Source organism: Diceros bicornis, chromosome 12, assembly GCF_020826845.1.
Source record: "Diceros bicornis minor isolate mBicDic1 chromosome 12, mDicBic1.mat.cur, whole genome shotgun sequence".
Lineage (NCBI taxonomy): Eukaryota > Metazoa > Chordata > Mammalia > Perissodactyla > Rhinocerotidae > Diceros > Diceros bicornis.
This window is the reverse complement of record NC_080751.1, coordinates 19,123,545-19,377,917: the sequence shown is the minus strand read 5'-3', so window position 1 is coordinate 19,377,917 and position 254,373 is coordinate 19,123,545. Positions and strand designations below refer to the sequence as shown.

At 41.6% G+C, this 254,373-nt stretch overlaps 1 protein-coding gene across 1 annotated transcript; it reads left to right on the top strand.

Annotated features, from left to right (window-relative positions):
- Nucleotides 1-19,142: 19,142 nt before the first annotated feature.
- Nucleotides 19,143-241,271, top strand: ANTXR1 (ANTXR cell adhesion molecule 1). Its single transcript, XM_058551049.1, has 18 exons — nt 19,143-19,635; nt 44,134-44,205; nt 49,129-49,200; nt 72,484-72,565; nt 73,158-73,191; nt 74,389-74,468; nt 77,061-77,129; nt 78,672-78,752; nt 92,385-92,445; nt 103,958-104,056; nt 122,504-122,573; nt 124,049-124,127; nt 150,773-150,868; nt 169,607-169,648; nt 178,384-178,479; nt 178,978-179,145; nt 189,272-189,352; nt 237,207-241,271. Exons 1-18 carry the CDS (start codon nt 19,484-19,486, stop codon nt 237,465-237,467), a joined length of 1,695 nt encoding a protein of 564 aa, XP_058407032.1. The 5' UTR covers nt 19,143-19,483; the 3' UTR covers nt 237,468-241,271.
- The last annotated feature ends 13,102 nt before the right edge of the window (nt 241,272-254,373 follow it).

Sequence of the window (254,373 nt, the reverse complement as noted above, 5' to 3'; positions counted from 1 at the left end):
ATGGCTCGCTTTAGTGCCTCAGCCCATCAGGTCAAGAGGAGATGCAGGGAGCACACAGAGCTGGCTTGTGGGATCATCAGAAGTTTTAGTGACTTCATAACCCCAAGAGGCACCAGAGAGGAGCAGATAGTATAAGCCCTTGCCCATTATTAGAATATCTTTCTGGTCTCCTCCCAATTGCACTTCTGACATAACTAAATAGTTTAAACCAAACTTCTAGTAATTGGATCCTTCCAGAACATTCACTAATAAATTTTAAGCTAAAGTCAATTTTTCCAAGGTACTTTCATATTGATAGATACATATATCTATTAACTAAGTTTTGTACTTCTCAAAATACTCAAAACTTTGAAATAACCAATTAAGAATATCAAGAAGTACAACCAAATTCAAGCATTAGAGAAAGTATGCCAAACCTTACATTTAAATCACTCCTACCTAGATATTCAAATTAGGTTGGATCTGTTATAACCATCCTCTTTCCCAGTATTATCTTTTTGTGTGTGTGTGTGAGGAAGATCAGCCCTGAGCTAACATCCATGCTAATCCTTCTCTTTTTGCTGAGGAAGACCGGCTCTGAGCTAAGATCTATTGCCAATCCTCCTCCTTTTTTTTTCCCCCAAGCCCCAGTAGATAGTTGTATGTCATAGTTGCACATCCTTCTAGTTGCTGTATGTGGGACACGGTGTCAGCATGGCCGGAGAAGCAGTGCATCGGTGCACGCCCGGGATCCGAACCCGGGCCACCAGTATTGGTGCGTGCACTTAACCGCTAAGCGACGGAGCCGGCCCATCCCAGTATTATCTTGATCTACAAGATTCAAATTACACAACAGAAGTCACAGCTCTGTTCTCTCAACTAAGAGGAACATCAATAGCACATCCCACTTGCAACTCTGTATTTATGCTATTCATTCATTTAACGTGTATTATTGAGCTCTCCTATGTGACAGATTTTTCTAGGCACTGGAGATAAAGTAGGGAAAAAAAGCAATTAAAGTGACTGTCTTCATGAAGTTTACATTCCAGTGGTGGAGTAAAACAATAAATAAATAAATACACAATATGAATATTGATGATAACTCTTAAGGCGAGAACAGAATAACATGAGGGAAGAAGGAGGGCCATCAACGGAAGGTTGAGGAGGTGGAGGGGTTGCTATTTTATTAGACAAGCTGGTGTGTAATAAAGAACATGGCTGGCCTCTGTCCTGGGTTCCTGGGAGGTAGTTTCTAAACGTTTGTCATTTCCCAAGTGATAGGAATGTCTTTGTCATTCATAGTGGTCCCCTCAGACCACACAAAATAGTTTATGCTAATGAGATGACTCATGGTGGGCCCCTTGATAGTTTATGCAAAAGAGATGACTCAGGATACGGGCTGGTCATGCCAGAAAGACCAACCATATGATTAAAGGGCTGAGGCTTTGAGCCACATGGTATCAGCCTGATCTCAGGGGAGGGGAGAAGACTGGAGATTGAGTCACATGACCAATGATTCAATCAATCATGCCTACATAATGAAGCCCCAATAAAAACTAAGAACAGCAAAGCTCAGATAAGCTTCCCTGGTTGGCAACATTCCACATCTAGGTGTCAGAAGGGTGATGATGTTGACTCTATGGAGAGAGAACAAAGGAAGCTCCATGATTGGGACCCTCCCAGACCTCGCCTGATGCATCTCTCTTTGGCTGGTTCTGATTTGTATCCCATTGTTACAATAAAACTGTAATCAGGGGCTGGCCCGGTGGCGCAAGCGGTTAAGTGCGCGCGCTCCGCTGTGGCGGCCCGAGGTTCGCTGGTTCGGATCCCGGGCGCGCACTGACGCACTGCTTGGCAGGCCATGCTGTGGTGGCGTCCCATATAAAGTGGAGGAAGATGGGCACAGATGTTAGCCCAGGGCCGTCTTCCTCAGCAAAAAAAAGAGGAGGATTGGCGGATGTTAGCACAGGGCTGATCTCCTCACAAAAAAAAAAAAAAAAAAAAAAAAAAAAACTGTAATCATAAATATACTCATTTCCTGAGTTATGAGTCATTTTAGCAAATTATCAAACCTGAGGGGGGCGGCCCCGTGGCTTAGCGGTTAAGTGCACGAGCTCTGCTGCTGGTGGCCCAGGTTCGGATCCAACGCACCGCTTGTCCAACAGTGCTGAGGTGGCGCCCCACATAGAGCAACTAGAAGGATGTGCAACTATGAAATACAACTATCTACTGGGTCTTTGGGGAGAAAAGGGGACAAAAAGGAGGAGGATTGGCAATAGATGTTAGCTCAGGGCCAGTCTTCCTCAGCAAAAAGAGGAGGATTGGCATGGGTGTTAGCTCAGGGCTGATCTTCATCACAAAGAACAACAAAAAAGAACCTGAGGGTGTAGTGAGAATCCCTGAATTTGTAGCCAGCTGGTCAGAAGTGAGGGTGGCCTGGAGACTCCCAAATTTGCAGTGAGTATCTTAAGTGAAGGCAGTCTTGTGGAGATAATAATATACATAAATTTGATCACATTGCTTCCTTTACTACAATAGCTGTACACTTTCTTTCTTTTTTTGCCTAATTGCATTGGCTAGAACATTTAGAGCAATGTAAAATATGAAGGTAATAGCAGATATACTCAACTTATACTTCCACATTTTTCACCATTAAACAGCATGCCAACGTTCAGTTTGTCAAAGACACATTGGAAAATTTATTTTGTCTAATCTATCTAATATTTATTAGATCACCTTAACTTAAAAAAGAAAGAAATTAGTAAGATAATCTTTTGAGTATTTATATTTGAAATGAACTATTTTAAACGAAGTAGGAGGATAAAACCTTGGTCAGATAAGAAAATGCTTCTATGATTTTAGCATTATTAAAAAGTCTGTTTCACAATGCAGGATAAAACATTTAACTTAATCAGAAATGGGCTACAGCTTCTAATGAATTGTTCTTACACAAATGAGTGCCCTGCTTTATAGTTAAGACGAAAATAATGGCTCCCTGGTCATATCTCCAAGTACCACCCTCAAAACCTGTCTGCCAAGATTAGCAAAATTCTAATCTTTCTATCTCCGTATGGCTTTTGCTCTCTCACCTCTCAACCATCCTGGGAGTGTACTCATGTCTAAAGAAGCTTCCTGGTTACTCTTGCTTCTGTGTGGAACCAGAGCCCAGACATGTCTCACTGAACCTGGAAGACTCCTCGGTGGCTACCAGAACTTTCTGAGTTACAGCTATCACTGTGCCTCAAACAAGAGGTCTGGTTCTAATGCTAAAACCTGGATATTTGAAAGACATGCCTCTCCTATAACTTGTCAAGCATGAGGCTAAAGGTGAACTTCTTGTTTTGCCAAGGTTTGGCTCCTGGTGCAGATTCCTGCCCAAGTTGCAAAAGTTCATCCACGTGACTTTTGCAACCAAGTTTGTGTCATCTTAACGTTGATCTCTGCTCCAAACCCAAGAAATAGCTCTAGAGTTTGCTTATCAATTCTCCTGTTTTTCTGTTTTATAATTTATCAGTTTATGCTTTCTTTAATATTGTTTGTTCATTCTTACTCTCCTTAAGCTTATTTTGTTATTCTTTTCTAATTTATTGAGTTGATTACTTAATTTATTTTTATCATTCTTTTCTTTGTTACATAATACAAACGTTTACCATCAATAATTCCTTCCTGTGTATAATTTGATTTCATTCCTTAGTTTTTGACATATATTCTCGACATTATCATTATTTATTTAAATAGGCAATAATTACATATTTTATATCCTCATTGACAAAAAATATTGTAGGACAGCATTTTTAATTTATCAATTTTTTGATATGTTATTTGTTCTTTTACTATTAACTTATAATTTTATTTCATTATGGCTAATAAACGTGGCCTGTGAAATTTTTACTAACTGGAATTTATAGAGATTTTTTTAAGTCTAGGCTATGATCACTTTTTGAAAACATTCCAGGGATATTTGAAAAGAATGTGAGTCAGCTCAAAGCTTCAAAGTAAAATGTAAAGTTACAGAAGGTGGAGCTCAATTCCTTTCCCTTGAGTGTGGGTTGACTCAGTGACTTGCTTCTAATAAACAGAGTGTGGAAAGGGAAAAATAGTAAATTTACAGTGGAGAAAACTGACAGATACTTTACCTTCACTAAGTCATCAAGGTGAACACCGCCATTATTAAGTCATGTTGACATTGTGTACCCTCTGATACGATGTGCCTTTCATCTCTCTGGTATTCTTCCCCCAATTCTATGACCCCAGTATAATCATGAGAATACATCAGATAAACCCAAACTAATGGGCATTTTACAAAATGTCTAATAGCACTCTTCAAAAGTATCAAAGTCCTTGTACTAGTTTGTCAGGACCGCCACAAACCCAGTGGCTTAAAATAGCAGATATTTATTCTCTCATAATTCTGGAGGTCAGAAGTTCAAAATTAAAGTGTCAGTAGGGTTGCACTCCTTCCAAAGGCTGTGGGAAGAACCTTTCCTTACTTCTTCCAGCTTCTGGTGGCTCCTAGCTCCAATCTCTGCCTCTGTCTTCATATGGCTTTTTTTCTTATATGTCTCTCTTTCTCAAACCTCCCTGTCCCTTCTCTTATCAGGACACCAGTCACTGGATATAGGGCCCACCCTAAATCCAGGATGATCTTATCCCAAAATCCTTAACTTAATTACATCTGCAAAGACCCTCTTTCCAAATAAAGTCACATTCACAGGTACCTGGGATTAGGGCTTAGACATATCTTTTTGGAAGACCCAGTTCAACCTGCTCCAAGGAGACTAAGAAACTGTCACAGATTGGAGGAGACTAAGGAGACATGATGACTAGATGCAGTGTGGTATCCTGGATTGGATCCTGGAGCAGAAATGTGGACATTAATGACAAAACTGGTAAAATCCAAATAAAGTTTGTAGGTTAATAATATTGTGACAATGCTAGTTTCTTAACATTATTTAACATTGTCTTCTTACAGTGTCTTAACATTAATTTCACAGTTTTGATCATTGTGTCATGGTTATATAAGATTGATTCTGAACCTCTTAATCTGAAGTTTGTGTGCTCAATGTGCAATAAGCCAATCACTGAGACACCAGGTGCTTGGAGATGGAGAAAGCTTTATTCTAAGTGGCCGAAATGAGACAGCTGGAGGATAGGTTCTGTCAAATCTGCCTTTACAAAAGAAGAAAGCAGTGGGTTTTATAGAGTATAGGAGCTTGGGAAGAGGAGTTTCAGAGAAACAAAAGGAAATCCATCTTTCTTTCACTCTGGGTGAGCCCTTGGGCAATCAGACTTCTGGGCGTCAACTGCAGCTGGGGGCTGGTTGTCTGTGATCATAACTTCCTTGAAGGCATTCTTTTTCTTCTGCAAAACAAGCTCATAATTCCTTGTCACCCTTGAGTCACCCCTCAGGTTAAACAAGAAAACAGCAAATTAACAAAATTAACTTCTTTTTATCTGTGTCTGTGTTGGGAACAAGGTCAAAGGGCAATCATGTTCTTATTGAATATTTACAGTAACCCTCAGGTACCCAGCTTCAAGATGTTCATTCATATTAGAAGAAGCTGGGTGAAGGGCATATAAGGAACTCTGTACTATCTTCACAACTCCTCTATAAATCTAAAATTATTTCAAAATGAAAAGTTTTTTAAGTGACCAGATCACATTATTTTATTAAAAGATAAAGATTTAGAGTTTGTTTAAAAATCCAGATATTAGACAAGATAAAACTAAAATGAATAAATACTGATATGTGAAAAATAAAGGAATTAGCAAGGATGTACAGATACATTTTAAATAAATAATAAAATTAGGGGTAGTAATATTATTATCCAAAAAGTACAATTTATGGCAAAATCAGTAAATAAAATAAGAGGAAGTCATTTGTGATGATAAAACATGGAATCCACATTGAAGACCTAATAGTCATGAACTTTTATATACCAAATTACATGGATTCAAAGTATATAAAACCCAAAAAAGCTGTTGGAAATGTCCCTTAGTCTGGCCTTTTATCACAGTATGGGCAACAAAAACTTCTGTTTCTGGCTTTTCAATGGCATCCTTCCATCTTTTCTCCCGCTAAAACACGTTTACTCTATTTTTGTATTATTTATTGAGTTCAAAGGGAATATGGAGGAGAGGGGAGTTAATATATAGGCTTTAAATGTCACCCTGGACCAGGGTCTGGAGAGGAAGCTGAGCCAATGTCAGACCCCACCAGGGCCTTGTCAAGGGGCTTTGAGGATCTAGTAAGAGTCCAATGGGACCAGCACCTATGACAGTCTGCAGTGACTCTGGAGCTGAGGGATGGGAGGGACAATTCCTGAGCTGCTGATGTTTACAGGTCTTATTGGGCTTCAAAGGATAGTGGCCAATATTAGCCTTGAGCTGAGCAGACTGCAGCCAGATAATGACAGAGGCAGACCTCACATGCATCTTTTTTTATTATTAATGCAAAAATAGGAAGAGTAAAAATAATATTTCTAGGTTCTTGATGTGCATTAACAATTTTTATTCCAGGAATATGCAGATTTGCTCATGCACCACCTATCTGATGAAGGTGTGTGTTTCTCCATCCAGGCTCTCGCTTGGCCCTTATGGTGTGAGGTAGTTAGGGCAGGCATCAAGATGCCCATGTGGAAACTGAGCCTTAGCGAGGTGAAGGGATTCACTCAGAACCATGGAGCTAGTAAATGCTGGCAGACCAGGACTGGGCCTCAGGCTTGGCTCTGCGTCTGGTGCTTTTTCTCTCACCCATTTATTCACATAGTATCATTCACTGAGAGAGCAAGCATGGGATATGGAAGAGAGAGCTTTAATTCTCATAAATATCAAAAGCTAGTCTTAGATGAATGCCAAGTCCTCTGTTTATTCTTATTGTGAAGAGTATCAAATGTCAGAGCTCTAGGGTACAGAGTCTCAGTCCCCCTCACACACACACACACACACACACACACACACACACACACACACACGAGTTGTTCTCTGTAAAACCAACGCCCTCCCAGGGCCTTTTGAGCCCTTTAGCTAACCACACAAGGCAGTCAAATCAACAGTGCTGTCTTTAATGCTTGAGCTCTGTGGATGGGCCCTCCTTTCTCAGTTGTTCATCTCTTCAGTGGAAATTGCTCAGGAAATAGTGAAACTCAGCACAACAACCCTCTTCCCAACCCCCACATACCGCAAGACCAAAATTCTCAGCAATCTCTAAGAACTTCCTAAGGAAGTAATACAGGGAGAAGCTTTCTCACTTAGATCTCTAGAAACTGATCTCCTCCAACTCCCCACCCCATGCCCATCAGAGTAGTGTAGAAGCTTGGTCACACCTGCCTTAACCCATCTCCTATGGTACCAATGTAGCAGACAGTGTAGGGTGCTGGATTAAGCAGAGCTGGATTCAGAAACTGGTCCTTAAGTAAGCTAATTAACTGCTCAGGGTCTCAGAAAAAAAAAAAACAAAAAACTGGGACTAATAATGCCTACTTTATGGGGCAACTATTACAAACAACCACAGAATCTCAGTAGCATTCAATAATAAGCATTTATTTTTCACCTATCTGTGGTGAGCTAGCTGGGAATTGGCTGCCCTAGGCCGGGCTCAGCTGAATATCTCTGCTTCAAGTTATGAATCTACCTGGCTCCATTCTGTTCCGTGTGTCCTATTCTGGGCTCCAGGTGGAAGAGGCAGCACCTCCCTGGAGAAACTCGTCTCATGACAAGGGCAAAAGTGCCGGAGAGCATGGCCAACCATATGAGCACATGGCAGGCCCCTGTTTGCACCACATCTATTATCATGGACCAAAGTAAGTCATATGGCCAAGCCCAAAGTCAAGGTACAGGGAAGTAATCCCCTCGTATACTTCTTATGGGAGAGGCACTGAAAATTTACATGGCAAAGAGCATGGACCCAGAGAACAGTGAAGAATTGGAGCTGAAAGCTCAATCTGTCATACTGCTCCATAAGGTTGTTGAAAAGGTTAAATGTAATAATGTATGCAAAGGTGTTGATGCATAATAAGCATTTAATAACCACTTGTTTCATTCCATTCCATACATTCCAGGCCCACCACTGTCACGCTCTGGCTGAGGTCTATTCAGGCTGTGGTAGACTCCTGAAATATGGCCTCCATCAATTCCTTACCTCCCTATATGGGCATGCTTTTCCTGGCATCAAAAAGTAGTCTAATTCTCTCCCTTCAGACCTAAGCTGGCCTTAGTGATTTCCCGACCAATAGAGAGAGGCAAAAGTGATGTTCTGAGACTTTCAAGGGTCAGACATAAGAAGACTTGCCACCGCTGCCTGGGTGCCTTGGAATGCTCGCTCTTGGACCACTTCTTTTGGGAACTGAGTCACCAAGCTGTAAGAAGCCTAAGCCACATTGAGAGGCCACACATACATGTTATGATTAAAAACTCCACCTGAGTTCCCAGCCAACAGCCAGTATTAACTGCTAGCCAAATGAGTGGGTCATCTTGGACATCCAGATCAATTGATCATTTAAACGACTGCAGCCCAGCTGATAACTTGCTGCACCCCATGGGAGACCCCAAATGAGAGGTGCCCAACCGAGTCCCAGTCAACCCACAGAACCATGAGTGATAATAATAAATTATTGTTTTAATCATTACATTTCGGGGTGGTTTGTTTTGTAGCAGTAGATGACTAGAATGCTAACCAATGCTAATATCTCCACTGGCCACTGAAGCCACACAAGACCCTGGTGGACAGAGAATCTGCCACTCTGCAATCTTCCCTTTCACCCCTAAACTCAACACCACTCGCTCTTGGTGCTAGTCCTGCCTCCCCTTTCCAGCACGTGTCCTTCATCCTAGGAACTTTTCTTCGCGATGCTTTCTTCCCTTTATCTTCTCTGCTCTCACATTCTGTAATTCTGTCATTCAGATGTCAGAGCTCTTGCACTTGTCCACTATTTAGTGTATGTTTTCAACTTATCATTTTCATCTCCTTGTCTTTTTTACTCCACTTCCTGAAAAAATGTCTTCAAGCTTACTTTCCATTTATTCTGTTGAGTTTTTACAATTTTACCATTGTGCTTCAATTTCTAAGAGTTCTTTTTTTCCTCTGAACGTTCCTTTTTTTCTAGCATCATTTCCATTAAGCTCTTTTCAGGAAGGTCACCAAAGGCCTAGTTCCTGAATCCAATGAAGAGTTTTCAGTGCTTTTTTTCTCACCCTCTACACTCCAATTGATGCTCATGACTATTCCCTCCTAGAAATGTCTTATTTCTCTTCTTGTCTCTTCTTGTCTTCTCTTGCTGATGTTCCCCTGGGCTCCATCCCTCACCCTCATTTCTTATCACTGTCTTCATTTAGCCCAGGATGATACGTAAGCACACTCATAGCTTCAACTTATGTGCTCGTGATTTCTAAAGCTCTTCATTCCAGTCATCTTTCCTGAGTGTAAGAGTCACATAGATAAATAGCCTCTGGATTCTAATTTTCCAATTAAATACGATGCAGCGGTATCAATTAAGAGTGAGGAGGGTATATTGGAAATTTTGAAGAAAAGATATAAAGAGACATCTCAGAGAGGGAGAAAGTAATCCAACCAAAAATACATAGGACCACCAGCATATATCTGAACTCTAGCAGCAATGAAGATTAGAAAATGTACTTCTTGTTGTTTTAATTTTATGTTGTTTTAGGAGAACATGATTAATAGGGGACTATCCACATATGGAAAAAGTATTCCAAAAATGCTATTATATGTGCATAGAGTTTGCTGGATTTGGATATTTTTCTTCCCTTTTCTTTTTTTTCCCCCACAGTCCCTGAGCTGACTGCATGAGTAAGAACTATATTTTAAGCTGATTCCATTACTTACTAAGTTTGTGATGAACTCTCTCCATAGTTCAGTTTTATAGTTTCTGTTTTCAGACACCAAATTCTAAAGCCTTTTTATCTATCACCTGCGGTTTTCCCTCTGCCTCCAAGCAAATCTGATTTCTAGAGGACAGTATTCTAGGCATGGGTCTTTACTTCTTTCTTGTTGGCTCTTAGATTTGTAACAATTCCATTGGGTTTTTCCATTTCAACCCAAGATGAAAATTTCCCTATACTGTAGGAGACCTTAGTCTTCTACTATTTTCTTTGGATTAAACTCACACTTTAAGTGTCTAAATTTATGACTATGATTAAGATTTCATAGCACATTAGTCTTCAACCCTTGATAAGAAACATGATGGAGAGGAAAACAAAACTTGGGTACTAGTAGCCATCCATGCCTTGAGCTCCACCTATTTTTTTTTTTTTAATTGATGTTTTAATGGTTTCTAACATTGTGAAATTTTGGGTTGTACATTTTTGTTTGTCCATCACCCCATATATGACTCCCTTCACCCCTTGTGCCCACCCCCCACCCCCACTTCCCGGGTAACCACAGTCCAGTTTTCTCTGTCCATATGTTGGTTTATATTCCACATATGAGTGAGATCATACAGTGTTTGTCTTTCTCTTTCTGGCTTATTTCACTTAACATAATACGCTCCAGGCCCATCCATGTTGTTGCAAATGGGACGATTTTGTCTTTTTTTATGGCTGAGTAGTATTCCATTGTATATATATACCACATTTTCTTAATCCAATCGTCAGTCGAGGGACACTTAGGTTGCTTCCACTTCTTGGCTATGGTGAATAATGCTGCAATGAACATAGGGGTGCATAAGCCTCTTTGGATTGTTGATTTCAGGTGCGTTGGATAGATTCCCAGTAGTGGGATGGCTGGATCATAGGGCATCTCTATTTTTAATTCTTTGAGGAATCTCCATACCGTTTTCCATAGAGGCTGCACCAATTTGCATTCCCACCAGCTGTGTATGAGGGTTCCTGTTTCTCCACATCCTCTCCAACATTTGTTGTTTTTTGTCTTGGTGATTATAGCCATTCTAACGGGCGTGAGGTGGTATCTTAGTGTTGTTTTGATTTGCATTTCCCTGATGATTAGTGATGTTGAGCATCTTTTCATGTGCCTATTGGCCATCTGTATATCTTCCTTGGAGAAGTGTCTGTTCATTTCCTCTGCCCATTTTTTGATCGGGTTGTTTGTTTTTTTGTTGTTCAATTGTGTGAGTTCTTTATATATTATGGAGATCAACCCCTTGTCAGATGTATGTTTTGCAAATATTCTCTCCCAGCTGGTTGTTTGTTTGTTCATCTTGATTCTGGTTTCATTTGTCTTATAAAAGCTCTTTAGTCTGATAAAGTCCCACTTGTTTATTTTTTCTTTAGTTTCCCTAGTCTGGGTAGGCATGTCATCCGATAAGATTCCTTTAAACCCAATGTCAAATAGTGTGTTGCCTATATTTTCTTCTATGAGTTTTATAGTTTCAGGTCTCATCTTCAGGTCTTTGATCCATTTTGAGTTAATTTTTGTGAATGGCGATAGCACATGGTCCACTTTCATTCTTTTGCATGTGGCTGTCCAGTTTTCCCAACACCATTTATTGAAGAGACTTTCCTTTCTCCATTGCATGTTCTTAGCACCTTTGTCGAAAATTAGCTGTCCGTATATGTGTGGTTTTATTTCTGGGCTTTCAATTCTGTTCCATTGATCTGTGTGTCTGTTTTTGTACCAGTACCATGCTGTTTTGATTACTATTGCTTTGTAGTATGTTTTGAAGTCAGGAATTGTGATGCCTCCTGCTTTGTTCTTTTTCTTTAGGATTTCTTTAGCTATTCGGGGTCTTTTGTTGCCCCATATAAATTTTAGTATTCTTTTTTCTATTTCTGTGAAGAATGTCATTGGGATTCTGATTGGGATTGCATTGAATCTGTAGATTGCTTTAGGTAATATAGACATTTTAACTATGTTTATTCTTCCAATCCACGTGCATGGGATATCTTTCCATTTCTTTATGTCCTCGTGGATTTCCCTCAATAATGTCTTGTAGTTCTCATTGTATAGGTCCTTCACCTCCTTGGTAAGATTTATTCCTAGGTATTTTATTCTTTTTGATGCAATTGTAAATGGTATTATCTTTTTGGAGCTCCACCTATTTTTGAAAGGAGTCTGCTCTAGCTTCAGAAATCAATCCCCATCCCAGGGGACATAGAGATTCTCTCACAACGAATAACATATGACTTCCCCACGGTTAATTTGGCCACAGTAAGGGCAAATGCTTTCATATTTGATGTTCAGGATGAGCCTCCTTCTTAGACATCCACTTTAGACACACGCTCATTTAATCCTGAAAGTCTATACCAAAAAGCTAACCCAGCTCTGACTGCTGCCTAAGCAGCTCCCTAAGGAGTCAATGCTCAGAGACAAACTCATCAGGTAATGCATACTTTGCTACTAGCTACAGCTCTCCCTCCAAGCCCGTCTGTGTTTGGTGATCCATGAGAAGGATCCTGGGGGTTCCTTTCACCCAGCCTGGAGGCAGCTTAAATAGCCCAGCTCTTGGTCTCTTTGCCTTGGGCTCCTTCCTGATCACTTTTGGGTCTTCTTAGGGAAGGGGATTCTCATTACTGGTAGGAAGAGACATTTGTCACGTCTTAACTCATTCACATCCTGGGTCAAGTCATCCCAAAGAGTTGTGGTCCAACAGTGTATCACTGAGGATTCCATTATGTCAGACCTGCTTCTCCTCGGATTTGGCATGGTGGGATGCAGGAGACATGTTGAGTTTCCTCTAGAAGATAGGTTAACCACACTGTTGTACCAACACCTGTTTATGCATTTGTGTCCCCCAACTAAACTCTGCAAGGTCTATGTTGTATTCATCCTTGTATCTTCATTGTAAGCACAGGGTCTGCCTTATAGTAGACATCCAAAAACTATTTTTTAATTAATAAATGAGTTAATAAGGATAATTAATAGTTTCTTTTCTATGGATCATTAGATCTCAAATAAAAAAAACAGTATCAAAAAGAAGCATCACTGTTTATAACCATTTACTCAGACATTTCTTTATAGAGTTCAGCTAACTAGCATTCTTGGCTAGCAGAAACAGCACTGCTGCCAATGGATTATTGATAGCCCCAAAGCATTTTTTCTATCTGTTTTCTGCATGCATCCTAGGAAACCATCTCAATTCCCAGTAGATCCTGGATGAGCTAGGACCTTCAGCTTTGCATTTTTCAAAGTTGAAAATGTAAATGCCCGTGGTACAGAAACAGCTTTGCTTCACTGGTGGTAGAACCACTCTGAAAGTGGTTCTTCTAAATGTACTCTTCTCATCTCTAGAAGAAATTCACATGCAATTTCCCAGAATCCCCAATAACAATAAAAGCCGACATCTATTGTATGCTTCCTGAGGGCAGCAAGGCATACATTATCTCATTGAAACCACAGAACAACCCAATGAGGTAGGTAATATTATTATCTCCATTTTGCAGATGAGAAGCTGTGTTATGGATAGGTCATGGATATGTAATTTACAGGAATATGTAAATTTTCCAGTCATCCAGTTAGTAACTACAGAGCTGTGCTTTGACTGAAATAGACTGATTATACTATTAGTGTGTTGTCCTGTCTAGTGCTCAAATAGTTTATGGGAATTACTATTAATTATATTTCAATAGATCTCATCAGAAAAGAAAAGGGTACGAGGCATGGAGGGAAAAGAAATTAGCCACTGTAAGGCTGTACTAAACTATATGTGTCCCTGAAACACCCACATACATTTCTGATATTCTGCAGATATATGTACCTTCAAAAAGCCCCATTGGTTATTTCAGAGTGAGTAAACATCTTTGCCCCTACCTTCACAGTACCCCTGCCACATATCCCCATCCACACGTGTTCACACACTTTGAGAACCGCTGGTCTTTCTGGCTTAGGACTTGGATAATGCCCATTAGCAAAAGTGTTGAAGAAGTTATGGACTTGGCAGGTCTAGGTAGATTTCTTCTGGTATCTCCAGTTGTAAACTGGTCTGGGGTCTCTGAGTAAGACCCTGGTTTGAATATGCTTAAATATACCAGAGTTGAGCAGAACTGGGCAGAAAGGGGCTGAATCGATATTTAGCTTTGTGCTAGCCTTGAGTTGTCTGATATAGTTTTCCATTGGGAATTTGTAAACTGTAAGCTTGTCAGTGTCCTGTACTGTACTGGTCCATTTAATCCTTCTTTTGTGTTCTAGGTTGGATTGGCCTGGTCTCTGCTCTAGATAAAATGAATGTGTTGTTCGTGAGGCTTTGAGTCTTGTGAGGATCTAGGATGGATTTTTTAGGATATGCTGGTATGAATTACGGATTATTCTCTTGGCTGAGTCCTTGTAGGAATCTGCCTTCATAAGGCTTAATGTGCTAGGCTTTGAGCCTTGGCTAGACTCTAGCTGGATTGGGCTAAGGGAGACTGGTGATTGAACTTCACGCTGGGCTTGGGTTTGGCTTGGGATGGACTGCGATGGTCTGTGGATTTAGCTGAGCTGGGTTGCGAAACAGATTAAACAGAATCTGTCTCTGGGAGGATATTGACTAATATATGAAATTAGCTAATTTTTTTCGGGCTCTGGATTGATCAGAGTTGGGTTGGGGCTGTGTTGAATGAGTTCTTATTTTTGAGGAAGATCAGCCCTGAGCTAACATCCATGCTAATCCTCCTCTTTTTGCTGAGGAAGACTGGCTCTGAGCTAACATCTATTGCTAATCCTCCTCCTTTTTTTCCCCCAAAGCCCCAGTAGATAGTTGTATGTCATAGCTGCACATCCTTCTAGTTGCTGTATGTGGGACGCGGCCTCAGCATGGCCGGAGAAGTGGTGCGTCAGTGCGCGCCCGGGATCCAAACCCGGGCCGCCAGTAGCGGAGCACGCACACTTAACCGCTAAGCCACAGGGCCAGCCCTGAATGAGTTCTATCTCTGCATTTGGGCAGCTGTAAACAGGGCTTTGGGATGGGTTTTGGATTGTCCTAAAATGAATCAATGGATGTATTGAATTGAATTGATTTTCCAGCTAGACAGGGATGGGCTTTAGTTGGGGTTATTAATAGGATGCTGGGCTCAACAAGGTTTTGACTGTTTCTGAGCTGAGGTTGTGAATGGCCTGTCCTATAGAATGCCATCAAGGGTATCTCGCTCTAGACTACAGTTCTGCCTCTGGGCTTAAAGTTATTATTGGTACCTTTGCTTTTCCTATGACCAAAAGCTATCATTCAGCTGATTCAGATTCCTTAGAAACTTTGTTGTTCTGAGTGATAAACTGCTTCTGGGAATGCGTTCTTGGCTTTTTACAAACGGTAGTCCTATGGAGGACAAGCATGAAGGAAATATCATAACAATGAAAAGAGACTATTTTTACTAAATGATGTTTTGCCTTAGGAGGCTATGGGATGCCACCAAAGCCCAAGGGCCAGTGGGACCTCCAAAAACTTGGCAAACATTGGACCTATTTGATTAACACAGAATTTGGTGGAGAGTGTCGGATCTGTCCACATTGCAGACAAATATTTTTAAGGAAAGAAATTCCCAAGTTTTCTTGGGTAGTCTCTGTTATCTAGAGCATATTCCAAAACCTTTGCCAAAAACCCAGACAAAAGATACTTTAGTGCCCAATGAAATTCTTGGAAGATTAGATGGCAATGGTATCAGGACAGCAAACTTTGTTTTTGACAGCTTGACAAAAGGGGTTCAGTCACATGTATTGGAGAGTGGGGGACAAGTAAGGGGGAGTGATTCACTGGAGGCTGGTAGACAGGAGATCGTATTTAACAATTTCTATCTCAAAGAAGGAAGCCTGGCAAATTGAGGTAGAACAGTAACTGCGGTGCAGGACTAAAGCCTTAAGATGATCAGACTAGTAAGACAAACTCTCCAATCCTTTGGAAGGCAGGAAACTTAAAATTCCTGGTATCCTAAAATATCATAGGGTCCTTCCTTGTGGCATATAAAACATTCAAACATTTGCAAGTTACCCCTTTATTCCTCTCTCTTCTTGAAAGAGAAGTTTCCTCTTCCTAGAAACCCAGTACAGTCTAACATTCCCCTGCACTACTCCACTGAAATGCTCCTTGGTGACACAATGACACTTGTGTCAAATCAATGGGGTTTTCTCAGGGCTTATCCTCCTGACTTCCACAGTATCTGGCATTGCTGACTGCTTCTTCCTCCAAGAAACTCTTCTCTGCCTGGACCCCCAGGTTTCCACTCAAACACTTCCACATGCTGGTTAATATGCCCTTGTGTTTCTCCAACCCCAGAAATATCTATCCATAGCCCCAACATCACCATTTATATTGTTCTTCCATTGACTTGACTTTGAGAGGCAGAGGAGTTCCTTGCAAACCTCACATTTCTATCTCTATGGACCTTGAGAAGCCAATTGATCTCCTCCAGAACATTGGGTTCCTTGGAAGGGATTAGGAGCTCGGACACCCTTAGTCCAATCAGAGCATTGAGAGTTCCCTCAAGAAGTTGGTAACATTTGTGTAAGGGGATCTTGTTATTTAGATATCTCTGAAGTGTGAAGTTAATCTGGGACATGCTAGCAGGAGCCCATCAGAGACTCTTTGCAAGTTCTCCTCCAACCTCAAGTGACTGATCCACCTCTCCCGTTTCTCTACATGCACTAATTATAAGGCGGCTGCATCCTAACAACCAAAGGAAAATGTTGCCAATTTGAAGAACCTGAAAATGTCTCCTCTTGCAGACCTGCCAAGTCACCAAGTTGTGATCATGCCAGGGGCTTCATTTACCCCTGTAAACGTAGACTGTATATCTTTGTTCTACTTCAACATTCCCTGAGAATAACTATATCTCCACAGCTCAATGTCAAGTTGGCTTCATGGGCATATTTGGAGGACACCTCTGCATAGTGAATGAGGCTAGCCCCAAACTCTCTAATTGGAAGAGGCACCTGGAATGGATTTCTCTGGGCTGAAGGGAGAGCAGGGTAGAGCCACTTTAAGACCTAGAGATGGCCAACATGTATTAATAGACGTCTTCCTAGAATATTGGAAGAAAGGCAGAGGCAGCTAAGACATTCAAGTGTCTGAATCCCTCTAACCACCTCTCTGTCCTCTAAAGCGTCATCTTTGTCCCAAAGGAGCCTCTTCCACTTTCTCCCCTTCCCCATAACTTTGTTTCATACTGAATTTCCTTTCCCCTCTGGGAGCTGTGCCCTCACCTATCTTTAATAACGGTGTCTCTAACTCTGAAGAGCTCTATCAGGACACTTCTGATTCCCTTCCAGATTAACTTTCTAAACTGTAAAGCTCTCAAGATAGTCCTCTGTCACTCAAACTCTAAAGGACCTAAGAGGTCCCTAGGGCATGAGGATGGGAGAAGACATTCTTGATGCCTCCCTGACTTCTCTTGTCCTCCAAATCCATTTCCACATTCATGCTCTTTCTTATTCTTTGCCAATCTTGCCACCCACAAATGTTCTCTTCACTATGTTTTCTTATCTCATATTCCTTTCCTAGTCAATTTCCCCTGGTTTCTTGCTTTCATTTACCCACTTAATTTCTGTACATTTTCCCACCTTCTTTCTCAACATAGAGCTGCAATGGGACCTTCAATCCTTTGGGGAAGGAGAAAGTATGGGAAAGGAAGACTTGGACAAGCTAGAGTATTTTAATCTCCCCCCAATTATTTTTTCCTGAGAGCAGTAATTCCCAAAGTATGGGTGTCAATAGGTGTTATTTGAAAAGAACAGTTTCATAGTCAAGTATATCTGAAAAATACTATTAGACAATTTTTTCCTTAAAGAAATTCTCAAAGCTTTAACATGATATGAGACACTTCCTAGTTGTCTATTATTGCATAACAAATTGCCCTCAAAATTAGAGGCTTAAAACATGAATACGAATTCATTATCTCATAATTTCTGCAAGTTAGGAATCTGAGTTTGGCTTAGCTGAGTGGTCTGGCTTGGGGGTCTCTCATGAGGGTGCAGTCAAGATGCTAGCAAGGGCTGCAGTCATCTGAAGGCTTGACTGGGGCTAGAGGATCCACTTCCAAGACGGATCACTTACATCGCTGGCAAATTGATGCTGGCTGTCAACAGATTTCAGTTTCTTACCACATGAATTCCTCCATAGGACTGCTGGAGTGACCTCACAACGTGGCATTGGGCTCCCCAGAGCAAGTGATCCAAGAAGGCAAGGAGGAAACCATGATATCTTTGATAACCTAGCCTCAGAAGTCACACACCATCATTTCCACAATATCATATTAACTCCACACACATTTTATTCAGTGTGGGAGAGGGAGTATATACCAGGAGGTGAGGAACGCTGGGGATCATTTTGGAGGCAGGCTAGCACAATGCAGTATGAATTTCTAAAACTTAGAGGCTCACAAGTGGAGGGGAAGATGTGTGTCTGGAGAAATAATCCTGGAAAATGGAGCATGAGCATGTATTAAGGACTCCCAAAGTGGAAGACATATAAAACTAAAACTTGATTCCTGTCTGGAACCAGGCGTCCCTCACTTTAGAGGATCCCTCACCTTAGAAAGGCTAACACAGGACTTCCTTGTCAGTCCCAAACTGTTTGGAAGGTCAATACTCTTGTAAGCCATTTACTTCCTCTGCCCTAAATCAAAGATAGGGTGAAAAAAGTCAAAGTTCACAGGCTGAAAAGAACTTATCACAGAATCTCTGAAATCTGGAGATGGAGACAATCTAGAATACTCAGCTGTTCCATGCCAGGAGCAGCCTTCTCTGTGGGACTGTTTATGCTGTTTTCAGCCACATTACTGGACCCCAACAGTCTCTTCTATGATCTGCACTAAAAGTACAGTAAGGTCATTTGGATGATTCAGATCACAAAGGCGCCGTTCTTCTCTACTTCATCGCACAATGGCTTGTCTGCAAAAGTCCCAGCCTGGGGTCCGAGCCACGGTGCTTGGAAATGTCAGTTCTCATCAAATGTTTACAGTGACCTTATCAGCAGACGTAGGATAGGAAAGGAAAGGACAGGGATAAAAAGGCTAGAGAGTGAGAGAGAACTAGGAATGTGAATGTGAGGTAGTGGTGAAAGGGAGAAAGGGAAGATGCCTGAGAAAAAGGAAGGAATGAGAAAAAGGCCCAGCCACACTCCCACGAACGCCGAAAAGTGCTTTCGCCGTCTTCGGCCACAAGGTGGCACCCTTTGAACTTTCTTGCCCCATCAAAATGGGAAAGGGGGGTAGAGAGGAGGGAGAAAAGGCAAAGCACTCCCCCAACCAAGAACAATTTGAAAACCCACCCCATAATATTTAAAATCTGGGACAAAGAACCGACAGGACGGAACTGCTTCAATTGCAAAACCTCAGCGCAGCCTCCGAAGCGGCCAGCCGGCCCGAGTCAGGAGCAGCCCCTTTAAAAAAACGGAGTACAGTATTGGGATTCTTGAAACTCGAAACCTAGAAACAGAATCGAAGCGGAAACCAGAAGGAAAACCTTGAACTCCTCCAGACAATTGCTTCCGGGGAGTTTCAGGAGAGCGAGGGGGAATAAAGGGCCCGAGAGGAGGGCCCCTCGGATGGCGCGCCCCTGAGGGTCCTGGCGAGTTCGAGAAGCGTGGGAAGGAGAGGACCCTACCCTCTCCCTGGGCTGCAGGTCATGGCCACCGTGGAGCAGAAAGCCCTTGGCATTGGCTTCAAGTGTCTCTCTTTGGCCACTTTTGTGCTCATCTGCGCCGGGCAAGGGGGACGCAGGGAGGAAGGGGGTCCAGCCTGCTACGGGGGATTTGACCTGTACTTCATTTTGGACAAGTAAGTGCCGTGAGTTGTTCCACCCTGGGCTAAGCTGATGATGCTTTCTCCCCGGCTGGGCTTGTTGGCAGGGTCGCTTTGGGACAGGCACGCATCTCCAGTGACCGAGAGCGCTGCGCCTTTGTCGAGGGCGCGCGCCTCCCCATCCTTCTCCTCCGCTGCCCGAGCCCCCGCAGGGGAGGCGTCGCTGTTTGTTTGGGGACAAACTTCTTCTCTGCCTTGCTTTCTGTGACCGAGGAGCGTGAGTTTGAGGAGAGGAGTGTGAGGATGCTGTTGACCTACTACGCTTCTGTGAATCCTTCCCATTTGCTTTAGAAACCTTGGTGGGAAAAGCTTGCTTAGGAGAGGCAGAACTTTAGGGCACGTCTAAAGTAAGAGGTGCGGGCTTTTAAAAGCCTATCATCTCTTTTTTAAAAAACCCTGTTTTACATAATTCATTACCTTTGTTCCTAATAATGTAATGCACACTGACTGGACAGTTAGTAAAAATAGGCGAATTTCTAAACCTCGTCATCATTGAGTTTTAGGCTGGGAAATTCTTTGTTGTGAGGCTGTCCTGTGCGTTGTAGGGCGTTTAGCAGCATCCCTGGCCTTACCCACTAGATGCCAGTACCACCTCCCTCCATTCTCTGCGTGCCCCCCCGACCCCTAGTCCACAGTGGTGACAACCAAAAATGTCTCTAGACATTGCCAAAAGTCCCCTACGAGTAAATTCCCCCTCCCGCTCTGCTTGATGTAGGCGAATTCAAGTTCTTGACTGGTGGGCTACCAGGGAGGTGCAGGAGCCCTGGTTTCCTTCTGAAAACGGATAGTGGTTAGGCTTTAGGACTGTGCTAAAGGGAGAGCTGAACTCTGACCAGTAAAACACTTCCCAAATCCCCCTTAGATTTGCCAAGCCGCCGTCATTCAAGGAAGCTTCATGCTATCTGCTAAAAACCAACTTCAACAATAAAAAGCCCCTCAGAGAAGATCCATGCTCCTTAAAACTATGTGAGTTCCCCGGTGCCAGGGGAGGAGCTTGCTGTTACAGTGGTGGGGAGATGAATTTCACAGACTGGAAAGTATTTGGGAGTTGGAAAAAGAGTCCTGCAAAATAAGCTAGCCAGCTAGACACCAAATGTGCTTTGCAGTTGCCCCTGGAGTTTGGTTTTTCCGTAAAGGCTGTTTTGAACTCCAGATTCTTTGGATGAAAAGTGAGATCTCTTTCTTGCAGATTTATGAGAAGGTGGATACTGAAAATATACTCCAGTGCTAAGAAATGGAATTTCTTTTGTCACTTCTAATGGCTGGGAGCAACAGCTCACAGATTCGGAGACTGTATGAAAACAGTCAGAGATGCCCTTCATTGTGCTTTTTTTTTTTTTTTTAAAAAAAAAAAAAAACTCAGAAGGACATAAAAGGGAAACTTGAAAAAATGGACAGAATCACCATGTCCCTAAATGGAAGGACTCCATACTGTAGAGATAATCAACTCTCCTCAAATTGATTTATAAATTGAATTAAACTTTTCAATCGAAGTTCTGAAAGAAATTATTTTGGTGATGAGAGAAATTTAACAAAATGATTTTAGGTTTATCTTAGAGGAAAAAAACAGGTAAAAAGAGCTAAAACATCTTTGGAAAAGAATAATGAAGAAATACATATACTTCCAAATATTAATAAGTATTATAAGGCAAATTAATAAAAACAGGATGGTAAAGGCAAAGGATTGGTGGACAGAATAGAAAATCTAGAAATAGATCCAAGGACATGTAAGCATTTAATGGAAGTTCAGATCAGTGGGGAATGAATTCATTATTTTAAAAAATGATTCTTGGACAAATGGTTGGTAACAGTGAAAAAGATTAGATTTATACTTTACACCACACACCAAAATAAATTCCAGAAGGACTGAAAATTTAAATGTTTAAAATGAAATGACAAAAGAACTAGAAGAAAATTTGGATGAATACTACTGTAATCTTAGATTTAGAGCTTTTAAAACAAGGCAGAAACAATAAAGAAAACCATAAAAAGATTTAAATATATTAAAATTTTACAGTTCTATAAGTGAAAAAAATGCCATAAATAAAAGATAATAACAAGTTATAAAAACTTTTGCAACATAAATTACTCTTTATAGAGTGACCTTAATGTATAAAAAGCAGTTGAAAAAAGATGATCCCAATAGAAAATAGGCTTACTATATAAATAATTCACAAAAAACATATATGAAAGTCAATAAACAAAGAAAAAAATTCAACTTCACTAGTAAAGAAATGAAAATATCAAACTATGTAATTTTTATTAAGTTGGCAAAGATTTTTAAAGAATTGCAATATTCAGTATTGGCAAACTTGCGGGAGGTAGGCACCATCATATCTTACTAAGGAAAACGTAAATTGGTACGGTCTTTCTAGACGTGCACTGTCCAACAGACCTCTCTATGATAATGGAAACGTTCTACATCTATCTGCGCTGTCCAGTATGGTAGCTACCAGCCACATGTAGCTATTGAGCACTTGAAATGTGGCTAGTGCAACTGAGAAAATGAACTTTCTGTTCTATTTAAAAGTTTAATTCATATAAATTTAAATAGCCACATCTGGCTACCATGTTGGATAGCACAGACAAGAAGATAATTTGTCAACATGTATCAAAGTAAAAATCCAAGATAGTCAGGAGGAAGTATCTATATGTATATTTATGGCAGTGCTGTTTAAATAATAAAGCTAAAAATTACCTAAATGTTCAATAATGCGGGATTTATTGTTATGCATGATCTGTGCAGAATATTGAATATGCATAGTATGCATGCTTGTAAGATATTTTAGGAGAAATATTTAATGCTTATAGTATACTCTTAGGTGAAAATACAATTACCAAACATTATGTGCATTACAATTCTATCTTTTTAAAAAAGCTAAACATGCACATGTATATATCTCTATTTACCCAATAGGTAACAGTATTTCTCTCTAGAAGATAGGACTTTTAACTTCTGTTTTTATGCTTTTCTGAATTTTCAAAATTTTCTACAATGAACATATGTTACTTTTATATTCAACAAAAATAAGTGACTTTGAGTTTTTAAAAACTCCTTTCAAGTGTGAGGAGGGTCTCTAACCAGCGTGCTGAGCTCCAAGCCCCTCGCAATTATAGAGGATGCTGCTTCTTTGATATTTAATCCTGGAGTAAATTTCTAAATGCACCATAGGATCCTTTGCAGTAAAATGGGGACACAAAAATGGTCCGGAGAAAAAAATGGTGAGGAGACCTTTAAAGGTACCTACCTTTACGTTTAGGTGGACTCCTCTGACTTCCTTCCGTTGTCCTATTGCTTGAAGAGAGGGGTATTTTTGTGCTGAATGAAAAACTTGCTAGAATTTGGTGTGATTGCATGCACACCTCCAGCTTGCCATCTCAATCCAGGCTAATTTATGTGATTGTTGAGCCCAGAGCTTGGGGGATGGGCCAAAAGGCAGTGATGGCAAACAGGCCCCTGGGTGGTCCCTAAAGACTTGGTCTTCTGTCCTAGAAAGAACCTCCTCAAACAGTGCTGTCCAGCACCCAACCACAGCAGAGTGGAAAGGGAAAGAATGCTGATGCATTTTTTTCCTTGGGCTTCTAAGATCCTTTGGCTGGCAAGGCGCTGTCTACAGGCTGAAACCAGTGGATCACAGGACACTGAATTCACCATTCTTCTCCTCACGCCTCAATTCCCTTCTTCCCAGTAAATGGTTCTCTTCTTTTCCATGGCATTAAGTCTCAGCTCATTTCAGCTTTAAGCAGGATGCATCTCTGGCCTGGAGGGAACCCAGATTACACATTTAATGGAATGTCATGTTTTCTCAACCAGGAGCAAAGACTTCATAATGATAACCTAGACCACCACAGTAACACAATAGGGCATTATTAGTGGCTTTGGCGACTGGGCTGGTGGACTGGGCTTCTCAAGGCTTTACACTGATGGAATTTCATGTTCATTTAAACATGCTTTTCTGGTTACAGTCAGGAAAAATAGATTGCTGAGAATTCAATCAGGGATTTGAAAAGTCAGATTTGGAAGTCCTCTGTCCAGAGAAAAACAGTCAGGAGCAGCTAGCCTCCCTTAAGTCTTCCAGGGGATCCTCTAAGATGAATACACTCAGTTGACCAACCCACAGACATAAATGTACATTTCCTCTCTCACAGGGCTCTTCCGCCATTACACTATATATTTATGTATCACATATTGACCTATTTTATAGAGAGCTATTATTAGTCACTTAAATGGTAAAAGTAGATTCTCCATCATCAGTCTTGGGGAAGTGCTGTTATATTCATGTGTGCCCTAAAGACTTCAAAAGGAGTGGAGGAGATTATGGGCTGGAGGGTGACAGCAAGCACTGAATAGCTTTATTTATAGGACTTCCCAAAGCCACAGCCTGTCACTCAATCAATCCTTCCATTTGTAAAGGCCCTCCACAGGCTCACATGTGCTCCTTCCCCATCAGAGCCCCAGAACTCCTCCCTCTGCCTTCTTTTTGTTCAGTACCAATTTTCTCTTTTTCTTTTCCCACATACAAGGGGACCCCATCTTGCCACTCACCCAGACCTCCAACTGCAACACTCATAATTAGATGCTCTCGTGGTGGTGATGATCTGTAGGACCGTTACTATGTGTTATACCTCAGGGATATGGTCATAAAATAGGTTTTTATAGCATTAGACTGGGACCCTCACCACCAGGTATAGTATTGTTTTTCTGGGAAAATACCTTCTGGGTTTCCAGCTGCTAACTTACAAAAGAAATCTTTAGAGTCAGAACTAAAGTTTCCCAATACTTATGGCATCTCACAAGTGACCCAAAGACATGCTTGCTCGGTACTAGGGCAAGCACTGCTGTCTCTAATTTACAGATGAGAAAACTGTTCAACCTTTGTCAACCCACTGGATTAAGTGACCTGCCCAAGGACCTAGGATTAGATCATGACAGAGCTGGGATGATGTCTGCTTCTGAATCCCAGCCCAGCTCTTTCCACTCATCACTGCCCTGTTCCATTGGGTCATAATGAAAAGCATACGGCAATACAACTAGAGGAACTGGGTAGATTCCAGGAGTTAAAAGTCCCTGCATCAGAGTTTCAGTAAATGATGGCACATGAGGCAATTAGGATTACTTAATTGAGGAGCTACTGTTCTGCTGTTAAATCAGCGATCGTTGATTCCAAGTTTCAGGGACTCCAATCCCCTGCAGCCTGCAGAGATGCTTCAGAGATCTGAGGGTTAACTGATGGACAGGACTCTAAGGACATTTGATTATGATGCACTTGAAGGTCCAATAAATTAGTAATTTGTTCAGATTGAATCTCATGGAAAAGGGAAATTCAACTCTGTAGATGTGTTAAAACACACAGATGCGGCGTGTTTTAAGAAATGCTTTGGAGGAAGGCTTCAAGTAATGAAAGTGCAAAAATGGTTCTGAATAAGGAAAACAGTCCATTAGAAGGTACCTTGAAAATGCTACAATAATACTTCAAAGAGGCATCAGGAAAAAAGCTTTTCAGGGGCCAGGAATGTCTCTTTGGTTTTTTTTTTTTTGGTATTGAGACGGATTCTATGGTTGGTTTTAAATATTCCTCCAATTAGGTTCCAGGTTTGGAGAGGATTTATCAGGCCCGGTGTTAGTTGGCAAAGCTAGCTACAAATTGGAAGATTTGGCATATGGGTCAAAAATAAAAATAAATAAGGCAAAAGTGTTTTGTTTTGTTTTGTGTTTCTGTCTGGGTCAGCCAAGTAATTACATCTCATTTCCTTAGCTGTGGGACCTGGTAAAACTCAGTGTCAAGCTGAGAATAGAATCCAGGAGTGCTGGAGGAAGGCACCCGTCCTAAGATAACCTGTAATTATCTCCAAGTGCTAAAGGACTCCCAGTGGTCCAGGAACAAACTCTGGCATCCCTTAGCGAGACTTGGCTGTCACATAAATGCAAATGCAATTTGCTTTATGCTAATTTAGAACGTGTGTCTATTTTTGATATGTGGCCAAGAGACTGGGTTTCACCTCTCCCAGCCATTACTTGGCAACAAAAGACAAAGTGGGTATGTGGACATTTCCTGATATATTTCCCAGACATGCCAGGGTCGTACTGAGAAAAGTAATGAAATTTTTTCAATTTGGCTGAGCTGATTCTTTCATTCATTTGGCATAAATATGTTCTCAATTCCAATCACAAGCATGCACTCCATTAAAGGCATGGATAAGACAATGCCTATTGCAGGCAATGTCCTGTTCTGGGAGCTGCAAGGAATGTAAAAGAAGCAGGAAGCAGTCCCAGACTATCTGCTTTTTAGGCAGAAGGACATTAAAAGGACTCCAGGCAGCCAAAGCTACAGGCTCCAATGAGGATTTGGGGCAGGGGGCTGATGAAGTCAATTTTAGATCAATAAGGAGAAGAAATAAGTAACGTTTACTGAGCCCTTGGTCCCTGCCAGACACTGTGGCAAGCGCTTTGCCTCTGTGATCCCGTTTAGTCTTTACAACCACCTAAGGTCAGCACAGTCATGATCACCATTTGACATGTGAGGAAACTGAGGTTTAGAAAGGCTAGCCAAGGTTACTCTAAGTGGTGAAACTCAGCCTCAAACCCCAGCCTCTCTGACTCATGATCTACGCACAAAGATGAAAAGAATCTAAACATGCAAAAGAACATCAGATCAGTCAGGGTAGGTCAGGTTATGGCTGTGGTAACAAACAATCCCCCAAATCTCAGTCACACAAAAGAACAAAGGTATAAAACCTTGTTTGTAATCTCTGCCTGTGCCGCATGTCTGATGAGGGCCAGCAGGAGCTCTGCTCACGGTAGTTGTTCTGGAAGCCAGACTGCTGGAGACTCCTTCTTAACACCAGCTTCCACCATCACGGCTACAAGGGAAGAAAATGGTGGAGGGTCTCTGACTGGCAATGCAATTCTGCTGCTAGAAATGGCATGCCTCCTTCCACCCACTCACAACCCATTGGTCAGAACTAGTCACGTGGCTTCACCCTATGGAAAGTGGGTGAAAAAATGTCATCCTCTTCTGTATCTAAAAGGAAAAGAGAGCCACGTATGTTGGATAGTAACTTTTAGTAAAGCCTCTGCTACAAACCTGTAATTATCCACTGCTTTGGCCTGAGTAAGCAAGAAAGGGGTACTCGCTGAGGGAGGGTAAAGAGATGAGACTTCTGGAAAAGGGTCAGATTTGAGCTAGGTCTTAGATGTATTCATCAACCTGGAAGAACTATCAGACATGACAGTTGAAATCTGCCCATGAGGCAGTGGTGGCTCCTGCTCTTTTCCTCCCTTCCTCGTCCCTCTCATACTTTAGATGAAACGTTCAGTGCAGCGGGCAGATGATTAAATTATATTAAATGGCGGGTAGAAATGGAGATTAGATGCTTCCCTGCTTTTTAAGTATGACAGGAATATATTGGAAAGCTAAGAATCTCTTTTTCCACAGTTTGTGGAATATGAGGGAATATGAAAGGCTGGGAAGGGAGAACAGCTCCTGGAACACTGCAGTGGCTCAGCCGAGAGGATGCCCATATATTGCAGAGGCTGATTCAGAGTTTGAATCAAGAGCATCTGGGCTCCAATCAACGTGTTTCTCAATGGGGGTGCTTTGGCATTTTCAGTGGGACAATTTTTCACTGTGAGGGACTGTAGGATGCTTAACATTTCTGATCCTTACTTTGTAAATATCATTAGCCTTCCTGGCTACTGTGACAACCAATAAATAAATGCCTCTACATTTATATCTAAATGCCTTCCTGTGAGATGGTGCCACCCTGATTGAGAACTCCTGACTGAAAGATTGCAGGGTAGAGCAAGGCATGCCAGTGATGCTGATTTTTAACACCCTAGGACTATATCTGAGCAGGAGGAGCATTTGTCTAGAGAAACAAGGAGGAAGGCTTTAGTGATAAGAGGGCCAGTGGAAATTGTAGACCTTGGAAATGAATATGGTAAACCAGTGGTTATCAACCAGGGGCCAGATCAGAACCTCAGGGGGCTAGGGCAGGCATATATATTTTGGAAAAGCTTCCCAGGTGCTCCTGATGTGGTTCTCTCCCTCCCATAGTAAATCGTAAGACTGAACAGGAAGACAAGAAAAGCTGCCCCATAATGATGGCCTTTCTCCTTATAGTGAGGGTGTAGCTGAGGCAGCAGACACCTCAGAGCCAGACACCAAGCAGAGTTCTTAATTTTAGACGATGGTAGGAGAAGCCCAATATGATATGGAAGAGGAAGAGTGAAGGTCACAGATAGGCGATGCTTTGCCCTTCAGTGTTGCTAGGTCCTGCCATGTGTGCATACACATATAAGCCATGGTGTTTGCTAGGACAGTCCTTTGTTCCCTTTCTCTCAAGACTCCATGCGTGAAATGTGCCCCAGTGCCTCACGGGAACGAACTGAGGCTCAAGCACAGGGGTTAAGAGAGCCAACTTCAGAATCAGGCGTCTCCAGCTTCAAATACCAGATCAGCCTTTCACCAAGCTTTGTGAGCTTGGGCAAATTATTTAGCCTCTCTGTACCTCAGTCTTCTTATCAATAAAATAGGTGTTAAAATTTCTGCCTCGCAAAAGTGTGGTAAAGATTAAATAATATTAAATTAAAACCTTTAACGAAGCATTTGGTGTATGTGAGTGCCCAGATGATAGGTGGTAATGGTGATGATGGTGGTAGTGGTAGTGGTAATGATGGTGGTATGGTGATGGTGATGAGGAGGGTGGTGGTGGTGGTGATGGTGATGATGGTGGTGGTGGTGGTGGTAATGATGGTGGTGTGGTGATGGTAGTGGTGATGGTGGTGGTGGTGGTGGTGATGGTGATGATGGTGGTGGTGGTGGTGGTGGCGGCGGCAATGATGGTGGTGGTGGTGATGGTGGTCATTACCCCTAGAGAAAGAAGATGTGGTCCTCTAACAAAAGACACGTCCCTAGATTCCAAGCAGGATTGCCTGGCTACAGTAAGGAATACATCAAGTCAATTAAGTACTTATCAAACTATGCTAAATTTGTGGAATTACAAAATGCCTAAGACATGTCCCTGGCTCTCAGTGATTTCACAGTTTAGTAGACGAGACAAAGGGCTAGGGAAACAGAATTGGTGAAATAATTAATTTTGGTTGAGATGAGAGAGGCTTAGGAGACTTCATAGAGGGGATAACTTTGGATCTGGAACTTGAACACTGAGCAGGATTTTGTTAGGTGACAATGTAAAGAAAAAAATTGCTGGCAAAGGCACAACATCTAGGAAAGCAAAGTGATACTTTCTCTTTGTGATGTAAGCATGACAGGGAGAGTGACAGGAAAAGGATCTTGAAAGAGTGGATTTTTTCATATCATCAGTAGGTTATGAGAATAAAGGTTTTCAAGGACAAAAGTGGCAAACTCATGTATGTGTTTTCTATATATACATATATGTCACTTATTCTTGTAGTAGGAATGAGGGAGAAAAAATAAATGAAGTTGAGAGGAGCAGCAGGACTTGAACAATTGGATGTGAGTGAACAGGAGAGGAAAGAGTTGCGAGGAGTAGGTTTCAGAAGGAAAGAGGAGTTTAGTGTCGATGAGTTGAGTCTGAATATGTGGGACATTTGGGTGGAGTCGTTGAGTAGGCAGTTGGATTTATTCTCTGGAACTGAAAAATAAAGACTTGAGAATTTTTAGCCCAAGGGTAGCAGTTGGAAATGTGGATATGGATAATAAATAATATCGAGATAATATCAAGATAATATCAGGATGAAAAAATGTCAGGAGGTGGAGTTTAAAGAGGAAGGTGGCCAGAGTCCAACCTAGAGGAATTGCGGACAGGAACATATGGGCCAAAGAAGAAACTCTACTAAACAGAGCTGAGAAGAAGTTGCCAGAACAGTCGGAAGAGAGCCAGCAAAGAATTGTACCACTGAGGCAAGGAGAGAGAGAATTGCAATGGAGGGATGGTCAGTTAGATGTTTTCCCCCTGAAATCATCTCCTCTATTTCTAGTCTTGGTGAACAATGTCACCATAAACCCAGCCACTGAAGCCAAAGATCCAGGAGTAATCCTCTTTCTTGTACTGCAAGGCCTGACAGTATCCACTCCCACGTCTCTCCTGTGTCTACCCCATTCTCTGCCTTGTCATTGCCTTAGTTCAGGCCGTTTCTCGTCCAGTTCCCTCAAGTATTCTCTAAATTGGTCTCCTTACCTCCTTTCTTTTCTCTTCCTCCTACCCTTTATCTCAACACTGATACCAAATTGATCTTTTTAGAACACAAATCTAATCGTGACATCATCTTCCCCAACCCTCTAACCTTTAAACACTTCCAAAGCTCTTTTAGGCTAAAATTTAAACTCCTTAGCAAGGTATTCAAGAGCCTTATTGCTCAAGCCACTAGGTATTTCCCTAGCTTGTTCTCTTACCTCATCCCACACCCTCGTCATTTCCAACAAAACTGTACTCTGCAGTTCCCTGAACTAACCCACACCCTCTCGTCTTTAACTGTAATACCCTTCATCACCACTCCCATCTTTACATAAATGATGCCCTCTTAGCCTTTGAGACAATTACCAGTGCTTGTTCCCCTCTCATCACTAGTTGTGGCCTCCCTGTGGTACAAAAAAATTAAGAACAATCATCTCTCTGCATTATATCCTCATTCAAAATCCCTTCCTTGTTCAGAATCCCTCAACCCCATTACAACTCATATCCCATGATAAGCAGTGGAGTGATCCATTATCAAGAGATGGAGAGGAATAACCCTTGGTGTTTGTCCCCTGGGGTCTCATTCAGTGGCCTTGTCTTCTTTTTCTCAATCTCTGATGATCAACCATATAGAGCTTCAGTTAATAAGTACCCGTAGGAACCACCTGGAACAGGGCTTTCCCTGTTGGGAAAGGATTATGATCAGAATCTTAGTCATCTTGCCATCATTCCTTACATAAAAGGTAATGCAAATACCAAGTTTATGGAAATTATGTAGAAAATCAAAGGGAAGTATCCTGACTATAACAATACACCGGCCACAATAATAAACAATATAAGGTAAAAGGAAATACAAGATGCCATTAGACATCATAATCTAATCATAAATAAATAAATGTATGGCCCAGGATATTCCTGGCCTATACTTGTTGTCCCAGTATAATTATTAATAACTTTCTACTTTACTCTTGAAAGTATCTCAGTTTGGATTTTAAATTACATGGTCATCATTAACTGTCATAAAAGACAATATCAAAGCAATAAAAGGAGAGAGAATCGAAGGTCAAACAGGTAAAGCACCCGTACACTTTATTCCATAAAAATGGGCAACTAGTTCAGCACTCCTGATTCCATTTAAGTGCCCCAGTTTTAAGCTTTTCCTAGTATCCCCACACCCAAGTTCCCATAACAATTGTGGAAATTCTGTAGTGCTTCTCACTATCTTAGCACCTAATACGATGAATTGTGATTGTACATTTCCTGACCCCTCCATGGGGAGGCAGTGTTGCATAGGTGTTAAGAGCACGGGTTTAAACTCCAAAAAGGAGACTCTATGAGCATAGTGTTTGGACTAAGAGCATGGTCTCTAGAGCCAGACCACCAAGTTCAAATCCCAATCCTACCGCTTACTAGCTATGTGACATTAAGCAAGTTACTTAACCTTTTTGCGAACTCAATTTCCTCATCTGTAACAAAGGAGATGATGGTATTACCACATAGGGTTGTTGTGCCCAGAACAGAGTCCTATGAGCATATAGGAAGTGCTCATTAGGTGCTAGCTATTATTATTACATGGCAATAAGTGTAAAGTGCTCAGCACAATGCCTGTTGCTTGGTAAGTACTCAGTAAATGTCATGTTGTAATTATTAATCTTTATAGATTCTAAACGACCTACCAGGCATTCAAAAATCTGTTTGCTGAATCAATAAATATTGTCTGTTGTATCTATACATACTACAAATACCTCCAGCAAGATGAGAACTGAGAAAGGCTATATGCTTTAGCAGAAATAAAGGCACTGGTGACTTTTGGAAGTGCTGTTTCAGGGCATTGTAAATGTAGAAACTAAAATTTAATGAGCCGAGGGGCTTAGTGGGAGATGAGAAAGGAAAGAAAGTTTGTTTATGACTTCTGTAAAAGAAGCTGAACACAGACAGTTAGCTTCTCTCTCACTGCCTCTCTCACTCTCATCTATAATTGCCCCACCCACCACCCAAAAGAAAGGCTTAAGGAGGCATCTGGGGGAAGCCTGCATCAGGTCCAAAGACTAAGTACAGTAACACTAACATGCAACACACTGGTAAGTAATTTCACTAGAAACAAAGCAGATGGGCTGAGTTTCAAGGTCAACCAGGGTCTACTTTCAACTCTGCTGCCAAGTTGTAAAAAAACATGTAGAGGAAGAATCTGAGGAGCCCCAAGGACAAGCCCAAATCTGGAAGTGAGTTTGAAGTAAAGGGTGGGACATAAGAGAGATGAGAATCATCTCCTTGGAGCCCAGCTGCCATTGTGCATCAGCATCATGCACAAACGGCTGCACTGGATAGTCAGAGGGGAAATTTTACCACAAAAGAGAGAGCCCATGGACACCAGGCAACTTCATGACAGTGATTCTGTCCAGCATTCCTGAGTCCTCCCCATAGATCCTGGGCCTCCAGGAAAATGGCAGAGTTCTGTCTTTGATTATGTGGATGCAGTAGGGATCAGGAATGAGGTCAGGTACAGCACAATGTGAACCTGGAGTAGAGATGAGGCCAAAAAACCCTATGTATGGCAAGCTGGAATTGGTATAACCACGTCCAAAACAAACACACAAACCTTGCAAGGATGAAGTTCCTCTGTGGGAAAGGATGAGGGTCTATTGCAGTCTCCACTCTCCCCTAATTTATGGAACAATAACATGAGCTTACTTTAGCTTTCAAGACCACCCTCTTCCCCCAGATTAAGTTCTTAGAGAAGTTTATAAGTGTGAGATGATGCAAAAAAAATACTATTTGGGAAGCAAATACCAGACCTAGTTACACTTTCCCATATTCAAGGATGAAAATAGGGCCTACAAAATTTTAGCAACTTAAAATAAGTGATTAAACAAAATTCCTGAGGTGAAAGAGGAACATATTTATGGAAAGAATTTTCAACAGCAAAAGTCTATTTTAGCACCATATGTTTTATGATTTCAATGAAGTTAAATAAATTAAGAAATTTGTGAAACTGGAGATAAAATATGAAATGAAAAGTAAAGAGACCTAGAACAATTAAGGAGACATAAAATAATATGGAAAAATGTAAAGTCACCTGAGAAACAGTAAAGAGCAGAACTGACAATGCAGAAAGTGAAATAAATGATGAAGGCATGTCTGAGAAATTCTCATAATTCTAATTGGAAAATTAGTTAGATGAAAGTGATGAGAGAGAAGAGGATAAATCATGAATGGCAAAAATAGATATCCAATATACCAGATAATTTGGGTTGCTAACGAATAGTCTAGAAGAAACATTCAAAGATATAATACAAGAGAACTTTTCTGATTTAAGAGAAACCTGAAAATGCAGATTGAATAGGCTCATCAAGTAACAACCAAAATTAATTAATTAATTAATTAAAAGAGGCTAATACTTAGATATATCCTGGTGAAAATTTTTAATTTCAAAGACAAAAGAAGAATTTTATGAGTGGGAAAAAAAAAACAGGTTACCTACAAAGGTTCTGCAACATTAAATGGTGGAAAATTTTGATGGATAAAATTTATGACCTAAAATATTATACCTAGCCAAGATGTCATTTACATGTGAAGAAAATAGAGACATTTTCAAATAGATATGAATTCTTCTAAAAAGGGATGTAGGGACAATTTTCTTCAAGAAATTACCTAAAAAATAAATCAAGGTTTTAAAAAAAAAAACCTCTGAAATTTAATGGTTATTATATAAAAGAAGTGGCAATGACCATTGAAGCCATTTAAGCAAATATATTTCTAATTAGTGTTTTCAGTAAATTCTGACACTGTGTTGCATCAACAAACAAGAACAGTCTGCCATAAGCAAGCAACAAGCTGAAAATAGGCTTTTGGGGAGAAAATATGCTATTTCTGAATATTCAGATCCATTGGAAGCAATGACCACCACACTGAATATTGCATAAAGTAAATTCAGTTCATCAGAAGACAGTCTGAGAAACTTTTCCCAGAGCTCAAGCAGAAAGAATATAGAGATTAAAATTATGAGATAAGAGATAAGGTAATACAATGACTAGGAACAGGATATCCAATATATAAATACAATAAAAATCCTAGGAAGAGAGAACAGAACATTTACAAAAGATACAATAATAAAATATTATTTTTCTTAGCTGCAGAAAGATTAGGGTCTTCAGATCTAGAGGACTTACCAAATACTTAGGCTAATTAATTTTTTAAAGGATCCACTACTTACACAATCTTGGATATATTCTTAAAAATATAAGATTAAACAGACATGTCTACATTCTTCCAAAAAGGAGGAAAAAAAGGCTTCCCCCCCCCAAAAAAAAGAGAAACTCAGATCGGCTTTAGATTTTTTTTTTTTTTGGTCTACAACATTATATGCTCAAAAAACTCACAATAATTATAGAGTCAAGTGAAATGTGATATTTAAATTCCTTAACCAGGCTTCCTCAGACATAACAAAAATTAAAAATGTATACTATCCACATACTCATTGAAAAAAATCACTTGAAAATATTGACATCAAAATGGAAAATGTATTGGAAATAAAATATAAGAAAAAGACATGGTATAAAAGGAACTGATGTAATGGCCTCAGACAAGTTAAGTCATAATAATGTTATCAATGAGGTTATACAGCAAAATACAAAACTTAAAGAATGGATTCTCAAAAGAGAAAATGAAAAATGTAAAATTTTTATACAAGATAGAAAAAATTACTCATACTACATTTACATAAGCAAAAAAAAAAAAAGTAGTGTATTTCTAGTACCAGACTCCTCTTTTCTTCCTCCCAAGTCCACTGGGTAGTTAGAAGGGATGGAAATCCCTACATTTTGAACCAAAGTGATAATAACAGTCCAATGTGGTGATTTTTAAAAATCTCTTCAGGTGAAATGCTCAATCTTTCAGATTTTGCCCTCCCCCAATAGGATCTGGACATTTGAGGGGGACTAATTCACCCTTATCAGGGTGTCCTTTGGTTTTGGACCAGTTGGTTCATAGAAAGTTCTATCACATCTTCAAGGAACAGAACATTTCAATATTAGTTACTTCTTACAGAAAATAGAAAAAGATGGAGAGTTTCTCAATTTATTTTAGGATGCTAGCATGTATCTGATATCAATATCTACCAAAGATAGCATATTCATATGCAAAAGTTCCAACCAAATTTGAATAAAAACTTTAAATCCAAAATCAAATATTATTAAAACAAAACTAACAGTATAGTAAAAGAATAATATACCAAGAGTAAGTAAAATTTTTGCTAGGAATGCAAGGGTGCTTTAATATTTAGGAAATGTATTAAGGTAGCTCATATTTATTTTGACCACTAAAGATGAAAAATCAAATTATTTTCTCAGCAGAATCTGAAAAGACATCTCTCTGAATACTTAAGCATTCGGAGGATATAGAGCATATGAATAATAATGAGGTTGATTTAATAAATATATTTTAAACCCTATACCCCACAGAGAATAAACTTTCCTTTCAAATGTCCATGAAATATTTATTAAGTCACAAAGAATGCCTCCATATGTATCCCAAGGCACAATTTTTCCAGTCTACATTCTCAGTGATAAACAGGAAATGAATAGTGAAAGTACACTAAAACCTTAACTACCAGGAAAAAATATATATAGATTTTTAAATTATCTTGTCATGAGGAAGACGGAAAGAAAGTCACTGGCTAGGACACAGCTTGGCAAACTATGTCCTGCAGCCTGTTTTTGTAAATAAAATGGTGTTGCAGCACCACCTCACTCATTTTGTTCATGTTCTCTCAATGGCTGCTTTTGTGCTGCAGCAGCAGAGTTGAGTGCCTAGTTGCCGCGGAGACCATACAGCCTTCAGAGCCTAAAATATTTACTGTCTGGCCCTCTACAAAAAGATTGCTGCTCCCTTGACTAAGAAAACATTTGCACTCCAATAGAAAATGGGCAAAGAGGATACCAGGGTCAGCTTCGTGGGCGTGGGACCCGTGCAGTCGCCCAGGGACCCCCACGTAGTTTAATTCTCTGCTGTCGCCATCTTGAAGTTCCTAATGATTTTTGAACAAGAGGCCCTGTGTTTTCATTTTGCACTGGGTTCTACAAATTATGTGGCTGAACCTAATTGATACTCAATGTTTTTAAAACAAAATCACATGGACGATAAATATGAAAAAAAATCTATGGCTTATAATTAAATATATCCAAATAAAAACAATAATGAAAATCCATTTTCATCTATAAAACTTACCGATATTTTAGAAAGGGCTAATCCCAAGTGTGGGTGAAGGGCAAGAAAAGGAACACTTCCCACCTTGCTCCTGGGAGTTGAACAATCATGACAGTGGGAAGTGAGTACAGTGGCCACCATGTCCTGCATGGTCTCTACGTTCCAAGCAGGACCCTTCACATCTTACAAATGTTGGGTTTAATCCTCAAAACAATCCTTAGGAGATAAATACTATTATCCCCATTGCATAAAGGAGGAAGCTGAAGTGTAAGAAAGTGAAACATCTTATTCACATGTCACCCTAGTAAGTAGAATAGGAGTTTAAACTCCCATAAGCCACCACGTCGGTACTCATAATAGCTGGTCTGAACGACCTCAAGAGTCAATTGTCCCACATTTCCGGGGAGGGGAGGCAATTTGGTCATAGGTATCAAAAGTCTTAAAATTTTGTATAAACCCAGAGAGTCTACTCTTAGGAATTCTTTTAAAGCCAGTATACAGAAATGACAGTAATCACAAACATATGTGTCCCAGAGTAGGAAAAAAAAATATTCTCACTATACTCAGATATGTAGAAGATAATTTAAAGCTGCTTTGCTTCTCCTCAAAAGACACTCCTGCTGGTGCAGGTGTGTTGAGAGTGTAAGGAGGCAACTTTCTTCCAAACTGGAAATCAGCCTAGTGCAAGAATTTAAACACTCAGTAAATTGAAGTCTTTTAAGTTTGCCCCCCCCCCCCCCCCCCCCCCCCCGCACACAGTTCTCGCTCATATGTCTGTGTGTTTGAGGGGGGTTTATTGTCTCCTTGAGGCATGCACATGAAGGAGTCCTCTGACTTCCATGGCAGCCACAGTACCATCCCTGTCTGATCACGGTCACCTGGCAAGCATCCACAGATCACATTAGTGGCTTTGGCTGGTGACCCACGGATCTCACTTATCACGTCTTGGTGTGCATTTCAATTATGGGAAATACCTCCCGGGCAGCTAAATGATTGTTTTCTTAACAACAATTTTGTTTTGAATTTGCACCAAAAGTACCAAGAGTTGGTATCAGAAAATGTTTTTAGGTTTTCCTTGGTATGTGTGTGCATGTGTGTGCATGTGCATGCACACGTGTGTGTATGTGTTGGAAAAGGTGAATTAGTGGAGATATTTTGCTGTAATATTTTGCTATAATATCTTTTTGATCATGATCCACAAGAAAAAATACAATTTACATCTTGACACAGTATATATATATAACACTTACATGTAATTGACCAAAAGTTTCACATAGCATTTCTGTTACAGTATGCAATACATCTTGATATTTCTATTCTATTTCATTTTTTTAAAATGTTGGCAACATCCCACCAAACTGATTTCCCAAAGCGCTAATAAGTTGCATTCTACAGCTTAAAAGTCATTGTTTTCATAGCCATCAGTTAGATTGACTAAAGGAGAAATTCCTCACAAGTCAGTAGGGTGGGGCTGGGCATCCTGGACTGGGGCCTTCATAACACAGACAGGAGGGGGGTGGATAGCCCCATACTCAAAGTACAGTGCTCAGTGACTTGGTTTCGGTCTACACTGGTGTCTGAAGAAGTTGGAGTGGAGGCAAGGGTTGAGGTCAAGCTTTTTGTGCAGGAGGGAGGCTTGGCCATGACCCAAGTCAGTCATAGGAGGACCAGGGCTGAAGGCCTGGGCTGGGTTAGGGTTCCAGCCAGCTAGGGTGCAGTGTGGAAGGCTAGGAAGAAGGAGAGGAAGGCCAAGGAAGAAGTTGGGGGGCAGGGAAAGGGGGCCAATGAACACGGGGCCTTTTACTAATTGCTAATCTCACTTGGTGGCGCCTGAGGCTGTACCCTTCCAGGATTAGCTGGGGACCTGGGTGGGTCACTGAGGACATCAGTGACTTCAGCTGGGTGGGGCTAAAGAAAAGCAAGGAGTGACAGTTTTATAATTTCCAGCCTTAGAGCGACTCTGCTCTTCTAGGATTAAGACTCTTGGCTGATGGTTCCAACTGCGAGCTCTCTTTTTTCCCTTTCATTTTATTCTAATCCATGTGCAAAAGAAGGGGGGACAATTTAAACTCAATTTGGCCCACTTGATTCTTTCTGACTCTGATTGTATGTGTGGCTAATGGAAAGAGCCTGTGTTTTCTAAGGAGCTTAACCACAGGGAGATTTGGAAACTCACATAAACACAAAAGAATGTAGTTCAGAAAACAAATCAGAATGAGACTCACAGTTCTTATTTTGCTCCTACTCTTTGTATATTAGACCCTTGGAAGTAATGGAACAGTATTCTGAGGGCAATGCCAGATTCCGTGCAAAATCCCTCACTGGGAACACACAGTGAATGCAATGTCACAAAAATTTCTTGACCTTACCATGTTCCAAACACTGGAGAGGCCATAGAATAACAAAAATAAGTAAGAAACTCTGGAGCTGCCCCCAGCAGTTACCTTCTTGGGGACTAGTAGTGAGGACTGTTGGCTTTGCCCCGCTGTGGTCTGAGGAGCCATTCTCAAGGCCAACTCAGAAGGTGGTGTGAGGAAGCATTGACTCTGATTTTGAGTGGACCCAGGTATTTTGAATGAATCTTCAAGCACAGAACTCTGTAGGACTGTGTTCAAGCAGAATTCCTGGGAGGCTACTTGAATTCGAAATTTTACTGAGATTTATACTTGCGGGAACTAAGGCATAAAATCCCAAGGAGGGCCTGAATCTTCCACGCTGTCCTGATACCCAGCTGGCCCATGGAAATTTTCAGCGGCTAGAATTGTATTTGAGTAGGGATTTAATTGAGTCAACTATCAAGTACCTTTCACATGCACTGATTTTTAGAACATGAGCATTTCAACTCTCTATGATTATAGTTTGCCCAGCAATTGTGTATTAAAAGCAACTCCAAAAATACAATCCACAACAGAGTCCAATGGAACATTTCCCAATACTACTCATATTGGGGCTAAGAGGGAGTTTTTATTTCTGCCTTAGAGCTTTGGTAACAATGGCTGGGTAAACTATTACTGCCTGAAGAGAACATCAGGACTCCATCGTTAAGTCTTAAACAGGTTGGCATGATAAATGAGATATTTCATGTATTGTAGGATGGAGAGAAACTGGAATTGGATCCACCATCTGCCTCTTCCCTAATCGACACCCTATTTCTCTTGCTTGTGACCAGGAGTCCACTTAGGTCCTCCAGGTTGAGAGAAAGCCAAGGATCTGAACATGGACACACCATCCTAGGTCGATTATTCTGAGTGTAGCTACTAGGGCAGATTCACAACCAGAAAATCAGTTTACAAGGCAAAGTGCAGGTGAGACATGCATGTTTTGACAGAAAGTCCAAACTGAGTCAAAGACCCAGCATAGCTATCCCTACAAGAGAAGGGTAGGAGTCTGGTTGAGGTCCCAGGGGCTGGTTTCCAGAGGCCCGATGGATGAGGTATTTAGAGTTCAGGGTTAGGACATCCAGCTGTGGCCAATGGGTGGTAGTGAGGCAGGGGAAAGGACTAGCACCAGGCAGGCAAGCCTGTTGCTCCTGAGAATTTGGGTTAAAGAGATATGAATAGCACCCCCAAGAAACTTACCTCCATGCTAAAACCGTAAGTAGCTGACATGGGGTTCTCTCCTTTTCCAAGGGGTGATTTGATGTTGGGGTAGGACAGAGCATGCATGTGTGTGTTAAGAAGTCTCAGTAATAAGAACTGGAAGGATTCCAAGGTGCAGATCTAGATAACCCTACATTCCTCTGCCCCTTTGGTAGCTGAGGCCCTTTGGGATCCCATGGTAACAACCCAGAGAAGACAAAGCCAGTTTGGCTCTTAGAATCCCAGAAGGTTGTGTTCACCCGGATGCTTGAGGGAACAGGCTATGTACATCTCAAGTGTGTCCCAAAAAGGATATATTTTGGTCAAGGCTTATATAATTGTATAAAGAATCATTGTGTGAGGGGCCGGCCCGGTGGCTTAGCGGTTAAGTGCACGCTCCGCTACTGGCGGCCCGGATTCGGATCCCGGGCGCGCACCGACGCACCGCTTCTCCGGCCATGCTGAGGCCATGTCCCACATACAGCAACTAGAAGGATGTACAACTGTGACATACAACTATCTGCTGGGGCTTTAGGGGAAAAAAGGAGGAGGATTGGCAATAGATGTTAGCTCAGAGCTGGTCTTCCTCAGCAAAAAGAGGAGGATTAGCATGGATGTTAGCTCAGGGCTGATCTTCCTCACACACACAAAAAAAGAATCATCGTGTGATATATGAAACAACAAACCTCAAAAATGACAGGGCAATTATTAGCAGAGATGAGACGGGAGAAGCAAGCCTATCAATACCTCCTCCACTTTTATCTTAGGGATCTCATTTTATTTTCTTCTTGAGAAAATACAGTGCTTACCCATCAGCAAGAAAGTTTTCCAGCTAGATCTAGACTCTTCTCAACACCCAAGGATATTCCTTGGATCATTCCTTATTTCTAGCATCAACAAATCAGATGAATACCAAAATCGTATAAATTTTACATGTCGGTCAGATAGAAGAATAGTGAAAATGAAATGTTTTAAGACAAAAAAAAGCGTGAATTATCATTGGGTGACCCTGTTTAATAAGTAAAGGAATGCAAATTGATATGTGGCTGTAAAGTAGGGCCAATCCTTGATAACAAAGAAATAGTAACCCAAAAAGGATTTACTCCAAGCTACTGCTCCTTAAGCAGAGAGCCAAGAATAGTCTCCCAATTCTAGTTCAAGTCCCTCTTTCACCAACACTTGGCCTCCCTCCCCAGTTTAATTCTCTCACTGCAGGACTTGTTTACTGCTGGACTTGTTACTGAGGGGATAGGAGAGGTGTGGGGATTCCTCTCTAATCATTAGGCATCTTACACTACCCCTCAGTGACCAAAATTTCAGGTAGTATTTGTTGTGGTCATATGGACCAAAACACAGCATTGCATTTCAGAAGTGGGCACAGATGACCAGTGTTCAAGGAGACCTCGTGATTCCAGTGGAAAGGAGTTGTAGGATTCTGGATTGGACTATGGCTTATGTCATGTCTTCTGAGGCACCTATGCAGCATTGGACCATATCTGCTAGACCCTCACCAGGACCCCCAGGACCAGAGCATCTACCCCCTGGCTGAAGGAGAGCAGCCAGGACCAGTCTTTGAGATTTGAAGTATACAACCGAATCCTGTCCAGGAGGATGGCTGGGATTCTAGTAAAAGGGGATTTCCGAAGCTTTAAAAGCCCAGAGCTAGGATATGCAGTTCTGGTGAGCTCTTGGGAGACTCCCAGCTACCACTGAGCTCAGAGATCTATTGTTGATGATTAGGTAGGCCCAATCCCAAGGAGCTGTGCTCTAGAATCATTGACCCATCCGGGAAGGCTCCTTAGGTTCACATAGGGTCACAAGAATTGGCTGGAGCCATCTGCGTTCCAAACCCAGGGTGTTTATCCAAATGAGGGCGAAAGAAGTGATGTCCAACTGGCAAAAGATCAGGAGGCTTCCTTGAGCAATAGAGCCTTCTCATTTCCATGCTCTTCTTCCATTCAGCAAACAGGTAGGTGCTGGAGGGGCAAATATCGTTAAGACTCTCACAAGGAGAGCTTGAAAAAAAAATGATTGCAATCCAATATCAGAGATGACTGAGAGATATACACAGTGCCCTGAGAGCGTGAGGCAGGGACAATGAGCCCCATCTGTGTTGATCAAAGGCAACAGGCAGGGACTGAGTTGAGTCTTGAAGAACGAGTAGGAGTTTGTCAGTGTAGACATTGAGTGTCCCAAGCAGATGGAATGCGTAGAAAGGCTGAGAGACTGGAACAGAAAAAGTTTATTGGAAAAGGTTTATTTTTGACATGAGGGGCTCCCACCCCCTCCTCATCCTGATCCCTTTCTCCAGCTCTCCGGGTCCTCACCGTCTGCCCGGGGCTCCATGCTGCTGCCACATGAAACTGCTCCCTGCTCCCCACACAATTGTTAAATAGGCACTTCTGTATTCACTGGAAGAGTTGAATGTTTTTTCAAATGCTAATTTATCATCCTTCAGGGAATTGCCTGTTCTAATCTTTTGTCTATTTTTCAACTTTTTGACTTTTTGATATTTACTTGTACCAGTTATTTACATATCCTAGACACTAATCTTTTTGCCTTTTATATTTGTTGCAGACATCTTTTCTCACTCTTTTCTTGTCTTTAAACTTGTTTATGGTATATTTTTGTCATTCAGAATTTTAGGCACTTCAGGCAGTGTGTCTTAAAAAGCAATTCCTACTTTCTGTATCTGGTTGAAGAAACACTTCACTAACCTGACAACATAAAAATCTCCTTCTATAATTTGCCCAATGAATTTCAAGTTTTGTTTTTCCCACTAGGGAAAACATACATCTAGGGAAAAATACTTCTAGGGTTACGTTTGGTATGAGATAGTCATGTAATTGGTTTTTTCCAATTAGGAATCCATTGTCACAGCATCATTTATTGAAGAGTTTATTCCCTCTCCCCAATTTGAATCACCTCTTTCACTACAGAGCAAGACCTCACATAGGCTGAGGTTTGGGTTCTCTATTCTATTCCATTGACTCTTCTGTTTTATCGTGTATTATGCATATGGAGTCATTATATCTGATAGAGCAAGCTTTCCAAATTTACTCGTCTATTTCATAATTGCCTTGATTACTTTTACATCTTTAATCTTCATTTCATTTTTAAAGTCAGTTTTTGAGTCTCACAAAATGTCCTTTCAGAATTTTTCCTAGAATTGAAGGTATAGATTAACTTGGGGAAGTGAGATAGCCTTATGACATGGAGTCTTTCACTGTATAACCATAATATATTGTATCACTTTTGTTCAGGTCAGACAGACATATCATTTGTGGATATGTGGCAGAGAAAAATAAATACTCCTCATAGAGAAGGAATACGCTCAACCAGAATGAGAATTCTTAGGAATATTACACTGTGAAAAAGAAGGCATAAAATCTACTTTGCACAGATTCATCTTAAATATCTATAGAACAGTCTGAAACAAAGAAAAATTAGAGAAATAAATAACTCTCTAGAAGTTAAAATTAAGGTAGATGAGTGCATAAAAAATAAAAATCATCTGAAACCAGTGGAAAATGTTTGCAGTACAAAATGTCAGAGCAGAAGGAGCAAACTCTAACCTCAACGGTTATTAGAATGACAGGCAGAAATGCAGAGCTGAAACAGGTCCTTAAGTGAAAGGAAAGAGGCATCAGAGCTACGGAAAAGAGGGAGTTAGAATAGAAAAACCTAATAGGCAGTCACTGCAACAGATTGAGCACTAGCACTATGGGAAACACTTATCAGGTGAATTGAAGTGTTCATAAGCGGTATCAGTGAAAAAGAAGTCAACCTTGGGAAATCAAGACGCCCCTTCCAACTCTAAAATGCTAGGATTCCATATGTCCTAGAGAAACAGTCTCCTTCTTTTTTCAGTAAGAGGATTCCTTTTCAATATAGTTGAAAGGCTGTATAGTTTTTCTTCTTTTATGTATTAGTATGACCAGTTACATTAGATTTCTTAGAATGTTAACTATCAGTACACTCTGAAATAGACTTCACCAATTAATTAATTACTATTTTGGATTCCTGCTGGATTAGTTTTGATGATATTTTAGAGATTTTGCATCTATATTTATGAATGAAATTGGACTCCTTTTTGAGGAGGGAGATTTGTTTATCTTTGTTTGGGCATCTAGTTTGTGCTAATTTCATTTAAATGAATTGGAATAATTTTTCTTCCCTAATCAGAGGAATAATTTAAATAGCACAAAAATAACTATTTCTTAAATATTTGAAACTAACTTGTGAATCTATTTGGGCCGAGGATTTTTTTTTTTTTTTAGTGTCTAAGTGTGTGGAGTGGGCATGGGAAGGAGTGGGAGGTGGAGTGGAGGAAGTTCTTTAACAAAATTTTTAACAGCTCTAACATTAAGTCTAAAGGCCCTGTCAAATAATTTCCAAGGTTATAAAAGTTTCAGATAATGAGCCCAGTTAACAGATAGGTCAAATGTAAAGCAATAGAATATGAACAGAGATAATATAAGGTAAAGACAAATGAACACCTGCTAAATCAACATCTGCTTTTGTTTCCTAGATCAGGAAGTGTGCTGCACCACTGGAATGAAATCTATTACTTTGTGGAACAGCTGGCTCACAAATTCATCAGGTGAGAGACACAATATGTATTTCTCTGCTATGAGTAAAACCAGCTTATGTTTGCTATTCTACTAATTACTGACTACTTTAGGGATGCTTTTGGACAAAGGTAGACTCTCAGACCTTGGAGTCTTTACTTTGACTTTACTTTGTTTTAATCTTCACCATATATTAGAGTAACTTTTGGCTTCATGTTTTCAGAAGGAACCCAATTTGGTTATAAGAGCAAAATTTTAACTTTCTCCCTCTCTTGTTGAATAATATATTCTTGTAGAAGGATCATTAACATTTTCTTTCACAGTGCATCACACTGGGGCAATTGACTCATTCTAGCTGGACTCGTGTGTGATATGTTGGATCAACTCATCCTCGTTTGCCCAGAACCTGGGCAGTTTTAGCACTAAAAGTCTCACATCCTGGGAGCTCCCCTCAGTTCTGGGCAAACCGTGACAGTTGTTCAGCCTAGCTATGTGCCCTATCAGGTAGAATCCTCTGAGCACTCTCAACACCACTTTCTAAGGGAGGACAATGCAGTTTTGAACATCATCACTATAAACATTGCAGGGGCCTTGGAGGTCTTACTTTCTACTAAGTGTAGACACCCATTAGTAAAGGAAAGGAGGTCATTTTACCCTCCCTGGGTACAGCCTTTAAGGGATAATACAATTGTGATAGCTTTCATGGGTGTGTTTGAAGCCAGTTGTCAAGATCTTTGGTACAATTGATCTGATGACTGTAAATTTTGTCATAGCTCCACTCCTGCTGGATCGCCTCGTAGAGTCTTCCAGCCAATATGAGTAACCATAAACTTCTTCTTTGAATAAGGTTCTTCATCTCAGGCTACAGATTGTCCTGCAAGACCAGGGTTTTGACAAATGTATTCCCTCCAAATTCAGTTACTGGTCTCAACATGTTACCTGCCTGCCTGATTGGAGGGAAAGGGTTAGCAGATGTCCTGTTTGCCACGCCAAAAATTGGAAGCAGCAGCAGCAAGCATCTAAACCCAGAAGAACGGGAAAAACAGATGCTGAGAGGAGGGAGGGGAGAAAAAAGTAGAGGGAAAAGAAAAAAACAAATACATGAGTGGTATTAAAAACAAAATATTTAAGAGAATCATAGAAACATAGAATTGAAAGGCACAACTTCCTAACATATCCTAAGAGGCATTCACTAACCCTCAACTTGAATAGCTCTGGTGAGAAATTGCTGCCTTTCAAAGCAAACAGTCCAATAGTTGGACAATTCCAGTTTCCAGAAAAGTCTTTTTTTCATTGAGCCAAAATGTCCTTTCCTGCACTCTTATCCATTGGTCCTTTGGAGATATAAAACAAATCTGCCTCTAGACACTTGACAGTATCTGCTATGTCTCTGCTGCTCTTCTCATCTTCTGTTCCCTCTGAAGCAGAGGAGTCTGGTGGAAAAGGCTTTAGAGTTAGGCAGATGTGGATTTGAATCCAAGCTCCATTGTGCAACAATAGCAGTTTACTCACCTTGGCTGAACGCTAGTTTGCGCATGAGGATTGTAAGAGAAAACATGTGCCAACCAACTAGCCCAAACCTGGCTTAGAGTGGGCATTCAGCACTTCTCTTTCCCAGTTCCTTCAGGAACTGCAGACTCTTCACCATCTTGAAATCAAAGAAAGTTAGAGGTAGGGCTGGGGCTACCTAAGAGACCACTTAATCTACTCCTCACATTTTATAGATGAAGAAACTGAAGACCAGAGAAGTTGACATGTCTTAATCCAGACCATGAGGCACTTTCCTCTGGTCCTCCTTGGCTACAAACCCCCTCATAGTGGGGCACCAAGAGGTTACTGTCATGCAAACTCCAAGAGGCAGGGACTGTATTTTATACCTGCAGCCCCAGTGCCTGTAACAGTGCCTGACACATAGCACATGCTCAATCAGTATTTGAATCAGTGAATGATTTTTGTTTACTCACTTTAATAAATAGTCTAGGCAGCTGTTACTTCAGGGGGGAAACTCATTTGATAACAGTGGCTGATGCCAGTACCAATATATCATTTATAATTTCAGTGGGATCCTTGAAATTTCAAGTCCATGTATTTTTCTTTGTTCTGACTCCTTCCCATTTTCCTAATAATGATTCTAACTTTTCACCATTTTCTTTGAGCCCCCAACCTGCGCCTCATTTACTACACCCGTTTACTCTCAGCAATGAACGTCACCTTCTACTTCCCCAAGAACGCGGAGAATAGCAGACAAGTGATTACCTCAAGTTCCAATCCTACTCCTAAAAGATGCATGCACGTTCTTCCCATCCACCTCTGAGATTCAAATATCCCCCGTGTTTAAGAACAACCCCTCCATTTCAGTCCATTTCATCCTGTTGTCTCCAATCTCCTCTGGGTCTTTGTCTCTCTCTTGTATTTTTCTCTACCTTTCCCCTGGCTCCATTTCTACTGACAATAGACGTAAACTAATCTCTCCTGCCCCTCATCTGAAAAACACAAGCAAACAATGAATCTCCTGACCATGTCTTCCTATAGATACTAACCTATTTCTTGACTGGTTTCTCACTCAAATATCTTTAAAGACTTGCTGTCTCCATATCCTTACATCTCATCCATTCCTTAACCCACTGCCATCTGGCCTTTGTCCTCACTCTCCACCTGTTTGCTCTCACCAAAGTCGCTAAGTGGTACCCTAAAGGAAAGATCCAGTGAGCTCCTTGCAGTGCTTATTCTGATAGATAAAGGGGCTTAGTTTAATTCAGACTTATCTCTTCTTGAAATTCTCTTCTCCACAGGCTTCCGGTTCTCCTCTCATCTCATGACCTGAGCCAGGCTTTTAAATGTCAGTGTTGGTTCTAGATTTGGCTCACTTCACTTCTCACTGCTAACTCTTTCTGTGAACAACTTTACCCAAATCCGTATGCTGAGAACTCCCAAATTATGTCTCTAGCCCAGACTCATATACCAATTGCCTCTTGGAGACCTACATTTCCCACATTTCAAGTTCATCCTTCCCAGAGCTAAACCCTATATAAAGGAGGCAGTATGATACAGTAGTTAAGAACCCAAGGTCTAGAATCAGAACGCTTTTTTTTTTTTTCGTGAGGAAGATCAGCCCTGAGCTAACATCCATGCTAATCCTCCTCTTTTTGCTGAAGAAGACCGGCTCTGAGCTAACATCTATTGCCAATCCTCCTCCTTTTTTTCCCCCAAAGCCCCAGTAGATAGTTGTATGTCATAGCTGCACATCCTTCTAGTTGCTGTATGTGGGACGCGGTCTCAGCATGGCCAGAGAAGCGGTGCGTCGGTGCGCGCCCGGGATCCGAACCCCGGGACGCCAGTAGCGGAGCACACGCACTTAACCACTAAGCCATGGGGCTGGCCCCAGAATGCTTTGTTTTAAGCCCCAGATCCACCTCTCTCTCATTGCATGAACTTGGGAAAAATTACTTTATCTTTCAGAGTCTCAATTTCCTTTTGTGGAAAATAGGAATAATAACAGTACTGATCTTATAAAGTTGTTCCAAGTTTAATGAGATAATACATGCAAATCACTTACAGTAGTGCCTGGTGCATAGTAAGCACTTGATAAGCTTGGGCATTATTATATTAGTATGATCATTATGATTGTTATTATTATCATTTAGGACATAATGTCCTGCTGGCCCAGCACTGGTGAGGTAGTAGCAGGCAGCGTGGGGTCATGGACAGGGAACCCAGGTCTGTTTCAAGGGACCAATATTCAATTCATCAGGTATTGCCTGGGCTCCTACCAAGTATTAAACACCATGCTAAGGGTTTCCAAAGATGTGTTAGATGTTTCGTCATGAAAGTTGACTTTATCCTGGAGGCAGTAGGAGCCACTGGAGGTTTTATAGCAGATAAGTGAAAATATTTGAAGTATATTTTAGGAAAATAATTCTAGAAGCAATGTGAAGAATGAATTGGAGCAAAGAATGATGATAGGCAAGGTCACCAGCAGGAAACAATTGCAACAGTCAGACGAAGGAGGGCAAGGTCTTAAACTAAGAGATGGAAAAGGGGGGCAGGTTTGAGAAATGTTCTGGGAAGTGGGAACTATAAGATTCAGAATCAGATCAGGTGTAGGATTTGATTGCATTGTGAAGAAAGAGGCTGATGCTATGATGGATGAACCAGTTGGCCACCCAAACAGAGCCTCCCAGGATGGCATTTCATTGGTGAATCCACTAAGTCTGACAGTCCATCTTGCAGACAGAGAAACATGTTTGGTCCTCAGCTGAGAGTCGTTCTGTTTCCCAGGGTGTGGATTGTACATTGACAAAGCTCCTAAGCGTTGCCGTATAAAAACCATGTCAATGTCTTCATTAATAATGAGAAGCATAACTACCAAGTGGAATAGATATTCTTGTGGCTCATCAGCACATTCTCTCCTTATAGGATAACCTCCTTGGGAAGCCAAGCAGAAATTAAAAGTTGATGGTGATACTATTTTCAGAACAAAAGGAGTTTGTTGTATGATCTTAATGGCTGATGGCATCAAGCTGCAACAGCCTGAGATACTCTCTTCATTGTAGAATACACCCAACTACTGTGGAGTCACTATCAAATTTTGTCTATCGGGATCCCCCTTTTTATAGACACCTTGCAGACTAGTCCTCTTCTAGGGACACACTTGTTCAGACTAAGCACAAGGCGGTGATGAATTTTAGCTTTCTTACTTGTGATCCACACACACTGTGCGATGGTGTCAAGTCAGAAGCAGCCTGCAGAAAGACAAAGAGAGTCATTTCTTTGGTCCATGGCTTGGAGGTTGCTGCTGGCTAAGTACTTGCAACACCGGCTGTGGGGGCTCCCTTGGGTTGTAGGATCAGCTCTGGCAGCTGTGATATAAAGGGAAGAACAGGGAGGAAGCCTGGAAGGGAATGGCATTTCACAGTCTTTCTATCTGCCCTGATAGAATTTCTTTTCCTTTCCAGCCCACAGCTACGAATGTCCTTTATTGTCTTCTCTACTCGAGGAACCACCCTAATGAAGCTAACAGAAGACAGGTAAGGATGCTCCTCATCCCTGTCATTTAAAGCACATCTTTTCCTGAGTAGTTCTGATATTTCTGCCCTAGGGTCAACCTTGACCTGTCGATCGTTTTAATCTAATATTTGTCTCTTTTCTCTTAAGCCTTGATCTTTAGACATTGACCCATCTGCTAGTTTGCTCTGACTTTGATAGAATTTCTTGATATTGGTGAAATTTTGTAAATGACTGAATCATGTTAAGGCAAATCTTACATTTGATTGGTGACTTGGTCTGCTAATTTGGAGCAAAACGTTAGCAAACCAAATTCTTAGGGGACTATATTTTCCTTTATTTAATATTTAAATAGGTAATATTTAAATTAAATTTCCTTCATTTAAATTTCCTTTATTTAAGTAAAATTTAAATTATTATTTTGTAGATTAAAGTTTCAAAGATATAACAAGTGCACTGTGAGAGAAGTAAGAATTTGAAATAGTATCATCCGTAATTACCAAGGCAGAGAATAGAAAGAGAGGGTTTATGGTAGCACAAAATAAAAAGAAGTTTGAATCAAGTGTGGAAAAATGTTATTGACATAAAGGATTAGTTAGACTTAGCTTAACAAAAATATTATTTTGGGTTTTACCACTTGCAGATGAAAACTAACAATAACAGAGACATGTCCTTTGCTCGTCGTTAGGATGGTATATACTGGGAGTAGAGATGACAGTTCGTTCCTAAATTAATGATGCTTTGTCCACTTTTTATAAAGTGACGTGGTCCACCTGAGAGAAGCACCATGTGGGACCATTGGCAGATTTATGTATGGACATGTTGGGAAAAGAGAAGGAGAAATGGCACATACAGGAAGGGTGTGAAGACTTTATTCTATAATAACATTCTTCTTCTAGAAATTAAAATGGGGCTAACAGCATAGAGTAAGGTTTTCTGGATTTTGCACTGACACAGCAAATCTGAACTAGTCTCCATTTTTCTCCATGTCTTTGTTTCCCATCTACAAGAGTACTTTGTACCATATAGAGTTTTACAGTGCTGTTACTCCTTTAGCAATACTTATTATATGCATGCATGCCATTTGAGAGTCACAGAAACCCCCTTTTAAAAACAGGGGTTTCTTATTCTTTATTAACAAAAGGAGAAATTGAGGCCATATGATCTTCCTAAGGATACCGAGCAGAACCCACACCGGAGGCAGGTTCCACATTCTTTCCACTCTACCTTGCTGCCTTCTGTTAAACAGAGAATCATAAAGCCCAAGAAGCCTGTGTGACTTTCCTTCAATATTGGCCAAGGATTTTAAGAAGCTCTGAGAAAGTGTCTCTAGCCTATGGCCTATATGCAAGACTCCCAATCCTGCTCAGTCTTTATATGATGACATCCTTTATGCAGAGATGTCTTTTTCACTCAGAGAAAACACCTCTCTCACCCATTCTTCACATCCTCCTACAACCCGAGGCTGCCTAGAGCTGCTTCATGCTGACTCCACTCACTCCATGCCTAAGAGTTTGGCCAGGAGACCAAGTTCACATATCCCTTGTAGATATTTTGTGTGCTACTGCTCACAGCCTGTGGGAAGTTGGGGAGGGCAGAGAGGGGTCACGGATTTATAAACACTATTAGAACGCCTAGGGCTGTCAGACTCATTTTGGTTATGCTAGTTCAAAATAGTCATTTGAATCCTACTTTGAATCTAACTTTTTGTACCTTAACTTCACTACTCCTAGTTTCCCGTGCCAAGGAGAAGATAGAGGTTAGAATCTCCACTTTGCTGGAAGCAGCATTTAATATTTAAGGGCTGAGTATGCATCAAACCACAGCCAGAAATGTCTTGCTAAAGGTTATGTGGGTTTCATGTGGTGACTGCTTGGCCTAACCTATGGGTCAGCTGGCAAAGCATGACATGGTTCACTGACACATCCCCAGCCTTATCAGCCTATGGAAAAATGTGGGCAAGCCGTCTCCCTAAAATACTTTCTCGTGAGATTGGCTACAAGAAATAGGCTTTCAGAACTTTCAAGTTGATACTATTTCTGAAATATATGACTTTCAGTGTTTTAGTTGGGTACAGGAATTTTTATATTTTTCTCTATATCTCCCTTGATCTTCACAACATCCCTATAAGAGAGTAAAAGATGAATTATTATACCTATGTAATAATTGAGAAAACTTACAGAGTTAAAAAAACTTGTTCAAAAAGAAGACATTAATTAGCAGAGACTCTCATGTTAACAAGAGCAAAAGATTTTGGGTAAATCAAAAGAAATAATATCAAAGGTATATTTGCATCCAGTTCTTGAGATCAAATCCACATAGGGGAAACCATGGAAAGTTCGAGGAAATAGAATGGAAAATAGATATGACATGCTGAGATGTAGTAAAGGAATTATAATTAGAATAATAATACCTACCATGTGTGTCTTTTATCTTCTAAGCACTTAACATATTATTTCTTATTTATCCGCATATAACCATTACTACTTTAATTTCTAATGGGGTCTCTGTGGTTCTTTGATTCATTGCTTTACATGTAATATGCCATTTTCCACTAACTGCTTTCAAGACTTTTTCTTCAGTTCTCAGCCATTTGATTATGATGTGTCTGGTTTTCTTTGAGTTTATCATATTTTGGCTTTTCTGAGCTTCTTGAATCTATAAATTTATGTCTTTCCCCAAATTCGGGGAATTTGCAGCCATTATTTTTCAAATATTTTTTCGCACCAGCTATTTTCTCCTCTCCTTCTGGGACTCCAATGACACAAAGGTTAGACCTTTTTATATTATTCCACATGTCCCTGAAGTTCTGTTCTTTTTCAATCTTTCTTTCTGTTCTTCAGATTAGATCATTTCTATTGATCTATGTTCGTGTTCACTGATTCTTTCCTGTTATCTCCATTCTGGTGTTGAGTTCATCCTTTGAATTTTTTATTGCAGAATACAGTGTTTTTCATTCCTAAAATATGTATTTAGTTCTCTTTAAAATTTTTATTTCTCTCCTGAGGACTTCTATCTTTCCATTTATTTCAAGTGTTTGCCTTTACCTCATGAAGCATAGTTATTATAACTGCTTTAAATTTTTTGTCTGATAATTCTAACAGCTCAGGATTGGCATCTTAATTGTCTTCTCCCTTGATAATTGGTCACATTTTCTAGGTGCTTTGTATGTCAACTAATTCTAGATTATACCCTACAAATTCTTAATATTAATTTTTTAGACTCTGAATCATATTCAAATATTCTGGAGACTGTTGATTTTTTTTCTTTGTTTGCTTCAGTAGGCAATCACCCTGGCTAGCTTCAGACCACAAGTTCTATCTCTTCTTCTGTGGGTGGTGGTTTTTATGTCAGTTCAGTTTTCAAAGCCTTGGTTAAGCTGCATTGGGTCTGTCCTGCTCACGTGCAGCTCAGAGAGGAGCCTGGGGCTTCCACAACTTCATATACAGAATTAGAGGGACCCCCTTCTCCAGCTCTCTCCTCTCCAGGATTTCCCCCACACTTCCTTTCTCATTGAGGACCCCCTTTCTAAGTCCTCTAGCAAGAAAAAAGGGATTTCTCTTGGAGTTTTGGCCACCACATTGCTGCCATGCTGCTCTGTACTAAGACTGCTCATGGGGCAAAGCCAAGAGTAAAAAAAAAAAAGAGAAATAAAAATGGGGATTCCTTCCACATTCTTTGAACTACAGGGACCCCTTTTGCCAGAGGCTAGAATTATAGGGGCTTTCTTGGCTTTTTAGGTGACATTCCAGACCACTGCCATGTGACTGAGAACTACCCTCAGGTTAAAGCCACAAAAAAAAGGAGGGGGAAGAAATTGGAATTCAGCCTTGCATGGGTTATTTCTCCAGGTTTTAACTACCTTCTCCAAACCACCTGCTTTGTTTACTTTTCAGAGTACTCATGTGTTTGTTTTTTTATCTTGTCCAGAGTTTTTTGTTATAATCAGCAGGAGAGATAACCAGTAGCAAGTTTACTCTTATCTTGCCTGCTGTTACTTTAATTTTACAGATAAGGACACTGAGATTCACTTAGATAACTTGCTAAGGTCAAATAATAAAAATGGCAGAGCTAGTATTCTGATTCCGGATTCGGTCTGACTCATGTGCTTTGCATTGTCTCCTATTACTCTTCCAAGATTTCTTAGCTTCATCAGTTTGCAAAACAATTGGCAAATTGTAACAAATTCTGTAGATTTCTTCATTAGTATAATAAAGAATCTAATGTTAAAGTGCTATTAGTATAAATTATTTTAGTGTTAACTACTGCATATGATTCCTTAAAAACTCTCTGGATATTCTTTTTCCTGATCTTATTTGAAATACTTCAAATGTTTCATTATTTGGGAATGAGCTCATGTCAAGGAAGCCCAACTCTTCCCTTAAAAGAAATGAGGAATAGATATTCAATTTAATCAAATGCATTTTTGGCATCTATTGAGATGATCATATTTTTTCTTTGACCTACTAATACAGTGAAATGCATTAAAATATTTTTTAATATTGGATCATGCTTGCATTTCTGGTTATACTTAGTTGTGATATATTATTATTTCAATGTAGAGCTGAATTCTATTTTCTGTATTTTACTCAGAAATTTAGCATCAGTAATCATAATTGTGATTGGGCTGCTATTGCCCTTCTTACGACTATGTTTACGTATAGTATTTTTTATATATATATTTTTTTACATCTAGATCATTACTTCTTCTAGAATTTATTCTGATGTAAGGTATAAGGCCAAGTTTCATCTTTTTTCTCCAAATGTTTAGCCAGTTTTTCCAACACCATTTGCTGAATAATCTTTTACTACCAATTTGAAAAATTAAACTCTTTCATAGACTTGAGTCCATTGCTGGGTTTTCTGTGCTGAAACACTGCAGTTTTATCTGTTCCTATGCTAAGATCACATTATTTTAATTAGTTTTAACATCTAGAGGATCAGTCTTTCCTCATTTCCAATTTTGGGTGAAAATCTCCCCGATCTTTAACGTTTTCTTTCCCTACCATATGCATTTTAAATAATTTTTTTATGTTCCAAAATATTCTTGGGATTTTCACTTATATTGTATGAAAAGTACAGAATAACCTTAGGAAAATGGCATTGCATTTTTACTATATCTATTTTCCTATTTAAGGATATATCACTTCTCTTTTATGTCCCTCAGTAAGGTTTTGTTATTTTCTTCAGTTCAGTCTCATATAGCATTTAAGTTTATTTCTAGGCATTTTAAAGTTTTGCTTCAATTGTGAATGAATTTTTTTCTGTTGTATTTCTAAATTATTGTTCACTAGAGAACAGTTAACCTATATTTGGGCTTTTATTAAATTCCGTAAAATGATTTTTAAAAATTTGCAAGTCGGGGAGATTGTAGTTTGCATCAGAAGAGGCCTAAGCCACCAAAATAGTTAAGAAATATTGGTTTGAGGGAAAACTATTGGTTTTATTGATTTATTTCTTATCCCATCATCTTAATGAAACATTTTATTAGTTCTAATGCTTTTCCAGTTAATTTTGGAGGGGTTTTCTAGTAAGATGATTGTATTATTTGTAATTAATGATAGCTTCTGTCTTCTTTTCTAATATTTACAGCTATTATGTCTTCTTATGTGTCTTACTACATTGGCTAAAGTTTTCAGACTTTAATGAGAGTGACTTGTGTTTCACAATTATGTACTTTATTGCATATTGGCTTCATGGAGATAGTTTATCTACTGTATTAAGGAATGATTCTTCAATTACAAGTTTATTAAAATTTTTTATCCAAAATAAATATTGTTTTATTAAATACTTTTTTGCCATATCAAGATAATTATATCTTTCTTCTTTTACTTCCTTTGTCCTATCCACATGAAAATTTTAAATCAAAAGATTTCCTGATGAAAAAGTAACCTTACATTCCTGGAATAAATCTTATTTATCATGGTTTCTTCTTTTATTATATTTCTGGATTTGATTTAATATAAGCTGGAGGATATTGCTTATCAGTATTTAATATTAAGAGTATTCAGGAGTTTTATTTTATAGTATCTTTGTCAGGCTTGGGGTAAAAGGATTATGTGAGTTTAGAAAAATGTATTGGCACTTTTTTCCTATACTATGGAATATCTTTAATATAGAAAGTATATGTTCGTTCAAGGTTTGATAGAACTCAGAGGAAAACCGTGTAAGCCTAAATCATTATTAAAGAAGTTCTTTGACAATTATCTCAAGTTTTTATATGACTATTGTTATAATCATGTTTTCTACCTTGAGAAGTGGTAGAAATTACTGATGTACTGATATTTTAATTTTATAAAATACCTTTTTTTAGTTTTCAAAATCTCTTCTGTACCTATGGTTATACCCTTTTTCCCGCATTTAAGCAAAAGTATTATTTTTCTCTTATTTCCTCATTCAAACTACCCAACGGTTTGTCTCTTAAATTGATTCATCCATTCTCTTTTGTGTGTTTTTTTTGTTTTATGATTCATTATTTTATTCTTTTACTATTATTAATTCCTTCTTTTGCTTCTTCTACTTTATTTCCTCTCTTTTTCTGGCTTCTTGAATTTAAAGTTTATTCATTATATTTTACTATTTCTCCTTCAATAATAAAAGCTGTTACGAATATAAACTGTATTCTAAATCTCATCCTTGTTGAATCTCATATATTCTGACATGTACTGTTCTCATTATTGTTAATTTCTAAATAGTTTATATTTATAATTTGACTTTTGATTTAAAATAGTTTGTGAAGTGTTTCACAATTTCCACAAGCTTTTTGGTTTTTTACGTTTTTCTCAATTTCTAGAGTCATTTATAGTTTCAGAAAATGTGGTTTATATAATTTCTACTTTTTAAATTTATTAATTTTTCTTGGTAGACTAGTATATGATTTATGTTGATATAAGAAATATATTGATTCAATTTATCAAATATTTTATATTTTTGTTTACTTGACCTGTGAAGACAGAGATATTTAAAAACTTTCTACCATGACTGTTTTATTTGAATTTTCAACACCTTATTCTCTAATTTACATCATATTTTGTAGCTCACATGTGTCTTCATTATGGAATATATTTTTAATCAATGTAAAATAACCTTTTTGTCACCTTTAATGTTTTTTAAGACTTTTGTCCAAAAATAATATTATTAAACTTAAATTTTGTTTGTATATTCCTGCTACATCTTTGTTCATCCATTTATCTTTTACTCATCTTTGATATTTTGTTTAATTTTCCACCAGTGATTTGAAAACCATAATTTCATTTTTATTCTAATAACAGTTCCTAATGAATTTTGCTTGTCTTTGTAATGGCAATAATTCAGTAATATCTATTTATTTTCCTGGCTGAATTTCTTTTTAAGAAATGTTTGCATTATGTTTCATAAATCCACAGACACACACACATACATATTTCCTTTCCAGTGCTTCGAGTTTTTATTTAATTTTATTTTTTTTATTTCTCAATTGGCTGAGCCCTTTTTCAGGTAAAATTTTCCTGAAGGTATGCGAATATTAAGCTTTCTAAGCCTCTTAGTGAATTCCCCTTGAGAGTTGTTGTTATTCACCTCCAGGTAAATATTTATTTGAATATAAATTTCTTAGATCCTGACTATCTTTCCCCCTAAGTTCACTAGAGACAGTGACACAATGCCAATTTGCGTATATTAGAAAAAGGAGGAATGCCAACTTAGTATGTTTCTTCTTTGTGGGTAGCTTGTTTTCTCCTCCTGCATGCTTGTAAAAAAAGTTTTTCTTTATCTTTGGAATTTAAAAGTGTCAAGAGAATATATCTAGGCATGGGTCCTCTCGTTAATTTTGTACAGTACTTTGTATAGGACTTGAGCCATTCTGTCTGACAACTTAATAATTTCTTCAGTTTAAGAAATGTTTTTCTGTTCTTTTATTATTACTTTCGTTCTGTCCATCGGATTCTCAAATCTATCCAACATCACCTTCATAGTCTATTATAAGTATAATTGTTTAATCTCTATTATTTTTCTTTGAGTTCTTGGACAATGTTTCACTCTGGTCCTGTAACTCACCAATTCAGGTTGTTTCAGTTTTTGTTTTTGGAGTATCCAACCTACTATTCACTGCTTTCATTCCATTTTCTTTTTTTATTGTGGTAAAATATACATACCATAAAACTTATCCTTTTAAGCATACAATTCAGTGGCATTAAGTTGTGCAACCATCACCACTATCCACCTCCAGAACTTTTTATCATCCCAAACTGAAACTCGCCCCAGCCCCTGGTAACCTCTGTTCTACTTTCTGTATAGATTTGCCTATTCTAGATGCCTCATATAAGTAGAATCATATTATATTTGTCCTTGTGTGTCTGGCCTATTTCACTTGGCATAAAGTTTTCAAGGTCCATCCATGTCGTAGCATGTATCAGAATTTCATTCTTTTTTAAGGCAGAATGGTATTCCATTGTATGAATATACCATATTTTGTTTATTCAGTCATCTGTCAATGGGCATTTGGGTTGTTTCCATCTTTTGGCTATTGTGAATAATGCTGCTGTGAACATTGGCATGTAAATATCTGTTCGAGTCCCTGCTTTCAGTCCTTTTGGGCATATAACTAGAAGTGGAATTCCTATATCATATGGTAATTCTACGTTTAAATTTTTTTTTTGAGAAACCACCATACTGTACTGTTTTCCACAGTGGCTGCACCTTTTTACGTTCCTACCAACAATGCACAAAGATTCTAATTTCTCCACATGCTTACTGACAACTGTTTTTTCTGGGTTTTTTTTTTATAACAGCCACCCTAATGGGTATCAAATGGTATCTCATTTGTGGTTTTGATTTGCATTTCCCTAATGATTAGTGATGTTGAGCATCTTTTCATGGGCTTATTGGCCATTCATATATCTCCTTTGGAGAAATGTTTATTCAAGCCCTTTGCCCATTTTTTAATTACACTGTTTTTTAATCATGTTGTTGAGTTCTAAGAGTTTTTTATGTATTAAGTATATTAATCCCTTATCAGTTATATGATTTGCAAATATTCTCTCCCATTCTGCAGGGTACTTTTTCACTCTGTTGGTAGTGTCCTTTGATGCACAAAGTTTTTAATTTTGATGAAGTCCAATGTATCTATTTTTTCTTTTGTTTCCTGTGCTTTTGGTGTCATATCCCAAGAAATCATAACCAAATCCAATGTCATGAAGCTTTTCCTCTATGTTTTTTCCAAAAGTTTTATAGTTTTAACATTCACTTTTAGGTCTTTGATCCATATTGAGTTAATTTTTGTATATGGTTTAAAATAAGGGTCCAATTTCATTCTATTGCAAGTGGATATCCAGTTTCCCAGCACCGTTTGTTGAAAAGACTGCCTTTTCCCCCATCAAGTGATTGGCACCTGTGTTGAAAATCACTTGACCACATATGCAAAGTTTTGTTTCTGGGCCCTTTTTTCGATTGCATTGATCTGCATGTCCGTCCTTATGCTAGTACCATGTTGTTTTTATTACTGTGGCTTTGTAGTAAGTTTTGAAATCAGAAAGTGTAAGTCTTCTAACTTTTGTTCTTTTTCAAGGTTGTTTTGGCTCTTTGAGGTCCCTTGAGATTCCATATGACTTTTAGGATGGATTTTTCTATTTCTGCAAAAAATGTCATTGGAATCTTGATAGAGATTGCATTGAATCTATAGATCACTTTGGGTAATATTGTCATCTTAACAATATTAAGTCTTCCAATCTGTGAATACAGGATATCTTTCCACTTATTCATGCCTTCTTTAATTTTTTTCATCAGTGTTTTATAGTTTTCAGTGCCATTGTATTTTTTAACTGATAATATCTTTCACCCCTATGAATACTTTCCTGTTCTTGAATTTTTCCTCTCTTTGTGGGTGGTACCTTGCTATTGTGTTAGAGATGGAATGTCTTTATTACGAATATGAATTAGAACTGTTCTATGTGTCCCCCTCTTTTTTATATGAGTTTGCTTCAAAGGGGAAATTTTCTAAAATTGGTCCTCTTCTTCCCAACATCTGAGACTTTTCCTAAGTATAGTGACTTTAAAAAGGAACAACTAGGCCTTTCTGCATTGGAAATTGAGGTGAGTTCTGTCAGAGATCTTATAAATCTATGTTGAAAATGTGAAGATCCCAGGCTAAAAATGGGAAAATTTAGATGTAATGTAATTTTTTTCTTGGAGGAGTAGAAACCCAGCAGTGTTTCCAAGGTAAGGAAGAAGCTGAAGTCAAAGGAAGATAGTCAGGTGTAGATGTTGGATCACTGTGTTAAGAACCTCTCCCACCACCTGCCACAGTCTGTTCTTTTCATGTCCCGGAATTCCAGACTGGTAGGTCCTTCCCTTACCCTGGTCTCAGCAGCTCTGCTTCTCGCAGGAATTCTTCCAAGTGTCTGGCATGTGTATGGCGCCCTTGTCTATTTTCCAGCAGTGAAAAACATTTTCCCATATTATACTAGTTTTGTTGTTTCTACAGCATTTTGGGAAAAAAAGGGGAATTAAAATATGTAGACCCAGATTACTAACTTTGACTGGAAATTTCACCTTTCCTCTAAACTTTGCAAGATTAAAAAAGCATAACGAAACAACTATGGGTCAAATTATGTCTTACTGTGGGACACTATTATGTCTTATCCAACCCACCAGCCTCATTTTACTGCTAAGGAAAATAATTCTCAGAGAGATTGAATTATTTGCCCAAATTCACACAAGTAATCAGTGGCAGTAGAATTTTTTTAAAAAACTCACAAAATTGAAAATTTTAAATCCAGTGATTTTTATTCTACATTACACAGCCTATCTAATTCACTGCATCTGTATGCATGCTGCTGTCTTTTTTTTTCTTATCTGTGGAATACATGAATGGAAGAAACCACTACATATATGTGCAAATGCATAAGTACATATGCATTTATACATATCTATATATAATTTTTTATTAATGGCTTATTATGTACCAATAACCTAGAATACTTTCTCGGCTATAGTAAGAGAAAATGGTAATACCTACCTTGTAAGGTTGTTATGGAAATTATATTATTTATTACATGTATAACATAGATGGGGGGCCAGCCCAGTGGTGTAAGGGGTTAAGTGCACGCGCTCTGCTGCGGCGGCCCGGGGTTCGCTGGTTCAGATCCCGGGCGCTCATCGACGCACCACTTGTCAAGCCATACTGTGGCGGCGTCCCATATAAAGTGGAGGAAGATGGGCATGGATGTTAGCCCAGGGCCAGTCTTCCTCAGCAAAAAATAAAAGAGAAGGATTGGCAGATGTTAGCTCAGGGCTGATCTTCCTCACACACACACAAAAATATATATATGTATATATATATAGATGGGGATGCTAAGGTAGAGAAGGCTCCAGGCCACTCTGCTGTAAAAGTGTAGGAACCTGGATTTGAATCCAGGCATCATGGCCCTAGGTCCACACTCTTAACCACTATATTATAGGTTTTCCCACAATTTTACTGTTATGTACAGTTTTAAATTAAAAACAAATCCGAGCATACACAATTCACCACCCAAAAACCCTCTGACTTCTTCAAGAAAACAATTTCCTGAAAGCATATGCCCTCTACACATTTCATCCTCACGGCCTTTTGACAACCTCAGCTTGGAAATACCCCTCACAAAGAGGTAAAGAGGTAGCATCAGCAATTCACAGATGGGGTTAAGAGGTTAAGTATCTTGCTTATTGCTTAAGGAGTTGGGGTGAAAGCCAAGAACGCTTGGCTCAAACTGCTGAGTGGAAACCAAGAGACCACACTTCTCCGTCCCTCTCAGTCATCCTTTGGTTTGGTTGAGAGTGTGGTTTCGCCATTAGTGTCACAGGGGAAAATGACATATTCTGGACACATCGCTTGATTCCTGGAGCAGAGTGATTACAGGCTGTCATTACCAAGAGACATAGTTCTAAAAGCTTTTTCTAAATTTAAAAATAACAAGAGAGAAAAAGAGTCTTCAGATATTTAGTGCTTGAAAGAACCTGGATTTCTTCCATTTTGAGATACTATTCATTTAGATATGAGAAGATTTGATGGCAAAATTAAGAGAAATAAAGGGGAACGTTTATTTATTCTCTTGTCTTGCTGACTGAAAGATAATATCATGGGGTCTGAGTTAATGGGAAAGTTCCTTATCTCTCTGTGCCTCTGTTTCTTCAACTGTAAAATGAGTATAATGATAATCCCTACCTCACAGAACTGTTGGAAGGATTAACAAAGCCAGGCACATAGTAAGTGTTATTGTTACTATTGTGGTTGTTGTTGGGATTTTTGACAAACAGCTAAGCGATCACCCCAAATCCTCCTGGACAAATCCCGTAAATCATCACAGCATATCCAGCAGTAATTCAAAGAATGAGTCCCCAGTTCAGCCTGGCTCACATCCTTCTCTGAAGTTTTTAACATTTGGCCAGTCTATCCCTCTATCGAGGGATATAGGCAGAAAATACTGCTTCAGCACAAAGCCAAATAAAAGCTATTGTTTTGCTTGTCTAATGATTCTAGCAAGACTTTTTCCAGACAAGAGTGCATGAGCAGTGTCTCTAGAGGAAGTCTGTCTAAGGGCTACTCTTTTTGAGTCACAATGATGGTAAAAAGAACCCACCTTGGAGCAATTCAGCGGGTCTGGGAACAGACTGATTTGAGAGAGGAGTGTGGTCCAGCGCTTCTCACCAATCTTCTTCTGGGGTACCCCTGTTAGTAGAAGAAAGTAAAAATGTACCCCTTGGGTCCTAGGGTATAACTTGACGTGACTCATTGAAAGCAAGAAATTTCTTCAGCATCCTTTTATCTTAAAAATGCATGTGCATTTGTATTCCATTCCACAATATACCAATGTTTGATTTTATATAAAAATCATGTTGAGTTCTTTCTCAAATTTTGGAGTACAATTTATGTTCTGGAAAAAACGTGTGTGTGTGTGTATGTGTGTGTCCTTTGCCTTTGTGTACAGTACACTGTCTTGTACCAAGTTTGGACACCGTAGATGTAGTAGAAACAATACAGACTTTGGACTAGAGCCCTGTCTTGGTTCCAATCTGGACTCTACCAGCATATGCCTGTTACGGTATTTCCCTGAATCTGTTTTCTCAAAAATACGGTGAGGACAATAATGCCCACCATATGGTGGTGTTGTGAAGCTTTTGTGAATTAACTCATGGAAAGTGCCCAGCAGAGACCCTGGCACAGCATAGATACTCAGGAAGTGTTACTTCCCTTCCACACCTACTATCCCTCACGTGGCAAATACATGTAAAGGATAAAAACTGACAAAGCAGTCTCCAGAAATGTTCTTGTCTGGAGGAAGCCAGCAAGGCAAACTTTAGAAGTAGTCAACAGAACCCAAGAATGGTAGAGTTCTCATATTCAAAGCTAGCCAGCAAAACTAACAAATTTTCTGTGGCACAAAAACAAAACCAAACCAAAAAACCCACCGCTGCTAGTCAACATCAGGCATCTCCAAACTGAAGTGCCTCACCTGTCCATCACCTAACTCTTAGCCCCTTGGCCTCCAGGATGGGGACCTGAGACTTAGACTGAGCACTGCCTTTGATAGGCTCTGAATGCCTCCTCCTGAACTACACATTCAGCCTTTGCTATTCACTCTCAACAATTTTTTAAAAATTATTAAATATTTTGAGTATAATAAAAGTATACAAAAAAAAGGATAATGAATACTCATTATCCACCTCCAAGCTTATGAAATGAAATATTACAAATATTGATACCCCCTATGTACACTCTCTTTTCTATTTCCTCACCAGAGATGATCACTATCCTGAATTTGGGCTTTATCCATTTTAATGGATATTATATATTTCTATATACCCATGAGCAATATATTATAGTGTTTCATATTAAGCTTTATAATAAGTGGTCATATTGTATGTATTTTTCTTGAACTTGCTTTTATACTTAACATCATGTTTTTTGAGACTTTTTCTACGTAGATACACGTAGCTGTGCTTGGTTCATTTTAACTAATGTGTACTTTTCTCTTGCATCTTATTGTATTGTAATAATGTACCGTCATGTACTTATTTATTCTCTTATTTATGGACAATTAGTTTGTTTCTAGTTTTTTTGCTGTGATAAACAAAGTTGCAATGAATATTCTCGTACCTGTCTTCTGGGGGATCAGAAGCAAGAATTTCTCTATGATATGTAACTAGGGATTGAATTACTGGGTCTTGTGGTATATGAATATGTAATTTCACTAGGCATGATTTAATTGTTCTCCAAAGGGGCTGCACCAATTTACATTCCCAGTAGTGATTTGTAAGTGTTCTCATTGCTCCACATCCTCCCAACATCTTGTATGATCCCCCAACTCTTCTTCTCAAGCAGACTCTGCCCTCATATGACTTGTGGGTTGGATTATCTGGTATGAAGCTAGTATACTCTCACCTACTCCCACCTCCAGCCCAATTGCTCCAAAGTGTGACAGGGAAGTCATGTCTTTGGAGAGAACTGTAGCCTACACTAGCCTATACTAAAGTATATGGTCTGACCAAAACAGAAGATGCTTGCCTGTCGTCTACCCTAGGACTGTCCACTTTCAGCTTCCACCTGAGAAGGTGACATTGAGCTCCACAGTCTCTTACACAAGACTTGGCAGAGTGCCACTCTAGCCTACGCCCTTCCAAACACTCATTGTGGTCAGTAGTACTAACCTCAAGTACATCAACTTGACAATTTTAGATGCCGTCAGCACCAGGAGAGACTCAATCCCTATTGAACTAAGAGGAGTATAGAACTGAAGGTTCTTATAGGAGAAAGCCATATATTTGGGCAACCATGAATATAGAGCCCACTTTCCACCACTCCCGTCTCCTGCAAAATATGGCTAAACTGGGCAAAAGAGTTAGTGACGGGGAAAGTCTTACAGGGATTTTTTCCAAAAGCCAAGCAATGCCATAGGAAACTACATGGTGAAAACCATTGCACAAATGAGTAACCAACCAAAATAGAGCTGCATAGAGAGGAGTTTGTTTGAACAAATTCATCACATTGCCCTGTGATTAAACCATCACTCTTGTCCTTTATGCCAATTTAGGCTGCAACCTTTGGAAATTCCTTGATGAGCCCCGCTTAGTGAGCTTCAGCTACTGGTCTGCACTTGACCTTGTGTCACACGATGGACTACTCTTATCTGCCAGGTGTGGCCTCTCCAGTTCCCAGCAGATGCCCAGGTTCTGTTTCTGCTCACACTTCAGCTCTCACATGAAATCAGATGCAGACTCTGAGCTGGAAGGGAGTAGATCTTATAGTTCCAGACCTTCATTTTATATTCAAGAAATTTAAAATGCACGGAAGTTAGCTGACATGCCTAGGAGGTGAGAGAACTAGGATTCAATTCCATCTTCCTCCAAAGCACATGCTCCTTTGAATGGCACTAAAGTCACGGGAAGAATGAGATTACCTTGCAGAACAGTGTAAGTGTAAGAATGGGGGCATCTGAGTTCTGAGGCACTCCAATCTTTAGAGTTCTAGAAGAGAAGGAAAAGCCTACATAGAAATATGAGAAAGAACAACTGATGAGGGAGATGAAGAGAGTATGCTATAATGGAAGTCAAGAGAAGAAAGCAATTTAAAGTTGGGGGAGGTCAACTGTGTCTGACACTGTCAGAGGCCGAGTCAGATGAAGCCTGAGAGGCGGCCATTGGATTGGCAATGTGGAGATCATTGGAGACCTTGACAAAAGTAGTCTCAGCAGAGTCGTGGAGACAAAAGTCAGAGAAGAATGGGATAAGGTGAGGGCTTCCAATTTTTAAATGAGGGGTAAAGACATTTTTGGGCCCTTTCCCTCACAAAAAAGCACCCCAAAACCAGGGGAATGTGAAACAAAACCAGAAAGCCCATCTTTGAGGAAACGAAGAAAGATTTAAACCATAAGAACACTATAGGGGCCTGTCCAGTGGCATAGCGTTTAAGCTTGCGCCCTCCGCTTCGCGGCCCGCAGCATCCCACATAGAGCAACTAGAAGGATGTACAACTATGACATACAACTATCTACTGGGGCTTTGAGGAGGAAAAAAAAAAAAGGAGAAAAGGAGGAAGATTGGCAACAGATGGTAGCTCAAGGCCAGTCTTCCTCACAAAAAAGAACACTATATACGAGGACAGAAAGGACAGAGGAGTGGCAAAAGATGTAAACAGTATGGAAAAAAGTCAAATACAATCCTGCAGAAGGAGATGCTGAAGAGGAACAAGGCTTGTAGCCTTGCAAAATCCTGGAAAGCTGAAAACTTGGAACTGTCAGATACTTCAAAAGGCAAGGAAGGGCTACAGAGTAAAAACTGGAATATTTTTTCAAAGGTCATCTAAGGAGCTGTTCAACCTTCACAACTACCTACCTCCACTACATTCTGAAAATCATCCCTTCTCCATCTCCACCAAAGAAGAGAAGTATATTCTCTGACCAAATTAAACAAGAATGATTTCACAGTCAGACACCAGGCATGGGAGATTATGGAGACATCTGCATAACAAATGTTGCTACTTCCAATCCTCCCCCTTGTCAATTCCAGACCTAACATCTAAAGAAAGAGTTTGAAAACTACTTATCTGTAGAAATAAATACCTCAGAGGAGGAAAAATGTAAATACACTGATATTTGAAGTTCTTCAACAAAAAAGCCTGTTGACAAAAGCCGGTCATTCAGCAACTAGCAAGCCCCATCATGCACACAGAGCTTCCAACATGTCTTCTAGTCTCGCTCATTCACTGTGAGCAGACAACCAAAGATCCCTCCACATTTGAAGAAAGTCTCCACCAGGAAAGACAGGGAAGTGAGGAAGCCAGTATTCTTTCAAGAAGTTGTGTTGTGGAGAGAAATGCAAATCAATTGGTCAATAACTAGAGGGAGATGTGAAGTCACAGAGGATTTATTTTTTTAAGATGAGAGATACTAGAGTATATTTATATGCTGGTAATCAGCCTTTGGTGTTTTTCTTCCCGACCTGAAACAAATGTGTAGTCACAAATATTTAGAAAAAGCCTTTACAGTATGTCTGCTTCTGGTTAGGATATAGAGGGATATGAAAAACCTTCATTTCCATAGTCAACCTGAAAAGTCCAGACAAAATAAAATTCATACATTTCTATGGGCCTAGCAGACATGGGAAGCACTGACAAACTGAATTAGAGAGAAGCAAGCCCTTTATAGCTGAGCAGAGATCTGCAGACGCTTCCATACTTGGAAGTGGATGTCTGGTCTGGGTATGGACAATTGGAAAAGTAGGTCAGCCACGGACAAAGGCTTTTCAGGGATGAAGAAAAGTCAGCTGAACCTTAGACAACGATATGTGCCAGGGGGATGGATTATCCAAAAGAGCCCCTGGATGAAAAAGAAATCTCTCAGCTGACCATTCTCCCCCTTCACCCACACCTCTGCATTTTTCCAAGAAAGTGGCAGTGGAACAGTTGCTGAAAAGTAGAGAAAAATTGCATTAATCCCATGTATTCTTGTGGTGTTTGGATTCTGGAGTCCTACCAAGATTGAATCCAAAGTTCAAACAAAAATATCTGAAGCTACACCTAATTCCCTCCCAACTCAAATACTGAAAAGGCTGCAAAGGCAGGGCAAGGCAGAAGGCTGGGAGTTGGGCTAATAACAGGGAATATAGACTCTAATTAAAGCTGTGGCCCAGCCCAGACTCAACCTAACTGAAGGAGGAATCTAAATAATCAGCCCCTGCCCTAACTCACAAAGATAAAAAACTTACACTCTGCAGTGAGTAAACAAACAAATCAACATTATACCTTTCTCCACTGCTTTTTTTATACACAGTGTTTGAAATACAAATTAAAAGATTATGAGACATGGGAAGAAGCAGGAAAATGTGACCCATAATCAGGAAAAAACACAATAATGGAAGCAAACCACAGTTGTTTCAATTATTGGAGTTAGCACACAGGGACTTTAAAACAACTATTATAAACATGTGAAGAATTTACAGGAAAAGGTTAATATAATGGAGGAAGATATGGGTATCAGGGAAAAAAAACTCAAAGAAAGAACAGCCAAGAGAAAACTGTGGAACTGAAAAATACAATATCTGCAGAAAAGGGATTAATGAACTTAAAATCAAGTTAATAGAAATTATCTAAACTGAAAGAGAGAAAGAGAAAAGATTGTAGGGGCATGAGTCAGGTCCTATGATTTGTGGGATGATATTGAGAGGTCTAATATATGTGTAATTGGAATACCAAACATGGTATTCCACACACAGATCCAAGAAGCTAAAAGAATCCCAAGAAGCTCAATGAATCCCAAGCAGGACGAATACAAACAATACATCGCCTAAGTACATCATAGTCGAATCTCTGAAAACCAGAATAAAGAGATAATCTTTGTGTGTGTGTGTGTGTGTGTGTGTGTGTGTGTGTGTGAGGAAGACCAGCTCTGAGCTAACATCTATTGCCAATCCTCCTCCTTTTTCTTTTTCCCCCTTTTTCTCCCAAAGCCCCAGTAGATAGTTGTATGTCATAGTTGCACATCCCTCTAGTTGCTGTATGTGGGACACCGCCTCAGCATGGCCCGACAAGCACTGCGTTGGTGAGCGCCCAGGATCTGAACCCGGGCCACCAGTAGCGGAGCGTGCGCGCTTAACTGCTAAGCCACGGGGCAGGCCCCAAGAGATAATCTTAAAAGCAGTCAGAGGGGAGGGGAAAAGACATATTATGAACAGAGGAACAGCAATGAAAATCACTTACTTTACATCAGAAAAAAACCCCATGCAATTTAGAAGACAAAAGATCAACATCTTTAAAGAGACAAAAGAAAATAAGTCAACTTAGAATTCTATATCCAGTGAAAATATCCTTAAAATTGAAGGCAAAATTAGGATATTTTTAGGAAAAAAAGCTAAAAGAATCATCACCAGCAAATATGCACTACGAAAAATAAATGCTAAAGGAATTCTTCAGGCTGAAGGTAAATGATACCAAGTATGAACTAGATCTACAAAAACAAGGAAGGAAAAGTACCATAAATAATAAAGATTTTCTTAATTTTATAAAAAGACAATTGACTATTTAAGGCAGAAATAATAACACTCTATTTTGGAGTTTACTACATATGTAAAAGTAAAATATATGACAGTAATACCACAAAGGATGAGAGGGGATTATATGGAAGTATAATATTAAAGGGTTCTTCCATCATATGAGAAGTGGCATAATATTAACTTATGGTAGCGTGTTATAAAATAAGGATGAATTTCGTAATCCATAGAGCAACTGCTAAAACGAAATGAAAGAGAGGATGTTACTATAGATCCTACAGATGTTAAAAGATAATAAAGGAATATTGTGAAAAACTTTATAGAAATAAATTCAACTATTATAAAGGAAATGAATAAATATCTGTACCTGTTGCTGTATATAAATTATACCTCACTAAAAAAATATAGGAAAGGATCTTTGATTCAACATGCATCTTGATGTCATTAATCATGTTGGCCTATCCTTAGATAAAAGTCCCAAACAGGCTATGATTTGTATACATTATAAACAAATGATTAGAGTTGGTTGGGGAATTTCATGACTCCAAAAGTAGTAGCAAAATGTCTTTGATTAATCTATGTCCTTCTGTTCTGTTCACTCCGTGTTTTCTGTAGTTAACACAGGAGCCATAAGGCCATCTGGAAATGTTGTGAGTGCAGCATTAGTGGTGATGGTGATGTGTGTTTACTATATAAATTGAGACTCTGAAGCCAACAACTGCAGGACATTTGAGAAAAGTCCAATTCCACAGACGTTCTTTTATAGGAGGCAAGAAGTTGACAATGCAGAGCTGATGTTGGGTTATTTTGGGGTTAGTTGTTTTTATAGACTGGAAATGTGGTAGACATTGCATAACCTAAGAAGGATTTTGCAGTAGGAGCTTCACTGGAATACTTGGGATAAAAGCTTTTTGAAGTGCTTCTTGATGTGCTTTAATGTTTTCATCAGTAAATATTATCAAAATGTCACAACACAACTGGAATCCCAGAAAGTAATCTTCATGAAGTGTAGAAAAATTCCCGGGGCAACAGAAAGTCCAGCAGACATTGTGACTGAGTCTCCCCATCCCCCACCCCTACAAACCAGCGGAGTGCTGGGTGGATGGTGCACGCTCAGTAAATAGTTGTGGAAATGAATGGATGGATAGATGCTTGCATACAAACTGGAATCATGCATTCAACAACACATCACCTACTCTAGGCCCATCATTAAGTGTTGTGGGAGTTGCAAAAGGAACACAAGACATGTGACCTGAGAACCCTTAACTTCTAAGTAGGAACACTGGCAGACATGTGAAACCACTAAGGAAAACAGGAGTCTCTCTAATAGCAGCCTCTCTTTGTAGGATTCCCGGCCTCTCTCATTTCCCAGGAAGATAACATTTCATTTGGTAATAACCAAGCCCTCAGAGCAGTTCTTATCACCCCTTTTAAAAGATCTTTCTCCCAATTTTCTTCTGTTTCTAAGAGAGCATTAAAAAAATAGGCCCTTATTAATAGTTCTATCGTCCCAGAATTAAAACAGACCCACAATTTCCATGAAACCATCTGTTTTGTTTGCTTAGATGTTGTGGGTGCTTAGAGAAGCGGCAGCGAGTGGGGAGGTGGGGCCAGAAGTCATTTGATCTTTTGAGAAGTAAGGGTGGTATACGGGGAGGTTGTGATCACTGCTTGCATGAGTGAGTTCATATCTTGCCAGACACAAAGCATCAAGGATAAGGACAGTCTCCAAAACAGCCTTTGCTTGTTCTGGTACCAAAAAAATAGAAAGCTCAAGAAAACACTTGTAAAGAAAAGGAAATAAGCTTAGAGAAATCACCCCCGTTCCCAGACTTTATCTGGCAGGGAAAAAATACAGCGAAGCCAAGGAACCTTTTCCACACCCCCAATATGCCTTTTATAAACCCTCTTTTTTAAGCTTCAGTCTTAACACAATATTCTAGTTTTAGTGTTACCACCATGTACCAAACTTCACTAGTCCATGACCAAAGATAAGACCACATTTACTTTTTTTTTTGCATTTACTTTAATGTCCAATCTCCTCCCACCTAACTCACAAAGTAGCCCCCTCCTCTATAGCACCCCCCAGCTACTCTGAAGGGTTTCACCTCTGTGTGCTCAAGACAAACCCCAATTTTCCTATCCCAGCCTCACCCTCACGCCACCTTGCCACCACCGTTACCCTTGTGAAACTGCCGACCTGCAGGGCAAAACTGCCCTCTGCCAGGTGACTGCTAATGTCATCTGCTCTCCTCCCGATGGTTGCCTCGGTGGGTGGCACTGCTGTCATCTTTATCACTCCTTCTAATGCACAACAATGAAATCTGAAAGGACAGATAGATGTGCTTTCTCATTATCAAACAATAGAGTTGAAATTAAACTATGCCTTCTGATGGGATTTATTGAAATACTGGGGATAATGTAAAGAAGTACAACACAGAGAATGGTTTATAAGCACCACATGGGGACAGACTTAGGGTCAGTCACCAGGTCAGCTCCTACCTGGCCTCCCTCCACGTGGCCAGGCCAAGTGAAGCTCATCCCCGCCCCCAACATTGACCTCCTCCCAGGGTGATTAACGGCGGAGACCTCTGATCCCTCCTCTCCCCTCTTCAGTAAATATTTGTTGAATGACTATAATGTTCCAGGTATTGTAGTAGACACAGAAAGATCCTTTCCTATATGTTTTTTAGTGAGGTATAATTTATATACAGTAGCATGCACAGATATTTATTCATTTCCTTTATAATCGTTGAATTTATTTCTATAAAGTTTTTCACAATATTCCTTTATTATCTTTTGACCTCTGTAGGATCTATAGTAACATCTTCTGTTTCATTTTGTTTTAGCAGTTGCTCTATGAATTACAATATTCATCCTTATTTTATAACAGGCTACCATAAGTTAATGTTATGCCACTTCTCATATGATGGAAGAACCCTTTAATATTATACTTCCGTATAATCCCCACTCATCCTTTGTGATATTATTGTCATATAGTCTACTCTAACATACGTAACAATCTCCAAAATCACACGAGTGTTAGTGTTTCTGTCTTCAGGAATCAGTGGTCTGGCACATGGTAAGTAGTCAGACAGTGTTAGAAATGGTCATTGCTCTGCGCTAGTTCGTGTGTTATGGAGAACTTCCCACTTCTTCAGCACTGTTCTATGCTAGGAGGCTGCTTGGCAGAGTAGAAAGCCATTTTGAGTCAGACAGATTTGCCCTCAAGCCTCTGCTCTCCTACTTAGCCTCTCTGAACCCAAGTTGTCTCGTCTGTAACGTGAGGGTGATACTACCCACCTTGAGCAGTTAGTGTGAGGATGAAATCAGACATCTTTGAGCAGGGCCACACTCAGTAACCGTCCCCTTCCTTCCCTGCTCAAAAGGAGCTAACTTTCATAATTTAAATAGTGCCCCTCCACCCTCTGCCACTGAAGACACCCCAGTGGGAGGAAGGTAATTTCAAACCCTTTCGTAGGCTTACAGTTTATAAAGAAGGTTAATGTTTTTTTCAGAAATTACACTTTCTTGCCCTTTTCGGCACAATATGGAGCTATTTAAAAGACAGAAACATGGATGTAGACATCTTACATCCCAGAGAGAATGAGCCACAAAGGTTCTATTTAGTCCCCAAACCATTCTCGTTTCCTACTGCTGTTTGACCCTTTCCCAATGCCGTAACCCACTTCCTCTTCCTGCCTCACCGTGCCTTGAGCAATCAGAGAAAGAAAACACAGGCGCCAGCCCGCAGAAAGCACTCTTGGTTGTCCTGGGAAGTGTAGATTGCCTGGGCTTTTATTTTCAAAGCTGACTACACGGTTTCCTGTGGCACAGCCACGCGGGCGGCAGAGTTTGCTCTGATGCCTGCCCCTCCCACTTGTGTTCCTTGTGGTGGCCTTGCCCTGGGTTCTGGGTACTCGCCTCTTTCTGGATCACCTGAGCCATTTGCTTCTTGATGTAGAAGTGCCCAAGTTGCTGTGTCCCCTCAGGAGCAGTTGCATTTTAAGACTCATTTCCAGTGTAGAATGAAAACTTTGTCCTGTTAAGGGAATGGAAAACTTTCACGAGCAGATGGAGATTCCTGAGGAAGGGTCCTTTCCCTCAGTCCTTAAATCTCACCCATCCTATGCTATGGCTGATCTGAATGGATAATGTACTACAAAGACTTTCCCACTGATAGGCTTTGGCGAACTGTTGGGACAATAAAGCAGTATCCATGGAGATAAGAAAAAGACTAATGTATATGACTATCAACAGCAAAGTAAAAAATGTTCTAATAAGACTAATAGCCTGTCTTTGGATTTCAGGGAACAGATCCGTCAAGGCCTAGAAGAACTCCAGAAGGTTCTGCCAGGAGGAGACACTTACATGCATGAAGGATTTCAAAGGGTAATTATAAAATAGTTTTAAATTCCAAATGTAAAGTGTGATACGGAAACATCAGCACAGAGATGGCTGATGAGATAAAGCACATATGTTAAGGGAACTGAATAACACCCAATGGCAAGAGAGTAAAAAAAATTTTCCCATAAGCTTGTACGCTGATAATTCTATCCAAAAGAACTGAAGGAATGAATTTCCTGGCTCCTTCCCTGACACTGATGTAGGATTTATTAGCTAATGCTTGGCTGGCACTCTTGAATCATGCTGTATGCAAGTCCCATCCTTCCCAAGGTAAACTTTTCTGTATGGTGCTTCAGTGGTTGAGACAGAATTTCAATGACCTCAACCTTAAGGAAAACAACTCCTAGTCTATGAGAAGAAAGACATTGATCCATGTTCACGAGTATATTAGTTCAATGTCAGGGCAAGTTTAGATGAATGTCATCCATTGATATCTGAGGGAAGCTTGAGTGAATTACATAAAGAATCAAGACTGAGCCACAGCTGCATCTCCAACACCAGAGCCCACTGCCCAATATGGCATTTGGAAGGGCAAACAGTGGCTATATGTCTAATGACTCTTTCATCTTTTTTTCAGGCCAGTGAGCAGATTTACTATGAAAACAGTCAAGGTAAGACTATATTATAAATTACCATTATAAACTATTTAACTTTTTTTCTGTGTTTGCTTCTGAAAAAATGCCTCAGTAATTTCATGCTTCAAAAGACATATATGATATTGTCTATAATCCTTGGTCACACACTTCATCACAAAGAAGGAATGCATAGAAAGATGACACGCACCAGATCAAATCCTACTGCCCTGTTGATGCCAAGAAAAGTTACATAAAAGTAATTAAGATCCCATTATGGGCCACAGTCTGTAATGCCCGTGAAGGGTTCTGCATGTTGAATTCATTAAATTAGTAAATACTTGGATGGGTTAGTAAAGTCTTGGATTTTTACGTCGAATTTAATTTTCCTGTCCTCTGAGCTCCAAGTCTCTTCATTACTGTAATTGGATATGATACTAAGATTAAGGTACCAGTTTGGTTTAAACTTTCCTTCATTCAAATGAAAAAAAAATGCCTAAAATGTACTTAATAGAATAACTAGCACATAGAAATAATATTGATTATTATTATAATTTTAGCTAATATTATTGTTACTACAGTGTCTTTCTTGGATAGCATTTCTTTATTTGGGACAAATCTCTTAAAATAGATCTAATATTACAGTGGGGATTTTTCTCCCAGGCCTATAGAGGTGCCCACTTCCTATTTCATTCTAAATGCAACAAGCAGAACACACCCAGTATCAACACCAACACTTGTTAATGTAACTCAACCTTCAGCAGTGTTACTAGGAGTCTAAAAATCACTGAAAGAATCCTAGTAGGTTTTGCCAACTGCTATAAGAACTTCCAGTCAGCTTGTAAATCATGATGACCATTACTCTTTGCCAGACTTTTCAAGGGGTGGTGCATGTGGTCAACTACAGCATGTGAGAAGGACCCCTGAACTGCCCAGGTGGTAGAGTTTGCTGTCAGACCTTGGTGACAATCACATGGACTGTTATTAGAAAATAATCACATTTGATTCACTGGAGCTACTCCCAGCTCTCAGTCTAGTGACGATTGCACCAGATTTGGCCATTTTTTTTCTGTCCCCACATTCTTCTTCATGCTGGAGTTGCTTCCAGTCATGAAAGAAAAGTTGCTGATTCTCACGATATTGACCTCGGGTGGTTGAGCTCGACTCACAGGGCTGAGAAGGGGTTTCCCTTGGTGCAGCAGGATGGACTGAGTGGGTTTATATTGTGTTGAGCAGGATACAGGACAGCCAGTGTCATCATTGCTCTGACTGATGGAGAACTCCATGAAGATCTCTTTTTCTATTCAGAGAGAGAGGTAAGTGATGGCCTGGCCTGTGTCTGTCTAAACACAGACGTGGAAACAGAGCTTCTTCCTTCTGAAATGAGCTACAGTCTTCCTACTCACACAAAATGATAAGTGTTCTTTGTAAAACCTCTGGATGAAATAGTGTTTCATATGTAAAAAAATAATAATAATAATTAATTTTTTAAGTGAATTTTCAAGTCTCAGACATGGTAGACATTTTTCCCTTTTAAAAATATTTGCATATTACTCTATGTTTTGAGGAATAAAAAAATCTATCATGCCTTTATTGAAAGCACTATATTGATCCAGCAGTTTTAAAATACTATAAATCACTTTTAAACAAAAACATTGGTAGCATTTTTCCTCCATTTTCCTTCATATTTTCTACTAAAAACAGGAGGAAGGGAAAGAATTACTTGAAATATGTAAGAGCCAATCTTGTCAGAATATATTAATCCTTGAGATTCTCACTCTAAGAACCAAAGTTGAACATAAATTGGTGGCAAAGTCAGTTGTCATCTCTCCTTCAATATTTGTGTTTTCCTTTTCTTCGTGTTCTCAAAAAGTACTCCTCAAAGCAAGTGAAAGAATTCTCTCTAAGTGAAGCTTTCAATTTGTATAAAGAGATTCAGAAAAAGAGGTTTATTCAAGAATTGAAAAGTAATGTTTGTATTTAGGGAATCCTTTCCTTTCAAGTTTTGGATTTGAGCTATATGTGTAATTGGCCCGAGAAACCAGGTCACCTTGGGAATGTATGGAAGCCTCATGAGTGACAAAGGCTCGTTCAGGCCAAGTTAGAAAGAACTATAAGAGGGAAGAAGACGAGCAGTGAGGGAGGGAGAGGCTGGCCTCTAGGGGAGGAGTCAGTCAGAGCATTACACTTACCTCAAGCTCTTGACTTCTGTTGGGTTTAAACTCAGCTCCCTTAGCAAGCAAGAAGCTTATATTCAGTTAGTCATTCGTTCAGTGTTAACTGAGAGCCAGGCATGTGCTGGGCACTTTGCTGGACTCTAGGGACACAGAGGTGAGTAGGGCACAGTTGCTGCCCTCCTGGGTCTTACCGTGTATAATGTTCAGCTTTTCCAAACCTCTGCTGGTAAAGAGCATGAGGAAATTACGTGAGTAAACACATTACTTCTCCCCTACCCCTAACTAGTATAAAGAATAATTCACAATGGGGAAACACACAAATAAATCTGACAGACACTCCCTGAGCATTTGGAAAATCACATATTTCTGTATTCTAAAGTTGAAACTCACTGTATAAAGGGAATGCAAAATGGTTTATTTGGGCACTAAACCGTCAAATAAAGTAAAAACCCTAATAAGGAAATAACTGAATATAAAATAAATGATGGGTGACAGAGGCTTAAAATAGGGGCTAGTAGAAAAGAATTTTAGGTATGGCACATACAAACTTGGGAAAATATTTGGCGTGCCAATGCCAATAGAAAGAGACTTTCTGAAAAAAAAAAAGATAAAGCTCAAGATATAAAGAAAATGAACATTTCTATTTTCAATAATTCTATATAAAGCCCAGCTGGAGAAGAAGAATAACAGAAGTTGTTGCAGATAAGGCTGGGGCCAGACTGTGTCTAAAAGTTTGTTTTATCCTGAAAGCAACAAGGAATATTTTTCACAGGCAGGGAAAAAGATAGATACTTCTGTCCCTTCTAAAATTTAACGTTAGACACAAATGGGTTTGAGTATTAAAAGAGGAAAACAAAACCACAATTCAAATCAATATGCATACATTGAGCACCTGCTATATATTTACTATCAATTATTTATTAAGCACCTACTGTATATGCCAAGAATTTCCAATTTTTGTTTTCTATTCTGAAACACAGAAGAACCTGGAAATCAGACATCACAGCCTTTAATAAATCAAATATTCAAATCAAACCAAAACCTGGATGTTATTCATTGTGTTCCCCTCTCAATATTTAATTGTAGAAAAGGTGATGGGTTCACCTATTCAAATATGGATCATAATTCCCATACTGTTAAACCAATGTATTCTATGGGAATGAAAAAGACCTTATTCACAAAGAGTCCTGACATGTATGAGCATCTGTGTTATTCTAGGCCTTGTGTGAGGAGCTCTGCATATATTATCTCATTTAATCCCAAAACGCTTTACAGAGCAAAGCCAGGGGTCAAACCCAGGTATATCAGGTTCCAAAGGTTCCTTCCTTTCTCTTATACCATGCTGAAAACTATGCCAATAAAAATCCATCAGAGGAATAGAAAAGAAAATCATTTCTCCAGAATATTTAATCTGACTTATTTTAGCCTACAGCTTCCTCCCCTCATCTTTCAAAGCCTGTCATCAAGACTCTACCTCTGTGGATCTTTCTCAACACTTCCCATTAGAGTAATCACTCCCCTCATGTCCACCATGAATTATGTTAGAGTGTGACGTTCACTGGAGTAGGAGCTCCTTGGAGACAGGGATTATCCTCTCCATTGTGGTTCTCGGTTCCTGGCACACAGTAGGTGCTCAATAAATACCTGGTCATTGAGGTTAGTCTGGCTAATCCAAAAGGAGTATGTTTGCCACTGCTTCTCTCTCTAATGTCTTTTCTTTCATTGACCCAGGCTAACAGATCCCGAGATCTTGGTGCAATTGTTTACTGTGTTGGCGTGAAGGATTTCAATGAAACACAGGTATGATCATGGGTTCCTCAGGTTTGGGAGCATACCAAGCTGGTGAATGATAGAACACATGTGCATTCTGTGCAGAGAATCCATCAGCAGCATAAATACCCCTTAGATAGATCATTTTTCCAGAAATGCTAAGCAGGAAGGGAATTATTGGATGTATAAGGGATGTGAAGTCATTTGCTGATGCACTTCAGGGTCTTTAACACAGATCATCCAGGTAGCATCTTTTTTGGTTGACTTTCTTGGTAGATGTTAAAGTGCTAATTAACAAACAATTGTTAAATTGTTAAGGTGTCAAAACAGATCTGAATTAAGTTGGAAAACTTATTGGTTGTTTTTTTGTTTTTAGATTAATTTAAGGAATCTGATTTTCTTATTTAAATGGCAAACATCCCTTTTCTCCCATTAAAAATGCAATGCATTTTCAATACAAAAAAAATGGAAATAATTGGCAATTGGGCAAAAACCATGTACAAGTATATATAAGTAAATTGTGAAAATTTGCTAACAACCTAAATTAATGTACCTTGATGTAGTTCATAATTTCTTTTTGTTTTAATGACATAGGACAATGCTCATGACATGTTGTTAAATGAATAAAATAGGGTTACAACACAGTGTGAATAGTATGAGTCCGCTTTTAAAATAAACGTGTATATTTGCATAGGAAAAGTAAGACTACATATATCAGATTAACAATAATAGAAAGATGATAGATGGTTGGATAGATGGATGGATGGACGGATGGACGGACAGACGGTTGATGATAGATAGATAGATAGATAAATGATAGATAGAGAGATAGAGAGGTAGACAGATAGATAGATAGATGGATTGTGAATAGCTTTTCTTCTTTTTCTTTTAACACTGCTGGGTTTTCTGAAATTTCCCAATGATTATGTGTTACTTTTGCAATCAGTAAAAATCCTGACACCAACTCTGACTGTAGCAATCATAGAACATAGAGGTTTGGAGCAGAAAAGCTCGCAGATCAGCTTCTCCTTCCTCTAGTCTTCTGTTCCACAAAGCACTAGCAGCCCAACCAATTGCAAGGGTCCTTTCCTCAATGAGCAGTTTGGGTGAAAGGTAAGAGTCCCCATTCATTGGTTTCGCCCAACACCAAAGCCTGAATTTGTTTTTGAAGTTACTCTGAAAGAAACTTGAGTCAGTTTGATTCGAATATAGTTGCCAACAGAAATTTGGGTGAATGGGAGAAAAACAAGCCAATGGCCTGCCCCCAAATCCATAAATACATCAACCCAGGCCAAATGTTCATCTGGCTGGGCAATCTTACCTCTGATCCCAAGAAGAAAAATATTAAAACAAATGTGAAAGCTGGAGCCAACCCTCTGGGCCTGCTCCAGAGAGGCCGCTGGTAAGCTCATTATTACTGAGGGCTTTTCAGTGAGGCCCTCTGTCCAGTGATGGCCTCAAGTTCCTCTGGGTTCTAAAAGTAGATGGAGTCCTCTGGACCCGGTGGCTTTCCTAGTTCTCCACGTCCAAGCCTGACACGTCTCCATGTATGTGTGTTTGCTGTGTTCTCAGCTGGCCCGGATCGCAGACAGTAAGGATCATGTGTTTCCTGTAAATGACGGCTTTCAGGCTTTGCAAGGCATCATCCACTCAGTGAGTAGAGCACTTCCTCTGAGACTGGACACTCGGGCATCTTCTGCCCCTTGATCTGCTATGAATACCCCAATTCCAGCTCTCTAAGGCTGGTGTTCTTCTGCTTGAGACAACATTCCTTTATATATCTTTGTGTCTGTCATGTCCCACTTCTCCCTCCTGCCTTTGACACGTGTTTCTTTTTGTCATTCTCCTGAGCCAATTCTACCCTACAATGGAAAATTAAAAATTGAAGGGAAGCCTGCTCTGGCAGCAAGCCAAACTTCAGGTGGCCCCCAGTTCTGATACTGGAAAAGACTGTGGTCAATGGTGTGCACTTGACAGACCTCACCTTTCCCAGTCATGACTGAGTGCAAGCTGCCTTCAGAGCATTTGCAGGCTCAACCTGTATCACTTGGCCATTGGAGGCACTTTCGACCAGTGGTTCTCTACTTTGGCTGCCCAATGAAATCATCTGGCCAGGTGATTTTAATGGAACCACTGCTTTAGACCTATAATCCCCAAATATGAGGGCTTCAGTGTTCTCCAGGGTTTGCACAGTCTTACCAGCCCTCCCTTCCATCCCAACTACTGTTGAATGGAAGAATTTCTCACACACAAATGGTCTTTTATCACCCTGTTACAATTAGCATTGTAAACAAGATTCCCAGGTGATTTTTATGCATATTCAAGAAAATTTAGAAGATCAGGGGGAAACTAAAATTAACATCCCTCGGATGATGGGGAAGGGAAGTAGAAGACGAAATAATTCATATGCCTTGAGTACCTATTCTGTGCCTGGAAAAGCCAGGACACTGGCTTCCGGGGTCTCTCTTTTCCACCATCCATTCACAGGCCAGGCCTTTGGTCCAGCTGGACTACTGGATGCCGCTGGTCTTTAAAGCCTCAGCCAGAAGGCCAGTGTGTGTGCTGCACCTATAACAAAGTCCAGAGGCGCTGTGACCTCCACCTGTAGGTTTGGTGACGAGGCAGACAGCCAGTGGTTTCTCCAGTTGGAGCTCACCAGGCTCCAGACTCGGAGTCCAGGATGAAATTCAGAGCTCAGAGGATCACTGTCCTCTTAAGATGTCAAGGGGGTCTTGGTCCAGTGGTTACCAGCCATGGGCTCAGGATCTGCCCATCTCCCCCAGACTGACCTAGGAAACCTCCAACGTGGCTGTGCCTTCACGTTCCCTCTCCCTCCAAGGTTTGCTAAGAAGTCCAGCAGAGTGGGAAGCAGAGTGAGAAGTAAGAATTCTGGAGCTGGTCATCCCAGAGTTTAAATGCTGGCCCAATGACTTATCATTTTAGATCCATGGATGAGTTATTTCACTTATTTCTTTATCTGTAAAAAGGAATTGATGATAAGACTTACATCATAGTCTTGTTTGAGGATTACAAAAAATAACACTGGTGAAGATACCTAATATTTTTCCAGGCACAGAATAGGTACTCAAGGCATATGAATTATTTTGTCTTCTACTTCCCTTCCCCATCATCCGAGGGATGTTAATTTTAGTTTCCCCCTGATCTTCTAAATTTTCTTGAATATGCATAAAAATCACCTGGGAATCTTGTTTACAATGCTAATTCCCAGGCCCTATCCCCAAGAGATTCTATTATAGTCAGTATGGGATGTAGCCAAGGAATCTGCATCTTTTAAATCTGCCTTTTTAAATAAGTGCCACAGGTGTACTTTCAGAACATTACAATACATAACCTTCAGTTTTCAGAATTGTGAAGAGTAATCCCACCTCAGGTTGGGAATACCTATCTTAAATATCTACAGATGACAGTCATTTATTCAGGACATGTTTGTTTGCAAGGAGCAGAAACATGCTCAAACTACCTTAACCAGAAAGTGGAAATTATTGAAAAGATAGAGAAGTATCAGTCTCAATTATGGATCCCCAGATGAGGGACCCCTGCTCTAAATAATTTCTGGGCTCAGATAGCCTACTTGACAATATAAGCAACAAGAACTGCAATAACCATATGAAACAACACCCAAAGGGTGCAAAACGTGATTAACAGCAGGATTGGGGGCTGATCATGAATCGTTTGGAAGTTCAGAGGTGGATTATTCTGGGCTGGAGCCTTCATGAGAAGGTGGGGCAGAACTGAATCCCTGAAAACCAAGGAAGGTGATGGGTCGCACCAGAGAAGAGATCACATGATGTTAACCTGAGGGATGGAAAAGAGCAAAGCATATTCCGAGGACAATAGTAATAATAATATACTTATCTATCTGCCTGGTTGGAGGTTTGGGGATGGATTCAGGAGTAAGGGGAAAGAAGCCTAGACATTGGGTTGGAAACAGATTGACAAGAGCCTCGAATGGGTTTTGACTCCAACTTAGTGGGTGTAATCACTGAAACATTTTGAACACCTAAAAAGTGATATTTAAGAAGAGAATCTAATGGCAGTGTCCATGTATGTAGGAGGAGGCTGGAGAGACCCAGAGGTTGGAGCCCAATCATGAGGCTGCCACAGAAGTTCTGCTTTCAGATGGCTGGATTCTGAACTGGGACAACTCATATCTGTTCAGCGGTTCTTATGAGCCATGTGCCTACATCATTCAAGAGTTGATCCCTACCCAAATAATTAGAATATTTTTATCTGCATAAATCAGTGTTACCCTTGAATATTTCAACCTTAGCAACTCACCCAAGCTCAACATGATCCCAGATGTTTGTATAGCTCTCCCACCCCAGGATGGAAATAACTCCAAAAATGTTTTAAAAATTTTAGGGAAACAGTCTCCCAAAGAAGGAAAAAAAATATTTGAGAATTCAGTTTCCAAACTTTTAGCTGAATGATAACATTCTTGTGAGCTTTTATCTTGGAGTTATGCTAGTGGTTTTGATCCTTCCAATACTTGAAACCCATGTTTATGGCAGTTGTTAATTCGTTTGCTTGGACAGAGAAACAGGGACAAGCGTAGCAGGGCTCATCTTTCTCAAGTCAGACAGAAATAATTATGGCCTAAAAGTTGGCAAACTATTTTTAAGAAGTAGGTTCATTTCTCCTTCTGGATACTGAAAAGAAAGCTCTGGTAATTTTCCCCCCATCTGAAGCATCCTTTCCAGCTTGTTCCCATGGCTGTTGTGTGGGGGCTGGTTATTTTCTCATAATAAAATAGGACTCGGCTTAATTATCCAAAATAGGAGTGCAGAGCAGCTTTCAATAAGCTCAAACAGTTCATAAAGTTTTCAGCCCATGGTGACCTTATCTTTAAATCCCAAATCAAGATGCAGGAGCTAATATTTATTCACTCATCAAGTACTCATTGAAAACCTTTTATGATAGACTCTGGCCATTCAGTTACAAGAAAAGCAGATGGAGACCCTGCCCTGGTGGAACTTACAGTCTAGTGGGAGAGACACATAAAAACAAGTAAATAAATAAATATGTACAATTAAAATTGTGATAAATGGTATAGAAGAAATAACGTACTACTGAGATGAAGGGTAAAGGGGTTGACAAAGAAGCAGGATCCTCTGAATAGATGACCTGCAGGATGAAATGAAGCTATTCATCGGAAGAACATGGATAGAAAATTCCTGGCAAAGCACAGCCCTAAGATGGTGCATAGCAGGATGAACGAAGAGCAGTGCTTAAGGTGGAGAATGGCAGAAGATGAAGTGAAGAAGCCAACAGAGGCTAACTCACGGGAGCCTTGAAGACCATGGTATTTTACTCCAAGATAGTGAGAAACTATAGCCAGATACAAAGTCTGACAATAGAACAATCATGCGTGAAATTGAGACTCTCAGGAAATCTGTGATGGTGGTGCTTTATCCATATCCCCTTAGATGACGAATAAATAAACCCTCAGGATCAATGGTAATGAGGCCTGTGAAGAAGAAAAATCCCTGTGATTCACTGAGCATCTTCTCTCCACCAACTCCTCTGCTAGGCACTTCCACAACCACTCTCTGAAGAAGGACTTATTATCCCCGTTTTACAGGTGAGGAAACTGAGGTGCAAGAAGGTTGGATAAACTGCCGCAAGTCTTCCCACTCATAATGATGGAGTAGGGAATTTGAACCCAGGTCTGGCTCCAGAGATCTTGCTCTTTCCGCAATATGCAGCCATGAATGTCTGAGGAAATGGAAAATCACCACTGGGTTACCAGCTGACTACCCACGGCATGGATTCAAGTCCTGGGATTCGCTGCTTCCTCAATCTGATTCCTGTGTTTTGGTCCTCTCACTGTTCCTCAATCTTCTCTACTTTAAGGAAGAAGTACTTATGCATCAGATTTGTACAATGTGTTATTTTTCCAAGTGCTCTCACTTGTTTTCCATTTTAGTATCTCATCGGTGGGACATAGGGAAAAGGCAAAAGAAATCAACAGCTATGAATAACTTATTTTGGGGCCAAACATTATTCCTTCTTTCCCCTTTGAAAATAACAACAAACCCATGACGAAAATATTCTTATTCTCATTTTACAGCTGAAGAAACTGAAGCTCAGATAACCTGCCCAAGAGCAAACAGCTCTAAGGGGGAGAACAGGTTGGAATCAAGTTCCATGACCCCAGAGCCCATGCTTTCTCCTACCTGTAATTCCTCAGGAAGATAAAAATAAGAAAAGCCATCATCTAGTGAGTTCCTAGGTGCTAGATTTTGTGCAAATCATTTTCCATAGTCATCTCATCAAATTCTCATGACCACCATTTAATGTAGATATTGTTACCCCTTCTATAGAAGTAGATACTATAAAAACAGAGAGTTTAGCTAACTTGTTGAAGCCCACACAGCAGTGGGCAGTGATCCAGAATACACCCAGGTCTCTCTCTAATGCCCATGATGTGAGTGACCACAGTGCTCTACTGAATAATGTGGGTAGGCCAGGAAGTAGCTCCATTTCAGAGAAGATACTGAGGACCAAAAATGTGAAATGGCTTGCTGCAGTTCACATAGTTAGAGCAGAGGCAAGACCAGAACCCATGTGGTCTGACCTGAGTGCACCGTGGGCGGGCCAGAGAGCTCTTCGCCTTTTACTATGGGGTGGAGAGCACCTCTGAGAATCTCAACTTCTGCTCGATGGGTGAAATTCCATCATCATGAGAAGCTGGCAGCTTGACACAGGCTGAAAGGAAGTCTTCCCTTCTACACATGCTCAGGCCTCTACCTCTGAGCACAGAATTCCTACTTGCTTTTGCAGAATACGGTTGATAAAATTATAAGGCAAAATTTGGATGGTTGGAAGATTGTAGCCCTTTAAGCCAGTAAAACTGTAAAGGAAGAAACTATTCCTTTGCCTTCTCTTATTGTGGCTTCTTCAGGGAATTTCCACTGACCACAACTGGTGAATGTAGCGCCAGCCCTCAAGTGAAAATATGAAGCAAAGGTCCAGCAGGCCTTCTGGGTCTTTGTTTGCCTTTTCAAAAGTGCTTCAGGCAGTGAAACGGAAACCTGCATGAAAGCTGGGTTCAGATAGCACTGAAATGGGTCTGTAGCTTTGAATCCCAACACCGGTTACCATGATGCCAACTCCTCCCAGGTGTCCCCGCTTCGTATACAATTGAGGGCGGTGCCTGGAACCAGGCACACCGTCTATGAGAACGAGAACCCAGTTACTGGCACCAAGCCGTCTCCGTCTAGGAGCATTTCCTAGAATAAATATTTAAGCCTGCATTGGGCTTCCTATTAGTGCCAGAGTGAGTCAGCGCATAGAGTTTTCTGCGTGTTTGATCAACAAAACAAGTATTGAGCAAACACAACTATATTTGCAAGGATTTCTTGTAAGTTTTGGCATGAACATCCTTGTTATCAAGAAAGCTGTAAGATCAGCGAAACTGAGGAATAAATCTATTCCATGGTGTATATATATTTATTTTATTTATGAAAACCATATCCTGTGCTGATTTCTCCCTTCAACTCATGGGAAAGTGAAAGAAATGTAGCTCCTAATCTGGCCCAGGCCCTAGCAAAGCTATGACAAAAGGCAAAGCCTGTCTCCCAGGCCTTCCATCCCTACTCTTCCAAGACTCCGCTAGGAACTGCTAAGGGTTTCCCTCCAATCAAAACCTATATCAGGGGCTGGTCCAGTGGCGTAGCAGTTAAGTTCACGTGCTCCGCTTCGGCGGCCCAGGGTTCACAGGTTCGGATCCTGGGCACAGACCAACACACCGCTTATCAAGCTGTGCTGTGGTGGTGTCCCATATAAACTACAGGAAGATGGGCACGGATCTTAGCCCAGGGCCAATCTTCCTCAGCAAAAAGAGGAGGATTGGCAACAGATGTTATCTCAGGGCTAATCTTCCTCACAAAAAAAAAATCCTATGTCAGATTCCCACAGTCCTGGAAAGTACCAGTCTTTACTAAACTAATCCTCTTTCCAGAGCTAGCAGAGGAGGAGGCCCATTTCAACAGGCCCATCTCTCAAGTCAGGCTTATTTGTGATTGGAGGAAACACCTCCTCCTCCTTTGCTCCGTCTGAATCCTGCTTCAGTCTTCTCCATGGAGCCTGCCCTGGTCTCTCCTCCACGATAAACTCTCCCTGCCTTGACCTCCAGCAGCACCAATTGTTGGAACCACCGCTCGGCACTTGGATCTTTCTCATGCCATACGCCATTCCTCTGGGTCAGATGCTAAATTGTGTAATCACAGAGAGTGCCCCCTTTGTCGTATTTCCCATGGGCCCAATGCTGTGCTGTGCATATTTATTTATTATAAAGCAGCCCAGAGGACTGCGTGGTCTACATGACAAGTGGGCAGTTTTGTGGCTCTGTTTCTTATAAAATCCCCTCAGCCCTTTCCCCACTCTCTCTTCCAAGATTGTATCTATGAAAGATGGCATTTGGGGCTCCATTCACATTAGCAGGCCTGGAAACATAAATAGAATCAGTTGTACTTTCTGTAGTGAGCACAAAATCTTTTTAAAAAACTATTTGCCTCAGCAGTCATTAATTAGACTCAGACTTTGCAGACGTTCAGGCCAGGCATTTTAACTAAGCTATTATTTCTATTCAGCTTATTAAAAAGTCCAAATGTAATAAAAATCCCCATACCTTGAGGAGGTTACAAAGATTGCAGAGGGGCATGTTCGTTAATCCTCAGGTCACCCACTCCCCCTCCAGATCCTCCTCTGATATCTAGGAATCTGTTAAGACCCATGTAAAAGCAACAGCAGAATTTAGAACAAAATCCAATGAAACACTGCAGGGTTCAGCTCCCAAGAAGGGCCACTGACTTCGCCAATATTCAGGAGGTGAACAAGCTCATCTTACTAAATAAACCACGTTTTGGAGTTCATAGCCATCTGGGCTTTCCTTCTGAAAACAGGAGAGGAGAGTGTTTCATGGAAAAAAGATGAGTTTCCTCAGTTTCAGAACCTTGTTTGTTCTACGCTTCTTCACACCAGACTCTCCTGGAGTGTGAACCTGATCGAGAGAAGACTAGCATTTATTTAGGGAACTGGGTACCCCCCAGACAAAAAACTTTTGCATGTTTTTTGAGGATGAGCTTTAATGTCTAGAATTCAGTAACTCCTTAAAAATGGTTTTCTTTCATGTTGGAATATTTATTTGGTATAATGTATGAGTATACATAAAATCATATATGAATCCCAGAAAGATGTGTATGTAATAGTAAATTTTTATTTTAAGTTCAGATTCTGTAGAACTGACATGGATCTAAAATCATATGGGTAGTTAACAATAGGGGTGCCTATTGGTTTTAAATGTGGAATTTAGTTAGGAAAGGAGACTTTTTTTTTAACATTTATTAGAGATCAAATAGTTTCAGAATTCATGGGGGCAACATTTTCAACGGTCCTGAAGGCATGGTTGAGCCAGATGTGTGCCCCAAGCTGCCTGGCCTTTTCTAAAAGCAATGGTCCCCAGGCTTATCCAATGTGCATTCTGCCATCAGCTGTAATAGTGTATGTAGCCCTTCTGTGGAAGCCTGAGCCCCAACCCCCAAACACACACCTTTACATTTTTCCCAAGTAAAGGGATCAAGGCCTTTTACAAAGCAGCCTAGTCTAGATCTTAGATGTGGGGACACGATACACCTACAACATTACTGTTTAAAAAGATAAGCCATTAAAAAAATGGAGGTGTTGAAATAGGCCTCCTGGGAAGGCAGTCCCCAAAGATGGTGGTGCTTAATAAGAAGAGGGAGGTATTATAAGATGCCGAATATGGCCTTGTATTCAAAAGACCCCAAGATTATATTTACAGGGAAAAAGGAAAACCAGTACATAATATGCTATAATGTAAGTTTATAAAGCCATGCAGAAACTGTGCCAATTATTCATTTGTTTATTCAATAAATATTTATTTATTGCCCGCTGTGTGCCAGGTTAGGCATTGTGGATATAGAGGTGGGTAAAAACAAATCCAGTCCTTGCCCTTGTGGAGTTTATCATCTAAGGAGGAATATAGATAGTGACCAAACAATCAAAAAAATAAATATATAATTATAAACCATGATAAGTCCTCTGAAGGTTGGTAATTTATACTAAAATGTGAATGAATACAGAACTATTTCACTGGTAAAATCATCAGGACTTGGGTGGCAAGATCTATATTGGATTTGGAGGGTGACAGAATGAGGTCAAGAAAACTGCTGGGTTTTTGTCTTAGAGAACTAGACAGAAGTAATTGGTCAATAGATAGTTAACCACCCATGGGCCAGCCTACTTCGAGCTCCAGACATCTTAACAGCAGAATGTGCCCTTCATGACAAATAAAACACACAAGGAACATGTTCTGAAAGACTTTCTGAAAGATGCGTGGAAGCAAAACGCCCTTATACCAGGAATGAATAAAAGAAGCTGGTCTTTTATTAACACCCACAAAAATCCTCCAACAGGAAATGGCCAAGTAAATAAAGATTGGTTGTTTATTGGAGAAGAAGGCAGAGCAACTAGGAAAAAACAAATTACGTATGCCTATGGTAAGGGAAGAGCTCCTGATAACTCTGTGCAAATATTCACAGTTCTTTAAGGATTCTTGAGAAATTTCTGCATAAACTGAGAACTCTATGAAAAAGGACCTTAGACTTTTAGAATCCAAAAAATAAACTCTTGTATGCAACCTGGACTGGTCCACAATGGATTTCACTTTAAATATATTAAATTGCTCTTATTACTTGGCAAAGTTCTTTTACATCTGCTGCCTCTCTGACTCCCTGAACAACCTAATGAGATGTGCAAAAGTAACCAGTAGCAACACATTACGTTTATAGTTCTTTGTGGATTTCAAACATGCTTTCCCATATATCTCCTTTTTGAAATCTGTCCAAAAGGTGGCAGGAAAATATTATTAGCCATCTTCCAGGTTTTTTTCAGCAAATATGACGAAGCACAAGGCCCGTAGTGGGTGATGGAATAGAAGCACATATGAGCTACCGTCTTTGCCCAAGAGTAGTAATAATAGCTGTAGTAATAACAAAAATAATAGTAACAGCTACCGTTGTTTGAGAACCAAACATATGCCAGAAGTTCTCCTAAGTGCTTTACTAAGGTTGTTCTGAGCACATTTCTTGGTGTCTTATTCTCATGAAGGGCACTTGTTGGCTGGTGGCCCAAGGATTGTCAAATAACTATCTATTAACCAATCACATCTGTCTAGTTCTGTCTATAACACAAAAACCTTGTCAGTGTTCTTTGATCTCATTCTCTTCCTCACTCTCCAATCCAACATGAATTTTGCCACCTAAGTCCAATTGATTTTACAAACTAAATATCTCTGCATTCATGCCTATTATTCATTTTATCATCATACAGCCCTTTGAGGTCAGTATTTTTCTTATTCCCATTTGACAGAAAAAGAAACTGAGATTCAGAAATTTAATAAGTTGTCTAAGTCCACATGGCCAGTAAGTGGTGGGGTTTGGATTTGAACATAAATCTATTCACAGCCCAAATCTATCTCATCTGTCTCCAGAGCCCAAGTTCTTAAGAATAATGGCTACCATTAGTTGAGGACTTCCAGGCACTGTGCTATGGGCTCTGCCTGTATTATCTCATTTAATCTTCCCAGCTCAGCAATCTTATGCAGTGGGGACTGTTCTGATCCCACTTTTACAGATGAGGCAACAGAGACCCTGAAAGGTTATGGAACTTGCCCAAGGTCACACTGCTCATGAGTGAGTTGACCCAAACAATTTGATTCCAGATTCCAAGCTATTACTCAGTATGTTAACTTGTTCTCCAGAATTGGGGTTCAGAAAAGTTAAAGAATTTGTCAAGGACCATAGGTCAGTTAGGTACAGGACCAGGGCCAGGACCCAACTCCTCATATTGGATTATACTTGAGGCGTTTGTTAGTCTCAGCCCAGTCTCCATTAGAGGTCAAGTATACTCTCGCCTTGGACGTCACCCTGACCCTTGTGAGTCCCTTCCACTCCATCTAGCGATTTCCCTTCAGCATTTCCCAGTGCTGTGTCCACACCTCCTATGTGGCTACCACTGTCGGGGGTGGGGGGAGGGATCCTCCGCCTCTCATCCCCCATCCAGTCTCCAGTCCCTAATCTGATCTACTGTCTGCTGCAGTCCAGACAGACTGATTACCACACAGTCTGGGCTACTAATAACCAAGGGAACCCCCCAAATTCACCCAATGCCATTGTGACTTTCTACCTTTTGAAACCAGACATTTCAAACTAATAGAAGCCACAGTCCCAGACAAATCCTGCCCATCCCCCTCACTGATAAAATTTACTCTATTGGCTGCAATGCATCCCTTCCAGATGTTTTAACTTAAGACTGGGAAAGCTGTGTTTTTACTGGATTGAATCACAGCGCTTAGCTGACGTTTTTTGGCTCATCATACACTCCTTAGATTTATCAGCTAATTGCAGACACTTTGAGAGAATAATACAGCATGTGTTTATCATGACAAAACCTGGTAGTGTGTCTTCGTGGTCAAAGATTCTTGGGTGTTTCCTTTACCAACCCCTGATTAAGTATTAGAGTTGGTTCAAAAACGTTGGTTCAAAAGTCAGGAACTTACATTGGTGAAAATTTCATTTATGTGTCTTGGTGGAGTTTGGGGAGTGGGGACAGGATAGATCCAATAGCTCAATTTTTATTCTTGGACTGTTTTGAAGTCTTTAGCCGTGGATGATAAAATGATTTATTAAGAGATGTCAAATGCCTGAGGAATTTTATTTAAAACATTAAAAAATAGCTTTGTCTTTTTCAATTGCCACTAATTAATAAGTTTCTCCATGTGGGTTAATTCTGTTTCTTCCAGTGTGGCCTGTTTGGGGACTTGTGCCTGAGGACGTGTTGAAGGGAGTGGCTGCCTCCCTCAGTCATGGCAACCACTGGCTGAGATGGCCCTTCAGTCAGAAAGAGCCCAATGGCAGCAAATTGGGGGGGGAGGGGGTAGACAGTCATCACAATTCAGGTAGGGCAGTTGTCATCTGGGATATGAGTCACCACACACCAAGATCCTAGCAAGCCCCTGTCCTAGGATGTTGCTGTATACGTAAGAGACCTAAAGACCTGGATCGACCATTGGAAAGGGGGGGATGGAGAAGCCAGCAGGGAAACACGGATGCCCAGGATGTATCCTTGGGGTCCCTGATCCCAAGACAGAATGACAGTGAAGGGAACTCTGGAGCTCAGTGGTGATACCAGGTCCCCAGAGCCAGGTGTGTGAGGACCACTGACTCTAACTGAGATGGGTACAGAACATGGGGAGTTTGGTACCTGTGCTTTGTGCTACAGTCAGAACAGGCTCAGGGACAAGAGGGAAACTGAGGCTGCTCTGTGTTTAAGGTGGGCAGAGGTGGCTGGGTGAGCCAGAGGCAGAAGAAATAAGGCAAACGCAGACAAAAAGGAACAAATGGAATCAGGCGGAACCTGAAAACAAATAAAGGAATCAAAGTATGAAAATGCCTTTAAATTGTACAAAAATGAGAAGGAATGTCGGGATAAGTAGCTGGAAATCTAAATTTTAGAATTGTCAAAAAAAGAAATACTGCTTCTTATGACTTTCAGGTATATAGAGGTATCTAAAATATGTGGTTGTGAGGAAACCAGTTTCAATGAATACATTTGAATGTTTTGTCATCTACATCAGATAAAGATTTTCTGAAGCAAGTTGTTCATTTCCTTTCACAATGCTTCTCTATGAGGACGCCCAGATTTCTCTCTGGAATGGGTAAATATTATATCTCCTGAGAAACTGGTTTGTTTTTATTCTGAGACAAATTGAGAGTCTCATAAATATTGTCTGTCCTCATCTGCTACTAGAAAGCTTAGAACTAAATCCATGAGCCACTCCTAGCAAGAAAATGAGCTCCTCAGAGTATATTTTTTCTATGCTATTCTCACTCTTTACTTCATCTTCCCCTTATTTTCCCTTTAATCCATTTCCTCCTCTTCTGTGATGTATCGTATCTTCTATTTGAATGTATCTTGTAGTGTATGTATCACTTAAGCTGGAACAAAAAAGCATATATAAACAAATATGTCAATACAAATAAATCGGTGTTTCCCAATGCCAAAAGATGCTTTTTTCTTTTACGGACTTTAAATTTTATAGTGTCGCTATTAATTCCTTTAACAAATGCCTCTTTCATAAATAGAGAAGTGGTTTCCTTCAGCCCTCTGAACCATCTCAATTTCCAAATTAAGTAAGGCCCAAATAAAGATACTGCATATGCTTGGTAAATTAACTCAGTGTCCTATACTTGTTAAAAATGCTTGGTTGAAATTTTAGAACCAATATTCAACAAGAGGTGGGATTCATAAATGGTAGAGAGAAGCTAAAGTCCTACCAGCCAGATACTCTGATTTGGCCAGAAGAAGCCTTCATTATTAACTCCCTGTGCAGTCATGGGGTTCCCCCAGACTCTCAACTCAACCCTACAAGATTCTCATTTGGGGAGAAGAGTACATTTCCACTGAAGTAAGGCTTAGGGGGTCCTCATGAAGAGTGGGGCACAAGAAACCTTCAAAGCCCTCTCCCACAACATTCTTCCAGACTTTTTGAACAAAAAGGAAACTCTGAGTAATCTGAAAATGCATCTCCTCTAGAGGGTTGGCCATCTCCATCCTACCTCTCCAGCTTTATCTATTATTCCTCTTTTTTTTTCTATTTTTCAAGCTCTTTTTGCTCCAGCTAAAGAGGTCTGTGTATTTCTATTTTCTCACCTTTGTTCATGCTATTCCCTGCCTGGACCCTAACCTTCCCCTAACTTTCCTCTCCACTCCTACCCTCAGTGCCCACCTCTTCCAGGAAGTCCTTCCCAATGTACCAGCCCCAAGGATCTCCCCCATGAACTCCATAGATCCTACTCTCTGCCCCTTCACCCTGGCACCTACCACATAGGACCAGCATTGTTGTTTACCTTTTCAAGTATAAGTCCCATTTCTCTGACTAGATGTTAAACCTCTCCGTAACTAGTATTGGCATACCATAGACTCCATAAATATCTGCTGAAAGAACAAATGAATGAATAATTCTTATGGCTTTTGGGACACCCAGAAGCATCTAGCACAATGCTGGCTCATTAAATGTTTGACATTAACAATACTGATAACAATGTTACCCCCACCCGCCCACTCATTACCACATAACGTCCTTGAACCTTCCTATCTTGGCAGCTAAAATCAAAACGCTACTTCTCTGTTTTAACAAAATAAGCTATGTTTTGACTTTTTGATTTCCTCCCCTCCTAGATTTTGAAGAAGTCCTGCATCGAAATTCTAGCAGCTGAACCATCCACCATATGTGCAGGAGGTAAATTAAAATTAAGTGCTAATTGCTCTCATACAAATGATGATATTTTGAGTTCAAATCACATGTTTACTTCATTGGTGGGGAGGAGAGGAGGCAGGGCAAGAAGGGGAGAGGTGGGAAGAGGAAAAGAAATTGCTAAATAAATTTGCTTCTGGGGAAAAACAAAAAGAAAGAAGCAAAATGTCAGTTGTTTGAAAGTTTGAAAAAGTCTGTCCAAATTCTCTCCTTTCATGGGAACTAATTACCAGAGTATTGCAGAAATACTGGACTTCAACACGTCACCAGCAGCACTCCGCTCCGGTTAGAAGTGGAGTCCAACCCTTCATCCTCATGGCAGTCCTGCAGATACCAGATGGTCACAGCAATCATAGGCTACCCCTGAAATGTTGTTATATGTAGCTATTTAATTGGTGCTGGCCTCTCTCCATAATTAATATACTGATTTTAATCAATTGGTCAGTCTACCAGTCTTCACAAAATGGTGATAGTCAAGTCCAGTTGTCCCAGTAAAGGGCCATTATAATTTTGTCATTAATACAGGAAGTCTCTACTTGTATAAAGAATCAGCCTTCTCTGAGTCCCAATATTTTCTAACTGTTCAAAATTGAGGTCTTGCTATTGTTTTTTGTATTGTAACAGATTGCCTAAAACTTCAGCCATGCTGGCTCTTTTTGTATAGTTCCTGATGGGTTTCCCATCACTCTTCTTTCATTCATTTAAAAAGTATTATTAAGCACCTGCTGAATGCCAGGCACTGTGCCAGGAGCGGGAGATACAAGAAGGATAAATTCTCTCCAAGAGTCCCTGTCCTCCAGGAGCTCGCATCTTTCACTGTTGAGCGTTCACTGTTAATATCACCTTTCTAGTCTTCCAAAATACCAAGTGTCAGTTTTTAATTTATCATGCAATCTTGACAAGGCAGTAAGCATTGAGGAAGAACTTTCAGGCTCTTCAGACATTGTACATTTCAATTCTTTATGGCATATTTTATTGGTGTTGATGAGGTAATTTCTTGAGAATTTTATTTGTTTCTTGGCTATATTTTAGAACAACTGAAAGACTTTCAAGGAGTTAGACGCTCTAATAATATGTGGCAACAACAAAACATTAAGTATATATGTAAACCTATAAAGTTGTTAACAATACTAGTTGACTAACTATTCAGAGATAAGTGTAAACTTCCCAAAGAAAAACAATCAACAGAGGTTATCCACTGACCTTTAAATAAATTGCTACCTGGTAACACAGATGGCAGGGACGAATGTGGTTGTCACAGGGATAGATCCAGGAGAACCTCATTAAGAAAAGGAATTGAAAAATCTTACCTTTGTAAATTTGACAAAAGCATATGACACATGAACCCAGTGCCAGGGCCTTATAAGGGGTCTGTGCAGTGAGGAGCCTCAGCTGGAGTTCATTAGCTTCAATGAAAATCCTCCTCCACAATTTTTATAGTTCCTTTAGAAAACAATTAGAAAACAAAGGAGTTCCTTAATTGTGCAATTATTTCATTCTGAAGAAAACCCAGACTTGCAGTTTAGCAATCTTACTGGATGTGTTGTAGTGAATCAGAAAGTCTAAAGACAATGAATATAACTTCTGTTAATTCACTAGTAAATTAATTTCCCTCCTGTAGGGTTCTTGAGGACTGAGAAGGAATCTTATTTCTCTCCACTTCCCACTCCCTAGCAGAGTACTTGGCACTTAATAGGTGGTCAATGAATGTTGAATGAATGTCTTGATTCACATATTCCTTCAAAAAACAATGCACTGATTTCTGCCTATTTGACCCTTATTAAGTCCTTTCACTCAAGCTTAAGAAGCCATTGTACCTTTGAAATGTCTAATTAAAGTGAAGCAAAATTAGAAATTAATAGGCAAAGGTAGAACAAGGCCAAAATAAAAACAAAATCTCAACCACTTGAATCATAGAAAAATATCTTCCTAAATAATTCTTGAATCAAAGATTAGTAAACCAGAATCTCCTTTACGTACCATTGAGGTGTTTAAGACAATAAAAAGACCACATATATAAATTTAATGAATATGGTACAGAAAATCAGGGTCCACAAGATCTTATCCTAGCAAATTCATAGATTTTAATACATCTTTTATTAAATGGAAAAGCAAAATGAATAATTAAGCAAAGGATATTTTTTAAAAAGCTAAGAAAAATGCCAGAGGGGCCGTCCCGGTGGCGTAAGCGGTTAAGTGCGCGCGCTCCACCGCAGCGGCCCAGGGTTCACAGGTTCGGATCCCGGGTGTGCACTGCTTGTCAAGCCATGCTGTAGCAGCGTCCCATGTAAAGTGGAGGAAGATGGGCATGGATGTTAGCCCAGGGCCAGTCTTCCTCAGCAAAAAGAGGAGGATTGGCAGATGTTAGCTCAAGGCCAATCTTCCTCACAAAAAAAAAAAAAAAAGAGAGAGAGAGAGAAATGCAAGAAAAAAGATTAAAATGCATTAATAAATTTAAATAAATTAAAGCAATTCAACTGATAAGTTATTCCAAAAGCTGATTCTTTGGTAGAACCAAAAAAATAGACAAATCTCTGACACATCCAATCCAAGGAATCTTTCTTTAGATATTTTTTAAATCTCTGCCTTGTGTGCAATATTGCATATTTTATAGACAAATAGTAGTTTCCTGCATCAGCATAAACTATCCAATTCTATTTTCTTTGTTTCTTATAGAGAAAAAATTAATACAAAACACGATGGAAGCTAGCCCTAAGTTTTGAAAAGCCAAGCTCCCACCTCTCTTGAATTAGAATCATAAGAGTTAAAACATGTTGATTAGAGAATAACTTTACTAAGAAGAAAATGAAACTTCCAAAAGATATCCTTACACCAAAAGTTGTTTCTTGGATTTCCTTGGCGGCCTATTACTGGTCGTTCTCTGGAGTGAGCATGGCTTTCACGAAGCACTGGAACCCATTTCATTGTCCCTGGCTATGAACTCCTGTCAAGTAGACCCGGCATACCCGCTCTGTGATTTTCGTTAGGCTCAGCGAGGACCCAGGGATTTACGGGAAAGGGCTTTGAAAAGCGTAAACTGTTATACAAAACAAGGTGACATTATTTCTTCATCAATGTCATTTTAATGAGGATTGAAGGTCAATGTGAGAATCATGATGTTGGTGACATCATACCTACATGAGAAAAACATGCCTGTGTGTTTCTCTTCTGAAAGAAAACTGGGGAGAACATTGATAGAGTTCAGAGTAACTACAAATTGATTGATGGACTCAATATACGCTGGAGGAGAAAATAAACCCGGAAATAACTGATTGTTCATATTTCTAAAGTATAATGGTGGCACTGAGCCCTAGACAGATCTGTAAAGAAGGCAGAATTTGCTTTCTTTCCTCTCAGCCCCCTCCCATCACTCTCTGTGAATTACTTGCCTTCCTTGCCCCCCAGAGCCGCCCCTGCTGTGGAGCCCCACCCAGGCCTGTCTGCTCAAGACACTCTACGCTGACAGTTGCATTCCCCCAAGACAGTAATCTCAGCTGGCAATCACCAACAACTCAACAACAGCCATGGTTCTGTCAGCAAACTGAGCTCTGAGAGGTAGCGAGATAATGCACTGGGTGGACAACAAAACTGAGATCCAACGCAGATCTTTATATGTTGGGCTGCAAATAACAGGCTGAAATGTAGTGGGACAAATATAAAATGTTGAGCTTGGCTTCAAATAGCCAGTTTCACATACAAGCAGGTTAAGGGAAACCTGACTTAGTAACAGTTCATGCGGTAAAAAAGAAAAAACATAGTTGTAGCTATCTTGATGGCAAACAGGAATGCCTCTGACAAAAAAAAGCGGACACAATCTTAGGTTGCATTAATAGCCATCCAGTGTCCAGGTCAAGAGAGTTAATTCCATGTCTTACTATTCCAGGTTCAGACCATGGTTCCAAGTCCCATATTTTAAGAATGGCACTGACAAGGCATATCCATAGGAGAAGAGGTGATGGATCTGGAAACCATATTAATAATTCATTCAGGATGTGAGGGCGATCTGGCTGCAACATCTGCTACCCTGTTGATTGCTAGGGTTGATTTGGCTGATTTGGCTGGCTAGGCAGGTGTCCCCTTCCTCCCTCACCACCCTGTGTGTGTCCCTCCCAAAGCTGCACACTCAGTGGAAGAGGATGACCTTCCCCAGAAGAAGACCATTCTTTGGTCGAGGGTATACGAGTAGCTGTGCTCCCCTGCTAGAACCTCCATACAAGCTCTGAAGGTCCATTTATAAGAGAACATAGGATAATCAAACTTCCCAGACTCCACACGCATCCAAAGGAAGCACTGCATACGGCAGTCTGCCTTTCTGTAAAAGAAAAAAAGAAAAAAAAAATCATTTACTGACTGTTTCTTTCATTTCCTTCCTTCCTTGCTTTCTTTCCTTTTTTTCCTTCCTTCCCTTTTTCTTTTCTCCCTCCCTTCCTCCCTTCCTCCCTCCCTTCCTTCCTTCCTTCCTTCTATCCGTCAATTCTTAATGTCTACTATATGCCAAGCAATGTGAAAAGATATGATACAAAAATGCATAGGGCTTGCTCCCAACCCCCCATGAAACTCACAGTCTGCTGTGGGAGATCGTCACATGTTCAGATAAATTACAAAACCATGCATGAAGCATTATAGCAGAGAGCTCATAGAGCAGTGGGAGCACTAATGAGATGCTTTTGGAATGAAGAAGGACTGAAGTAACCACAGAGATTTAGACAAAGAATTGAGACACGCACAGAGCATCTTCAGATATTTGGAGAATTCCCATGCAAGAAGGAATTATTAGGCTTATTATGTATAGCTTTAGGAGACCACCATGAAGATGGGGAGGAATTCAGGGAGGCAGATTTTGGCTTAATACATGCAGCTTTTACAACTAAAGCTTTCCAACAATAGAGAGGATGTTCTGAGCTCTCCACCCTGAGAATCATGTGAGCAACAGCAGCTTGGCCATCTGTAACCATATGCTATCCAGAGAAATACTCCTTGGGGTCTCCTTTACAACTTTAAGTTTCTAAAGACTTAATTCTATTTCAGCTAAGGTACTAATGGCTGATTATTTTTTAATAGCTGAAGAAACAAGTAAACCTGGAACTATTTTACATTTTAACAGGAAGTCTTAATGGAGAGAGGGGGTAGGGAGACTATCTAATCTGCTCTGGTCAAAAAGAATTTCATTCACTGTCATGGGTGAAATTATTTAGGGAGAGAGCCTTCCCAGCACTCTCCCGCCTCCAGAGGTTATACACTGGCAGCCTACAAGCCCTATCTGGTCTGTACATATGTTCTTTTTGATCCACACTGCTTTTTAAAAAAAAAGAAAACTTAAATTTATTGCTAATATTTAAAAATCTGATTTCACCTAAAAAATTCAGTTTCATCTAGTCTTGAAAAATCAGATCCAGCACCTCTGGGCCTGTATTTATTGCAAGATAATGCTTATTGGAGACTGAATAACTTCCGTTTAAAAGAAGCATGTACTCTTTCCAGTTCACCATACTCCTCACCACTCCCTATAGTCACTCCAATACTCAGGCCAAGCATGGTTAATGTTTAGCATGGTGCTTATGTCACTGTATTTACAGTCCCTGTTCGGAAACACATAGGAAGTCACCTGCTGTGTGGAGAGCCTTTATAGCACCTTTGACATTACCTGCATTTAAATAATTCTGCTTCCCTTCCAATATAGACTCTTTTAAAAAGTTCCTAATTAAGTATTTTTGCAGGTTAGCCTCTGTGTAATTAGGAGAATTGACCCATGGTTAGATTGGCCCTGCCTAGTTTGGCTCCTCTGTGGGAAATGCACCCTTTTCCCTAAGCACAATTTTCCTCTGGTCCCACTCCATTGGCCTCAAACTTGAACAGTTCGCAGTGTACTATGTAATCAAGTACTTCAGGAAGGAACTAATTGGAATCAAGTGTGCAACCTGCCAACTGCTCCCATTTGAAGTTTCTGTACTCCAGAAACAGAAGGAAGTTGTAATTAGCGCCACACATTGTCATTTCAGAAGCAGTTGTATTATTCCTGCTGTGTTGTCTCCCACTGTTTATAATACAACTGGGTGAGTTAGTTAGCACAAAAGGAAGGTAGTTTTAAGCTTCATGCTTACCGTTTGGAAATTAGATGCTTAAAACAGACACATTTAAGCAACATCAAATAGTGGTTTCGTTTCTTTCACTTTTCATTACTTTTCAAAGTGTTCATGCCTGGCCATTAGGCACCTTTTCTGAATGGATTGTTTAATTCTATGCTCGGTCTTCCTTTTCATTTAAAGATATTTTTTTTTGGAGGAGGGACTCTCATACACTGTCAGTGGGAATGTAAAATGGCAGAATCATTTTGGAAAACAGCTTTGACGGTTTCCTAAAAAATTAAAGAAACACCTACCATATGACCTGGCCATTCTACTCCTAGGTATTTACCACAGAGGAAAGGAAATCTATGTCCAAAGACTTGCCCACAAATGTCTGTAACAGCTGTTTTTAATAGCCAAAAACTGTGACCAACTCAAAGGTTTATTAACAAGTAAATGGACAAATTGTGGTTTATCCATACAATGTATAATATTCAGCAATAAAAAGGAATAGATTGTGCATAAATCTCAAAATAAGTATGGATAAGTCTTAAAATAATTATGCTGAGTAAGAGAAACCAGACAAAAAAATTACTGTATGATTCTATTTACATAAAATTCTAGAAAATGCAGACTACTCTACAACAACAGAAAGCAGATCAGTGGTTGCGTGGGAGGGGAGGTGGGGAGGGGCAGGAGGGAGAGATTACAAAAGCGCATATGGAGGGGCCCGCCCGGTGGTGCAAGCAGTTAAGTGCGCGCGTTTCTCTGTGTTGGCCCGGGGTTCGCCGGTTCGGATCCCGGACACGCACCGACGCACTGCTTGGCAAGCCATGCTGTGGTGGCGCCCCATATAAAGTGGAGGAAGATGGGCACAGATGTTAGCCCAGGGCCAGTCTTCCTCAGCAAAAAAAGAGGAGGATTGGCAGATGTTAGCACAGGGCTGATCTTCCTCACAAAAAAAAAAAAAAGTGCATATGGAAACTTTTGAGGATGGTGGAAGTGTTCACTAACTTGATTGTGGTATTGCCCCATCATAGAATACATATGTCAAAACTTAATCAAGTTATACGCTTTATATGCAAGTTATCGTATGTCAATTATACCTCACTAAAGCTGTTATAAATAAATAAATAGCTATAAAATTTTAAAAGTTTTAGAATAATTTAGGCATCAGAAAGCACTTAACATACATCAGTCTCTATATTCTATTTTAGATGTTACACGTCACATTAAGTATCTAATAGGAGAGCAAATTCAAACTCACAAAATGAAATATCACTAACAATAATTTTGTACACGAGTCTTGGGTGACCAGAGCAAATGGAGAATATACGGATGTCTCATTTTCAGATACAGTGAATGATAGGCAATCTTTATTGAGATAAGCTCAAAATTATGTCTCCCAAATTTCCAAAAAACAAAAAAGAGTAAAGAAAAAAGAAAGAAAAGGAGGAAATAGAATGAAATAAGTTTATCAAACTAGTCACTCATCTTAATTTTTTTTCTTTTTTTTAATTGAACTATAATTTACATACCATAAAATTCATCCTTTTAAAGAGTACAATTCATTGGTTTTTAATACATTCACAGGGTTATGCAATCATAACCACTATCTAATTCCAGAATATTTTCATCACCCCAAAAAGAAACCCTATACCTGTTAAGCAGTCACTCTCCATTTCCCCCTGCCTCCAGCCCTGTCAACTGCCAGTCTATTTTCTGTCTCTATGGATTTGCTAATCTGGACTTTTCATTATAAATGGAATCATGCAACCTGTAGCCTTTCCTGTCTGGCTGCTTTCATTTAGCATAATGTTTTCAAGATTCATCCATGTCACAGCATGTGCCAAAACTTGATTACTTTTTATGGGTGAGTAATATTCCATTGTATGAATACCATAGTCATCAGTTGACAGACATTGGGTTGTTTCCACTTTTTGGCAACTATGAATAATGCTACTGTGAACATACATGTACAGATTTTTTGTATACATACATTTTCAGTTCTCTTGGATATATACCTAGGGGTGGAATTTCTTGGGCATAAGGTAACTCCACGTTTAACTTTTTGAGGAAGTACTAAACTATTCTACAAAGCAGCTGCACCATTTTACATTCCCACCAGCAATGGATGAGGGTTCTAATTTCTTCACCCACACTTGTTACCATCCATCTCTTTTATTATAACCATTCTAGTGAATATGGAGTGATATCTCATTGTGGTTTTGATTTGCATCTCCCTGATGACTGATGATGAGCATCTTTCCATTCATTGACCTTATCTAGCCTCAGAAAATAGACAGGATTAGACCTGAGTGGTACCTGAGTAAATGACCACCTTGTTTTTCCCCTTTATTCCCTTTCTATATCAAGATACGTCATTTATTTATTCATTCAATGAACTTATAGTGAGACTGACTCAGCCCTGTGTTAGGTACAGTCAGAAATTCTGAAGAAATAGAAATGATGGCCTCTACTATCAGGAAGCTTAAATTATAATTGAGAATAAGAGTAACAAAAGAATCATAATGAACATATGTCTTAAAGATACCTTAAAAAATATGTATCTTAAAAGATTACATCAAAGATCATTTTCAAGTAGAAATTCCTCCTTAAATCCCTACAATCCCTAGGCACTTCTTGTAAGAGCTGTAACCCAACATGCAAATTGCCTAAAAACACTTAGCTTTACATATTGTGAAAGGTAGGTTCAGGGCTTTGTGGATAAATGGAGTTAAATCGATATGTCCTGGTTCTAGTGTGTCCCAATTCTCACTCACTGGCGAGTTCATTTGAGAGGGTTTTGTTACATAACTTCTATGTTTAAAGATTTGACACTCCAGTTGGGCTGCTGGGTCAGATGTTCGGGCTCTTCTGGAAACCAAATGTGTGCACTAACAAAGAAACTGCACCAGGCAGGGTGGGAGTTCGCCTCTGCTCTAGTGTGCTTCCCATAGCGTCATTTCGTCCATCTTCTCCCCAGGCCTAGGGGGTTAAATTGTTTGGTTTCCACCACGGCCACATCATGGATTCCTGCTGTCTTTCTTCCTAAACACCCTGAGGCTAGGCCAAGCAGACAGGCCGGCAGCCTCTTTTATAGAGGACTCAGCATCTAAAATAGTAATGCTAGAACATGGTGTTAGAGAAGAGACCTTGGCGCATGGCCTGCATTTCCAGAGTCTTCTCTCCTTCCGCTGATCTTCAAAGAAACAAGAGAAGTAGAAACAGCAATGAGGCAGAAAACATTTTGAATCAGCAAAAGCATCCAACAGCAGATTTCTGGATGTCTAACATTCAAACTAAAAATAGAGCAGGTTTCTATAGGCTTAATTGAGTAAATAAGATATAATAAGATTCTTCCACAATGCCCGACACTTAATAAAATGCTTGTTGAACCAACTGCCTCATCAGTCACATGCCAGGCATGTGACTAAAGAGAACTAAGAACATCCTTCTAAACTTAGCAATCGTGCATGTGCATCAATATGCATATATAAATCCTTAACATTCATAGGACTTAAGGGTCCTGAAAAGCCATTTGCCCATGACCTTCATTAACATAGTTCAAAACTAAGACAGCAAACACTTGGATACAAGTCCCAGTTTTGCTGTTTACTAATTTCATGACCTTGAACAAGTCATTTAAAATGTCAGAATCTTAATTCCCTTATTGTTAAGGTCCTTTATACTTCTGAAAAGCATTCTATTTGAACTTGTACTCTTCATGGCACATGCAGTGCCTCTGGGTTCTTTTACTTTGGTTTCCGTTTCTTGCTTCCCATCCAGGCCAGCTCCGCTTTCCTGAAAGATGGGCTAAGCTGCCTAAAATAAAAATAAAATAAGCTTTGAAAAAAATCACAACGTCCATCTCTACGCTAGTCATAGGTCACAAGGCAGTGAGGATCCATTTTAGCGTAATGCTCAGGAGCGTGGTGGCTGAGTTCTAAGCACATGGTGGTGATGCCTGACAGACCTGGATTCCAGCTCTGATTCTGACAGCTACTAGCCATGTGATCTTGGACAAATTGCTTAACCTCACCAAGCTCAGTTTTCTCATTGGTGCTTCCCTGGGCTGTGGTGGCTTTAAGTGACATCAGACACATACAATGCTTAGCATGGGGCCTGGCACACAATGAGGGAGCACTTAACATCAGTTACTCTTCTCTTGACAAACATGATCTCTAAATTAGTTTCCTGGCAATTAAGGTAACATACACTCATGACATTTATTAGAGTTTGCAAGGGTCCCATATGCTAGTGCTCTAATTCTGTTCTTTCTCCAACAAAAATCTCCATTTGGATGGCAATTTGCAGTTTAAGATCCACTTTCACAAATATTGCATTTTTCCCTCTAACTTTTAGTCTATTACCTTTTTTAATGCCACACAGCATTATCCCAAGCTCCAATTTTTATACACAAAAGGATGATAAAAATAAAAGAAAGTGGAACATTGACTATTAGCTGCCATCAAACTTATGCAAATATTCCTAAACATTTAAATAATTAATTAGCTGGTTTTTTTCTTTGGTAATACTATTGTAAAAGATCATTATTTTTACTTTATAAGGATTTTATCAACATGTATGAATTCAACATGCACTATGCCAATGTGAATTAATACGCAGGGCTAGAGAACTGCGAGATATATTGTCTCTTCTATTCAGAGAGAAGTAACTACCAACGACAATAAGGGGCCAATGTCAGGTCAAACAGGTAATGCTTGACAACTGGCCACAGATAAGCAAGACTTTGACTCATTGCTAAGTGCAGGTATTCCCACAGAACACCATGTATGACTACTGTGTGCACAGCAGAGACAGCAGGGCCGAAGCAGTATCAACGTTGCCCGACCTAAAGTTGTGGAAGTTGAAGTCAAAAGAACAACACTGGATGGTGCACAATCACAGGCTACATTGTCAGGACAGACTGTGAATGCCATAAGGCAGTGGTTTTCAAAAAATGTGAGGCACCTTGAGCTCTAAAGAATTCCTTTTGGGGGCATCCAAATGTAAAAGAGACACCAGAGGAGTTGAGTTGATTGGAGAAGTGGAGAGCCCTCCCCTGTGGTCCTCTGGCTGCAAAGATCACTGTTTTAAAAACTGCCAGGACTTGAGAGATGGGTAAGATTTGAATGACAGAGAGAGGGGACGAAGGCATTCCAGGTAGTGGGGGACGAGCAAGAGCAGAGGCAAGAAGGGGGGAATTCAAAGTAAGATGTTGTGCGCCTTCCTCATGGACACCTAGTGAGAAGGAGGTGGTAAGTCATAAAAGGCACTCACGTGGTAGCTTTTGGTTTCCAACCTGAGCTAATTTTTGAATATTTTAAGCCTAGTGAAATAGTTAACAAATGCCCTAAGTCAGGGCACATGGGAAACTTAAGGTTAATGGTCTGCAGTCAAATAACGTGTCTTGTTATTCTTCATTTCAGAATCGTTTCAAGTAGTCGTGAGAGGAAACGGCTTCCGACATGCCCGCAACGTGGACAGGGTCCTCTGCAGCTTCAAGATCAACGAGTCAGTCACGCTCAGTAAGTGCTTGCAGAGTTTGTGGGTTTCTTCAGCCTGCTTCAGGGAAGGGCGTTCCCAGCCCCATCTTCCAGCAAGACCACACAGGGGACCGTACAGAGAAGGGTCTTTCCTGCTGGAAAGGCCTCCAGCAAGGGCATAACTAGCCCCTACAGCACCCTTGTTCCCATCAGGAAAGGCTCAGTGTACTTATTTCCCAGTCCACCAACATGTGTGCTAAGTTACTCACAGGTGGCAGTGCTGGCGCTGGTAGGTGAGGGCTTATGAAGCTTGAGGTTCCTTACCAAAGTATTAGGGACTCTCAAGCACCAGAGTGAAAAATAGGTGATCTAAATTTATTAATTCTGAATAAAGCAAAAGCCACACTGTTAGGCTTACATGCGTAGATTCTGGAATTTTTCTCAATCTGGATGATTCTTGCTTGGAGTAGCCAAGAAACTCTCATCATGGTGAAAACCTAACATGAAATACAGGAATATGGAAGTAAAACTAAGTGCATTTCATGCAAAAAATGAATTATCATAACATTGGCACTTTCACAAGACATTTGTAGCAGGCAAGTTCTTCATTTAAAGACATATGTGACTCATGTAGCTGTCCGGGGGAGATGAGGAAGACTGATTATGGCAGGCAGATGGCCAGGAGCCCCGGTTTTCATTTACATCTGGCAACCATCACACAGATAATTATTGATTCAGTTTCTGCAGTGACAAACAGTAATAATATACTGCATTTTCTATAGTGCTACGTCCTTTTAAATGCTTCACATCTTTTTACCACAGCAGCCCTGGGAGTTAGAAAGAGCAAAGAGGACAGGGAGGATACTCATGTCTATTGACTAACCGCTCATACTAGTCTTGTCGTCCTGACGGAATATACCCTTTTTTCCTCCTTAACATCGTAAAACCCATTTGCATATTTAAACAGAGATATGCAATGGCTTCCTTACAAACATCTGGAATTCCTGGCCTTGGAATAATTCCAAACATTTGAAACATTCAGTTAGTTTTCTTAATACTTGGAAATGCTCTCATGTATCCAAAAAGTACATGCTATTTGAAAACATTTTGAAATATCCCCGAGTAGTCACAGTGTAGAAGCTGGATGGGTATCCTCTTCAGAGTTCTTCCTGTTTCTCGCCTTTCAATTGTGATGTCACTCAAGTCTGCCTTCCCTCTCTCCTTAAGTAAAATCTCAAATCTAAGATAAGAAACTCCTGAGGGTTAAACTCAAAGACATCAACTCCTTCCAAAGAAGGTTCCCAGGCAAGCAAGCCTTCTGACACAACCCCTCTCTGAGGATGAATGGAAATGGGGTGTAGTGTTACCATTGCTTGAAAACTTGCACAGAGATGCTGTATTAGGATATCAGGAAATGCAAGTTTACTTTGGATTTGTGGAGTGACATTTTGAAGGCCTATTTTCCAACTTCTCCATGAAATGTTATTTCTTGGGAAACCAGCTCGTCTTCTTTCTCCCTCTTCCCTTCCTTTCCTAATATATACCTGCACAGGCTCTCCACCTCATTCATATTCAAAAAGAAATAAAGGACTGTTGGGGTAGGAATTTGGCTTAAACCACAAACCTAACTGTGCTGGAAGCATTTGAAGAAGAAGAAGGCAGTGACTCAACCATATTATATGCTGTAAGCAATACTCCTAAACTCAAACATATAGTTATTAAAAATATTCTAACTAAGGGGGAAATTTTGGAATTTGAAAAAACACTTGTCCTTCATTTATTAATTCACCTGTTCATTTCCATTTAGTGAATAATATGAACAGGAAACTATGGAAGACAGAAAAGATAAATAAATTTTAAAATGCAACATATTCAAATCTACATTTTTCTATCAACCTTATGAATGTAATAGTCTCTACTGAGTTGTTTCTGTAAAATAAAATAAATTTAAATTCCTTTACTTTTCCCACTGTCCTTCCTTACCTCCACATCCCAAGTTTTAAAATGTTATCTACTTTCATTTTTGTAGTATATATTTCCTCTTTCAAGATTTTCTCCTAAATGCCGCCTTACATTTTGTAATAAAAAAGAATGTAAGTGCCATTATTAATCAGAAAAAGACTAATTGAAGGCCCAATAATGAAGCTAAGGCTATTTTGGCTCCAGCCGGTTCAAACATAATACGGGCCTCGGAGTCTTCGACAAATACTACAGTAGAGGATTATATGAAGCAGAACTGTTAAACATAAAAGAACAAATTGAAAACTTATGTTTATAGTGGAAGATATTAACATGACTTTCCGAGTCTTTAAATGAATAATAAAAAAATTAAAGTATAGAGCAGATATTTACTATATACCTTTTTAAATGGCTATGAACATCCTTAAACATTTATTATACTGAGAGACAAATAAAATGCCAACATATTAATGCCCAAAAGTAGAAATTATTTCAATATATTCTTAGATGGTAAATATAACCAGAAAATAAAAAGCATAGGTTAATACCTACTTCTCTCCCATTTTCCTTGCCTTTGCTTAAAAATCAAATCAACAAATCAACCACTTAGAAATCTAAAACAATTTCTGGACTTGTGGTCAATATAATAGACTCAGAAATTCTGGATAAAATATGATTTTAAAAATTGTAACATGTGGCCTTGCTCAAAGAATTGAAGAGGAAACCCTCAGCTACAGGAGACAAAAAGGGAATGTAACATCTAAGCAGGAAGCGAAGCTGTGAGGGCTCCAGCCCTGGGGGTCTGCAGGCTGTGATCCCGATGCTGATGCAGATACAGGACACCAGCCTGCGCAAGGCAGCGGGCAGGAGCAGAGCCCCCTGCAAAAACCAGGGTTTATAATGCTGCACCACACGTTAAACGGGGACTGGAAAAGCTGCTCAGTGACTGAAGGAAGCAGGCAGGGGAATAAAGGTAAGATGTTATACCAACCACGTGATACGGAAGCACCAAGTCAGGAAACTAACGCCAAAATGTGTCCATGGCCATCCTTATCCCTGTGGTCCTGGCAGAGGCAATGTATGTCCAGCCCAACCTACAGCACTCCTGCAGCCAACAACACCCTCTGAAGATGGGCTCAGAGCACCAAATAACAAACCATAAGGAGATGGATGAAAGAAACAGGAGAACAAGCAAGAAGAGAGGACTAGAGAACAATTTGAAAGAGAATGTAAAATAAAATGTGTAAAGAGATCGAACAGACCAAAGGGGAAGAACATTCAACAAAGGCAGATTTGCAGAAGAATCTGGTGTAAATTCTAGAAGTAGAAATGTTTATTCACTAAAATACACTTAACCAAAGGGGAAGAACATTCAACAAAGACAGATTTGCAGAAGAATCTAGTGTAAATTCTAGAAGTGGAAATGTTTATTCACTGAAATACACTTAATGGATGGATTAAGCAGTGTGATTAAACACAGATGAAGATGAAATGCATGAACTGGAAGAGAGATACAAGGAAATCCCACCACCCAACCAACCAAAGAACCAGACCCAGATTTTTTCACCCAAGTTTTACCAGACTTTAAGAGACAAATGACCTGTATCTGATACATATTGTTCCAGAGACAATAAATAGAGAAAAAGCATTTTAATTCATTTTATAATAATTATATAATCTTGATCTTTTTTAAAAAAACTGGACAAGGATATTAGAAGTACAGATTATTTGAGATCAAGCTCATTGATGACAAACATCTAAATAAAATATTGGCAAAGAAGATCCAGCAATGTATTTAAAAAGGACCAGGACCAATTTTGAAGAATGAGGGAGAATTTGCCTCTTGCATAGCAAAACTTTTTGATGCCAAGAAGGTATTAAAATTCATTATCCATTCCAAATTTTAAAAATATATACTTTTAGAAAACTAAGAATAGGGTAAGACTTCTTTAACACAATAAAAAATATATCTAGATATTTGAATTCAAAACTCGACATCATTTAATGGTAACATCACTATGTAGAGGTATTCACTTTACAGTTAGGAAGAAAAAAAACAGAGCAGCCCATTTCACCATTATTACTTAACATTGTTCTGAAAGCTCTAGCAGTACTGTGCAATAGAACTTTCTGTGACGACAGAAATGTAAGATGGTAGCCAATATGGTAGCCACAAGCCACATGTAGCTATTGCGGACTTGAAATGTGGCTGGTGCAATTGAAGGACTGAATTTTTAATTTCATTTGATTTTAATTAACTTAGCCACTTGTGGCTAGTGACTAGTGTATTGGATAATGCCATAGGTATCACAATAATGCAAGAAAAGTGATGAGAGAGATAAATACAGGAAAGGGGGCCAAACATCATTACTTTAAAATGATGGTTGTGTCTTCCTGTAAAACTAAAAGAGAATCAACAAAATGCTAGACTAATACAAAGGTTATTTAAACCGGATGATTTCAAAATAAACACACCCTTGTAACAATTGGTAGCTTTGCCAGAGTTCAGCAATGACCAATTAGAAAACATCACAGGAAAAATAGAGCAACAACATATAAAATCTAGTAAGAGCTAATTTAACCAAACTTGTAAACATATGAGAAGGAAGTTAGAAAACTTTGTGAAGGATGTGAAGAAAGTGTAAATAAATGGAGAGGCAGTACTGACTCGTAGCCTGGCATAGGCACCAGAACCAAACCACCCAGGAAAAGAATCCTGGCTCTGTCTTACAGCTGTGTGACCGTGGCAAGTTATTTAACATCTCCATGCCTCAATTTCTCTACCTGTAAAATGAGTATGGCAATAATAGCACCTCTGTCATGGTTTGTTCTGAGGTTTAAATGTGGAAGATGGGGCTTAGAATGGGGCCTGGCACACAGTAAGTAGCCGATCAGTGTTGGCTGCTGATATTAATTTATTATTATTATTATCACTATTATTAAATGGAGCAGCAACTGAATATTGTAAAAACATCAGTTGTCTTCAAATTAATATTTGCTTTTAATATAATCCCAATGAAAATTCCAGTGGGACTTTTTAAGTTAACAAAATAATTCTAAAGTTTATATAGAAGAATAAACATTTAAGAACAGCCAAGAAAAATGTGGAAACTTGCCCTAGTTGCTTTTAAAATGTATAAAAAAGCTGCAGTAATTGAAACAGTGTATGGTTGGTGCCACAAAAGGCAAACCGAGCATTAGAACAGGAAAAACAAAATCCATCAACAGAGCCAAACACGATGTGAATTTAGTATAAAATAAAGTTACCCTTCTAATCAGCGGGGACAGAGTGGATAATTCAAAAAATGGTGGTGAAACAACTGGCTAACTACTTGGAAAAACAATTAAGTTTGATTTTTATCTCACACCTTACAGCTAAACAAATTCCAGATGAGATGTTTAAATGTGAACATGAAACTATAGAACTTCTAGGAGGAAACAAAAATAAGTATTTACATAGTTCTCCCGTGGGGAAAGACTTCTTAAGCCTAACACTGAAGGGAGATACCATAAAGGAGAAGGTCAGTAGTTTGAGTACGTATTTTTTAATTATTCTGTTACCCCTCCCAAAAATCTAAAGGGAAACAGAAAACTGGGAAAATTATTTATAAAACATATAACAAAGGGTCCATAACCTTAATATATAGACAGTTCTTAAATTCATATAAAAGGTGAGCATGTCAGGGGCCAGCCAGGTGGCGCAGCCGTTAAGTGCGCACGCTCCACTTTGGCAGCCCGGGGTTCGCAGGTTCAGACCTCGAGTGAGGAGCTACGCACTGCTTGTCAAGCCATGCTATGGCGGCGTCCCATTTATAAAATAGAGGAAGATGGGCACAGGTGTTAGCCCAGGGCCGATCTTCCCCAGCAAAAAGAGGAGGATTGGTGGTAGATGTTAGCTCAGGGCTAGTCTTCTCGCACACACACACAAAAACAGCGAGTATGTCAATGGGTAAAAACGTGAAAAGGAAATTTACTAGAAAAATAATGGTCAAGAAGTGTATGGAAAATGCTCACTGTAACCAAGGAAATGCAAATTGAAATACTCTATCAAACTGGCAAAGATTAACAAAAATACAATGCCCAGTATTGGCAAAGAGATAGGGGAACAAGTGTTTTCGTTTATCATTGGTAAGACCATTAAATCTTTTGGAAGGCAATTCTTAAAATGAATCAACTGATTTTATACATTTTTGACCCAGAATTTCAATTTCAACTTCATCAAAGGAAATAATTGGAAATGTTTACAAAGACTTGGCTACACAATGTTCATCATAATATTGGTTATGATGGCAAAAGGAAAAAGAGAAAGAAAGGAAACAAATCATAACATCTAAATGGTAGCAACATAAATGTTTAACAATAGACAATTTGTTGTATAAATTATTCTTCACCCCTAAATAATTAAATAATTTTGTGGGAAAGAAGAATAATTACTGTTATGGGAAAATCTTAATGATATAGCCTCATGTGTTAAAAATTTAAGTTACGAAACAGGACCTCAATGCTATTTCTGCTTTATACGCATACATTTATATGCAGAAAGAGAAACAGAGACTTGAAAGACACACATCGAAATGTTAACAATAGTTTCCTCTGAATGAGACCACTATTAATTTTTACTTTCTTCTGTCTAGCTGTGTTTTCTAAGTTTTCTACTATCGTATGTCCCTTACGTAATAAGAAAAAAAAAAACCATAACAGTTATTTAAAATTTAATTTTAAAATTCTTGTTAATTACTTAGGCCTTGCACACATCTTCAGTTTGGCATTTGGTCGGTTCTCCAATCACCGGGCTGAACTCACTCCCGGCCAAGAAAATATCTTGGATACCTTCACACAAATTTTATTTATTCTGGCTGCACTTTTTCCTACTCCAGTATTCAGTGTATTGTGCCAAGAAAAGATCGACTTTCAATTGGAAATCCATTTGCGGAGAGATTAGAATGCTAAAAAGGAGACACTGGGGTATGAGCTGAGAAATGATCCATTTTAATGAACAGTAAATTAAAAATGGACATTTTTACTAATGCACTAATGGGAAACATGCTAGACTATCCTGGTGTTGCGTGGAGACGTATGAGTTATGATTATAAACAAAAGAAACTGATTTTTAACAAACACACTAAAATTCAATTTATAGGCTATGTGAGAAATCAGTTTCTTGGTTTTAGAGGCAGACTTCTTTTCTGATGCAAAATTTTATTTCCCAGTTTGATTTCCAATCTTATTTGCTAGGCATGGCCCTGGTTTGCTTTTTGTTCACTCTCAAAGGATAGAACTTCGCCCCCTTTGAAGATATTTTTTCAAATTGAACATTAGTCATGAAAGCAGTTCTAAGAGTTCCAAAGACGGGTTCAGCTTCCCAAGGGGACGAGTGACAACAGTCAATCAAAGGTAGAAGTTCCAGTGTGTTTGTTTTTAAAAATCTGTCCAATTATCCAGAAACTATCCTTCATCTTAGAAAACATCTGGGACCCAGGGCTGCTGTGGGCACCCTAAGGAGATCATTGAAATGCACCTATGGTGGCAGATGGGGAGGGAGGGCAGAGGGCAGGAGAACATAAACTTCCAAACAAAAGCCTCTTGTTCCCTTTCTCACTGGCTAGTGTTGCATCTATTGGTCAAAGATACTTAATGCAATTTAGATGCATCCCTGGGGGTTCGATGTCATATGAAGATGATGAAATGTTACTTTGTGCAACTCAGAAAGAAGAGACATAAAGGACCATCTTGTCTCGTAGTTCTTAATCGGGCTGCACATCAGCATCACCCAAGTGATAGCAGCTCCTGATTGCTGAGCACCTACCCTGTGCCCTCCCTGACCCATCTCATTCCATCCTCGCAGCAGCCCAGTGAGGGAGGAGTTATTTGCTTCTCTGTTTTGCTGACAAGGGAACTGAAACTCAGAGACGAAGTGCCCAAGGTTTCCCAGATGACCAGAGGTGGAAGCGATTGGGACCCCGGCCGGAGTACTCCGGAAGCTTTTGACCACTTCTATACGTTGCTCCAAAACATGGATCCTCCCAGATCCCTGGGTCCTCTGACCGTGGATGCCCACACCACTCTGATGTGTGCCTGATTCGGAGGTGCTGGTTCCCACTGCTCCCCCTCATTTTGCAGACAGGAAACCTCAACTCAGAGAGATTTAGCTAGCTGCTTGCCCAAGGGTGCAGAGTACGTTAGAGAGTTGAAACTTGAACTCAGATTCAAGAAAAAGGCCTTGGACCGGGGAAGGAAGAGCCCCAGGTTTAGAATGTCAGTGTATGCAGCTGACTTCGTGATCACAAGTAAGGCTCCTCTTCTGGTTCTCCGAATGTCCCCTCTTTCTTAAACTTCTGGAGCTTTCATGTATCTGCTGGCGTCTGCCTTTTGCCCCTGTTCTCAGAGAGAGCTCAGGTTTTGCCCAGTCGTTTCTGAAGAGGCTCCTGCCGAGATTGTGTCCGTGCACGTTGCCATCTTTCAGGCCCAGAGAAAAATATACCGATAGGTGGAAATTTACGGCAGTTTTGCTTGGTCAGACAAAAGCAATCTGGGATGGGGTGGGGAGAAAACGGAAGTTGCCACCAGAGGTAACTAGCTGGTGAAGATTTTCATTTTGGGGCAAAAGAGCTTCTTCTGGGGGCAAATTTTCACGGTCCAAAGTTAGCTGCAGCAGTGCCTGCCAAATGGTCACCCTTGAGGTTGCCCCTGCTGTACCAAGCGTGCAGTTGCCTCCAAGTGAAAATTGTAAGCTGCATGTGGACTCCAGCATGCAATGTGCTTCTTTGAGGTGTGGTGGGGGGAGAGATTTGCTGGTGAACTTCTCTGAAATTGCCATTACCCCAGCCCTGCTGTCCTGAGAGGGGAAGTTGGACCCCCTCTACTTCTGCACCAGATGGCTAGACTTTCATGGACAATCACCTTCCTCATGTAATACTGCTCCTTTGTCACTTCAGGAGGGTGATGGGAGAGAAAGCGATTACACAGAGAGGGGCCAGACTCGTGGGAAGGCCAGACCCAGGCAGGCTAATAGTCTGTGCCCCCTTCACACTGACATTGTTTAAATATTTGCTCAACATTCATTTAGAGGAGAAGTTGGGTGCTGCTGAGGAAAAGGAAGAAAAAGAGTGTGACCTGTGGACCTCTCCTCCTTCCAGTTCAGCTCTGGCCCCCAACGTGCATACTACAGCAGCTTAGTGGCATCCACTGGTACTCAAGCGTGTGCCAGGAGTCTCCTTCCCACCTCTTCTTGAGTTTCTGTGTAGGTTCATGCTCTTTAAGAGCGGCAGTATTGTTCTACATCCTATGGATTTGGACAAATATATTATGACATGTATCCATCAGTACAGTACTTTATAGAGTATTTTACTGCACTAAAAATCCTCTGTACTCTACCTAATCACCCCTTCTACTCCTCACCAACCCTAACACCCACTGATTTTTTTGCTGTCCCCTTAGTTTTTCCTTTTCCAGAACATCAAATAGTTGGAATCATACCATATGTAGCCATTTCAGATTGGCTTCTTTCACTTAGTAATATGCATGCAAGTTTCCTCCATGTCTTTTCACGGCTTGATAGCTCATATATTTTTAGTGCTGCATAAGATTCCATTTTCTCATTGTACCACAGTTTGTTTAGCCATTCACCTGCTAAAGGGCATCTTTGATTGCTTCCAAGTTTTGGCAGTTATAAAAAAAGTTTTTATAAACAACAACAACAAAAAAAAAAGAGCAGCAGTATTTGCCATAATTCATGGCCATGATTGTGGAAAGGCTTTGGCCATTTTGGTAGACTTGCCCCTCAATCCCAATTCCAAAGGTAAAATCCTTCCAAACCTAATTGTGCACAGCTGCAAGAGTTTATGTGTAAGGAGACACATACCTTGTGCATGAATCCTGAATTGTCTTCAACCAAGTAAAAACAAAGCTTTAAAAAATATATTTATTCTTAGCAAATTACAGCTGTCTTCAGTGTGCCACTCATTCTGACCTCAGGCTTACAAAATTTTTAAAGATTGCTTTGCTTAGAAGATAATTTGTAAATTGTAGAAATGTTGACAGTCAAGAATTTTTTGGTGTAGATTTATTGAGAGGAGAAAATATTTTGCAAGATCCCTGAGCCCCATTACCTTCATTTAGTTTTCTTGCAATGCCTAAAACTGCCCCTATTAACTTCAGATAGAGACGGATGCCAAATACCACAACATTATGTGTAGTATGATTCCAGTCATGTAAAAAATAGTGTGCATAGAAAAAAAATTCTGAAATAGTGTAGGCCCAAAGCATTAACAACATTTATCACTGGATGTCAGTATTACCAAGGATTTTCATTTCTTCTTTACATACTTCTCTGTAGTTCTCAGACGTCTCACACTAAACATCAATTACTTTTATAATTAATAAAAATAACAGTAAATACGAGCAGAAGGTAATTTACATCTTGAGAAGTCAGACTAGCTGTGCTGAAGACCAGTTCTAAAAAGCTGGTATGCCCAGAACCACAGGGATCACAACCTCGTGTGGGACTGGGGTATGTGTAAGCCCCAAAAAGACAATTCGGAGACCAGCAGGACTGCTGGATCCCATCCCTGCACTCCTCTGGGAATGGGTTCATGGTCCCTCACCTCTTTCTTCCTCTCCTTCTGGGGCCATGATGTAATTTTGATCCTCATGTACACAGTGACCAAGATTTTCTTCCAAGACTACGCTCAGCTCTGAGTCCTATATTGCTGTTTATAGGTAAGGTGTTCTGACTCTACAGCCTTCCCACCCACATCAGCTCAGAACCTCGGGCAGCCATCTAAGTCCCACTTCTGGAGTGCCCCGTTTTAGTTATAAAGCTCCACGAAGCCGAGGGGCTCAGGTGCTATGCCACCTACCACTAGGAAAACCTGGACCCATTGAAGCCTGCATGGAGGAATTGACCAAGAAACACTCTCTTCCATACTCCAACCAGGTGTCTTCCAATGATCCTCGAGCTGCTACTCCATCTCCCTCCTTCACCCATCATCTTATAACACCTCTGATCTTTTCTGGACATTCTACCAGTACCTTGGGGGCTGTGAACAACACAGTAATATCTATAGGACCCTCTACAATGAGCCAAAGAAAGATATAAAGCCATGGTAGACATTATACTGGATTTCTAATCTCAGTACTATCGACATTTTGGGCCAGATAATTCTTTGTTGAAGGGGAGAGGGATGCCCTGTACATTGTGGGATATTTAGCACCATCCCTGGTCTCTACTCACTAGATGCCAATAGCTCTCCTCCCCCAGTTTGACAAGCAAAACTGTCTCAGACATTGCCAGTTGTCCCTTGAGGGACAAAATCAGCCCCATTTGAGAACCACTGCACTATATACATGTCCACAGATCCTATTTGGATAGATGACTTTCTTCTTGTCACACCTATGCCATATAGCCCTGTCACAGCCCCATAGATAAGTTGCAAGACCTACTCGGTTTGCACACACATTCACATCTTGTGTTTTACAGATGCCTCAGATTATGAGCCCAGCAGTGCCCCACTTTAGTAATAAAACTGACATATGTAGACTGCTTATTAAGTGTTGAGCACTTAATCATATCATCTCATTAAAATTTACAGCAACCTATGAAATAAATAATATTCTCATCTTATAGGTGAGAACTCTGGGTTATGGATAGGCTTACATAGCCAGCGGGTGGCAGAGCTATGATGGGACTCCAGAGCCCAGGCTCTTAATGTGCCCATTGTTCTCCATCCTCCTCCAACCTGCCCCAGAGAACAGGGAGGGAAACCGATAGACATATCCTGGATACCTATAATATACAGGAACTGGTGAAATTGTTATGTATAGGCCCAGGGAACTTACCTGGAACCTGTTGGCCAAGCTCATCACCTAATCTCATAGTAACTAGCCAGCGAGGGCTTCCAAGGAAACCTTGCAACAACTCCAGGCCAGAGAAGGGGTAGGGAGGTATGGGTCATGTCTGAGGAAAAGGATGGCAGCCAGCTTGGTTCTGCCATGCTAAAAGCATCCTTTTGGCTTAAGCTGGGCGTGAGAGGACATTACAGTGGACGTGCTGTGTTCTGAGGATTATTCCCAGCTTGGCCCCACTCACCTGCGCTTCCCTACCATCTGTTCTCATTCTGTTTTGACTTTTGTTTCTCATTGCTCTGACCTCAGAACCACTGTTCAGCCTTTCCAAGTAGAAAACACTCTCTCCACTTTCAAAATCTCCACTTTGTGTCTTGATGTAGAGTTTAATGTCTTCTATCAAAGGAATCCATAGGCTTGTTATCTCACCCATCTCTGAAAACCTTCCAGCCCAGGGCCTGACTACATAGTACATGCCCAAAAATGTTAATTTCCTTCTACTCTTAGCGATGGATCCCGTTTAGCTCTGCTAAGTAAGCTAGTAAGACCCCCACGGTTGTGAATTATCATTGCAGAAGCCCCAGTAGGGAAATCAACTACCTCCTTTCTGGCTGGTGTTCCAGAAAGCTCAACTCAGATGCTTTGAATTTCACCAACTTGGAGTCCTGCTAAATATCATTTTATTTCAGGTTTTTGCACAATATTTTAAAACTCTAGCTTTTTAAAAAGCTTGTTACTTTTGAAGTCAGTGAGAAGATAGAAACATCCAGCCTAACTCTAATGTCTGTTCTCCCTTCATTCAGAGACACATTCCCAAACCAGCTGATAATTTGGTGCTGAACAGTTATACTTGGCTCAGGGATGCCATGAAAATGCTCCCTAGACCCCGGGGGAGATTGGGAGAAAGAGCAGGATGAGCTCATTTAGTCCCTAACCTCCACTATTTTGTCACAGTAGGAATGTAAACTCTACTTTGGAGCTTACATCAGCTTTTGGAGGGTTTCGACAAGCTCCCCCCAGATAAAATGAAGGGTTATTTTTCTTCTCCTTTTGGCCAGAAATAAATATTTATATCAAGAGAAGATTGCCAAGACTTGGAAAGTATTTGAATTATTTAATCAGCCCTGTAAAAGGATTCACTGTGATTGGTGTTTGAATTGGCTAATGAATTTTAATCCTAGTTTTGTCCCAAATCCAGTAGACAGTCATCAACTGCAGGGAAGAATTCTGGGACGTTCTTCACCAGTCTGAAAAGAATTACATTGATCTAAGGTCAAAACCTGGGCATGTACGCATTTGAGTGTATGGTTCTGGAATGTGGGTTCATTACAGTAGGTTAGAGTGTCTCAGAAGGCACTTGAACCTTATCACAGAGCTTTTCTACCCTGGTCTCCTCCCCTGGAAGATATGCCTCCTACTGTTATCCAACCTCACCCGTGAGAGTCTTGTCTGTTTGCCTCCAGAGTGGTCAGGGGTAAAGAGATTTAGCTCCTGGTATACTTCAGGCTACATCACAAAACTAGCTGTGAGATTATGACAATACAAGATGGCTAACTAGTTCAAATTACATCTGTAAAAAATCTAGCTGGGCAAGTCATTTCAACAAAACCTGAGTTTGATTTCCAGCTCTGACATTTACTGGCGGTACAACACTAACTCAATTAACTAACCTTTCTGAGCCTCAGTTTCCCAAACTGTAAACAATAAATAGTAATAATAATGTCAAATCAGACTATGGTTATATAGTGTTAGACAAAATCAGTATAGATATAGATATGATGTGTGCAGATATAGATGTATGTGTGACTGTCTGTATGTGTATATGTACACACACACACATTCACTAAAGCTTTTCATTTTTCTAGGAATTCCGAATGCCTAAAAAGATGTTAGTTTGTTAGATCAATGTAATTAAGCAATCCTTTTGAAAATTTTAATCTTCAATTTCTCTAATTTTAAACCACACATTCACATAGTCTATTTTAAAATCATGAACACCCATGTAATATGTGGAATAACGTTTACTGAATGTTTATTAAGTGCCAAGTGACGTGGTTTTTTACTTTCGTGCACTCTTATTTACTCCCCATGCAACCCGTGCAACGATGTCATTATCACCATTTACAGATGAAGACCTTGTCCCCCTCACACACTAGGAAGAAGACCTGGGATTTGAACCTGGATCCGTTTGACTCTGAAGTCTACCCTGCCCCCCTCTGCACCCTCTGTACTCATCTTCAGGGATGCCCAGCTCTCAAGCCTGGGGTGTTGGGCAGTTTGGCATAATGACACTCATTGATCCCCAAATCCTGATTTAAATCAAGCTTCTGTTTGATTATCAGACTCTTGTAGACAAATGCTTTAGATTAACCCATGTCATGGGCTTGCACTGAATTCTGAAATATCTTTGGTAAAAGGCAAGGAAATGTATATTTACAAATCGTCTAAAAATTCCCTTAACTTCTGGTTTCAAACTTCGCCCCTCCCTAATTTTATCCCCAGTTGCAAACACGCCAAGCGGCTGGTCCTAGCTCCTGAACTCCATTTCCCCTGCCCACTCAGTGCTAAGGAGCCGTGAAATGGCCGCCTGGTGGACAGAGGAGCAGGGGCCTCAGTCATCCTCAGAGTGGATTATGGCTCGATAAACATCACACCACCACTAGCTTTGGCAGAGGTTGGCATGGCTCCTGAGCCAAACGTGGCCCAGCCGAGGAAGAAGGCTTTGCTTCCCAAGTGGACATTCCAGGAAGGAGTCAGATGATCTGAGTTATGGAAACCAAATGGCCCTCCTTTGTTTAGAGAGAGAGAGAGAGAAAAAAAAAAAGTCACTCGTTTTTGTGGTAAAGTGAAAACAGGCTCCAAACCAAACAATCCCTCTCAGAGCAGAAAATGCCAGCTCCCCAGAGTAGGCCCACAGCCTCTGAGGCTGATAAACTGATGGAAGGCCATGTCAAGCCTCTCCTACAGCCTCGGCAAAATCTCCCCAGTCCTCCCAGCAAGGTTTTCCTCCACTTTGCTCCAGAAATATTTGGTCTCCGAGGCAGGAAAGGAAAATGAAAGAGGGGAGAAAGTGAGAAACGTCTACTTGACCTTGGCCAGTCTCGTCCTCTCACTCCTTTCCAGGTGGGCTGGAGGGAAGGAAGAGGAGCTGCTCAGAGAAAGCCCCAGAAGTGAGGGTTGGCAGTGACACAGGCACGTGGTCATGCCAGCCCAGAGAGGCCCCACTGGTGTGTCGCCACAGTGCGCTGACGGTACGTCCTCCTCAGCGTGACCCAACTCTTCCCACAGAATGTAGCCAGGAGTCACGAGGCCTCCTGTGGCCGCTCTGTGGCTGCCCTGTGGCTCTGTGGGCTGTCTCTGTGGGCAAGAATCTGCACTCCCAGGTATTACTGGTGCATGTGCAGCAGGATAAGCCATGGCCAAGAGAAAATTATACGTAGGTTCTAGTCAGCCATGCCTGTCCCAAGTTTGGTTTATTCTCTAATACAAGCCTTTCCTGGAATGGAGAGGCTCTTGATGAGGAAAGAATCATGGAGAATTCAGTTCTAGTCCTGGCTTTGGCTTGCTGACTTGCTGTGCAATCACGAGTCACCATTGCCTCTCTGAGCCTCCATTTTGCATCTAGAAAATGAGCCTAATGGTCCCTGCCTTGCCTTAGTTCACAAGATTGTCTGAGAAGGAAATAAAGCACGGCTTTTATCAAGAGGTGGCAGCCAGACTGTCTGGGCGTGGATCCAAGCTCCCCTGTGTAACGCTGGGCAAGTTTCTTCTTTCTCTCTGTCTGTTCCTCACCTTTAAAATGAAGGGAATAATACGCTTCCCTGATAACACTGCTAGAAGGTTACATTTGATTGTGTGACGTATGCAAAGCACTTAGAGAACACCTATGCGCACCATGCCCCAGGTGAGTCTCGCTGTCACGATTGTCATCATAGACGGGAAAACATCTTGCAAGTAATAATGCTCAGTTCAGGCACTGTGTGATCTGCCACTGTCATCATAAGCTTCATAGTTTTACTCCACACATTCTCATTGTTCCAGCAACATTCCATAATCTGCCAGTGCTTTTTCTAAGTATGAGGGGAACCTCCAATAGCTTCCTGTTGCTTTTAGGAAAAATCCCAAAAGCCTCACCATGGCCTACAAGTCCTTGGTCATCTGGTCCTGCTGCCTTTTCTAGCTTCATTTTGAGCCATTGTCTCTCTCAAATTCAACGGCCTTCTTGGCCTTTTTTGAGCTCTCAAAAGATCTGGGCTCCTTCCTGCCCCAGGATCGTTGCACTGCTGCTTCTCTGCCACTCCATCTCCTCTTCATCTGACCTTCAGGGTTCAGCTTACATAGCCTTTCCTCAGGGAAGCATTTCCTGATCTTCCAGATGAGAGTCGGCCCCCTCCTTCTCCTTCTTTGTGGTTGCCACAAGTATAGTTAAATAGTAATTTGTGTAATTACTGGCATGTCAGCTCCTTGAGCGAGGTCCTTCATCTGTTTTGTTCGTTCCAAGGCCTAGCACAATTCCTGACACATGGTAGACATTCAAAAGATATATTTTTTAATAAAAATTAACTTATTTAATACCTATCTCCCCTGCATCTCCTATAAATTCATGAAAGCAGAGATCGTGTTTCTCTTCTCAAACCAGTCTCTAGCTCATAGTAGGCCTTCAGTAAATACTTGTTGAATGAATGAATGACTTGGAATAACCTCCCTAATTTTCACCATTGAAGATTTCCCTAGACATCAGGGGAGACTGTAATTGACCACCCTCTTCCTCCTCCTTCCATCGAGACACAGTGCTTAGTGCTCAGATGTGTCCTCTAACCCCATCCCAGGTGGCTCTGCTCCTTAAATCCAGGCATGGAAGGTACGAGGCTTCCTAATCTCCACTTAGGCAAGTGTTTAGTGTCAGCCACGTTCAAATGTCATTGGAGACATCAGTTTCATAACAAATGCCAATAGCAGAATATCATCCTTCAATTATATATGTATTCCTTTCTATCTTCTAGTATAGGTATTTATATTCACAACTTGATTAAAGGGACACATATTATTCATCTTCGTATCACCTACAGGTCCTACCACTTTTTGTACAGAGCATGTACCCATTAAATGCTGAGTCATAAAGGAATGACTACTATATACTGAGCATAGTAACTTCTCAGCCCTGCTCTTGGCCCCAGAATCTGGAACAGAGGGACGTTCTTAAGGAGTGCAAGATTAAAGCTACTTACGCTTTTCCCGGTCATCCAGTAGGATAAGAGCAAGAACTTCCCCACTTCCAGAGACCTCCCCCCCACTCCAATTCGTCTTTCACAGCTACATCTGCTACAACTTCCAAAATCATCACTTCAAATTTTTCTCCAAATATCTCCAAAGTTCTTATCATAGCCAATAGACCTATGTCCAAATCCCTTAGTCTGACTCAAAGAACTTGGACCAGACTTCTTCCTATACTGAGCTTTCCAAATCCTACTGACATCCTACCCTGGAACACACCTTTTGTTTGCTCTGTCTTTGCTCCTGCCGCTCCTCCCACCGGGAATACCTCTTCCCCATGTCTTCACCAAAGCACAGCTCGAGTTTCTCAAGTTTTGTGTCCCCTGTAATCTCACCATGTCACCCACCTACGAAGAGCTCTCTGTCTTCTAAAGCCAAACGATATTTTGGCTTAGCCACGTCTCATATTTGTCAGTGAACTTTTTCTTTCTTTTTTTTTTCATTGAAATATCATTGACATATAACATTCTATTAGTTTCAGGAGTACAACATAATGATTCGGTATTTACGTATATGGCAAAATGATCACCACAATAAGTCTCATTAACTTCCATCACAGTTACAAATTTTTTTCTTGTGATGAGAACTTTTACGATCTACTTTTTTAGCAAACTCCAAATATATAATATAGCATTATTGACTATAGTCACCATGCTGTACATTACATTCCCATGATGTCTGTATTTCATATCTGGAAGTCTGTACCCTTTGACCACCTTCATCTATTTCCCCCACCCCCACCCCCTGCCTCTGGCAACCACCAGTCTGTTCTCTGTATCTATGAGTTTGGTTTTGTTATTTTTGTTTGTTTTTTTTTTTTTTTTTGGATTCCTCATATAAGTGAGATCATATGGTATTTGTCTTTCTCTGTCTGACATTTTATTTCACTTAGCTTAATGCCCTCAAGTTCCATCCATGTTGTCACAAATGGCAAGATTTCCTTCTTTTTATGGCTGAATAATATTCCATTATATGTATATATCACATTTTCTCTATCTGTTCATCCATCAATGAACACTTAGGTTGCTTCCATGTCTTGGTTGTTGTAAATAATGCCACATCAATGAACTTTCTCCATCAATATGGCATCTCTCTCAACCTAGACTTAGCTCCCTGAGGGCAAGTCTAATATTTTCTTGTTTCCCCTCAGTTATTCCTAGTCTATGGTAAGAGCTTGGTCTCTACTTGTTCATGGATTAACTCAATTGGACATATGGGGTCAGGGACTAGTATTAAGGCAGGAGACCTTGAGTTCACTCTAGTGGATTTTACAGCTCAAGACAACTTTCTATTTCAAAGAGTTAGTGCTTTTCTAATGTCTCCCTGGACTTGGCTGATGGTCTCTAGTAGTCACTGAATTTGAAATTATAAACTTGCCTTACTCCTCTTAATCCAGTGACTTCCTTTTTACAGATGAGAAGCCCTTTGCTGTGGAAGATACTTATTTGCTGTGTCCAGCGCCTATCTTAAAAGAAGTTGGCATGTAAGTTTTCACCAGCAACTGAACCTCATAGCCAGTGAGGAGCAGAAGGGGGGGGGGCACAAAGGGGAAAGAAAAGGTGTCTCTTCGATGTCATACCAGAGCCTTTCTGTAGACTCCTCCAGTGACGGTGCTGATGCTTATAGTGAGCCAAACACCAGGTCAAATGTTTTACAAAGGATATCTCACTTCATCCTCCCAAGTTCCTGATGAACCACATATTCACATCCTCCCAATTTTACAGATGCAGGATCTGTGGCTGAGATTAAGATTAAGCAGCTTGCCCAAGGTCCCACAGCAGTAAGTGGAAGAAACTGGGCTCAAACCAAGGTCTTTCCGGCTTCATCACGACTACATTTCTAGAAAGCTCTCACACTTCCAAAAGCACTCTCACACACATTACCTATCATCATAATTGCCCTGCTGGACGATTATTATCTACTCCTTTGAGATAAGGAAACTCAGAAAGGCTAAGTGAGTCCACAGCCGGTTCAAGGCAAACCAAGACCCCAGATTCAGACCGTCTGAGGCCAAGCTCGGTGCTTCTTCCTCTACACCTCTGCAGAGCGTCAGGTATTCACCCAGACTGCATGAGGTTCCCTGAACTAATTTATGGGGAGAATCTCATGGTGGTGCAATTACAATAAATGCTAGTGATGTGTGATCAAAATATTCAACAGAAGCAAGAGAACAAGAAAAGAAATATGTGGGGAAACAGAGAAGCAATGTTTGTGAGAGAACACAAACTAGCGTCTCCAAAACGTGTCTGTAACAGGCTGAAGATAGAATGCTGGCTTTAAGGAAAAGATGCTCAACTTGTTCATCTGAATTCTGCTTTCAATCATTTCTTCAAATTGTCTCCAACTCGTGTTGCCTAACATCAGCCTGCAATACCACTGATTCCACAAACTAGACCTGCATCCATGCTGCAAAATGCAAGCAAAATGCAGGCTCATGTTTCAGTGAGTCTCTTGTAGATGGGAGGAGGTAGGAGGCAAATTAGTTCGTCTACTGCTGTACCTCTGTGGGTTGGCTGGGTGGTAACAAAGCCACTCCATCAGGATCAGATTGCTGAGAATCCAGATAACAACAGAACGTTAAGTTTACCTTGACCAGTTTATCCTCACTGACTTGAACCATTTTTTGAGAATACTTCATGCTACTATAATGTGACAAGTAAATTAAATGGAAGCAGCCTTTGCCCATTCAAAACAATTCACTATAATGAAGAAGGGCTGAATGCACTGTCTTGATGTGCAACCGAGCATATCCTGACATCCTTCTAGAAGTTAGAGTTGGAGGGGCCCTGGAGACCATCCTCTGCGTTTTACAAAGGAGACAGCTTAGGCCCCCAGGGAAAGAGATTACAGCCCCAAGTGTAGTTAAGAGCGGAGTCCACAGGGACCTATGTGTCCAGCTCTCTGCCTCTTGCTCCTTGCACACCAAGCTAAGTATCTCTGGTTCCGTTGTCATTTCAGGAAAGCCGCACTCCAGGTCAGCATGAACGATGGCCTGTCTTTCATCTCCAGTTCTGTCATCATCACCACCACACACTGTGTAAGTCATCAGCTTTCCCTTTACTGAAGGCTTCATTGTCATTATCATCACCCTGGAAAGTTTTCTGGTTCTGCATTCTGTTTACTGAGCTTTGATCCTGGCACTGCTCGGCCAACCTTGGGCTAGATCGGGGGTGCTGACCCCGGAGCATCTCAGGAATGCCTGGGTCGGGCTTCTCCAGGTTCCCCATTTCTGTCCCCAAGGGTGAGACCTGAATTCACTGGCGTAACCAGTGGTAAGATGGGGCCAGTGTCTGTGCAGTAGTGAAAGGGGACGCCTGGATGGAGCAGGTTTAGGAGAAAATGCACAGGAAGAGATTGGACAGCATGTACAGAAAGCACCTGTTAGGCAGGTTTTCTCTAAAGGGAAGTAACTGAAAGAAGATTTGGAGTATAAGGAGAGTCTTTATTTAAAATGGGAGAAATTACTGCTCGTTTATGTGATTGTGGAGATAATCCAGGAGAAAATGGAAAATTGATGAAGCAGGAGGCGGGCGGGAGTGGCCCTGGGCCATAGGGATTGTGAAGGCGGAGGGGAAGCTGCATGCTCTCTACCAGCTCCACAGATGCCCCGTCTCTGGCTCCTTCACGTTGGGTAGTTTTCATTTCTGGCTACACATAAAATCACCTGGAGAGCTTTTAAAAAATGTTAAAGCCCTTGACCTCGTGCCAGACCAATTGAAACAAAGTCTCTGGAGTGGGCCCTGGCCTTGGTGGTTCCAAGGCCACCTTGGGAAGTTCTTGTGTGCAGCCATGGCTGGGAACCCTTCAGCCTGTGCAGTTGCTCCCAACCTCTGTCAGGGTCTCAGAGCTCACAGTCAGAGCTTAGCTCATATGAGACCTGAGCCCCTAATATGAGCAGTTCCAAAATAACCTTTGTCTGAATATTGTTTCTGCAACCAAATGCACTTTTTCCATTAGATCATTCTAGAGACTAATGTGCTTGGCCTAATGGTCAGCTTGGTGATTATTACAGTCACTTCCTGGCTGACCTTTTGAGGACATGTTGTTAGAACCCCTCAGTAATTGGCGTTTTTGTCATTAACACCCTCCTAGATGGACAAGAGTTAGCAGGCATGCACTGAAACCAGTTAAGATAAAAATGAGTTATCTCATAAATGAGCAGGAGGCTGGGCCTCATAATGGACAACACTCCCTCCCAGCTCCCCACTCCTCCCCTCACACACACTTTTCATCCTGTATTAGGAGCAAACCAGTTTTCTGGAAAGCAAGATAAGCCAGTGCAATGGGTGCAGGCAATGGAAAAGTTTTACTTGACCAAAGTATGCGACTAGGGTTATCGCAGAGAAGTGTCACCAATGAGAAATATCTGTGTCTCAGGCATCCTTCAGTTGAATGTCAAATCTAGAGACCAAATATGAAAACTGTGTGGAGAAGCAGTGAAATTTCTTCAAGTGTACCCTGCCTGATTCTTTTAGAAATTGACCCTTTTGGAATCTGCCAACCTGCAGGAAATGATTAAAATACCCCAAATCTAACAACTCCATTCCAGATTCCTCCTCGCTTTGGAGTGATCCAACAGTTTTGGCCTGTGTTTCTCATTATGTCTGACCATACCACAGAGAAACAGCTATGCTCTTGAGGTCACAAGGGCAGGGAAGTGGGAAGGGGAAACATCTCGGGACCACACCTGTGGAATGGCAGATCCAGGACTACAAATTTAAGTCCTAAGCCTGTAAGCCAAGAAGAAAGGGTGTCTTACTAATGTACTGCAAAATGGAAAGCACTCCCAGTAAAGGCCCTCTAGTGCTTCCTGACTCCCCCCGGCCTACACGTGCATCTTCCATCTCCTTCATCTGAGTGCATGTCACTAACTTTTCTGTTCTACTCACCCTTGATAAACACCACCTCCCAACATTTTCTGCATTATCCCCCTTTCGCCTGAGAATGCCGTGTGTCTACAACAAAATTAGCACCACCCTAAGATTTGAGATCCAACTCCGTTCCTTCATTTTATTTGACAAATCTGCATTGATCACGCACAGTGTGCTACGACTGTCCTGGGTGCTTAGGATACATTCGAGAACACAACAGACAAAAATCTCTGTCTAGTGGGGAGAGGGAGGGGAGGAGAAGGCAGACAATGAACAATAAACATAATAAATGAATTACATACTATGTTAAAAAGTTATATATGCTATAGAAAAAATAGAGCCGAGTAAGAGGATTTGGTACTACTTGAGTGAGTTTTTAAGTAGAGATACATTGACAAGGTGGCATTTGAGTAGAGACTCTGAAGTTAACTGTGAGGCTACAGGGAGAAGAACACGCCAAACAGACAGCCCCAGTGCTTAGACCCCAAGACCAGTGACACCTGGTGTGTTCGCTGGAAGAGAGTGAGTGAGGAGAGGAGTAGGCAGTGAGGTACTGGGGGTGGAGAGTGGAGGGTCTCGTGAGAACTTTGGCTTTTGCACAGATGAGCGATGTGATCTTGCGTTTGAAAGACTGCTCTGGCTGCTGAAATAGCCTTGGGAAGACAGGGATGGAAGGGCTGTGACTAGTTAGAAGTGTTATGGTAATATTTCAGGCAAAAGATGATGGTGGCTTGACTCAGGAGGGAGCAATGGAGACGAGAGAAGAAATCAGAGTCAGATATATTTTGAAGGCAAAGCTAATGGATTTCCTGAAGCATTGGATGTAGAGCTTGAGAGGGATCAAGAATGGCCCCAAAGGCTTTGGCCTAAGTAACTGAAAAGATGGAGTTGCCCTCAGCTGATAGGAAGAAGACCAAGGATGAGATTTGGGACGGAGGGGGACAATCAGGAAATCAGTCCTGCTGTCGACTGGTTGTATGGCCTTGACCAAGTTATTTAGCTCCTTTGTGCCTCAATTTCCTAATCTGTAAAATTAGAATAATAATAATTTACATCTTTTAGCAATATTGTGACTATTAAATGAAATGATATATGTAAAGTGCTTGGCAGAAGGCCTGGCAGGTAGTAAGCACTCGATAAATGTTAGCTGTCATTATAGTGGAAGTTTAGTCAAAATTATTGAACTAATTGGAGATTCCTCCCAGAGAGTTGGCTCCTCACTTCAGAGTCCCATTAGAATAAAAGAACTCTTCTGAGACAAGATGTATCCCTAGGAATACATGTTTGTCACTTGACCAAGTCCAGGTGGTTGAAAGGGGGCAGACACGATGGCCAAAATCATCCAGAGAAAGGAACTTATATTCAAATATAAAACTCCAATCTCCAACAAGGCCCTACACAGAAGCTCAAAATAAAAAAACTGAAGCCATCGCTGGGCAAAAGAGAGATGCAGGTGGAATGTGTGGTCATCCAGAATATGAAGTAAGGTCTTGGACGTGCATTTGTTTCTTGGGCAGCTGGTCTGGAGGACACGGTTTTTAGATCAAAAATGATCCCTTGGGTCTGAGTAAAGGGTTAGTCTTGTCAGTGCCAGTCACAGCCTGCCCAGTCCATCATCTGGAACCAAAAATAATTTTAAAATATGTAGTTGAGATTGTTCTTTTCTCGCTTTATTTGGTGCCCGTTTGGACAACTGTGTCACAAATTTTCAAGATCCACAATGAATAACTGTTGCCCCTGCCAGGAGCAGAAATTCCATGAAATTTTACAGGAAAGAGATTTTTCCATCCAAGAGCTAAAAGATTCCTATACAAATGGTAAACTTTGTTGAGCTCCATGACTATAGAAAATGGTCAGACATCCAAAGTCCTCTTTTACCAGCATATTTAAATACATCCCATCTCTATAGTCTTAACTGGCCTCCCTTTTCTTCCCCAACCTGTAGAAATGGGTTGAGAAAATCACTAATATGGTGCTTCTTTAAGGAAAATATCAAAAAGAAGTTTTTCCTTTTGAGAACAAAGCAAGCAAATTTTAGCACCTTAAAGAACTTTTCATGAAAGATTGTCTTCTTTTAGATAAACACCTTCAAATTCCATAATTTCCCAACCAAAGTGTACAAAAATCAGGGAATCATTCAACAAATACTTCTTGAATTCCTACTGTATCTCCAGTGCTCAATTTACATTTTACAAAGTTGCTATCCTTAGGAGCTTAAAATCCAGTTGGAGAAATGAGTCCAACGAGCTTAAAAAGCGTATGTAAGAAAGAACAAGATTGTGTGAGCCAGGTCTAAAAGCTATAGGATTTCAGAGAGGGGAAGGAGGAGCGAATCGAGGAAGAGTCATGAGGGCTTCATGAGGAGAAAACTGAAGTGGTGATTTGAAAAATGATAATTACAAGTGAAGAAGTTGTAAGAGGTGCTCCCCTAAAGAGAAACCAATCTGATCAAGAACTAGATATGTCCATGTGCATAGTTGTTCACAGTCCCTCCCAGGGACCATGACTCTTTTTTTCTTTTCCTTTCATTTTGTATCGATTTCTGGTGCCTTCTAATTTGGGGCCATTTCTCAGGTTGGCAACTACTCTCCTAGGATGTCCACTCCATACCCTTGATCACCCAGTCTGTAACAATGAGTCCCAGCTGATACTCTTCCCTATTAACCATGGTCAGGATTTGATTTGTATTGGTCTCCAGGTTGGAGAATCACCATCTTTGAAGAAAGGAAAGAGACCTAAAGCTAGACATAAGGTTCTAAAATCAACACTAAATCAATAGAGAACCCTCTCTTTCCTCCCTAATTTATATGAAAAACAGCCTGGCTACAAACAGCAACAAGGTCGAGTAAATTTGAGAGGACCCATGTCAAGTCACTGTTGAGAGAAATTCTTTTCGAATGAAAATAAAAATGCAACAAACAACCCTGAGGCATCAAAACAAGAACAACTCTCTATAGTTGGACTAGAATGGAAGAATTAAGAATACAAGATATTGAGTCGAAAATCCTAATTTCAAATGCCAGCCCTTCCACTTTCTAGGGTGATCTTGGGCAAGTTAGCCTGAGCCCATCTCAGAGCCTGTCTTGCCTGGTTGTTGTAGAGATTAAAGGTAAAGTATGTAAGGGGCTTGAGGTACATGGTAGTCTGTCAAAGAATGACAGCTGTTTATTAGTTTATTGACATTCTCTGTCCTTGCCAAGTAAAACTCTTATGGCCTGTCTCATTAAAAGATTTGCTGCTCGTGCCCTGTAGATTAGAAACAGGCGATGTTTCCCTGATTAAAAGTTATGCTTCCTTTCTAGTCCATGATAAGCCTGTATTCTAGGAATAGGCTGAGGGAAACTTTGAAAATGTTGCCTGCAGGATAACTAGAGGAAAAAAACAGTAAATTAGGTCCAGTGATAAGTTAAATGGGGTTAGGCTTCAGTTTCTTCACTATTTTTGAAAAAAGATTTTCTTAGTAAATGAATCAAGTAAAGAGTAACATAAAGAGAATATTTAGACTCTTTAGAAAAATGAATTAAAACAAATATTTACAAAAGTCGATGCATTATTACCACATAGAAAATTCCTATTATTGTTTAAAATATTCTATCGTGCCCAGCATATTTAAAGGCACTTTATCAGAGGAGGAACCATTTCATGCAGATGAGATCTGCAGCCTCAGAGAGAATTTCAGTGCAGACTGGATCCTCCAGTGTCTGCTGATAGCCACAACTCATTCTGGTTTTGGAGTATGATTTGATTTCTATGAGGATGAACATGGTGCCAACTTGTTTCCCAAGAATTTTGAAACCATTTTATCCTTCGGATTTTCATGAATTCAGACTGTTCTTTTCCAAAACTAGTGGTATTTTTCAACAGATATTTGTTTGAGAGAGACAGAAACACCAACAATGCACGGGAGACCCTCACCCACTACAAAGAATTATCCAGTCCAAAACGTCAGTCATACTGAGGTTGAGAAACATTAGAGTCAGAATTTCTTGAGTAGAGCTCAGGATTCTGCATTTTAATAAGCTTGCCAGGTGAATCTTAAACACACAAGACTCTTATCATTATACTTACCTGACAGTAATTGTCCTCCGAAGTTTGAAAAAAAATCATTAAAATCTATTTAAGCAAAATGATTTACTCTCTTGGTTCACTCCCAATCTGCTTCATTTAAGAATCCCAAGATTTTAAAATCAGAACCCTCTCTTTTATGTTCCTTCTTTTTGACAGTATTTTCTGGTATAAAAATAGAAATTTGCCAAATAGAATCATTTTAGCCCAGTATGACCAGTCTAGGGGCCTTCTCCCTTTTGTGTTATCAGACACAGACTGCAAAATTTTCTCTCCAAATGCTCCTTTTCCACATTCCAAGTCGTCCCTTCCTTCCCTCCTCTCACGCTAAGGCCTGGTGAGCCACAGACTTGCTGCTCATTGTTTCAGGAAGAGAGAGCCCAGTTAGCATCAGTATTGTTTTTAGCACTTCATGGCTCCAGATGTCTCAGAAAAGAGTGGGCCTCCAGCTCCCATCAGAGGTAGGTTGTAAGTTTGGAAACAACTGGCGATTTGGAGTAAAGAAAGCACAGACATTGGAGAGAATAATTGTCTCTCGTGCATAGTGTAGCCCATGTGCTTCTTGAGGAAAAACAAAGATTGTGTCTTGTTCACCATTGCAACCCAGCATCTGACACAATACCTGCCCATAATAATTACACAGTAAATAGTTGGTGATTGAGCGAGTGAATGAATAGACTCAATCAAAGGTCGTACTAAGATTGTGATGGCACCTGCTGGTAGGTGAGAAAGGGAGCAAGAATGAGGTAGGATTAGGAGAGGGGGATCTGATCTGGTGGGAGGATAGTCTTCAAACGCAGATGGCCAACAATCCAATATGCGCATCCAAGGAGCATGAGGAGCTTAAGCATGATTTAGGAGGGACAAATCTGCCAGCTGAGAAACTACAACCAGTGATCCCAGGCAGGGCACTAGTCAAAGACCTCTTCAGAACAGCACCAGCTCCACTAGGAGCAGACTTTTGTCGGGGGTGCAGACCTGGAGAAGAGGCCTAGAAATAGCTCATTCAACTGGATCAAATTCAGGGTGGGCCCCTAGTTCACGAGGGTCTACAGCACAAGGCTGGAAGCCAGGCAGAACCATAGAGACTGACAGAGAATCTAGGTAACTGCGTTTGCTAAGTCCAAGGAACACAAAGATATAATACATGGGAAACAACAAGTACTCCAAGGATTTGCAATTTAATGTGATAAATGCTTTAATAGAGAAATGAACAATGCCCAGCGATACCATGAAGTGGAGTGTCTGGGGAATCAAAGAAGCATTCACAGAAGAGATGATAAGTGAACTGGGTCACAAAGAAAGAGTAGGGATTTGCTAAGGGTATGGCCTGGGTAAAGGCATGTTTGGGCCAGTCTGGCTGTAATTCGTTGGGGTGAGGTATTAGGCGATAAGGTCAGAGACAAAACAGTTGTCTTGGGATCAGTTGGAAAAGCCTTCCTTATATGCCATATTTTGGAGTTTTTTGATATTTAATTAAAACATAATACATGATGCAGTTTTGATGTTAAATTTCAATCCTTGCTCATTCAGGAAATAAGCATCTTTCATCTTCAAAAAAAAAAGAATCTAGGTAATTACAGAAGAGCCGTGACTTGGGGAACATTGACATCGCCTAAGCTCACCGTGGAATATCAGAAACTTAAGCTATGGTAGCTCAGCTAATCCGGATGCTGCCAGGCAAGGCTGAGGGTGCACCAACTGCCTTGGGCAGGGCAGGCTCAGAAGGGAGTGTGCTGGAGCCCACAGATGAAGGCTACACTGGCTGCAGCTAAGAGAGGCTGCAGAGGGAGGGCAGGGACCACCTCCCAGCACTGTCTGCACAGTTCTGTCCTAGGCAACTTCCCGGGTCCATTTTGTAAGTCAGGTCAATTCTGTTACTATTGCTTTGAAGTAACTTGAGAAACTACAAATGCAGCCAGTTTTGTAGTCAGATGGCTATCTAGGTAAACAGACAGTTGGCATGGCTGCCCTTGCCAAAATTTCTTAAATTTCACCAGCCTGGTAGGGAATGAATCCAGTGGCCTGTGCTGAGTGGCAATCACGCCTTCCAACATAACAAAAAATTACTGCACTCTCTTCAGGAAAAGTAGAAATCAGAGAAGAATTTTTTCTTCTATTTCTTTTCCAAGGTAAGCAAAATAGTCCATCAATCAAAATAGGTAGCTATCTTTGGGATAGATAATTCATATCAGCAGCTATAAGCATGTGGGTCTCTTCATTAAGGAAAGAAAGGTAGAGAGGAGGTTGCTGGTGGTGAATGGGGCCTAAGATGAGGGCCAACATGTATTAAAATAGTACTGTGGGCAAATTGTTAGGGACTCAAAGAAGAATAGTCCGTCCTTGCCCTCCAGAAGCCTACAACAAGTTGCCAAGGCAGGATATTTACTCCAAGAGATAAATATTATACTTTGGGGCACAACCGGCAACTATCACACAGGTACCCAGAAATTCTCCCTCTGTTCCAAAGACTCATGTGCCTCCACTCAGGCCTTTGGATAAGTAAATTGCACACTTTAAGGCATGTCCACTTAATAGGCCTAGTGGATTACTTCCCAGTTACCCAAGAAGGTGTTCACCCCTTCCTGCAAAAGGGAGCTGGACAAATCATTCTAGAAATTCAGGGATAACATATAGTCAGCTCATGATTTACTCAGCCCAAAAACTCTATCCCATAAATATCCTTTTCCCAACAAGACTTTCCCCAAACTGTTTCTCATTTGTAGGAAAGACCACATGGAGAAGACAAGTCCCTTCCAAACATCCAATCGAGGAGGGCAGGACCAGGGCCCACAGCCTGACTTTCCCCTGTAGATTTCTTCACCCTAACATCAGTCCATTTCCGGTTCAGCTCACTCCCACACCTGCCTCTCTCCTTACTCATTTAGCCACTGTTGCTTCACAGAGCCTGGAAGAATAAGGGGAGACTGGATTGCAGGGGAAATAGGAGACTGGCCTTGAGGAGGGTTTAAATGACAGAAGATGGAGGCTGGGCAATGGGAAGCCATTCAAAGGAAGCACAAAGCAATATTTTTGGACAATTAATGTAGCATTTGTATGTTCCAGGTATATTAACAAAGTAGCATTAATTTGGATACCGCTGATCTATAAATTTGGTCATGCGGAAGGGGAATAGGTTCCAGTTTACTTTTCCATTATTTGTGCAGAAGGGAACTTTGTTTCAAGAGTCACCGATCCACAGCCTTGGGGCTACAAGTGATTCATTAGTGTTTCATACTCAACCCTTGAAAAAAGATGGCCTGTATGTTATTATTGCTGTAATTGTAGGTGATATGTCTTTTGAAAGATGTGGCTTAGCAAAACACAGGGGAAAGACTTAGCTGGAGAGAAAAGTGGGAACAAACATGGGCTTGGGGATCAGATTAATGTGCCTAAAATCCTGGTCCTTAAATAGCTGGCACAGGGCCTGGTACACAGTAGATACCCAATGTTAGTTTCCTTACACTGAAGTGTAGGCACTATAAGACTCAGCGCAGTGCTATGGTTTCCAAAGAGACTCTGACTTCTGGTTGAATTAACAGAAGTATTGTATCTAAGACTAAGGAAATGATGGAACCTCTCAACTTGGTGAAGGTAAAAATCTTCATTCGAGTCTTGTATTAAATGCCACAGACACTTCAAAGGAGAGCCTAGAGAAACTGAATATGTGAAAAATATTACCAAATATGCTAGATTATATAGAATAATCTATAGAATTGGGACTCTTTAGCCTGGAGACAGGAAGAAAGACTTGATGGCCATTTTCACTATTTGAAGACCTGTCCTGAGACAGGTGCGTCTGCTTTTATTGTATAGATTTAAGGAGTAGAATAGGCTGATAGACACAGTTTGTGGCTCAGTTTTTACAGACGTCTTTCTAATTGGCTGCTCCAGGTGGGAGTGAGTTCTCTGTTGTGGTTGTATGGAAGCACAGGCAATGTGACAACTTGGCAGAATTACGTAAATGCCGTTCATGCATCAGATAGGCAGTTGGACTAGAAAAGCTTTTCAGACTCCTTCCAACACTGAGAGTCTGTAATTCTAGAACTAAAAGTATGCTAGTGAAGAAGCAAGGTAAACATGATCAGTCCTATACAGTATAACAGATGAGTTTGGCTTTTATATTTTGAAAATAAATATGAGAGCCTTTTGCTGGTGACACTGGAGACAGCTTCTCTTCGTGTGATTCAGATTGGCCAACCTCCACCTAATACAAATGAGATTATTTTTCAGGCCAGAGTGTGCTGAACGCTCCTCCTGAGAACAATTTGTTTTCAAATAACCTCAAAAGACACCTTCTCATTTACAAACAATTGATATACTAGTTACAAATCATTCTCATCTATTTATCAGCTAGTCTCAGTAGAGCCATACATAATTCAAGGTCTTTTCTACAATGTCTTCGTATTTTTTTATTATTATTATTTTAACAAGATGACTTGTGGTTTCTTGTACTGTCATTAGGAAGGACAGAAGACCACGGGAATATCAGAATGCAGGACTCAGATGTCAAATGTTGTTTATGAACTGAAATAACAATAATTTGCCAACATTTCTATTTTGATAACTCTTTATACATAAAAATATCTTTTCAAGTATGTTTTGGAGGATTTGCACTGATTTGTTTTTCTTGGATGTTTCAGCAATTGACTTTCAATATTTTTATTTCAAAGTATTTTAAAGAATGTTTGCCCTAAGTTTGAAATTTCCTTGTTTTGAGAGTAAATGAGAAAAAAATGATTGCTCTGAATCTATGCCCTAGAAACTCGGCAATAAGTACATAGTAAGATGGTTACATTTATGTTTAGAAATAAAAGTTAAATCCAAATAATCTATAACCAAGATAAATGTAATAGACCAAACTCAACAGATAAAAAACACAGACTGACAGATTGTGTTTAAAAAATATCCCACTATATGCTATTTACAATAAAACATACATTCAATAAAATATATGGACATAGAAAGGTTGAAAATAAAAGTATGAGAAAAGTTATATCAGGCAAATATCAAAAGAAAACTAGTGTAGCTATATTAATATTAGATAAAGTAAACTTTATGGCAAAAAATAAAAAACCATTGTTAGTATAAAGAGGATCATTATATAATCTTAAAAGGAGGAGTTAACCTAGAAGGTATAATTCTAGTCTATACTTAATGACATATCCTCAGCATATATAAAGCAAAAATTGACAAAATTGCAAATAAAAATTGATAAATCCATAATCATAGGATGAGATTTAAGTACAGTTTTCTCAGTAATTAATAGATCGAGCAGCCAAAAGAATTAATAAAATATAAATGATTCGAATAATGCAATTAAACGTGATCTAGTAGACACACAATAAGGCTACTGCAAAACATTCTAAGTAGGGTCCAAAAAGTTTTGGTTTCATAAAATGTGGGTTATGCAATTATAAGATTAATGAAAAAAATACCATTATTTCATAAATTCTAAGACACACTTTTTTTCACGTTTTAACATCTCTGAAATTGGGATGTTTCAGATTATTAATAATGTATCATAATTTAATTGGCAGTGTTTTTCCCTAATGGCTCATAAAATATTGAGTCATCCTACAGCAGATGCAACTTAAATTCAATGAAATATTTCCCGTCAGTCTGTATGTACCAAAAGTAAAGATAATGAAATGTACGCAGAACAAAACTGATCAACCACTTCCTCCCCACCACTCACCCCTATCCGCAGTGGAAAATGAGAAATCTAGCCTTTCTCTTTTGGAGAGTGGGGGGATGGGCAGAGGGCAGGAGCTGATCACCAACCACATTACAGCCATCTTCATCATACAGCCAGGAGTGCTATTGCAGGGCTTAACTGTATATAGGAAAATCTCATATCTTTGGAAATTTCAAACAGACATCTAAATCTTTTGTAAGTCAAAGTAAAATCATAACGGAAATTAGGAAATACTTGAAACTAGTCAATTATGAAGATGCCACATAACAAAACTTGTGGAATGCAGCTGAAGTGGTTCTTAGAGGAAAATGTGTCACCTTAAATGTTTATATTAGAAAAGAAGAGAGTTGTTAAGTCAATTAGCCAAGCATTGAACTCAAGACCTTAGAGAAGAACAATAGAGTAGACCCCTCCAAAAAATAGAAAGACAAAAATAATAAAGTAAGAAAAGAACAGAAAGCGAGATAGAGAGACAACAAAGAAAACTATTAGTTGTGGGGAGAGGAGGTGACAAAGAAAAATAGACATGTATGCAAAGAACTGTGTTATCGCTGGTCAGTTCTGGATGGGGGGACGGGCCAAACTCACTGCTGTCACAGGTTCGGGGCAGTGCTGTAGTGACATCATTCGCCAAGGGAGCCAAGGCAACACATACAAATTGAGCTCATCCCTCAAGTTCAAGACTAGCTCAAGACTCCCAGGCCTTTCTTCTTACGGAAGCCTTTGTACACTAATGGATGTTATGAAATATTGTACAGTGTTTACATTTTTCTCTCCACCGTTCTTCTCATGAGCTAAAATTTGCCAGATGACTATGAAGCCCTCAATTTCTGAAGCTCTTTGTCCCTAGAGTGATCTTTTGTTCACTATGTTTTTTGAAGTCTATGATTCTGCTTTTTCTGGCCTCTCACTTCTTGGTATTATACATGTGTCTTCCATTCTAGATCTGCCCTCTTTAATTTGACAGTTTAAGCTTCTGGGTCCCCAGCTACAGACAACTAGGATTATATAATTTGTTTATAAAGTAAGAATTCCTAGTCGCTGAATAAGAACTTGAGAGAAAGTACATGCCCTAGGTACACAAGCTTTAGTGACTGACCACTGTGTTCCATTTATGCCTGCTTCTGGGTTATTGGGGCTGTTCCAAATGGTTGAGTCTTTCGGGTTGAGCATTCTGGATTAGCAAATCCAGTTGTGAGAGGCACAATAATAGGAAGAAGTGCACAATTTAAAGAAGACCCAAAAAGTGTGTGCATGTGGAGACACAGAGAGAGAGAGAGAGAAAAGGAGGAGAAGGAGGAAGAGGCGGAGAGGGAGGACAGATTAACAGTTTGGGAAATAGGACCACAAAGCAGAGAGGCCCTGAGCAACTCTCCTTTCTGCCAACACTAAAATAATTGCCAACTCTTTAAATGGTCCCAAATTGGCAAAATCAGTGGACTAGGCTATCTCAGAACCGGAGGAGACAGCAGCCGAACCCAGACATATTGTTCTGGTTTACAGTTTACAGCCACATTGCACTAAGTCCCAAGCTGCCCCAGGGTCCTTATGTGTCTCTTCTGATCGGGATATTATTTGGGACTGACGTGATTTTTTATTGTTTGCACTACCCAAAAGCAGGCAAACTCCTCGCTCTGCTCCCTGCAGAATGATAAAGTCCCACAAGGGTATATAAACACCTTTCCTTTTGCAAAGCAACCAGCTTCTCACCTATTTATTAAGGCACCAAGGAAATTCAAAGGTCAATGGTTTAATTTATATCTCTCCAAAAGCAGAGTCAGTCTGTGCCACAAGGAATACATAACTAGAATTCCTTTGCCATTACTGTGGTTGCTAGAACAGATGTTAGTTTAGTCAGTGCCCAAAGCAGTGGGCTTAATGTTTTGTTTCATTTTTTTTTAAATTAAAAAGCACTCGAATAAGTGACAACCAGAATAGTCCTGGATTTCTTTTACACACAGCCCAGCTTCAGGAAAACACTTCATTTGCAGGCAGAGGAAGTATGAAAGGTGCAGCTAAGGCAATTTTATTTTACCTGCGTTGCCCAAATTCGTGGACTTAGAAAAGGTATATGTAAAGCTCAAGGTTTTTGAGATTGTATATAAAAGGTGCAACGTCAACAAAAATAAATGTCTAACAAACGCTGCTTATAATAGAGTCCAATCTGGCAACCTCAGTTGACCTTTACCTCCTGGTCTTAAGATTTGTCAATGAACTGATCCCTAATAGATAAAAATGTTTGATGATGGGGGCCAGCCTGGGGGCATAGTGGTTAAGTTCACGTGCTCCGCTTTGGTGGCCTGAGGTTCGCTGGTTCAGATCCCAGGCATGGACCTACACACTGCTCATCAAGCCATGCTGTGGCAGCGTCCCACATACAAGAGAGAGGAAGATTGTCACAGATGTTAGCTCAGCGACAATCTTCCTCAAGAAAAAAGAGGAAGATTGGCAACAGATGTTATGTCAGGGCCAATCTTCCTCACCAAAAAAAAAGTTTGGTGATAATCAAACATTTGTATTTCATACTTCCTCTCTCTAAATAAAGTTATGTCTCTCCCTACTTATACACCTTTGATCACATTTCACTTTCCTTCTGGAGTGTCCTCTCCTCTCCACCTACCCAAATTTCACTGTGGCTGCCAGGCCTGCCAAGTGCTACCTGGACCTGCCCCAGGTTGCCTCACTGACCTTGGCAAGCCTTCTGAACTCCCTCTGCTCTGAGCTCAAGCACTGTGATTTGTAGCATCATTTAGAGTTTAAGTGCATATAACCTGTGCTGCTCTTTGACCAAGACCTGTGAATTAATTCTGACTTTCTTAACTGGACAGTGATAACATCTTCCAGGATTGGAGGCTGACTTTCTGTGTCACCTATTGCTGAGTGTGTGTTAGAAACTCAACAAAAAATGATTTGTTGGTTTCCTGATACCCTATTATGCAGTTTAGAGACATCGTTTTAGGGGCTCAATCATCATGGTCTCCACTGGTAAGCATCTATCTCTATGAGGCGCCACCCAAAACATAGGTATGGCTTCCACCTTTCAAGTTCATAGTCTAAAGCAACAGCTAACAGTATAGAGTAGGTATGCTTACTTACTGATAATAGGTAATAATAATGCTGACTAATATATGTAGGATGATCGATAAGACCAATTGAGCATATACATTAAACAATTAGCTCCATTAAAGGCAGGTAGACAAGTCCCTGTACCTAACAGAACAAAAAATGACAACGAGAAATTAGCCTTTCTCTTCCTATATTATAGTGTTGGGACATCACTAAGTAATTTTCTCTGTAATCCTATTTCAACAGCCCACTCACAGGAACTAAGGCATTCTGAGTACTAATGAGCTACATCTTGTCTGCATTATTCTCTAAAACCTGGTTTTGATTAACAAACTCTATGCATTTTATGGAGAGAAAGGAAAGTGCTGAATGCATCCATGATTTACTTATTGTCACCCTCACCATTGTGAGGGACATGAAATGTCTCTATTGGGTCAAGGTGACAAGAAGGCCAAGATGATGCTGGAAAACCTTGACACAGAATGTCATTCCACGGTAACAACCTCAAAGCTTGAGTTTGTAAGAGTGTGGTATCAATCTTCCCCTTAATCGCATACTAATGATGGCTTATCTATAGTAATACCTTCTGGTATTATTCATATAAGGCATAAAGTAATAAGAGTGTGGTATCAATCTTCCCCTTAATTGCATACTAGTGATGGCTTATCTATAATAATACCTTCTGGTATTATTCATATAAGGCATAAAGTAATAAGATTTATAGCAAACTAGAATTTACATATCCAAATGATTGCTGCTCCTTCAAAATATTTACCTTGGAAAACCATATACTTTCTCCAACAGCACTGTTATGATTCCAACTGTCTTCTGCACTCCTGCTCTGAAATTGCCATAACTTTGAAGGCACTGTGTTTGACTATCCTCAATAGGGGAATAAGGAAATGTCATCATCATTTGATATCAAAACAACCCCAAAAGTTGTGGGAACCAGATCTGGGGAATGGTAGGTTATCAAGCTGGGAACCTCCTTGGTGAAAAGCAAAGAACTAAAAAAGTATAAGATTTTCTTTTTATGGCCTCGAAATTGGTTTCAGAAACATTTCCAAGGGAGGAGTTTCAGAATTGCTTTGAGCAATGGCTGTATCATTGGAGAGTCTCCAGCGCCCGAAACACTAGTTTGGAGGGAATTAGATTCATGTGGATGTAAGGGTTCTGCTGTGTTCACTACACGAACAGCCTCATTACTTTATAGCCATGCTTTTTAAAAAGAGTTCCACAAGAGCTTAGGTAATTCTCACCTAATATTTTTTCTATACTGCCGACTTCGTGGGTTAAGGAATCCAGTGTCTTCAGTGTCTATCAATTTTATTGCCATTTCTAGCCTAGATTACCTCTCAGGTAGCAAGAATGAATCATAATGTTTGATTATGTTTTAGCCTCATTAATGTTTAATCAACTTTATGAGGGCTGTTAAACTTACCATCGGAAAACCCACTTGGGTTTCCCTTTTCTTGACACATGTATGGCAATCTGAGGGCCTGTGGTTCCCCAAATATGTAACCTGGGACCACCCACTAACACCATAGCTCCAGTCACAGCGGGAGATTGTTCACAGGAATCAAATTCATTTACCTAGGCCAAGCCTGGGCACATCACCAGGAACATGGCTTGGGCATAGAAGCAAGGGGTGAAGAGAAAGGGAGGCCATACTTATTGAAGGACGGCCACGTGCCAGGATCTTTACATACCTTATCTGATGTAAGTATTGAATCAATCCTGAGAAGTAGGAATTATCTCAATTTCATATATGTAGAGAAAAGGAAGTTTAAGAGAGGTTGCGTAGCTTATCTAAGGTCCACATATTAATAAGTGGAAAAATTAGGATTTAGATTATCTGTTGCTGATTCCAAAGCCCAAGCTCTTTGCAGTGAGGTTGGTGAGCTGTTTCCAGTGATGGGGCCATGAAGGGGGAGGTGAGCAGCTTTGGATGACATTGGCTCCCACTAGCTGTAGAAGGCTTTATCCTGCTAAATTCTCATTTCCCTCTATCTAATAAATACTTGAGTGATTATTAAGTCTTTCTATGTTTGAAACACTATACTACATCTCAAAGTTACAAAGATGAGTAAAGTCAGGTATTTGTCCTCCAGTTCAATGGGAGAGACAAGCACAGAATGATATAATTTCTACAATATACAGTAGATGCTAAGATAAAGATATAAATTGAGAGCACAGACTAGGAGTTCAGTGGTAGTATTTACTTGTCTGTGTTCCCCACTCAACTACAAGGTCTGTGATTGCAGAGACCTTGTCCATCTTTTATGCCAGTGCTTGTACGGGGCCCAGCACATAGTAGGTTTTCAATAAATACATAAGGTAAGAATTAACCAGAGAGTGCCTGAGCTAATAGTTGAAAGATGGAAAACAATTACCCAAGCAATGAAAGGAAGAAAGGGTGTTTCAAGGAGAAGGAGAACATGAGAGAATAGTGAGGTGTGTACAGGGAACTATATGTGATTTAGTTTTGTCAAAACACAAAGGGTAAGGAGGGTGGTGGTGAGGGAGGAGGCTGGAGAAATTTGAGAGGCCGGGTTGTGAAGGGCTTTGTGTGGGCTAAGGACCCTTTATCTAAGGGTCTGTAAATGGATTCTGGGCATTTGATGGACTCCCTGAAATTGTAATCAGAACTTGTGAGCTTGTGTGTAAATGCAAATGTGTGCTTTTCTGAGGAGAGGTGTGTTTCACTTTTATCAAATTCTCAACTGTTAAGGACTCTTGCAGGCAATGAAGAGTTGTTAAAGAGTTCATGCGGGCAGAGCTCTCAGAATAGCGCTTTAGATAGATAACTTAGATGCAGCTGTAGAGGATAGAGTTTGGGGAAGCAAGAATGGTGGTGGAGAAACCAGTGAAGAAATAACTGGAACTGTCCTGGAAAGAAATAATAGGATTCTAAACCTAATCACTGGTGTTGGAGATGGGGTAGACAGGGGCAGATTCAAGAAGTACGTAGGTGACCAAAGGAGCTAGGTGTACTGATGGAGGGTATGACATCAGGGAGGAGCGAGGGAGAGAAAGAAAATTGAGACTGACTTCCAGATTTCCAACGTGGATTGAGGAGTAGTTCCATTGAATGAGGCGACAGGACAAGCAGATTTGAAGGGGAAAACAATGAGCTCAGTTTGAACTATTGAGTGTGAGGTGTCAATAGGACCTACCAGACAATTGAATGACCCTGACTGTGACCCTGAAGCGTGAGGAGAGATCTAGGCTAGAGATAACGATTTAAGTCATCAATATCTAGACTCGAGTTTAAACTATGAAAGGAAATGAGACAGCCCCTGAAGAGTGTTAGAAAGAAAAAGAGCAAGAGACCAAGAGTGCATCCGTGGGTTGCACAACATTGTAAATGTCCTGAATGCCACTGAATTGTACACTTCAAAATGGTTAACATGGGGGGTCTGGCCCAGTGGCATAGTGGTTAAGTTCATGCTCTCTGCTTTGGCAGCCCGGGGTTCGCGGTTTCGGATCACAGGTGCAGACTTATGTACCACTCATCAAGCCATGCTGCGGTGGTGTCCCACATATAAAATAGAGGAAGCTTGGTGCAGATTTTGACTCAGCAACAGTCTTCCTCAAGCAAAAAGAGGATTGGCAACAGATGTTAGCTCAGGGACAGTCTTCCTCACACACACACAAAAAAATGGTTAACATGGCAAATTTTATGTGTTTATATTTTTTTACCATAATTTTACTTTTTTTTTTTCTGGGGAAGATTGGCCCTGAGCTAACATCTGTTGCCAATCCTCCTCTTTTTCCTTTTTCTCCCCAAAGTCCCAGTACATAGCTGTATATCCTAGTTGTAGGTCCATCTAGCTCTTCTATGTGGGACACCACCTCAGCATGGCTTGATGAGCAGTGAATAGGTCCACGCCCAGGATCCAAGCCAGTGAACCCCAGGCTGCCGAAGCAGAACATGCAAACTTAACCACTACGCCACCAGGCTGGCCCCTATCATAATTTTAAAAAGTGAAAAAAAAAAAAGTAGACATACACTTCAGGCAAAATAAAAAGTATATACCTTCCTAAAAAATGGATCCATGGGACGTGCTGACATTTAAAAGACTGAATATAAGAAGAAGCCCATGAAGAAGGTGGACAAGGAATAATGAGAGCTAGGAAGAAGGAGGTTCAGGAGAGTACCATCACAGAAGCCAAAGGGATAGAATTCCAATCAGAACTTCTCAGCAGCAATAAAATGACTTAAATTTCATCTTCCAAAATAAAACTTGCCCATGCTCCTCCAGTTTTGTCTGGGCAGGAAACAGAGCTCATACCAGCTGCTGAGGATGGTTCTAAATTCCACTTCAGAGCACTGGAATGTGACACCTCCAGAGTGCCAGCCCCTGCCCTGGGAGGGAGGAAGGCAGCCTGGAGTGGAGGGGGGAGCAGCAGAGGCTTGGTGCAGAGCCCACCAAGCCTCCCTCCACCAGGGGGCTGACACTACTCTGACTGCTCACAGGGTCTCCCATCTGACCAGGACAAGTCAACACGTCCCTAGTTCCTTAATCTCTGTACGTTTCCGTCTCACAAGGATGGCCTCTTTGGTATTTAGAGCAAGCAGGTTGCCATGAGATCACAAGGTCACAGACCAGAGCTGCCCCTCGTGAAAGGGTCTCTTTCCCTAGAGGGCTTTCCGACAGTGCTTCAAAGACAACCTCACTCAACACCAGAGAGAGACAGACGGGGCAGAGGCAGCGGGAGGGGAAGAGGGGGGACCACTGGGGAGCCTCACGCCATACCAGCCCCACCTTGTCGCGTCCTGGAGTGCCCTGTGGCATCATCATTTACCAGCTGAATCCAGGGAAACAGCATTGCCAGCTTTTGAGAAGCTCTAATGGATCATCAGCTATTTTTCTGTCATATTTTTGGCAGAGTTTGGCTAATAGTCCTTCAATGTGGCAGAATACACCTGCTAATTCATTCTTTCCTGTTAAATGTGTAAAAGATAGCCTAGTCTAACCATGTGAAAGAGTCTGAGTATCTTCAGTAATTCAGTGTTAATCTGCAAAACCTAGCATAGACTGTAGACCTATGGCAAACCCACCACCAGTCAGGGAGTGCTCTCATAACCCCTGTGTTAATAATTCATGTACACTGCTGTTGTCAGATGTAACTGTTACAACTACCAGGGCCCATCCTGGGGTAAGTTAAATAAGAGATATGGGAGGGGTCACTGTAGTGGGGGCAATAAAGCATGTGAACAAACAGAAATGAGACCCCAAAAAATGATATATGGAAACCTCAGTATTGCCTTTATTACTGTGGGCTGGAGACTGTAGCTGAGTGTGGCAGCAAATGGGCTGGAAACTGAAACCCAGAATTAAACAGATTTACCAGCTTCGTCCTGGGCGTGGGGCCCACCAGGAAGACTCACAGCCGGGGGCAGAGTTGCCGGGAAGCGGAGAAGTTTAAGTTTCAGGGATCTGCACTTGAACGAGTCCATCTAAGACCCTAAATATTTTGTATTTATATTTTTTATGTTCTTTTTGTTGAAGAGGCTCCCCTCCCCCCAAATTGCATCAGGCCCCTCTTCCAAAACCAGCTTGCATGGAGCAAAAGAGGACAGCCTCTGCTCCCTGTGGGCAGCGCGCTGGGAGAGAAAGGGAAGAGCAGATCCCCGCGTGCTCGGTTTGCTCTCACCTTGTTACTGAATGAGTGAGGGGGAAGAGAAAGGCCTACAGCTGCACACACGGGTGGAAAGATATGCAGGAGTGGGGAAGAACGCTCCTGCCTTAACTGAGACAGTTATCCAGGCCGCACTGAAGACGCTTCATTGGCTACATAATAACCCCAGGCCTGGGCATCAGGCGGATCCCGGTCCAAACTCAACTTTGAGATGGAGGATTTCACAGTGTTTTAAAGTGGAGCTTCCCTCAGTCTCCCAGCAATTCCTCTCAGTTTTATTCCCCTCCCTTTACTATGGCAACGCAAACAAAACAGAAAGGGGCAGCAAGGCCCGTGCTCGATTGTCCAGAGGCCTGCCTCTCTCCTGTCACACCGCAAATGGGCCCAGACAAGACCCCTCGCCCCCACGCCATGCGCCAGAAATCCAGAATTTCCTAAAAACCTACCAGTATGAGATGCTTTCATCATTCAAGTTTCCAAATCTGTACCCTTAAAAACAATGCCTCCTTGTCTTAAAAAGAGATGCCCTCATTCCATGAGCTGGGAACAGAAGGAATTAAAGAAAGCCAGGATGCAGGAATTCGGCCTTTCGAGCCAGGCAGCCTTCAGGGAAGGTCATCTAACAACTGCCCGGAGGAAGGAGAGGCCTGAGTGCATCCTGCCCTCGTGTTTAATATTCCGTGGCTGGGTGCTCAACAGCGGGCCTCTGTGTGAGCATGTTATACTTCAGCATTTGACGAGGGGAAAAAAGGCATTAAACTCTTCACTGAAAAACACAGACGATCCCCCCACCTGGAAGATGCACCGCCTTAGGCTGCTTGCCTTACCACCAGCCTCCTTTCAGCTCTAGCCACCACCCCAGAGCCCCCTCACCTCCAGCCAAAACTTTTTTGAATTAAAGGGCCATGTTGATTTTTTAAAACTTTATTTTCACTTTTTTAAATAAAATAAGAATTTGATTTGTGCTGATATTTAGTTTGTCGGGACAATAACAATGGTAGGAATCAATCTTTGGCTATTGATCTGCTGTTTTTTTTACCTCTGAAATCTCTGTCGAATGTTTCTGGTGAATGACATGCAGGGGCTGCCCCGCAAGGGCAGGGGTCAGAGACTGAGAGTCTGCTGGGCAAGTCAGTGTGTGCTCTCACTTCGTGTAGTAAAATCAGGTCTGTGCAGGGCCCCACTTCAGGCCCTCTGCCCCAGTGAGGACACTCAGACAGAGAGCCTGGAGTGTGGGTCTCTGCTTCCAGATCTCGAGGCTGGCTCGTGCTGAACTGGTGAGTTCTCGGAAGCCACCTGCCCCCTGCCAGCTAGCCACCCAAGACAGGGCTGAGCAGGCACAGTTCATCAGAGGGGCCGCTGACCTAAATGGCCCCTCCCACCCCACCCCATGGTGGTGACCATATGGGCCTGGGGGTCTCTCCAGTCCTGGCCACCCTTTGCCCAGGTGGAGAGGGAGAAAGCAGGGGCCCAGCCCACATGGTCCTGAGTCAGGCTGAGAGCAGCGGTCAGCCCATGACCCTCCTGGGCTCTGATCCAAAAGAAGCTTTCAGGAGCAGGTGGCGGTTAGCACAGAGTTTGCCAACAGACAGTGGAACACAGGAGGGCAGGTTGGAGGCCAAAGCCCAAGGAGGCAAGGCAGTCTGCACCAGAGCAGAATGCAGCACAGAGCGGAGCCAGGTTCTGGGGTCCCAGGCTATGCTGTGTGGACTCTGGAACATTCCACATGTCTCTCAGCCACTAGCAGAGCCTGCTTCTTAGCACCCAAGGGGGTTTTTCATCTTGGGACTTGAAGATGCAAAAGGACTGGTTTGGAATAACTTAATTTCATGAACAAAGCAAATACCGTTCACTACACAGTACAGATGTATACGTATTTCTATACTACATACTGATGTATATCCAACAGATAACAGAGCCCTCCTTACATTAGTTTTCAATCCTTCTTCACAAGGTTATTGATTGAAACTCCAAGCCAAGCTTATGTTTAAGGGGAAGGCAGGTTCCTCTGTGGTCCTGTCCCTTTCCGACTTCACTCTGAAACACGCTTTCTCCCATGCAACACGCTGATCCACACTGGGCCAATAGGTGAACTTCCTTCCATCAGAGTGGATGCAGCCATTACAAACACAATCTCAATCTCTCCTGCAGCTGCTTCAAGTTCAATCTTTAAAGTACAGATATTTCTTAAGTGAATTTTTATAAATCTGACATTATAGTGTAGTGGTTAAGTGGGAGGGGGCAAGGTTCTAAAATCAGACTATGAGGGTTCAAATTCCAGTTTTGCAACATTAAAATTGTAGGCATATAAATATAAATATGTCTGTAAGTGGTATGTGGAGGGTCTTGGGTAAGTTACATACCTTCACTGCGTCTCCATTTTCCTTACCTGCGAGAGAGGGTAACAGTCCCTACAACAAGGCAGCTATAACAAGGCTTATTTAATTAAATGAGATGATGCATATACAGCACTTAGCGTAGTGCAGGGAATGTAAATAGCACACAATAATTGTTAGCTATTGTTAGTGAAATTAGTACTGAACATATCCATGAAAACACAAGAGTTCTGGAAGGATTGACCCTGTAAAATGTCATCCTAAAAGAATTGGGCAGCAGCCCTCCACCTGGGCCTTTGACTCTGTCTTTCCCTCCTCGGGTCCATACTCTACAGTGTCGACAATGTTTGCTTCCCAAGAAACAAATCGGATCACAGTGCCCCCAGGTTAAAGCCAGCAAGGGTCCCCTTTGACTCAGGATAGAAGCCACACTGCTGGGCTTCATTTGCATGGCCTCTCACAGTAGGGACCCCCGCTCCCTTCCCCACCACTGCGTGCACTTCGTGCTTGCCTTCCTGTGCAGGAATGCCAACCTCTCCTGGCCCTGCGGGGTGAGCGCTCCAGTGTCACCTCCTCTATGAAGTGCTAGTTCCCAGGCATTCGCTTCTTAGCACTTGCTGAGAGCAATAGCCTGCCAGTTAAATCTGTAAGCTGGGGGACTAAACTGACCAGCTTTAAATTTTTGTTTCTCCCTGTGACCTGGGGCAAGTTTCTTCACCTGTCCTTGCCTCGGTATTTTTATCCGTAAAATGGGAAAAATATTATTGAATTCATAAAGTTAATGAAAATTAAATGAGCTAACATATGGAAAGCATGTTAGTACATAGAAACAACAGTCCCCAGCACACAGTAAGTGCTCAATACATATTAGCTGTACTAGTAACAATTATCTTTATCATCATCGTTAGTATTATTTCACCAGAATGTAAGCTCTTTAAATATAGAGACTGTCAATTTTGTTCACTGCTTGGCGCATTGAAGGTGCTCAGTGTACAGCTGTTGAATGACACACAGCTGCCTGCATGTGGTTAATTGTTTACACATCTCCCTCAACAAACGGTGAGCACCTCGGTTCTGTCTAATTAATCCTGTATCCCTGAGGTCTGCTCAATGGGCACAAAACAGATGCTCAATAAACCTCTGCTGAATGAATAATACACGAATGAACCTCTGAGGTTGCATGCACATTTTATGCTCTGGTAAAACATTAATTCAGATCTAAGTTTATCAAAAATTCATGCCCTTTGTTTGACGGTAACTCGTCTGCACTGGGTATATAATGGTTGCTGGAAAATCTTAAAAAGCAAGCGGTGCATTTAGGGGCTTTATCTGGGGACTGTCTCCAGAGCAGGAGAAAGTTCCTCCAGGAGCTCCTGCCCCTGTTCTTTCCACTCCCCCAGTGCCCCTCGCTGACCCTTGCCCCTTCCTGAGTCCACTACAGCCAGGGAGAACTGTGGCTCATAAGGGGCACAGCAAGGCTGGCTGGAGAAAGGCTGGACATAGCTCTGTCCTAACCCAGGAAGTCGTCTCCCCGGGTAGAAGCCTCCTCTCCCTACTTGTGGTTCAGGTCCCTCACCTTCCCCGCCTCACAGGAAACCTTCTCCCTCTTCCTGAAGGAAGTAAAAACATTTCCCTGCAATATATAAGCCTCTCTGCTTCAGTTCCTCCATCTAAAGTGAAAAATAAAATCAGGAGTGGGGAGATGGAGAATAATGTGAATAAATGTAGTCTGTAGTCTACTAAGTTATTACTCAGTACTAAAAGATCACTGTTGAATGAGCCTCTCGGTAACCAAAGCCACTTATTCCAAGTGCAGGCAGATTTCTGATCTGAAATGCCCACCGTGTTTGCCATCATGGGCAAATGGAGGCAGGGTGAGTTACAGCTCAATGTTTGACATAACTTTCATCCCAATTGCCCGGCCAGGTCTGCTTACATCTGATAGCTCATTCTACCCTCACGACAATGCAAGGAGACCAGGGAGGTTTAGTATCTCCATTGTATGGGCATGGAATGTAGAGACTGAGAGATCGAGAGAGTTGTCCTCGACTAACAATAAGTTTGGAAAACACATGATTTCTTTGTGTCATCACGAGAACATCACTCTGCTGTAGCTCATGCATAAATCTTTTGGGTCCAGAAGCGTCCTCTCTACCACAGCCATGTCCATCATCTGTGCTCTCTCCCTACCCACTGCCCAGCCCCGCACCTGTACTGTGAGGCTGCAGCTCCCTCCCTTGGGGCTGTCTGGCATTCCCAAGCCTTGGCTTGGTGGGGGCCGGGGTGTTTAGTTCCCTGGCTTTTTGGTCAAAGACATTCCAGGAAGTAAGAGCTGCCTTTAAACAGCTTCCAGTAGCCCCCGCTGAGCACTCAGAGTGGGAGTGAGTGAAGTCCCAGCTCTGCCATTAACCTGCTGTGTTACCCTGAACAGGCCTCCCTACCTCCCTCCTCTGTAAAGCAGGGAACTTCGAGAATCTGATTGTGCTGTGAATGGTCCCCCCCGAAGACACATGCATGAAAGATCATGGGTGTCATTTCAACAGGGCCACAGGCTTCCATCCACACGAGCCCATCTGTGTACCCTGTAGGTCCACTGACTCTGAGTAAGAACCTGTGGGCCAGGTGAGCTCTGACACGAAAGTGGGGAGCCCCCAGTGCACATTGTTAAAGAACAACTTCAGTAGTCTTATTTTCTCACTATGAAATATTAAAAAAAAAGAAAATACAAATTTTTTAAAAAAAAGAAAGTTACCATAAACCCACTACCAGAAAAACCACTGTTAATATTTTAGTAAATGTCCCTCAGTCTGTCTGTCTCACTCTCGACATATATACATAAATCCACTCATATCAGGAACGTTTTCTCATGTTGTTTAAACATTATTTGAAAACATAATGTCTACATAGTAATTGATTGCATGGTAGTTCTATAATGTATTATTAGCCATTCCTTAATTGTTAAACATTTAGGTTGTTTTCCTTATTATTATTAATTATTATTATTATTATTATTATTATTGTTATTATCTGTGCAAGCATGCCTGATTATTTTCTTGGGCTAAAAGTGGAATTGCCAGCTTTACTCAGAAAGAGTACCTATGACAATTAATACCTATGACAATTTGTCCCTTGCCCCCACCCCCAAAACTTGTACCCATTTGCACTCTCAGTAGCTGGAGGGGCAGGAGGGTGGTGAGGGGGACTTAAATCTGCTTCCTGAACCAGCAGCCCCAGAATACTGACACCCACTGGGATCTCTGTTTGCTAAAAGTTAACAGCCATCTCAGGCCACAGCAGCCGTGTCTGTTTTCAGGACTGGCCTAGGCATGTTTGAAATGGGTATGATTTGTCTTGGGTCACTTGATCTGACAGCACCACTGACTCAGCCGCCACACCCCTCCCCTCCCAGGTTCAGCAGCGGCTGCCTCACCCTCCACTCCCCAGAATCTGTCCGCCCTTTGTCACATCCCATCAGCAGGCTCTAGACTTTGCCTCATGAATCTGTAACATGCATCTATGTGAACGGGTTCAGGGAAGCAGGCTGAATCCTGAGTAGAATTGTCCTGAGTCCAGCCCAGGTGGTGGCAGGAACAGCAGACCCAGGGGGCGGGAGGCTGTCACAGGCAGCGGGTGATGGTCCAGAGGCAGATGGGCAGTGGTAGGCCATCTCAGTGCCCAGTTGCATGGGCAGCCTGCTCCGTGTCTTGCAGGGTTGGTTGTTCAGAATGTTGTTCAAAGAGAAGAGCGGGACCTCGCTGAAAAGATGAATCCATTTCTTGTGAGAATTGGCTACATCAAGTGTGTTGCCCAGAATGCTGGGCAGAGTTTCAGCCATTTGCTTGGCAAACTGTGCTCTTCTCTGTGCCTTAAATCTGCATATTGGTGATGGGGTACAGGGAGGGGGAGACCACAGGTATTGCCATGCTCCAGCCTGAGCTCACGCGCTGGTGGCACACATGGCCTGCCCCATTGCTGACCGCCCTCTTTCTTGGCCCTGCAGTCCGACGGCTCCATCCTGGCAATCGCCCTGCTGATCCTGTTCTTGCTCCTGGCCCTGGCTCTGCTCTGGTGGTTCTGGCCCCTCTGCTGCACCGTGGTAAGTGCCCCCAGCTCCTCCTCCTCGCCTCGGGCCTCTGGCTGCTCAAAGCAAACCTGTGACACAAGGCTAACAGGACCACGAGGAGGAAGAGAGCAACAAAAAACTGTGCAAAGATTGAGGACAGATCTTGCATTTTTTATGCAATTTATACAAAATTGGCAAAAACTAACATGATCAATGGAAGCACAAGTCATTAGTGAGATTGCCAATGGGCACACCCTTTGAGTGGGACAGCTGGGGAGGTGCTTAGGAAGGATCCACAGAATATTGTAAATGATGAGTGTTATTTGACATGTAAAAAATACATAAGCGTGGGTATGTATGGTGTGCATGCACACACACACAGTTGTTGAGGTGCACCAGTTGATACTCTTCCAAGACCACCCTGGTCTTAGTAACTAGTCTGCTCATCTGGGAGAGTGCCTTGGGCCTCTTTATTTTTAATAATAAAGAGTGGCACCTACCTTTATTTCATTACTTTTAGCTAACATTTATAGGACGCACCTACTGTGTGCCCAGCACTGATCTAAGCACTTGGGCTACAAGATCAATAAGAACCTGCCTTCTAGCATTATGCACAATAGCCAAGACTTGGAAGCAACCTAGGTGCCCATCACGGGATGAATGGATAAATAAAATGTGGTATATATACACAATGGAATACTACTCAGCCATAAGAAACCATGAAATCCAGCCATTTGTGACAACATGGATGGACCTTGAGGGTATTATGCTAAGCGAAACAAGTCAGAGGGAGAAGGTCAAATTCCATATGATCTCACTCATAAGTAGAAGATAAAAACAACAGCAAACATACACATAGAGACAGAGATTGGATTGGTGGTTACCAGAGGGGACGGGGGGAGGGGGGAGGGCGAAAGGGATGATTAGGCACGTGTGTGGAGATGGATTGTAATTAGTCTTTGGGTAGTGAACATGATGTAACCTATGCAGAAATAGAAATATAATAATGTACACCTGAAATTTATATCATGTCATGAACCAATGTTACTGCAATAAAAAAATAATAACAAAAATAAAAAAGAATCTGCCTTCTCCCCATCATCACCTTGAGCCACCACATAGCCCCGGCCAGTGTCTCCCCAGAGAGCTTACGGCCTGGGATAACCTGCCATCGCCTGCTGTGCCCACATGGTACGTGCATGGTTATCGACTTCTATTCCCTGGCCCTGGACTAGGAAAAGCCCAAACAAAGTAATATCCGAGAGAAGAAAAAACACTAGCTCTCACATGTCTCGTTCTAGCACGTGCCCTGCCTTTGTGCAGAATCAGAAGGTGCTCTGTAACGCCCTGGGGAGTTTGAAGTGAGTGCCGCTCTGCTGCCATGGCGTCTTCCCTTCCCTGTGTCTTAGTTCTTCCGTGGAGGGTCCCGCAGGGGGAAACAGACAGTGAGCCTTTCCAGGCCAGAGCTTGTCTTCATTTTATCTCTAGAACTCCCATATTTAGCACACAATGCAAGGGGACTCACATCTGTGTGTAGAGCTGAGCTGAACAAAAACTGAAGACTCATAGAGCACTGGACTCAAAAAGGAGGGGGAAATGGCTTTGGTAAATGAAGGAGGTGAGAAACTCGGCCAGGATGTGGATCCATGCGGCAGACACTTCTGGAAAGAAAGAGGCTCTTGCACCATCAAAAGCCTCTGGGCATTCAGGGAAAGAGAGGACTTGCAGCAGACAAGAATGTGTGTGTGCGGGGAGGGACCCAGGACAGGTGCAATCTCAGGCCAGTTAGTGCAATCCAGACTGGACAGATGTCGCTAAGATTTTAAACAGATTCTTACCACAGTAGCCCCAAGAGCTAAATGTTGTTTTAAATACTAAAGGCTGCACAGCCATTTTATTCTGAGGGTAAAAACACCCCATGAGTCAGCCAGAGTGCTGTCTATGGTGATTCAAAAATGAGCATATTTTCAAGTCTGGAATTCGGGGGGGATGAACCTTGCAGTGGGCTCTTAAAGAAGGAGGTCGCCAGGGTGGTGGTGGTGGCAGCAGGCAGCGAACACCAGGGCTTCTACTGTAGTAGGCATCACTCTTGTTCACCCAGTCCCTTTGATTATTAAAAACAGTTACCTCTGGGTAGGGACAGCTAGGAACAATTGAACAGCCAAGCAGTGTTCCACCACTCACTAGCTGTGTGATCTCGGGCAAGTTACTTAACCTCTCTGTGCCCCAGTTTCCTCATTTGTATAATGAGGACAATAAGAGCACTGACCTCAGAGATAGATGGTGAAGATTAAAGGAGTTTATATATATACTTCTTAGAACAGTACCTTGCATATAGTAAGTGCTGTGTAGTATCATTATTAATAATAAAAAGTATTTACTATAATAGGAATATATTACTGTCCTATATGGCATTAAATTTATATTGGTGGGAAATGTCTCATTTTTTTCCAGTTTTACTGAGATAAAATGACATATAACATTGTATAAATTTAAGGTGTACGACATAATGATTTGTTACATGTGTAATATTGCAAAGTATTGACCACGATAAGTTTAGTTAATATCCATCACCTTATGTAATTACAAATTTGTTTTCCTTGTGATGAGAGCTTTTAAGATTTACTCTCTTAGCAGCTATACAATACAGTATTGTTAATATAGTCATCATGTTGTACATTACATCCCCAGAATTCATCTTATAACTGGAAGTTTGTACCTTTTGATCACCTTCACCCAATTCCCCCACCTCTCACCACACCCCACCTCTGGCAACTACAAATCTCATCTCTGTTTCTATGAGTTTGGTTTTTTTAGATTCCACATATAGGTGAAATCATACAGTATTTGTCTTTGTCAGACTTATTTAACTTAGCATAATGCCCTCAAGGTCCATCCATGTTGTCGCAAATGGCAGGATTTCCAACCTTTCTATGGCTAAATAGTATTTCATTGTGTATGTACACCACATTTTCTTTATCCATTCATCCGTCGATGGACACTTAGGTTGTTTCCATGTGTTAGCTATTGTAAATAATGTTGCAGTGAACGTGGGAGTGCAGATATCTCTTTGGGATGGTGATTTTGTTTCCTTCAGATAAACACCCAGAAATGGGATTGCTGGATCATATGATAGTTCTATTTTTAATTTTTTGAGGAACCCCCATACTGTTTTCCATAGTGACTGTACCAATTTACATTCTAACCCACAGTGCACAAAGAGTCCCTTTTCTCCATACCTTCACCAGCATTTTTTATCTCTTATCTTTTTGATGATAGCCATCTTAATTGGTGTGAGGTGATATCTCATTATGGTTTTAATTTGAGGGAAATGTCTCAACTAATATCTTTCATTATTGGAAGCAGCGTCACGCAAGGCCAGATTGTTTTGCAATATTCAAAATATTTTTCAATGAATTTATCTGGTTAAGTCCATGTTGCTTTGGAAGGCAGCCAAAATGTCTTAATGTCTGATTTTTTAAGTCCCAAAGGATTTCATTACAAAGGAAGATCTTGGAAATTAATCTTCCTGTTTATGATGTCTATGAAAACTGCCCTACCCCTATTTCTGAAAACAGACCAGGGCTCTGATGCTTGTTGTGCCCCCAAACGCTACTTGTTGATCACTGGCTTCCTTGAATGATGATTATCTGAGGGGGACAGGATAAAGTCATGTGTTTTCTAAAGGGAACATGCGGGAAGGAGGGCAAACATCGCCTGCTCCCACCCTCCTAGGATCCTGGTTCAGAGGCTAAAGGAAGTCTCTCTCCCAAGTGACAGCACCTCCACCACAGTTCTAGGACTAGCAGAGGGCATCCTTGTAAATGATGATCCTGAAACCTTCTTCTGTCATTCTCCCTGGCCCACCCCAAGTGTGGGAAATCCCCCATGACCTGGCACCAAAGCTGCATCTCGATGATGGGAAATAGCCAGAGAGCAGAAAGGGCCTGCAAAATGTGGAGTACGTGAGGTTTGTCTCTGCTGTCCCTCCCTCCTCCTTCTGCAAAGTTCTGTCCAGGAGGGATATTCAAAATATGTAACAACCTGCAAGGCCTCCACCTCTACTGAGCCAAACATTATCCCTTAAGTGGCTGGATATGGGGCAGGGATGGGAGACAGTCCACAAAGTCCTAGAGGGCGGCAGAGGAGAGGGTAGAAGAGCAGGCACTCAGGTCTCTATTTACTAATCATAAAAAGCATTTTAAATGTAAGAACCCAGTATGACCAGAACAGGCATAGCAGTTACTATCAGGCCTGCCCTCTGCCTCAGCATCCTCTCGCTACCTGCTGACCCTGTCTGGAAGAGAAACCTGAAGGATCAGAGTGACTGGTGCTACCCACTGCTTTTTGCCTTTCCTAAGGGATGCCACTCCATCTGGGCTCTTATCTTCCAGCTACATGGAACCTGGATTAATTTATTGCCCAGAGCAGAGTATAGTCTATCAGTAATGACTGATGGAGAGAGAGAGAATTGGCCAGATCCTGGATCAAAACCTTTTAGTGTTTCCCAACATGGCCCTCGGTATCCCCAGGTAAACCTTTGGCTTCTAAAGGTTTAGAATTAAATGGCTTCCACATTTATTCATTGGCACAGAAACACCCACACTGAAAGGGAGACACGCACCGGACTATGCACCCTGAGCTTATTTGCATTTTCAAAATGGGAATTCAAGGGGTCAGTATTTACCAGAAAAATACAGCCCTGTCATTTCCACAAGAGGCATTACTAGACACCTTTAAGTCCTGCTGTGGCCGCTCCATCTACTCATAAGTTTGATCCAATATTATTGATATCGCTAAATTGAACTTCAAAAAGAGGGAGACTAGAAAATCTGAATGAGGAGAGGATCGTGAAAAAAAGAGTTGAAATGTATTAGAAGAGTAAATGTTATGAATGGCTTGAATGTGTAGAGAAAAGAAGTCAACAATGAATCAACGACATTAGGGCACTAAGCCGTTCTAGAAAGTGCAGGCAACCCTGAGAGTCTACTAGCATCCCGGCCAAGAGGCAGTGCCCTGATGTGAGCCTGCAGCCCAGCTAGGCTGGTAGCTTTATGTACACAGGCAAAGGCCATACATTCTGCTAAATTTCAGCAGGTAGCAAGACCCTGATAGATTCTGATCAGCAATGGGGACTGGCTCCTCCAAATCAAAAAGGTGGGGGATAGAATAAATGCCTGCCTGGTCTCTTAATCTACTGACCCCATGTTGACACTCTCATGAACACCCTCAGTTCCCTAACTCCCATCCCACTTGCCCCGCCGATCCCTATACCTAGAACAAGCAACTGTAGTATTCTCCTCTCCTGCTCCAAAGATGCTGCTCACTTCAGAGGAGAATTGCCCAAACATGTTGATTGGGGCCACTGCCCATTTATGAGGCCTCAGCACTGCTTAGCAAACTTTTACCTCATCCTTATGGAGCCCCCGATTCCACCCTCACAGTATCTCTCCCAAGCTACCATTCTCCTGGAGATCCCTGTCCCAGGCCCCTATACTCTCAATAGACAACCTGCTCTTCTGTCTCTGAAAGAGTGGGACCCTTCCACTTCAAGCAACACTTATGCTTATGTCCTCCTCCAACATCCCTTCCCCTCAGACGCAGCCCTGCCCCTTCTCCCTCTTTCCACTTGTGTTCTTCATGTGTTCCCTCTCACTTCATCTCTGCCTGTGGTATCTTCATCTTTTCCTTTCCACTGTCTTCCCTCTGCCTACAAGAGTAAGCCAGCCTAGTCCATCTCCCCAGTCAATGGTCTCTGCTTGTTTCTGACTCTACTTGAGCTCTTTCAGCAGTAGGCACTGGTGACCTCTCTCTCCTTTAAACTCTTTCCTCTTCTGGCTTCTGCAGACTCTTCTACATCTCTCTTCTGGTTTCCTACCTATCCTTCATGGGCTCTTCTTCCTCTGCTCACCTCTTGGTCTCCAGGACTGACTTGGGCCTTCTCTACATGCTGTACTCAGGCAATAGCACGAACTCCCGTGACTTTAACTACAGTGGCTATGCTGATGGCTACTTAATGTGTCCACCCATCGCTGGCCTTGGCTCCAGAGGACCAGACCTATAGTATAGGGACCCAGTGGACATCTCAAAAGTAGGCGTCTCACCCTGAACATGTCCCAAACTAAACTTATCACATTATCCCCTAAACTTGCTCTTCACCAACGGATGTACTGCTGTTCACCATTCTTCAAGTTGCCCCAACTAGAGACTGCGGAGTGATTGCTGATGCCTCCTTCTGTCACCCCTTGTCTTATCTCACTTTAGAGTTGTCTACAGTGCACCCTCTTCTCTCACACGACGTTGTATCTGTCACATCCATCTGCACTCTCTACCCGAGCAAAAGTACAATACCTGGCACTCAGTAGTTATTTAATAAATAGTTGTGGAAGAATAAATGAATGTATGTCATTGCCTTACTCTAGGATTCTGCATCTCCCACCTGAACTATTGTAATAACTTTCTAACTGCTCTTTTAGTCTTTTTCACCTTCACTAGAGATAATTTTCCATTAAAGAAAAGTTATCAGGTCATGGTCCTACTTACCTCCCTGCCCAAAATCCTCTTGACTGTTCAATGTCTCTAAAATAGACCTCAAATTTCTTGACGTGGCATATGTAGACCTATCTCAACATGGCCATGACCTACTTCTCCAGCCTCACCTTTCACCTTCTCCTCCCTATGCATGGATTCCCTTAGCACCCTGCACCTGCTTCCTTCATCGCACTGATCATGCTGTTATAATGGTTTGCTTGTCAGTCTTCTCTTGTAGTCATGAGCTTTGGAAGCCAGGGCTGTAGTTCCCCAGAGGATAATATAATCAAAACTGTCACTCAATATATCTCAAAGTGTGTTGACTAGCTAAATGGATGGAGGCCCATCTCCAGGCACACTCTATTCTTTGAGGCGCCTTGAATATATCTCTTTGCCCATATTATTTCCTCTTGCTGAAATATTTTCACCTTCTTTATCTACTCTGTCAACAATTCCTCTTTCTTCAAGGTCTGGCTCACTGATCACTCCATCTCAGTAGTTTCCTTCACACTTTTCCCCACCTGGGGAGAATTAGCTGCAACCTCACTTGGTTTTCATAGCACTTTCTTCACACATCTATTAGAGAATTTTCTCATTCTATCACGATTATTTATTCATATATATATTTCTCCCACTATACTATGAACTCCTTCAGGGGAAGAAGAAACTAGTCACAGAAACTAATCCTGAAAAGGAGTACAGTATCTAGTATGTAATTTATATGTTTCCAAACTAAATTAAAAGCTAAATCATTTTTGGGGAAGGAGAATGGATACAGAAAGAACCCACAAACCAATGGAACTATATTGCATGGTAGTTTCATGAGTGTTTGTATTATTATGTTTCATAACTTACATATATGCTATATACAATGTTACACACATATCAAATATTATATAACAAAAAACATATCAGTTGCTTAAATAAAAATCTTAGAAATGTGCTTATTTTATTGGGAGATTAATAGTATATCAGGAACCCTGAGTAAAAAGATAATGCTCTATTTTTCCAGATGAAAAATTCCTGGAGATTGGTTACATAACAATGTGAATATACTTAACACTACTGAACTGTACACTTAAAAATGGTTAAGATGGTATAGAAAGGAAAAAAAAAGAAATCCTGCTATAAAGTTGCAATTCTTCTGCAATTGAACTAATTAAGCCATGCCATTTAGGTGAAATCAAATCATTATATTTCTGTTCAAATAACGACAAATATTTTTATTCAGTTTGTTGGGAGAGGATCAGGTGCATGCATTCAGAATTTCCCCCTATATAAACAAAATTCTGGGGGCCAGCCCCATGGCATAGCGGTTAAATGCGCGCGCTCCACTGCTGGCGGCCCGGGTTCGGATCCCAGGCACACACCGACGCACTGCTTGTCAGGCCATGCTGTGGCAGCGTCCCACCTAAAGTGGAGGAAGATAGGCATGAATGTTAGCTCAGGGCCAGTCTTCCTCAGCAAAAAAAGAGGAAGATTGGCACGGATGTTAGCTCAGGGCTGATCTCCCTCACAAAAAAAAATTCTGTTCTTTTTTGTTTTGTTTTTAATGGCCTTGTAGGTATCTTATGAACAGTTTTTAAAGAATTTATGTAAAGGATTGTGTTTAACTCCCTTTATTGTATTTCAAGAATAGTTCAACAAATAAGCCCCTTGGACATCTGCAATGACAAATTGCAAGGGACAAAAATTAATCAAGAACTAGATACTCCTTAAATTGAAATAAAAATAAAGTCTTCAAATAATGCTCTGCACACCTTTAAGCATAACATTTAATTTTCAGGGTGAGACAACCAAGCCTGACATCACCAAAGGGATTTACTGACAGCTTTTTTAATAGAAACCTGACTAGTATAAGCAGCTCCCTAGCCAGGCATCTTGGGCCTGGACTCATCGTGCTTTCTGGATCCCTTTCCAGCCTCCACCCATTCCCATCTGGACACTCCTCGCTCTGCAGCTTACAAGATTATTTCTCACTAGCACACAGAGCTCTGCCATGGCCTGCCCTTAACTCTGGAGCGTGCACCACACGCCCCACACACCCAGGCCATCTCATCTCCACCTTGCCCATGTGGCTTCCCTCAATCCTGCCGGGCTGGCCTTGCATCTTGTCTTATACCCCACCCACCACCATCCTCATGCCTCCTGGGTGAAATGGAAAGAAGCCAGCTGTCATTAAAGACAACTGAGTTCCAATATGAGATCTTCCTCTATTAGTTAAAAGATTGAGCAAATCCTTTAGCCTTAATTTCTCCATGTGAAAAATTAGAAAATTGGAACCATATCGTCTCTAAGGTTGCTTCCTTATATCCTTATCTTCTGTAAGTGAGTCCTCTCCTCCTCTTTGAGAATCTCTGGCCTGTGGTTCTCAAACCTGGTTATGCATCAAAACCACCTGAGGATTATATGATGCAAGTGATCAGGGGCAGCATTACCAGACTATGTCCAAAGAACAGTAGTATCTATAAGATGTGAATAGGTCCATGGCAGAACAAGGGGTATTTGGACAATGAGTTTGAAAGACACCATTAAAATAAGTTGAATAACTGTCTTTGCTGTAGGACTTCTCAGAGCCTTTAGTAGGATAATTTGCATTGTGAATCTCTAAACTTATTTTGACCTTGGAACCCTTCCTTGGCTTATCCCTACCCCCGCCCATTGACATACTGACATCTGGAAGGACACTGGTATTCTGCCAAAGACTGGGAAACATAATCCTAGAGAATGCTGAAGCAGCTGAAAGAGCAGATTCCTGGGTTCTGCGGTGCAGCCTCTTTCCCCTCCTCCTCGGAGGCTGCATCCTTGCCTACAAGCCTGGACATAACAGTGGACATCTCCCACGCATCCTTGCTCCCTGTGCACCCTGCTCAGGTCCAATAGGCGCTGCTAGCGGCTGGAATCACCTTGCCCATAACCCAGGCAGACCACATGCTCCTCCTCCAAGCCTCAGGGAATCTGAATTCATGGATTTTTTTTTAACTGTCAGACTTAGTAGAGTTTTGCAGTGACATTGACATATCATCTAATGGAGAATATGCACAGCTATTCTTTTAAATTACCATGTAAGTCATTTAGGCCTTATCAACGAATGTTAAAATTCCTACCATTACTCTCACTTTAGATAATTTTGAATTTGGCCTTTTAAATAGTCCCAGTCTTAAGGGAGATGAGATAAGAGGCCAAAAATTATTTGAAACTTGAGTTCCAAACGCAAAAAAAATAAAAAGTTGAGCTCATTTCTTTGAAAATTTCTTGTAATACATTCTAGATCAACACCCTTGGCACTAGCCTTTGCTAAACTTTTACAGTGTAAAATTACTGGATTCAGGCAGTACTTGGCCAGCATTAACCCACTCCAATCAGCTGTGAGGTTTCTATTAAATTTATACTGTTTGCATAGTCGAAAAATTCATTTATCTGTCGTCAGCTAGCATTCATACTTCTGGTTGTTGTCCACATCAAGTTGCCTTTTTCCCCTCAGTTTCTTGGCTTTAATTAGAAGGATATTTATTATAAGGTTTGAGAATCAGAATGGAAGTCTAGAACATAAAAGCGTGAGAGCAAGCGTCTCCTTCTATCTGTGATATTAAAGCCCTCGTTAGATGGCTTTTCAGATCTCAATTGGCGTTTCTTCTATACACAGCTCTGTCCTGATGGCTCCTCCTCACATAGAACCTGTAAGGCCAGGGAGGCAGTGGAGGAGTTGGCATTCAGAGATCAGCCCAGAAGTCCCAGGATATGCAGTGTTTTAAATCAAAGCCTTCAAAAAATTGTATGCATCTAAATGCAACATTTATTTGAGCTAACTCCCCTGAGCATGGAGGAGGTAATCACTCGTGAAAAGTCAATTATTCTTGACTGGTAATACAGTAGACTACATAGCAAAACAAAAACCAAAAATCTCCTAGAAAAAAATACATAATAAAAGTGTTTTAAATGCATGACCAGGCTCAGAAGAAAATAGGGGACATTCCCAGGGCTAAAATAAAGAAGGATCTGGAAATCAAATTGTTAGCTGACTCTAAAGCTGTGGCTGTCCTATGGGAGATTTTCTGATCACAATAATGTAGACATCTGGTTTAAAAGTTTGGGAGTTGGAATTGAGTCTTCTGCCTAAAGCTGGGAAGTAAAAGGATGGGCTATAGGTTTGGGGTGTGTGTGTGTGTGTGTGTGTGTGTGTGTTTGTGTGTGTGTGGGTGAATTCAGAACCATAACCTCTCAGAGTTTTATTGTTCAAATGCATACTACTTGGGGCTCTGTAAACTGCAAGCTGAGAAAAAGTGGTCACAGTTTGGAATTGCTTAGGAATCTATAGAAGGAAACTTGAATCCTCTCTGGCAGGTTGGTCCCTCAGCTGAATCCTCATAGGATTTCCGTAGGTAAATGCAAACTACACATGAGCTCACAATCCAAAATTACCAAACATCTAAGGAATATTATTACTCAGACTTCTTGGGGTTTTACTATGTACATGGAAAGCACAAAAGACCAGAAATTAGATGAGGAAGTTAGGCCCTGTCAGCAGTCTTTCCTTTGCTCTGTTCTAAGTTAAGAATAGTTGTTAAGTAACAGGTACATCAAAAGTCTCTATTCTCCCATAACATGAAGAATGTTCCTAAAAATATCACTGCATTATGGAATTTTGGTCCCATGAAAATAACAGGACTAATGGGGGAAATAGGTTCAGAGCAGAACATTTAAAACTGTGCAGTCTAATAAAACAATCCACTTTTAAAAATTAATAATAAACTCAAAAATTCTGCCATGTTAAGCATCTTAAATTCTTAATTAAAATTATGCTTAATTAAAATAAATATACCACTTTACCTTGATTTTTAAAAAATAAACACAGAAAGTTTCTTGGTAAATATGAGTATGATGTAGCACTATGGCTTTGAGTTACAGAGACAGGACGGAAGGAAGGACATTCTCAGGTCGAAGTGTCACGACATCAAAGGTGGATGGCTGTGACTCATTGTCTTGTTATTCACCAGCTTAAAATAGAAATCCAGCTTTTGTTGTTTTGCCAGGTTCCTCTTTTCATAACAAAAAGAGCTATTTGTATGGTTCCAAATAAGACCAAATGAAAGTGCTATTCTGCTGCTCTCAGCATTATAGCCTCTTTTTCAGTCCATGGCACATGCTTCTAATCCCCTTTAAAGCAAATGGTGGCTCTCGTGAGTTCTAGTCTCCTTTCTTTTGGTTCTTCAGCGCGGTCTCTGATGAAGCTCAATGTGGGTTCCTTCACTCCCATTGCTCTCACAGTATCCCATCTTCTCAAGCTTCTCCTCTACAAACTTAAGGCTTTCCTCCTTCATGTAGTCCCTAGGTTCTTATAACCGGGACACACATTCATGTTGAGGATGCTGCATTAAATGCTTTCATGAAGAAAGCATTTAACAAGCTCAGGAGGGCCGTATAGACTTGCATTGCACAAGGGTAAATGGAAGTGAGAAAGCAGATGAGCATGTGTGGGTTTTGTGAATTCCTCCCAGGTCACTACTGGCTCTGGGCTGCATCTTCACATTCACCTGATGTTACTCAGTGGCACGAAATATAATCACTTCACACTTTTAAACGGTTAATGTTATGCTATGTGAATTTTACCACAACCAAAAAAACTAAAATATATATATTACCTTCTCCTTTACCTCGTGCAAAATCACACTGTAAGCTAACATGATTTCACAGTTTAATGATTTTGTTGCCCAGTTTACCTACCACATGAAGAAATTCACATATTACATTCCTGTATTGTAGCAAAAGAAACTGTACATGTCATACTCAAATTTTTAGGAAGCCTTCTTAGAAATTTAGTTTGGGACACAAAGCTGGAAAACAGGATCTTGAACCACAGGGCAAGCGAGTTTACTCGGAGGCTGGGGTTAGGGAATAAAATAGGGTATAGATAGTGTCCAATAAGTTACTGTTATTAACCGTAAGCCCAACCCACGACTCTAATGATATCTCCAGGATGCGTCCAAGTGTCACAATCCACTCTCGGCAGTTGGGACTGTCAGCAGATTAACTACTAAGGAAACATTTATATGGATGATTGAGAGACCAGGCTTGAATGTCATATCACTGAAGTGCTTATTTGAGAGGCAAGGAAGTTTAGAATAATCAGAAATGCTTTCTTTACCTTTTCCTTGATAGGAATGCACACTCATTCATTCCAGAAATAGTGACTAAGTGACAAGCACTGACAACGTGTCGGGAGATAAAGGCTGACCAAGTATGACCATGTATTCAAGAGGCTTAGAGTCCAGTGCAGAAGAAAGAGATGCAAACACAGTTCAGTGAGTTAACTGCCAGTGGTGCAGACAGTGAAAGATTATATCTGTGTCCCTAACTCCCAGGGAACCATCCAGCTGGGATTACTTCAGGATTGGATCCAGGAATCCAGGTCACGCCAGCTCTGCACACAGATGAGCACAAATTCTCATCAGGAGAAGCAAGAGAGTGCCTGTAAGCAGAACTGAGAGTTTCCTCCAGAAACAATTCTTTGTCGTCCCCACACAGGGACACGTGGGCAATGGAGATCCCATAGTTCCTGACAATAGAGCTAGGACACCATAATTTTTAGACTGAAACATTTTCAAAGCTAGTATTTCTAATCAGCCATAAGCAACTCTCAACAGAGCACTCGTAAGAATGCCTGACTTGGATCGAAACATACGCCCCCGTATCTAATTGAGGTATAGGATTGTTAGAAATCAGCTAATTCATAGTTCTTAAAGTGTGGTCCGTAGACCAGCAGCATGAGCATCATTTGGGAACATCATTTGTTAGAAATGCAAAGACCCCGTTCCAGACCTATTAATGAGAAACTCAGGGATGCAGCCCAGAAATCTGTGTTTTAAGAAGTCCTCCAGGCAATTCTGATACTCGATAAAGTTTAAAAGTACTGAGCTAATTAAAATTAGAGGACAAGTGCCTAATTTTGTTGATAGAGTAGTTATCTTATGCAGTTCTCTTGGACTTTGGACAGCAGAATTGGCTGCGTGTCAAGGAAGAGTCTCCTCTGCAACAAGAGAACCACACCTTTGGCATAGAGGAGGTTGCAGGAGGTACTCCTCATCCAGCTCATGCCAAAAGGACATTGAGACACTAAATGTAGTTTAAGAAGAAAGGAGGTCAAAAAGAAGTCCCCTGTTTTTGTCCCACTTCTCATGCCTAAGATGAGCATCTGTCTAACATGAGCTCATACAGCTTAGCCTATAGCCAACTGCTGTCACAGAGTGAAGAGACAGGAAAGATAAGGAGGAGAAATATGAAGTTGTGGTGATGGAGACATAGCAGGGGACCATGGAGGGATAGCCTGGCCTGGTGTCCTCCTTCACCTCATGCAGCACGTTGGCCTGACTTACAACTTTAAATGGAATGTCTAGTGAGCCAGTGTGGCTATCATCTGGGAGGAAGAAGAGGTGCCCATGTTAAAAATCGGGTAGATTGCATTCTGCATTCCATTGCACAGAAATTATAGAGTTACAGAGTTAGCAAAGGCAGACAGAGTGGCAAGGATCAAAACATACAAATTAGAAGCAAAATTTGAATACTTCTGCAGGAAAAAACCCAAGCAAAATAAACTTACCAGCTGCTTTATTTCACCTTAACATTTTATAAAATACATTTTAAGAGATAGCTATACAGAGACCTAACAGTTGAACTTGATTCATACAACCAGAGTAAAGTTCCCAGGTGTCAGACAGGACCTGGGCATATGTGATCTTTCTACTGTATTCGTACCATGCTCACTATTCCTCCACATCTTCCATTATTACCATTTCCAACAGCCAAACTAAGAGGTGTACATACAAACTTGAATTTGTTTTGACTCTATGAGAAGTTGCCAGTAAGATTTCAATTTAATAAGAATCTCCCTAGTCTTTCCTGGCTTTCTTTCCTTTATCCATACAACAATCTCTGTCAAATCTGGCCCCATCTCATGTCTACCTAAACAAAAATGGATAAAATCAGAGTTAAAGTCACTGAGAAGAGGAGAGAGGAGGTGCATCTCCAAATTCACAGCAGAGACATTCAAGAAATGCTTAGGTAGCAAAGAAACTCTAATTGAATTCAGAAGTTCCATATTTTTCTTATCCTCTTTATCTCACCAGTCCAACAATTACTGCTAAAGAGATCCTAGGGCAGCTATCCCAAGGAGGCAAATGGTCACTTTCTGCCCATCCAAAATATCCAACCTAATGATAGTAGCAAGTGGAGAAGTGGTGCTGGCCTCTGGAGGAGAAATATGAAAAATATCCCCAGATTTATCCCCGGCACTGCCATTCAGTTCTACCATGCTATGCTTATAAAGATGTTTGTTGAGGAATTTTCCTTTCAAACATTTTGTTAGGGTCTCTTCAATCTTATCCACCTTTTATTTGTCCCTCCTAATGAGGAAGGAGCTGATCAGCCTACCCACAACCAAGAGGAAGGTCCTAGAACTTTCTAAGAAGGGAAGTGGGCCAAACCAAGCCTAAGCTTGGTAATGCTCAGCTGATTCTAGCTTGCATTCTTGTTGGAAATAAAGACTTTTTAGTCATACTAGTTGGAAGCAAAGAATTATGCAATTAATCTTTTAATTACAATTAAAAGTGCTACAAAAGACACTGGGTTGTGTGAGACCCCATAAAGAGGACTGGCCCTTTGAGGTCATGGGCAACTTCCTTGCCATTTTGAGGTCACAAGAACTTTCCAGGGGAGGTGTGTTTACTGGTTGTCTATCTGATGAATAAGTGTTAGCTGGGGTGTGTGCAGGTGTGCAGACAAAGCAGGGAGGGATAGCAAGCATTTAGGTAGAAGACAAGGGAGAAGCAGTGGGTGCATGGAAGGAACATGAAGGTGACCGGCAGGCTGGAGTGCAGAAAGCGAAGGGGAGCGTAGAAAGGGGCGAGGTGGAAAAGTGCTGGGGCCACATCCTGCGGGCATCCTGGAGGGTGAGGAAGTTTGCGTTTTAGCCTGCGAGCCATGGGTCTCTCTGCGTGCAGCAAGGCTGCAGTGGTGCCGCAGTCTCACAAGCAGTGCAGGCTATTGCCCAGCTGCTCTTCCAGACAGCACGGGCTCTGGCCCTCTGGAGGGGTAAGGTGGAGAGGGCTGACGTGGCCCTGTGCTCAGAGCACTCCTTTGGGTGGCCCGCATGCTGGTCTCGGCACAAGGGTTTGGCTTACTCTCAGACAGCCCATCCAGCTTCAAGGCTTGGAATAATCATTTCATGGCTTCAACTTAGCCTGTCTGGATCGCACCTTGAAATGCTCTCTTGCCATCCTATAGGCGAGCTGCTCCCTGCCCCCAGGGGAAGACTGGTGGGTGGGGTGCTTGAAGCAATGAGAGAAGACTTCTCCCTCATTCCTGCTGAATAGAGCCAGACACCCAACCAATGAGGCCAGACTGGAGGTGCCTAAATCCTGCTTGCCTGAACATGGTGGCATTTTTCCAGAAGCTCAGGTGCCCAATTTACAATGCGTCAGCATGGAATCTGGATTACACATTCGTCAACCTTTGATTAATACTTAATAAATTGTGTATTTTGGCATTGTCTTTTGGGTTCCCCTTGGGACATTGCTGGATGTAGAATTCAGTAAATAGCTAGTCAGTTACATTGGTCTGAGAGGAGGGTCACTTGGTGCCGCACTTCCTAGCTGATGTCGAGTGCCTTCACATGCGTGGTGAAACATATGCTGCTGCCCCCCCGGGAGCCCCTGGCCACTGTCTGAACCCCAGCCTCCTGTCTGACTCATTTTATGAAGCCCTGGCTTCTAGGCTGCTCCGTCTGGAAACTGCCATACATGGTCATTTAGTACATGCTGGGGGTTAAGTGAAACCTTCGCTAAAGATGTAATAAAGGCAAGAGACAGAAACGACAAAAAAGGGAAAGGAGAATAATAATAATAGTATGCACTATCTATTGAGCACCCAGTCTATACCAGATGTTTTACAAACATAATTGCTCACCATGACTCAATTCCTGCAAGGTTAGTATTATTGCTTCCATTTAACTGATGAGGACAGTGGAGCTCAGGGAGGTTCAAGGACCTGTCAAATCCCCACAGTCACAAAAAGGCAGGTCAGAGGTTCACATCTGACAATTACGCCATGTTTCCGTGCAGCGAGGGAGGAAGCTGGTAGCACTGAGAGGACAAAAGCCCAGCTGCTCTGCACCAAACCTCTGTAAGCCCAGGGTACTTACCACGCACACTGCCCACAGCACTCCTGTCAACATCTGTCTGTGTTCCCGAATATCCTGCTCTGCCTCTCACTCCCCTCCTTAACCCTGCCCTAAGAGAAAAGACGTATTCCAGATTGCTGTCCCCAGCTTTTCATCCCTCCCTGCAGTTTCCAGGCATTTCCTACTGTAAAATCATCACTGCCTCTGGGATGATGGGAAATCAGCATTGGGCAGTAGTGACCTTCCTCAGAGATTTCCTTAAGGAATTCGGAGCCAGTCTTGAGTGGGTGAGCAAAATCATGGCTTCGTGCTTTCCAAAGACCTTCAGCGGGCTTCCCACAGTGGCCAGGAAGTGGAGGCAGATGAAATGATAGTTTGAAACCCCTGGAGGCCTTGGCCTCTGCCTCTTAATTAATTGAATACTGTCCATTTAGATGACTGGAGTCTCAGTCCCCTAGCTGGTGTTAATAGAGCCTGAAGTCAGTAGCCTATCTCAATGTACAGCGATGACATTACAGATAATGGTGGGTGGCAGCAGTGGGGATCAGAGCCCAAATGAGGTCCTAAAATAATCATCGGATCAAAGGAGATATGTGCTTAGTAGGGAGAGGTGAGGAAGAACTTGATGCCAGGTTGGCAGCCTGGCCTGCAGCTGGGAGAGCTCTAAAGACTAAGGAACTGGTCCTGTGGGCAATGCCTGAGCACCCGTCCACAAAGTGGTCCAGGCCAGCCCTGATGCTAAGACATCACAAGATACATAATGAGCTTTGTATTTACCAGAATCCTCTAAGGGAAAGGACTGTATGTAGGGGACCCAAAATTCTTTTTTTTTAAATTTTTTGTTTATTGCAGTAACATTGGTTTATAACATTGTATAAATTTCAGGTGTACATCATTATACTTTATTTCTGCATAGATTACATCATGTTCACCACCCAAATACTAATTACAACCCATCACCACACACATGTGCCGAATTATCCCTTCTGCCCTCCTCCCTCCCTGCTTCCCCTCTGGTAACCACCAATCCAATCTCTGTCTCTATGTGTTTGTTTATTGTTGTTATTATCTATTACTTAATGAAGGAAATCATATGGTATTTGACCTTCTCCCTCTGACTTATTTCAACCAAAATTCTGATAGCAAGCTTCCAGTGAGAGTAGGGAGCCCCCAAGGGACATGGTGGAGTCCCAGTAGATAATGGCCAAACTGCCTTGTAAAAGACTCTAAATCCAATTAACAACAAGAGCTTTCCTTTCATGAGTGGGATGTGCAAGTTGGGGGCAAGAGTGAAGAGAGGCTGCTTACTGCCACCCTGCTGTCCTCCTTCCCTGTCCTTCTCCCATATGTCACTCATTGTCTCATTGGTTAGAAGGGGCTCCCGATGGCTTGCCGGCCCAGAATATCCACATGTCTCTCTTCAGCCCCAATGATGGGACAGTTGCAGAGTACAGTCTTATAATATTGTTATGGAAATCTTTGTACCACTTAAGTGTCAGGGCTCTAAAATAAATCCCTGGTTACCCCTTCTTTGCTGCCCTCTGTTGGGAATTGGTCTCCCTGATCATCAGACCCTCCCCCCATGGGTACCACTTGGGGCCGGTGACAATTAACAGAACTGCCAATAGCTTGAGTGTGGTCCATACCTGACTCAATTCTGCAGCGCCATCTTACCTACTGTTACCTACAATTCTTTGTTAAATGTGTAGATGTTTAGATGGGTAAATGATTAGATGCATGAATAATTGCATGAATAAATGAGTGAATAAACATGCAACATAGCTACCTGAGGTAAGAGATGAAACTATTACCTGTGAAACATTTTTCTCTATACAAAACTACAACAGACACAGTTGAGAATGGAACCCTCAGCCTGGATCATGCTGTGACTGACTTGAGTTTTTCGGCCCAGAAGGACACATCATGGCATTGATTAAGCCTGCCTTGCAGGGGCCCATCACTGTGGTAATTATGGCCACACTACCAAGGCATCTCTTGAGAGCAGACGTCTTGGAAAGCAGGTGTCTGGAGATTTCCACTGACGTGTTCTTTTTTTTTCTTTTCAGATTATCAAGGAAGTCCCTCCACCCCCTGCTGAGGAAAGTGAGGTGAGTAAGCAGAGCAGCATGCGGCCAGGTGCACAAGGTGGCAGAGGAGGGCAGAAAGCTGGCTGGGCTGGCCCAAAACCCAGGCCCCTGGGAAGCAAAGTCAGGCCCAGGCTCCTACTGCATATGAAGCAGCAGGGAGGGAGGTCTTTGGTTCTTTCCTAACCAAGGGTACACAGGCACTGAACTAAACTGACAGCTATAGACAGAACGGTTTGGGGAAGTTTTCTCCTAGCAAAAATAAAATTTGAGATGCAAACATAAATGTTTTTATCAATACAATTATTTGGAGCACTAAGGTATTGATTTTTCCTCTAAAATAGACACTTTAGGGTTCTCTGCTCCCTGTAGAGACTTACGCTTTATGTGTGTAGATCAGGGCAAATTTGCCACATTCTCCAAATAATCATTGATTCTAGAAACAGCTAGATGCTGAATATTTCATTTTTCTTTAATTTAAAATAATATTACCTAAAGATTTGCCAGGCAGCAATGAAAATATACTGGAGGGGGATATGCTAATATCCTGACCTTGCTCTCAAATCCTTATCATTTGAAGAAAGAAAAAATGTCTTAGACTCCACCATAAATTGGCCAGTAAGCAGTTCTGGTGCAAGTGTGGCCTGGGGTGGAATATAGTGGAGGCGTTAAGGGCTAACGTAAGGAGGGGCATCCCTGGGCAGGAGTGCCTGGCCAGTGGCTTTCCTGATCCTCTGATCACTCCTGGGATAGCCGGCCTCCCTGGGTGCAATGCTCACCAATTTAGAAGCCAGGGTACAGGTCTGAAAACTTAGTGGGACCAAAAGATATATTGCTGAGGTTTCAAGTTCATTTTTCTCAATCCCAGAGGTCTGTTGTGTGCAAACCAAGCGCAACCCCCCTCACTATGCCTCTTCCCAATGCCATAGAGAAAGAACAGTGATTAAATTTGAAATTCCACATGGCTCTTATACCCTGAGCCATACGCATGTAAGCAAGGGGTTTAGTAGCTGCAGTCAATTAAAGCACATCTTGTTGGAATGCTAGCTTTCTGCCCAGTCATCGGGGAGGAAATTACATTGCTATGCAAAGAGAAGGGAGAAAAAAACCCTCTTTACATCCACAAAAAAGCCTTTTCTTAATCCTTCAAGAGAAAGCACCGTGGCTAGTTCCACGGGTTCCAGTTTGGCTGTGTTTCTGTTGCGTGCAGCTGTCTCTCACACTCCCGAAGAAAAATAGGGCAAGAAGCTCTCTTGATGAGGTTGCTGTGTGCCCTGAGGTGAAGAATGTTTCCTCCCCTCATTATGTTCAATTACAGGAGTTGTTGCCCTTTCTTCTGGTGCTGGCTCTGCATTTGCCTTTGGAAGGTGACGTGGCGGCCGTCGTGGCCAAGGGGACTTAGGTACAAGACTGTGGGGTGTGGTTTACCCCAGAGCCCAGCATCTAGCATAGGGCTCCACACACAGAACAAGCTAAATAAGCATTTGTAGAATGAAGTACTATACCCAACAAAACAATTTTAGAGGGGGGAAAAAATGCCCAAACCAGAAAACCACCGAGAAAGAATAGCTAAAAGCAAGAGAAGAGAAGAGTTTTTCCAGTTTCATCTAATGTTCTTGTAGAAGTTGTACTTTAAGCTGAAGAAGGCAGGTCTGGTTTCTGAAACAGAATGACATCCTCGGAGTACTTGAGATCCAAAGGTTGTGTTAGACGTAAAGGAGCTTCCGGGCTGGCGGGGACAGGCTCTGGGCTGTGCTGATTACCTTAGCATGTGTGTTGGCCCAGAAAGTTCCTTGGCCCTGTAAGTTAAGCAGCCCTAATCTCCTTCCTAATGTGTGTTGGCAGAAAAAAATAAAGAAATCCCACAGAAAAAGATAACGTAACTTAGCCCGTACAAAGTATTTTACGCAATGCCCTGAAAATCACGGTCTGAATCTAGACAACCTTCTCCAGTCGAGCTCCCTGTGTTCCAGTCCCATCTGTCCTTTAAGCACAGCTCATGTGCTACCATCTCCACGAAATACACACTAATTCCTACCATCAGGACGAATGTCTCACGTCTCCCTTCTCTGCATTCCCAGGATAGTTTACTGACTCTTCTTTCTGCATCAAAGTTTAAGACCATTAGCTACTTGAAGGTCAGGATCTATAGCTAATTAATCTTTGATTTATCCCCAAAGAGCTTAACACAGTGCCTAAGACTCAATTAATAGCTATGTGAAGTCAAACACTCCCTGCCATATCTGTGAACAAGTATTAATTACCCAAACTTTCATCAGTTCTATAAGCATCATATCCTAAGGGAGGTATCTCTACTGTTTAAATAACTAAGCTTAGAGAATGAACACAACCTTATAATGAGCTCTCACTGACCCTCTTTAATAGGGAATATCAAAATGCATAATATAAAAAGGCATGACTTTTTGAGATTCCATGCAAACCACAGTGATACCTCTGTATAAAGAGAGGAAAAAGAAAAATTACTTGAAATTTTGAGATTTCAACAAAAGCAAGGAAGCTCAATTTTAGTAACTAAGAAGGGGATTTCCTGAGTTAAGAGTCTTCTCTAACTGGCAGCAGAGTGAGGGTTCGTCGTTCAGTCTCTAGTTATTCCAAATAATTTGCAGTTTATTGGTCCTGTGGGCAATGCCTGAGCACCCATGAGAGAATCCAATAATGGAGTACATTATCTAATGGTTTAGTTCTAAATGTAATTACCTTCCATGGATTTTCTAAGTTTGCAAGGGAGGGATGCGTATTCAAGTTATTGATCCTGGGTGGGCATACAATTAACAATATGCACCTGGCTTTGAAAGATGAACTCATTTCCGGGTTGATTATCATGTTCACTGATCCTAACAATTTGTCTGTGGCAAGAATTTTTTAGATGGGAAAACCGAGCTATGGTAAAATTACACAACTTCTCTAGGACCAGACAAGTTGAACTCCCTGTTAGCTGCAGGCCTGGTACCCCTCACAGCTATGTCTACACAGACAGCCAAAGTAGCCTTTCACTCTGGAGGGGTAAAGGACCAAGCTGCTGCCAGGCATTTTCTTTCCAGTGGACATCAAATCACACTCTCATATACACTCTCATGCACACACATGTACATTCTAAACAGAAGTACTAGAACAGGCCTAGAATTCAGTATTCTGTTTTAGTTTTGTTTTGTTTTTTTGCTGAGGTTTAGGTAGCCCTAACTAACATGCCAATCTTCCTTGTTTTTTTGCTTGAGGAAGATTAGCCCTGAGCTAACATCTGTGCCAATCTTCCTCTCCTTTATATGTGGGTCAACACCACAGCATGGCTGACAAGTGGTGTAAGTCTGCGCCCAGGATCCAAACCCACGAACCCAGGCTGCCGAAGTGGAATGCGCCACCTAACTTAACCACTATGCCATGGGGCCGGCCCCAGGATTCTATATTTTAATAGCTAAAAAAAGAAAGTTGCTTCTAAAAAAATAAACACGCTATTCTTTGTTGAGAATACAGGACAGTCATCACATTGTCCTTACTCATTGTGTGTACGTGCACAGATATGATGGTGCCATGACATGTTAAATGCAACTCAGAATGGGGAAATCTTAAGTCAGTTAGAATTTTTTGTATTCACAAACATAAGTGTTGTTAGACTCTTCTAACTTGCCAATTCATTCCTAGGAATTCATCTCCAAGACTGACATGAGGGTGACCCTTCTGGCCTATCCCCAAACACTTCAGATGAGAAAGTACAGCCAGTTCTACTTTAGGTTCTGCCCTCCAGAGCCTCCTGGGTCTGGGAGTTTCTGTGGCCTTAGTTCTTTACTTCATCACCCTCACAAAACTTACTCCTCTAGAAATATAAATGATCCTGTTGACAATTACATTCCCTTTATTTTTCTTAAAATATAACACTGCTGGCAAGCAGTGGGGGCTCAGCTACAGTTGCTTGAGTGAGTGAATGAAGTAATGGACAAATAAATGGCCCTCATTTGGGGCTATATAGGGCTTACAAGGGTTTAAGATATGTTACAGTTCAATGAAATTTAAAATGAATTCAAAGGCTGATCTAAAACTATTTCAGTGGGCTCAATTCTGTTTCAATTATGTTCTCCTTTCCATAGATAGTTCTCACTGGTACCTACAGAGAATTGGGGGTTGAGAGCCTATTTTGGTCTAACTGGCCATCTGGCTCTTCTGGCAAGTGGAAATCAGGGAAGCAGGAATGTTAAAGAACTTGTAGATTGAGTCTGAGAGGGCCACCATATGCACAACTCCAGGGGGCGCTATTCACACCAAGTTTGTGGAGTTTCCCAGTGCACAGTCTATATGGAGGAGTGAGGTAGCCCTAGGATCAGAGATCTCACCCCTTCTACTTGCTGGTATGCTTAATAACTAAGTAATAGTTAAATATTTGTTGAGTGAGTGACGGTCAATACAAGGAGCTGTGGGGAACACACTAAGGGACATTGAATTCTCTGGAAAATCAGGGAGTTCTTCAAAGAATAGATTACATTCCTGTGATACCTTAAAAGACAGGTAAAAGAAGTGGGGGAATGGTGTTTCAAGCAAATGGAACCATGAATATTGAAGCACGGAGCTGTACAAAACCCTGGCATGATTGGGAAGATGGGAAAGTTCAGTGTCTGAGGACAGCATGGGACTAATCCAATTATGGGCTAACCAACATGTGCATCAGACTTCATATTCTACAGCTATTTCCTCCTAGAGCAGGACTCTGCCTGAGGGCACACCCAGATCTTTCCGAGGGCAAGCAGGTCACAATGGGCCTCCTCCATTTGAGTAATGTGCTGCCGCTTGTGTTACCCAAACATCAGCCAACTGGACATCTGGGGCCACCACATCCTTTAAGATTTAAACATAACATCCCCTGAAGGAAACCAGCATCCCTCCCTAATCTCTGTGGTTTCTCCAGGCACCAGTGACTCCTACTTCTTGCGCGATATCTTCTCTTCTTTGTTTGCTAGACACCATCTAACAAACCCAGTTCCTACACTCCCCCCAAAGGCACCACTAGCACAAGGCCATCTGAGTAGGGACTTCTACTGAAAGTTTAAAAGTATGGGGGTGGTTACAACACAGTGCAGCCAACGAATAACTTCTGACAATATTAAACAGCCTCTTCGTTACCATGCCTGTCATTTCCACCACTGGGAGGTTCTCGCCACCTGCTCAGGTAGGCCCCGGCAGTTTGCTAGTAGCTCAGTTCCACTCTTTTCTGCTCATCTTCTGCTGACTGCCCACAAACACTGATTCCTACTACTTTGCTCACACAGAGCAATTCAGCTTATCCACTCCGACCTCCAGTAATCACAGAGGATTTCTATACTGGTGATTTTTCCTCTCCCTGCCACATCCTTGAAGGGCAGCGTGAGGGGAACTTCTCAAGAGCCCTTATACTTAATTAAAGATGTAGAGAGTCATCTAAGGTGCTGCCGATTTTCTTAGTGGACTTGCTGGGGACTGAGATTTTACTCCATCAATTTTTGGCCAAATGAAAAGACACATCAAAGATTCCCTTCTCTTCGGAAGATTGCAAAACTCTCCCCGTCTCCAGAATGTGTAAACAGAACCATGGTAACTGCGGGGAAATTCTGACTCTCCCGTTGGTCAAACCCTGGGCCTTTGTGTCGTCTTGTGCTGTTGTTGTTTGAGTTTGGCAGGCAAGCTCAGGTCAGGGGATTAAATGGCAGGCTTGGCGGATCAGGAGCATGTGGAGCAGATTTAAGTCCCGGCATTTCCTGTTGTGGGACGCTGGCCCCTGCACACGCGCAGTAGTCTGGCCCGGCCTCCTTACCCAGGCACAGCCTAGAAATACAGCCCACTGCAAGTCCTGGACGGGAGGGAAGAGATGAGAGGGAGGGCAGCTCCATGTGCAAGCACGGGAGGGGCGGGGGGGAAATCCCTAAACAAGGCATCAGGAAACCAGACCAGAACGTCGGCTCCATTGGTTTCTTCATTTCTCTGGGTCTGACTCTCCTCTTCTGTGCAACAAAAAGGCTCAATTAGATGGTCTCAATGTTTGTGCTCCTGTCATTTAAAAAATTAGGAGATTCGTGAGACCATTTCCGTCCCCTATTGAACAAAGCAGCTTTATTCTTGGAGTTTCTTACGTTCTTGGTGCTGTTATGTTCAGTTTGGGATGATATAATTTCAGTGATGTCCTTTGAAAACTGCACTAGACCAGAGATCCCAGGCTTTTTGGAGCCAAATTTCATATGTGACACACAGACACACTCTGGTGGTAAAGTTTAACCATCTGTGTAAGATACCTAAGGTTCATAGTTTGACATCACAAGATCTCTGAAACTATATCATAAGATAAAATACTGTGAACTATAGTATGTTCTTGTTTGGGTTGTTTTCCTTTGTTGTTATGTATTATTTTGCTATGTTTTGTAGTTGTAAATCTCCAAAATTAGCAGCTACAAGGGATGAGAAGTAGAAAACTAGTATTTATTTGATACCATCAAATGACTGGAAAAGCAAAATGCAAATGAATGAAACCCAGAACTTGCCAACACTGAGAAACAATCAAATGAGAATGAGGCTGCCTGGGCTCAAATCCAGCTCTGCCTCGTACAGCCTGGGTGACCTAGGTCTCTTAACCTCTCTGTTCCTCCTCTCTAAAATGGGCAGAATAGCACCACCTACCTCTCTGGCTGGCTGTGGGATTACAGGGTTAATACAAGCACTTAGAAGGGTGACTGGCACATACATGGTAAAGGCTACAGAAATCTGACTGTGGTTATCACAAATTCACTATGTGTTTATTGAGCACCTACTGTGCACCAGGCTCTGTGCAAGACTTAGAATACAAGCGTCAACAGAAGCCACCGTGCCTTCGGGGCCCACAGTCCCACGGTGAAGAAGGACAGATCTGTTTTAAAAAGAGAGAGAAAAAGAGACTGACCCAAGGGTCAGCTGCCAGAATGTCACAAGTCCTCTGCTCTGCTGTGATCACTGTCCTTTAAGATAGATTAAATTTTTTACAAAGAAGCGTGCCCATCCCAAGCACAGCAGGTCACCCAGGGAGTCTTGATGTGTTATTATGTTACTGTTTTTGCTTTGTTGCCTCTGGCTCTGACCTCTCTTCTGCCAACCACTTGCTCTTGCTTTGTACCTTGCCTCCTGCGTGGATGCCCCTTTCCACAGAGGGGTGGCCCTCCACAGGACTCCTCTCTGAGTCCTTGACTCTCCAAATGCCCCCAACACAAGGCTGTGGGAAGCAGGCTTGTTCTGAGCAATTTCGTCCTCTGTGGCTCATTCCCCTGCTTTGCAACCCGTTTTTCAGCTTCCTTTCTCGACCCAGGAGGGAAATCATGCCACCACCCTATAACCCACCCATGACTGTAGATGGTGATTTTTTCTCCCCGCAACAGGAATAATTACAGTGCCAAGATGAGCAGCAGTTTTGCTAATTATCCTTCCCTTTTCCATCCATAAAGTTACAAGTTCCTCTTATTTTCTCCCTTCATCTTAGAAAATATAATAAGCGCTAACTTCCTGTCACTGAGCTAAGTTGCAGACACTGAGTTCACTGCTTTGTTTGAATCATCTCACTTAATTTAATTGTAAATTGAACAGATAATTCTTGGGCACCTACCATGTACGAGGTGCCAGTCTAGAAGCTGAGAATACAATGGTAAAAATGACAAATAAACAGAAGCTGCCTTGGAACGTCCATTCCAGCATGGAGAGACAGACGATAAATAAATATCAAGCCGTGATAAGAGCCGTAACTAAAAATAAAACAGATTGGTGGGATGAAGAACTGGGGCGACTTTAGAAGGATGTCCAGGGAAGGCCCCTCCGAGGAGAGAAAAGAAGGATGCAACCATGAGAAGACAGGAAAAAGCCTTCCTGGGCAAGGGGGCGGCTCTTGCACAGGCCTTGAGACAGGAATGTGCTCAGAGCATGTGAGGGACAGAGAAAGGCCAAGCAGGCTGGAGTGCAGGGGGGACGGGAGCATGAGAAGGAAGAAGGCTGGAGATGTGAGCAAAGGCACATGCTCGCAGGGCCGGGCCCAGTTGGGGTTTGGATTTTATTCTGCTGCTTTGTGGAGAATGGGCTGTAGGCGAGTAAGAGGGCAGCAGGAGGCCAGTTAGGAGGCTACTGCAGTATCCAAGAGAAAGCTAATGGGGGCTTGGGTCCAGGGCGGGGGTATGGTGATGGGGGTGGAGTTGGAGAAGTCACAGATTTGGGATTTTTTAGAAGTAGGGTCAATAGAGCTTGCTGGCAAATTGGGATGGGATGGGGGAGGGGCAACGGGGGAGAGAGTGAACTCAAGAGTGACTCCCAGCCGGTGGAGAAGACTATGGGAGGAGCAAGTTTGAGATGGGGAAATCAGGACTACTCTTTGATATGGTATCGTGGTGTCAGTGAGGTGTTTACTAGTCCCCCAAGAGGAGACGTCAGTGTCAACGGTTGGAGTTCAGAGGAGTCAGGGATGAAGATAAAAATTCACAAGTCATCATCACGTGGATGGGATTAGATGAGATACCCTACAGGAGTAGAGATGCAGAAGAGAACAGGTTTCAGGATTTCGGCCACAAACTAACCAGTTAGTAGTGTTTTCATTCCCACTTTACAAAGAAGGAAAATAAACTTACATAGATTAAGTGACTCACCCAAGGCCCCAGTAGGTGGTAGCCCTGGGATTTAACCCCGGCAGTCTATTCCTGTCCACCTTGCCATAGTGGACATGTACATACAGCAGTGGTGCTTTCCTTCCTTCACGTGTCACAATCTCTCTGCAGGAAGAAGATGATGATGGTCTGCCTAAGAAAAAGTGGCCTACAGTAGATGCCTCTTATTATGGTGGGCGAGGTGTTGGAGGCATTAAAAGGATGGAGGTAAGAGTTCAACTTAATGTATTTATATCTGTGCTGACTACTCAGTGATGGAAAACCCAAACAAACTCATACTTGCGATCTGGTGGGGATGTGAATTGTGAGGCATCAGATGGAGAGATGGCAGGTACAGCCTTTTAACTGCGCACCCCCATAGCTTGCATATCTTAAGTCAGAGCAGTTCATTCATCTGCCCAAATCCCCTAGTGCTTTCTTCTCTCACCGGAATAAAATCCAAAGTTCTTAGCTGGGCCTGCAAGGCTGTCTCCACGGCCTGGACGATTCCTCACCTAATATCCATCTGCATGGCTTGCTCTCTCTTCAGCTTTCCCTCTTTCCCTGTTTCCACACCTCCCCTCTTCCATGGCCCTTAAAGCCCACAGGAATTGAGAATCGGGTAGCACCCACATTGCACATCACACATGTATCTGTGATCCACATTCCCCAGGAGCATCATATTTTATTTTGTCATTTCATTTTTTTGTATTTTATTTGTTTTAGGTTCGTTGGGGAGAAAAGGGCTCCACAGAAGAAGGTGCTAAGTTGGAAAAGGCAAAGAACGCAAGAGTCAAGATGCCAGAACAAGAGTATGAGTTCCCTGAACCTCGAAATCTCAACAACAACATGCGGCGGCCCTCTTCCCCCCGGAAGTGGTACTCTCCGATCAAGGTGTGTCTCTTTCTACTCAAAAATCCATCCTCACTCCTGCTAAAACACTTACATAGTAAAAATCAGACTCTCTTGACATGATAAAATATCTAACCAAATTCCAGATTATCACAAAGGAACAAATTTCTAAAACCATGGACTTGAAAGTACAGGTACTTACTTTCTCAATTTCCACATTATCAACGTTGAGAACTAGGCTTTTTAAAATCCCCGTGACAAAGCAGTGGGATGAGAGTGGACTATGAGTCAAGTGACTTGGGTAGTAACCCCAGAGGATCATTATAAATTTCCATAACATCTCATAACTTCATTGGTAGGCAATTTCACTATCTAACAAAAATGACAGGACTCCCCTTGATGCCTGATCTTTCTTCCTCTTGCCATAACATAAGCCATTCCCCTTATCTGAGCCTCCCACCAGTGTGTTAGGGCACACTGGTGGATTGCGTTGGCCGTGGATCTAGGACTCACTCTTCCTGGCTGTGAGCAAAACCCCTTTTTTCTCCACTGTCTCTCTTCCTTCCACAGCTCCAGAGCTTAAAACTTCTTTGGCTTTTTAAGAAGTTTAAGCCATAGGAGGCAGTTCATGCTTCCTGAGGCCTCTTTTCTCTTCCTCTTGGGTGCAAATGTCTTTAAATTCATGTGATTCATTCAACACCCTTGTTCTTCGCCTTACCCATAAGTGTCTGCGCTATGGCAGTTGTCAGAGAGCACTAGAAAATCATAGCTGAGAAGACTCTGACATATCGATCCCCACTCCCTCATTTCATGCAGGAGAAAACAGAGATAAGCAAAGTCCTTGCTCTACCCAGGTCTGGAAGCCAAGGCTCCAACTTAGGTCCACAGCCTCTAGTTCTGTGCTGCAAACAGAGCTTGGCCAACTCCAAGGCCTCAAGTGAAAGACTTAATATAAGAGCTAGTTCTCATCACCACCACACGCGCGCACACACACACACACACTCACCCATACACACAGCCTTACCCTTCTTCCAATGACAACAAAAATAATATTCATCATTCACTGAGTTATATGCTAATTTTAGAACAGCTCTTCTCCTATAAAAGCAAAAGAAACAACCATTTTAATCAGTGGAGTGAAACTATATTGGTAGTAAACACTTAGCTGAGTTAGCTCATGCTCACGCTAATTGCAATGCATTTTCATTTTGCTTTGCTGTGTTTAAAGCAGTGAGATTCTTTTTTAAGATAAGCCCCCTTGGGGCAATGGATTGAACTCTGGAAAGATGTGGGCGAAATGTAGCTTGCTTGACTAACAGCTGTTTGCTTCTAATTAATTCCTAATGTGGAACATGCAGTGGCGTGCATGCATGCGCAGACAGGAAGGAGCCGAATAGAATCTCAAAGAAGAAAGGGGATTTTCAATTATGTTGTTTTTAGGAATCTGTACCTTGTGACTCATACAACATATTTGGTTAGAGCCGGGTTTTCATTTCTGTAATCTTGGACGTTGAGAGAACATTAACTCTGTTTGAAAAATCCAATTTCTGTTGGAGAACATGTCATTCCTCTGTTAACTAGTGGTTTAGGACTGAGTTTTATGAAATAAATAAGGGTATGGACAGCTAGATTTAGAAATCTAAAAACGCACCCAACACCCACTTGGAATTAGTATCAATTCAATGAGTATTTGCCGTGCATCCACCACGTGCCAGGCACTGCCAGACACTGAGTACACAGAGGTTCTCAAACCTTACTGGGTATCAGAATCACCTGGGAGAGCTTTAAACATACAGATTCCCAGACCTAATGTCTCAAGCCTAATGACTCAGAGTCTCACAAAAGGCTTTCAAAGGCTCACTGGCCCTCACAACTTGCCCGCTTTTTCTCATCAAATAAGACTTCTATTTTCCCCAATGCCTCCCCTTTCAAATTTCACATCCAAACTCCCTAGTGATACCTCTGTTGCCCCAATTTCTGCTCCCTCCAGTGCCCCTGCTCTTAAACTTCTTCCTTAGTCAATGTGTTAAATCGCTGGTTCTCAAAGTGTGGTCCCTGGATCAGCATCATTAGCTTCCCCCAGGAACTTGTTAGAGATGCATATTCTCTGTCCCCAACCCAGATCTACTGAATCAGCAACTCTGGGGGTGGGGCCCAGCAATCTGGGTTTTAACAAGTCCAGTAAGAAGTTGTCATCGAAGGTTCCAGCCAGCTTTCCGTAGGAGGTTCCCTGAGGGCAGGTTCCCTTTGGAACATGGCAGAGAGGCCATGATCATACCTTGGTGATTTGTCAGGAGTCTCAGCAAGGAGACTCATATTAGGTTTCTTCCATATGGGGTCCGTTTTTACCACAAACACAACTGCTGGATTAATGTTAAGTGGTTGAGACTCTGAATGTCAAGGAATCACCAAAACCAGACGGAAAAGACCTGTGATGCTGGTGGACTTGCTAAGCGCCATAGCAGGAGTCACTTGTTAGGACATGAGAAAGTGAATGCCACTCTTGCTGGTGGAGCAGCTCATGCCAATGCTTAGTCAGCTTACTCTGCTAGGTAGGAGATGTACAAGAGCTCGTTGGTGTGATTGCTCATGTTTATGAGTCTTATCTCCACCAGATTTGACCCCCTGGAGGCACCAATTATGCTTAACTCATCTTTGAACTGCCACTAAATAGCACTGTACCTGGCATAGAGCAGGGATTCCACCACCTCTTGTTAAAGAGCTGAGGCTTGGGATGTAATTATGAAACCACTCCCAGAGCATCATGCCAGTTAGACTATCTCCTGTGAACCACACAGATCATTCTGGTACTCTCAGTCCAAAGAAGGTGACATTCTTCTTGCTGTCTCTTTGAGGAGAGGAGAGAAAAAGAGATCATCTTATGTGTATCTGGGCTGGGTAGGTGAGGAAAGGGCGGGCACAAGGAGCTTTGACAATAGAAGTATAGAAAGGAATTCAAAAGTCAAAATGTGTTCTGTTTCTCCAGAAGAAGAAGGGCAGACTTACTACCAGAACTTCAGCATTCGTACTGTTTAACACGATGCATGCACCGTGATGAGCGCCATTTTAGCCACAGTGCCTATGGACATTCGCTAGGCCTTGGACAAAATATTTAGTCACATGTGGTACCATAAACTTTGCTTCCCTTTCCTGAGCCCTCTCACCAGATTTGCCACGGTGCTAGCAGGATACAGAAGGCACACTTAGAAGGGTTGAACTAATCTAGCTATGGGCAGGGTTAAGGGAACCCCCAGGGATGGTGAGGCACCCCGGGACTAGCAACAGTGGGAGCTGTTACACCCCTTGGCCTGAAGGGCAGGGCAGGGAGAGGGTATCACTGGAGCCAGTGAGAGCTGCAGCCCTGGAAAAGAGGCTACCCAGTGGGCACTGTCGCCATAGGAGTCAGCAATCTAAATCTGCCCTGCTACCTGTTTTTATATGGCCTGTAAGCTAAGAATGGTGTTTAGATTTTTAACTGGTTATATAAGTACCTATATAATACCCTTGAGTTTGCCTCTTCATCTACAAAGCCTAAAATTTTGACTTTCTGGCCCTTTACAGAAAATGTTTGCAGACCCCTGCCCTATAAGAATGGAGCCATTGTTGGGTACAGGGGGTCAGGGAGGGAGCAGAGGGAACAAATACCTCGACCTCTCCCTCATCTTGCCCTCTCATTTCCTTCTGGTGCCACCTAATGGCCAAGCCAAAAGGAAGCCTCATGATACCATCTGTAGAGGTCAGGCTTCCAAGGCACAGAGCAAGGAAGGCAGAGAAGCACGGAGAGTGGATGGGGACAAGCGGCTCACGGAGAATAACCAGTCCACTCTCTGCCCTCACTATAAACAGGGAGAACACCCTGTTTATAGAGATACTGGGAAGACTCCTAGTTCCCCAGTGAAAGTGGTCAGAATCACATACATCTTTAAATGGACTGCATTCAGCTCACTTTGTCATGCATTCTGTGAAATCGATTTGGGAAGCAGAGAAGCAGGTGGGCACGTTTGCTGGGCACACTCACTGGGAACTCATCGAGAGGAGACCACAGTGGGCTTCTCTGTGCCGTCGCCCAGTCTAATTTAAGGCGCTGACCACGCTGACCGCACTTCACCCTTTGCTCATTCCAGGCTCATAACCAGGAAATTTTCTGATATTTGGCCTGAAATATCCTTTGCTTGGTTTTCACCCCCTGGATTTACAGCACCCCATGCTTCTCATTAAATTGGGACTGACCATTTCAGACAAGTTAAGTAATGCCCAGATGTATGGCCACCAGAGAGATTAAAACCAGGACTGTTTTCAGGTTTGCTGGAAGGCTTGCAGCCTTCAGAGTAATGATTTTCCTCCGTTTCCAGTAGCTCCTCCATGTGACTGGAAATGACAGAAAGGACAGCAGAAGGACAAAAGCCAGACCCTGCTGGCCAGGCAGACTGGCTGTTCTCTGCAAGAGAGCCAGACCACGAAGGAGCAGGGTCAGCCCGCACTGCTTGCAGAGCCTGGGAGGGCGGTGGTCTTCTGTTCGTTTTCTGTCAGGCTTACGTGTCATCCCTGGCCCTAAGCACCTTGAACTTGTGATCAAGCAGCATTCAGTCGTGAAATTTTTGTGCTGCGTGAAGCTGTATGTAGCCCACTAAGACACACCAAAGTATTAAGTGTTGTCAGATGTGCTGCTGATGTTGAACAGACTTTTTTTTGTCCCTCTCTGGCTACTTTTTAGAATGGCTCCAAACTTTTTTTAAACAAGGACCAAAAGGAAAAAAGAGGAAAACAAAAATTATTTTGTGTGAGTGTGTGCGTGCATGTGTGTGTGTGTGTGTGTGTGTGTGTGTGTGTGTGTAGGGAAAGTTTCCAACTTTACGCATTAATTTATTTGAGGGGAAGCATGGATCATAATATTTACCATATATTTTAAGTTGTAAAAATTCAAGTGTTAGTGTATAATGACCCTATAAGTTGAACTACCCTCAAAATTCTCAGCCTCTGACTAACTTCCAACCAGCGGAGGCAGACAAACCAGAAGAGAAGACACAGCTGCTGCCTGGCCAAAAAAAGAAAAAACGGAAAGAAAAGGAAACACAGCCACAAATCCCATGCACCAGGGTGCTTTGAATGAATGATGGCTGCCTAAACCTTCCCAGCACAATCTTATTGTTTAGGAGGAAACAAAAAAACAGCGTTTACATAGGACTTCCAGTTTGTCTGCCTTTGTGGATTGGACATTATTGTCTGAGGCTGAGGTACAGTTTGGGAGCCTGGAATTGGTAAATTTCTCATTTTATAGTCAAGATGTGTCAACTTCATATGAAAGAAAGCTATTTTTACATGTCAGCTCATACACTCTGGCAGAGAGTCCCCAGGTTGGTGGGGGAATCTTTTGGCTTCCAGAAGCAGTTGGGTATTTCCCCTGGGGAGTGAAGCCCAGGGTCTTAAATGTGTCTTGTGGAGAGGCCTGTGCATGATGGACACTCAAATCTGAGACAAATAGTGGAGTCAATTCAAAGCCTCCTCCCTAGGCTTTGGATAAAGCCCAGGGACTGGTTGGAAGACTCCCCTGAGGCTCTTCTGACCCCAAAGGGATGTTATTCATAAATCCATTAGCTACTGTCTTGAAATGACAAGCTTCTGCCTAAATTCAGAGAATCAAGGCTCCAGGAGCCTTTGTTATGCGCTTCTCTTTGACTTTGGAGAATTACTTTTTATCCTCTTCTTTGTTGTGAACAATCTTATTTTAAAGCTTACTTCAACCCTTGCATAAATAGCTACTTGATGTAGGAGTAGAAACAGTTATAGGCTGTGTAGATTACCCAGATTGTTTTCTGTGCCACAGAGTGGGGACTCTAGGTTCATTTGTGGGACAGTCAGAACTCAGAACACTGAGGGTACAACCGGAACTAGCTAGCTCACCTGGTCCAGAAGAGCCCAACCACAGAAGCTCACCTGGATGGAGCACTCACCTGGATAAAGCGCTCACCCAGGTGACCACAAGTCAGGCACAGTTCCAAGAGCTTTCCATACACTCCCTCCTTTGTTTCTCACAACAACCCCCAAAAGTAGAAACTGCTGCTACTCCCAGTTTACAAATGGAAAAACCAAGGCACAGAGAGGTTAGATAACTTGCCCAAATTCACACTGCTAGTAAAATGTTTCTTAGGGGTTTTTTGTTAGCCGCAATGCTTCTTCCATTTGGGCTAGCAATGAAATCCATTATTAATCAAGTAGGAGAGAAGACAGGGAGCCTGAAGGTAAAAGACCAATCAGGAAACTGTTCACAGAATGAGGGAAAGATCATGAGGACCAGGGCCAAGGCAGTCGCTATGGAGATGGTGGGGCGGGGGTGGACAGGAAGAGGCAACAGGAGAGCTGTTACAGAGAGAACATCCGCCAGACATGGTCAAAGTTGGATATGAGGAGGTGGCAGACGGAGAGGAGGTGAGAATGATTCTCTGGTGTCAACTTGCCTGTCTGGACGTCAGTGGTGCCATGAACCAAGGCAGGGTATGCCAAAAGAGGAGCAGGTTTGGGAAAAGATAGTTCAATTTGTGATGTTTGGTTTTCAATACCTGTGATATATCTACCTTACAACTAAGATTTAGTAGGTAATTGGACACCCATATCCGGAGCTCAAGAGAGGACTAAGCTGAAGATAGAATTTGTGAGCCCTCAGCAGACGGGTGGACATTCAGCCCGTGAGAATAGATGAGAATTCTCAGGGTGAGCACTCAGCCTGAGGCACAGGAATAGAAGAGGGCTGAGAACACCGCTGTGTCAAGTGTAGGTGGAGAAGAAGCAAAAGAGACTGAAAAGGATGAATCAGAGAGGTAGGGAGGCGCAGGCAGAGGCTGATGGCGCTGAGGCCAAGGGAGAGTGTGCAGAAGGGAGAGGCCCAGCGCATCAGATCTCTCAGAAGAACCAAATAAAATGAGGCCCAAAGGTGGCCAAGGCATTAGGCACTTTGTATGCTGTGGGTGACCTTAGTGAGAACAGCTTTGGTGGAGTGTTGGGGCCGACAAATACTGCCATAGAAGCCAGACTGTGGCGTGCTGAAGAGGAATGAGAAGTGTAGCTTGAAGGAAAGGGGGAAAAGGAGTTGGCAGAGTACAGAATAGAAGACGGGTAGATACATGCTTGTCAAGTCCAAATTATTGGATTCTCACACTCTGTTACATTTTTTTCCATCTTTCTGCAGAGCCTCCCGAATTATCATTTTAATGACTTACCATGGTCATAGATAACATTTAATGAATACTTTCTATGAGATAAGTACCTGACTTCGATATCTAATTGTAAGCCTTATAACAAGTTTATAGGGTAGACAGTGTTATTATCTCCATTCTAAAGATGAGAACAGTAAGGCTTAGGGAGATGAAACCACTTGTCCAAGGCTGCAGAGCTGGTGAGGGGTAGACCCAAATACGAACTCAGGCAATCTGAATTCAGTCATTTTGAGCTTAAATGTTACACTATGATCTGTTGCCACAAAGAAACGTAATTTACTACGCATTCTCCTGGCGTTATACATCTGGTGGTTTCTGCTCTTTTGCTTTGCATGTAGCTTTAAATTTCTGCTGAGTTAATTAATACACTTCTTCAACAGCCAAATTTTCTTTCAGCCCCATCTCACCGCTCCTCATTTGTCAAGGAGTTGAGTGACTAGCGCACGGAACGCTGTGGGTGGGCTGATTTACAAAGCCAAATACTGCGAGTCCCCCGAAAAAGGGAAAGAAAAAGAAAAAGAGGCATTCGTCCAGGAAATCCACCTGGTTATATCCTGAAATATAAACGCTTATCCCAAAGAACCTTAAAGGAAAACATTTAACTGATGATTGAAACAGTTTAATGCAGAAAACCATGCTGAACACAGCAGCAGTTCTATCCAGCATTCTAAAGTCATTTCAGAATATTTTTAGAGACTTTTGTAAATACTTTGCCAGAAGAAATGAGAAACGCTACTCTTAGCAAGACAAAATTTAACCCGCAAGAACTCGAATAGCTACTGATAAAGGATCAAGAGCATATTTTTTTGTATCTAAACATAACCCATCAGAAAATAATTTCAGAACATGAAGTCTTCAAGATGATATTCTTAAATTGACACTGCCACCATATAAGTGTTATGTCAAGGAACTTGAGCTCTAGACTTCCCAGCCTTTCCAGCACTATCCTTCAAAAACCTCTTCCAGATCAGAGCATGCATGCACACACATACACACGCTCACACACACACCCATACACATTTAACTGAAACAGATTTTTCACCAAATAATACTTATCCTCACCATGTGCAATTAACTCTAATATTTTCTTTTCTGTTTTATTTCTTTAAAATTCTGGGCCTAACCGCGAAATTGTTTCATGAGGGCTTGAAGAGTTGCAACCCACTGCTTAGAAACCCTATTCTAAAGGATCTAAATTAAAGCACTCCAGCCAGAAGATCTGCAGGAGGAAGAATCTGCAATTGGTGTAATAGAAAGTGTATGAGCGTTAGGATTAAACGGACATGGGTTTCAATCACACCTCTCCAGCTCACAAGCTGTGTGCCTTTGGGCCAATTAGTTGATCTCTCCGACCCTTCATTTCCTCTCCATAACTTTTTGGGACAGCTGAGAGAATGAAATGAGAAGACACATGGAAAAGCACCTAGCAGAGCACTTAGCAGCGCTGAATGCATTCATTCATCCAACAAATAGTTATTGAGGGCCAGATGCGGTCCTGAGGGCTGGGCATACAGCAATTAACAAAACCAGCAACACCTCTGCTTTCACGGAGCTGGCATTCCAGTTGGCAGAGACAGACTCTAAGCAAATAAACACAGAATGTGTCAGGGAGTGATAAGGGCTGTATTAGTTTCCTATTGCTGCTTAACAAATTACCAAAAATTTATTGGCTTAAAACAACACAAATTTATTATCTCGCAATTCTGAAGGTCAGAAGCCTAAAATGGGTCTTATTGGGTTAAAATCAAGGTGAGGCCAGGACTGCATTCCTTTTGAGTCTCTAGAAGAGAATCTATCTCCTCATTTTTCCAGATTCTAGAGGCTGCCCACACTCATTGACCCCTTCCATCTCTGAAGCCAGCAGTAGTGGGTTGAGTCCTTCTCACATTGAATCACTCTGATTCTGCTTCTTTTGACACATCTCCTTCTCTGACTGATCTCCTGCCTCCCTCTATCAAGGACCCATGTGTTTAGATTGGGCCTACCAGGATAATCCAGGATAATCTCCCCATCTCAAGATCCTTAAGCAATCTGCAAAGTCTTTTTAGCCATGGAAGGTAACATATCACAGGTTCCAGAAAATAGGATGTTGTCTTTGGGAGGGGGGCAGATTTTTCTGCCTACCTCTAGAGCTAGGAAGGAAAATAAGGCAAAACAAAGGTGACTTCTGCCTGTTGATGGAGTCACTAACCAAGGTTAATACTAAAAGCAAAGCTAAATAAATGTTATTTTTTTTCTTTTAGTATTTGCTGTGGTAGGAACCAGCCTCCATTCAGCATTCTCAGGAACTAGAATGACCACAGGCATTAGACTCCCTTTTTCACCACTGGGAAAAGACTCGCTCTTCTCAGATTCAACCAATTACCTATAGCTCCAAAGGAGTTGTGATTTTTGGTAATCTGTGACTTTTGGTAATTTATCCCTGGAGCCTGGGGCAACTGAGCAAGTCATAGCTGCCGAGTGAGCCTAGGGGACAGCCAGGGATCTGCATCCCAGGGGCCTTTAATTGGTCTTGCCCTGTCAACACTTCTGTTTAGTAATTTTCCTGAATTTGTCATCATTGTTTTCATTTGTGGACTCTGGGCACCAAGGGGGAAGAAAAAACTTTAGCGAAAGTTGAAAAGACTAGCTTGCAGCATGAGGATGTGCCCAGAAATGTGATGGGGGCAAAAGCCAACAGCCTGAATGAACTTCTCCATGTTTGCCAATTTGGGGCTGCGCTGAAGTCTCGGGTGTCCTGCGTGAGCATCAGGGTCCTCTGTTATGTGTCTCTTCTCTCCTACATTCCTGAAACCCACATTTTGAACTTAGGGACTGGAGAGTCATTTATCCTGTCCCAACCACTTTGCCAATGCTGTGTTGTTCACGTGACCGAAGAAGCATGGAAAGTTCTACATGTCTATGCTGGCCACTGGTCTGGTTTCGTATGTAATCTTGGTGCATTTGTTTTATTTCAGGGAAAACTTGATGCCTTGTGGGTCCTACTAAGGAAAGGATATGATCGCGTGTCTGTGATGCGTCCACAGCCAGGAGACACGGTAGGATTCATTAATGGTGTCACACACACATTCTTTTTCTCTCTCCCTCTGACTTTGTAGAGCTAGAATAACTCCAGATATATAAATCCAGCCATTATTTCATGTTGTGACAAATCAGACACTAATTTTTTAAATTTTGGTTTTTATAAGACCTTGAGTTTTGGCTTGCTTTTCTGAAAAGGATTTTGACAAAATAGATTGGGTTTAACTTCCTAGGACTTGAGCTTAATTTATAAGTACAGTGAGTGAATAAAGAGGGGCTGGTTCTGACTTTGGGCAGTCCCAGGAGAGGGGCCTGCTGCTCCTCAGCCACACAGGTCAGTGGTGACGAATAGGACGCCAGAGCCACAAGACAGGGTGAGGGACTAGGGGCCACAGGAAAATCCCACCATCTTCCAACAAGTGTTGGGCCCAGCTGGTCCAGGACCACGAGATCTTCTACCCTCATGAGGAGTTGCCCAAAACTGTCAGGGCCAAGCTGGGAGTGTCTACAACTAAGAGGAGTTAGAAAGGGAGGAGCCAGCACAAACCTTAGAAACCATCTAGCCCCTGTCTTCATTTTGTAAATGAGGAAACAGAGGACAAGAGAAGCTGAATAACTTGTTCTGTTCGCATAGTAACAACCCTGGAAACAACCTCAGCTCTGCTGAAATCACACCATTGCTGTGTCTTCTCGTGAGAGCTAGTCTCTCTTCCATAAATTTTACGGAGTAAAGCTTGGGACCAAATGCTGCCTCAACTACTGGCCACCCGCGTCTTCCATCTGCTTCTCTGGAAATCAGGCACATTTACCCCAAAGCAGAATCAAGGTGTCTAATTTAGGGTTCTTTTCAAATCAGGCAGCTTTGGGTCTTCCTTCCTGGCTGGAAAACTCCAAGCAAGTCACTTAACCTCTCTGAACTTCATCTTTATAAAGTGGATGACAATAACTACATCATAGTGTGGCTAGTTGGAGAAGGTAATGTTTGTAAAACATTTGGCTCAGTGATGAACACATAGTAATGCTCAATCCATGGCAAATATTATGATGATTATTTAATTTGTGCTTCTCTCCTGTCTGTGGAGGGTTGATGTAAAAGTTCAAACCATATTGCAATTGATGTGTGTCAGATATCCCACATCTTTACCCTGCCCACTCTTCTACAAAGTACAATAATAATAAATAAAACACTAGAACAGAGCCCGTTAGGCAGGCCCCTCTCCCTCTGCACCTGGTGACAATGAGTGGTTTGTGGCTGAGGGGATTTCGTCTAAAGTTTCATAAATTGTGCAAGCTACTGCCCAATTAGCTGTTCCTACTCCAGGTTGTGGCAGGGATAGCAGGCAAGTATGACGTGAAAAAAGCCAGGTCATATAAATGCTGGGTCAATGTGGCCCTTATGGCATATGGAATTTTATTTTTGTCTGTGAAAGTCAACAAGAATGCATTGCTATGGCAAATTTCTACTGTTAACAGAAATGAGCAAAGGCCATAAACTTTGTACTCAGGGTGGTGTTTGGCCTTATAAGTTATAAATCTGGTTTCTGTGGAAAATTAAGAAAATTTTTAGCATGCCTGAGACTCATCTAACAAATGAAGGAAAAAACAACAAGATGCCTAAACTTGGATTCAGCAGTACTATTTTTTATGACAAGATATGCTGCTACAGTGTACAAGCCTATTTTTTCAGGACAACTGAAAAATATCTCCACTAAAACTTGTTAACATTCCATTCTACGCTGACTAGTTTGGCAGAAATAAATTCATAAACTGGGTCAACCTGAGAAGTGGGAGGGGTGTAGGAAAGAGAAAGAGTAGAAAGAAATATTGTCATGTAAAAGATGTAAGAACCAACACTGTTTGGGGGCAAGGCTGATTGGATAAATCCAACAACAATGGAATGAAAACTGATGGAATTTCCTCCAATGAATGACAGCTAAATTGAATCTCTTATTTACTAATTCTGAATGAAAGCTTGTATTAACCTTTGAAGATGTTCCATATGCTTTTGAGAACTTTCATTGTCCAATCAAACAAAATCATAGGTTTGAGGAACAGGAGGTCTAAGAATTGGTACACATTTGAACATATTCTCAGCGCCGTCATAAATTATGATTGTCCAGCTTACTTTTAAGTGGGCTTTCTTTGTAGAAATCCTGCTAAAATTTTAAGATATGTGGAAGAAATAGATGCAGAGAATTGTGTCCGTGTCAGCATGGCAACAGCCACAGACATCTTGGTGTATACATGGAGTTACTCCAAGAAGGTCACAGATTAGGTAGGAACAGGAATTCCAAGCTGCCTTATGGCAACTCAGGAAAGGATTCCAGGGAAGGGAGGACTATACTGTACTTTGTCTCCATGCTTATTCTGTTCTGTTTTGCATAACCTTAGGGGACTCGCTGCAGACCTGCATTACTTGCACAGTGATGAGTGTAAGAATTCCTTAGCGCTGATTTATGAGGCTGACCACATTTTCCATAAACTCAAAATGACTACATCCAGGCATGTGCTTGTGAACAAGAGTCACAGGTTCTGAATTTTTCCTTTAAAACAAAAACAAAAACAAAAATCACCTAATTAGATTCTCTATTCTGAATTGTTTCAAATACATCTTGACCTCACAGAAATCTGGTGATTCTTCCTTCTCAGCTCCTATCTGCTCCATCCAAACCCCAGTTAACCCACCCCAGCCCTACAGTTGCAGACACAGGCCCACAAACAGAGCCTTCGAGGCTGCTGCAGCTGAGCGCTTCCAGCCCCCACCATGGAGCAGAGGGCTGGGGGAGGCCTGGGCCCAGAGCCACACCCTTCCCTGGGATTGGCGCCCACCTCCTCAGAGCTGTCCAAGCCCCACGTCAGGGAAAATATGAATGGGATGACAGCAGGAGACATGAATGCTTTCTATCTGCCACCATCTGTCTTTCTCCTTCTGCCCGGGGTGGGCTCACAGTCCTGTTGTTCCTTAGAGCCCACCAGGAGATCCTGGGCCAACATGAAAGAGAGAGTGCCAGAAGAAACCACTTAAATAACAAACCAGCAACACGGCTGATCCTAAAATTTAAAAAGTTCACTAAGCATGTGGTATCCCTTGCTTAAACTATTCCCATGCTTCCACTATAGCCACCAGTGCTCTTTCGAAAACACGAATCTCAACGTGCCATTCTGAGGCTTCAGACTTGGCAAAGACTAGGCAAAAGCCCCAAATCCTTAGCTTGGTTTAGAAAGACCTCCCTTTCCATTTCATCTGCTACTCACCCCAAGTTCCCTCATCACTCCAAGTAGACTCCAGCCACATACAATGGCTCACCCATCCCCAAACATGACAGAACCTTTTGTGTCTCTATGCCTTTGCATATTCTAGTTTCTCTGCTTAAAATGCCTTTCCCATCATCTCTACCTAATGAACTAACACCTTGGTAATATTATTCCTTGTCCCCGTGGTATCCCTGCAAACACAAAGAGCCAAACCCATGCTTTCAGGAGGGCATTGCCAAAGCAGAGCACACTCACAGAGACGAAGCAAGAATGTATGGAAATTAGAACCTGTGTCCCATGAGCATTTTCCAGGATGGTCTCCAAGGGCCACTCTTTGAGTTCCGAAAATCCACTCACCTTTCAAGGACAAATGACTGAAAGAGTTGAGAATGTTCAGTCAGAGAAAGAAGACTTAACGGGACCCTGAGAGCTTTTACTTGGTCATTTCTTGGACATCACAGTATGCATCCCATTTTGTACCCTATTTTTTATCACTTAACCATATTCAAGTAATAATCTTTCCACGCCACTATATATCCTTGTATAATACCATTTTAATGGCCATGTCTTATTCTATTGTCTATCTGTGACATAGTATTTCTGCCTATTTTCTCTTTTTGGATATTTCCAAGTGTTTATTTTTATAAATGAAGCTGTAAATGGTATCCTTGTTACCAAAGTATTGTGCACATTCATGAATGTATCCTTAGGATAAGTGTCCAGCTATCTGCTGGATCCAATGGCATGCAAAATTTTAAAGGTCGATACATATTACCAAATTGCCCTCCTGAAACATTGTATGCATTAACTCTCACATCGGCACCTATGAAAAGCCCATCTCCCCAGATGCTCACCAACATTATTAAACTTAGCTATTTGATAGGTGCTGATTTAATTTGCATTTTTAGTTCTTGAGGTGGAACAATTTTTCAAATGTTTATTCTCTCTTTTGTCGATTGCCTATACATGCCCTTGGCCCATTTTTCTATTGGATATGTTAGCATTGATTTTTATACGTTCATTTGCTTAACGCATCTTCATTCATTTATTGATCAAACGTTTCGAGGACCTACTATTTGTCAGACCCTGTGCTATGCATTACGTATATGGTGCTTACCTTATATAAAGTCTAACATTATATATATAGCCAAATATATATGTAGCCAAAGTTTTTCCTAGTTTGTCCTTTACCTTTTAACTTTTTAAAAATATATTCAAGTTACCTATAATTTTATAGTCAAATCTATAAATCTTTTAATTTCTGCCTTTGGTGTCAAACTTAGAATGGTCTTCCCTACTCCAAGAGAAGATAAATTTTCACAAAAATTTTCTTCTACTACTTTTACTCCAAGTCTTAGTTTTTGATGGTAATGTAAATTGGCACCTTTTCTGTACCTTTCTGGGTATTTCATTGTAAATTTGGTAAAAGTGCCTTCAGGAGCTATCAGCCATATATTTTATTAAACCAGAAGTCCTGGAACATTATCTTAAATTCTTTGAGGTGTGGAACATGGCTTGGATTTACTCTGGTTCATCCCAAAGGACAGAACTAGAGCCACAGGTAGAAGTTACAGGGAAGCAGATTTCATCTTAAAGAACTGGAGGACAAGAGTTTTAACAACAGGATGGGCTGCTCCAGAGACTATTGAGTTCCCTCTTACCAAAAAAGATAAAACAAGTTAAACCACTAGGCCGGGATATAGTAGAGGATTCCTGTAGCACACGAGTGGTTGTCGAATTTGAGCACAGAATCACCTAGAAGGTTTGTTAAAACACAGATTGCTGGACCCCACTCAAGAGTTTCTGATTCAGCAGTTCTGGGGTGGGGGCTGGGAATTAGCATTTCTAACAAGCTCCCAGATGATCCTGATGCTGCTGGTCTGGGGACCACACTTGGAGAACCAGTGAGATAAATTGAACTGGATGACTTTCAAGATCCCTCTAACTCTGAGAGCTTGGGATTCTAAGTCAACATTTCTATACTCATTTGACTACCAAGCCACTGCTTTCCTGCATTTCTCCCTAGAACACTTATTGACACAATTGGGGAATAACTAGTCTAGCTTAAATCTAAATATTAAGTCCCAACCAGTTGTAGAGGAGCCCTTCCCAGCTGCAGACAGTCCTGTTCTTAGATTGCTAATTTCCAACACAGAAATGTAAGGGAACTTCAGAGATCAGAGTTCATGGAATCCAGTGATTTTCAAGCTTTATGTACTAATGCCAGGGTCCCACCCCAAATGTTCTCTTTAATTTGTCTGGGATGAGGTCTCGACATTGGGATTTTAAAGGCTCCCCAAGTGATTCTAATGGGAAGCCAAGGTTGAGAATCAGTGATCTGGTCCAATTCCCTATTTTTCATCCAAGGCAGCATCTTCTCTTTCCTTCTTGGAACAACTTGAAGGCAACTCTCCACAGTCCTTCGGAAACCCTATGAGTATGTCTCACGGGCACAAGGAAAATGGATGATTACATCTTCATGTGCTTTCAACAATCTCTTTCCTACCAGGAAGTTGGTTAACATAGATTCTACCTGCTAAATTATTGTTACTGCTTAGGTACAGAGAGTGGAAAAGGGGAAATATAACTCTGCCTCATATGTCTTTTCTGGATGGAATTTGATCAATATATCAACCATTGTAAACCCTCTCCATTTGTGTTTATTCCAACTTAAACCCCTCCCCCATCATGTGCTCAGGGAGGAGCTCACTGGGGTTGGATGCCTCCTTTGTTTTCAGCTCCTTGGCTTCTCCTAGATCTGGCATCGGGAGGCTGGTGCATTCCATTACTATCAGCAAGAACAAAATACTAAGGCACACTCGGAGCTTGTTTTGCAAGGCTGGGCCTTCTTGCAATTAGAAGAGGCCCAGGAAACACACACGTAAATGTACATAAACAACGTTTGAAATCCATCTGAAGCACAGCCCCAGAGGTTATGAAATCCTCCCCCGGAACTCCAGCCCCAAGGCTGCTGTCTGTGCAGCTGTTTCTAATAAGAGAGCTACGCTGGTCACATGGGCACTGAGTCTCCCTACTGTCACAGGGGTGAGAATGATCTGGGCAAGTTATCTCTGAGGGAAGAGAGCATCCTCTGCCCTGTCCTTCGAAAGCAGATGAGCCTCCGGTACCATAAGCAGACTCAGAGAAAGTGTCAGCACTCTGTTTCTCTCTTTCTCTTTTCTCCCTCCTTTGTAATCTCTGCATCACCTCCTTCTCCTTCCCCCTTTACCCTGGCTGCCTTCCCTCAAACATTTTTTCATCAAACATCCATTGTGCTCCCACTAAGAACCCATCATTGGGCTGGGCACCAGGGATACCAATTAGAATAGGACTTAATTCTGGCTTCCTGGAGTTCAGTGTATGATCTGGAAGAGAAGAGAGGGTCAAGCGTTGTATTAACTGCAGATGGTTATAGAAGCACAAACCCACTCAAAATAACTTTGAGAATAACTATGATCTCTATTTTATAGAGTAGAAACTGAGGCTCGGGGGAGGTTATTAACTTTCCCAAGGACACACAGCTGGTAAGGGGCAGAGCTAAGGCTTAAATTCAGGACTTTCAGACTTGAAAGTCCACACAAGGGATTCCTTAAGTCTTTCATATCTTCAGTAGATACTTGTTGAGCACTTTCTTATGAGCCAACCACTGGGTTAGTGTTGGCTGCTCACCGATTAATAAGCCATGACCCTGCCCTTGCGTAGCAGGGAAAAATGAGCAAGTCCGAAGCACCACCCCGTGTGAAAGGCTGGGGTAAAGCTGAGTACCTGAGGGGTGGGGAGTACACCCAGAAAGGGCATCTCACCAGCCTTGGAGTCAAAACTGCCTTCTAGAAGTAACATTTAAGCTGAGACCAGAAGGGGAGTTGTGGAGGGAGGATATGCCAGTGAGAGGGAAGCTTGAGCAAGGATCCGGAGGTAGGCCTATGGCTCCTTCAGGGAGACTCAAGGAGTAGGGTCCAGTGGATGAGGGAATGAGGAGAGGAAGCAACGCAGGGGGCTGCTCATGGGAGCCCACTCTGAGGACAGTGAGGAATTACTGCAAGCGTTTTAAGCAGGGGTGCGATCAGATTTGTCTTAAAGAAAGAAAGTCACCTGGCTGCAGTGTGGAGATAGTGACAACAGGAAATGAGAGCAGCCTGTACAAAAGCAACAGCAGGCAGGGAGGAAAGAGTCTGGATTCAAGAGATGTGGAGGAAACAGAATGACTGGATTTGGAAACTGACTGGAGGTGGAGGATGAGAGAGAGGGAGATGTCAAGAAGGACCTCCAGGGTTTGGCCTAAGTGACTGGGCTGGCTGTGACATCATTCACCAAGATGAGGGCACAGGAAGAGGAGAGCTTTGGGAGGGAAGACGAGGACTCATCGAGTTTGAGGTCCCTGTGGGACATCCAAGCAGAGATGACCAAGAGCAGGGCCCGGTCTACAGTGAGGCGGGCAGGGCAGGGCATCTGTACTTTTTAAGATCACTTCCATCTTCCAAGGGATTGTTGGCAGGGCACACAGGCACCCAGACGTGTAGGCTGTGCCCATGACGGAGGTCCAGGCTGCACACCACTGGACAGGTCAAGCTCCTGGTGCGGGCTTGCGTCCCACCTCAGAGAGGGGTGCCTTCTCCTGATTCACACAAAGGCACCACGTGGGCTAGTGGTGGCCCCATCACTTGAAAATAGAAAGCAATTAATTTCCTCCCAAGGATTGCTTTAGATACCTTTGAAAATATTGCTCAGTCCAAAGGGTTCTCCTGATTTTATCATCCCCTCTAACATTGTTTTCACTATTTTTTGTGCTCACCAATAAAGCGTTTGCTTAGTTAATGGAGTTTTTATTCTATATTATCTTTTTTCTTCACTCAGTTGTGATCATACTGTATATAATTTAGTGTCTAATTCTTTCATCTAATTTTATCCTATAAGCATAAGGGCAGACAATTTTTAAAATCACTTTGCTTACTAGATAATTAAAATAATTACAACCACTGTTTTATGTGTGCTGATAAGACATTCCTTCCTAAATATTGGGAATTTTAAAGCAGATGAGTATCTGTGTGAAGAAGTGAACATTTGCATTTGAACCACTTGTTGGCGAAACAACAGATCCAGCAGGCATAAGTACCAGCAGGTCAAATTTCCAACACACACCAAACAACTTGGTGAGAATTGATAACTTGGGCAAGTCTCAGCATCCAGAATACACAAAGTTGGTTGACTCTCTGTGGGAAGTTCCCCTGGACCCTGCAGTTCTCATCATCATTTCCCTTCCACAGAGAAACCCTTTGCATTTGAAACTCCTAACTTCAATTTTCCTCTTAATTTGCTTCATGGCATCTCCAGTAAACTCCTCTGTTCTGACAACACTGATCGTCGAAAATCAATGAACAGAGCAAATGCAAGAGCAGGAAATGTTTGCTCACTTGGCTAAGTGCGGTGATTATCAGTGGTTGCTGAGGTGCCGTGAAGGGCTCTGTGGAAAAGGCAGACAAGCAGGATATGTCAAAGAACGGACTCCTGGTTGAGGAGACAGAACGGACGGCGGTCAAGGGAGCCACTTGGGCAGACCAAGAGAGAGCTGAAGGAAAGGAGATCAACGGAGAAAGGGTAATCGCTGGCAGCCTGAGAGGATGGGAGGCTTCCTCAGGGACTGGTAGGACCTGAATTGGGCTTTGAAGGAGAGTCGGGATGTAGTCAAGCAGACAGGATGTAGAAGGGCCAGGGTAGCAGGTCTCCAGAACCAGGATGCAGCCTATAAATGCCCGTGGCCAACCTGTGGAACAACAAGGAGACATCTCAGGCTGGAGCAGCGGGAATAAGAGGTGCCCCCATAAGGCTGGAAGGTGAACATGAACAAGGTTTCACCACCCCGATGGTCAGACTAAAAATTTTAGACTTAATTCTGTAACCATTGTGAGATAATCTTCATCTGGGATAAATATTATAGTGCCAAATTATATTGTATTTTAGGAAATTCAATGTAATACAAAGTTTCTCAAAAGTTTTACAAAGCTCTGGCTTGACTAGATATTAATAGAATTTTTAACTGTTTTTAATTTATATTTAAAACTTGACCACAGATGTCTTGTCTTGCAGAACAGCTAGATAAAAGTTGTTCTACCAAAGCTCAAGAACAATGGATCTAATGTGTTGGTAACTAGTTAATAGGCTTTTGCAGTGGTCTGAGCATGGATCACGAAGCTTGAATTTAAATAGTGACACAGGGAATGAAAAGACATAAATGAGGGTGACACTATCTGAAACTGGTTGAGAAAGAGAACGATAGTTTTAGCATCAGAGACCCAAGTTAATCCCATTGCTGCTTTGTAGCATTAGTTAAGTTAACCAGCCTCACTAAGCTTCAATTGCCTCATGCATGAAAGTGTTCTAATAATCCTTTCTTCTTTAGGTGTTGTCAGGATTGAATAAAATGACAAGTGTAAATAATTCAAGTGGATGGGAGTTCATTTTCTTCCCTTCCTTTCCCCTGAAAGCTGCAGTTGATTTCGGAGCAGTTTAGTTACATCTCAACATGTTTGAAAAACTTCTCAGAATTAGTCTCATGTTCAAATCAGCAGTGACTTAAAGAATCACATTATCTACAAATCAAAGTCTTCATGTGAAGGTCAATCTTTTCTTATACAATAGGCAATAAGCTTTATATTGGTTTTTGACATTGAGGAAACAGAGATCTTCAAAATTTCTATCAGTGTCTGAAACCAGCCTGTAAGTCCCCAGCAAATCTGGAGAGAAAGTCCAATTTGCTGGCCACTGACTCCCAACCTTTTGTAAACTTTTGTAAGAGTAGATCGTTTCAGAAAAGGGGGAGGAAGCAAATTATAGGAAATGTTCCTAGAGGGAGGGTGTGATTTATTTTGGCACAGCACCTTCCTTGGATGCTTGAATTCCCAGTAGTATTTATTCAGTTCTCACCCTTGGACATCCTTCCTTCACTGTCTCATTGGAGAAGGACATGAGTACTTAGAATTCTTGGCTTACTCTCCTGAATTTAAAGACTAAGTTAAGACATCCTCTGTCCACAGCAAAAACCAAACTGTACCCAAAACCTGCAAAGTTAACTTTTTTCAGAGAAGTCAAACCTAAAGTTGATGCTGTGAAATACACCATCTTGAGATTTTTTTGCGCCAACTTCTTTCCCCCATGGTAGGAGATCTCTCTAAGTAAATGTGAAGGCAATTGATGTGGTTCAGGGTTTTCCCTCTCCCTCTCCTGCTTCCCCCTCCCTCTCTCGTCCAATTCCCCACAATCTAACTCCCCTTTTTCCACACGCACACACACGCACTCATCACCATCATCATTTTATAGCTTCTTTTAGGACTTTCACCTTTGAATTGCCTCATCTCCCAAACAGCTGCATCAACAGAAGGTCAGGTCCTGTATCAAGGTGCAAACAGCACACAGAGGAGACGTAAATGCTAGAAGCTGAACAAGACCAGGCTGGGTAATAAAGACAGCCCTGTTCACATTCTCTGACCTCATTTTTTTCCTCCCAAACAGAATAGGGATTGAGGGAGGTAGGCTTGGTTCTAGGGTCAAAATTTCACCCAAGTGCATGACATTTTAGGAAGTTTGCTACTTTGCTCAAACATGATGTTTATATGAAGCCCCTTGGCTGCCATGGGCCTGTTCCTCCAGCTGAGGGTATTGGAAAAGATCCTCCCTAGGGATAGTCTACGACTCTGCGATAGGCCTCAATTGAGAATCGTCCTAACTCAGGCTGCCGGGGAGTTCTGTTCTGGCTTGAAAGTGTTGGGTTGAATCATAGATGGCAAAATCTGACCTAGGATCAGATTTTCTCGGGCCCTTCCTTCCTCTTGTGCTCGCAGCTACTGCCACAAAGTTTAGCACCATGTTAATTTAAAGTCAATACTGACTTTTTACTTCCTGAATAAACTGTGCATGATTTGAGAAAAGGGACCCCAGCTCGTATTCTTTTACTTTCCCTCACAGCACTGAGGATGTGGCTCAATTTGTTTCCTTGTCTCAGGGATTGTGACTTTTTCTGCAACCCCCAGGTACTCATTGCTGTTTATAAACTTTTATAATGTTCCCTTTGTAGGCAACCACATTTTAGTAGTGGGCAAAAATGTCTCAGTAAACCCTCTGCCTTTTAATAGAAAGAGTCCACAAAGTCTTCTAGGGGCATCTCCAGGCAAAATGAGGCTGATTAAGGGTTATTAAAACACTAAACTTTCATTACAGCTGCTATTCATACTTTTTATCGTTGCCATTTATTAACTTTGACTTTTTGTAAAATTTGTTTGAAAATAGAAAGTTTAATAGAAAAACAACTAAGACTTTACTAGTCTCACTTTACAAATTCATTCTTATGATATTTGTTTAGTGTTTTAGTGTTTTTCTGTTTTTTCTTTTTGGCTAATACCATCAAGAGCAAAGACGTGTTCAGAATCCACAGTGATGGCAGAGTTAGCTTTGGGGGTGCTCACTCCTCTAGCCTTCATCCCCTCTGTTCATTCCTGTGTTTCCCCCCAGCATCTGGATTGGGTTGCGCCATTGAACAATGTGGTTCTAGCAGCTGACACCCAAGTCACTCACTGGCATACCTACTTTTCAAGGACTCTGATTTGAGTACAAGCTCTAAATGGAAGTAAATCTTGTGTAAGCTTTTCCATATTCTCTACTGCTCACTAAAGGTGATTTGTAATGGGAGACTCTAAATGTCACAGACTCTGGAAAACTGGACATCATAACAGACATCCATTCCCCTTAGTGGTATAACCAGTGAAAGTGGGCCCACTGGAAAGTCCACTGTGGAATCTTTTCTGTTGCTATACAAGATGGAAAGTGTTCCCCTTCTTTCTCTTTCTAGAAAGAGAAGTAGTTCTGATCAAGCAAAGTTGGGTTACGTAGGCATGGCGGTAAAGAGAAATGGAAAGGAGAGTGAGTGTTTTTCCCTTTGGTGATGGAAGCAAGCTTACCAGAATTCATGAGCCCGTTGCCTCCATGCCCCATTACATCTATAGGCCTAGGGGAGACCATGTTGTCCTCCAGAGATTGTCAAGGCAGCTACAGAACCGAGGCCACCTTCTGTGCTTGAAAACAGTAAGCACCCCTCCAAACCAGGAATAAGTACGTGAGAACTCCCCATAGCCCATGGTCCCCACTGCACCCCATCAGCTTCACTAGCTCATTCTGCACTAGATCCTCTGCTGGTGGCCTAAAGTTGCAAATGTGTTAGCTAATGGATCAAAACAGAATCTCGTAGCAAAAACTGGACCTCATAAGTAATTAATATCAAGCCAACAACCCACATGTCTACATCCCACACCACGCCACTCATAAGCTATATAGATGGAAGCTTCCAAAAGATTTAACCTGCCCATTAAATCTTGCCAATGTGAAAACTCCAGTTTTATCCAGCAGCATTGCCGTGCTTTCAGATTGCTGTAGACTCTAATGCTGGAATGAATGTTCTGCCCCTCAAGAGTGTCATCCACAGCCAGGCTTTGGCTTTGATTCCTGTCCTTTATAAAACTCAACAAATCCATGTCCAAAAAGTCCAAGACTCTATAATAGATTTATGTGTCAAAGGAGCACAGTGATTTTTGGATAACTTTACTCTGTAATGGTTTTCTTGCTCTCTCAAGCCCATTCCATTGATAACATGCTTAGTCTAATCCTTTTCCAAGTTTGATTATTTTTAATGACAACAATCTGATTATTGAAATTCTCTAGCTTTGTAAACCATGGAACAAACTGTCCCTCCCTGAAGAAACACAGCTTTTTATAAGTCTTCCCCAGTAAGGCCAAGGTTAGAGGAGAGGGACATGATTTGATTTCAAATGAGTAATCTTCCTATCACTTCCAGAAGATAGATAGATAGACAGATAGGCAGACAGAGTTTCAAATACAGTTTTACATTCCTTTAAAAGTCCGTGGAGATCAGAAGACAAAAGTTTTCCATGACAGGAATTTAAATTAAAGAATTTTCTTTTAGGCTCTTCACTGGCCACTGGAAGAGTCAACTAGGGCTTCCCTCCATGTGTACAAGAACACTAGGCAACTTGGTGGGATTACAAATGCAGTCGTTTAAAAAATTATTTGCGACCTCCCTTTTCACCCTCGCTAGTAGCAAAAGATGTTTTCAGACCTTGAACACCTCGAAAGTAAAGTCTAGAGCTGCACTGTCCGGTAAGGCAGCCACTAGCCCGTGTGGCTATTGAGCACTTGAAATGTGGCTAGTTAGAAATGACACACGCAGTAAGTGTAAAATACACTCTGGATTTTCAAAGAAGCAATATGAAAAAAAGAATGTGAAATATCTCTTTAGTTATTTTTATTACTAAAAATTAGTAAATACATTGATGACATGTTGAAATGATAACATTCTGGTATATTTGGCTAAATAAGATATATTATTAAAATTAATTTCACCTGTTTGTTTTTACTTTTTACAAATGTGGCTACTAGAAAACTGAAAATTACCCAGGTGGTTTGTGCTGTATTTCTAGTCGACTGTGCTGGTCTAGAGGACTAGCCTGGGAGACACTGTGAGAAAGGGGATGACATGATTTCATACAGGCCCTGAGTCCTCCAACAATTTCTATTTTGTGGATACAATGAGAATTTTTAAAATTATGGGTCTCTGTCTGCCCTTCCTGTTTTCTATTAGGTCAGCTGTGTCTGCATTTCTGGGCCAGTTCCTATCCCAAACTTCTTGTTCCCAGCCAGAAATCTTGCATGCTCCGGACCAGCTTGTTAGGGTTTTGTTTTTAAGCTTCCCTCTGCTATCAGCACAGGGAAGAAAGGGCTTGTAGCAGTTAAAACTGTGTTCTAAGTATTTGTACATTTATTGGATTCACTTTATCTTTGAAAAATTGCTGGAAATACATTATTCCCATTTTACCAAAAAGGAACCTGACTTGACTTGAGAAATAATGGTAACTAGTATTTGCCAAGAGTCTTATAATTTACAATTATTTTCTAATGCATTTCCTCCAATAACCCTTTGATGTAGGTGTTCTCACTTGCATTTTACAGATGAGGAAATTCTCTTTACAGAGGACTCAAGAGCTTAGGCTCCACAGCTGATAAGTGGAAAAACTAGCATCTGTTCATTCGACACATTGATTTGTTGTGCTAAGCACTGGTGACCCAGGAGGCCATGGTCCTTTCATGGAGTTTGTACCCTAGGACTCCCTGCACCCAAGCGACAAGTGCTATACCAAGAATTAAAATAGGGTGGAGGGATGGAAAGAAAATAGTTCTCCAGCCTGCTTGGTTGGAAAAGCCTTGCCTTTGGAGATGTTGACATTTAAGAGGTGACATCGAAGATGAGATCTGAATGACAAGAAGGAACTGGCCACATCAAGATCAGGAACGGGTAACTGGTGCGAAGCCTGCAAGGCTGGAGGGACCTTGGCACGTCGGAGGAAGTCGGGGGCCAGTGCTGGTCAAGTGTAGTGGGAGATGGGTGGGTGGTGAGGCCAGAGATGAAGGCAGGGGCCGTGGCGGGCAGAGCTTGTAAACCAAGGACTGGATTTCACTCTGGGTGTAACGTGAAGGCTTCACGGAGTGGAGCTTTAGCAGAGGAAGGATGTGATCTAATTCACATGCTACAAAGACTGCCCTTGACGCGACCGTAAGAATCTATTGTAAGGAGGCTGGAGTAGAAGCCGGGAGATCGGGGAGGAGGTTGTTGCAACAGTCCTGGGTGAGAGGCGACGGTGGCCTGGTGAGGACAGAGTGGAAGTGGCAAGGAGTGGGTGGATTCTGGAAGTGCTGTGGACATACAGCCGATGAGACTTGCTGATGGATGCCTTATCCCTCTTTTGACCTGATTGTCCCTCTAGCGCCCTCCACCTCCTGCATTGTCCTTCCCAGCAGGCTCTGCCCTGGGAAACCTAATCCCTGTTCACCCAGTAGCGGCCTCTCAATAATGCCCAGAAAGCAGAATGACACTCTGGCAGAGTGCCATTGCTTGTCACCCCATTGTTTTGTTTTTAATTCATTGCCCTGCCTAGCTGTTAGTCTCTTAATTGTTCATGGTGACCTTTAGAAATACGTCCATGATGAATAATGAGGCCTTGCTATATTCCAGAATCACTTCAATGGAAATAACCGTGAAGTGATTCTGTTCTATCTCATGTTGAGGCTGGCAGGAAGATGAGTCGTTGCACATTCACTTGCCCTGCTACCGTTTGGAGACTGAAAAAGCAGAAGAATGCAATGTCATATATGCCAATCATCAGCAAATGTACCATGCACCCTGGGGGCACAGCATTGGGGCAGGCGCTCCTGAATACGGGACAGAGGGGATAGGGAAGGAACCAGATGGTGTGTCTAAAGTGATTGCTTGTTTGCTGCTGACAGTAAGATGAAGAAGAGGGAGATCATGGGTGGAGTGGGCAAGCCAAAGAGCAGGATTGGTCGAAAAAGATTGCAGAGAGGAAGTATGACTTAACCTTTTCCTTAGAGGATGCTCAGGCATTGGCTAAACAAAGAAAAGCAGGGGGAATATGAGATCCAAAAGGGTTGCCAGTCAGCAAAATTTACGCGTACATGCATATGCATATGCCACTCCTCCTCTAGCCAGTGAAAACATTATCTTGGCGTGTGCATTGAGCCTTCATTAATACCCAAGGGCAATAAATGCTCTCAGTGCTAAGGAATGAGAACTCTCCCTTCTTCATCTACCAACACAGCCAGTGTCTTCCCAGGAAAATAGAGGGGGATCAGCCTCGGCAGCAGGTGTTTGGCACATCTGCATACACTCCACACCCACCTCTCTGACTGAGGGAGTTTTTAGTCATTCCCAGTAACGAACTACCCCCTCTGAAACCTTCATTGGCTCCCACTGCCTGCCCACACAAGGTGTGTTTTGTGGAACGCTTACTCCACAGCTGCTCATAGGTGTCAAATAAGTTTGGAAAATGCCACATTTAACAAAGTTAAAAAGGGTTTTTTTCTCTGCAAGACTTCAAAGATGCTTTAATAAGCCGGTTGCATTGGGAATCTCCAAAGGGGAGATATATCATGCAGTTGATTTCCCAGATCAATTTCTCAAACTTGTACATGACCCCTCTGTTTTTATAGAGCGTGACTGGGGACTGATGCCGTATGGAAGGCCCTTTGAGAAATGCTGGGCTAAGCAGCAGTTCCTCCATCACCCCCACAGTTGGTCGGGCCCTGCCTCTCCTGAGTCCTGCATAGAGCAGCCTGCTCTTTGAGGCATTGTTTCAGCTGACGTGCCTTATATATTCCCGCCTCTAGACCTCTGCTCGCACCACGCCCTGACCCAAGTTATCCTGCCCTTTCCTCCCCTCTCATTGTACCTCAACCCAAGTCCTGTCTGCTCTAGAAATCTCTGGAGATGCCTCCTGCCTCTGAACTATCATCACATGCTTCATGTCCCACTCATTTAGCATTTCATAGCTGGTCTCTACCCCTTTCTATCTCTAATACCTCACACGAGGTAGGCATGAAAAACAAGGAGAGGCAGGAAGGAGGTAAAGGAGGAGGAGAAGCACAAAGAAAGAGGTCAGAGAGGAGGAAGACAGGAAGAAGGAGGTCGAGGAAGAGGAGAGAAGAGCATGGAGGTGACAAAGGGAAAGAGAATCCCCCAGGATCTTAGGATACTTTTGGTGAGTGTAGGTGGGAGGCAGAGCTCAGGGAAAGCACCTTGACTACTTTGTGGAAAAGAAGATCCATAAGGTTCTGCTTGTATGACTGGACGGCAACTCCCAGGGAGGAGGACGTGGCCCCAGGCCACCCCCTGCTGAGGGCCAGTGCACATTTGTAGGGCATCAGCTCTAACTGGAGGTGCCGTATCTGAGAATTGGCACCAACTGTGACCCTTTAACCCAACCTGTGTTTTATAATAATAATTGTTATGTATATAATTAAGAAAACAGCATACAGTATGTATTCATTTCTTGGTTGTTTTTTGTAAATGTTATACCATATATTTTGTACTAAATATTAAACAAAATAAATAACCTACAAAGTACAAATTAAATAATCCTAAAACTATTGTTTCCACCAAAACCAGTGCCTTCCTTTTACGCAGGAGGGACTTAAAACCCACAGAGCAGCTTGAGCTGGGCTTTAACCTTGAATTTATAGCCCCGCGCACTCACTACCTAGAGTTTTTTAGGCTGTTTCCCATGGCTAGGCAGTCTGTGATCTTTTTCTTTGCCAAATGGCCAACTGCCTGAGATGGAGACACAAGAAACATTCCCACGACTGCTTCATGCTTCTAACTCACACAAAAATGGCCACTCCATTTAACAAGTCTGTTTTCCTAAATAGACCAGACCTTCTTTTCCTTGCTTTTTTCCCCTGTACATTTGAAAAATGCCAAACAAAATGGCCTATGTTGTAAACAAAGTTAAACAGACATCTTCCAGAAGAGCCCATCCTTTGAAAGATGTCAGTCTATTTCCATTGACTTCGTTACTTTCTGCAAAGGCCGATGGCCTTGCCAGATTTCCACCCTGGAATAGCTCATCCTATGGAAGCATAGCTTGGCAGGTTTGCCAGATCCCATCTCTAACACTCTGTTAAATGCCCAGATGTATTTCTTTCATGCTTGTGTATAAATTCCATTTCAGAGCGTCAGGGCAACACCTAAATCAGTCTCCCAAATGTGGTTCGTGGAAAGAGCCTGAATGCCAAGAGTCCTGGGTTCCAGTCAACATTTCCTCTGACTTTTACAAGTTTCGAGCAGATGACCATGGCCCAGGTGCCAGCAGCCATGGGATGTGGGTGGGGGCACTGAACACCGAGCATAATGGGCCAATGCGGGGTGTGGGAGAGAGGTGGGCCCAGCTTCTCTGGTCCCTCCACCAGCCCCCAGATGACCCACAGTCAGGTGGGGCTCAGCCAGGGCAGGACTGAGGCCAGAGCTAGAGCAGTCTCCACACTAAGTCACAGCCATCCTTATAGGAGTAAAAGAGCTAAATGTGTGTAAGGAACTGAGTATCTCAAAGAGCTCAGTCCAGAAGAGCGTTTCTGGAGCCTGTGAGGAGAAAGAAGAGAAAATGATGCTGGAGTCCCCAAGCTCAGGGAGACCAAGCCATTTGGTGCCCTGCAGGCTAGATTAGTTCCTTGTTACCAGTTCCCTCAAAACTGGGTGTCTCTCCTTCTGAGCACTGGTACCTGGTGTGTGAAACAAGAAGACTTGTGACATGATGAAAATAAAACTTTGGTTTGTGTTTCCCTCCACCTCTTGTAAACTTTATTCATTAAGAAAGATTTTTCTCCTGCCACCAGCTACAAACTTCGCAGGCCCCATAACGGTTCAGCCCAGTCTTAAGTTATCGACAGGTCTGCAATCAAAAGCACACTGTAAATTCAGTAGTTAGAAAGTCCAGGGCCGGCCCCATGGCTTAGCGGTTAAGTGCGCGCGCTCCGCTACTGGCAGCCCGGGTTCGGATCCCGGGCGTGCACCAACACACCGCTTGTCCGGCCATGCTGAGGCCGTGTCGCACATACAGCAACTAGAAGGATGTGCAACTATGACATACAACTATGTCATAGCTTTGGGGGAAAAAAAAAGGAAGGAGGATTGGCAATAGATGTTAGCTCAGAGCCGGTCTTCCTCGGCAAAAAGAGGAGGATTAGCACGGATGTTAGCTCAGGGCTGATCTTCCTCAAAAAAAAAAAAAAGTCCAATCTAAGAGGTTAATCACAACCTCAAACCTGATCTGGGATTAAATCTTCCCTCCTCCCCCAGCTGGGCAGGACTCCCCGTGAAACGGAGGGATATGGCTGTCTCTCTTCTGTTTCTCCACTTTGCTCTTCTCTCCCCAGCCCTACCCTGGCTTGTTGGTTAGGCAGGGACAGGTGAGCAGAGGTAGGAGAAAGAGTAGATCTTCCTTGAACTGGGACCATAAAGCTGGCTTTGTGCTCTGGGGGCCCGGCACGAGTTTAATGTTGGCTCTCTTTTCCCATGGGGCGCCCTTTGGACCTTCCTTCTGGATTCTCTCTCCTGCAGTTTCCTTGACATCGGGGGCTATCTCCTTATTCCCAGTGTTTGCTTGTGGCTGCTTCCACAACCTCTGGATGTGGCATTTACCTCTCGCTTCTTGCTGCTAAAGTCCCTCTGTCCCATTAGATGGCCTTGGACAGGATCCAAGATGACACCACACTGGACCTCCTTCCACATGGCCACATCTGCTCCACAGGAGACTTGCACAACACGCAGTCCGGCCAACCCTATGGCAGCTATCGCTATCCTGCTGCCACAGGCTGCCGCCGCTTTCTCGGACATGGGAACTCTGTGTTCACCATCTTCAGGGAACTCATCTCCAAGCTCTCCAAGTGGCCTCATCCAGCTCACTAGACATGAGGGGCAGCCCACAGAACCCTCCCCTTCCCCCTCCCTGTCCCTCCCCACCTCCCCCTCCCCCTCCTCCTACTGAGAGGGCTACTGGGGACTCACAGCAGCAACTGTTCTCTCCAAGAAATACCCCTACAAATCCTTCTCCCTACCCTGACCCCTTTTCTATCGTTCATCTGGCTGTGGAGTCCACGCATCATGAAGCCACTTTACAGATGTTGCCTTGGAAATCTGCAGGGGATGATTAGGCATATCATCAGAATCTCTTGCATCTTGGACCCTAGTCAGAACTTCCATTTTAACCTTCATTACACACATCTCAGATTTTAATTATGTACTCATATAAATAGAAGTCCCGGGGGCATGAACTTCATCTGGTTTATTCACGGTTATATCCCAGCATATAACAGGCATTCAATGAAAAATTGTTAAAGTAGTGAATTAATTTGTAAATAAAATAGCCACTTCCCCCCAGACTCTAAGGTTTATGAGAGTAGGGACTGAGATTATTTTTACTCTGTAGTTACCCCCAGTGTCTAGTAGCGTGCTGGCCCAGAGTAGGTACTTAAAAATTAGTTTTGAATGAACTAGTGAACCTGGGTGAAAGGCCACATTTCTCTAAGCAAGATTCATGGAGGCACCGCTGGGCCAAAGCAACTGTCCCTCTTTCTCAAATTCTTCACTTGACCACGCTGCTTAAAACTCTACCAATCAGAGATCCGCTCTCAGTCTGAGTTTTCTTTAACAATGCAGATATCTGCACTGGGTAAATGGAAGCCATCAGTCATTTACACTTAAGAAGGCAATATCATACAAGGAACTTACAGGAAGACTAGTTGTTGGGGGCCTGAGAGGGTGCTAGGAGTGAGCACTCACAAGAAAGGAGATGGCGGGGACACTTTTAGAGATTTGCCAAGGAGACTGAGTGTACCAGGAAGTGAAAGGGAATGGGAAATAAAACCAGTGTTTTTATAGAGCTTGCCTTGAGCACTCCATTCTCCCACACAGTTTTTAAGAACCGCCTAATTTTTAGAGCTAGGAGAAATCTTAGATATCATCAGAGTCTGTGGTTTAGAAACATTTTGAGCCAAAAAGAGAACTCCTTCTTTAAATGAAATCTTACCAGAAGGCCAATACGAAAAACAAATAAGTGGAGATGTTCTGGTTCTAGATGGGCGGTGGGCCAAGAAACTAAACACACACACACACACACACAGTTTTCCCACAGTAGTCTCTAAACCTCCCCCTCAGAATTCCTAAGTGCTCATGAAATGCAGTGTGTCCAAAGACAAGGAAAGACCTGTGGTTGTCTTCAGTCATCGCCATGTCTGAGGGCTGGGCTCCGGAGGTCAAAAGAAAATGGACAGCACTAGATCTGGCTTCTCCCTCCCTCCATGGAGGATCAGACCTTGTTCCTTCCACCTCCCAAACCCCTCATCTATTCTGTAAATGTTTGCTAAATCAAAGAAAGAGGCCTTTCATGGAGCCACTAAAGACTTCCCCCTGAGTTTAATATGACCAACAAATATTTACTAAGTGCTTGCTATATCCTTGACCCTGTGTTTGGCACTCAGAACAAATGACTATTGTCATTGCTACATTAATCAACACTCTTCGGATGCTGTTTGTTCAGCCTTCTCTGAACCATCTAAAGTGCAACTAAACATCCAACCCACATCTGTCCATCTTTTCTCAACCCACATCTGTGTGAAATGATTTGCTGAAATGCAGATAAACTACATCTGTCAGCCCCCATTTATGAATCTAGTAAGACTTGCAAAAAAAATGAGGTTTGGCACGATTCGCTCTCTGCAGACCTTCGTTCATAGGGATGACCACTGTTTCCTGTCTTTGGAACTTATAAGCCATCTGTTTAATAATCTGTTCTAGCTTCCTGCCAAGGACTGACGTCCATCCCGCCAGTCAGCAGTTCCCACCAAAAGTGCTTAGGGCCTCAGGACCTCCTGTTCCTCCTGCTGGTCAATGTTCGGGTCACAGAAATGGCTACCTCATCCCTAATCTCTCTAGGCTTATCAGAGAGGTTGGGCCACTTGCATGTTACAAGAGCACAATATGAAACAGGGAGGGTTCAGTTTCGTGTAATTATTTCTGTACCAGCAACACCAATTTAGGGCTCGGGATCACTTAGCTGAAAGCGTAAGAACAGAGGCTTTACGCTGAAGCACAGCTAAGTTTGAACCCCAGCTCTACCACGCACTGTGTGGTTTTGGTTAATTACCCTCTCTGAACCTGCAAAATGAGGTCATGGGGAGGTTGTGAGGGTTAAACACAATATTGTACATGAATGCTTAGTGCAGTGGCTGGAACATATCATCATTATTGTTATTATAAGAAAGTGACCTTATTGATCAACTACTGCAGGTCAGGGGTAGGAACAGGGCAAGGAACAGGCCCAGAGGGAGGGCTTGTGTGTGAGGGGCATGTTCATAGGTACACAATTCACTTATTTTTCTAGGCACTAGGAGGAATACAGAAAAGACCTTCCCTATAGAGCTTGGATTCTTATGGAGAAGAAATCATGAGAAAATGTCTGTCTGCTTTTAGTCACATGGTTTATGTATTTGCTGTCCTCAGGTCAGACTGAGGTCCTAGAGGACTGGCCTCAGGCTGGTTCCTGGAGCTACTTTTCAGAGGGGCACAGAGGTTATCTCATGGGTAACTTCTTCAGGGTGGCTCCCAAACCTCCACAGAAGTTAGTACAAGGGATTCAGTATCTTTGAGCTCTCTTAAGAAGACAAAGAGGAACCGGGTGGGAGGCCCCTCAAAAGAACAATGTCAACCCAGGAGGCAAAGGTTATTGCAGTCCATGCTCCCAGCCCTGGTGGGAAAATTGCAGAAAAGTCACCCCATGCCTTTGTTGATTAAAATTAAGCTGGCAGGACTCAACTACAGTGGATTTTAGAAGTCCTGGGTCAATTTCTAAAAGCTAATTTGTTTTAAAAGTACTTGAGCTAAAGGCAATAGTAATAAATGACAGCTGGGAATTTTAAGTTTTATTTTCAGTTCTGAAAAAAGTAAGGGAGTGGGGCATCCTTTTATATTTTCATACTAAGGATAAGTCAATAGGGAGATTCCATTGTGTTTGTCAGTCTAAATCTAATGAATTCAGGGGGCCATCGTCATGATTCAAACTGCTTAGAAAATTCAGGAGAATTCAGCCCTCTTCACTGGATGATTCAAAAGTGACGTGGGTATTTAAGAGCAGAAAGCTGCTGGGAAGATCCTCCGAAGGGCAAGGGTACCTTCCAGGTTGCTTTTTCTTAAAGCACCTACTCCAGTCTGAATGGAGCCTGGAGCTCTTCTGCGGAGCGTACTTCCGGCCCTGACTTTGACCAACTTTCAGCAGGAGTCAGAAATCATGGCCGGAACAAAACCACGACAGCCAGGAACCCAGCACCAGAAGGTGAACCCTGCTGAAACCATCTGGCCGCTGTAGCTTACAACATTAATAAAAGGCTAACAGAAAACCTAAGGCCTATTAATATCCCTGCCCTACCCAGACTCACCACTTAATTGGGGTGGGGACCCTCAAGGCAGAAGGAATATAAATGGTTTCAAAGGCTGCAGAGACCTTGGTCTGAAAGATCCGGGTCCAATTAAAACAAGCCAAGAGCCTTAATAACTGCCCTATTTTGACATCAGGAAATCCATTCTTAGTTCTGCTAATGGCTATGATGTACAGATGATTATTTTTTATTTCATGGACTTAATTAATGCTTAAAAGAGTTAAACCAATAAGACCCAAGAGCACAACTTCCTCATCTACCATGAATGGGCTACTTTTCCCAGAGCCAGTCTCTTTCTGGGAAGACATCCCCAGATTCCTTCTCAGGATTCTGGCGGTCCTATCAGATTTGGGGCTGAGTCAGAGCATGCATAAGCAAAATGGGCTGGAGGCGGCTGCTGTGATCAAAAGACTTCTCTGTGCATATGTCTCTCCCAACCTACCTACCAGAGATTCTCCAAATGGAGAAAGGTTAATCTCTTTGCTTTAAAGACCTTGAACCTAGTTAATATTCCAGTATCCACCAGCAGGAGAAACACACACACGCACACACATCCACACATCACTGATGAAAATTAGGGTATCAGTTAGTCTCCCTTACCAACTGGCTAAGAGTAGACCTTGTTCTTTTATTCATTCAACATTTTTTTTATTGCTAATAATTGGGTCCTTTACCATAGGCCAGGCACTATGCTATATGCTTAACATATTCATTATCTTCACATATCACAAAACTTTCAGATTATAACTGTCAGTGTATATTGAAATGACAGATTCCCTTGGTAATCCTGATTCAGTAGGCCCAAGTGTTTAGCATCCATGTTTTTCACAAGGAGCCCAGGTGATGCTTATGATCAAGTAGCTGTCCTCAGGACAAAGTTCTGAGGACAAAGGTCCCCAGTTTGTCCAAAGCCCTCTTGACTGAGGTGCCCCCAATGCCCCAGCAGCTGTGATCTCATCACCGCAGAGCAAAATGGAGCAGGCTGGTCACCCAAGGAAAGGCCACTGACCTCCCAGTGTGGCCTGAGAATCCATTCACTTTCTTTGGGCAATCACACAGCTGCCTCATGTTGACCAGACAGTTTGAAACCCCCAGATCCTCTTCACCCAGGCTGTGACTGGGTCAGAGGTGCCCCGTGCTGTGCTGGAATCAGTTTTCTTTACTGAAGTGCTAGACCTGGCTTTCAATCCTAAGTATCGTCTTATTTAATTGAGTGTATTGTTCCAGCTTGTCCAGTTCTCTGTAGCATCCTGACTCCATTCTCGCATGCACCAGGCGCACCTCCCAGCCAGGAGTCATCGGTATACGTGGTGGAAAATGCCCATCTAGAAATCTATCCTTCTTGTGTTTTCTTTGAACAAACTTTTAGCTATTGAAAACCAAAGTAGTAGACTGTAAGGTAATTTTTATTGGAGAGAAACTGTCTCTCTGTACTGTAGACAGTACCTTTTTGCAGTTATTAAATTCTCAGAGTTAGAGCCATGATTTAAAGAAATGGGAGGCCAACTAACTCGAAATCTATTTTGGTTAACGTTTATGTTGTTGATGGTTCCACCTATTGAAAAGGCAAAAATATTTAACAGAAATATTCACTTAGAGAGCCAAGACAGTCTCATGGCTGCAAAAATACCCTTGGAGCTGTGCCCTAACCTTCCTCTTTGTGGCTCAGTTTTTCCAGCCATATAAGGGAGCGATGATTCCTCCTCTCCACACGGAGCTACTGAAGGGATCAATCAACAAGGCCGTGCTGGACTTTGAGTTTCTGGGACAAAAGTAAACAGTTGCAGTTGTAGTATCATTCTCTGAGACTAGGTTTCCTCATCCACCAAATGTTCCCACTAGTGCCTGGAATAATGAGAAATGCTTAAATGTAGGAAAATAGAGAATTAGCTGAGAGTTTTCCCACGTGTTGTTGAAGGAGCAACAGGTCTTTGCTTTGAAATCTCTGGATCTGTGTCACTAGGAAAATTACGCTTTGTATATATAACATAAAAGCCCTCTTTGTATTATATAATAATTATAAATTATAATAATTGCTCTTAAAGCAGGCATGTGCATACAGTTCTTTATTTCTTTAAAACAACTTTTTAAAACATGAATTTCATATCTTAGCTTCAGTTTGAATGTACTTCTTAGAATGAATTTATGTAGCAAGTAGTGGACTCTCCTCTGGTGGATGATAAAGATAGGGTCTATTGTCTTCTCTCTGAGCAGAGATTGTTGGGGGCCGACCCTAGCTAACTACGAAACTAAAGATTGGAGCATTTGACCCCTGGAGGGTCAAATTCCTCTCCTCTGTATAAAATTTGTTTTGAGACTCTTAAAGAGGTCATCATTACCTCTAATACAACATGTGATTTTATTTGATATGTCCTGGGAATGCAACTCGTATTAACTGTCATAATAAAATGAAGGTCTATTAAATAAAACATCATTTAAGGAATAGAAGAGAAGGATGGAATGCCACAGAAAAGACTTAAGCAATATTCATGTATACACTGAGAAGTGGAAATATACAGGAAGGCATTTTTTTTTTGCAACAATGTGGAGCTCTTAAATGACACTACGCATTTATAACAGCTGCTAGTTGACCAGGAGCTACAAAGAGACCCTCCAATTACAGAGGACCAGAGCCCAGTGGACACTGTTCCCCAAAATAGTCACCTCCTATTGAGACCTACTATTTGAGACCCTATTTGAAAGTAAAGATATCTTTCAAAAAGTGTCTGTACAATTTCATGCACCTAAAATACAGTAAAATCTCACATTATATATTAGAGTTAGGGAGTTTTATTAGCCTTTGTGCCAATAGTAAAGATTATTTATTTTAAATTCTCCAGTTAAAGCCCCATCTTGTCCTTATATCGTAATTCAACTTTTAGTGTTAGTGAGAGTAAAAAGGGGACCTATAAATAAAGTGAAAGGTATTCAGTAGAGTCTCAGTTGTAATCACGGGTCAGCTCATCAAAGACAGACTGTCAGTGAGTCAATTAAATTTTGCCTGGACTGAGTTTTCCCCTCCAGAAAAAAAAAAAAAAAAGAAGAAGAAGAAGATTTCTGGTCCCTGTTGCATCACCCAAAAATAGGGGATCCATTGAAATGTGAAAATGGTGAAATGTAGAAATAGACACATAGTTCCAAAATATTAACAGTGGTCGTGCTAGGATAGTGATCCTGGGGTTTTCTTTCTCCTTTTTTGCATAAAATTTTTCATGTCCTTACTTGCTTTTATTAATGAGACAAGTGATAATTTAAGAAAAGAGAGAGAAAGAAGCAGATGCAAGCTTTAAGGGATGATTGTAGAATTGGATCTGTGATGTCTGAGCTGGAGTCACTGGTGGGTAGAAAATGTTCCAGCTCATTACACCGGGACACAGTGGTTCTCTGCCATGGCCATCTCTGCTTACATTACATCCAGCACCACCTTCACTTCTGTGGCCCAGATCTCCCAGGACACTCATTTGTAAGCTCACCATCATTAAAAATCATTTTCTGGTCTTCTTGTCATTCTTTTTGTCTCGTGATCCCCCCAAGGTTTTTGGAGTCACAGCTTTGGTATGAAATTCAGTCTTCATTTAGTTCATAATTTTTTTCTTTATACAGTGACAGAGTATGATGAGGTAATCTTTTCTAGCAGGCTGACCCAAGATTTGAACCCTTAAAATTAAAAACCATTGGGAGCTTTAAAAGCCAGTGTCCAATATGCTTTCAGTAGTCTTGAGTGGACAGTGATGTTCTCCCAGGTGTTAATTGCAGAGTGACAGAACCATCGTTGTCCCCATCTGTCCCTACTGCAAAATTATAGTTATTCTCTGTAGCAGTAATAATCAACTCTAGTAATAAACAAAAACCCAAGAAAACTGTCTTTTCCCCTGGAGACTAGTTAGTAAGCTGCTCTAATATCAGTCGGAACAACAGCAGGCCAGAAGGGGGTGAGGAATGACCCCAGAGCCACTGGATGGTGAGGAAGGAGGTGAAGAGTGAAAAAGTGCTGGAGGAGGAGGCATCCTTATCTAGATTTCCTTAGACAGGAGCAGAGCGGGACCGTGACCCAGCCCCAGCATATTAAAATGGTAAACTTGTCGAAGGATTCTCCGCATTCACAAGAAGGGATGTGTTCTGAAGCTGTGGGACTCTGTCATTTGTGGTCTATAAACCATTTTCATGTGGCTCAGAAACTTCTCTGAGATTTTATTTTGCACAAATTACAGTTTTATAATCACTTTCTGAAGCTGCTCCTTTTTGCGCTCTTTAATACACTTTCAGATATAAAGGGGACGTGGCGTCTTTTTGTTTATTTAAAGAATTGATACTTTGTGATTTTCGTTCAGAAACAGCCCCTTCACTCTCATCATGTTCCACACTTTGGGGGTCCCTGTGGTTCCTAGAGAAGCATCGAAAAGGCTATCTTCCAGCCCAGAGCAGCTCTGAGCTGGCATCAGGTCACCTCTACTCAGAAAACCTCCAGAGGCCTATGCAGGAGGGACGATGATCCAGGTCTTAAGATCACTTCAAGAGTGCATGGATGGGGAGGAAAGTTGTACAGACAAGACTCAGTGGCCAATAACTTGGACTTGAACAGACTAGAGGAGGGGCCTGTCTTACTCAAGCAGTTCCTCTTCTTAGATGACATTAGAAGCAACCTTCTATGTCACTCTTACCCTTATACGGTCTGTGACTCTTCAGCTGGCATCTAACTGATTTCCCTTTCAAAATTCCCTGCTATTTCCCTTCCATTGTGTTCTTTCTTTGGTTTGGTAAGTTTTCCCTCCTACTAATTTACCAACTTGGAGAAATGGAAGTTCTGAGTTTTTTCACTTCGTTGTTACACAGTGGAACTATAAGGAAAGCTATCCTTGGAAGGATAGCACTCTACATGAGCAGAGTAGCTCAGGATTGTCTCCTTTAGCTCCAATAAGGCTGATCCAAACCAGGAGGTCATCATCGAAACTTAGTGCCAACAAGGGCTCACACTTCAGGAAACATCATCATCATCATCATCATGACCAAAATGACCAAAAAATGTTTTAATTTTTTAGGAGGTTTGCCTAAAGTGAAAAAATGTTTATTATTTTCATTGTGTATTGGATTCGTTGTCAGAATTGTTGGATCCTTTAAGTCAGAGTAATCAAACGGTGTTGAAAGAAAGAGCATCTGAAAATCAGGCAAGACTATGTAATTCAAATATGCATTGCCTGAAGGAGGAAATGACTAAAAATTACAGTATTACAGATGATTTGTTTAATCTCAAATGTAGATATATACCAACTGTATACTAAATCTCAAATGTATGTGTATACCAAATATAGACCAAATTTCAGTTGACCACTGGGTTACTGAAGGTGAGCAAAAACCACATCTCTACCCTTCCCCTTTGAGTTTTAAACTCTCATGCATGAACTATGTTCTGATCTCCACTTGGTGCTGCCAACAGCCAGATTGGCTGCTGTCTACTGTAACAATATGGCCAGGGCCCCTGCCTCTGGAGTAGCATTTAAGGTAATAAAAAAACCAGCTACTGTCAATCGCCTTTGAAAGACGACCTGTATCAATACAAATTCCAAGTTGTCTCTGGCGTGAGCAAGTCGGAAAAACAAATAAGATCTCCTTTATCAAAGCATATGGACTTTGGGGATTTTCCTTTTATTCCTATAAAAGATATTGCCCTATGGGTCACGTTGTGTATGATAATTATTTCAGAAGCTCAAAGAAGAAGTAACGTTTACATAACTGACAACCTCCTTGAAAGTAGTAGGTTGAAATCATTGGTTTTTGTGTTTGTGTCAACACACTTTGAAAATGGGCTGAGGTAATCCAGACAGTAATTGGCTTCTGATTTAGGCTACAGCTCCTCCTAAACTTGTTCTGTTCATGCGAAGAACGAAAGTGCTGTGTCCTTCCGCTGCTCTTCACTAGACCTTTACCACCTTTTTCCCTCCTTATTCCTCTCGCCTGCCCCCAAATCCCCATCTAGGCCAGTAAATGCCCTTGAAAGTTTCAGAAAATGGGCTTGCACTCCATTCCTCTAGAAAGTGCCTGCAATGCCCCACCATTAGCTCAGGCGCTCTCTTCACAAGAACATAAAAGATTGTCAACTGTCCTGGCACAATACTGCAGAGTAGTCCTCAGACACATGCATCTCTTGGATCAGATCCTGCTCTTCCTTCCCAAAACATGTAAATCTGACAGCTTTTAAAATGTCATTTGCCTCTGAAAATGACACAAGGGGCAGAGGAGTTCAATTCCACTCCCTTTTATGAAAGTTTCCTAAAATGTTAAAAATTTTGTGACAATAGTCCACATTATACTGTGTGACTAACGTATGAACAGAAATCTCCTTGGAGACTGAACTAGTCTCTGTTGGGTTCCTTGCACAAATATGAGAAGAGAAGCTGTAGGTCAAAAGATGCATGGACGTCTCTTTGGTGCCATCTTCCCTCCTTTTCCTGTGATTCTCCCAGCCGAGGGGTAGGAGCTCATGTGCTAATGTCCCTGCTGGACCCTCACATCCCTTCTCTTTAGTGCTCTGCACACTTTTATCCTTTTGCCTCCCCCATTCCCAACAAAATTTGGCCTTCCTCCAAACCACTACCACCACCCCTAAATTTAACAATCCTGAGTGCCTTTTCCTTGGACTTAAAAGAATAGATAATTATGCTGAGTTGCTGAGTGCCAATGTCAGGGACTTTTCCTCCTGGGTAACATTCTGGCATTTTAAGAGGGATGTAGGGAGTAGGAAGAGGATGTCTGAAGACCAGGTAGTTTTGGAATTCTACTCAGCTCACTCACAGAGGCATTCACATCATGGGTGGGGGAGAAGCAAAGAAGCATGGAAGGAGAGAGTTGAGCTGAGAAAGAATAAGTTTGGAGAGACTGACAATGCAAACCTCCTCAGCTCCCTCTCCAACTTCTCAATGTGGGTCATCAACCCCTTCAGACAGCTTCTTTATTGAATACCTAGCAAGTGTCTGATGCTATTCCAGAATCTTCTTTTAGACCAAATAATATGACAAAGTTCCTGCCCTGAAAGGAAAAAGACTGGAAAACATGGAAGAACCAGATGGAAATTGCGAGAGCTAGAAAGAGGATAAGGAGTATTGCCACTGCTGTTGGGCTTTTTGCTTATTCATTATTTTACCACTTCACAGCTAAAGCTTCCAGAAAAGCAGAGTGAGCTGTTCAGAACTGTGATGTGTCCCCACACTGCGTCACAATTGCATTCCTCTGCCTGAGCCCCAGCCACATCTCTCAGCCTCAAGAATCCTCTTCCTCAGTGAACTGGGAGGGGGTTGGCGGCTGTGGCACCAGAAGGGGGAGTGGGCCAAACCACTGGCACCCCCCTATCCATTGCAGGGTCTTCAGACAAAGAGCAAAGATTGCTGTTACTAAGCATGAGGTCACCTTTCTTTTCCCTGAACTGTCTGGATTCATGGGTTTCTTTGGGTTCTCTGGCTGAATTCATGCTAGAGCTGATCTCTGTGAGCAGGCCCCTGGACCCAGCTGGGAGAGGTCCCTCCAGGAATCCCCCCATAGTCTGTAATCCGTGGGGGCTGGGGAAAGACCAGGGTACACAATTCAGAGGCAGCAGCGTTGAAGGAAAAGCCCATCGGCTTCAGAGTCAGACCAGGCTAGGTTTGAATCCTGACCCTGTCACTTGCTATTTGTATGACCCTGGAGAAGAGTCTTATCCTCAAGAGCCTCCATTTGTTATTCTTTAAAATGAGGATAGTAATACCTACCTTACAAGGTTGTGGTGAGGTTCTAGAATAGCATATGTAAGGCTTGGATAACTTATGGCTATTATAGTTGTAACAATGACCACTCTGTGCCCATTAGATGGGCTTTTAAGCTTATTCACAGGATATGAATAAGATCGTAGTGTTCACAGGGCTTAATGCAGTATTTGACAAATGTTTCACCATATTCCTAGAAAGCAAGGTCTACTTCTTCATTCTTTTATTTTACAAATACTTTGGCAGCCTCTCTGTGTGCCAGCCCTGGGTGGTAAAGGGAATACAGTGATCAAGAAAGAACATGCAGTATATTGGCAACGAGAGAGACAATTACATAAATAAATAATGACAACGGTTGAAGAGGAAATGGGCAGGAAACCATGAAAGATATTACCAGGTGGGCCTAATTGAGATTGGGCGTGGACAGGGAAAACCTCTCTGAGGAAGTGACTTTGAGCTGAGGCATGAGGTGTGAATAGAATTTAGCCAAGCAAGGCTTGAAGGAAAGCATGTTCCAGGCAGAACACAGACAAAGGTCATGACCATGGCTTTGAAAGGAGGCTGCAGAGCTGGCGGGTGGAGAGCAAGAGGGAGCAGGAGGTGAGGCTGACAAAGCAAGACCTTGTTGGCTACGTCAGTAGTTTGGATCTCAGCCATGTGCCTTGGGGAGCTGGGGAAGGATCCCGGGATATGGCATGATCCTGTGATGTTAGGCTCAGCTGGCTGCTTTGTGGATGGATTGGAAAGGGGAAAGCGAGGTTTCAGAAACTAGTTAGGAGACAGGAGACGATGGCAGATTGGACTACCTGGAGGAAGAGGATCTTTGCCTTTGGTTCCTGCCCAGTGTGGACCAGAGCCCCCTGGAAGACTTGCCTTCCTCACACTCCTTAGAGGTAAAGAACTTGGTGCTGTGTATATAGGCAGCATCTTGGAGGCCTTCACATCCATACCTCCTATTGAGTCAGTGAAACCGATTAGGAGGTGAAGGCTCTCTGTGTGTTGTTCTGTTTCCTGCGGTCCAGGCGGCCTCCTGGCCCCAAGCTCAGGTGAGCAGGAAGGCTGCTTGTTTCCAAATAACAACTTACATTCCCAAACTGCCCTTGCCAAACCAGCAAATAGAATTACTTATACAGGATAGCCTTACTGAGTCAGATTTAAATTGAAGTAGGGGAAGAGGGAGCACAAGGCAAATTAATAACAAGCCTGACTTGTCAGTTTTTCAGAGGGAGCCTTATTCCTGTCAGGTGAATGTAATCACCTGCTCCAGCCCACTCCCCGCCCCTTGTTGAGTAGGGTCTGGTGAAAGGCTGGGGTCAATTGGGGACGACGTGGAGCAGGCCATGCAGCCAAGGGGGACAAAGGTTAAGGTAGTTCCAAAGGTCTCATCAATTCGTAGGAATAGGAGAACCTGGGGGCCAAAACAGTGTTCCAGAAGCAAGAAATGCTGAAAGCCAGGAGCAGCAACATAACGAGTAGGAGGAGGCCGAGAGGAATTCCGGAGTCAGAGGCCCATGCAGGTCCCTGGGGTGACTTTTTGCTCTCCAACAAGGAGGGACCATTTAAATAAACAGTGATGGGGCAGGCGATGCCACTTGTGGTCTTTCCAAGTGGAGGTCTCTACTGAGTCCACTTTTACTGAACAAATAAAATTCATTGGTCATTAGCAACATTCTTTATTTACAGTTAAGGTGTTGAAATCCCCAAAAGCTTTGCTATATTTTGTATCCTGCCTCATTCCAAAGGATTTAAGGTGTATTTTTTTCCTGTTAAAAATTCCTCCTACACTATCACTAAATATCAGTCTAACAAACCATTTCTTCCCAGATCCTACAGAACGTGCTCAGCCCAGCCTGGGGAGAATTATCACAAATATTTCATCAGTGCAGCCTGAAGCAGTGAGATGTTTCCCGCACCATGGAAATGAGGCATTTTGATACCAGGTCATGGTCTCATTTCAGATCCAAGTCTGCGTGGTCTCGTAATTAGGAAGAGTATTGGGGCCCAGTGGAGGCCTGAAACCAATTTTGAGGTTGGATAACTTAAATTAATGCTTTTTACTCCTAAATGAATCCCAGATTTTGAGTGCTATAAATTTTCCATTTCTGTGTCTGGCTGATCAGAAACATCGGCCATATTCTTTCAGGGCTTTGACTACTGTATTTCTTTGGTTTCAATGTGAGAGGCACTCTGGCAGGATCATAGCAGCCCTTACCTGAGAGGCAGAGGAGTCCAGGAAAATTGAGGAGGCTCTTCAGAGCCAGCTGGGCAGGGATCAGCTGTGTAAATTTGGAGTGGGCAGCCAACTGCATGGTCAAAATTTAAGAGGCACCCCAAAGCCCAACCTGCTCCTGAAAGACCACAACAATCTGCACAGCACTCCAAATGCCCAGTACTGGGGCAACTCCTATAGAGTAGAACACTGTCTTCAAGAGGTTCCCTCTAGGAGTTATATTATTTAGGCTAGAGGTTCAGCTGATCTAGCAAAATCCCAAAATAATACAAACTTAAACAGGATAAAACTTTTTTTCTCACATGTAACCCTCTGGGAATAAGCTGTCCAGGGTCGGTATGGTGACTCCATGCTGTCAGGGCCCAGGCTCCTTCTGTCTTGTTTTTCCACCATCCCTAGAGTGTGGCTCTCATCTGCCTAGTCCAAGAAAGGAAAAGGGGAGAGTATGCCCCTTCTTTTCAAGGCATCATCTAGAATTCGTATACATCACTTCTGCTCACATCCAACTAGTCAGAATATAGGTTACCCAGCCACACCTCCAAGCAAAGGAAGCCACACCCATCTGCAAATTCATGCACCACACTAGGTGCGCTCTTCAGCGTCATTTACGGCCTCTTGAACTGACTTATACAAGGCAGGCTGAGAAATGTAGTCATTTCTAGATGGTCACGTGCCCAGTGAAACCAGGGGTTCTAATACTGAAGGAAGAAAGTGAAAATGGATATGGGAGTCATCTCTGTTACAGTATATATTTGTGTCCATGGAAAGAAAGTGCCTTTTAATGAATAAATCTTCATAGTGGACCCAGCTCACAGGTTAGATTATAGATTTGTCACATAGAAAGCACAGAGAAAGATTGAAAGGGAGAGGGACATAGGACAAGCAAGTTTTGATTGGAAGGAAGAAGAGGGATACCTGAGGCCCTTCTCCAGGAAAGGCAGTGGGAGGGCACTGACATTCTGAGGAAGGAAAAACTAGAGACATGGAAAGCTGGAAGAGAACAGGGGGAGCAGGGAAGTACTAGGGCCCAAAGCAAATTCTCACCTATATAATATTACTGGTGGCCAACTCTATTAAGTAGCAATACTTCTTGATTCATTCTGCCCTAGATTCATTCCAATCTAAAAGCACATGTTGCTCAAAAGAAAGAGTTTAGAGTTAAACAGACCTGTATTTAAATCTCTCTTCCATTTTTTGCTTGCAGAGAGACCCTGGGCAAGTTACTTAGCCTTTTTGAGCCCACTTCTACATTTTTGAGTCAGGGTAATCATACTAACCAACAGGGCTATTAGGATGACAAAATGGGATGATGTATATAAAACAACTAGTACCAAGCCTGGCATAGTGTAAGCACTCAGTGAATGGTAGATGTGATTAGCACGCAGCTTTTCACCTCATAAGAAGCAACTGGTCCCTCAAATAGGGAGCTTAGCCATTGTGACAAGGTCCTGGGCTAGGAAAATGGTGCATGGGTGAGGTGCTGAGAACCTAAAGGACACATCCCCATTTAGGGAGCCACTCACTGGCAACAATGTAGTAATCACAAAAGCAAAATTTTATTTTTAAATTAATATTCCCTCCACTTTGGTGAAAGCACTTGGGCAGCTACAAGCATAGGAAAAGAACTCATCCTAAAGATGGCATTCTTCGCGTTGTACAGAAGAAGAAAACAAACCTTCATCCATGAGCTCGGATGTACGGAGCAGGATGAGACTGAGCTATGCACCAGATCAATAGGTAATTTCATAATTACATTACACGTCCAAGCTAAGTAATGCTCTTGGCCAAACAATCTCAGTCAGTTTATCTTCTGACACCAATTTTTTAAGGCAAATACCTCAACATAAATAAAATAATAAATAGAATGACTATATTAATGATCGTTCTAAGTAGTTACATTCATTTAACTGGAGACATGGGCAAGAACAGGAACATATTCTCAAGATTGTTAACCGAGAGAGACAGAAAGGAAAAGAAGGAAGATTCTGAATAAAATTAGTTCATCCTGGGTGGGACTTTTACTCACTCAGCATGACCATGCCACAGTGTTTTTTTAAATCTTAGAAAAGTGCGTTAAAGCAACATTATTACTGAGACCCATCCAAATGTCAGTTAAAACCAGGCTTTTTGGAGAAGTAATTGCTGCAGTGCTTAGCAGGACCCATGGAGCGTACAATTTGATGCCACCAGTGAAGAAAGGATGGTCAGTACCAATGGCTGGTTTTTAGAAAAGCAAAGTTAAGAAACAAGATTTAGGATGTGCTACACTAGGTCAGACTGTTCAGCACCACTTGCTTCCCTTGAACCAACAATTGTTTTCAACTAATTCCACCTCTAACGTGTACAACCCATGGTATCTCTGCCCACGTCTTTGTCTTGCTGCCCTGAAAGTTCTGAATTTTTAGAGCCAGTCTCCACAGACAGTACTTTGGCCACCTGATCACTTTTCCTGGGTCTCCTATCTCCAATCCTATATTGTCTTTTTTTTTTTTTTAAGATTCACCAGTTAGAACTAGACAGGTGCAAACATCACATGCCATGGTTTTATATACTGATGAGACTTAAAGAGGGGATTTAAGCGTCAGATGGGGAAGTTTCATGTGTAAAACAATTCCTGATGTCACCATGTTGTGTTTTTGTCTTTGTTGGCTGCAGTGGCATATTGACCTTCCTCAGGGTCCACTGGAGTGAGTCCTTCTCTACTTGGACTTACTAATTCATTCATTTGTATGACAAGTGATTAATTGTAACTTTAGGCGTAGGTTAGATGTGGGCACTCAGCAGCCTCTCGTGTAACCTTAGGACAAAGTTCATCCATCCCCATTTGGATGGCAAGACTATTTTGCTGTGTTTCCTCTCTGTTGAAGTATTTATTAAAATATTTTTAAAGACTTTCAGGTCAGAATGGCAATTTGAGCATATGTGTTTCACTTGACAGCAGAATCAGGGGAGACTTTTCAACTTTGAGCTACCCTCAGCCTTAAGCCTGGGAGTAGGTGAAAGGATGTCTCAGGCCCGGCCCACACGAGGCAGTTTGCCCAAGTGTTAACTAGGCAAAACCCTTACAATATTGCAACATCCTTCCCAGTGCTCTCCCAGTTCAGCCTTTCCTTATCACCGTAACAGCTTATATTTCATAATGAATAGTGCAGGGTAACATCAAGAGAACAGGAAGGAAAATTTGTGATGGTTTCCTTTGGGGTTTTATCCTTCTCTCATCCAGTGACCTTATCTTTCTCCTGGGGGTCCGTGGATTCTAGCAATATGAAGGCCTAGCCAATCGGGCAATGAGTAGAGCACAGATCTGTTTCCTTACCAGCACCTTTGGGAAGGATGGCAAGTTCAGAGTCCAAAAAACAGAAACCCACCATAACTCCTCTACTCAACTCCACAAACCAAGAATGACCCTACGAGGCGAAGAGATTAGTTACTACTTATTTCAGTACTGTTCCGTAACAAACTGCTCCAAAACATAGTGGCTTAAACAATTTGCTATTTTCTCTCAGTTTTGTGTGTTGACCAGTCTCAGCTGTACAATTCTCACTTGGGAGCTCTGAATAAGTTGTAGTCAGATAGTGGCTAGGGCTGCAGTCATGGGAAGGTTGATTGGGCTAGACATGTAAAAGGGCTTCTTCATTCACTCGTCTGTCCTCAGTGCTCCTCTGCATGGTCTCTCTCTATGGTAGCCTGGACTTCTTAGATGAAGGCTTTGGACACCAAAAACAGGAAGCAGAAACTTGCAGGCGTCTTAATGTCAGGCTCAAAGCTAGCACAACATCACTTCCATCACATTCTGTTATTCAAAACTATCACAAGCCAACCCAGATTCAAGGGAGTACAGGAATAGACTCCACCTCACCATGCACACAGGAGGGAAGGAATTGATGGAGCCATCTTTGCAGACAAGCTACCACGAGACATGAAGAGAGAATTCTTTGGAACAGAACAAATTCTCTCCACCCAGAGTGCTCTGAGAAATGCCTGCTCCCTGCTACTCTTGGGTGGCCCAATGACTAAAGCAGCAAAGTAAAATTTGAGCAAATATAATTGTTTAAAATATTCGAGGGTGAAAGTTAATAAACCCATACCACACCACCCTTAGACTTCAACAGATCAAGCAGATGAAAAAAATAAAATAATATATAGAAGCTTTAACTAATCTAATAAAAATGATTAATGGATATTTATTTAACAATGTACTCATCCAATAGAGAAGTCACATTATTTTTAAAATGTGTGAAAATTGACTATATCTTGGGCAACAAAGAAAACCTGAAAAAAGAGAGAAAGCATCATTTTTACAGACCACATAAGGGATCAAACATTTTTTTTAAAAAGCACTTAGAAGTTTTAACACACTCTCATAAATTACTGTTGAGTCTAAGAGGAAATCAAAACTACAATTACTGGGATTCTAGAAAATAATGACAATTGGAACACCACCATAAAAACTTACGGGATTTAGAAAAATGATAGCCTTAAATTTTTTCATTATTAAAAAAGAGAAAATGAAAACAAATGAGCTAAGCATTCAGTTAAAACTTAGAAAAGAATATGAAATAAATCTACAGAAAACAGAAACAAGGAATCTATGAATATAAGAACAAATTAATGAAAATAAAGCAAAATCAGTAGAACTGCGAAATAAGTCTTAAAAAATTTCTTTGGAAATACCAATATCTTAGACAAATCTTTGAAAGTGAAAAAAAAGTCAGAACATGTAAATACATATGATGTTAATAATGACAAAAGGAGTATCACCACAAATAAAGAGATTTAATTGTAAGAATTTCCTGTGTACCAAGTAAAAAATCTATGCAAATGCTTAATAAATCTTGATGAAATGAATGATTTTCTAAGAAAGGATAAATTATGGAAATAAAAAAAGGTACAAAACCTGAATAGCTCAATACCTGTGGCAAAAACTTTTAAAGTCATCAAAGAATTACACTCTAGGAAAACAGCATGTCCTAAAAGATTTTGAGAGAATTTTCTCGTGCCTTTAATGAACAAACAATTCTTGTGCTATTTCAGAAATATAAAACATATAGAAAGGTGAAAAGCTTCCCAATTTCATTTGTGAAAGTTAACATCATCTTGATGACAAAAACAGTACACAATTTAAAAAAATGGCCAATCTTACATATGAAATTGAATGCAAAAATCCTAAATCAAAGACTATTGATTTGAACTTTTCAGAAGTTTATTTTAGAAATGTGAGGATAATTAGAAATTAAATAGACTCTTAATGCCCAATAAAGAATTTAATAACAGTGTTTGGTTCTTCTGTGTGATAGAAGATTATACAACCATTGAAAATATTGAAGGGCCAGCCCCATGGCTTAGCGGTTGGGTGCACGCGCTCTGCTGCTAGCAGCCTGGGTTCGGATCGCGGGCACGCACCGACGCACCGCTTCTCCGGCCATGCTGAGGCTGCGTCCCACATACAGCAACTAGAGGGATGTGCAACTATGACATACAACTATCTACTGGGGCTTTGGGGGAAAAAAAAGGAGGAGGATTGGCAATAGATGTTAGCTCAGAGCCAGTCTTCCTCAGCAAAAAGAGGAGGATTAGCATGGATGTTAGCTCAGGGCTGATCTTCCTTACAAAAAAAATAAATAAATAAAAGAGAACTTTAAAAAAAAAATAAAAAGAAAAGAAAATATTATTGATAATGGCAGAGAAGAAATGGTCAGAGCATATTATTAAAAAACTTTTATACAGGATGATCCTATTTTTATAAATATGTATAGCATTATGAGTGTGTGTGTGTGTGTGTGTGTGATCTGAAAGGATAAGCACAAAATATTAACTCTCTGAGTGTTATAATTTAAAATTCTTTTATCCTCTTCTTCTTCCTTCTTCCTTGGTGCATTTTCCAAATTTTCCACAAAGACAACATAGAACTTTGTAATCAGATGAAAAAAAGGATATTTTATTGTTAAACAAGTCTTATCTCAGTAATTCTTAACAAACCCTGTGTTTACACGTGTCACACTAAAGATATGCCATTTTTATTCCTACCCTTTCATTTTTCTAGTTTCCTCTTGTTACCAAATATTTCCTTTGTGCTTTCATCTTGCCCTCAATTTTGGCATCCCGAGAAGTTATTGTGGAGAGTGTGCCAGCATGTGTGTCAGCAAAATGAATCAAGTAACTGAAAGAATTGACCTTGGATTCTTTTCCATGAACAGCACATAAAAGGCAGGCTGTTATATGAGATTTATAGACAGGGCAAGTTTGAGGCGGAGACAAGGGAGTCGAGAAGGATTCTGGCATCACCACTGTCAGCACACCCTTCTCTTTGCCCCCAGCTCCGGCTTTGGAAAAGAGGAAGAAAGCAAGACAGGTGTCTCTGTGCCACTTCATCCCTGTCATAGAATTGGGCTTGCAAGTGAATGCTGTTAAACTAAAAGCCAGAGTATGGTGGCTTTATTTCAAATGATGAACCAAAACTGAAGTGTAGGATTCAAAGAAAGAGAAGGAAGTGGGATGGCAGAAAGAAATGCAAGGGAGCAGGGGCCAGTTCGTGCTAAGGAACTTGGGTATTTTCATATAGAAGGTGAGGAGGCATTGACGAGTTTAAGCAGGAAGACAATGTTGAATCTGTCTCTATGTGTATGTATATGTATATTTTTACATGTACAAATATATAAATTTTTATATACACAGGCATGTAAACATGCTATATATGTATGTGCATACACATTTTTATATGTCTGTCTGTATATAAATTTTATATGGAAACCAAAATATTATTGGAAAATAGAAAGGCTAAAGGCAGAAAGACCGATTTACTTAGTGACCCAAGTTGGAAAAGATGAGCGACCATGAGGGTGGCGAGGAGTGAACAGGTAAGAAGGATCTTCAAGAGATAGGATCAGACCTCTGCTTCTCTCTGACTGTAGCAGAAGACGGCCACCCTCCAGTTCCCACTTACATCTCTTCTATTCAAAGGATCAACTCTAATTGACTGCCTGTAACTCAGCCATAATTCCAAACTCCCAGAAGAGAGAATCCGATGGGCCTAGCTCAAGTTAGGTGTCACCTCTGGTCCACTCAGCTATCGCCAAGGCCAGTGTCACAGAGCACCAATATGGTTGCTGGGGTCCATTTGTTTGTGGAATCACTGGACTGCTGTCTCTCTCCACCTGTGGACTATATTTTTCATGAGGGTAGGGACCGCTTTTGGTTACCCAACACTGTCTGCCGCACGTTATAAGGAGTCCAGGACATAGTCAGCACTCTAAACCCATTTGTCAAAAGGATGAATGCACAAATGACTTAACAAATGGAGAGAATCATAGGGTAGAAAGCACTATTAAGTCATTCAATCCAGCCCTTCCTCCATTCATTGCTCATGTGTCTCATTTATCACTAGAGCACCAACTTCAGCAGGATTACGTCAATTGCCTTCAATACGCCAATGAGCTTTTGTGGTCTAGCCTGAGAACCAACCCCCATTTACAAGAGTGACTTAAGTTAGAAATTATGCTCCTAATCTAAACAACTGACTTAAAACAAAGTTCGGAAACCCAATCGATTTGTAATTTGAGAAATACCTGCAGCCCTCCAAACAAGGCAATCAATGGGAACACTAAGTCAGAGAGAAAAGGTGTTTGTCAGAAGAGACTTGGCATACATGTTATACTTTTTCCATCTGATTACTTTAGTATTCTTCCTGTGGAATCCAATTTCCTTAAGTGACCTCTGTTCATAGGAAACTATTTAGTTTAATCTGTGGGAGCCGTGGCATATTTTTAACCATCTCTGAAGGCCAGCTCCCTCTCCACTGAGCACGCTTGATACCCAAACAGATGTTTTATAACACTCAGCACATATGAGCTCACCGCTGGCATGTCTTTTGCACACAATCAGCCCACAGCTCTTCTCGCATCTCCCCTGTCATTCAAAAAACTCAAATTCAGAACTCACAGGCAAGCTTGAATCCTCACCACAGTAACAAAAGAGTAGAAGATGGAGAATCCAATTTTCAATTTTCAATTTATTAATACTTGATAAATCTAATGACCAACTGGAAAATACACAATATAAACAGTTAGCCAAACTAAGTAGTATAAAAAGATGTGCAAACTGGCTGCCCCAAAAGAATTCAGTACCCAAGTAAAGAGTTCCAAACCAACTCAAATTTTTATGGAATCATAAAATATTAGGGCTGAAGGCCCTTGGACGTCATCTAGCTAGTGCAACAACTTTATTTTACAGATGAAGAGGCTGAGACCCATAGAGAGAAACTGACTGACTCAGGATTTCACAGTGAGTACGTTAGTGGCAGAACTGTAGCTAGAACTCTGCCCCCCGGCCCTGACCTGCTGGGCAGACCACAGCCCCACACCTCCAGTTTCCTGTCTGTGGTCTCCTCGGAGCATCTGTGTTTGCGGTTCAAAGCTGGGAAGAAGGCAGAACGTAGTCAACAAGATCTTCCATCCTGACTACCCATCATCATTTCAGAGTATGTCACCTCCAATTTAGGTAAAGGGTTTTGTTGCGGGACAACTTCCTTTGATAAATCAATGAGGAGTAAACAAAAAGGATATTTTTAAAGGTAACATGTTAACATTTCAAGTGTGGAAATCAAGGGAAACACATAGGATTCTTGCCACCCCACCCTAAGAGCTTAAGAGGTGTCCAAAGGGACCATGAGGGGGTAACTAAGGAGACCTAAACTCACAGCCATGAGTTCATGGACCTTTGATCCTCTGAAAATCTAAACTTGCAGAGAAAATCTGAGCTCTCTAAAAAGACTTGCTCCACATCAGAGACCCTCAGGGATATGAACAGTATTCATTGAACGCCAGCTTAAACTTGAACCTAGCGTTGCTATGAAGAACTCAAGAGGAGAAGACCCAGATGCTGCCTCGGGGATGCTTACCTACCAGTTGGGGAGCAACATTTATACTGAGAAGAGTACTGTAGGGGAGGAAGACAAATCCTCTACCCTCTGAGTCCTTCTGGCTGGGCTACAAATTAAATTGACACAAGATAGAATAACTGGAGAAAATCAAACAAAGCTTTATAATACGTATACATGAGAGACACTTAGGAAAACTGAGCAACTCACCAAAATCGCAGAGGCTTGCATCTTAAATACCATCTTCAGCTAAAGACAAAGGAGGATGTTGGGGGTGGTGGTTTGGGATTTCAAAGGGGAGGAAGGCAACTCACATGGAGGTGGAAAAGCAAATGTTTGGTAAACAGAACTTTGATAAGAATGGGCTTAGCAAACACCAACGTGTAAAGATACATGCACCCCCTTGTTCATTGCAGCATTATTCACAATAACCAAGACTTGGAAGCAACCTAAGTGCCCATCAAGGGACAAATGGATAAAGAAGATGTGGTATATACACACAATGGAATACTACTCAGCCGTAAGAAACGATGAAATCCAGCCATCTGTGACAACATGGATGGACATTGAGGGTATTATGCAAAGTGAAATAAGTCAGAGGGAGAAGGTCAAATACCATATGATTTCCTTCATTAAGTAGTAGATAATAACAACAATAAACAAACGCTTAGAGACAGAGATTGGATTGGGGGTTACCAGAGGGGAAGGGGGGAGGGAGGAGGGTGAAAGGGATAGTTCGGCACATGTGTGTAGTGATGGATTGTAATTAGTATTTGGGTGGTGAACATGATGTAATCTATGGAGAAATAGAAGTATGATGACGTACATCTGAAATTTATACAATGTTATAAACCAATGTTACTGCAATAAACAAAATAAAACAAAAAACAAAAAAAGAATGGGCTTAGCAAGGACCCTCCCAGTCTATCAATACCCAGAGTTATCTATGGTGATGGCCTGTCCTGGGGATAGGCCTTCTATCTTAAATTTCTTTCAGACAGTTAGTGGGGGTGGGGGGGAGGTCAAAGTTTCTTTCAGAGTCTTTTGTTCTTGAAAATAATCAAGGCAAAGAGACATATTTTGAGGTGGCCAATTCTGATCCCCCATAGTACTAAGTGGCATAGTATATTCTTTCATTGAACAAATATTTGTGGATGGCTTAGGTGGGCCAGGCTGGACATCCTGCAATAAAAGAGTAAGAAGTTAATTGAAAGATGTAAGCAAGGACTGGGTCGCAGAGGGCTGCATATGCCATCAGAGGCATTTGGGTTTTATTCTAAAGATGATAGGGAGCCATTGAAGGATGTTGAGCTGGAGAGTGAATTGACCAGACTTATGTTCTGGAAAGATCTCTTGACAGCTGTGTCAAGAACTGATGGATTGTGGCCAAGTGCTACATTCTGTGAAACCATCTACAAGTGCCTCAAGACATTATTTGCACTTTTAGTCTATATTCAGGATCATATGGTAAAAAGAGGAGAAGTACCTAAGGTGAGCAGAGCTAGGTTTTAATCCCACTTTTACCGTTTACTGAGTGTGTAGTCTTGGGCACATTATTTAAATAGGTCTGAGCCCTCAGTCTCCTTTCTGTACAATGAAGATACCAAGACTTAGTTCATAGAGTTTCATAATAAATAAAGAAGGTACTGTGCCTGACATTTGGAATAATCCTCCCAACACCATTAGATTCGGCCAAATCAAAATGGCATTTTCCAGCCTAGGAGGAATGCCACCTAGCATCCTGCTGAGCCACCATTTAGCAGGAGCATTGTTGCATTTTCTTCTTAGAATTTAACCAGAGCATTTTGTTGCTAATATGTGAAAATAATTGACATTCATACTTCGTAAATGAGCAAGCCGAGGTAAACTGAGGTCAAAGCCAAACCTCGGATCTGAGTCAAACCACCCAAAAGCAATACTGCAAAAAATTAAACTGGTTACAGAGACCAGTGTACAAACTGAGAGCTCCAATCGTCCTAGCAACATTTTAACCAAACACTGGTGCAGATTTGCTGGCATATATGATACTGAGAACATCTGGCCTTTCTATTATCCTCTCGCAAGCAAAAAATGGTGTCCTGTAAACTGAGCTTTAGGCCAATTATATGGTCTAAGCGTTACAGTGTTTATGTTGGCTCCTCTGGCTCCAGGTTTTAAGAACTTAATTTGTAGCCACACCCCTCCCTGAAGTCCTAATTGCATCTTACTATAACTGACCCCAGGGATTCCTTTATGCCGAGTCTGCACCTTTTTACAGGACAATAAGTATGTGTAAATGCATCGTCAGTCAACTGTGTGTGCTCCCACTGCGGGAGGTCCTGTTAGAATAAGTTATAGGAGTTACGTAGCAATGGGAGGAGAGAAGAGGGTGCATAAGAAAGCAGGCTCTGGGGACTGCTCTTGTCACATGTCCAAGGCTACATATTTTTCCCCTGTATACCAGCTTTATTACAGAAGCCAGGTGTGGAGTGCAGAGGCTCTAGCCTGCAGCTCACTCAGAAGGCACTGACTAGGAGACAGAAAACAAGATACTACCTCCAACTCGTCTTTTACCCTAGACAAGGTCATTATTGTGTCGGAGCATCTGTTTCCCCATCTAGACTCAACTTCATTTACCAAACACAGTGTGCCAGGCCCTGTTCCCAGGCCTTGGCCAACATTGATTAAGTTAATCCTCATACTTACTGTAAGTGGCAGGTGGTATGTTATCCCCACCCCACATCACACTGTGGGGTGTCACACAGTGGGGTGTGGCAGGGGATCTGAGCTTGCCCCCTCCTCTCTGGCTGCTTAATGAGAGCTCTGGGCAGCTGTGTGCAGCTCTAATGTACTAGGGTCTATAATGAGCCACAGCCAAGTGCTCTGGAGCAGGTGACCGTTGGGTGCACCCCTGGGGTGTTACGGTCTATGAGAAGGGGTCTTCTTCTTAGAAGAAGATGAAGATGTGGTGCCTTTCCCCTACCCCACACCATGCCCATCCTTCTGCTGCTATGGCCGAGAGGCCATGGTGGCAGCTAGAGGGGCTGACCTAGGGAGGTCTTTCTCCTCACCTCACTCTCATGCCCTAGTCTCTGGATTAATGTGCCTCCTCTCTCACCCCAGCCCACCATCACTGATCCCTAAAGAGAGGGAGAAAGCAGTGGGATGGCAGCCCTAAAGGAAATCTGAAGTAACATGGGGACTCGACCCCAGGCACCAGCAGCTCCTTTTCTAGGATCAGAGTTTTCCTCTGTCTTCAAAGGAAGTGAATCTCTCGAGTCTCTTGGTCTGACTTAGCACATCGAAGAAGGAAGGGGAGAGAATATGTAGCACAGTAAATCCCAACTCTGAGTGTCCATTACAGGAATTTATCACAGATGGTAATCATTAGGACTTTAAGATCTTGAAGGGAAGAGCTCTATCCAGAATCATAAATAAGCTGTAACCAAGGCTCAGATTTATAAAGCTGTAAAAGAGGGCTGCTTAGACAACCGGGAGTTTACAGTACTGGGTTCAAAACCAATGTAACGTGTGGAAGCTTGAACACGATCGGGGAGTTCTGGGCAATGCAATGAGAAGATGGTAACTTATTTCTGCAGTTAGGACTCCCAGTCAGAACCTAGCAAGGTTAAGCTCTGGTTTGATCTCATGAAATACAAGATCAGAGAAAACAAGGTGCTGGCATCTTAAATGTGACATTGTTATCCCTAGACCACTTGCAGTCCAGTTAAGCTTGGCCTTTCTTTGTCAAGATTCTCTCGGTCTAATGCGATGTCTTGTAAATGAATTTTCAGTTCATTAGTAATGTTGCCCAAGGCCCTATCATTTCCCAAGTGGCTTCAAACAACTCAGTTTTGACCAAGAGTCTTCTTGTCATGCAGAGCACCTGTGAGGCTCCCGGTTGTGGAGCAGCAAAGTACAAAACAAGGCTGTTGCCTTCCAGAAGTTTCTCATCTGGTCAGGGAGGCAAGGCATTTACAGATAAAACAATGACCGTATGCAGGCTTCAGTGTGTGGTATAGACTGTGACTAGAGAACTCGGGGAGGGAAGCAAAAGACAAGTGGAGGCTGGAGTCATCAGGGAAAGATGTGTGGAGGAAAAGGGACTTATGACTTGAAAGACAAGTGGGGATGTGCACGTGTGAGGAAATCTGTACTCAGCCCCCACCCCATCTCCCACAAACATGCATTGTGTCCCTGCTGTGGCGCTCTTCTCGAGCCAAGTCTCAAATCACACACTTCTATTTCCCTCTTGTCCTACAGGTAATTGTTCCTGAAATCCCACTGCCTCACCCTCTTCATCCCCCCTCAGGCCCATCCTCCCCTCAGGCCTGACAAAGGAAACTCTGGCCTCTCTGGACATATCCCATTCAGGTTGGATACCGGATGGGTGTCCATCCTGGAGAGTGAGGCCAGGAAAAATCGCACACCCCAGCCCCAGCCCCAGCCCCAGTGTAGCGCCGTATCCAGGAAATCTGGTTAGAATGAGCAGGAGAAGGAGAAAGGGACAGGGCAGCCTCAGAGAGAGGTGGCCCCACCTCAGTCTCCTTGGGCAGGGATTCTGTTAGCATCTGGGACACACAATAGAGAGAACAGTTAAGATGTCCCCATAGGCATAGGAAGTTTGGAGGGAGGCCAGGACCCCACTGAGTGGCCAGTACCCTGCCCAGGCAAGGGGGGGAGGGTCTTATGGGAAAAGTGAAGGGAGTACAGGCACCAGAAGGAGAATGTTGTCAGTGGGAGAGCTGTGTGCTCCCGTCCCTTGCAGAGCCATGTGTTGGGTAGAAGGCTCCCGAGTGCCGGTTGAGGCTAGAGGTACCTGTTACGGGGCAGAGAGGTCAGGTCTGTGACTCTGGAGAGCAGAGAGGAGATGCCACAGGGAAGAGAGGGCTACTTAGAGCTGGCTTCAAGAGGCTGCTGTAGGGGTTCCAGGTGTCTGCTCTGCATTGTCCAGTCGGGTCCCCAGGATGGGAAAAAAGCAGAATTCAGGGTGGATGCCTGCTTCACAATAAAATGTCCCCAGGTTGTATTTCTTAAGAACCTAAGAGAACCTGGGCAGGTGCAGCAGCATCTAGAAGAAGAAGGACTCCCCCAGCTAAAGCAAGGGCAGGATAAATGGTTCATGACAGGGCCTTGGGGAAGGCAGGGGCGTGGAGGGGGAAGCTGCACCAACTGGTGTCTGGCTCACATCAGTAGGGAGAGCTGCCTCCTTAATTCACTACCCAGCATGAGCGGTTGAGGGAAGCAAAAGGAGTTTAGGGGAGACAAATGCATGAGGGCATCTGAGAATCACCCCAGTTTGCCACATCTATGACAACTTAGACCACAGATTGATCCAGCACCCTTGGATTACACTGTAGGAAAAGCTCATCTTGTTAACCTTCTACTGCCTCCAGGAGTGTAATTGAAATCAATTGAAATAAGTTACCTTTGTTTATGAAAGTTGGGGACTCCTCCTTAGAAGGCAATATAGTGCAGCAGGAAGAGTAGAGGTTCCGGAGTCTGTTTGGGGTTTGAATCACCAACCCCGCCTCTTCCTGGTGTGTGGCCTTGGGAAAGCGACTTAACCTTTCTGAGCCTCAGTTTCCTCGTCTATGAAGTGGAACAATTGATAATAATATCTGGCTAGCAAGGCTGTTGAGGAGATTAAATTTGATGACCTCTGTACTCAGCTTGACCCCATGTGTCCAGTTAAGGACAGTCTCTTTCTCTTCCTCCTCCTTGAGAGAAAGACTCCAGGAAAAATGAATTTTAACAAATAATTTCGCAACACAGTAAGCCCAGAGTAAGGAAATGGGGGGCTTGTTTGTTGTCCAGCTCTATTGTATGCCAGTAGAGCATGTCATAAACATCATGTCTGCTTCCTACATATTTCTTTCAGGCCGCACACTTCCCACCTGCCCTGTTGTACGGTCATAGCAGCATCAGCTCACGTTCCCTTGTCTCTGATTCTCTTCCAGGGGCGCTGTATCAACTTCACCAGAGTCAAGAACAATCCACCTGCCAAGTACCCCCTCAACAACGCCTACCACACCACCTCGCCGCCTCCTGCCCCCATCTACACCCCCCCACCCCCTGCTCCCCATTGCCCTCCCCCACCCCCCAGTGCTCCTACCCCTCCAATTCCCTCCCCACCTTCCATCCTTCCCCCTCCTCCCCAGGCCCCACCTCCCAACAGGGCCCCACCCCCCTCCCGACCTCCTCCTAGGCCTTCTGTCTAGAACCCAAAGTTCATGCTCTGGGCTCTCAGAAACTTTGGGGAGGAGGCTCCTCTGTGGTGTTAGAACAAGTCTTTCCAGTTAGAGAAGGCTTCCACTTTGGAAATGAGTGGTGGTAAAGCCCACTGACATTCACAAACTTTAAAAATTGGTTTGTAATGCCAATGCACCGACAATTGTGATCAGCAGAAAGAAAAAGAAATTTTGAAATGCCTGAAAACAAATAATGAGGCAACTACAGTCACAATTATAGTCAGCCAGCCATCACCTCTAGAAGGTTCCAGAGACAGTGAAACTGCTGAGATGCTCTAAATGGGATTGTGTCTCATGGAGACCAATAAGACTCTGAGGGTGAAAAGCAGAGTCGGATGGATAAGAAATAACATTGCTGGGTTTCTAAATGCTGCCTTCCCTCCTCCACTCCACTCCTATCACTTGACCCTGGACCTTTGGCCTAGGAATCAAGGAATCCTCACCGCTATGTGCCACCAAGGAGGGGGGAAATCCTTTGCCTGCAACTTTGGGAAAAGCTTGAGGTCCCCATTGTGGCAAGAAACTCAACATCAGACAGGTATCCAAAAGCATGTTCTCCTGAGATTTGCAGAGGAGTGAAAACATAGCCTTATTTTCTTCCAAATTCTCCCAGTTTCCAAGTGAGGAAGAGAGCAGGTGTTTACTGATGGAAAAAGGTATGTTGCCATGTTGCTGTGTAAGTGAAATCAGGTGTGTGCATTGACGGGGCGTACTGATGGGAGCATCAGACAGTTTCTAAACCCCACAGGCCATCAGCAGCTAGAGGTGGCTGGCTTTGGCCCAACATGTTCCCCTAAATCAATGGACAATGGCATTGTCGAAGATCAACCTGTTAATGATTCACGTTCAAAATCAAGATTTGGCTTCGGTTTAAATCACTTGAGATATGAAGAAGTGATTGATCCCATTTTCCAGAGACAAACATGAGTTGATCTTCCCAAAATGGCATCACTAGCACCTACCACACAATTTCACTGATTTTGTTTTTCTTTTTTGGTAAAATTGTGCACCAGAGACTTCTAGGCAGAGCAGAGAGACAATGGTCCTGACATAATAAGGAAACTATGCCCAGGTTCTTTGATTAACCCTCAAAAAAGGCTTGTGTGTGTGAATACAAATATATTTCTCCTTGGCTTTTCAACATACTCACAAATATTATCAGCTCTCGACCCAGGGGAAATATGCCAGAAATGCTCTGCCTGAAATTCCCAACAGGCCTGAGACCCACTCCATTCCTCCAAGTCTTTCTGATTCTGTTGTCATCAGTAAGCCCTATAATCACTTATTAAACATTGGGCTTCATCACCCAGAGCTGAAAACAGAGGCCATTGTTGAGGGCCTCCTGCACCAGCCTGTTCAAAATTATCTCACCCTCCAGCTTTCCACAGGTCTTAAAATTCCTCTCCCAAATGCCTTAAATCCTTTCTGGACCAAAGCAGAATATAAAATAGATATAAACTTAATGTTTTGGGCTAAGGTCGCCAAAGATCCTTCAAGAACCCATCAAGCCAGCCTCATTCTTTCGCCTTACTTAGAACAGAGACATAATGACCTGGCATGCATTCCATAAACACCAATTCTTTTAGCCATGGCAGACATTGCTAATCAATCACAGTACTATTTCCCATGGAGCCCAGTGATTTCTTCACAGTTCTCAAATTACAATTCCAAAGAGCCACCACTCCTCAGTCAGAATTGAGAGAGATGAACCCCATATGCCATCCCTATTTTAGAAAGCAAAAACAAACAGGGATTGCATGGGGGGGGATGGGGAAACCCTTGGGCATAAAAGGTACAGTCAGGGGAAAATAGATCTAGGCAGAGTGCCTTAGTGGGGCACCACAGGCACTAAATCTGCAATGCCAATGGCAAACTGACATTTCTCCAAGTGTACCTCAGACCCAGCCCTTCTCCCAGCCTGCCACTTCCAGAGAATCTCCCAGCCTTTTCATCGAGCTAAAATCAGAGATGGTTTCCAGGACTTATGAAAGCAACTCCCTCCCCCACCCCCGAACCTGGCCCATATTCTCTATTTTTAGAACAGTAGCCTTCTTCTTTAGCATAGTCCCTCATGAAGCAGGGGCCAGAATGTCTCAGCCACCTGCGGTGACATTGCTGGACTCCGGAAAACCATTCCATAGGAGAATGGGTTCCCCAGGCTCACAGCGTAGAGACGTTGAGCCCATGGCGGCTGTTTTGACTGCTGGCAGTACAAAACAGTCCACCCCACACCACTGCCGCATGACTCACTGCGGCCTAAAGAAAGTGCAAGCCAAGATGCTGACTGACATTGTTGTGCAGCAAGATGGCAGGCATCAGGTGAGAATGCAACATTCAGGATCTCAACAGCACATCAATCAGAAGCCCCGTGCAGTTTCCAAGGTGTTGTTTCGGCGATCTTTTTTTGATGAAATAGGGAACTGCAAATATATGATGATTTTGAAGAGGATTAGCAGGGTTTGCCCTTAAAACTGACTGATCATGTCATCCCTAGTCATTTAGAATTACAGTTGAGAAGGAAAAACTTCTATACTGTATGAACAAGGCAATGTTTAATTGTAGGCTATTACAGGCAGGAACATTCTTTAACTGGTTTATAAAATCTATCAGTACTTGTATCATTCCCTGTAAAAGGCAGCAGATGTGATTGTGATCAGGAAACTGCACAAAATTATTTTTTCAACCCCCATGTTATTATTCTCATGAGGTTTTTTTTTTTTTAATAAAAGCCAACTTTTCGTTGTATATATTCGTATTCCATGTGTTAGATGGAAGCATTTCCTATCCAGTGTGAATAAAAAGAACGGTTGTAGTAAATTATTATAAAGCCAATGATATTTCATGGCAGGTTATTCTACCAAGCTGTGCTTGTTGGTTTTTCCCATGACTGTATTGCTTTTATAAATGTACAAATAGTTACAGAAATGACGAGACCCTTGTTTGCACAGCATTAATAAGAACTTTGAGGGGTCCCCTCTATTGACGACCAGCTCACGATGTTTCTGGCCCGGAGCTTGGCACATACTCCAGTGAGACACAAGGTCTCTCTTTTACCAAGGTGAAGGACAGAGCTGGCGGACAACTTTATTAATAGTCTTGGATATCTGGCCATGGGTAACCTCAATGTAAATATCAATAGAATGGGCAGAGATGATCTCGAAGTGTCATATCACACAAAAGTCCAAACACTGTGTCAGATGAGGGAAATCCATCAACGAACTAGAAAAGAAAAGCAATAATTATGAGATAATGAGCAACAGTTTCAGCCCAGTGCCAACTCAATAAAAACAATTAATGCTGTGTAATATGGGTTGAATTAGTTTGCAGACTACATAAAGACACATGCAGTAAGAAGCCTGTTAATGCACACCAGATGGGAATGGGGTGTTCTAGTCAATTGCCTTTTCTAGTTATCTGAGCTCTACTATATTATCATACTTGGATAACCAGTTTAAAAGAATTAGAATATGATTCTTTAAATACACTTAACATTAAACTTTTCTTCTAATTCTTTCTTCTTTCTGTGATAATTCAGAAGACAATTATGGATCTTCAGTGCCTCTGAGTCATTGTTATAAAAAATCAGTTATCGCTGTACCCTGCTATAGGAGACTGGGCTAAACGCGTACAATGGCAAACCCTGGAAGTCGCTTTTTTTAAAAAAATAATAAATTCCTAAAATCAACTTTTTTTACTGGTTGTCTCTCTGTTATAAAAATAAAGTGTAGATTGTTCAAGTGCTTAACATCCTGATCATAATAAAATGGCTGTCGTTCTGCAAATTAAATTATATTTCTCAAATTATTTTGTGCCCTCCACTAAACTCTTTACTGTCTTGATTACTCTCATTTCTTCTTTAGCTGTTCAACATTCAAAATAGGCTTTATTTCTAGTAACAGTTTTAAAATTTAGTAAGTCCATGCTAAATGAAAAAATAGAGGGGCTGGCCCGGTGGCATAGCAGTTAAGTTCGCGTGCTCCACTTCAGTGGCCCAGGGTTCGCAGGTTCAGATCCCGGGCGCAGACCAAAGCACCACTTGTCAAGCCATGCTGTGGTAGCGTCCCATATAAAGTAGAGGAAGGTGGGTACGGATGTTAGCCCAGGGCCAATCTTCCTCAGCAAAAAGAGGAGGATTGGCAGATGTTAGCTCAGGGCTGATCTTCCTCACACACACACAAAAAAGTAGAATGGAAATTGGAGCCAGAGAATTACACAGAAAAAGTGGACTGTGTCAGCTTGGATTGTGTCTGGCTGTCTGTAACAGAAACGTGGCTGTGATTGATTGACTTACAGACAAGGACTCCAGAGGTTTGCAGCTGCTCAAGAAACGAGTCAATGTTATGGATAGTGCTGTAATAAATATAATACCCTTATATCAATATACACCTCAAAATATTTTTATTATTTCTGCATTTCTGATACAAACCACTTGATTCTTTTCAGCAGCTTCAATTCAGCTCCTCCACTTACGTCTTTTGGGGCCGGCCCCGTGGCATAGTGGTTAGAGTTCAGCACGCTCCCCTTCAGTGGCCCAAGTTCCTGGGTTTAGATCCTGGGTGTGGACCTACACCACTTGTCAGCCATGCTCTGGAGGTGACCCACATACAAAATAGAGAAAGATTGGCACAAATGTTAGCTCAGGGCTAATCTTACTCAAGCAAAAAATGAAAGAGGAATATTGGCAACAGATGTTAGCTCAGGGCCAGTCTTCCTCAGCAAAAATAAATAAATAAAAAGAGTATCTCCTACCACTTCCTGAATTTGTTTCTTTACAAGTCCTCATGAAGCCTTGAATTCATCTAAATTGAAATAAAACCATCTGCAAATAGAAATCATGCCACAATTTCTTTCCAAGATTTCACTAGTATTCAATTTTAATAGCATTTTGGGCACACACATATTTTTAAATTACATTCTTAATCATCAAATCGTTTTGAGCTAACTGGCTAGCAATTTGGAAGGAAAAAGAAAACTTGGAGCCCTACTTCACTCCTTACACCAAAACAAATTCCAGCTGTATTTAATGTACAAAAAAAGTACTAGAAGTGGAAAAAATGTTTATGGTATGAAGAATTTTTATATCCTACATATTGCCTCCATTACCGACCAAAATTCTTATGAAATCTCTTCAACTACTCTGAGTAGTGCTCCCGTGAATTAAGTTGAATAAACAGTTAGTGGCAGAAGTAAGAATGTTGATCAGTCGCTGACTGTAAACTTGAGCAGGAGATCCACAATTGTTCATCATTAAATCCAATTTTATGTCTTCAGATAAATATGTGTTTCTCTTGAGTCTCATTTAGGTATAGAACAATCAGTATAACACTTTGTCCACCTAAATACATTGTAAACTAGGTCAATGTTGCTTACAATTATCAAATATTTTGTATAAGGCTATAGAGTTGGCATATGCAAAACAGATGGCTTTTATTCTGATTACAATTGTATTGTGTTGGCTTGAACCACCCCACCCCATCTTGAAGTTGTCATACCTAAACAAACTATATTATAATTCCACTAGGTGTAATTATAATTCCTCTCTTTTTTACTCAACATTCAAATGGTCACTTAATTATATAAATTCTTCCTTCTCTAAATAAGTTGGGACAATTTTAATTTTTGGAACTAAAACTATATGACATCTCCTTTATTTAGTTTTAAATATCATTTCACAGTGTACTTATAAAGTAACAGCAGCACTTAACAAGATGCCTGAGTCACTTGAGAGCTCAAAGCAAAGCTCTGGTAAAAGATGTTCAATTAATTGTGCAGGGCCGACCCCGTGGCTTAGCGGTTAAGTATGCGCACTCCGCTGCTGGTGGCCCGGGTTCAGATCCCGGGCGCGCACCGACGCACTGCTTCTCCGGCCATGCTGAGGCCGCGTCCCACATACAGCAACTAGAAGAATGTCCAGCTCTGACATACAACTACCTACTGGGGTTTTGGGGGAAAAATAAATAAATAAATAAAATTATAATTGTGAACATTCAGTACCTTAGCCAGCATCTTTAGTTGGGAGTTTCTTGTAAACATTAAAATGGATGCAACTCATAAAACATTTTCCTTCCTGTAGTGAAGTGGTTTCCATTCTTGCAAAACATTTTAAAAGTATAAGAAATGTTGGGTAGGAGTGCTAAGAGTTCAGAAAACATTTCATTTTCTTCTGAAGGGGAAGTCATAAGACAGGAGAACTGTCAGCAACCCATCACTAACCCCTTTCAAAACTGTGCACCCCAAGAGTAACCATAGAAGACTTACAGCTCTCTAACTTTGTTTTAAATGTATTTTTTTTAGATACAAGCACTTTGACATTCCCCTACCTGTGAGCCCCACCCCAACTTTGCAAGATACAGAGCGCATGTCTTTTTGCTTAGTTTTACTCTTGAAATTATTTACAAGACACCTGTAGATTCTGTAAGTGACTGGTTTGAACTTAATGATAATCTGCATTTCCAACTAAGCTCTTGGGGAGATAGGTAAACATTCCACGCAAATGCAAAATGTAGATAAGGTGATGCAGAAGCATTTGCATTCGTCAGAAATTGCAGGAGTGGGTTTCTCCCCAGCTGGGGTGGATTCCAAGTGGGAAGCAGCTTCTGTCTCCGCAGAGGTGGCCTGAAGCTTCAAAAGGCAGGATCCAAAGGGCTAAAGGGAAGACAATGGGAGATTCTCAGACAGGAAGGTGAGATGAGCGATGCCAGGCAAGAGGGGCAAGAAAGGAAGAGATGGCAAACCTGGCTGCATACTTGCTGGCAATCCAACACCTGGAATTAAGTACAATGCACGTAAACTAGGGCTTGGGAGGTTAACCCAGCTATGTGGTCCCACTGGCTAAAGACATCAGGTATGATAATGTAGTCACTAGGATATAGCAAAGAACCAAGGGATTATTTAACTTCTGGTGGCAATAACCGTACTGTTGGGCACATCTTCGCTGAGAACAGTACTAACAGCTGATGGAGTTGAGCCAAAGGAACGTCCAGACAGACTCTGCTCAATTCCTCTCATGCCAGATGGTGGCAAAGATAGTGGACCTCAAACCTCAGATGAATAAACCCATTCTTAAGGGGAGTAATGTGGGTCCCAGTCATCTCTTCAGGAAGAGAAATTTTCTTTCCTGCTTCAAACAAGCATGTATTTGTTACAAATACTCCTTTCTAGTGCCACCTCTGCCTGCCTTCTACATTCCGTGCAGAATTGGGTGTAACGAGCACCGCTTATGCTAACACAGACACACTGTCAATGTCTCTGTAACACGTGTGCAGTTTCAGTGATTTTGTTTCCTGTGTTGCAGTAAAGCTGAACAGACTTGCAGACTCATTTACCTTTGTATCTCCTCTGAGGAGGTAATCACTGCATGAGTAATAAGAACTGCAGAGCTGCAGAACTTGCTTCCATGGCCAACCCTTGTCAGACATTTCCATTTGCATCAAAGCTACCAAAACAAATGCTCCCTCTCAGCAGGCCCTGGCCACTCCACATGCAACTGTGGCGACTGCTGGCTCTCACAGCATTGTGATGTGTCGCTCGGCCTTTTTACAGGCTTTTCAATATTTGCTTTCAGGAGATTCTTAAAAGATCATTATCTTTATTTAATCTTGAACCATTAGTAAAAACAAGAAGAGATCCTGTCCAGTACGATGTCCTGGACATAGTTTTCTTGCTTCTAATTAACAGTAACTGGTAATTGATTTAAATTTTTTTTTTAATTTCTTTAGCAAGTTAGAAAAAAAAGAAAAAGATTCCTTAACCTGATAAAAGGTATCCACCAAAAAACTACACAAACATTATACTTAACGTTGAAATGTTACAAGTATTTCCTTTAAAATAAAAAACAATAAAGGATTCTAACCATCACTATTATTGTCTACCTTTGGTCCTAGCTGGTGCAGTAACACAAGCAAAATTTAAAAATAATTATAAATATCAGGAAGAAAAAAATTGTCATTATTTGCAGACAATATAATTAACTACCTAAAAATTCCATGAGAATCAACTTAAAAATTATTAGAACTAATAAAAGAGGCCAATGACCTGGCCAGGTAGACGATCAACACCATCAGTGACCACGACCAGTTAGAAAATTGTCCACACTCACAATAGAAAAAAATTATGTATCTAGATTAATTAGAAATAAACCTAACAAAAAAATGTGCAGAACCTATAGGAAGACAAGTATAAAACTTTTATGAACTATCCTTAATAAATGGAGAGCTATACTACATTCCTGAACAGGAAAACTTAATACTGAAAAGATGTCAGTTCTCTCACAAATAATTTACAAATTCAAATCCAATGAAAAACATAGAAAAATTTTTAAGTAATTTGAAATGCTGATTCTAAATTTTAATTAGAAAAGAAAATCAATAAATATAGCCAGTATATGGTAACACAACAGAACAATTTTCAGAAACAGACCTATAAATATATGGAAGTTTAGATTATAATAATGGTGGCATTTCCAAGGACTAATTCTTTAATAAAGGGCTATCTAATTGGGAAAAAATAAGGTGAAATTTCTATCGCCACTAGAAAAATAGATTCCAGATGGATTAAAGAAAAGAGAATGAAAGAGAAGTTTTCTTGCTTCTAATTAAGAGTAACTGTGCCCATTGGTAGTACTGTCCTGCAAATGGAAGGTTCTTATAATCTTGCCAGACAGGTCTCAACTTCCAGGGAAAAGCAAGAAAAGGGCAGGAAAGAGTTGTCTTCTCTATAGCCAAGGCAAGAATAAGCATAGAAAAAAAAAAGAGTCCTCTGGCCCCCCATACTCTGGTACTATATTAAACATATATTAGTGTGGCCTCTCCAGTAACAATTCTATGCATATGGTGCCTTGTCACATAGTAATCAATATTTGTTGAGTGAACAAACGTATAAGTGAAGAATCTCAACATGTCCAAATGTTTAAGCAAGTCAATGATACATACGGAAGTTACATCTGAGACAATGTTTTCTTTCAAGAATGAGAGGTAATGAACGAGTTCTCATTTCCCCATTGCCTTTGAGCAAATATTCGAAATGTGGACTCTTACTGGGTGGTATTGAATGAATTCCCATGAAAATTCACTAACTTTATCAGCTGACTGGATTGCTTTTCAATGCATACACATTCTTCCACATTCTATGTCAGTTGAGGTCAAGTCCTTTTTGCGGTTGGCCTGGGAGGAAAAATAAGAGTAGATGCCAGGAATGTAGGGTAGGGTCGGTGCCAGAAGGAAAAAAAGGCACCAGCACTGGCAGTCACCAGAAGGATCAGCTCCAATGTGCCTCGTTTGTTTATCAAATGTCCTGTCGCAGGACATGATTCCCTGCCATTCTATGAATGCATTGAGCAAGACTCAACAGTTGTGTCATGGCTCATTGAGGAAACAGCAAGAATCTGGAATCAGGAGTCAAGCTGTTGTGATACCTGTTAATGCATCCATAAACAAAGCAGCTGTTTGTTTGTAGATTTACGTTCTGATATTTTTACAACTGCCTGAAACAGCCTTGTTCTGTCCATGATAAGAAGGTCTCCTCCTCGGCTTGCTGTTAAATTCAGTCTCAATTACTGCTAATGTTGTTGCCTCTAGTAGTTACAGAAACTAATGCTCACTTTCTTCTGTTTTTTTTTTTTTTTAATTAATTGATTTTATATTTTTAGAACAGTTTTAGGCTTACAGAAAAATTGAGCAGAGAGTGCAGAGTTCCCATATATCACCTCTTCCTTGCCCACAGTTTTCCCTATTATTATCATCTTGCATTAGTGTGGTACATACGTTACAATTGATAAATCAATACTAAAGCCCACAGTTCACATTGGAGTTCGTTCTTTGTGTTGTAGTTCTATAGGTTTTGACAAACACACATGTATCCACCATGTATCATACAGTATTATGCAAAATAGCTCCACCACCCTAAAAAATCCCCTGTGCTCCACCTCTTCATGCCTCCTCCTCTCTCTCCTTGAACATCTAGAAATCACTGATATTTTTATTGTCTCCATAGTCTTGCCTTTTCCAGAATACCATACAGCTGGAATTATACAATGTGTAGCCTTTTTAGATTGGCTTCTTTCACTTAGCAATATGCGTTTAAGGTTCTTCCATGTCTTTTCACTGCTTGGTAGCTCATTTTTTATCGCTGAGTAATATTCCATTGGGTGGATATACTACAACTTGTTTATCTATTCACATATTGAGGGACACTGATGTTCACTTTATGACTGATTTTAACAGCCATAGAGAAGAATCAGTGGGGTGGTTTTAAGTTTTCCATAAACTACTCTAAGGTTTCTTTGTGTGTTTATAAGATACAGGTTGGGAGGGAGGGGGAGTGAAAGTTATCCATTATTCCAACAGCAAGACACAACCTCTTAAACATTTTAGCTTATTTCCTTCCAGTCATTTTTTTACATATGCTCATTTTAAAATATTGAAATCATACTATAAATACAATTTTCTATCTTGTGTTTCTTACTTAATATTATGAAGATTTGTAGGAGATAGTATGATACCCTGCCCAGGTCCCCTCTTCAGGGTTGACAAATGACGTACCCACCACCAACTGCTGGGAATATCAGCTGCTCACCATAGTCTTTGGTATTCCTTAGTTTCACTACTATTTATCTAAGGAAAATTGTGTGTTTATCTTGCTATAAATTCATCCAGCTTCCTGAATCTGAAGTGTGCATGTATGTTTCATAAATTCTGAAAAATTTTCAGTAGTTATCTCTTCAAAACTTGCTTCTCCTCCATTCTCTCTTCTTTCCTTCTAGAACTCCAATTAGACGTATGTTAGACCTTCTCATCCTGTCCTTCATGTCTCTTAACCTGTCTTTCAAATTTTCTAGCCCTTTGTCTCTCTACTATGCATTCTGGATAATGTCTTCAGATCTATTTTCCTGTTCACAGATTTATCACCTACATCTAATTTTCTCTCTAAACCATCATTTGACTTTTTTTATTTCCATTTTTTGTCTGATATTTTCATAAAATTTCTATTTGGTTGTTTTTCACATATGCTTGTTTATCTTTCATAATCTCTTGTACCTTAAATTTTTAATCACCCTATTCTTTCTTTAAATATATTAAACATGCTTAATTTATATTTTGTATTTGATAACTCCCATGTCTAAAAACTTTACTGGCCTGATTCTGTGGTTTGTTGTTCCTGCTGGGTTTTGCTCATAGTGCCTTGTCTTCTTAAAAGCTTTTTGCTTTTGACTGTGAGCCCACATTCCTCAGAACTTTATTCATGGAAAACTTGAGGTTTGTGTTGTGACTGCATTTCTCCGAAGAGGATTTATGTTTGCTTCTTCCAAATATCTGGACTCATTACCAACCCAGAACCATTTTAAAATAAATTCTGACCTAAAGATATTTAGAATCATGCAGGTACCATAAATTTGGGTTACAAACTTGTGTGAGTGCCAGCTTATGGTTAAGAATTCTCAAGAGAAAATTTTCTTCCTTAACCCAACACTGACAAGCAAGCTTCCTTGCTATTCCCATCTGTAAGGCAGAGTATTTTTCTAGTTCATTCATACAGTAGGGTCATGCTGTCTTTTAGGGTCCCAGCTCCTTACCTTGGCTTTTGTCTCCTGTTCACTCTACAAACATGTGATCATCAAAATGAAAGCTGGCCCTTGAAGAAATGACTGATTTCAGAGTTGGTACACAAAAAGTGCAAGATAAGAAGACTGAAACATTTTGTTACACCAGAAAGTAAGAAATTGCTCAGAAAAAGATGAGGGGAGGTCAAAGAACAAAGGAGCCAAAATGAAGGGATTCCCACTGCCCACATCTGGGAAAACTTAGCAACGTAATAAATAGCAATGGTGATAGAATATAATCTGTGGAAAGAAATAGGAATCTGTGAGTCCATACTGAGATAGAAAGACAGATGGATGATAAAGATAGATAGATAGATTTTATCTAAAAGAAAAAATCTTCCTTGCCATAGAACGTTCATAAATAAATTCCAACTACAGAAAGAATGATGTAATTAGATAACCGCCATAGGACAACCACAATAGTAATGATTGTTTCAAGCAAGAATGATAAATAGATATTAAAACTAATGGGCAAAAGTATGAAGAGAAACAGGATATTTACATAGTCTCAAAATATCTCACCAGAGATACTTACTAATTACAAAAGGAAAAATATTAACTTTATAATGGAGAAACTTGGCAGATACGACCTTCAGCAAGTAATTGCAAATGAAAAATTGATATCATGTGTTTCTGTATATGAGGCATTGAGGACACATCACTTCTGTGATAGTCTTGCCAAAAATGTATAAGCTAAATCCAATCACAAGGAAACATCAAACAAACACAAACTGAGGGAAATTCTACAAAATAGCTGACCTATGCTCTTCAGAAATGTCAAGACCATGGAAAGACAAAGAAAGACTGTAGAACTGTTCTAGATTAAAGGAGACTAATGAGACAAGAAAACAAATGTAGCGTGTGATCCTGGGTTGGATACTGGATCAGAAGATTTTTGTTGTTGTTATTGTTATAAAGGAGACTACTGGGGCAACTGGAAAAATTTGAAAGAGGTCTACAGTTAGATAATAGTACTGTATTTATGTTAATTTTATGATTTTGATAATTGTACTGTAGTTATATAAGAGAACGTCCCTGTTTTTAGGGGAAATATATACATATGGAGAGAGACAGAGACATAGATAATAGATATAAAAAGATACAGGTATAGATGTAGACATAGATGTAGAGAAGGGGAGGGGAGAATAAAGAAAAGGTGGTAAAATGTTAACGACATGAACACATGGGAATCTGGATGAAGAATATACTCCAGGACTCTTTGTACCATTGTTCTATTTAGAACTTTTTTTTTTTTTTTTGGTGAGGAAGATTCGCCCTGAGCTAACATCTGTGCCAATCTTCCTCTATTTTGTATGTGAGTCACTGCCACAGCATGGCTGACGAGTGGTGTAGGTCCGTGCCCAGGATCCAAACCCGCGAACCCTGGGCCACTGAAGCATAGTGCCCTGAACTTAACCACTACACCTTGGGGCCAGCCCTATTTGGAACATTTTTGTAAGTCTAAAATTATTTCAAAATAAAAATTTAAAGAAATGAAAGCTGATTTAGGCAGAATTCAGAACCAGGATTGGAATCAGGACCTCCATAGGTCCTGGTCTCCACTCTTGCCCATCTCCCAGAGTGAGACTGTGCTAGAGGGAGGCTAAGGACAACCTGAATTTAAAGGAGTCAGAATCAATGGAACTGAGGAAGGATGCTGCAGACTGAGGGAGCTCGAAGCAAGGGACAATGACAGTGGGTGCAGGCAGATGCACCACCAGTACCTGGCACTCAACAACACCAATGAAATCACAAGAATATGCTGGCTACAAACAACAGATTAACAGAAGCTCTTGGAGAAACAATACTCTGTACAACAGTTTCCAAGCTATCCAGTTTCTTATATTAACTTTAGATTTGGGAAAAGAAAGAGCAAATAAATCAGCTGCAATTTAATGTGAACTCATTTGATTTATTAAGACTTGTTGAAACTCTCCCAACGCATATTGGTCTAAATTCTCTAGAACTTCGCTGTCCAATACAGTAGTCATTAACCCCATGAGGCTATTCTAACTTAAATTATTAAAACACTAAATAAAATTTAAAATTCAGTCCCATTAGCTATATTTCAAGTGCTCAATAGCCACATCTGGCTAGTGGCTAATAGCTACTGTGCTGTGCAGCATAGATATAGAACATTTCCAGCATTGCAGAAAAGTCTGGACATTCTAGAATTCTGCAGAAAACATTGTACATCACTGTTGTAGAAGCTGAAGAGCTCATCATCGATGAAGATGGCTGTGATTTTTTTATTTCATTGTCTGACTCATGGAAAACATCAGGCAAAACCTTCAATAACCTTCAATAAAGCCCAAATATTCCACTTCCTGTTGGACTCAATACCAGAAGGGTTCTTTGTGCCAAATGAGAGAGACTCATAAAGAAGAAATAGGAGTATAAGAACCTTGAGACTGTTGTAAACATTGTCGAGAAGATTCTGATACTTCTACGTCTACTGACTTCTTGGTTGATCCACATTTCCCTCCCCGACTCTCCTTGCCCCCTCTGCACTGTGGAAAATATTGTTCATGTTTCATTCATTATACAGAATGGTTTGGCAAGAAAGGCTTGACCAAGACAAACTTCCAATAATAAAGACTGTAATATTATCCAAGGAAATTGACCTAACTATCCAAATTAGGAACTAAGGAGTTAGAGCTCTGAATTATCAGGGCTGGAAGGGAATTGCGAGACACTGAACTTTCAGAGACTATGATCCCTTCATGTCAGAGCTGACAAAGGCTAATTTCTCAATGCCAGCTGAAGTTAACATGGTCTACGATCTCCAATGGGTATCTTGAATACACTCAAATGGAACCCAGAAAAAAAAATGTAGGGTTTGATATCATTTATGGAACACTTGAAAGCATGCAAAATAATACCATAGATTGTTTTTTAACATAGTACGTGTAATAAAAATATAAACACTTGCACAGTAATAAACACCAGCTTCAAATAGTGGTTACCTCAAAAGAGAGAGGAAGGGGAAAAACGGCAGGAGGAAAGACACAGAGAGCTTCAACTGAATATGTTAATATTTTCTTTAAAAAATCTGGTGCAGAGATGGCTTAAGCTTAGAGTCTTATAGAGCTATCAGTGGGTACAGAAGGTACCAGATACGTTATTCTTGGAAGATTTCTGTTTGAAATATTTCACAACAAAAGAAAAGTTTAATTAAATAAATTCTACTTCTCTCACTTAGTATTCGTGTGATCTTGAGCTTCCTTTTTTTCTAGTTGCAAACAAGACCCATATAGTACCTACCAGATGGGCTGTTGTGAGAAGTTCGGGAGATACTCAGAAACCACTGAAGACACCTGCGTGGAGTCTGGAGGAGCCTCAGGAGTGGCCGGGGACCGGGATGTGTGGTGGTCCAGACCAGCCAATCAGACATGGGACATGCAGTCATCATGCTCTGCTCTATAATGTGAGGCCAGAGATGGCCGATTTTCCTTTGGACTGAAACAGATTGGAGGAATGAAGCTGGGTCCTGACGTTCCAGTTAAAACAGAAAAAAGGTTTGGATTTTTAAGCCTCTCTGCTTACTTTGGCTGGCTAGGCTTACTGTTTCTACATCTGTCCTCAGGTCAGGGGAAGACAAATAAGTGGATGTAAATTCACACAGTGTTTCTTGCACATTAGCACTTTGGGAACCCAGATTCAACCCTGTAGATCTATAAGGGCTGACCACCACCTACAGCAACAGGCAGCCACTTGAGCGGACTAGAAACTGGAAATAGTTGAGAGAAGAGAGGCCAGTTTGGAATGGCTCCCACTCTTCCCTCCTCCACTCTTTCTGGTGCCCTCAGTCACTCAACTCACGGTCAAGTGTCCTCTCTTCCCCCACACTTCTGAATGCTATCCTCCCTGCCACCGCTTTCCTCTTTTTCCCTCTGGAGTCCTCATTTCTAGGAAAACTCCTCTTTCCATCACTGCTCCACCACTGGCCTCCTGCTCCTGCTCTTCAGACACCTGGCTGTCCGCTGAGGCCACCTCCCTTACAGCCCTCAACCCCACACACCATGGGGCCCAGAGGCAGTAGTGGAATCTTCCTCACTTCTCCCTCCACCTACATCCCTCCACCTCTTCTCGAGGTGTCACAACCAACTTCACAGACAAGATCCTGATAAATTCTGATGCTTCCCAGGACTCTGACCTTGGCTCTCTTCATCCCACATATTCTATTCATATCCGCACCCATGATTTCAATTTTCTTTATGATCCAGTGACTCCCAAATCTGAAACTCCAACATAGACGTCTCCCCAGCATTCCACACCCATGTTTCCACCCACTTCTGGACATGATTACCTGGATATTGTACCGTTGCCTCAATTGCACCATGTTCAACACTGACTCATTCTCTTTCTCTCTCCTCTGCCAAGTGTGCTCATCTTGCACTCCCAAATATAACAAACCACCAATGGCTCAGCCACCGAATCTTGACCCCATCTTCTCATAACTCCCACCTCTCTTCAGTGACCAAGTTCTGTTGCTTCTGTCTCCAAAATAACTTTCATAATAGCCTCTTCCATTGCAGCCTCATTTCCTTTCTAAATTCAGGAGCGATTATCCATTGCCTGATACATGGTGTAATTATCCCCTAACTTGCTCTCTGTGCTCCCTGAGTCTGGCCTAACATGCTTCCAAGTGATGTCTCCAGAATTATGTCTCTAAAACACAACACTGATCATGTCACTCCCCTACCTTAAAGCCTGTTTGTAGGAACAAGCCCAAACTGCTTAACAAAACCCATGATTATGTAACCACTGAGCAAAAGAAATGAGCTCTAGAGCTAGACTGTCAGGGATCAAATCCCAGCTCCCCCACTTATTAACTGAGGGACCTTAAGGTCATGTGACCCTGTGCCTCAGTTTCTTCATCTGTAAATGTGCATAGTAATTGTACAGATGAGACATGTTAGCTGCCATTGTTAACTTTCTAGTCTCACTTGTCATCATTCCTCCGCAAGCACCTATGCTCTATCCAGTTATATGGAATTATTACATATTCCCTGAAATCACTAAGCTCTGTCATGACTCCATGCTTATGTACATGTTCTTCCCTCTGCCTGGAATGCCTTCCCTCTCCCTTGTCAATCTGGAGAACCCTTATTTAAGCTTAAATATTACTTCCTCTGTGAAACCTTCCATTATTTCACCTTCCTCTATTTTGGTACATCACCGTTACATATCTCTGTCATTGGACTCACCATAAAATCTTATTCTTTTGTCTTTATCCAACCCTCACCCCAACTACCTGACAGGAAGAGACTATGACTA

Bases quoted from the DNA above. Each gene is read 5' to 3' on its own strand.
- ANTXR1 (XM_058551049.1), top strand. From the start codon at position 19,484: ATGGCCACCGTGGAGCAGAAAGCCCTTGGCATTGGCTTCAAGTGTCTC. The intron at 150,869-169,606 runs GTAAGTGCCCCC...TTTTCTTTTCAG, and splicing joins GGCCCCTCTGCTGCACCGTG to ATTATCAAGGAAGTCCCTCC. The intron at 179,146-189,271 runs GTGTGTCTCTTT...GTTTTATTTCAG, and splicing joins AGTGGTACTCTCCGATCAAG to GGAAAACTTGATGCCTTGTG.